Raw genomic sequence first — 268352 nt, 5'->3', positions numbered from 1 at the left:
GGCAGCTCACGCTTCTGCTCTGTCCATTTTTATGCATGCTTACTGTTTTACACATCAAACAGGGTTATGTGTGCTTTTTTAGTAATGCCTGCTGAAGCATGGAAAGGATCAACATTTCATTTTCATTACATTTCATTTATTTCTCTATTTTGGAGGAAGGGTTCCATGAAGTATAAGACAGACATAACTAAAATAAGTTTCTCCAGCAGGTGAAAGGCATTGGTAGCTAATGTGTCTTCTCCTAAAGCAGCTGAATGGCAAGTCACAATCAGAGATTTACAAAAAATGTCTGCTTGATAATGTTCTTTGCCATGACAAAGTACAGTCACAGGAGGAGTAAAAGGCTAAAAGAATGGCCAGACAAAGACAGATCATCAGTTTGCATTTAGTTTGAGACTCCTGCAAAGCTGTTACTTGAAAATACCTACATTGAATACAGGAAAACAGAGATTGCCATCTTACATGTATATTTAGTCTTTGGTTATATTATTTGAAATGTTATGTAGCTATAATAGCATGAAATAGAAACCCCTACCTGATACAGAGAGAGATATTACATCATCGCTGTTACAATGCTCTGCTGCAAAAGGACTTTTAAAGGATTTCTAATGATAATGAAAATATTCTGATACAGCATTAAGGATTTCACTACTGAAATGTGTTTAATGTAAATATGCTGTCAGATACCCTTCAAGTAATTGACAAGAGCAGATGATTAGCAGTGTTCTCAATAGTGTTTTTGCATAATCTTACATTTTGACAGAACTCTTCAGCTGCTTTTTATTGTCAGTGCTCTGCAATCAGTAATACTTTTTCCTTGACATTTACTTTGTCATTATAAATCTTGTAAGTGGTCATTTAACTTGTTCAGTATGCATGTAAGAATATCATTACGAACACGTTTGAAAAATGTCTTCCTGTTGAGGAACTATTGTGAAAGTAAACTTAAAAAAACCCTAAATGAAGTAGGTTGATGAGTGACTGTGTGAAATAAATACCTGTCTGTGAGCATCTTCATGCACATTTCAAGGATGATTTTAAAATCTCTCTCTTACTGAGCATTCACTCTTAAGTCATCAAATTCAACATGCTTGTTGGATTTTTTTTAATATGTTACTTTTTTAATACTGTTGTTCAGTTATGATCATTTACATCTGACTGACCAAAATTAAAGTCTTACGATCCATAAGCATTCATAATTACATACTGCATGTAACATTAATAGTCAATATAATAAACCTTCATCTTTATTGAAGCATCTCTTGTTTCTACAGCAGTTCTTTAATCTATCTCAATAGATTTCTAGTGTACAGCTCATATAGATTTGGTCAGTGACAAGGGTTAGAGTAGTCTTGTAGAACATTTACTTGTAGCTGTGAAAAGCCCACATTCATCAGAGGATTAGGTCGATCAGATTGTACCAGGATCAATGGAAGGACTGTGTGATCCCTCTTAGGCTGTAATGTGTTCACCTTCTTTGGAGAGAATTCACATACACACACATTTCTCTGTCTTAAAGCCATTTATCTCAGAATGTCAAATTGCAATAATTAACCATTATTGATCTTAAATTCAATTAACTTCATTAACACAGGTCATGGTGAGGGTGCTGGTAAGGGAAAGGCTCTTGACAAGTGTCTTTTCTTATATGACATTGAATGTTCACAATCATGGCTATAAACTATTCATACTGTGCCACAGGAACATCTTTTAAAAATGACAGGAGTTTGGTTGGTGGCTCTGAAGCGACATTTTAATCCCCTCCCCCTCGTCTCCTAGTTCTCAGGGTTTTCCAGCAAATTTTCTATTCAGGAATCAGTGAACCATTTGTTTCTAGCACATTATCTTAGTGTGACATTATAGCAAACCCCACCTATTCAAACACCCTTCTGTTCAATAGGTAGTGGTGGATAGACACTCATTTACAGCAGTGTATATTAGTATGGTTAGCAAATGAGTGAAATGAATATTCAGTGCTTCTTTCTGCTCTACATACAAAACGAGCTGGGGCCATCTTGCAGAGGTAATCCTGAGAATCTCTGCTTGCTTCAACTCCTAAGATTCATATTGCAGTCAATAGTTGTTTTTCTTAAATGAGGGCTGAATAGCAACTGTGAAAGGACACAAAGCTTTGTTGGCCCACACTGAGCTCCTTTCTTAATAGAAGAACTTCATTATAAGCACAAGTTCACAATAGCTGAAATTGTGATTGAAATCATTTGGATTTCTACTATACCATTCATACAGATGTATAGAGTTTATTGTAAGGAGGCACTGCAGCCAAAATAGCTATTGAAACTACTGTAGAAAGGGCTTCAATGGGAGATGCAAGTTTGCAACAAAATGAAGGATCAGGCTGAAGGTCTTTTGGTACATTTTGAATGTCTTAAGTAGTCATGATTATTTACAAATAAATCACCAAGTAGAATGACTCACTTTAATGTATTGAAGCATTTTAGGTGAAAACTTGATTTTTAAAAATTTCACAGTGAAGGTGGCAGCTCCAGAGATGTGAGTTAATATTAGTACAGCTAAACAAAAATACAGCACCAAATTCTAGTTACTGTAAAACTTGTAAGATGTGGGCAAATTAGGAGCAACTAAATATGTGGGAAGATTACAGAAAGTAAAGTGCAAGATTTTTTCTTGGTGTAAAAAAAAAGGCTAAACCATAATCAGAAGACTGAGAAATGTGCATAAAGAGAAATGACAACATCAGTTTTGTTCAGAAACAGATTTCTGTGACAATTAAATGGTCATTTTGTCACTACATTTGCTATTTCCACTCCACTATACAAAGCATTTACTGAGAAGAGGCAGGGCAGAAGCAGAATGGTTTGATTACTGCATTTGAAGAAACTGAAGTTCCCTTACAACATCTGTTTGCTCAGTGAAGGATTATAATAATTACGAGCTATTAGAGCCATATTGAGAACTTCTATGCTCATGGCTGCTTATTCCAGAGTTGGCTGTGAATCTTGTATTAGTTTGTGGAATGCCCTGTGTGCTTTTCAGTGATTAAAAGATGCCACCCAAATGTCTGGTATCAAGCAGAGATTGTGTCACTCTGTGTTTTGCTACCAATTCATACAGAGAATTTGGCTTCATCTTGCCAGGATGTTGACAGTGACTTTTAACTAACAAGAAAACAGCCACCAAAAACAAACTTTTTTTTTTTTTTTTAATAATGTTCTGGTAAATATTTTTGTCCATTTGAGGAAATAGTAATTCTGTGCTTAGAAAAATTCTGCAGAGTCCAAAGAACAATTAGGTTTGAGTGTAACATGAAGCTTTTTTCTCTGCTGCTGAACTCCTATCTCCCACTGTCATGTGTGCTTGCACGGAGTGGGACTCTCGAGCAAGTCTGTAGTACTTCACACCAAGCAACTGCCTTGGAAACCAAGGAAAAGCCACTTTTGTCTAACCTAAGAGTGGATCACATTTATTCATGTTGAATAATTTATATGACAAATATAGGTGGGGGTTTTTCCTGTTAATAATGGGCTTGTCATTGAATTTGTGAAGTTTATACGAAATTTTTGAGACTCTGGAGCTGCTTGTGAACTGATACTTCACCAGTCTCTGCCTGGTTCCCCAATCCCTGGTGGTGTTTCCCCTTCGTAGCTGGGTAGCTGACCCTTAACCCGCCCCATGGACAGTGAGGAACTTCATGCTCCTTGGAATGGTGTCCATTTGTTACTTCGGTGTACTTGGAGGAAGGGGGTCCTTTCCTGGGGAAGGTGGAGGGGTGGGGAGGGGAGGAAGAGAAGGGTGCTACAGGAATGTTGATGAAATGGGGACACAAGACTCTGGACGGAATCAAACCGAGGAGCGGTTGAGAATTCCCAGTGGGTGCTCACAGCCTCTGTTGCTCATTTGCCTACTTGGTCTAGTCCTAGTGGTGCTTGTGAAAGTCTGGTTATGTGGTGATGGGGAGGCCAAGGAGGATTTCTTTTGTCATTTTTCAACCAGAAATTCCAGGCATATGCCCTAGAGGCTGTTCAAATCTCTACTCCCCCAGAGTGCCAAGGGGAAAGGAGATGGATTCTACAAAATACCAGAGCAAGGAAGGCCCTTCTGTCATTGTGGCCATCCATAACGTTTCTCAGCCTTTCGACTGGCTTACTGTCAACCCTGCCTTGCTTCTGGTGACCACCCATGGGCACACACAGTGGAACATGAACTGAACGGTTACCCCGCCGTGGTACTTTTGGCAGTCAGTTGTGTTGTGTATGTGTGACTGCAAATTTAGGTCAAAACCCTTAAAAATCTGTTCTTCCTGGCCAGGCAGTCTCCAAACTCTTATTCTTGTGAAGTTTCTCGTAAGCATGTCATTCACTCCTGACTGTACAAGAATGATGCCTGAAGAAAGTCTCTTTAGAAATCCATATGATTTTGTTCGTTATACGTGGGAGTAACTTTGACCTTGGGTCTCATCCAAGGTTTTTTAATATTTGGATCCCTTCTTGTCAAAAGCCATTTGTAGAAGGTAGCACATGAACTCTTCAAGTGAGACAGATTTCAGACTTACCCTCGTGGAACCCTACCCGTAGAAGAGCACACTGCAGTGTGATGGGATCAGGTGCTCTTCTCCACATCAGAAAAAAGTGGTGTTATGTTTCAAGGGTGGGTAATTCAAGCAGGTTTTAGAAAAAAACTCTGCTCAGCATGTTAAATTCAGGGAGTTTAGGCCCCAGGGAGAAATCAAGGCAGGGTGCAGTTTTGGAGGAGGGAGGCATGATCCATCATGTTCCATCTCCAGCACAGGTCTGGCAGAGTGGGTGTCACAGTGTACCTGAGTCTTGCTGTGTGCTGGGAACAGAGAGCTCTTCAGAGGAGAGTTGTGACAATACTTCAGAAACCTTTCCTATTTTCCCCATTGTGAAAAAGAGTTTGCTGGCAGTCTGCAGGTACAGCACTCACTGGATCCCAGCAGCTTGGCTCAGAGGAGATCTGTAACCACAGGCTCTGGGTTGTGCTCAGTACATGCACCTGTGGGTATTTCACTGGCTGAAATAATTGTTTCAGCTGAAAACTGGCAATTATTTTCAATTATACACATATATTGTATTCACATAAACACACTGTGAAGAAACATAGGAACAGAACAAACTTAAGTCATCTTCCCATGTTTTGTGTAAATAGCTGAATTATATGTATTAACCTACAGGAGTAACAGGCTCCTTCACTTGTCTTCTTGTCTAGCACCAGACAATTAACTTTTAACTTCTTTTCAGGTTTTCAGCTTTAAACTGTGGATAAGAATGCTTCTTCCACAAGGCTGATGTGAAAAATAAAGCACTCACTGAACACCTCAGTTAAGCGATGCTGTCCAACAATGCCAAGTTGTTTTTAAGCCATCGTTTCATATTATGGTATCCTGGTTTTTCAGGTGTATATTTAATAAAGAAGATAATACATAAATGTGAGGTTTGCACTTTGTCATTCAAGAAACATCTAAATAGCATTTGGTTTCAGAAAAATGAATGCCTCCCTTATCAGAATTAGTAGCAGTTTTTGAATATTTTCTGTCTTATTTGGGAGTGGCCTGTATGACATGTTTCTTGTGGCAGCTTGAATAGGAGACCTGAGTCCTGCACCTTCCTTTAAACTAGGCAAAACCCAGGGGAGTTTGGGATACAGTGACATGAGGAAAAGGTAGATGTAGCCTGATGTACAATTGCTTTGTTCTGTGCTTAGGTGGCCCACCCTTCAATGACATATAAACTAATTCCTTGCTATCATCTCTTCACTGTGTGTTCTTGTCCATGTTATTCTCATCTCTTAACACTTGCAGTTGATTTGGCCTCTCTGAAGTCTCTCCAAATGTAATACCAGTCCAGGATGCTGAATCAGAGCAGCTGGCTAGCTTCCTCCAGCCTATTTCTGAGCTCTCTGTGGCAGACAGCTGCAGTATTTTCATGAAGGAACAAAGTACACTTCAAAGTTTTCAGTGCCTAATGATAGCCACCCATTAGATTGGCATCCTTTGTCACATCTATCCACACCACTTCCCAGGGACTTAATCCTACGCTCTCACTGGCATGAAAAGGCTGCAGATATATCAACATACAAAAAATCCAGCTAAACAAGCATTAATCATGCACATCACATCAAATTAACATGTTCAAAATTAATATTCTTGACCTTGCCAGTGGGCAGAATAATCCGTCTTGCAGTAGGCTTGCACTCCGGTGCGAGGTACCAGGGACTTGAGCCGACGTGCGAGAGAAGTGCTGACCTCTTCACTTGGAAATAACATTTCTCTCCCATAATAGACAGTCTTGCCTCTATGAAACAGAACCTTTGACCTTTCTAACAGGAATAATGTCCCTGTCAAGGTGCTGGGTAATCAGTATTGCCATGCCCGTTTAGAGACTGTTGTCATTTGCCACTCTTGTAAACAGGGCAGTGACTGCTGCCTCCCATCCTGACTGCCTAATGAGGAATATGCGAACATCTCTGCCAAGGAGTGAAGTCTCAAATACAATTTCAGTTACATGGGAATTATCAGTTAGTCTCAGTATAGAAATAGCTCATGTTGTGGGTGAAATGTTTGCCTTTCTTGCTGTGAGTGGAAGGCCTGTGGAGTGGGAGTTTTCTAACAGACTAATATAACTCTTTTATATGCCTTCATTTGCATTAGGTCTTTGATTGAATCCATCCAGCGAGCTGGTTTTCTCTTGCCTCTGTTCATTAATTTTGTGAATAAGGTTCATTGGCACAGTCAGATCATCTCCATGCTGCTGTTCCTCGGATGGCTTTCTCTGCACTGGTCGTGGGACTGAGCCTCCTTTTAACTCCAGATGGTCCCACCAAAACTGGGGACTCTCAGGTTTTTTCAAAGATTACTTAAATATTAAGAAAAAAATTCTGTTAATTTCTCAGGTGGCTGGTGTCTGCTTGAAGACAGAATGGGACAGGTATTTTGGAAAACGCCGTGCACTGCCAGCAGCAGTGGCAGTGACAGGAGCCACCTCTTACGCAGTGCCACGGAATGGGGAGCGAGAGTTGGGATGCAGAGGGAGTTTCTCTGGCAGAGTCCTACTCACTGCTCCACTTTATAATCTAATGTGATCCTTTTTCCCTGTTTTCTTTTTTACTGGGAATATAATATTGATCCTGTAAGCATTGGGAGCATTCTTGCTCTTGATCCTGTTCTGCTGCTCTCTATTTCCAAGTGTGGAACATTTATGGGCTCAGATTCTTTAAGGAATGAGAAGGTTTTTTCCCAATGAACTCAAAATCAGATGGTTTGGGAGATGACCCTTTGTATTACTTCATGATTTTGAATGATGCATAGCAAAGATGATCTAATTTTTTTTTAATAAGAAGCCATTTGGTTAAAGCAAAAATATTTCCAAGGAACTGAGTGGTTTTGATAAGCTTTAGTAGTTGAGCATTTTTAATGTGAGAAGAATATTGGAATGTTTTGTTCCTTTTTCAAGCAAACAGCACATATACTAGTTTAAATATACCCCCAGTGAGCTAATTAAAACAAAAGAAAAAATTTTGGCAAGAAAAAACATAATTAAAACAAGAAATTTCAATAGTATTGAAATGAAATATTTGGATACATCCAAGCCAAAATATATGGTCTCAGCTGCAATTTTCAGGAAATGAGGGAAAAATTGTGCATATAATTGGGTTTTGGAGAACAGTAAAATATGCCTTTAGTGCTGTGGTCTTGTATTTCCAAACAATCCCAAGAAGGTGTGTCCAGCCACGTCACAGGGGGATGTTGCCATGGGGGGATGACAGCCATGCAGTGTTTTTGCTGTTTCTGCTGAAGAGGAGCTCTGGCAGTGGGGGTGGAGGTGGCAGCTGTGGTGCTGGTGAGCCCAGGACATCAGCAGGCACAGCTGCTCTGGCTCCACGGGGGCTTTCTCTGCCTCTGGAGACACAGTGGGCTGGTGACACCTCTCTGCTCTCGTGCAGTAGATCCCTGGTGTCTGTGCAGAGCCAGGTATATGAGTTTATTACTGTCTATGCAATATGTAGATCATTTTGGACAGTGATGGATCACAATTTATTTCCACTGGCAAAGAAATGATCCATAGCTCAGTTATGAAGGTAATTCCCTCTTGTGTGGAAATGAATTGCATTATACCACAGCTTACTGTTATGTATTGATATCAATGTGTTAATTTCATTGTTACCTAGCACTTTAGTTAATAATTATAACAAATATTAATGAGGGAACTGTCTGTTCTCAAGCTCTGTGTGGCTGTACCTGCAAGATGTTTCTGAACCCCTTTGATATCCTCCTCTTCTCTAGCAGCTGAGGGCCACACCAGGCAACAGCTTTCCACTTTTTGTCAAATACTGTGTCACAGTGACACCACTGCTCAATTTGCAGGCAATTTCCTGTGGGTTATGGTGCCCTGTGAGATGTAAGCTAAACACTTTTTTGAGGACTGTGATTTTTTTTGGTCTTTTTTTCTCTGGAAAAACAAAACCCAGAACTGCCTAATTTCTTTCATTTCCACTCTTATTAACTTCTGCCACTAGAATTGCCTTTAAAGTTGTTTCTTTTCCCCTCAGACTTTGCTGTTGAGGCATTGAAGAACAGTTTTACAGATGCCCTGCTGTTCAAACATTTATTCAACACTTGAAAAATATCAAACTACGAGTCTTTTTGTCTTTTTTTTTCTTTTATTTTCTTTTTTTTACATAATAAGAGGGTAATGGCTAAGTAAGGATGGGCTGCAGACAGTGCTTCTTTTAGACAGTCTGTCCTCCAGGCAGTGAATCTCAGTGGAAAACCTTTCTACCATCTCCTCCTGATTTGTTCTCTTCTTTCACAGTCTCTTTGCTTTTCCTGTAGGTACTTCACCAAATAAGAAATTTCTCTGCTATGGGCCTCCTTGTCCTTATTTCTGGTGCAGTGAGGCTGTTACCTTCCTCTGTGCTCATATAGACCATTTCTCGCCCCTGTGCAAGGTGTGGTGAGGCAGGGACACCTTCCACTAGACCAGGTTCCATCCCTTCTCTCCTTTGTGCAGGGGAAGGAGCAGAAGGAGCCCTTGGAACTGTCATTTTTTCGAAGTTGCAGATTGCTGGGTTAAATTCCACACTGTCGTTTGTGCCTCATTTCCTGCATTTCTGGATCAAAGACTGATGTCACAAGTTGGCTTCACAACTTGAGCTTAGGAAGGGGAACAGCTATAGAGGAGGCAGCTCCTGGTTAACACGCAAATATGCTTGATAGTTGGTGAAAAGGGCAAAGAAAGCATGAAAGGTAAATAGATTTACATTTAAATGAGCCACATGCTGGAGGTTTTCCCTAATGTAAAAGTCACTCTCTAAAAAAGCTGTGAATGTGACAAGTCTTTCAGTTCAAACAAAATTCGTAAGACTTCAGCAGTAAGAGAAATAAAAATGTAAAGAATAACACACTAATTAGGGAGTTGGTTCTGTGCACTCTGTTTGTGTTGGTGGGCAGTGGGTCCCAGGAGGGCTTTCCGTGGTGTGCAGGGATGGAGCCCTTGGATTTGGAATGTGATGTGGTGGTGGGAATGAGTGGCACACACTCAGACTGGTGTTCAATAGCCAGAAAAAACTAAAGACAAGTCCACTCAGAGTGCCTTGGTGTGCCACCCCAGCCTCCAGGTGTCAATCAGGTGGTGATAACTTTGAGTGTTCTTTACTTTGTGAAAAGGAAATTATTATGCAGTTTCAAGACAGAGGCAAAGAAACAGGAGTTGTAAAAGAAAATCTGTTTCCACAAGGTGGAATAGGTAAAGGGTACATTTGCTTCCAAATCAGAGGTTTCGTGCCATGATTCCTCCCTTCCATCCTTCCTTATTCCTATCAGTAGGATTTGGTGTGGTTGAAAGAGAGGCAGTTAACAGTCAGTTGTCTACACACTATCAGTAGTTATACAAAATTTTTCAACTTTAGAGAGTAATTTGATCTGCTTTGGTCTCCTTTGCTAAAGTCCTGAAAATCCACTTTTTTAGATTCTATGTAGTGGTTTTGTTGCAAGTATTTGCAGGAGAGATGCTAAACCTTACTACTAATTGCTGCAGTATCTGACATATACAGATATATGTGATATAAAAATAATAATTTTTCAAAATATTTTGAAAAGGCATAAAATAGAGCAAAACAGCACATCTCTGTTTCATAGTATGGGGAGTGGTATACTTGTTTCCACAGTCTGATCTTTGTACCAGCACCTTTGAAGCATCTTATGATAAAGTTTTTTAACATAATTCTTTCAAACTATGTGTTCCCAAACCTTAAAAATAGGACCCTTGCTGCTTAAATTTTCTGCATTGAAATTATCTGAACTGAAATACTGAATCATTATTATGTGCTGCTCATATGTGGTATGTTTGTGCTTTCAAAGGTTTAACTTGTATTCTGGGGATCAGATTATAACTTTACATGCTTGGAGGAGGCTTCGCTACCATTCATCCATGTGAAAGAACAGTAGTGAATATTTTGTATAACCTGACTGAATGAAGAAATACTCCATGTGAAACTAAAAGCCTGATTTCATTGTCACTTTAACAGTTGTTTTGTCTCTTGTGGTTTTCTGATAACATTTAAACATATTTTCCCTGAAAGAATTTTGCAAGGTTTAATACTGTGTGTGTGATACCTACTGTAGTGTTCTACATTTTGCAGTCTGTTGGTTAAAGTAGGGCTTTTCGGGGTGTAAACTGTTGTCTTCTCTGCACTGTTGCCTGAAGAAACAAGCTATGGATTGTTCAGGATACAAATACCCTACCCTTTCCAGATGTGTTGCAGAGAAGGGCAAATGTCAGGTGTCTTTAACCACAGATTCTACCGAAAATGTGACTTCTTCCAGTTTATAATTATCTTTGTGAGAGGTTTTAAATACCACTGAAGAGTCATATTCCATTTTTGCTTTCGTGCAAATTAATGCATTATATAGAAATAGATAATTTTGATTAGTTAATGATCCCTTTTTAAATGTTACCATAATTTTCTTGCCTAAAGAAAAAACTCAGGTAGATGTAGTATATGTAGAACAGAAGCATAGAAGCACCATGGAAAAAAAAAATTGTTTACTGTCAGTTGCCAACTGTCCTATTCAAGAAGAGTATCTTAGATTTACATCACCAGTTGCATTACTTGAGGGGAAAAAAAGACAGGATCCCTGTTGGGTGTCCGTGTAGCTTATGCTGAGTAAATATTGACAAAGTAGTCTAAAGAGCAAACACTTTGACATTTGTAAGGTCCACTGGAAGGTCTTGTATATATTTATACAGCAAGAATGAGTGCAGCATACCAATTTTGTTGAACTAGCTCCTGACATAATTCTGCATGGGCTTTCTTGTTGAGGAAGTGTTTAAATGGGAATGGGACATTTGTTACACCCATAAAGAATGTCCTCAAATTGCTCTGAATGAGTTGTTTCCACAGGTTACATCACTTGCATTTAACCATCTCCTCTAAAATGTGGCACTGCTAATAATGATAGCTTTAAAAAAATCTAATTTTTAAAATTTATTTTAACTGGGGATTTTTTTACTTTGTAGAAATTCTTGATGTTTGTTGTGCTCTATATTTATTAAAGATTGAGTCTCAAAACTGTAATGAGCAAAAAATGCTTGCTTAATTTAAATTGTGAATCTGTCTGTTAAGAAATGCATTAGGGGTAGGAGAAGCATAAGACATATTAATTGACAGACAGGAACTGCTGTCTCTGAGGTTGATACAAGTAATTTATTACTTTAGAAATGAATGCCACCTCCAGAATGTGCTTCATTAATTTCAAATTTAGTTTTAATTTCAAGCTGTTGCCCCTTGAGAAGAATAAGGTGGCAAATTATGTTTGAAGAGCAGATTTTTTTTCTTGCTCTGAAGAAACACTAAATTTTAACTGTTTAATTTTACAAATAAGTACACTTCTTTGGCTAAAGCAAAAGTATGATGAGCAGAAACTAACTTGTATTTTCTTCTCTTCATCATAGCCTATGTTTCAGACGAACTAAAAGCAGCAGCGCTGGTGGAAGAAGATGTGGAACCTGATGAAAATGCAGTTGATGGGGAGCCTTCAGCAAAATATGCATGTCCAGAAAAAGACTTCAGTAAGAACTGCCAAAGCTACCAAAACTCTCCAGCAGCTGAGTTCTCTAGCCATGATATGGACAGTGAGTCCCACATCAGTGAGACAAGTGACCGCATGGCAGACTTCGAGAGCAGCTCCATTAAAAATGAGGAAGAGAGCAAGGAGGTTTCCATACCACTGGAAGACTCTACAGTTTCTGATAGTTTAGAACAAATGAAAGCCGTGTATAATAACTTCCTCTCCAATTCCTACTGGTCCAATCTCAATTTGAACCTTCACCAGCCAATTTCGGAAAAAAACAACGGTAGCAGCAGCAGTAGCAGCAGCAGCAGCAGCAGTTGTGGAAGCGGCAGCTTTGACTGGCACCAGACTGCAATGGCCAAAACACTGCAGCAAGTTTCACAGAGCAGAATTCTGCCTGAACCGAGCCTTTTTAGCACAGTCCAGCTGTACAGACAGAGCAGTAAGCTCTATGGCTCTATATTCACTGGGGCCAGTAAATTCCGCTGTAAAGACTGCAGTGCTGCCTACGATACTTTAGTAGAATTAACAGTGCACATGAATGAAACAGGACATTATCGAGATGACAACCATGAAACGGATAACAATAACCCCAAAAGATGGTCCAAACCTCGCAAACGTTCTTTGCTCGAAATGGAAGGGAAGGAGGATGCCCAGAAAGTGCTAAAGTGTATGTACTGTGGTCATTCATTTGAATCTCTTCAGGATTTGAGTGTTCATATGATCAAAACAAAACACTACCAAAAAGTGCCTCTGAAGGAACCTGTTACACCTGTAGCAGCAAAAATTATCCCAGCTACTAGAAAGAAAGCATCACTGGAGCTTGAACTTCCCAGTTCTCCAGACTCCACGGGTGGGACACCAAAAGCAACAATCTCGGATACTAACGATGCACTTCAAAAGAATTCCAATCCCTACATTACGCCAAATAACCGCTACGGTCACCAGAATGGTGCCAGCTATGCCTGGCACTTTGAGGCGAGGAAATCCCAGATTCTGAAGTGCATGGAGTGTGGAAGTTCACATGACACCCTGCAGGAGCTCACGGCTCACATGATGGTGACGGGACATTTTATTAAAGTCACTAACTCTGCCATGAAAAAAGGGAAACCAATTATAGAAGCCCCAGCCACACCGACAATAACGTCCTTAGTAGATGAGAAGGTCCAGTCTGTGCCACTAGCTGCCACCACCTTTACATCTCCTTCCAACACACCTTCTAGTGTTTCCCCTAAATTAAATGTTGAGATTAAAAAAGAAGTAGATAAGGAAAGAGTCATTGCTGATGACAAAATGAAAGACAAAGAGAAGTCAAGTGAAGATGAGGAGAAGTATGATATCTCCTCAAAATACCATTACTTGACTGAAAATGACCTAGAGGAAAGTCCTAAGGGGGGATTAGATATATTGAAGTCTTTAGAAAACACAGTTACATCAGCTATAAACAAAGCCCAGAATGGCACACCGAGCTGGGGTGGCTACCCCAGCATTCATGCTGCCTACCAGCTGCCTAATATGATGAAGCTGTCATTGGGCTCATCTGGGAAGAGTACACCATTAAAACCTATGTTTGGAAACAATGAACTAGTATCACCAACTAAAAACCAGCCCTTGGTGTCTCCACCAAGCAGTCAGACCTCACCTGTGCCAAAAACAAACTTTCATGCCATGGAAGAATTGGTAAAGAAGGTCACTGAGAAGGTGGCTAAAGTGGAGGAGAAGATGAAAGAGCCTGAAGGAAAGCTTTCTCCACTGAAGCGTGCAACGCCTTCGCCGTGTAGCAGTGAAGTCAGTGAACCCCTTAAGATGGAGCCCTCCAATGATGGTGGCTTCAAAAGCCAGCAGAACAGCCCAGTTCCTCAGAGAGACGGTTGCAAGGATAGTCCAACTGTAGAACCCGTGGAGAACGGGAAGGAGCCTGTGAAGTCCATTGTAGGTTCTTTAAGTAGCAGCACAGCCATCATCACTGATCACCCTCCTGAACAGCCATTTGTAAATCCATTAAGTGCACTGCAATCCGTCATGAATATTCACCTTGGGAAGGCAGCAAAGCCATCTTTGCCTGCTCTGGATCCAATGAGCATGCTTTTTAAAATGAGCAACAGCTTGGCAGAAAAGGCTGCAGTGGCCACCCCACCTCTACAGTCCAAAAAATCAGACCACTTAGACCGTTATTTTTATCATGTCAACAATGACCAACCCATAGATTTGACGAAAGGCAAGAGTGACAAAAGCTGCTCTTTGGGTTCAGCGCTTTTGTCATCCACATCGACATCTTCTGCATCTTCTTCATCTACAGTGACAACAGCAAAGACATCTGCAGTCGTGTCATTCATGTCAAACTCGCCGCTACGCGAGAATGCCTTGTCAGATATATCTGATATGCTGAAGAACCTGACAGAAAGTCACACATCAAAATCTTCCACACCTTCCAGCATATCTGAGAAATCTGACATTGATGGTACCACAATAGAGGAACCAGAAGAAAGTACACCAGCTCAGAAAAGGAAGGGACGTCAGTCTAACTGGAACCCTCAGCACTTGCTCATATTGCAGGCCCAGTTTGCAGCCAGTTTACGGCAGACTTCAGAGGGGAAATACATCATGTCAGACTTGAGCCCTCAAGAAAGAATGCACATTTCCAGGTTTACGGGACTCTCAATGACCACAATTAGCCACTGGCTGGCCAATGTGAAATACCAGCTCCGAAGGACGGGGGGAACTAAGTTCCTTAAAAATTTGGACACTGGGCACCCAGTGTTCTTTTGTAATGACTGTGCTTCACAGATCAGAACTCCTTCAACTTATATCAGTCATCTTGAATCGCATCTGGGTTTCAGGTTAAGAGACTTGTCCAAACTGTCCAGTGAACAGATTAACAATCAGATAGCACAAGCAAAGTCACCGTCTGAAAAACTGGTGACGTCTTCTCCAGAGGAAGATATCGGAACTTCTTATCAGTGCAAACTTTGTAACAGGACTTTTGCAAGCAAGCATGCTGTTAAACTTCATCTTAGTAAAACACATGGGAAGTCACCAGAGGATCATCTTCTGTATGTTTCGGAGTTAGAGAAGCAGTAGCATTTGCTTTTGATTAAAATAACTGTAATTTGCTTTGAGGAAAACTGTCAAAGACGCCTTAAAGCTACTGTTTAGTTCTTGGCACATGTTCTTATTTTAACTCCAGAGTCACTCTGGGCTGAACTGTTTTGTATAACTGTACAGTGTTTAAATAGAGGTGCATAATCAGCTGTTGTTACTGGTAAAATATGAAGGTTAAAATGCAGTGGTAAGTGTTTGGAACTTTGTGTAAATTGGATTTAGTTGCTGTGCATCCCTCTGATGCATCAAGCTGCATGCATTAACAGACAGTTTAATTAAGCATTTATAACTAATTCTGGTGCACTTTTTCATGTGACCTAAGTGTGCTGGTATTTCTCACCCTATAATCTTTAGCCCTCTGAGTACTTTGAAGCACTTTTGCATTAATTTGGTAAAAATGTAAGGATATGTGGTTTTTTTAGACCCTTACTAGCTTAGTTCTGATTACTAATATGAACCTCCATTTATGCAGAGGTGTCTCACACCTTGAAATTTAAAAATATAATTTTCACATTGAAACATAGATGTATATATTGTATAGATTTCAAAATCTCTTATGGAAAATGTGATTGTGGTTAATGCCATTTTCTTTTTTTTTTCAGCATTTTTAGCAGCAGCGGGGTTTGTACCTGATAAGCCCCAGGTATAAACCACACCTATATATAGTGTATATTTCATTTTTTTTTAGATCTAACAGTTTTTCCTTTAACAATCAAACATTGTAAATTATGTGATAAAAGATACCACAGATAGCATTTATAAAGTATTCAAAAACATTATTCTTAAAGCAAAATATGTTTTGCTTTGCTATACAGTACATCTATATTAAGAGAGGTTCATGTTTAAATTATACATATTTATTAGTGTTGCTATCATTTGTTTGGTTTTTGGTTTGTTTTGTTTTTTTTTTTTTTTCTTTTTTTTTAAACTGTCTGAAGAAACAGAAGCCACGGACTGCATTCCTGGCATGCATTCTAACTGTTTTGCACAACATGACTTTTAAAGGTATTTATTAGTAAAAAAAAAATAAAAATAAAATAAAAAGAGAAAATTCAAAATAAACTCAGTGCTCAAAGGGTTAAATCTATTTGAAAAACTTGTACTGTATTTCCTAAACATTGATAAAGCCTTTAAAATGTTTGTACTGTAATACTTTGCTTAAAAAGTTATGAGGCATTCTGTGATATAACCTCTTTTACTTATTTATAAGCGCTCTTGGTTGTTATTTCCTATTGTAGAATGCCTTTTTATTTCAATTGGTAACTTTCTGTTTTGTTCTGCCTAATTATTCTCCCAAGATTCCATACTGCAGCTTTATCTTTAGGCATATGAAAGGTAACCCGTGGTTACCAGCACACTAAGTGATTCTGTTCGTCTCCATTTTTGGCAGTTAATTTGCAGAAGTAACTGACAGCTGACACCATATGAGAATCTATGTATAAAATATTGGCATGTAAACAGCACAGACACTGTAATGCACTCTGTGCCCTGTTTTGTTGTTGACAATGAAGCACCATTATATGACTCTTCATATAACCTTTTTTTCTACAGCAGCATTAAAATTGTCTTTTTGCTATAATTTTGTGTTGCGTTCACAATTATGTCTGAAATGTGCTACGACTAACGAGCACATTAAAATTAAATTGTATGCTATCTGTTTATGACTGAAGCTTGAGTAGGTTTCTTCATCTGCCAGGTGCTGGCAGTCAAAAGCTGCACATAAATCACTGGAGTTTTAGTGAACTTTAGCATTTAAAGAGCAGGGTAGCACTTATTCAAAGGCTGCATTAACAGAGTTTTTTTCCCCCAGAAGAGATAAATGAGCGTTATAACTCCTTTTTAAGGTAAGGCTGGCTGTGGAGAGGGGGTTTATCAGCAGTGCATGGCAAAGCAAATAAGTGTTTTGCTGTGAGTTCAGACCCAGGCAGGCACTGCTGCTCACCCGCCTTCCTCCTAAATGCATCGAGCAGAGTCTGCACCCGAGGGTGTTCCACAGCTCAGAGAATCCCTTTCCACCTACCCAGCATTTCCAAATGACAGGAGAAGGAACCTGAGACCGGTGACTTCAACTCTGGGGTTTTGAAGTGAGTCCTCTTCTAGCCCTACCTGCTGCTGGACAGCATTCCCAGCAGGTAGAGAGGGGGAGAGGAGGTGAATAAACACATGCCAAAGAAAAGCAAACAATCTGGAGCATTTATATGATAATGACAGACTTTTACTGGTGTTGACAGGTCATCCCATCAAAACCATTGAACACAATTTGCATCTCCAAACATCTATATTACTATGCATGTAAATAATGTCTTTTGCCAGTCAGGTGAACTCAGAGTCCGGAGATGGTTACATGGGAACCAAACCCACCATTACAGCACTTCAGCATCCCGAGTGAGAACTACCATCTGAATGTCAAATGTACAGTTTCCTTTCTTTTTTAAAAAAATCCACTGTCTTCCAATAAGCAAAGAATTGAATCTTGGGTTCTTTTTGTCTTTCCGTCTTTCTTTCCATTTTTCCATCTTTCTCTGTAATGTTAAAGGCCAGTACTATGTCTCAATAATGTGTTGGAGTGTTCTGTTCATTCTACAGCAAATGCTGCTAAGAGGACCAAGTGAACGGGATTAGGGCTTTGGGTTTTTTCCTCCTCTTTTGGCTCACACTTGTGTCTGATTTTAAGGTCATTTGTGTGTCAATGTTTATGGCCTCAGCTCAAATTCCAGCAATAAAATCACAGCAGTTTTACTGGTTGACTGTACCATCCCAGGAGTCCCTCACTTAGTGAGGAAAGGGAACCTGGCTGGCTGAAGTCTTCCCTGGAGCCTCCCGGGTGCCTGTCCACATTTTTTACAAATACATGATCTCAGTCTAAAACCAGCCAAACTTTTTACCTCTACAGCAGAGAATTCCTCTTTTGAAAATTATAACAGCTTAAATATAGTATTTGGTTGCAAACCAGAAATTCACACATAAGGAGACTGGCAGATTATTGCATATATTGTCAATCAATGTATTTTTAAGATGCACCATTGACTTATAATAGTAATGCTCCAAGCTCTGTACGCAATACTGCTATCTGGGACACGGGAGGGAGTAAAAGCAAGAGACTGCAGAGTCTGCAGTGTTCTTTCTACTTTTAAAATACAGCCAGGGGATCTGATGCAACTACCCTGATCTGGTAAAAGTCAGTTCCTGGACCTGACTTACCTGGGGTCTGAAAGTACTGTGAGGAGATGTACCCTGTACAAATTCCAAGAGTGACCAGATCTGCCAGTGTGCACCAGAAAGGACTTTTTAATATGCTTCTTAAAATGTGCTTGAAACTTTGCAAAGGAATGGCTAGTCAGGATCTGAATATCCCAAATTTATTAAAATAAAGTTCAGCTTGCATTTCAGAACCTCCAGGACTGGCATAGCAATGTGATTTCACATTATAAAGAATTTAGAGAATCAATGAACTAGAATAATGTTCTTTTCATCCATACACTGGTATGTATATTGGCATGGTAACTATTAGTGCTAACCAAATCACCAATCTAGCTGTGTTAAGGTAATTTTTTTTCCTATTAGACAAACATGAAGGTATAAATGCAGCATTTTAAAATAAGCATCTGACTTCTGACTTTTGCTTTGCATTTGATATTTTATTTAGAAATATGCAGATCAAGTGCAAGAGAAAACAAAATGCCTCAAGAAAGAGGTTAAAAATGAAATTGTGATGGGTGAGAAGAGCTTTAAATCACAGGTGTATAAAGGTGACCCTGGTCTAACCCCACCCAAGTAGTGGCTTGTTGCAGCATACTGTATATCTTCCAGCCATCACATTTACGCAGTATCTTAAAATAACATTTGTGATAAATGTGCAATTTAACTAATTTATGGTGCTGTGATGTGCTCAGGGCTACATGCAAGATGAAAATCTTAAATGGAGCTTGAACAGCTCACTTCACAACAAGAAATCAATATGCCAGATCTTAGAGAGCTGTTCACTGGAGTCAACATTTAGCAAAAAAAAAAAAAAAAAAAATCAGGGAATGTATCTTTAAGTTTTAGTGAGTAGGAAATCTATAATTAACTGAAATACGACTTTTAAGCTAGCGTAAGGAACTGTTTCTGAAACCAAAATCTTTCTAGAATCTTCATTATATTTTATTTTTGTATTAAAGTTGAAAGTATATTGTTTTAATTATGCAGGTGCTTTTGTGGTAACCACTTTGTGCAATTTTTTATCCAAACCAAGGCAGATTAGTGTTATAATATGGGAATTATCTGTTGCATTTAAACATGGCTGTGTATTTTGCTATATAAAGCTAAACATGATATGACTCTGCATGTTATGACAGCAAAAAAATCTGGCTATACTTTGAGACTTAAAAATATACTGGCATGTATTGAATGGAAGAACCTTTAATTTTGCAAGTTCTTATTTCAGCTGCAACAGAAAAAAAGGAACAGTGGTGGAAGTGGAAGAGAGACAACTGGTAATAAAGCTAAATTTAATTAATAAATTTTGTATTTTAAAGTACGCCTCCAGAGAGCCTTATATATTTCCTAGAAAAATATCAGATGATTATGATCACTGCTGCCTGCTTTGTTTGGGTAACTTTTTGTTACAAGAATATGCTGGAGCTTTGCTAGGTGGTGTGTTACCCACACTGCTCCACAGAGCTGAAATACAGGGAATGGTCATAAAACTAGAATTTATCAAGGAAAGTAGAAAAAAAAAAATTGAGATGACCAACTTTTTAAAAGTCACGGTCATATTTTGTGTTATCCAATGATGAAATAGCACTTAGTACTTGATTGGATAGTTACTGTTTTAGCATGGAGATACAAATGTGTAGCTCCCTTGAGTATCACTAGTAAATACATACAATCTCCAGGAAAAAAAACCAGTAAATTCTCTTCTCCTGGGACTCTGTGCCAAGATGTGCCTTCCAGCCCTTGCTTGACCTGCTGTAGGTAATGAGAGAACAAGAAATAATTATGGAACTGCCATCTTGGAACATGAAAGTGGCTCTGTTGGTCGGGGTGTGGTAACAGTGAATTTTGTTGAGTTTTCAGTAATTATCCTGTAATAATGAAAGGCTTGTATATGCTTAAGACTATAATATTACAGCCCTCATTGAAGAGTATTTGCATAAGAAGTCAATCTTTTACCAGTGAAGGAAGAAGGAATGAGGGTCATTCACAGAAGCCAGCGGAATTATGTATTAACGCATCATTATACATGTCTGAAAGCATTGGGATAATCGCTGAGGTTACAAGCTGTTCTCAGGCCTTGCTTTGGGGCAATAATTTTAACTAAGTGTTCAGCATGAGAAAGATGACTAAGATTTACTAACACGTAGCTTGTGCTGTGTTCATTATCTAGTACATACACAAATACAGCAGTGCTGTTCCATAAATTATTTTTTTTTACATGTAAAAACAATCTTCCTTTATGCTTAATATCCAGCTTACGTGTGAGGGTAGCGGTTTGTTTGTTTGATTTTCATCACTATATAACAACATATACATGGGACACATTAACTTCCTCAGCAGCTGTTGCTTGGTTCACTTTGCCTTATTTATAGCTTGAAATGCACTTCTGGTTAAATAATCTTTTAAGAGAATTAAAATCAGATAGACTTTTTGGGATAGATGGGTATGTCCAGATCACTCATCAAGTTCATATATATAACCTTTCTTGAAATGAAAATACCCAACTGTAAATCATATTTCCATAGCTCTGTGCCTCTCTTTCACTGTGGAGTGCTAAAAAAGGAAAATTAAAAATTACAACCCAAGGCAGCTATGCCAAAAAAAGGAATTTTTGAGTAATAATATAACAAGACATTTTCTGTATATCATGCTTTTAAAATTCTTAGCCTGTTTCAAGCAATAAAAAAGGTTGTTTTAGAGCAAGAAGAAAGGAGTTAAAAATGGCAGGGCCAGACCCAGCCCCATTCCCTGGCCGAGGGGCTGGGGTGGGTGGTGGAGCTCACAGCTGATAGTGATGTCCTAAAATGATGCTGTGCCCCCACGTCACCCGCTGGCCTTTCCTGGAGTCACATTAGGGTGAAGACAAGCATTTCTTCCCCCATACACTTAAATTTTGCAAGCCGTGTAGTGGACTTTGTAACCAAATAGTGAGCTAATTTTCTGATGACTTACCTCGTGATGCCTGAGGTAAGGACTTAGGTCGCAAGGGAAATGAATTTCAAATGATTTGGCACTGTGGAAAAGCCTATATTAGACCTGTCAGCCCCATTCCACTCCCTGTGGAGAAGATAGTGTCCATCTTTTTTTTTTTTTTAATACAAAAAATATAAATGGAGAGAGAGTAACTCTTAAACTTCAGTATGAATTAACAATGAAAAATACTTCTCTATTAAGCTTCAACATATCAAATTCATTCTAGCATGGTAAGAAACTGGGGACATGTTTATAGCCATCAGAGTTGTGAGTTAGTGACCTTTCTAGCCAAGTGAAATGAAATTACTTGAAAATGGAATTCTTTTTAATTGGCACATTTGTAGGTGGAGGAGAAGCAAAGGGGTTTGCTAAAGCGTGTGTGCAGTGTACAGCCCGGGAAGAACTGTAAAAAAAGCCTGGAAGCTTTTGCTCAGCTGTAAACCTGTGCAGAGAGGGAGAATGAGGTAGGTGTGTCAGGAAGCGGAGTCATATTCTTGGCTTTTTTTTCTCTAAACTGGAGGTACAGTCACTGCAGTTACGCCTCAATGACCATGAAACCGAGTCGGCAGAAGCTGAAGGACTCCGCTCCTGAAAGCCTCATCAGGACTTGTCATCGCTCTAATGAATATCATTTAAATTGCTTTGTATATTGGTGGAGTTTGGATGTCGATTTAATTTGTGCATGTGTTTGAGTTCTTCTGCTTGGCTAGGCTAACAGAGAGCAACAGCCTAATGAAAAGTGAGTTGGTGACAGCGTGATGAGCCCCAACCCAATCAAATGTGTTTGAAGGGCTGTTTTGACAGGGATCTTAAAAGTAGATCTAGAAGAGAGGAGTAGTGCTTCAGTTCAGTACAATTGTTTCAGGCTAAGATTACTGCTTTTTGTACCTCTGAATGGCTGAACATTTTCTGTGTGCACTCTGGCTTGTGCTAAAACATGAATCCATCACAGAGTTGTCTTTAGAGAAGGCCAGAAGAATGAGCTCCCCAATTAAATGTCTCTAGAAATTACTGGAGTTCAAAAAAATGCTTTAAAATAAAGTCATTATTGGGGTACACAGGAGACAAGAGCAGGCTTCACCAGGGGTTACAGTGTCCATCTCCATCTCTGTGTAGCAGAGGGCAGGCTGGAAGAGCAGCAGCAGATTAACACTGGAGGGCAGGGGCCGGCCAGGCAGGGCCAGCCTGGACTTCTCCGCATTAATTCCCATTTACTGTGCCGGGAAGTTGAGCGTGCAATGTCGCAGAGCTGCAGGGAAGGGCAGAGCAGATGGAGAAATCCTGCAAAATTGTATTGCAGTGCTCCCTGGGTACTGGGGAGAGGCTGGGGACAAGAAAAACTGACCCACTGTGGTTCATCCTGGCCGTGGGGAGGGAGCTGGCTGGGACTGAGCAAGTCCTTCTCACCTGAAAGCTGTGGCTAAGGAGAAAAGGGTCCCCAGAGGGCACAGCCTGGCTGATACAGGTCAGCCTTGCCCTCTGCAGAGCAGGGAAGCCAAATCCTCCAGGTGGCTGGGACACTGCCCTCACCACACGTAAACCTGCCTGAGTTACACTACCAGCAGCACAGACACAGTCTCACAGGGGGGCATTAGTAGAAGTGGGTAAAATAGCCACATCAGCCCTATAAATTGTACTAATTCTTCCAATCTCCAAGAAATTGTTCACATTTTGCCTCTTAACATCTGTAATTGGAAGGTGAGGGAAAAACAGGGTCTTGATTTTTTTTGTATTTTTCACCATTAAGACAAATCAATTTCCAAACCAGAGTTGCTGTCATGAGGGGAAATAGAGACTGGCACTTCTCCGTCCTGTCTGAAGGCAGCAGAGCACCCCAACACAGTCACCTGCACTTCAGAGTGTTTCAAAACAGACCCTGGGATCCTAAGTGTTAAAAAATCCCCCAAAAATGCAATTTTAAAATTTCACATGAAAACTCAACAACAACAAAATACTGTGGGAGGGAAATTGGGTTACAAGAAAAATCTGCAGTCCAGATAGTCTTATCTAAGAGATGATTAATACATCAGATAAATTGTTCAGCAATGGTTCATGCAAACAGACCCTCCATAATTCTGCCAAAGTCAGTGAGATCAATGTGCTCTGCTGAGTGATTGTGGCACTGACCACTCAAAAGAAAGCACCTAAGGGCAGCTGTAACTTATGCTGATTTCATACCCCTCATGATTTCAAAATATATGAGATTCTCCAGCTCCCTCTGAACTAAATCCATGTATAACCCTCAGGAGATGCTTGCTCCTGTTTTGGGAGTGAACATGACCCTTTCCTTCTTCGTTGGCCCAGATTCTGTAAATGCCATATGCTTCTTTTTTTCATGTGATAAATTTTTTAATACAACCATAACCCCCAGACAGACAAGTTACTGTCAATAGTTTGAATGACAGGCCTTCAGTATGCCTCTTAATTTCAGTGTAAGATTTGGGCAGGGTATGAGAACACGCAAAAACCCAGGAGAAAATAAGGAATTATGTGACAGAAAATGTATGTAAGTCTCTAGCAAAAAACTGTTAGACTAAAAAAACCACAAATTCAAAGCATGTGTTTGAGTATTTAATATTAAAAATATAAATTAGCTATTGAATAAACACAAAGCACCCACTTGTACTTCCTTAATAGGGCTTTTATTAAAGGCTCTAGAAGAGATTCCAAGGAGGGAGAGATCAAAACAGCAGGCTCATCAGCCACGCTATATTAGCAGCTTCTCAGGAAGCACTGAACAGCAGGCAAAGCCACACCAACCCACAGGTGCAGGCACATTAGCCCGTGAACAGCTCTGATCCCACAGAAACACCGGCACATGTAATACTCCCTCTTAGCCTGGTTCCTCACGCTGGAGCTGCTTTAACCCCCCTTCTGCTGGACTTAGCCAGTGCTTGGCACACTCCTCTCCTTGTCAGCTCTCCTGTCATGTTGTTCTTGCCCTCCTCCCAAAGCCCTGTGGAGGCCTCTTGCTGTGTTTTCCTGCAGAGCTGCTCAGATCTCTCTCCTAAGAGGCTGTTGGAGGGATGACAAATGCCACAAAGCCATCAGAGACACCCAGTGCCAGACCACCGAGCTCCTGTCCCCTGTGCTCCATGGGGCTGTCCCCAGGACAGAAACGCTCTGCTGAGCACCCTGGCTGCCCTGCAAAGAACAGGGAGGGTCTGGTGGCCAAGCAGGAAGATTTTGGAGCTGGTCAGACATGCAGCAATATAACCAAGTACCCAGAAATGAAATACTCTGGAGAGTAGCTGAAGCATCTGTGCTACCACTCTTGGCTAACAGAGCCCAGATAGGTGCTGCCCACCATCTGCTCAGCATCCCAGCTGCAAGCCCTCTCCTGGAGCTGGAGACCACAGCATTCCAGCAGTTGGAGCATCCCTGCAGGCCAGCAGCCAGAGCTCTCCCTTCCCTGCACACTTTGCCCTGTTCTAGAGGGGGCTTTCCACAGGGCTGAACTACCCCCTGACTCTCAGTATGCTTTTTTCCTTAACCCTGGCAGTGGGAGGTTCCCCAGCACGACTTGGGCCAGAGCCCACAAGCCCTTGTGCCTGCAGGGGAACTCCAGAGCTCAGCTCACCACGTCTCACCTGCAGGTCAGTGGTAGCCAGGAGCTTGGCACTGCCCAGCTGGTAAAGTTTAGGTGCTTATTGAGTTAATAGGAGTTGAGGGTGGTTTAGAGAATATTAGTGATTCCTTTGTGGTGGGTGGGTGATGTGCTTAGTGCCACTGCCCTCTGGGTTTACCTGCTGGTTGCTTTTGTGTATTTGTTGGGCTTTATGGTCTTCAGTGAAGAAGGCAAGTCCTGTGACTTGTTACCTGTTTGAGTTGTGGGAAGTTTGACTCACAGGTCTGTCAAAGAAGTCTTACATTCAGTTTAATATTCATCCTGAGCTACTCTCTCTCTCCTAATTTTAGCCTTTTTTGCTCACTCCTCTAACTTTGGCTAGCCTCTGTTTAACAGTGGCTACACAGCTTTGTTTTTCCCCCACAGTTTGCTTTTGGTCAGTTTTGTATTCTTGAAATTGCTTTGCTTTTTTGAGATGTGGACAGAAAAAAAAAAAAGAGTTTTTAATAGACTTTTAAAATGTCTCTGCTCTACTTTCTTGTATTTCTAAGTCATACAATAAGATTGTCTATACAACAGCTCACAAAAGAAGAGGCTTTTTTGTTGTTTGTTGTTGCTTTATTGCTGTTAAGGCAAAGTAGCGGGGTTGATGTGGCAAGCAGGTGGCATGACACTAAGTATACATGACAGTATATATGTAATACCATTTTCTTTAAGGAAGCTTGTATGCTATTTCTCATTGTTGAGCTAAAGGTCAGGGTGTCAGGTGACTTCTGCAGCAAGAAACAATTCTCCAAGCTGCAAAACTTCTGCTGAAGTTGGTGACATTAAGAAAAATGGAGGCAAATTGGAGAGAATCCAGAAGAGATCAACAAGAATGATTAGAGGTTTTGCTAACATGACCTATGAGGAAAAGTTAAAAGTATTGGATTTGTTTAGTCTAGAAACAAGAAGCCTGAGTAGGAACATGATAATAGTCTTTAGCTATGCTTTAAAAAAGTTGTTATAAAATGGGTGCTGATCAAATGTTCCTTGTGTCTACCAAGGGCAGGACAAGAGTTAATCAGATCAGTTTGGCAAGGGGCATGGAGATGAGATAATCGAGGGGAACACAACTCTAACTACAAGTTAAGCACAGAGCATCTTGTGGAGGAGGAGTTGCAGGCACCATCACTGAACCCTGTGATGAGCTGACGTGGGTGTTCCTGACCTACTTGTGCTGCAGGATACCAGAAGCTGAACTTTAAGGTCTCCTGTAACCTACAGTCTTATCTGAACACCTCAGGTGTGCATGGCTGTTGCAGATAGGCCCTTTTCTAACTCAGCAAACTTCCTGCCATGCACTGGTAATCACTATTTTTATTTTAACTGAGTTTTCATGCCAGTTCTGTCATCAGTTCAGATCATCAGGCTCTTCTCGTGCTGTATAAGAGGAAAAGCTAGCTCTCTCTCCTCTAGCAGAGGGAGGGACCTGGGTGGCTTAGTGTCATTGTTGCCTCTGCTAACCAGTTCTGACAGGCAGTGAATGGCCCCGCGTTTTGCTGTTTTACACTGTGACTGCCTGCTGTGCCCAGGTGAGGTTGCACTCCTTGGAAAACTCATAGGTAGAGTTCCTTTAGACACAGCTCTGTTTTTTTTGCCAGCAGAGGTGTTAAGTTTTTGGCATCAATCGTATACTGAGTTGCTTGCAGCTGGAGAAAGGGACCCTTCCCTCCGTCTCCCTAACACTACAAATATTTCCAGTGCTCCAGGGCAGACTTCAGGGTTCTCAAAACGAGCTCCCTCATTCACACTCGTAATGCACACATTGTGCAGATAACAGCCAGCACCATTTAACCCTATAATGTAGTACAACATATCCTGCAGTACAGCTGGAGTCCTAGTTACTCCTCAGGGAAGCCTATTATAGCAGCACAATCCCATGTATCAGTAATAAAGTGTTTCAGAGACTCATAGGAATGTTAATAAGTTTGAGATAAATACAGCATGTTAACGTTTGGGCCCTGTTACTAAATTTTACTTTAATTTAGTCCTCACTGCTCTATTTTCATCCATGGCTCACAGTTTCATCGGGCTTTTCCAAGAACAGACATGGAGAGCAGGATTTAAGTGCCAAAACAGATACTTAAGGCTGCCCAAGATGTCCTGAGGCCTCCAAAATATCTGCAGGGAGTGGACACAAGTGCCACAGGACACATGGGAGGTCCCTGCCCTGTCAGGGGGCAGCTGAAGCCCAGGTGAGTCTCTGCCACCCTTGGTGCAGCTCAGCCAGGGGCGCTGCACCTGATGCCCCCGTACACAGGGTTCCTTTAACACTGAATTTTGGCCTTGCTCCTCAGTGGACAATATATTTCAGCTGTTACACTTGACTGTAGGCTCTTTCTGTAAGGAAATACCTCCATCTGCTTCTCATACAATTTTGAGAGCATTTAGGATGTTCTGTTTTTAACAAGCTTTGGCCAGAGAACTTAAGAATAGTTTGTGGTGTGTAAAAATTAGGAGGACTGTCTTGGTCTTTTGTGTTGTTTTTTGTTTGGTTGTTTGTTTTTTTTCCTTCTTTTCTCTCTCTTTTTTTTTTTTTTTTTTTTAATGTGTACAGGGTTTTAGGTTTTTTTATACATCCTTAAATATTCCGTCTCTGTCTCTTGTCCCCTTCCCCTTCAGTAAAGGGCCTGAAGAGATGCCCTCTGCAGAGTCCCACTTCCCATTGTGGAGAGATTAGACTCGAGTATGGCTTCAGCAGCAGAAAGGAGTTACATAGAGTCACCTTTCCATCACTAGTCAGGCCAGCAGCCAAAAGAACATTTACATGCCCTGTGAGGAAGGGAAAGGCCAAGGACTGGGAAAGAGAAAGGTTTGCCTAAAGTAAGTGCATGCCATAAAAGAGCCTGTAGGTCTGTACAGGCTCTGGCAGGGAAGGAACTGGGTTAATTGCCAGAAACCATTGCTTGTACCATGGCTAGCAGTGGGCCAGTTAACAAGGGGAAAAGAAACAATTGAAATAATGATTTTTCTGGGATTTTTTAAAGCTGAAGAATTAAAATTACAGCTAAAGGCCAAAACTCATTATTTGAGTTACTAAATGTCATTCCAAGATTGGTCATTGCTCAATGACTGCTGCCCCTGCATACCATGTTTGATTCTATGCACAGTAACTGTGGGTCCTGAGCTGTGCCTACAACCATCCTACCTGAGAAATCATGGCTTTGCCAGATTTAAGGTCCTTTGAGAGGATAGCATGGAAGGGAAAATATGAGAAAATGTGTTTTCTTTAATGTATTTCAATGAAAAATGAAATGAGATGCTGCCTTCTTGCAGGTTATTGTTCCTAAGCTTCTGCCAAGGCTCTCCTGTGGTGTAAAAGCATCTTGTCCTGGGGCAGAGCCTGAGCCCTACAGGCTTCCTGCAGCTGCAGATCTGCTTCTGTTGGGGTCCTTCCTATTTTGCTCACCTCCTTACCCACCTCCATGTGTACCAACCTGTACCTTTCTGCTGATCCATATTACTAGTGATATGTTTTATAAAATCACAAACAGTTAATATTTTTTTCTGAAGAGATACAGTGTTCTAGCATTTAAAATAACACAAACTAATAGGGGTTGCAGGAAATTAAATTTATTTAGTTTTGTTCTCTTGGGTGTATTGCATATCATGACCCTCCTGCCACTAGCAAACCTACTGTTAAATCCATCAAAATTGATCTATGTTTAGCTATTCATTTTATGTATATTAATTTGAACAGAACATTTATTTGGCTTAAATTTTATTTTCGGTGGTGGAATGTATGTTCCAAATGCAAGCACAGGCGATTTGCTAGGATTTAGTTAGGAGGAATGTGGAATGTTAGTTTACAAAGATAATAACCGAGCTATTAAAGCCAACAACCCCTTTTAAAGCAAACATACCATTAAAATATAGGAACAGTTTATAGTGTAAATAAAATTGAGGATATGGATTATTTAAAGATAAAAATTTTAGGGGTAGCTATGAGAAAGTTGAATAAAATGTATTTAATTGCACCACTATTTTTTCTAAAGTGAACTTCAAAAATGCAAATAAAGGATGATAGTTTATGGGCAGGGGGAGACAGCTACACAGACAGTGATGTTAGAAATCCATTTTACTTATGGAGATGTATAATAGTGATTTGACTTTTATTTTCTAATCTGAATCAGATTTCAGGGGAAAAAAAATTATGCCTAAACTTCTAAGTGGCAGAATTTATCTTGCTTGTGAATCCATACAGTGGAAAGGGAAGCAAGACATTTGCTTCTAGATCATTCTCCTTGTCTGAATGACAGATACAATAATTCCCTCTATTAGCCAGATCCATTGTCTTTATTTTGCACAGAAGTACTGTATTGCTGAGGTAGACTTCCACTGCTATGCATATTTTAAGGGTTATTTGGCAACACAAGTAAAGCTAAAAGTAGCCTCTTAATCTAATTAATTGACATTTCTGAATCTTGCTTTCACAACAACACATGGTTTCATGTTCTGGGTTTTAGCACTTGTCAAGCTTTTTTGGAGAATGTTTTGGTCAGAATGACAAGATAATTTGTGACTGAGGCTCCAAGCTAGAGGAGTGTTTAAGGCTATAATGATTTATTATCATCACAGAATAACAAAATTTACAAAGCGTTTCATCAGAATTTTTGAAATAAGTTTGCCACCGTGGTAGAAGCATGCAGGGAGGGGGGGTCTTCCTACCCAAATGCCAGTGTGACTTATTTGTAATAATCACAATGCTAAATTTATTTTGGAGCTTTTCTTGACAGACTTGCAGCATGGTTAGAAAGACAAGAGGTGAGGGAACTGTAACAACCAAGAAGGTAAAACTCTGCCTTTTTTTAAACAAACACTCTGTGACCAAAATAAAAATATGTGCTCCACGCAATAAATTATATATACGTGGCCATATTAAACTATCAGTGCTAAACATCCTGGCAGGAGAGACTGGAAATAGTCACATCGTAAAAAGTTTAAAACAGTGAATGTCTGTGCTTTTGATGTTCAGAAATGCATACAAAACTATTTTCTTGAAGGATAAAATGGGTGATGTTACTGAGTGACAGTGCATTAGTGGGGCTGGCATTTGTGGACTTTCAGGCAACTGCTATAAAAAGAAATAATGTAACCACACTAATTTTGACTTCATCTTGATTCTAAGTGAGCTAAGGATGCCAGACTTTGAGACAAAATGTCTGACTCTGAATGTGCAGCATTCTCTGTGTTTCTATAACTTATTATGTAATTAAATACCTTGAAACCCTAGGCATTGGTTAGTTTAGACAAAGTTGTGGCAGTTATTTGACTTCAGAGGCTGGGAATAGAAGCCACTTCTCCAATGCCCTAAAGTGATTTTGAGGCTGTTTTGTTTGACTATCAAACACATACCTTTCCAGAGCGAGCTTTTTTAAAGATGCAGTCATAGCTCGCTGAGGGATGAGGTGAGGAGTTAACGTGTTTGGCAGCAGAGTGTGTGCAACATTGTTTAGTAATAACAAAGACAATATCACCCAGCATCAGCGAGCCCTGTGTCTCGAAAGATCACAAGGTTGTTTCTCTAAAAATTAGCTTTAATTATTGTATGTATTTATAAGGCACAGGCACTGCAGTATCGATGTGCCCTTTCGAGCAGCCAGGACACGGTGAGCTAATGGAAGGCGACTTCCAAGCTGGCACAGGGAGTGACCCCTTGGGTTCCAGGCATTCTTTTTTTTTTTTTTTTTTTTCTTCATTATTCTTCTTTTGCCTTTTTGCAGAAGTAGTCAGGCACTTGCATTTAGTGAGTTGGAATGTAAAAAGATGTGTCTCGCATCTCCTACAAGAGCTTGCCAGATTCAGGCTCTGATGGATTTCTGGCAAGAGTCAGTTCCGGAGCTGAGGACCCACCACAGAGAATATCTATTTATTTAAGCTATTTATAGCTTTTCTAAAGAACTCCTCACTGTATTATCTCAGCATGTCACAGAAATTAAAGGTACACCATGAATTAAAGGTGTACCACCAGCATCCAGTGCTGCCTGCCAGAAGGTCCTGCAGGGCTTCAGGGGGATTGGTACTAGGGCAGAACACGGTGGTCAGGGCTGGGGACAGGCAAAGGTGTGTGGTAACATTGTGCTGGATGCCATGTGGGGCTGCAGCAGGAACAAGCTCAGAAGGCAGATGGATCTGTTCTCCACCAGCCAGAGCTTCTGCAGGGTTCAACAGTCAGCTCAAAGTGGAGTTTATTGTCATAGCGGGGCCTATTAATTAAACATATGGTAATCACTGAATTAAATCTGGATAGATGATGAATGGATGCAGTCTTCTAGCAGATGAGTAAGGATGAGAGATCTAAGGTGATGATCCTGCTGCAGGTAGCACAAGGAAAATTATTGTAGGCCATACCAAGCTGCCCCATAAATTTTGCTGTGTGCTTCCTGTTGTTTCAGAGCTTCTTGCTTGTATAGGAAGACCTTGTGCCCATCTAATCTTGAGTTCAAACGCAAGCAGAAAAAGCCGTGCCTGCGTGCAGGCTCAACGAGAAGCAAAGAGGTGGTTGGAGGTTCTCCACCTTGCAGTCTGTAGGCGTTGCAGTCACGCTGTGTGTATCTTGAGGAGCACTCATAGATCTGTGATTCCTATAGATCTGACAGATACACTGCTGAACAGGGGATTTGCAGCACTCCTCCAGTGGGAAATCTTACACAGCCACGGCAACAGAAGGTTAAGTTGTTTAGCAGTAGTTACAAAGCTGTCTCCTTCTTTTTTCTGCTACCATTAAAGTCAGCTGTATATTCTGATTAAGATGTGAAAGCAGTTGATGAGTCTGAGAATCAGCAGGCTTGTTCAGCTTCTGTTCACTGTCACAGGGAGGCAACCACACCTCTCCCCTTCCTCTCAGCACCCCAAAGCAGTTCATGCCATGACCAGCAGCAAAGGGGGCTTCTCTCTATCGGAGCAGTAATGCAATTGCTAGAGTTGGCATTGAACTACCTTCCCGATGATTTTTCCCAGAAAGGAAGTTCAGAGACTAGGTCATAATTGGTAGACTCATTAGTATTAAATTATGTGGGTTTTATTAGGGGCCAGACATTCACTTGTTTAAATGTAGCTGGCATTTTAATGCCTCTCTGAGGGAATGTAATACGTACTGCAGAGGCAATGCATACTGACTTTTATTGGTACTGACCAAACTCTCAGGTGGTTGGGGCACCTGCTTGTGTCCGTGTTTAAGGCTTGTGCAGTGGGTTAGTTCTGACAGTTTAGAAGCAGAGTGGGAGAACTGAGACAACACCCCTGGTTTTTTTACCCCCTCTCCTTTCTTGCTTGTGCCTCCAAAAGACTGAGACCCTCTTTCAGGAAGCAATGTGAGTGTGTGTGTGTCTTCCCAGGTAAGGAGAACAATAGCTAGCAATAATAAATATTTGTAGGGGATGTAGTATGATGTTATAAAAGTCGTGGGATTTTAGCTTGGTCATGTCACTCAGGATACAGCTGCTTCATACCACCATGAAACTGAACTGCAGCATGGTAGAGCTGTGGCTGGCTGGCAACATTGCATGAAGCATCAATAGAAACAAAGAAATATGCATTTAATGGAACTTGGGGTCACTAAAAGATCTCAATTATTATATGTTTTATTATATGTTTTAGCATAAACTTCCTATACGAAAAGAAACCTCTTGCACCCCACATCCTTTGCAAACTGTGTTCTCAATGCATATGAAATATGCCTAAATTATCCAGTGACACCTGTTGTTTTTATTAAAATATACTGATTATGAATTAATAAAACATTTGCCAATGACTGATCCGTTCCTTTCCAAGGTTTTATTGATACTTTTTATGAGAGTTTCTGTATGTCCATTTGGCTTAACATTGGGTATTTTATGATCAATTGAAATTCAGTTTTAGTTTTTTTTAACAAGGTATTTATCAGTTCAAAATCTTGGAGCATTTGACAGTGCATATTTAAATTCAAGAAAAAAAAAAAGGTGGAAATAAACAGACTACTCCATGGGGGGTTCCCAGGAACTGAGAGATATGTTGTGCACCTTAGACTGATCCAATCACACTTGGATTAGCTGGAGAATTGCTGTGTGGTTAACTAACTTGCTGGGTGATATGGGAAAGCAGTCGCTCAGAGTGTAATTAAATGATAAGTTCACATTCAAGGGACAATTGTAAGTTACTGAGACTGTCATATACAATGCCAAAAATAGGCTGTCTCATGATGAATACCCTTATTAACAGCTACACTGCTCTGTGTTCGTAGTATATGGCTGGGGACTTGGTCCTGTTTGTTAAAGATCTCCCAACAGATTTTAAACGAGATTCATATGAAAGATGACTACATCTGAAAAGCAAATACTACATACTTTTAGCCCATACTGGTGTGGCTTTTAATCATGTGTTAATAGTAAAATCTGATGTTGATTCACACCTTTATATAATGTCACCAAAGCTATTTATTAACAGAATACAACAATACGAACTTTGTTATTACCAGGAGAAGGTATCTGAGAATAATTTGTATTAATTACAAATATCTTTTAAGAAGTGTCTTAGTGGCTTTGGAAGATGACAAGTCCATAATTTTAAAGTTCTGTTTAGGAAGTGTCAGCAGGGATTGTTCATTTCAAATTTGTAATATTCCGGTTTACTGCTATCTTTTTCTCTGCCAATACAAAACCCTAGTTCAATAGTCTCCTCAGTCACTATGAGATGAAATGAGTGTTGCAGCAGGCCCAGAAGATGCTCAATGAATCAGGGATTGGGGAAATGACTATTCCCCCAGGCTCAGGAGGAGTGACATGGTCTCATGGACAGTACAGGCTGTTTGTGTTTAGGGCACAAAGCTCTGACTCTGTCCACAATCAGCCCCAAACCCCTTTGCACTGTGCTCATGGCAAGGTGTTTCAGACAATAATCTAACTGCAGTGCAGTGCACCAGCTTCCAGTTTCAGGTAGATTTACATTGACTCTATTGCCTTGTTTGTTTAAATAACCAGAACCCTGTCTGCTCAAATAAATCAATATCAGACTTTGAGTGTTCTAAATGGTGCTAATTTTGAAGTTGATGTTGCAGCAGGGTCTCACATGAAGTTTACAGGAGCAGCTAAAAACCTTGATTTGGGTGCTTCTGTGGTGTTTGGACAGACAACAGTGTTTTACCACTGAAAGAATAACTCCTGTACCCTTTCCTTTCCCAGAACATTTCCTATATGGTGCAGTGGGCATTCAGGCCACCATGGGGAGGCCTGAGGGCTGCCAGGGAATCGATACCCAGAAGGCTTCACACCTGCCAGCTTTTTATTCTTTTTTTCTTTGTCCCAAAACCCTGCTCTATATATCTATCTATGTCTATCTATCTATCTATCTATCTATCTATCTATCTATCTGTCTGCTGTACATTGCTCTTGTTCTTTAGGTAGGTTTTAGCTGCCACACAGCTACAGATGGGGGCTGCAAGAGGTAGATGAACAGTGAGGGGCTGTGGGGATATGCTGGGGACCAGGCTCTGTGCTGAGGTCTGGCAGTGCCTGGAATCTCAAGACTGGTTTGAGGCAGGGCTGATCTCCCTATGCTGCCTCAGTGCTGGGAGCCCTGTTGGACTGTGAAGGGTCTCAAGTGGTCCCTGCTGAGGCATGAGGGTCTTCCTTGAAGGTGGATGTGCCCACCAGCTTCAGCATGCTGCTTTGCTTTAGGCATGTGCATCCCACTCCTTGAGGCCAGGATACCAGGGAGAGCTTTAAATTATCCTTCCTTTTAATAAAAATGAAGGCATGTATCCACTGCTGCTGGATGCACTTCTCCTGTGTGGTGTGGAGCTGCTGGAGCATCCTGAGCTTGCCTGCTGCTATTGAACTCCCAGAAAGGAGCTTGTGAATCTGAGGCTGAGAGGCTGGCACTGCTGCAGGTTTCCTTCCTTCCTTCCTAATAAGTGGAATTTTATTGTCCTCTAGACATCAAGGGACTCACTGGAAGCCCTTTTTACTCTGCAGGTTATGGTACCCCTGTCAGACTCCTGAGTGCTTTAGGAGGTGCTGGGGTTGGCACTGATGACTGACTGTACCACCCTGTGCTAAGGGACACTCATGTTCTATAAATGGAGCATAGCAAGAGTTGTATGGGGGGGGGGGGGGGGAAGTGCATTTACATTTATGCATTTATGCATTTTCCTGCCCCACATGCCTGGGGCCAGGATCAGTGCTTGTGCTGCTTGGTGCCAAAGAGGTGCAGGGTACCCGTGCTGTGCTTCCAGTCACGGAGTGGAGCAGATCAGCTGGGACTCAGTCAAAAGGCTGAGACAATACATGGAACAGGACGTAGGAATGTTAATAGTTTTGTTTGCATGGTTTATTAAAATTTGCATCATTTTCCATCTTATCTGAAGAACAGTTTTCCCAGCTGCACAAATGAGGTGGCATTCCCTCAGTGCTGACTCACTGGAGGAGACCCTGCAGAGACAGAAGCAGGATCTTCTAGCAGCATTGTAAGGCTTGGTCTCTGTACGTGCTGCCCATGGACCCTTCCTGGAGCAATTTCTGGAATGGCAGTGAGCAAAAGTTTCATATTTACCTCAGAGCTTTGCTTATAGTCTAATTCTATCTGTTTGTGGGGCTTTTCCCTTATAAAGTGCCTCTTCTGGGGATTATGGCATTTACATGCCAATGGCTCATGATGGTTATAAAGAGGATAATTATATTTACTTTCTTGTTGAGTGTGGGTCAAGCTGATGAGGTTCCTGGTTTACAAAACCCATAGTTAAGAGGATTTCTGACTGTAAGGCCTTTCTCTGGCCTTAACCTCCTGATAAATGAATTGCATTGAGTTTGCATTACTGTATCAGGAGTTAAATCACTGATATTTCTCACTGACATATAGCTGTGAAAAGCTAGGAGGGGAAAAAGATAAGTTTACTAGCTGAAAATCTCAAAACTTAGGAGATGTGGGCATCCTAATTACACTGAAATTTGACTGAAATATAGCTGGGTTGCTGTGTGCAGAATGAACCTGATTTTGCCCTTCTGTTAAAATATATGAAAAGATGGTGAAAGAAGATGTTTGTGCGAAAAATGCTTTCTGTGTGATTTATGACACAGAATTTAAATCCAAGGTGTTAGTGTTGTTTTTTTTTCATGTTGCATTTCAAGGTCACGTATGTCTCAACTGATAGATGAAATATTCTTCTAGTTCTGCTTTTTGGAAAAACTTGCTGCAGTGCTGGGGCTAAGGAATTGCCATACTTGGGGAAGATGAAGAGCTGTTGGTTTGAAAATGATACACAAAGTACTTTTTGCTTTTCTGCAGGCTTTCTATTTTGAGCATGCTCAGTGGCAATAAATTTGTGTTGCCATCTTTTACATGCATGTAGGTTTTGCAAGCCAGCAGGAAGTTATTAATCCATCATTTACTATTAAGATGACAGTGATGTTTAGATCCAGAACTCAAGTAGAATGTGCATCACAATTGGATGCTGCTGGATAACAGTCCCAGAAGCTTTGTTATGATATGTGATGGATCTATAAGACAATTGTTTCAGGGCACTTTTGTGTATATTGTTAATATGATGCATGATGACATGACCAATTGTAGTAAGCTAATGTTCAAACAGCATGTCACAACCTGTGTATCAATGTATTGGATCTCTTCTCTCAACAAACAAATGAAACTGAGCAATATGAGATGAAGTCATTGACCTCATAAAAGGTCAAAGTCCTTCTATATTGACCTCTCTACTGCAATATAATTATCAGGGTATTATTTCAATCTGTGAGGAAGAGAATTAGCTTCTGTCTTGAAATGTGTGATTTGATTTGTCAGAAAAAAGTAAATGTCATAAATTTCTAGAGGTGGAGGAATTGTGCCACAACCTTTGCCATGGGTTTAGAAGTGTTTCCAAATTCCTGTATGCAGCCAGCTCTGCTGTCAAAATAGGTGTGTGGGCTCAGGTGAGGAGAAGACACAGCCTTGCTCCTCTCTGCTCAGGATAGGCTGGGAAAACTGGCAACAGAAATTTTCCCTTGGGTTGTGGGTGTGGAAACTTCCCTTGTTTCTCAAGTGAAGGGGAAAGTAGAGTATGAGCAGTTTCCCTCCTGTCATCTGGAATGTGTCTGAGGGGCACCAGCCCCTGAACATATTTTGACATCTCTCAGCATCAAGCTGTGTGTTTTGAGGCCTGTCTGATCTTAATTGGCAGATATGGTGATCAGTGACTTCTCTTTGTATAAAGGCTCTCCTTGCCACACTCACCTGGACATGGAAAAGGTGTTTGTTTGGCTTTTGCCTGTGCAGTGTAGATGAAGAAAATTGCAGTCTGCTCCCAAAGAAAATGCTCATACATGGAATCAAAGCCCATCTGTTCCTGCAAGAGTCAAATTCAGTGTGAAGGGCCAGCACTTCAGCAAGATGTGACTACAATAAAATGATCTTTCCACTTTAGAATACTTTTGGGTCAGTGTGGTCGTTCTGGATACTTTTATATGGAGGATTTGTGAACCTACAGTTCTGTTGTGTGAGCAGAAATTGTTATGAGGTAACATAAGTTGAGAGGTAACCTTTCAGCAGAGTGGTTTGAATTAAAATAAAAGAATTGAAAAAGAGTACAATGACCAAAAAAATCTATAAAAATGCAATTGCGCTAATATAATTTTATCACTTATTTAAAAATTTAGTCGACCCAAAAGACTACCAAGTGTGAAATTAAGGAACAGCTCCTCTACTTTTATGGAAATCACTCTTCTTCACTTGTCTAATAGCCTGATTTTGTCAGATCATTTATTTCCATGGTTTTAAAATGAGCTTGACAGACAGAATTTTATAACACCACTTTACTGCAAATAAGAACATCATTTTCGCTTATTAAAACTGAAGCTTAGAGAAAGCATTAAAATTAACAGTTCACTCTGCTTTAACCTTTTGAATACTACTATGACTTTACACTCCAGACTATGTGTAAGAAAAGACTCGGTGGCTGCTGGGTATGTAGCTGGAGCAGAGCTCCTAAAGGACAGGCAAGCAAGGAGCCGCTCTGTCTGTACCTACAGTCTGCTCACACTTGCCTTGATAACTCTGTCTATGCAAACATTTAAAACACCACTGACAGAAATTAATACTTGCTCCACTCAAGGTGACTTTGGGCATCAGAACTGTGCAGTGAGGAGAGCTGCAGAGCGACTATGGCACAGCAAACATGGTCTGAGATTACAGACACGTTGCTGCATACAGCAAACACTATAAAATGCAGCTTATTCTCCTAACAGATGTTTTACTTTTCGTGTGATTTTTCCTTTCTGAGCAATGAAAACTTTGACTGATCTTGGAGGTCACTGACAGATGATGAATTCTCTACGCCATAGTTGGCAGTAACTCAAACATCAAGGCAATGGTGGTGGGACACATCCTCCTCCAGCTTGGCTCATCTCCAGAGAGAAAAGTCATCTTCACAGCTACAGCTGGGCCTTATCTGCGTTGGGGGGTATTTGGTAATGACAGTTTGGATCAGGTTTTCCCATGCATGTCCGTGCAGCCGTGTTTTTCTTTCAGTTGCACGCCTGGAGTTACTCTTTGCCATCCCTTCTTGCCCCAGTGTTGTGTTCTTTTTAAAGCTAAGTCAGTGAAGGGGTGGGAGTCCCAAGCCAGGCAGTGTTGCTGTGGCTCAGGCTGCTCCCTGTTAGCTAAGTTATTCTTCTGCTAACCGTGGTTATTCCTCGAAGTTAATGGTGGTGATAAAAATAGATTTTCTTTTTACATTGTCAACATTTCAGTAGATAACAAGGACAGATCCCTTCCGGGATGTCCAGTGGAAAAACTGATTCAGACTGTGGCAAGACATTTGCACCCTTTCTTTGCCAGCTTGTACAACCTAAAAAATTAGGGCAGTAGCGAAAGAGAGAAGTGTGTTTGCCAGATGAGCTGAACTTGTCTCTCCCTTCAAAGGCTTCTGGTTTTGGCCCTCTGACTCCCCTTGGACTCTGCCCTCTGCAGGTTAGCTGAAGACATCCATCTTTTCTCCAGCCCCACCGAGGTTTCCTCAAGTTTCACAGCACTCAGAATGGAGGGTGAAAGACTCAAAATCTTTGTATTTAAATAAAAAAGGAGAATGAATAGGAGAGGTTTTTCTTCTAATTTTGACCATGGGGTTAATTAATCTTTTATCCAACTCTCTTTTTCTTCTTGCCACTATCTTAACATAAGATTTTGGTATGCTTTATTTTCTGCCCTCGAATATGCTGCAATGTGAAAATTGTTTCCATCAGTGCATTGTTGCTTCTTTTTCACTGGGTTTCATTTCAGTAATTAAGATTCCTATACAAGCTAATAATGGTGTGTTTGAACCCCTCTAGATGTGAGAATAGTGTTATCAACATTACTTCACTGTTCTCACAGCCTTTTGCTCTTGTTGCAGCTCATAACAGTGAGAGAACATGCTATAGATGAAGAACATAGAGCTCACAAATTTCTCCACCAGCATTTGTTGCAAGTCCAGATTTAGTTCAAGTTCTAATTGCTGTATCCTTTTGGTGTGATTAAACCATCATTCCTTGCCTTTAAGGATCAATCCTTTGGACTGGAGGTTGAGAATCAAATTGCCTCTGTGCCCTGAAGTCTGAGAATCAAATGAAGAAATTTGCTACATGGAGACTTGAAATTCTAGTAGAACTAAGTCTAAAAAATGACCAGAGAACTTTTTACTGTGATAGGGAATTAATCTCCCATTTCTACAAGAAATTTTGTACAGGAATGGCTACACAGAATGGAGCAAGGTATGGTTGTGTTACTGGAAAAAGAACAGTCTGGTATCATCTCCATAAATGAAAAAAAGCCCTTCAGCAGCCTTCACTGAAATAGAAGTTGTTGGTACATGAATGCCCAGCAGCTGAAGTTTACAATTAATCTACAAATTTGACATAAGGAAAAAAAAAATCAGTAAGAAATCCTTCAGCAGCAGGTATAGAAACGAATAAACATTTGAATGACAATCACCTCTAACCAGGCACCTACAAAGGACCATTAATGTAAGGCAAAGATGTGTTGTGAACCACAGCTGTAATGGCCAATCAGCCATCCAGCCAGTCATGCCAGAGAGATACCAACACTGCTGAGCTGATGTTTTCCAATATAACAAAAGAAATACAGCAGTTGGAATAACAAGTGAAGGTGATGTCTTGGAAGGCAGGCAAGTTTTTCATCATGTGACATGGTCCCACAAAAGAAAACTCAGGAGCAGGAATTTGTGAATATGAACTCTTAACATTTCTTCTTGGATTTGAAGTAACAACTGGAAAGCTCTGTATTTTTCATCTCAAAACAAGTGCTCTCGTGCTTCTGGCCTCCCTAGAAAACATTAAAGCTGAGATTTTAAATTAAGTCATGCAAACTTGAAGGGCACTTAGGAGGCATCAAGACCATCCTCTTGCCCTGGGGTGGTGTAACTGATCACTCCTCTGTCATTCCCAGCAGATGTTTGTCTCATTTTTGTTTAAAAACACAATTTTTGGAAGCTGCAAAAATATGTCCAGGAAATCTCTTCCTTTGCTTTGCTGTTTTTGCCACACAATAGTTCTCTCTTGATATCCAGTCTGACTCTGCTTGTAATTTAAACCTTTTATTTCTTCTTATTTTCATTGTGGCTTAGGGCAGCTTTGAATCCACTCCTCTTTTCTGCCTTTAATGTAACTGCAAAATGTTATCAGGCTAACATGTAATTCTTTTCTTCACTGACTTAATAATGCTGATTAATTAACCTGTTAGGTTATGGCTTCTTGATTTATCATTATACCTATATTTTCTGCACTTGGATCACAGTCTTGTTGAAGAAAGGTGACTCAAACTGGTATCACCTGAGGTCTTGCAAATGCATAGAGCAGAAGAATTTCCTAATTTCTTCATTCATGTGTTATAGTATTTATGTGGTTTTGTGCATCTGATATTAAACATTTTCAGATCTATTTGTAATTTGTAATTTGTCTGGCTCTTCTTTGTAGGTCAACATACTTTCAGTACGTTCTGGTTTGATCTCTTCAAGGAGTTTTGTAAGTTTACCCTTTTATTTTATCATTCAGGTCACTGAGAGTGCTGAATAGTACCTAGTCTAGACCACCTCTTTAATGCCTCTTTTTTGATTTCAGAGTGAACCATTGGTAATTGCTCTCCAGATATGGTTTTCAACCAGTTTTGCACCCACTGTATTGTATTCTCATCAGCATCCAGTGGGATATTGCATTGGAAATCAGGAACATGTGATAACTACTTAGATGTGCTTGAGAGTTCAATGAGTATAGATGTATTAATATGCATTTGGATTTTTTGACTGTTCAGTGAATGGATGCACATTTTTACTGGTGCAGCTGGTGCTTTTAAAAGTGATGCATAGAAATTCACTTACTAATGAAAATTGCTAAGATATCATAAAGTAAAGAGATGGGTTATTGGGTTCAGAAAACCAAAACTGGCACTGAATCTAATTACAAAAGGGGAAGGTATGCTGCCGTGAATTTGATTGAGATTTTATGTAAATCCCGTCCAGCTAGTCCACTCCAGCATTTAATTTACAAGTATAATGGACAATAAGGATGTGCACACTGCAGATTGTGGGTAAGCAGCAAAGCAGCTGCTCTGGTGAGCCACTAACTCAAGTGATTGATAGACACCTTACAATTTCTGCTGTGGGTTTTGTCTGCACTGGAGATGATCAGAATACGGTGACCCAAAACTCAGATTCATGGCATTAACTTTTGTATAGAACAGGGTTCTGAATCCTACAGCCCTGTCCTACTTAACAGAACCTATTGTCAAAAAACCCTGCAAAAACTGCTATAAAAATAAGAGTAATAGTTGATGGGCACCAATCATTCATCTTGAAGCACTTAGGAGTTTCCCAGGCTTTAAAGTAGCCTGTGGTCTGTTTCCAAACTGGGTTTATGAATGTAAGGTCTGTGCAGGCTGTAGTCCATTCTGGAGTCGAAGCTGTATGGGATGGAAGTGACATGAGGGTTTGTGTACTTGAACCAATCCAGCAGACAACACAATGACCTCTTCTGCTTCCCATGTAATTATTCTTTCTGTGGCTCCTAAACCAAAGCATGAGCAAGATGTTTTTTACTCTTTGGTGAAATTTCTTGAGTTAGGGGAAGAATCTCACCTTTAATATGAGGTTATTCTTCTTTGATCAGAACTCCAAACAGTCCTAGCTCTGAATTTGCCCTCACACTCTAAGTACCTCACAGCAAACTCCTTGAACTACACAGCTAAGAAAAGCTGGCTCTTACAGGAGGAAACGTGTACTTACTAAAGAAAAGGCTTCGTGTAAAGGATGTAACTATAATTTATGCCATAAGCTCTCCACATGTTTTTATGCACAGCTAGAAACCTCTTTGGCTTTTGCAAGCCTTCTTCCATTTCAGAAGTAGCAGAATAAATTTCGGCTCAGTGTCCTCTCCCTACCCAGAGTCAGTTTAAACTCAGAGAATTTTATATACAAAAGAACAAGCCTCTGAAGGTGACATTTGACTCTGTATTCTCTGTAACATGGTTTACAATGTTGTATCATATGAGTTAACTTAGAAGTTGTAAAAAAAGCCAGGGAAAAAATATGAGATTTACTCAGAGCTTTAGAGAGCGGTCAGGGCACAGTCTCCTGGGTTTTGAACTGCTTAAACTCCACCAGCTTCAGTGGATTCTGCTGATTTAGATCATGCAAGTGGCTGGGCTTAGATTGCACTAGTGGTGTTAAGGCATATTCAGGCAAACCCTTTATTCATCAGTTCTGTGATGAGCACTTCATGCATAGCATCTTCTTTATCATTCCTCCCCATAATTCGATGTTAACATTTTCCCTTTCCTTGGTCTTTAAGATGTAAATAATCATCTGATTAAATATCTCTTGAGAAGATTATGCTATGGATAGAGGACTGTCACTGCACCCCTCACAATCAATGTTTCACTTGTTTATGTGATATATGTACACCTGTGAGTAGTTGCCATTACCCTTGATTGCAGCGTGGGAGACTCCTAGCTTAAAACACAACCATGCAAAAATCTGTCTTTTTTAAATAGTGTCTTTTTGCAAATGTGAAAGCAAGGAAATGCACTGACTGTAGATAAAGCAGCATTAATGCTGAGAAAAAAATATTGTAACAGTAGTGTAGCAGTCACTAAAACAGCTTTGCTCCCTCCATTGCTGCCATCATGAGCACTGTGGCTTATACAGAACATTTCTTAGCAGGAAAAAAAGCTTGATTTTTTCCTAGAAATAAAATTCCCACAATGTCTGATGCTGGGTGCACGCTGTGGTTGGGTGAGGCACGAGATACCTTTGCTCATTGTCTTACCTGAGAAATTAATTCACATTGGCTCCTATAAGTGCTGCATGTGGGCTAACACCGAGCCAGAGAGATGTACTGAGCAGAACAAAAAAAGGCAATGTATCAAATGTAGGGAAGTTTCCTACTAATGTAACACAGGGAATAGCATTAGGTCCAGTGTTATTTAACATGCTCGTTAATGATCTGAAAGAGGAGAGTAAACAGCTGGTTAATGAAATTCACAGATTATACTAAATTGGAGACATTATAAATATCACTGAGGGCAGCGAAATAATAGAAAGGGAACTGAGATCAGAAACATACCAAGGAAATAAGGAAAGGAATGTCAGCTGGGACAAATGTAAGGTAATGCCCAGGGGAAAACGGGAACAGCTCTGCTCTCTGGGAGGGTAAGCAGGACAAGCAGGATCAGGCTGATTTCAAAGGCACCCCAATTCTGCAGCACAGCCCAAACCCCAGCAATCCACAGCAGCTTTGCACTAAAAATACAGCCCAGCCTTAGTGACCAGGTCCTCTGCACCACAGAGTGGGGAAAGGTCTGGAGTATAACCAGGGGGACTCCTCTCCTCTGGGAAATCCTCTCCTGGCTGTTACACTGGCTTTTGGTGTGCTTTGTGTAGCCACAGAAAGGCAAAACAGCTTTAGCAGGCTGAGAACTGGACCTGAAGGATGAAGAAGGATTATTTAAGGTAGCACAAAGAAAATCAGACCAGGAAGAGAAGACAGTATGAGTGTGAAAATAAAATATGATTAAAAATTGAAATTTCAGCCTGGATGTGAGGGGAAAAACTCCTAACTGATCTGCAGAATAGTCTTCTGAGGAAAGTGGTAGAAGCCTTGTCAGTCAGGAGTCTTAAACACAGAGAGGGGGAAACACTGGAAAGCACATCATAGGAAACAGGCTAGAGTAGGCAGGGTGTGGGCTACGTGTGTGTCCAGCTGGTCTTCTTAGTCTTATCAAAACAAGATAAAAATCTGCCCAATCTTACACTATCACAGAGTGCTTCACACAAACGTGTTGATTCTGGAGAATTTCTGTACATCTCAGTCACAGAGGCATTTTTACCAAAATACCTTTGCTGCTCTGTACTGAGATTTATTCAGTGAACTTACAAGTTTTCTTATCTGTGGCTGAATGGATGTCAATCACACTGAAGACTGAAAGGGAGGAACAGCATTAAAGCTCTCCTTTGCCCTATGTAGCTTTCTTTTTCAGCATGTGGATGTTCTTAGCTCTGTGCTGAGAACATTAAAACTGGTTAGCATGGATGTAAAAAATTTTACTACTGTAATTACAGCAAAAGGCTACCTGTCAAGAAAATAAATGCAAGTAATCAAACATAGCTACGAATCTGGCTTTGAACTGGGAGAGCCATTCAACCATGCTGTAAGGAGGCAGAGTTCCCAGTGACGTCAGGGGCTTATGCCAGAGCACAGTTGGGCTGTGAACCAAAGCCACCACATCAGAACCAAATACTCTGGAATTAAACTCCAGCTGTCAGGCTATGCAGGAATGGGAAAATAGGCCTGCATGCTCTCCTGTTCCTCTCATAGTGTTTCCAAGTGAATTTAGACAGGTAGATGAATATATATATATATATATATATATATAGGTATATATCTAACAGAATGGAGAAATATTTTGGAGAGGGTGGTGAGGAAATATGAATTGTCTAAGAATAGAGAGAACGTGGAAAATGCTAAATGCAAATCTGACCAGGAAACTTACCTCTCCACTACACAGTCTCACGCTGAGATGGCTTACCTAGACCTTCCAGAATCTGACTGGAGAAACTATAGGTGTAAAATCACAAATGAAACTTGGGTGATTTCTTTCGTCACCCCTGCTAGAGCCATTCACTTGGTTATAGCTGCAGCAAGCATGGTGTACATATGCATGTAGGCATTATCATTTTTCACCTGCATTTGAGCTTACTGGAATTTGTACCAACTATATTATCTGTACCAGCAAGAAGAGGCCTGATGTAGACCCTGGTGAAGAAAACTGTCATTCCATTCTTTGGCTTTGGATTAGATCTTAATTTTATTTGTTAAGTTCCAGGGATTCAATCCTGTGTAACTACTCCAAAAATCTGACAGCAGAATCACATGTAATAGTTTCGGAAAACTGTCAATTTAATAATAATCTTGTAACAAAATAATACCTTGTTCTTATATTCCATTTTCAGCTGTAGATCTGAGTGATTTAAAGATATAGTCTCCATTTTACAAATGGTAAACTGAATTTTTGAACACTGTAAGTAGTGTATCTGTCATTAGGAGAACACAATACAGGCTCTTAGTTTCTCATGTGCTGTTTTGATAAAAGGAACCGTTCAATATTAACAAAGAGCATCAGTTCATATGTATCATTTTTATACTTCCTGAAGAAGTACATTTCATATCTTGGTTGTTTATCTGATAAGGTAGGAGAGAGAGCATGGAGAGGAGAAGGATCAGTGTCTGCCCCACAGTGGCCCAGAATACCAGTATTCGCCAGGTCCCAGCAGAGTGCTGCAGTTGTCAGACCCTTTGTACAGGGGTGGAAACTCCCAGACAAGGCAGAAAGAGGTAGTCTGAAGACATTTTTGTGGTCAGAACCTCAGAGTTAAGCAAATGTCTAAATTCCCTTAGATGTCAGAAACCAAAATGCCTGGAAGGATTTAGGTCTTGGTGACTCAGTGTTAGAAGTGAGGTTGAAATGAATAATCTTTTATTAATTAACATAACTAAACCCTATGCTCCAGCAAACTTATATTATGGAATCATTCCAGTTGTGTTAAAGACAATTTCTCCCAGGATCACTGTTGTTGATACCCTGTATTAGAGCTACCTGGATAAAGAAAATCCCCTTCCAATCCCTGGGGTTCTCCAGCCTGCCCAGAGTTCCTGAAGGTTTATGAAGTGAGCTTTGAAAGGGAACTTCTAGGATGGTTGGATGCTGGCACTGTGACCCACAGTTTGACAGGCTACTTTGCTTTCTTCAGGGGATTCCAGATAATTACTCCGAATGTTGCTTTTTGGATGAAACCTGCTCTTAGTCATTTCTAAAAATAGATTACCAAAGCCTTTCCAAGATATGTGGCTCTTATTGAAAATGGACTGTTTAATTTCTGTTCTGCTGCACTGTATGTTTATGCTGTTTGACAATTCTGTCTTTACCCAATATCCCATCTGACTCCTTGATGGGTATTCACGATGAGCTGCTGCTCAAGTATCTGAAATATCTAATTGCCCTGTTGGTCCTGTGAGGGTGTTTGGAGCCCATCAAAGAGTGAGGCATTTGCAGAAGTCTTCTTCACTCTTACAATTTCCTATTTTCCTACTCGGTTTTGAATACTTGAAAACACCTGGGCTGGAATGGTGCAAATAAATGACATCTGATCAGAGCCTGAAAGCTGGAAAACATTAAGTTGACTTGAGAGGAACAAATTTCCTGCAGTGTTCAGTGAAACTCCTCATGATGTTCAATAGAAGTGCCCATAACTCCCGGAGTTGTTGGAGGCACTCAAACTATTTTCCTGTAGTTGGGGGTTGAGATCAGGGTTACAGGAAGCTTTTTGAACTGAGAAATGATTTTGACAGGGTAGTCAAAATGTTCCATCTCAAAACCTTGGGCTTATTACTGAAAAATAAAGAATTGCTTTGTCCCATTTTTTTTTGTTTCTTTGCCCTGCTGCTAACTCTGATCAGTTGGTTCCCTATGACCTCTCAGAAATATCTTGCCTTTCGTGTGTGCAGAGAGCTGTTTGCCAAGCGGTCCTGCACCAAACAATTCTACTTTTTGTGTCCTATATTGCAGTAAACCTATTTATAAATCCGAATTTTAACTTAAAGTAGGATTTTATGACTAAATCATTATTGTAAAGCTTCAGAATAATAAATCAGTCACTTGTATCCTAAGTGGAAAGTGAAGATTTATAAATCAAAGCATTTTATTTAGGAATTTCTCAGGGTGATTTGTAAATCTGATGCAGAATTTGTAAATCCAGATTGGGGTATGTAAATCCATTTCATGACTTATAAAGCAGTTGAATGTTTTAGCTAAATCTAATGTTTAAAATAATGATTTCTGAATCAAAACTTTCTGCTAAAGATTTACTGGTGAGTTTTATAAATCAGAGGCAAGATATATAACTCAAACTGTGAGAAGTGCAGATTTATAAATCCAACTTGTAAATCAACAGAAAAAACATCATGTTTTACACTAAATAATATTTTACAAATGGCACCTCATACATCATGCAATTGCCACAAATCTTCTGCATGGGAGTCAGGGTACATAATGTGTGACTGAATCAAAAAGAAAAACTGTGGGAGAGGCAGCATAGTGGGTTAAATGCTCGGCTTGAGTCCTCCAAGGCTTGGCTTGTGCTACCTGCAAACCAGGATCAGTGGTGTCGACCTAGTCAGTAGTGGACATTTGTCCAAATCAATACAGGATGGCATAATTCATAACCTTGGCAATTGCAGCAGAGGGGAGGCCCCACACAGGAGTAACAGGGGTGTTGTAGATCATGATTGAAAAGCATTGGCAGAGTTATGTAGGGAACCTTATGCAGCACCTGTCTGCAATGCACCTGTTATAGCAGGCTGTCCCTTCTAAAGGAGCCAAAATCCACAAGAAGAAAAAAAAGAGCCCTAAAAAACCCCTCAAACCCAAAAGCCTAAACTCAGTAATCTAACAGACCTCTCCACTAATGTAATGACCAGATGAGGAAAAAAAAAAAGTGAGATTCTAGTTGTATGCAGACATCATTAAAAGGATTTAAGAGAAATCATCACTTTTCACTTTATAATTTTCAAAGCAATTTTTATTCCCACAGCAGAACTTAGGTCTAGGGGTAAATATTAGAGAATAAGATTGGTCTACAGGTTCTATAAGAGCTTCACATCTGGGTGACTGGAAATTCTAATGCTGATTTGGAGGTGGTGGGTTTGCATTTCCACAGCTGTGGAAGAATGTGGGTTTTTTTGCCTTATCACTTATTTGGAGCCAAAAATGCACCTTAGGTGGGCAGCTGCCATCATAGTGCATTCCCTTTCCTTCCACCTTCCCTCTACAGTGCTCACACAAAGCTGCAGATCTTGGATGTGGGGTTTGATGTCCCACATCTGCCACTTCTGGTGCCTTTCCAGCAGGACAAGCAGAGCTGTGGTGGCTTCCAGGAGCTCAGGCACTCCCAACCAGGATGCAGCAGCAGGTCTCCGTGGACACTGGGCTCTTCTGTTTTCTTTAGTGGGCAAATGCACTTGAAAGGGAAGAACTGAGGGTTGATATCCAAGTCAGAAAACTACTTGTTACAGAGAAAAATGATAGAGGGAGAAGGTATAGCTGTCCTTGCTTCTGACAGTGTTTTTCACCTGGGAACAGCTTCCTGTCACCTACCTGCGAGTGAAAAATATCTTGTGTCTCAAAATATTTTTTTAGAGTTCAACTGTTGGGAGGTTAAAAAATTAACCAGGAATATCAAGCTGAGATTTTTAGATGAGTGCCACTAATTTTTATAACAGAATCCTTAACTGACTATTTTTCAGAATTCAGTTCAGGAATACAAGGAGCTCTGTATATTCCGTAAAGAAGACCTTGAGTTAAAATAGAGTTGAAATTGAGAGTGCATTTTTGGTAACTTGGGGGTAAAAGAAAAAAAGAGGATATTGTAATTATCCCTAAAACAACAAAATTCAGTGGACACAAAGAAACTTAAAAGAAAGGCAAATGTGTTAAAATAGGGAAATACCTAATTAAGGCAAGTAAACAATCTTCACTGTGCCCTGTAGTGATGTCATACAGTAATTATACAGCTGTGCATTTTATTGCCCACTGGAACGGATTTTTGATCCTTTGAATTTTATATTTCTGCCTTCCTTTGCAGCATCACTACATGACAGGGAGATAAGGATGTGCTGAGGGAGGAGGAGTGAGCTGGGATGCGGAGAGTGGCTTCGAGGGGAGCAGCAGGCAGGAGTGAGGGCATGAAGGGTGGAGAAAGAGTCATTTAGGGACAAAGGAGTTTAAGGGACAATTGTGCGTAACAGAGCGAAACCAGGGCTGGGCAAGTTGGCTTTTTGAGGCTTTTTTGACGTTGTCAGCAACGGAGAGGAGCTGGGCTTTTGGATTTCTTTAAAACCAGACTGCAGAGTGAGTGAGTGGCAGTGCTAAAGTGGGACCATGGGCCCATGACTTGGGTAGAAATGTCTCAAATGGGTTTTGTTCACCACAGAAGATTTCTGCAGAGCTGCACCAAGAGTCATAAAGTCCCTTTTTCTGATTTGTTTCTTCCTGTATCCTTGCTTCAGAGCCATCATCTGTTCGGCTGCAGTACCCCATGGAGCCAAAGCTGCCTTCCAAGGGGTCATGCAGCTACACAGACTTTGTTTGGTGGCCAAGTCTTCCCCAGTGAAAACTGTGCAACATGAATCAAAGATTTCTTATGCTTCCACGTGTTACAATTATTAAGACTCTACCATCAAAATTAGGAACTGAGTGGACACTCCCACAGCCTGTTACACAATTAAATAGGGCAACCTTTGCTAGATTCCTCAATAACTGGAGCCTCAATACAGTCCACAGCAAACTGTAACTACCTGGAATATTTTGACAGTTTTTGATGCTGCTGTTAAAGCCTTTGAACTCGTGGAAGGCTGATAGTGTGTTAAAATGGTAAAATATTTTTAATTTTTTTGTTAATCAAAGCATTCCTGGACAAACCATTCCAAGTTATAAACTAGAACAAGATATGGTGCAGTTTTCAAACATTACCAAAAGGTCATCCCTCACTGTTAAGTGCTTACAACTTATCTATAAAGCCTGCAAATGCATTTTTTAGTTTCCTATCTCCCTTTGGATTTGCAGTCCAGCAGAGATATAACCTTTTTTTTCCCCCTTCCAATACTTGCATTTCTTTAACAACAAAGTTCTCTTGCAATTTTTTGTTTGTAAACGCTAGACAAATGTTTTGGTTTCATCTTCTCATATTCCAAACAGGCATTGAATGAGTTGCAGTCGGTCCCTCAGAGAAAAACCTCTGACTGAATTTCTTCTTTGGGAAACCATGTAAAACTGTGTGGGCCTGCAACTGACCTGGCAGTTGTCTAAATACATTAGGATAAACTGCTTTAAAAGGCAAGGTTGTGTCTGATTCCTCTGAAGTGGTTGCAGTTTCCTCAGCCAGCCTTCCCTGTTCTCTGGCAAGGTCTGGAATCCAGGGGCAATGCTCAGAAAAATCTGGGCTATATTCCAGGAGGAGTAACAAAGAAGCAGATACTTAAGTGGTTTTGAATGTAGAGAGCCCTATTCAAAGACATTTCAAATATTACTCTACTATTTGTCATGGATTTTTGTCTTATAAAATTTTGGTTTTTAATAGGAGACAATGTTGAATGGCAATAAAGTCATATCCCTTAAGCTATATGGCAATATTCAGGAAGCCTTGTGTTGAAAGTGGAGCTGTGTCTTATGCCATGGTAAGGATTTTCTGATAACACCAACCCCATCAGCTCATGCAGAGAGTGAAATCCTGAGCTAGATATGGCAGTAGGAAAGGTGGGGGTGGGAAGGTCACACTGGTGGGTGCAATCATTATGAGGAAATCCAAGTCATGATCCTAACACCTCAGCAGGCTGTGCTTCAGTGGCTGCAGTCACCAGAAGAAACTAAGAATATTTCCCTTGCACCAAACCTCACATCTCAGAAAGCCCAAGTGCAGTTCTATGGTGGCCTGATCTACAGGCACATTACCAGAGGTAATTACAGTTTTCATACCCAGTGATTTGCTTCCAAATCACAGAAATTGGTTTAAGAATTCCATCACCCCCTCTTCTTCTGGAGGTGTATTCTGAAAATGCAAAATAAAAATACTGAGTTAAAAAAGATACAGAGGTGGATTAGATGACAAAGATGCATAAGAGTCACTTTCCAGGGGTATGGAAAATATAATGTTGCATTAATACCCACATCTTCTGTTATACATGATGACATTCCTATTCATATAAAGAACTGAAATTTCTTTATGAAAATAAGTAAGTTCTACTCCAGTCCTGCATGTGGAAGAATGCATCACATACTTTACAAGCATCATATCCAGTTTAGTCAAATCCATGTTCCACACAGGTTGAGTGTCGAGACTGGGTATTTGAGCCCAAGATTTTGGATTTTAAATAGGACTTTTGGTGACTTTGCGGCTCAGAATTCTCAGCAGTGACAATACCATGAGAATGAGTTACCCAGCCGTGGTGGCCCTTCCCAAAAGCAGCAGGAAGTCCTGCCCCTTGGGTCCCCATCAGACACCTTCAGCATGATGACAGGGCAATATTTCTATGGTGCATAGCTCAGCAGTCACAATGTGGAAGTGGCACAGGAGAGGGGACCCCCCTGCAGTGTATAAAGAGGTGATAATATATAAAAACTGGTATTTATCTTGCTCCAGAAGTCGTGTCCACTGGTAGCACAGCAGACAGAGCTGATGGCAGGAGCCTGTGGAACTTTTCCAGCTGTACAGTACTGCCCTCCTGTTCTGTTGCAGCCTCGGACACAGCTTTGCTGTTTGCATGAAGTCACCAGCACTGGCACACAGAGGGGTGTGAAATCTGATTTCTTTCATAATCTCTAGAACATAATGATGCAAAATCTGCTGAACTACCAACTCAGACTTCCCAGCTGTGGTTGGTGGTAATACTGATGATAATGATGAGCAGTAATAAGCAGTACTGATACTTAAACTCTTGCTAACATCTTTAGTCATCTTCCTGACCTTTTCCCCTTTCCTGGCTTGCAATATTCATTTAAAAGGAATATATCATTATATAATCACAGAAGATGACTTTCCTTGTGTTTGCACTTTCGTGCTATAAGAGAACCAAATTTTTTCTTTTTTTTTCTTTTTTTTTTGGCAGTAAATGGATTTGCAAACTTTTTGTATCAGAGATTTAATAAAGATATTCATCATCTGCTTGAAGCTTTTGTGTGCAAAGGCTTCTCATCAAGTCTTTGCTTCATTTGTAACAAACATAACTCATAAACTTTGTCTGACAGGGGAAAGTAGTTTTTCTTCTGCTAGTAACTTTTATTTCAGTTCCAGAAAGAGAGGAAAAAAAAAAAAAAAACCTGGGAAAACAAAGAACTCCAAATGCTGCCATTCATTTTGCAACCATTTCTCCATCCAAATTTTAGGAATGATTTCTACCACGTAAGGTCTGGCTTGGAAAATTCAAGTGAAAGGAACAGATCTTCCCAGAGAGCAACAGCTGGTAACTGGTAAAGTGCTGTATGGGTTTCTAATGCCATTACCCTCAGAGGTAAAGGGAACGTCTGCTTATTCTGGGTTGCTGTCTCCTAATGTGTGTCTTCTGTCTTTGCTTGACAGCTTAAATGTCCCTAGCTCCCATTGCAGGGTGATTTTTAGCATAAGTACCTGCCTTAATCCATGTTGCAGTGTGTTCCTTTCTGCTTGAGAGCCAGGAGCTAACCTGGATGTACGGAGACAGAGGCTTGAGTGACAATCCACTCATAGATTATAGCCCAGAAAACAGTGCAAGATAAGACCAAAGGATGTGCTATTCTACCAGGGAGGAAAAAAGAAAACTGTTTTGTGAGATTGGCATGAGACTGACCCACAAATCCATCTGCCTCAGGAAAAAGATTTTTGTGTTAAAATTTTTAGGTAAGTACATAAGAGTTTATGATGCCATTTTGGCTCAAAAGTCAGCAGATAAAGTTTTTTTAGTTTAAGGAACTATCTTGTATTTTTTAAGGCTTTGGGATGAATGCCCTAGGGATGTTTTGGTTATTGATGAAAGGTAAAATAATTGCTAAAGCAAACAGAGAGAATGATGCCTCTTGTGTTCTCCACCAGAGAAATGAAGCAGGATGCAGAAGGTCTTGTTCCTTTCCTGGCCTTTCCAACAAGTTTTTGCTTCCAAGAGCTTTGGAAGAGCCTAAACTTCTCTCTCAGCTAGTCAGAGCTCTTTCAGGCTGACATAAACCCTGGATGTATTTTACTTGTTAAAATATGCAGGGCAGGGTCCAACACTAAACAAATTTCTCCATTTTTTTGTTACCTTTTTTCAGTAATTTTTTCCCATGTATCCTATCTAAAACTTGCACCTAATTTGTCCAAGGAAGGGAGTTCTTCAGGAGGCATCACCTCTGCTTGGATTCATCCCATGCAAAGCATTTGTTTTACAAATGCCCTGGATCAGTTAGAGGGACCTGTGGGGCTGGGAAGTCCAATGCCTTGTTCCACACAGGCCATAGTGAAAATTAGAGCAGATGGCTGAGGGTTTGTTTGTCTGCCTATGCAGACATAAAATAAACCTCTCCATGGATGGAGATTCTTCATCCCCTCTAGCAAAATTGTCCCAGTGTGTAAATAATCTTGCTTTTTTTTTTCCTTTTAGCCCACTTGGATTTCCTCTTCTGCAACTTGTGACCATTGCTTCTTGTTCTTTTGCTGAGATGAATCCCTCCTATAACCTTGCCTTAGCTGGTATAAAACAGCAGCTAGATTATCCCAAAACTCTCCTTCTCCAGGACAAACCAATTTAGTACCCTCAAATTCTCCTCTCATGTCTCCAGTCCACTGGACTCCCTATTGCAGCTGAACTGTGACTATATCTATAACTATAAAATTAGTAATGTTGCCATTAAGATGACTGGCCTGTGGGATACTTGTAGCTCTGAATAAATATACAAACATGTTTTTTCTCTTTCATAAAATTACCCAAAAGCATTTGTGTAATAAGGATGCTAAAATAATCTTGATTATACTTGTTTATATCAATTCTCATCAGACATGATAAATATTAATGCACAAATGAGTGTTAAGTAAATCGAGATGATCACAAAACAGCACTTTAAAACAGCATTATCATCCAGTGGATCACCCTGTCTACAAAGGATGGCAATAAAATGTATCAGTTGACCTCATAATTTGCTTTCATTTGTCTGTATTCCTTATGAAACTTGGAAACTGATATGAAATGTGGAGTCAAGGCTTTGATTTATTAAGGTAGAATGGGTTCAACAAGTGCTATAAAGACCACTTGATTCTGATAGTTAAATTTTGTTTGTGTGAGACTCTCCAGGACAGCATGTGGCACTCTGCTAACAATGTGTGTTTTTTGATTTTAACAAGACAGTCAGGGAAAATTGAGATGGGGGAAACTGACAATTAGAAGGAATTTAATGTTAAAAAACCCAACAAACCCAAAAGGAGGTTGTACAGAATTACAGCAGTGGGAGCTGCCTGAGTAATGTCAGCTGATCTGGCAGGATCTTTCTAAGGAAAGAAAGGGAACTTGGGAATTTAAGAGAGGCAATGAGTAATGTAGATGGGTCTGCTAGCTCCATGAACTGACCCTTAGTGACACAGCTGCTGAGGCTGAAGTAAGGAATATGTGTGTGCACTGTAGTTAAGTTTCTTTCCTGTTTGTTTTGTTGTTGGCTTGGTTTTTTTTTTTTTATTTCCTTCCTTGCATGTGGATTGTATGCAGTGACGTTTAACCCTGTGTCTTGGTTGTTTAACTGTGCTCTGTAAGGTGCTTTCCTTGGTCTCTTGAGAGGCTGAGTCTAAACATGTGGCTGTTGCAGAGAGTCCCAGGGCTTTGTGCCCACGAGGTGCAGAGAGGAACGAGGCAGCTGCAGCCTCAGTGCTGAATTTTGGTGTAACCTCGAGTGCCCATTGAAATGGCTGTGCTGCTAACAAAGGGATATCCAAACATGGATCTGGAACTGGGTGTGCAGGAAGGGTGCCTGTGATTAGACAGCACTTAGGCAGGGCCTTTAAGCTGGTGTGTGCTGCAGTGGTGTGTGCTGTGGATGCATGGCTGGCACCACCGTGGCATCTTTTTGCTTGTACAAATACAAATTCCTGCACAAATCCAACTGAAGAGAAGCTTTAGTATTTCCTTCATGTGCTTTTTCTCTGCTGTTTTTTTCATTTCCTTGCAATCACTGATAGGTTTTCTGGGCCATGCCCAGATGATTAACTGCTGCTTAGCTCGGGGCTTCATAAAATGTGGCTTTCAAATGAGTTAGTGATAGATGAGTTACATCAGAGTGGTGTATGCAGAGCTAGGAATGACAGCTCTTGCTACTACTTAGGAACGATCCTAAGATTAAAAAAGGAGCTGGAAATTTCAAATTTAGAGAGATTTAATTTAAGAGATTGTGTTTATTGTCCTGGCTGTGGGAAGCATGTTTCTTATCCCATCATCTTGTATCAGTCAGGCTACTTCCCCTTTAAGTGGGTAGCCAAACTGCTGATTGATAATGAGGGAGGACAGGTGCTATTGTCTGAAACCAGGCACACAAGTACCGCTGAGATGAGGGCCCTGGGGATCCTCCAAGAGGAGCCAGAGCTCCCCAGGGATGCTGTGCTTCTGAGCTTCCTCCCTGTGTGTGACACCAGGAGCCTGGACTTGGCAAGTTATCCTATAGGTAGTGTGGAGAACACTTTTAAAATTAATTATTTTAATGAACATTGAGTATTACCTGATTTTTTTTTCCTGTGTGGTTCTCTTCCTTAAAACCCCTGTCCTGACTGGTGATAGTGTTTCTGTATAGCAATGAGTAGCATGGACTCCAAGCCTGTGTATGCTGGGAGGTGGAGAAGATATGAAACCCTTCTAATTTTGAAAGCAAAAGATAATCTTTGTGGTAGATGAAGAAATGGCACAACTCTTTATGGATGAAGGGAAACCAGAGGGATTAGAATTTCCCCATGTCAGAAGTTTGATGACAATAATTGTATTTAAAAAATAATTCCTCATTGGGCATATTCAGGCTTGTTGGGCTTTGTTCTAGTCTTTTTTAAAACATGCTTATTGTGATAACATTAGTATCAGCTTGAAGTGTTGCTGAAAGTTTTTGTGTATATTTGTGGATTTATGATCATGAGGAATATCCATTCCATGAATAATAGGAGGACTCTCTGTGGTCTGATACTGGATTAACTTGGTCAAAATTTTGTGGAAAAATTATTCAAGTGAGGATTCAAAAGTATTCCTTAGTGAATTCAAAGCACTTGATGTCTTTACCTTAGACTAAAAGCAAGACCAGTTTCACTGTTAGCTGGACATTGAAAATGCAAATAATTATGTAATTAAGAATGTGCTTCAGTTCTATTACACTACCCATAAAATTCCACAATCTTAAAAACAACATGTTTTAAAATATTTTACTAGATATAATTAATGTAACCGAATTTTATATCCTACCAAGTTGTGCAAATAAATAGTACATGGCTATTTCTTACAATTAAAGATTTCAAGGCTCTTCCTACATACAATATGATATATTTAACAACTTTTTATGCTAAATAGTTGATATAGTTAATGTTGTAGTCACTTAATTCAATTTTAATTAGCCAAACACTAGTTTGAAAATGTGAGCTTTTCATTAACTGACATTGCTCATATTTTTGCTGCCTGTTTTCCCTGTAGTTCTTTCAAATTATGTATGTATAATGTGTTAACGTTCATGAAATGCATTTATCATTGAAGGCAATGCCAAAATTAGTGCAGAGTGAAGAGAAATATACTTGTGTGGTTTTTTTGACAAGTGTAGCTTGAGCCTGAGATGATTAAAAAAAAAAAAAAAACACAATTTCTAAGTATTAACCAAGTACCTCTCATGCAGAAAACTCTTCTGTTCTGGTTTTATCTTGGGCCACTTGACAATCACAGGTGTCCAGCCTGAGATTCTGTCACTGAGTAGCCTTGAAATACTTAGAAACCAGGAAAATTCTGTGAAAAGGGATTTATACCTTGAGCATGGATTCAGGAGAAGTATTTTATGAGGGACGGTTTCTAAAGGACTTCTATAATTTATTGTTTGATTCTGAATTATAAAACTGGGAAAAGGTGATATTAATTTGACTTTGTTATAATACTTGCTTTGCACTGTTAATCCTACTATCTATATAGCTGGGGAAAAGATACCAGCTGGTTATAGGCTAGAAATTACCATATTAATGTTTTATTTGTGTGGGAATATAGTTGTGTTAATTAATGTTTTGATGTGGTTACCAGCACTTAGTGGTCTCTGAACGTCCCCTGCTGACTTAGGGAAATTGGAAATATTCAGGTATAAATGTGGTGGGGCCAGTTATACCATCTCTGCCCGAGTACTCAGGGGAGAATCCCAATTTATGAAGGGTGGTGGTGGTGTGGACTTGTGCCATCAGGGAGAAACCTTCCAGTGAAGGGTGGCTGGGGAAAAGGAAATGTGGGAGGTGTTAAGCAGAAAGAGGGGATTTCAGCTGATGTGCAGCTTGGCTCCAGCCAGGGCTGGCTGTCTCTCAGCACTGATTAGAATTACCTCACTGTATGAGAAGATCTCTAGGTGCCTGTCTTGCTGCAGAAGTGTACTTATAACTCACAGGCTAAAAGATATTTCTTCTTATTTAGTCAAAATTGGTTCAAATTTTTGTTTCTTAAAACTGCTGGGGCTTTTATTTTTTTTTTCTGCCAAGAGGAGTAGGGAGAGAAAGCCCCAAATACAATGTAGGGATATGTATGAGGAAAATGGGATGTTAGTCTTGAGGCTGCAAATTATACCCTTTGGTTTACTTTACTTTATTCTAGCTCCTTGCCTTCCTTGCCTTCCTTGCCATCAATATTCCCAAAAAAGTGTCTTTTAAGTATTTTAATCTAATGGACAGACACTGTGGTTTTGCCATTGATATCTCCCTGTTCTCAGGCTGCAGATCTGAAAGAGTTAAATGTACCAGCACTCTGTAACCTAGATTAAAAATATGCATTTTAATTTCTAATAAAAAAAATCAAACAGGTATGAACAGCAATAAAATTACTCAAAATGTTTAAATTGAAGGAAAACAGTCGAAAATGGATTTAGAAATATAATGTTTAGTTAAGCAAGCTATAATGTTCTGTTATTTTAATCCGTATTGTGAAGCAATTTAAACTATGCTGGAACAGAATTCTTATGTTTTAACATATAATTCTCTCCCTCCCCCAAACAGTCACCAAAAATTCCTTAATGTTTCAGTCATATTCTATAGTCCTTGGCAATAGCAGCCTCTTTGTGCAAAGGTTTTCAGTTTTCTGATCTGTTTGCTGGCTGGGTTTAGTAGAGCCAGCCCTGGCCAGAGCAGCCAAAAGGACCTCCAGGCTGTCACGTGGGTAAACAAGATGCTTTACGTAAGACCTGGAACAACAAATAAAGGAAAAATTCACCACCAGAACTAGCATCTAGAGAGAGATGCAGAGTGTTGACTGTACAGGAGGAGCCTTGGTTGAGCATTTCCTCTGTCCCTTCCCGTTGGGGTGGCTCAGCCTGCCCTCGGGCTGAAACCATCAAATGTCAGTCACCAGAAGAGATCACTGAGGTCTAGGTTACCTCCCCCTGGGGGGCTCCCAATCCTAAATTACCTCCCCCTGTTCCAGAAAGTTCTCCCTTTTTTAGTTATTAATTGGTTCCCTGTTATGACTCCTGCCTCCCCGTTTTCCCCATTTGTTCTGAAAAATTGTATCCTCCCTTCTGCTTGTACCACCTTGGTTGTTTTCTCTCTCCCTGCCTTGCTCCACCCCCCCATAAAGGGGCGAGCCCGCTTCTCCTCGAGGCTTTTGCTGGTCCCTCCTGCAGATAAACCTGTTGGAACCCACACCAGAAGCCCCTCCCGCCTTCTTTGCCTCCGGGCTAACGCGAGCCTGATCCATCGGCTGCCCGATGTGTTTCCTGTGAGGAGGAGCCAGCGCCCGCACCCATCCCACGCAGGTTCCCCTGAGCCGGCCAGCGAGGCCGCTGTGGGGCCAACGCTGCGGCCCCTCTGCCCAAGGGCACCCGGGGCTTGTGGCTACGAGCCCCCGGCTGCGTTACCTTCCTGCCTTGGTGGGGTAATTGAGGTGCAGTGCTGTGCAGGGAACAAAGGCTGAGACCTCCGCTCTGCTGGGCTAGGCTGCTGTGCTGGAGAAAGAGCATTTGAGAGAGGAAGAAGAGGATTGGCATTTTCTCAAGTCCCCTCCAGCCCTGGTTCTCTGACCAGCTGACAGTTCAGTGCTAGCAGTCTCTTCTGCATAACCAAAACCTTGGGATGTTTAAGCATGTGTGAATTGGTTCAGAGGGACCCCTTTCCTTTAGATGCCTATCTGGAAAATATGTAGGCATATATCCAGCCGTAATTCTGATTTTTTGTGATGTTTCTTGATCCTTCCACCTTCAGTGAGTGAAGTGGGGCTTGCCAGTTGTCTATGCAGCATCTTAATGGGAGACTTTAACCAAACCTCTCCCCTTGTTCTCCACCTCCTTTCACATTGGCTTGTAGGCTTGACACTGCTGGCTGTACCTCTCTTGAGGACAGTGCAAAGCAAACAAATGTTTGCACTCCTCCCGCAACAGCAGAAAAGTGTTTCCTCCTGTAGATTTAGAGGTTTACCTTCTCCATCTCTTTCAGAGAGCCTCAGGTCTTGGAGGAGCCAGGGATGCCTGTGCTCAGCCACTGTGGGGACAGTGCTCTGGGGTGGGCACGGGGTCTGACTTGCCCACGGGCCCTTCTGGAGGAGCTGCTGTCTGTGCCAGGTTGTGTCCAGCAGCTGCTGTGTGTGGGGAGGGCCAGGATGCCGTGCTGGCCTGGAGGGACCGCTGTGCACAATGCCCTCCCCTCCGTGGCCTCCTCCTCCCTCCATATGGGACTGTGGGCAAAGGAGTCTCCTGTGCTGACCCCAGCTTTACCCCACAATTGTTTCTCTCTGTTCATTTAAATTCCAAAAGAAGCGCAGAGAAAAGAGAAGATGCTGCCCTGCGTCTGTGGAGCACCAGCCTAGCAGCCCTTGGCTTTGCTTGGATCCTGTGGTACTGCTCCAAAAGGATTCCTCAGGAGAGAAGCCACATTGGTGATAAATCACTGTGCCTGAGGCTGCTGAAGAAGGAAAGAGGGGGAGAAAGGAAGCACTTTGCCCTGCCTTTTATTTTCAGGGTGGCTGTGTTTGTGGGATGAGAGCTGTGGGCTGCACAGGGACGTTTCTCCTCTTAATCATCCAATTCCCCTAACAGGGAGCTTCACACTGTGGACACTTCCAGGCACATCGGCACAAATGGCACGCACGGGGACACCTTGATGTTCTGCGTGCAGCCCCTGCCACTTTTAAATAAGCTTTTTTAGTATTTAGAATGTGTTTATTAAAGAAGATTGGGGCTTTAGAATAGGTACTAAATCTCTGCAATGTGCTGAATTCCCATTCTGTGAGACTCCAGTGCAAGCACTGAACTGAGGGGAGGCGGGTGAACTTAAATTAACCCAGGAGAGGAGGGTGAATGCCGCTTTCAAGCAGCAGATGCTGCAGCACCAAATAAGCATATTGCACAATAAATAGCAGTCATGGCTTTAATTAGGAATTCAATTGAAGTTGGAAACCACTTGCCTACAGTAAAATTGTCCTATTTAACATTTCTATCAACATATTTTTTTATCATTGGCATTGTTACTTTTAATTTAACTTTCAATTTTAACTTTCAGTGTAATAGATAAAATCTTTTTTAAACACTGCATTAATAGTTCTTTCCAATGCATCTATCTTGATCTTGTATGTAAATCACAGACACTGAACAAATCTGAGAGCTCAGGGCAAAAAAATAGGCACATCTTTCAACTAACTGTCCAAAATCTGGAATACCTGTGCTTTTGGATCACTAGATCTATTTGGAGCTCCAGGAATGTGTGCTTAGCACACATACTCATACAAAATGTTTTATTTGAAAGCTCTGGTCTGGTGGATTGGAAAGCAGTTGAAAGGTGACAACCTGTCAATATGTGACTCAGAATTAGAAGAATAGGGGCTTCACTTCCAAACAGCAAACACAGGCTAACTTTAGGTATTGAGCTTCCTAAAATGTAAGAGTTCAAGGAGGAAAAACTGTGCTTGCTTTGTTACACCAGTATGCTTGTAGTTCATCTACCTCAACTGTAATTGCTGGTTAACTTGGAGGATTAGCTGTTTATTGTGCTGGCAGACTGGAGAAGGCTTTCTTCATTTTCAGTTGGGGATCTGTGCGTGATAAGTGATTCCTGGTGCCCATAGAGGCACTTTGTGATGATGGCATTGTATGTGAGGTGGGGCAGGGATCTGCTAGTGGGAATCCTCTGGATCTGTCCATGGAAATGTTGAACTGGGAGGGACTAAGCAGTGTCCCCTCCATGCACCTCCTCACCTCCAAAACCACAACGTACTTGCTGACAAATAAATAACATATCTATTTTGTAAACATACCTCTAAAACAATTGTAAAGCCTTTACTCTCAGAATAATGCCAGAGTTCTGAAATGTGGAAATTTACAAGGAAGAACGTCATGAGGTACTCGTAGGTAAAAAAGGCAAACAATCCTATGAAAGAAGTTGGCCCTCACAGTACAGAAAAGAGTAGCTTCTGCTAGCCCCAAATTCCTTGTTATTTCACTGGGGGAAATTCTTTCCTGATGCAAGACCTGGGATTTGCAGTAATCCTGGGAATGTAAGCAGGAGACACCAATCAAACTTCAGTGAGAATTTAATACCTACAATAACACTGGTGTTAAAATCTTTATCCTCCCATCAGATGTGGGCAGTCTGTATTGTAACAGAGGGAAGTGGAAAACCAAACCCACTAAACTCTGCAAAGGATTTTTGCCCTACCCCAAATCTATGGGTGATCAAGCAGAAACTGCACAGAGTAGGGACTGTAGCTGAGCCTTGTTAGCTGTGCTGAAATTTCAGGCTAATAAAAATGTCCTAAGTTGTAGACATTCATTTATTCCTGTTCTGGTTAGGAAATAACTTTCCAAAGCCTAGATCACACAACCAGTGTTTGCGTTAAGCTGAAATTCATCCAACGTGGAGCTGGATGTAAATTGTTCAAAACTGCCCTGGGAAAAATGATATCTTAGTAAATATATTTTAAAAAAAGTGTAGGATTGAAGAACCTGCCTGATAGTGTGAGTTCAGATATTGTTGAAAAAAATACAGTAAGATAAAAAGAAGCAACAAAAAGTTCTTTACACCTCTGGTCTACTGGACTCTGAATTTTTTTGACTAACTTATGGGCAGTTAAGCTTCAGGGGGCAGCCTCTCTGTCCAAAGCTGGACATACAATGTTCCTCAAGCTTTCTAAATCTCTAATACAGCTTGAATTCACTTGTCAGAAGTGCAGAAAGTGGTGTTTTTCCAAATCTGTGTAATTTCAAGCAATGACTCATAATCAATAAACTATTCCCAGAACTATAGTTAGGAAGGGAATAAAAACAAAGTGAAATCACACAGGAAGTAAGGAAATAAGTTTAAAAAGAACTTTAGCTGACAGGATATTGGCTACTGATACTCTATCCACTTATTTAGGTAAATAATGTGTGGAGTTTGCTTTGGTTTAAGTAGGTATAAATTATTTTCCAATGGAAGGAAGTTTTGGTTGTTTTCTTCCATTTGAGATTTACCTTTTGGGGTGATTAATTTTTCTGCAACTTCTTTTGAAAACACAAAATTCTGATTTCATGTTTTGCCAAAAGAATGTTTTCCCAGAGAAACTGTTCTGTTTCTGTGAGGAAGTGATAGGAAAAAAAAAAAAGTATTCAAAAACATTTATGGGGAAAGTACTTTCTGGAGGGGTTTCTGAGCCTCATTTTGTGAATTTTCGCAAGGTGCTTTGAGATTTAAATGCTGTAAGATATTTGTTTTTTAGAGACTAAGGTTTTTTTGCATAACTGGAATTGATTTCTCTGCAAGGCCTATGCACAGACTAAGAGGTGGCTATGGTGAGAGTGTGAATGGGGAGAAACCTGACCAGACTATGGGATAAATCCTGCTAAAATGTACGTGATACATGTAGGCTTGCAAATAAAACCAAATCAAATTCAATTCCTGAATGACATCTGTCACACAGGTTAGAATCAGTGGATATCAGCTTTCCAAGTTCCTTCTCTGTGGGTGATTTTGGATTTTCTTTGTAATTTTAAAAATCTCTAGGAGAGTGCTTTGGATGTGATCTCTTTATACCCTCCATATTCCATTTTAAGTATGACCAGGATTAATATAACATATGCAAACTAAATCCAGGCTACTACATTTACCAACACTGAATTTTTATGAAGATAGGGTAGCTCTTTGATAATCCTCCCTGGCTTTTATTTGCTTTCCTTTTTAATATTTCAATGAAAAAAAAAATTTGTTACCATTTGTTATTTTGCAATTTATTTTTGTAAAAGTCTATTTGTGTTGCTTTTGGCCAGAGAGTTACTGTAACTTGCTCCAAATTGCTGTCCTCCTGGAGCAATCCATGGAAATGTGTTGCTATTGTGTTAGTACCAAACTATTTCATATCTAGAAGACTGAAATCACAGGGACAAATGCAATATTTTTCTTTGCTTGACTCCTATCTAATGAGCTCTGCTGTTGGGCAATTGGAGATCTTCATTCTAGCCCTCTTTCTTGCTAGTTCCTGTGTGACTGAGTGCATGAATTCTTAATATTCCCATTTCCCCATCTGTAAAATGGGAATTTTTATACTTTCCAGCTCTATAAAATTTATAATGCAATTAATAGGATATTGACAGAGCAGTCTGAGACCTCAGGTGGTAGGCACTACATGTAAACATTTTGACAGTTTTATTATTTCTTCCAGCTTAAAAATAGAAAGGTTTAGGAATCACATTTGGAAGAGGCTAAGAGGGTTTCTGTGGCTGTTGCCAATAGAAGTATTTGGACTATCTCTCTTCCTATTTCAAAAAAGTTGCCTTGACATGCAACTATTTATAATATAGTCCCTTTTCACATAATCTCTTCAGCAAGCTCTTTTTTAAAAATAGAAAAGTCATTACTTCTTGCAGAAAAAAAATAAAAGTGAAAATAATGTGGTGAGGTTTGGACCCAATATTCCTGTAATATTGACCTATTAAAGTTCAGTACCATGCCTTACGTTTCTTGGGAATAACAGTGGCTAACCCAAAGGATCAGAACTAAGAATAATGTTTCTCACTAGTCTTTTCAGCTGACCTTTTGCTTAGCTGTGAGCTAAGGTCATTTTCACTCTTGGCTGGGCTTCCTTGACAGCTAAGATGGCTTCTTTATGAAGATACTGAGATAAACTGGGGCCGTGCATTCATTCACATTGCTGAAACCACTTCATCAAATACTGCTTCTATATAAAATACTCCCGATCTAATCAAGAAAACATCAAAATCCTGCAAAGTGCCCTCGTTAATCCTGTCACTTACCACCTAGACCATTTTTCAAGATGATTTAATTAGCAAAGTAAAAAGAACGTGCTATTCTTTCAGCATTATTCACACAAGTTAAAATGTACGCTTTGCTTTAAGATATAAATAACTTGCATAAACTAGTAGAAAATACATGCAAATGTAGCACTGACATTTAAAAGCAAAGATATATCCTACAGTCAGACGTGTTCTGATGTTCTGCCAATATCACCAGAGCCCCAAAGCCACAGTAAGAGGTCTACCTTTGCTAATATTCAACCAGAGTTGGAGTGGAAAAGAACTGCCAGTGGAAAGAGCCACAAAGAGCAAAAATGTAGCTAGGTCTTTATTTTTACCAGAACCAAAATGGCTTTCCAATACCCAGAACTCTAAATGTTCCAGAGAAAAGGAAAAAGCTAGAGGAGATAAATACTTGCCAAAAATAAGGAGAAGTGCAGGTGTTGTGTGCTCTATGCATATATGCTAACCCATAAAAATTGGCTTAGCAAAGGCAAACCAAAAATAGCAGCAAGAACCCATGATGCTACTCTAGATTAACCCTAAAAGCAATTCCCCCTGTTCAATAAAGTGTAGACTTACTGGAGGTAATTGTCAGCATATTCTTTATTACTACTTCATAGTTATAATATCAGAGTGCTCCTAAGGTATAATTAAAGATTTACCTAGATTTATGAGACTTTAGCATCACCAACAGGGTTAAATAATGCCAGGGAGACCCATTGTGTGAGGGTTTTGCTCAGCAGTTTCCACAGCAGTGAGAGTATTGTGGAATTACTTCAGTGCTTTAGAAAAGCTTGACTGCTTGGCACTAATGTAAGGGGCATTATTAGAGAGGGGACAGTATCTGCGAGTTAGGCCAACTGTGCACCTTTCCTTTTCTGGAAAGGAAAAAAGTGGGGAAAAAAAATGGAATGAGAAGCCAACAGAAGAGGATGGATGTGCTCTGAAGAGTGGAAATTAAGTAGGAAGTAACCGTTATCATTTATAACTATGACAATAATGATACGCTGGAAAGTTGTCAGCGTCCACACAGCCCTCTCCATTTCCTTAACACTGATATCCTTGGTGATGGATCAGTGCTGTCCCACCTGAATTCTACACAGCCCACACTTTTAAATGTTAACTAAACAGTGCTGAATGTTGTAGGCTTCCAGATGTTACCATATTTATTACATAACCCTTCACTGAATGTATTTAGCAAGAGTAGATGATAGGATGAGCCTGGAAATCCTGGAAGGGAAAGAAACAATCTGTGGTGGTATTTTAAGACATTATGGTGCCTTACCTTCCAGTTTACTATGTACAGGATCAAGTTGCAAAGCCAAACCTGACTTTGATTCGTACTTTATTCTTCGAAGAGTAGCTCAGGCTGAGTGATCAGAAATCACTGTTAAGGGTTCACAGTCTGACTTTCTCTTAGCTGCATTTAAGCATACTAAAAAGTGATAAGACATTAGAATAGAAACATGGTTCCTATATTAATGGCAAATTCTTTGATGACGAATTGTATCTGGATTTGCCCGTGGTTCCATAGATAGATCTTGTTAGAAATTGCTCACTTCTCCCATATTCACAGTCTGTGTTGCTGTGGGAGTTTATAGAGGGCAAAGGATGAAATTTGTAGCTGAGTTAAATATAATACTCAGTTCTGCACCTGGTCTGGAAACACTAATTGGTTATCTTGCCCTCTAATATTAGTCTTTTGCAGTGTGAATCTTTGATCCTTTGGGCAAACATTTCAGTTTCTGTTTGCTAAGGAAAGGTTTCATTCTGTGCACACAGTACATGGGTGCCTACTTCTTATCACACTCCCTGCGACAGTGTAGAAAAGCTAATATTCGTGGCACATAAATTGCTTCTCTTGCTGCAACTTTCACATCCTGTTCCTTCCTTCTTTGCAAATTCAGAGTTGAAGCCGTAATAGAAATTTCAGTCATGTGAAAAGGATCCAAGGTAGAAAAAGAATATCTTCTGAGGGATGGATTGCCATTTTGAAAAAATGAGATAAGGGAAGTCAGAAGTAAATAGCAAACAATAATATTATGTTATTTTGTGCTGCTTTCCTAGAAACAACTTACCTTTGAGACTGCTTTAACTGAAGAATCTGTAGGACTGAGCACATAGCAGGGTCCTGTAAGACCATTGCATGTAAACACTTGACTTTTAGAAAATGCTGGAATTTTAAGCTACTCATTCAAACTGTACTTTGTTGGTGTGCATGGCACATAAGTGATATTTTTAGCTCCCTGATCATGTAATACTTTTTTTTTTTTTCCCTATGGGATTTTGCCCCACCCCCCATCTCCTGAACTGCAGCATGAACTGTTTTCTGGCCATAAACTGAGGCACAATATCAGGTAGTTATCTACAAGGCAGTTATCCTTGCCTTAGTAGCTCTAACATTTGAAAGTTAACAGTATCACTTGTGACTGCAAGAAGAGAAAAGACATGGCTAAAACATGAGAATAAATAATGTGCAAGAAAACTCAATCACAAATCCTTCTGTGCAGCATGGAACATACAGGGCCTGAATAGCAGAATTCCTAAGCTCTTACAGTGGTGGATCAAGTTGATCAGGCAGTAATTACATATGCAGATCTGGAAGCTGGAGCATGTGGCCAGGAGACAAGAGGCCTTAACTTATGCCCAGACTTACTCAGGGACTTTGCTGCCTGGTAAAATGGGAAAAATAGTATTGTCCATCTCCCTGTGTTTAAACACCATTAGAAATTTTGAGGCACGCATATACTCTGGCAATAGATGTCAAAGCAATTCAGCATTCCTTGAAGCAAATGCATCAGAAGCAGAAACTGAAATGGAGAGCTGAAAAGCTATTCTTGGAATCTGCCTCTTTCCCTGAGTTGGGGTCCCCCCTGTATACTGCATGATGCAGGGCTTGTGTGGAGAAAAGTAATAATATAATTAAAGACAGTTTATGTTATACTTAAAAAGAAAACAGATTTTAAGTCATATGGATCACCTAATTTTAGTATTTCCTATCTTGTAAGTGCTTAACTTTTATAAAATAAATCACAATCTCTCAATAGTCTTAGTGTAATTTCCTGGGATTTTTTTGTTGTTGTTGTTTGAGAAGGAGGGAATGAAAAACTTCTATTTTGTACAGCCTTAATGGCTCCCATCAGGCATGTGATGTGACTCTGATTTCTCAGGACAGATTTAAACTATTTGAATGACATGACTTTTTAAGTTACTGGCAGCAGGAAAAGGTTCTTGTCTTGGAAAGGGTGGGCTGTGGCAGCTCTGTACTGAGCCAGGGAACCCAGGCCAGATTGTGTATGCAAGCTCATGCTCTCTTGGCTGCATGTGCACCCCATGCTGGAGGAAAATCCTCTGCTGGTAGGGACACAGAGGTGGAGGATGTGTGAGAAAGTCCTATTAAATATAGGCTTTGTTCCCCTGCAGGCCATGTGTGTACTGCTGCTCTGTTGGCTGTGGGGTGACTTGGCCTTTTAAGATGTTCATTTTCCAGAAATATTGGGAATTCTGTGAAAACCTGGCAGATAGTTGAGAGCAGGGAGGAAACTGTATGTAGGAGGGAGGGAGTTAAGTGTGAGCTGCAACCAGTTCTTTCCCCCCTGCACTAAAGAAATAGTGGAAGAACTTAGCTCCAGCAATTTCTTCATGTCATATTTTGAAAAATGAATGAAAGAAGAGGTTTGTAAGAATGTCCCCAAAGTCGAGGCAAAAAAGTCTTTTAAAATGGAAGGTGGAAACTGAAGGGGAGTTCCTAACTGCCTTTGATAGAAAAATTCACAGCTATGTCTTAGGAAGAAGTCTGCATTTTTAGAGCTAAAACTCCAACCTGTATGTTCTCTTCTTTCTATTGTCATGTGGATTTTTTTTCAAGATTATCAAAGTATTCTTAGATAATTTTTAAATCCCTAAGGTGTTCATTCTTCTGCAATACCAATTTTGACCTGTATTGCCAAGGAAGCAGAAGGCAGAAAGGCAGGAAGCAGACTCTTAAATATGTCCTGGTCCATAATTTGCACTGATTTAATAGATGGTAAGATTTCCATAGAGGTTATAAACCTGCATACTTTGACTCCTACAGACTTTCTGCATGCTGTGGCTCCTGCACTGTAAAACCTGGTTGCAAGGTGCTATTTAGTATGGCAAGTGATGGGGAATCCTTTTAGAGGAAAATCTATGAGAATAAGGCCTGAGAAACTTGTTTTGTCTATTTTTTTTTTGTTCTTCTTGTTTGTTTGTTAATAAAATTGTATTGGGCAACTTGAAGCCTTTGGGCTTGCAACAGTCCCTGGCTTTGTTTCTTGTGTTCTGTGTTGCCATATTTCTCTTTTCATGTTAGTATGGGTTGCCATTAGGAGATGTGCTAGTGTGGCCTGCCAAATGCTTTGAGAAGGTCTGTTCTGTGCTCAGCAAATAAATGGTTTATCAGCTCTGATATAGTCACTTGAAATCCATGTGACAAGTACCTTTTAACACTTACAGGTATTCTCTTAGCAATAAAATGCCCTAAAAATGAAGTATACATCAAAACATAAGCCATGCCATTTCCCTGAGCAAACAGAACTCAACAAGGACAGCTCTTCAGAAGGGAACAGGGACTTCTATCAAGTAATGCATTTGTATATTAAGACTTTTCTGTTGTACTATAATCAAGTTAAATTAAAACTGGCCCTCTTTTAGTCTGGTTTCTTATGATAACAAGACATGTACAGTCACACAGCCTGTTTGGTTCTGTGAGTCCTTCCCATGCTTAAATACCCATGAAACTGGGGTTCTAAAACCAGCAGATGGATACTGGCTTTAGGGTATTCATTTCCTATGAGCTCCAAGTAGTCAGACAGATAGAGTTTAATAGTCCTCACTGGGGAGAAAAATTTTAGATGGTATTCATAATTTATTGTGCAGCAGAGCATTTACACTGTGGGAAGTCCTTCTGAATACCCTTGGATGGGCATTGTGTCTCCATAGATTTCATAGTTAAGACCCCAAGACACAAATCTACTGAAGACAGTGTTCTGGAGCTATTTGTTCACTTTGAATTGCGAAATTATGATTTTCCATGACCTCTCCAGTGAATGTTACTGGACATATAGTTGACATTGCACGTTTCTGTGTGTGTGTCTTTCATAATGATCTGATATTCTTGTCTCTCTGATGTCTAAATCAGCATTTTCCCAAGTTGAAAAGGGTTTTTTTTTTTCAGGAGTTACCTGCTACAGCAGTGTTTCCAGGAAGGGGATCCTAAGAAAGATGTTTTTGAAGCAGAGTACTGAATTGCTATCAAAGTGATTTTCCAACCACCTGCTAATGGTTAGAAACAGTCTCCCAGGGTTCCTGGATTCAGGGATGCCATACACTTCCCTGTGGTCCATTTGTACCACCAATGGGAATTCAGGTTTGGAGAGAAATCTTCCCTCTGACAGCTCATGACTGAGAGTGGTAGATGGGAAAGGGCAGTTGAAGACAGTTTAGATTCTTCAAAAATAACCTTTGTAATGAGGATGTGGTGGAGGAGGTAGAAGTGGCCACCAGAACCTGGAATGTAAGGATGAGGGTGAGATGAGATCAGCAAGGAGATTTAAGGAGATCACAGCCTGGATAGAGCTGGGGCAGAGGAAACAATTTTAGCAACTGTGTATAGAAATGTTTGTAATAATTAAAGCAGTAGGAACAGTAAAATATGAGGGCTTGGGCAAGCAGGACTAGCCTACTGCTGGAATACTCCATTCCTTAAATGCTGATAAGTGTTTTTAATTCTGTTCTAGCCAGGTTAGTTATAAGCTCAGTGATATCCAGCAGTATAGGAACACGTGGCCAGTCCTGTCATCTCTCACCTTAATGAGCACTGAAAGCCAATAACTAGAAATTCTACCCAGTGCTCAGCATAGCAGTTCATTATATAAGTTCTACATATAGTTAAATTAGTAGCTTAGTTGACAAGAAGGTGACATAGCTCAACTTATTTTTTAAATTGCTTAGCTTTATCACTCTATTGAACAGATTGTTCAAGTATTTATAGAATACTGTGCTACAGCCAATGTGATCTGCAATTAAGGCAAAAATGGTCAAGTAAAATGACATGATCAAGCAGTTTAAAATGAATTGACCTCTGATTGCCATCAAACAACCAGAGGTTTAGGCTTGAACCACAAGATTGCAGTCTTTAATTCTTTAAGGAAATCGGGTGCTGGAACTGAAATATGTTTTGACTGAAACTTTAGGAGGGAAAAAGAAAAAAGTGATGTTATCAGGCCAGGAACTTTGTTACTTTACATTGTGGTTTAACATGTTGCTGGGTTTCAGTCAGATGACCTTTTGGAAAAAGCTGTGAACCTTACAGAAATTACAGTTGTTGAAGTACTAAGCCACAGACCTTGCCACCTTGAAGGGGTCATGTTCCCGAAATGTAGAGAGTTTAAATTTTGGTTTAAAAGGAGAAAGTATTTAATGGAAAATTAATGGAAATTCATGGAAGACAGTCCAGTTGAACGGTCTAAGACTTTGCCTCTAGGACTTTTGGTCTTCCAAAACTTTCATTTCAGCCCTGAAGGAATGTGGAAGTTGTGTCTTCTTCTGTCCAGAACTGACTCAGAGAACATGATTCCAGAAAAAAACAAACAAACAAAAGTAACCAAACAAAACCCAAACAAATTTCTTTAGTAGAACGATTTTTGTATATTTTCATTTTATGGGGAGCTAGCCAATCTCTTGCTTTTGGAACCACAGGTGGAAAGAGAAGTATAAAACAAATGAATAGTGCAGAATGTGGCTCAGATTCAGCAACCCTCTTCAAACATACATACTTTTAGAGCTATGACCAAAACTTCTAAAGTGGCTGTTTTTTCTTGCAGGAAACTTTTTAAAATCCACAGTGTGAATTTAGCTGGTTGTTTGTTTTGTTTTTTTTTTTTTTTTTTTCCCCAAACTTCCCTTTCACAAATATCCTTTATTTGGAAATGGAATTCTTCATTAACAGTTATTTAATTGACTCTGGTAAGAAATTGTGTTGAGGAGAGTCTTGGCCATCATCATCTTTGGTAGACTGTGGGCTCTAAGAAGGAGAGCTGGAAAAGTGATACAGAGGTAGAGGAAAAAAAAGGTAGGGATTAAAGAATGCATGTTCAGAGGAACCTTTGAACAGCACAAAGAGAAAAATCTTCCCAGAGAGAATCTCAATCAAGAAGTGACTTAGCTCCCACTGGTAACACTTGTGCTAGAGAGCTCCTGGCTGGGGAGGTTTTGTATCACAGGAATCAGCTGGGCATTGTGGCTGGAATGCTCCCACCCTCTTCTAGATCAACTTTCACAACCTGGTCATGTCTATATTTTGCTCTCAGTTATGCTGATGGTGAAAATTCCTATGATTTAGAAAAGAGCTTTATATGTTTCTGTTGCTAAACTGGTCAAATGTTCCTTCAGTTTGAGAAACACCTGGTCATTATTGTCCAAGACTTGATTTAAAGAATGTTTCAGTTATGAAACATTTATTTATTTACATCATGTTTCAGTTTGAAAGAAAGTTCAACTGTTTCAAGAAAGCTTTATTCTATAAGCTGCATTGTTTTAATTCACTTGGAGGTTCCTCAGGCTCTTTGTATTCTTAATTTAGTTTAAAAGTTCTTCAAAAAGAGGTCTAGTACTGCTAGCATGTCCCTCTAGCACAGCAGACTATATCTCATTTCCCAATAACTACAGATTTTGATGCTGCCAGGAAATATTTCCAGCAGATTTTGTAATAGAGAGTGTCCACTGGAGATGGGAAACAAAGATACAGGAATATCTGACATCAGTCTTGGCCAGAGCATCCAGTTCTGTTTTTAACTGGCTGCTGCTGGATAGGGCAAAATTCATCAGCACAAGATTAAATGCTACAGAGCAGAATTTGGACAGTGTGTTGTTCTTGCTACCGTACTCCGAATGCATCCTTAGCTCACAACCCCATGCTTGTCTCAATGCCTTGGCTTGCTCTTCTTTCCAGTGGTATTTTGAGGTGGAAGGCAAGGAAGAAGAGGTGTTACACACATTCTTCTCACACCAGAATAACTGATTTTATCATTGGGTGTCTTGATTTGCTGCTGAAGCTGATAGCACTGCATGAATCCCTGCAGTTCTCCTCATTGATTACCCCTGCTGGCATCTGGGAGCCTTTAAAAGGTTTTTTGTTTGCTTTTTTAAAGGGGAAATTTGTGAGAGGGAGAACTTTTTGCTGCCAGGGTGTGGCAGGGCAGCTCACCTTAATTGAGTCTGCTGGTGCCTGCCGTGCACTAAAACTTCAAATTTGATCTGGTCAGCATGACTGCATAGGTGGTTTGAAGTTGGATTTATCCTGCCATGGGAACTGTCTCCACCAATGAAAGGTACAGTCTGTGAGCCTAGTGGTCTGTGACAGCCTGAAACTCCAAATTGAAATGGGTGTGTTGGCAAGCTGATCCTCAGAGTAGTTAATTCTACTTCTGCTGCCCCCCTCTTTCTCCACGCAGTGGTACACAAGTCTACATAGGGAGTAGAAAGCAAGATAGGTCTTCTCCACTGCCCACCCCCTCCCATTTATTTTTTTTGGCCACCCACCCCCTTTTTTATTTTTGTGGCCAATGAATTTTGCAAAGCCAGCCATCCTGACTGGCTGTACTAGCAAGATAAACATTTTAAAAGGGGAAGTTCAGTGCTGAAGTGTGATTTACCTGTACCTGTCTAAGCCTCCTAAGCTTGACGTGTCAGTATCAGAATGTGACATGTCCTCATCAGAATGATGTGTGAAGCCTGGGGCGCTTCAGGAGTGCTGTATAACCACACTTAGAGCATTTACTCTTAAAATGCTCTTTTAATTTTTAGGTTTTGATAGTCCTGATCTAGTTCAAGGCCCATGTGTAGCTGTTTACTAAATAGGTAATTGTGAAGAATCCAGCCAGAGAAACAGTGGAATTGGTGTATGGGTGTTTTAAATGAGGTAGGAAGGAGACTCAAGAAAGGTAGACTTTGCATGTTCACCCATGCTCTGGATGCTCAGGGCTGGTGGGTAAGTGTTAGTGTGCATTCACACTCAGTTTGCTTGTCAGTCCCATCTGGAAATCCCACCCTCACCACCAATCCCTGTCTTTTTTTACCTTTTTGCCAATTATTTTCAAGCAGGGGAACCCCCTTTCCCCTCATTTTCCCTTGTTTTCATCTGTGTAACAGAAATCCTAAGGAATCAAGCCCCTCCAAAGTTACAGGGCATTATGTGCCAGGCACCATAGCTTGGGGATGGCCCTCTCCTTAGATGTCCAGTCTTTCTGGGGATGGTGTCACACAGGAACTGCAGAAATGAGTTCTGTCATCAGGAGATTGTCGCAGCCAGATTTTATTGCCTAAAGACAAGATGTTTCATTTCTGAGACAATTTGTCTTTGCTTAACCCTAAACAATTTTTAAGACCTTTCCATAAGACTTGATGGCCAATATCATGCCAAAGAGGGGATTTTTTCATTTGCTTCTCTTCTCCCCTAAGGTCTCCTTCATTAACTTCAGCTGCCGCAGCAGAGGGTGGGAGAAATGCTTTTGTGTTTGGGCTAGAAAATGATAATTTTTCAAGACTGTTTTAAAACATCAGATGGGAACAGAAGTTCACAAAAGTATTTCTGCTTTTTTCTCTTTTTTTTTTTTTTAACAAACTGTTTCATAGCATATGTACCACTTAATATGGCATATGTTAACTTCAGTGTTTTAATTGATTAGCAAAGTAAATAGATGTATATAATGGGAATAATCTGTCAGCAGCATCATGAGGCTCCAGCAAGGTGAATTCTTTCTTAACTTAAGAAGGTAGTTTGGGGGGTTTTGTTGCCTGTGATTTAAAAAGAAATTTGGTGCATTGTCTACTGTACATTTTGCTTTCACCCTTGCAAGCTGTACTGTCTGACAGCACGCAAATGAGAGATGGCTGTACATACAGACGGAAGGAAAGAAAGGGATTAAGTGGACTGCTAAATACACAGTGTGGAATATTGTCAGTGTTCCCTAGTGACCTTGGGAACAGACCTTGGCTGAGAAGAAAATGGACTGTAATTAATAACTCAAAGTTCTAAGCAACCAGGCCTTTGTTTCTCCAGGCAGGAGAAGGAAACCATTTAATTGCTGTTAACAAGAAATCTGAAGAGAGCTCTGTTAAGGGGCATGTTGGAAAAGCTCACTTCCATGAGCTTTTCTACAGGCTGTTGGTGGCTGCTTTGTCTTAGCAGGGGTTTTACTCCTGGATAGACTCATGGGAAGTGAAGATACCAAAGCACTAAGATTACAGCAAGGATTGAGAACTGTTGCCCACTTGCATAAGCTGAATTTCAATTTATTAAATGTCTTTGTCATGTGAACTATTGGGTAATAAAATCCAGCTGTAGCATGAGTGTCTTTCTCAGTACTTGAGTTGTTTCTATGAACATTCCTACAAACTCTAACTTCATATTGGATTTTCTAAGGTCATTTGGTTTGAATGATTTGCTTTACTGTGGGACTTGTTTTACTGTAACTCTGATTTTCATTGAAAATTTTGAGCTCAGGCAGCACTGTGAAATGCTCCTTTCCAGCTCTAAGCAATTCTATTTCTGTAGGCAAGCTTGAGGACCTTGAGCTGCTCTGCAGGTGGGCCTCTCAAACCTGGGCATAACTCTTAAAGCATAACTGTTATTCTTAGTTACAGCTCTATGGACAGCTTTCCTGAGAGACACAGTCCAAACAACTTCTCTAAAATCAATCATTCTATCTAAAGTATAGCAAAAACATCTATGACAGCCTTAGATTATTTTAGATGCAGTAGATAAGCACAGTTGTTTTTTAACTTGTACATGGGATGTAGTTTTTTCCACAGTTTTGATAACCTCCATGCACATAGCAGTTAACAGCTGAAAAACATTTTTTTGTTAAAGCATATCAGCAAAATACAAAAGCATACATTGAGTAGGAGAAAGGCTTTGGGGACCAGGACTTCTTGTTGCTACTCTCTGCATGCAGCTGACCTTGTCTGTATTCTATAATGGAAGTTACTTCATCATCCAGCCTCGGGCCTCTCCTGAGCAAATGCTGCCAATCACTCTGAATTGTGCCACAAGCCTCACCAACCATGTTGTGCAGTTCACTGTCCACTGTGGACTCAAATGAGACCACCAATCCTTAACCCCAACAGAAGAGAGAATTTGTTTTGTTTCAGAGAAGCAAAAAGCACACAGGTCTGCAGTGTGCTTTTGTTTTTACATTAGCTGTTGGTGATTTTCTAGGGATTACATACAGCACTAAGAAAAAAGAAAAAAAAAAGGAGTTTTATTGGTTCTCTGTGTACTGTGTAAGATCCCACAACATTCAATACTTGATATTTAAATTGATGTGGAATATAAGCTTTAAAGAATTTGCCTGATAATTTTGCTTGGTTATTTTTGCTTTATCTGTAGTCTCATTTTGCATATTTGTTTTAAAAATATGAGGTATATTTGTTAGAACAGTATGATACCCCCAAGACTTTATAACATAGAAAGCTCTTCAAAGTTTAAGTTGCAGTGTAGGTAATGGCCTCAGTTTAACATGGGAAGTTTTCAAAGATCCTATTGCATAATGTTTTAGTGTTTTGTTAATTTTTGCAGTGATTGTTCAGACACAAATTGCCATTTTAACATTTTCCCCTAACTACCTTCATCAGCCACAGATCATAGGACACTGAGAATCTTGGCTAACAAACCTGGGAAAAAAAGTATTTAGCAGACAATGACTGTAAGCAAATTTCAAAGACCCAGGCCAATTACAAATCATATTCTCCCGTTATTCAAAATCAAGGCACTATTTTACCCCTTCCAGAGCCTTTCTGTGCCTCCATTAGCATTCCAGATTTGCTGCAGCAAAATGCTCATTTGTCCCCACAGGGAAAATACAAATTGATTTCTCAAGGTATGGTTCATTATCTTCCTTGTGCCCTCAAAGCCACATTTGTCCTCCAATCAGTGATGTTTGCTGAGCCTCAGTCCTGGTGCTCATCTGACCATTAATCCTTTGGTTGTTGTTTGGGATAAACTCCACGTTTGCTCGTCACCAGGAACCACCTGGTGCATCACCCGACCTGGCCTGCTGAGGATTTCATGTCCTTCATCTTTGTGTCTTGGCACCATTGCCCAATGAAAGGCTGAGCCAGGACCTTCAGTTTGAAAAGTTTCTGCAAAAAATCAGGGAGAAGGGATAAGCATAGCTGTTTTTAGGGCCAAAGTATACTCCTGAAGTTCCAGAGAAATTGGTCCTTTATCTTGAGGTGTAATTTTGCATGATGATTTTTCTGGTCAAAACTGGGTTCACCTTACTGTGGTGAAATGTGGAGTATAAAGAACTATTTTTAAAAAGTCATAACAGGAATGGTGAAAAAGCTTCCTATATCATACTCCTCAGGACTGGTTAGGAGTGTTTCTCATCAGAATCTCTGGCTCCTTTTAAAAGTGAAGTTTCATATAACTCTCCTTTTTAAATATACCCATTTTGAGAATGGAAGATCAGTGACATGGCAAAAAGGCCAAATGCAATCTTAGAATGGTGTCAGCATCTTCACACTGGTGAAGCTGTCAGTTTGTTGCAGAGCTGGTGGATCCTGTGCATTTTGGTACCTTCTCAGCTCATGCATGTTTTTCGGTTTTCATGTCACACCTGAGTCACTTCTCTAAAGGACTTTTCCTGTGCACAGCTACTAGATTTCTCTATTGAAATATTTCGATGTAATTGAACTGATTGCTGAAAAAGACATAATTCTTCTTTTAATAAGGCAATTTACATATTGGGTAACTTTAGACTTGCCTGCTGAAACACTGTTTGAAAATTTATTTGTAAATTCTTTCTCTTTAATGTTTTGAGAGTCTCTCATCTTGGCTCCATTATCAGGACAATGAATTAGTTCAAAATATAAGGCAGTTTCTGTATTTTTCTTATTTAGCAGATTATAGTGAAGGCCTTGATTTGAACTTCAGTAGCATAAAGGTATTTTATTATTTATTTAAAAGTAATAAGAAAGCATCATATGATCCCCAGCCCCTCAAAGCCCTCCCACCCCCATCCCCCCCAAATCCAAATAGAGAGAATGTACAATAAGAGTAATCAAGCAATAGAATTTAATACTTGATAGGATTAAACAACATTCAAGGCAAAAATAAATTTTAACAATGACCAAAAATCTGTTTCGGACTCATACCTCAAGTTTGATTTTAAAACATAGACTTCTACTTGATTTCTTGTGAATATTTTTTTAAATGCCAACAGTTTAGTTTCCTGTCACCAATAAACCCTGAATTCTAGTTGTTGGTAAAGATTTGCAGTAGTCCCATAATGGGATATCCTTTTATCTTTTTATGCCAGTTCTGCAGATCTTCTGATCATTTTTGTGCTTATTATGCACAATTTAGTTCTTCCTTGGTTTGCAAATGAGCCACAAAAAGAGATTGATTTTTACAGATGTTTGCTATTCAATATTGGTTGATAAATGTTTTAGATGTGGTGTAGAGCTCATAATTAAGGGTTTACATTCCATAGACCAAAACTTTTTAATATAAAACATTTATTAGCTAATATGTACCACAGATGCTGGTAGGTGCACTGCTATTGGAAACTTCCTATATATGTGTTGATCACTGAGATCAAGTTGCTGTTTCTGCTTCCCTGGTTCCCTGAGTAAAAGGCTTACATGCAGGAGGAAGGTCTGTGTAAGCTATTTGCTTGTTACAGGAGATTGAACTTTACTACAAATACATTTTCTCATGCATATGGATGGCTTGCGGGAGAACTGACATGGGTCTGGCTTTTGATTTTCATTTTGAGCCTTCCTGCCAGTTCCATCCCTTTGAATAGGAGTAGCAGAGGACTCATGTTTCAGCTCACAGAATTAAAACAGATTTAAGTGGGGTAGAGGCTTCTTCATAGCCCTTGGCTAAGTGACCACCTAGAAATGCTTCCTAAATGCAGGACGGAATCACATGAATTCAGTCATGTGAAATCTTCTTTCACTGAAAAAGTACTGTATTGGTTGAAAGTCAGGACTAATAAATTTTAACAGAGTTTGGAGATTATATCTGAGGAACTGAATGAATGCTACCAAGGAGTCATTTGCCATTTAAAGTTCTTGCAATGAAATGAGAGGACAAAAATAATAGTGATAGAATTTTATTTTCCTGCCTGTTTTACTTGCCTGACCCCTAGTTAGCTATGTCTTCATTAAAAGAACAAAAATCAGAATTTCACACCCATTTAACACCAAGTTAAGTATCACTTAACCCCTTGGTACTGACCAAATGTATCCCCATTAAGCAGAGTTTTTGTTAGTACCATCCCAATTAAACAGCAGTCACAGCTATTCACTAACATTATACCAAATTAGTTTCCTGGGAGGTATCTTAATAAAGCAACCATCCCAATTAAGCCTGTCCTCATTAGATGGAGGATACAGTATTACTATTTTATTGTAATTGAAGAAAGGCTCATGGTCCCATTTCATATAGTTTAGCTACAGAATTATTAATAAACAACAGTCCCAACTAATATATTAGTGCTGACTCAGAATATAATAACATTGACCTATTAAATATGGCATTTGCATGTGATCAGTGGCTTCTAGCTGTAGTTTTCTGAGCCACTGGAAAGCAGAAGGATTTTGTCTTCTTGTGATGTCCTTGCTCTTCTTTGTTGACATCATCACATTTAGTCTGTACAAAAGAAGTGTTGAAAAACATAGAAATTGCTGACTTAGGCTCCTTGGAGCTTTTGGAGGTGATGACTGTGATAAGCTGGAAATCTTTTGAGCTTATGGTGTTTGCAGTTTCCCAAATGTAATTCAGATACTTTGCTAGCTCTAATTTTTAGCTTTAGCTCCAGTTGTTTTCTAATACAATCCTGAAAGGGTGAATTTGGACAATCTCATCTTGGCCATTTTGAGCACATATGCTAGAACTAAGTCTTTTTGGCTCAGCTGTAGCTTGAATCTAATGAAAATGACAGATAATGCAGAGCGCTGTGTGCCTGCCAAAAAAGAGGATATTTCCCATGAGATAGCACCTGGTGATGCAGAAATAGACACTATAGATTTGTGATTGGCTGGTACTTACCAGTATTCATATCTAGTCAGTATTATCAACCACACAAGATCACATCTTGGATAATAACAGCAACAATGGCATGCATAAAAAATTACTGCAGCAAAAAAGGGAAAAAAATAGATCAATTATGTCAATTATATGGTAGCACTTTTTTTCTCCTCACAGTTTCAACACTGAGAAAAGGTGGCATCTAACTCTGATCTAATTATTCACATGCTTATTCATTTTTTTTCTTTCACTTTTCTCTTTTTCACACACATAAAGCATTTTCCCTTTAAAAAACACTGTAGAATCAAGCATGCATATATTCTGTATGTGACTTACATTTTAGCAGCTGAGTAGTTGGCTACTTGGAAATAAAAAAGCATAAAAAGATTCTTGTGTTGCCTTTCTCTAAACGGATATATATTGGGATGACCTTACCTGAGAGCAAAAATGCCATCAGCCAGAAAACTGCCATAAATTAAAGTGCTATTTAAGCCCCGATTCTAGTAAAAGGGTCCAAATTTCCAAGGTGCCCCTAATGGGTCTCTGTTCGATGATGATGGAGCTTTTCTCTGAGGGTGTATATTCACAAAAAAAAAAAAAAAAGAAAAAAAAAAGGAAAAAAAAAATCACAAACGCAATGTCAAAGGAAAAAATCAGCCTCCTTTTATTTGGAATTGTTGTGTACAAACTCCAGCCTGCTAGGGAGACCACAGCTCTGCTGAATTCAGCTTACCTAAGGTGAGATAATGAACAAGGTGATTCTGAAAAAGAAATACAAAATCATTAAGCAGATCTGTAAATTTTATAATGAATCATTTCAATTAGATTCAGGCAGCAGCAGATGTTAACTCATTTTGGCACGCCCAAGCTTTGAGGTTCTTAGGCTGAATTACTATTTTTTTTTTTTTTTTAGGTGGAAACTTGATGAATCTCACATTTAGAACTGTGCATGAAAAAAATGTGTTATGTAAAAACAGAGCAAATGGGCCCTTCATTTGCTGATTAATGGGTCAGGCCTCTCTTCTTATACCACAAGGGGGTTTTAATGTGAGAAAGTGATAATAGGTTCACAGAGACAACAAGCTGGGGCTTAATGCTGCTGGTGAACCCAACAGTATTTCTGTGGTTTTTCTTGAGATTTCCTTACAGTAGCCCAGCTGTGCCATGGAGGGACAGGCATTCCCTGTGTGGAAGGTGTTTGCAAGCAAAGTGAAACATTTGCTTTTTTCAATGTTGTTGGGCAGTCTCTGGGCAGTTGCGTTCGTATGGTACGCTGAGAGAGGTTTTCTTTTATAAGAGAAGGATCCCATGAAATGCCCACCTGTGTTTGCATAGAGATTTTAATGTTCACATTTTAAAAGTCCTTGTGTTAACCTAAACAGAGACTGTGTCACTACATAGAATTTAATAGTCTTCTCTCTTCCCACTTTGCTTTCTGCCTAGACTACCTGAATGGTCTAAGCCATCTGATTTTTGTCTTGCTCGCTCTTAACCTTGTCTGCTATGATGAGAAGGGTGGTGTTTGGTTTACACTGAGCAGCTAAGCAGATGTCTCTGTGATGGCACTGTCTGCCTTTGTACTGGAAGGGAATTTCTGCTGGCTCATAGCGCTTCCTGAAAGAGCTGTCTCTTTAAGGAGTTATCTCATATTTTCAGAAATTGACTGTGAAAATTCTAAGTAATGGTGTGACATGATCACACTCACTTTCCGTAGTTAATCCTTCACTAGGGGTCAGGCGCTTTCCCTGCTCAATGAGTCATTTGATTGTCATCTACCTTGCACAAAAAAACTATGAAGCCCCAAGCACTGTCTGGTAAGGATGACAGGCAGTCACAGTGCTGAGCTCTGTGCAGGAATAACTGAGTTAGAAAAAAGCTGCTGGCACTGTAATAAAGCGTTTAATGGACAGACAGCCTCTTTTACCTTCCTTGGGGTAACACTAAATCCCTTTTTATTGTAGTTTGCACAGATGTTAGTGAGTTATCCATTTCTCTAATCATACTAGAAGTTGGCACATCCATCTTGAGTAAGAAGACCAGCCCACTCTGTTTTTGAGAGTCCTTTTTCTAATAAACTTGTGTCACTTTCAGGTCAGTTTCACCAATACAAATAAAATTCAAACAAATAAAAAGTATATTGTCTCATGATGAGATGTATGTAATTATGTCCCTTAGGTCAGTTTAAATTTACAGTGGGAGTTACACTGTGTATAACCCTTCCTGCAATCTAGATTTTCCTGCTGCTTTAAAAAATAAAACAAACCCACCACAATATTTAGCCAATATATTGTAGCTATGTGGAAGTCTCAGTTTTGGAGCTGAATGTTCTATATGATTCATTTTACATTGCAATTATTTGTATATAAATGCATCATTGTGTCCTGCAAACAATATCTCCCCTCCTCCCTCCGATAAATCTTTGTGGATGGAATCCACTTGTTTTGTTTATCTCCTCTACAAAGTGATGCTAACTGGCTCCCTAAATGCAGAGTATTTATATTTGTTTCTACTCTTTTGCATGGTGCTGCACAATTGCATCCTCTTGCTGAAGAGTTTATTTCCCTTCACGTGGTTATTCCTAAATGCAACGCATTTATTGATGGAAGGAAATAAAAGCTCGGGTTTGGGGCTGAGTGGGGAGAGAGAAAAACCCACAGCCCCGATCGTCCCCGCCAAGGTGCTACATGCTTCAACTGCTAGCGTGCTTACAAAGGTCAGCTAAAGTTCAGGAAGGGATAAATGATTGCTACTTTGAGGGGGTCCATGGTAAGCCTTGTTCTTTTTTGCACTGAGTTGATGGGTTCACAGCGGTAGCTGAATTTTGATAGATTGGCAGACACTGAAAGGAAATGCTAAATCTGCCACAGGGACTCTAACTAACTTCATTTTCTAGGGGCAAAGGGTAAGAAGACAAGGGGTACTGTTCAAGGGCAGAACATCATATGACCTGGTCAACAAAGCTACCAGTGTTGTTTGTTTGGATCCTTGCCTTGTTGTACCTGGCTTCCTAACAAAAGGCCTTACCAGCAGGGTGGGCTATCAAAATAAACATTAAAGGTTCAGGGGTTGATGCTAGTCCTTTGTGTATGTAAATTTACTGCTCTCTGGGGTCTCACTGTAAATGAGAAGTCCTGTCTCTGTTGTGTTTCCTGGTAAAATACTTTTAATAAATAAATCAAAGACTATGGAACATTAACTATTTCTCACCAAAATGGAAAAAAAAAGACTGTGCGGTTTTTTGTTGTTGCTGTTTGTTGGATTTTTTTTTGTTTGTTGGTTTTTTTTTGGGGAGGGGGGAGTTTGGTTTGGTTTTTTGTTTTGTTTTTTGGTGGGTTTTTTGTTGTTGTTTTTAAACAGTTTCCTTACTTTGCTATAAAAAAGAAAACCTCTCCCAGGTTCCAAACACCTACAGCAAGTTGCACTGACAGTCTTGCAAAACAAAAACCCAGTCTCCCAGGTTGGCTGTTGAGTTTTACACCGAGCTGATGTGCTGAATATATCTGACTTTTTATACATGCCTTGAAATAGATAAAACAATTGATTAAGCTGAAGGCCATGTTTTGCTAAGGTCAGTTTTACCATAGGTTATGTACAGTCTAGGCACATCTGACATCCGGTTAGTACACGCAATTGTAAAGACTTTATTCACAAACTGGGTAATTGTGCACATAAATGCTTAATTAAGTGCATTTGTCCGGGTCATTAAGCTGGTTGTATACACAGTTGTGAAAACTGTACATTTCTACCTTTTTCTTCTTTTTAATCTTAAGTTTCCTTTGTGATCTCCTAACACATTCTAGAATGAATGAAAGAATTTATGCTCTGAGAGAATGGGGAGTTTGAAATGTTTGCAAGGGAATCTGAAACCATGTGAAACCAGCTAATGTTTCAGATTTCATCAGAAACTCAAAACACATCAGTGATTCTCCAGGTTTACAAACCATATGGTGAACCTGAGTCTAGCTTTCAATGACCATAGTCTGATTTATAGTTTTCCATGGCAATTGGTCAAAAACTGTGATTTTTCCCAGGCTTCAAAGAAAAACTAGGCAAGCTTAAGTGATTTGACTGAGAGCTGCATTTAGTCTGAAATCACTACTCAGAAGTTGACTGGAGGTTGGTATTTCCACGGCTTCTAAACTGCCCAACCATGTTATCAGTATGCAAAATTTAAAATTGGCTGCTTTGCTGGCCAAATATTTTTAGAAACATTGGCTTAATCTCTTTGTTTTTCTTCTAAGACCACTTGGGGAAGAATAGAAAAATCTCTTTTTAATTTTTTTTTTCTTTTTTTTTTAATCAGTGTTTAACAAGAACAGAGCTCACAACAGCCTCCAGGAACCAACCTCTTGACCAGCACAGGTTAATTTAACTTTGTTCCCATTTCTGGGAACTGGACAGCACATATTGCAGGGATTTTTTTTTTTTTTTTTTTGTCTAACAAGGAACAGGTCTCAAAGCACTTTACCTCACCCAAAACGGATCTGTGAGAGCTTTCTTCAAATACCACACACATTTTGAGCTCAGCAACCCAAGTCAGGACACAAAAGAGTCAGTATCTGTTTATTGGGATAAATGAGAGCTGGGGAGGATTAGAAGGTAAGTCAGACTGAGTTCTACAAGAAGGACATAAATGACTACACAAGGCTTGAAAGCAGATTGATTTTTTTTTCTGAGGTTTTTTTTTTGTTGTTTATTTAACAGAGGTTTTTCTTGAGGGTTTTAAATATTTTTTTTCCTTTTTCTTGTCCTTTAGTGAGATATTATGTGCAATGCTGGAGCCAAACACCATACCTAAATGAAATAGAAGAAATTACTTTACTCAGCTGTACATCCTTCTATGCTGAAGGTTGAATTTCTTCTCAAGCTAGTAGTTTTAATGAATTTTAGATGGAAATTCTAAATAAATTATATAGGAAGAATTTCAGAGGTATTTCTAATTTGGCATATTTTGGTTTAGTTTAATTTAGAATTCAGAAGCTGGGATGGAGTTGAATTGAATGAACATTTTGTTCAGTCAGTTCAGCCACTGTGTTTACTGAGGTTGTTGATGTTGTGACTTGGTTTCTGTACTATTGGATGAACGATGATCTCCTATCTCAGTTTGGGGGTTTTGTTGGTTTGTTGGGTTTTTTTTTGATCAAGAGGGCACATCAAGATTGCCATGCTTAATTGAAGCGTTTTGTGGATAGGACAAAAGCTCTTTCATGTGCAATGTTATCAGATGTTATAATCTCCCATCATTGCAAAATGAGGCTACTTTAGTGAAGAGTGCAATAAATAAGTGATAGGTAGCATTCTGGATTCATCAAAGGCAATGGGTAATTTTATCCAGCTGAATTCTCCCCAGTGTTGCAGCTCAAGGTGTGGTCTGGAGAGATCACTGGTTTACAGTGTCCTGGAATGTGTTTTCACATCTGTTTCTTGCAAAAATAAAAACATCTTTCTCTTGATAAAAACATCAGTGGTTAATGACGTGTCTTTGGGGAGGTGAGCATTGCCTTTCTGCAGGCAGATGCGAGGAAGGTCTGCCTGAATGGTGAGCTCCAGAGCCGTGACTGTGAGGAGCACTGAGCTCCAGATACAGGATCTTGTTCAAGGTTGTTGCTGTCCCTGCCTCCTCCTTAGAGCCTCTGGGCAAGGAGGGGGGGGTATGGGAGCTGACCACGGCTTGCAAAACACCCTGCAGAGCTGTCTCCAAAGAGTGATCAAGCCTCTAAATCACCCGCAGTTTAGTTATTGCGCAAGGGCAAACATCACTACTGGAGCAACGTGGGGATGGTTGTGATCTTCAAAGCCTGCTGGAGAAAATATGTCTGTAAGTGATCAAGAATAGATACTTCTTTGTCCTAAGATGAACCAGAGTCATACAAGAGGAACATGCAGGTTGTAGATGCCCCAGGATGTACATAAACCACAGAGCTGCTGGTGTCTTCTCAAGATGTACTCAGTGGTACTGAATCTCTTTTCCCTCATGTCCTCCACTTCTACTCATCCTGAGGTTTTCCTTCACATTTCTTTCCTCTGAGGGCTAGAGAGGAAAGGAGCTGCTTCTTGACAGCATGGTAATCTTTTGGTTTATTTAGCTCATCCTTTAAAATGCCTCGGTTTCAGGAGCTCCCCATAACCATCACTTGCAAAACAGTGAGTTTTGTCTTATCCTCTGAATTTTATAGACAGTCACAGGGCACTGAGCTTGATATTGCTAAAAGCAGGAGTATTTTAGTATAAAGAAACAGATGTTTGGCTCCAGAACATGGGCACCACCTTCTAACAAAGGTACTTCCCTAAACACAGTTCCAAAGGTCAGGGTGTCTCTCCTTGCTTCCACTGCACTAAAGGCAAGCATATCCTGAGGTACTCACATTTTCTGGCTCTATTATACACAGAATATTTGTTCATTCCAAGAAGATTCAATACTGAATTGTGTGACTCTGATAAGCTTGACAAAAAGAAGGCTCCTGTGTTTGCTGGAAGAACAAATACACTGGCTTTCATGGTAATATGAATCCAGCAGGAGAAAAAGGTGTAATTAATTGCACTTGAGCCAGTTCAGAGCGGGAATGTAATGTCTCCCACATTTCCATCATTACTCTGCAACCACTCAAAACTTGAGGGGGCCTCCCAAGAGCATCCTCAGGGATGTGTGAATACAAAACGTGGGTGTCAGTTATGCATGCTTAAGTCAAATGAGTAGCTTGGTCTGACCTCACTTTCAGCTGGCCTTGCTTAGAAACAAAACTCCTGCAAAACAGGAAAGTTCTTGCAAAAGGTAGTATTTTTCATAGTCTTAACCTTTCCACCAACTCAGCTGCTATTTTATGGGTGTAAGAGGGTGCATCTACAGTGACTTTGTTTTCTCAGTGTTTCTACCTTGAGGGGAGGAGCATTTCTCTGAAAATAGAGACCGTCATAGCTCTTTATGGTGTAGGACACCATGAAATCTTTAATTGGTCTTAAATCTGTCTTTTAAAACCTGTCTTTTAAAATGTGATCTTAGCAGAGAGAAAAAACAGCCTGATTGGGCCAGGGGATCAGACTACCAGCTATCATCCCTGCAGGTTTTCAGGCACAGCGTTGGAGAAAACAGTAAATCAAAGAGTCAGCTGAAAATAGATGCTGCATATTATTACTGAGTTCTAATTCTCTGTGTGACAGACATTTCTGAGAGGTTTTATTGAGTGATAACTGAGGAACATCTCCACATTCTCAATCAGGAAATCTAGTCTGAAATTGCTGGCTATTTGGGTGCCTAGGCTTGTCCATTGCCAGGAGAACAAAATGTACAAAATACAGCATTGTAACAGAAGAACTGGTTGAACAGAATGAATCATTAGTGCTTACTCAATAGGTGGTTCTTTGGAATCACTTTATATTTAAATGCACTATAATTATAATTTTCTTGGGTACTCACAGTCTTTAAGTCAAACTGATATCCCCTTTGATTTTTCTGTTACAAACACTAGAACATCTTCCTTGCAAAGCGCTCTTGACTACATTTAATCTAGATTTAGTTTAGGATATTGATGGTCTCAAGACACTCAAATGTATTCAGAAGTTGGTGTTCAAGTAGGTTTGGAGCACCGTTTTCCAGCTTATCATGAGCTGTAATTTTGTTCTCTGCCCACAGTATTTCCTGTAATTCAACAAAGGCCTTGGAAGGTTTGGAAATAGCTTAGGCAATATTGAGGCCCATTGTTTAAAGACTCTTGACTCAGTTTTTGACCAAGTGGCCCCACTGCTATCTATTGCTAGTAAATTCAGTTCTCCTCTCGAACAACAAAACCAAAAGAATTAAAATTAAGGCTAAGAATTCCTTTCCTGCATTGCTGCTGGAGGAGATACTTCTGTAGCAAATCGACTTGTATCACAAAAACAGCATGGCAAGATACCATATGTGGTAATTGTATGCACTGTTCAAAATATTTTAAATGAACTTGTTCTTACAAAGAAATAAGTTATGAAGTTAACTTTTATATGTGTGTGAATAATTAAACTATTGTCACTACTCTAAATTATCATCTATTGTTAACTTGCATCATTAAATCTTGCTTCTTTGCTAAAGAATAATGAAAAATACACTTAATTAACAGTTATTGCAAGCTTGAGGCCATTGATAACACAGTTCTCAGACTGAATTTCACAAGTGTGTTTTGTACTTGACTCGAAATTGCTGCTTTATTCTAAAGCCCTGCACAGTGATGTGGGCATAACAAATTTCGTATCACAAGAACGAACTCCCTTAGTAAATTATGTCACTGTTGGTTAAGATTAGGTTGCTACAAGCAAACAACTTGAGTGTTATTTTTTTTTCCAGTGCAGAGGGAGGAGTTATGGCTTGAGCCTGCTGCTTTAGTTGCTTTTAGCAAATTTATGAAAGGCTTTTGCTGTGCGCCAAATCTGAGAAAATCCCACCCCCTTTCCCTCGCAGTTCACTGTGCCCATCCATCAGGAGATTTTGGGGGGTTCTGTAACAGTTCCCTGAGGAAAGGGACTCTGGTTAATTTCCTTGTTGTTTCGATTACAGAGGTGATAGGGCTTTTTTTTCTTGGATATTGTTAAAGAGGCTTGCCAGCACTGTAAAGAATGTGCTGCATTCTTCAGATGAAATAAGGCCAATCAGTGGAATAATGAGGAAAGTAATATCTCCCTAGAGAGTCTGATTGGGTTTTCATCAAATCAGCCAACCTTTTCCAGTCATTTACACCAACGTTCACTCCATGCAGGGTGTTATGCTGTCTCAGATTCTTTCCTCCTTTTAAATCCCTTGTGATTATTACTGATAACTAAATAATTGGGATGAGGCAAATTTATGTATATTGTATATGTTCTTCTTTTTAAAATTAATTATTTTTTTCTTATTTTTTCACATATATTTTAAACAACTCTGCTACCCTGGAAGCTATTCCAAAGAAAAGAGGGACGTGCAAGAGCTGGAAGATTTATTCCTTTGTGACACTGAATGTCCTTTTATTTTTAATATGTGGGGTAGTCTCCAATGAATGGAAAGTTACCTACTGCTAAGAGTACAACCCCATGACAAGATGCCCAATTCTTGTTGTTAATTATAGCTTGACACATTTATTTTTATTTATTCATTAATGTGCCTTTCCAAGATAAACCTCTAAAATGAGCCATTTAATTTATCAGGGAGTGAGGAGAACAATGGTTACCATGATCTTCCCTTATTTTGCGTTCTTTTCTCTGTCAAGAGCACAGCATTTAAGTCACAAGGAACATCCAGCTGCTGAGACAGAAGCGCTTCTCATTCACTCACACAGAATCCAAACTAAGAAAAGGTTTTCACACAGCTTCTGCAGGTGGTTTCTTGCAGTACCTACAGACATCAATAACCTGTTCTAAAAAATATAAAGATTACGGTGTTGGGCCAGATCCTCCCGTGGTGTAAATCAGCTTGGTTCTACTGAAACCAGTAGCTGTCACCCAGCGTGAGACCCTTCAGACACACATGGCAAGTTATTGGCTCACCAGGGCTACTGCTCATGCATCATTAAGTAGCCCTTTCCTATGAAACCTGTACCTTTTTGCCATCGAACGAGAAATAGGCAGGAGCACAAAAGATGCAGGGTACTGCAGAGCTGTGCTACTCCAGTGTGTTTGCAGACTAAATGTTGCAGTCAGCCTGTGCTGGCAGCTGCATACATGACTATATAGTACCTAAAATAAGGGGGGGTTCTGATTCCCTTCTGTGCTCTGTTCTGGAGCACAGACAAAAAGAAATCTGGTCTCCTGTGCAAGTTATCTTCCTTCAGTGGCTGGGAGATTCAGAAACAGTGCAGCTTCGTTATACACAAACACATTTATGGCATCTTTGACAAGCTCCTGGACCACATCAGCCATGATCTGATTACATCACTAAAATTAATGTGGTCTTTGGATGTTTTACACAACAATCTGGGAGGCATTTATTTCCTGCACTTGGGGGGGGGACATGTTTAGCATGTGAAAGTTTGCAAAATTAACTGAGTTCCATTCACACCAGTCCTCCCACACCGCTCAGCAAATGATTCAAAGCCTTCAGCGTGATTTCATCTGTGCAGACTCTAATCCACTTACTTAATGAAATACATAATTAACATATTATAATTGCAGTAAAGATGGTTTTGACAGAAATCATTTCCCGTATCTAATACCGTGGTAATTTAATCTGTTCCCCACTCCCTAACACGACCCTCCGTGATTAAGTTTCATAAGAATTTTTTTGATTGATTGATTCATCTGACGTGCCTGGGCCCTGCTAAAGGAGTGTCTGTCAGTTTACAGAGCTACGTGATGTTGTGGCAGATGGTTGTAGAGAGGCTCTTTGCGCTGTCTCCCTGTGTGGTCTTTTTTTTTTTTCCCCCCTAAATGCCCTGATAATCCAAATACAGCAACCCTGATCCACTAAATCGCTACATGTTTTTATATGCTGTCTTTTAGTTGTGTGTAGAGTTATTAAACTAGGGAAGGCAGGATGTGTTAAACTAGGAGGTCTAAATCCTAATGCTGTCATTCACTTCCACAATAAAACAACCCACACAGATACTTTTTATTTGATTTCTCTTTCTGTTTGTTTTCAACACAATCTCTCTAGTCTGTCATTCACTCGCAGGCAGTTACTTGAGTTAAAAGGGCCAGCAAGCCAAGTTATACAGACCTTCTCAGTTAAATATCACTTGTTACCTGCAGGAATATATGGGGAACATTACCAACCACTTGCTTTTCAAGTCAGACTCAAATGGCTGCTCTCTTGATATGGGTCATGACTCATGAGATAATATCCAGCAAAAGGTCTGTGGCAAATGATTACTTCCTTTTCATAGACTGAAACCCTATAATTTTTTTAATGCTGTCAGTCTCCAGGAAACTGTGTCCTAGTGACATTGTGAAAAAAAACAAATCCCAAAGGAAGGGATGCTGGATGCCTTCCTCTTAGACAAACTAAACCCTTTGGCAACAGAAAGCATCCTCCTCTCATCTTCCTTCCTGTCCCTTACACCATCCTATGCTCCAATATAGCTTTTTCCATCTCTGGTTTTCTTCTCCTATGGTAGGAGTTAACCAATGCTGTACTGCACTTTCCTTTGTCCATGGCTTTCATGCAGCTGGCCAGGTCTCCAGAATCTCCAGGGAAAAGCAAGTAACTGTCTGTGTGTGGGACAGATGATAGAAAGTCATGCAGTCACTGTCAGAGCTTGCTCATCTTGCTGAAGCAGATCATCCTATTGCAGGTTTGGGCACTGGTACCTGCAGACTTTGTTATCCATAGCTGGGGGGTTCCCTTACACTCTGAGCTGTGCCTCTGGCAACATTTGCTCTTTATGACTTGACTTTGCTCACAAAATGGGCTGCACAATAGAGTCTCATAGGTATGTGAGAGGGCACAGGCCAGTAGTGTCTGGGCCTTCTTCTGGGGCCAGGCAGGAAGGGGATAAGCATCTTGTCATGTGTGAGATGGTTTGCCCTAGGGACAAGGTGGGCATGGACTTTCCAGGGTTTCTGTTGTGGAAGAGGGCAGGTTAGATGTGTTTTAACCCTTTTAAGTCCCTTGGATGTCCAGACTTTTCAAAGTCTGTCTCGTGAGGTGAACGAGCACCCACAGCGAGACAGTAGTAGCAGAAGCTCAGTCTCACTGTAGCCAGGATGCAGCAGCATGGCCATCCAAGCAGCAGGACAGTCCCTTGGGGACACATTTTTCTCTGCAGTTGTGTCAGTTTGTGACACTGGTTGGTGCCAGGCAGTGTGGCACTAGGAGTGGTGTGGCACTAGGAGAAGTATTACAGGCCAGTTCCCAGCCTGGTAGTGTGAGCAATGCTGACATTAGTGGTTTATGGCTTGTAAGAGCTGAGGTGTGCTGCAGGCTCAGAGACCACAGTCAGCTTCTGTGTGCTGTCATGCCCCAGCTGCTGGAAATGTTTTGAGTAGCAGTCCCTTGGCTCTGTTGGTCAAAAGGTGGATGAAGGTGGTGAAGTTGTGAACAGTGAGCAAATCTTTGCTTCCTGTCAGCCTGAGATTTAATTTTTTTGCTTTCCCATAACTGCAAACAGTCTCAAAGGGTCTGATGGACAATGCTGCTTATATGTCACAGCACAGAGACCTTGGTCTTAAAAAAATTGCTGGACAGAGTTGCAAATTGCAGCATTCATTCTGTTTTACACCTGCAATGTCCAAGTGGGTGTATTCACTGACAAGGAGGGTAAAGACAGTAGAAAATAACAGAAAATAATTTACAACCTGTCTTTGCTCTGCTTTGTTGTTTCACTTGATAGTAAGTCAAAGGTGACTTAGGCTCCAGCCTCTGTGATGGTCATAATGCACAAAAGGAACTGGAGGCAGAGCTGCCTCACCTGTCCTGCTGCCTCACATCCTTCTGAACATTAGATCTTGGGCAAGTGCTTCTGACAGAAGCCTCTGTTCATGAAAGGCTCAGTCTTCTTCCTGGTAGGAGGATGCGTGAATCATTTTTGATGATGTGAAGCTGCATTTAATTGTGTAATCTTTCATAAACTGAGTGTGTACCAGTGCTTGACAACATATTGGGTTTGTGGGGCTTTGTTAACGATGTGAAATACAGCGTATTCATCCATTTCAGCAGTGTTTTAAACATTAATAGAGGTTTAGGTGCCTAATTTCTGTTGATGAGCTGATGCATTAGTTATAGGGTTTATTTGCCTCCCAGTTCTCACTGACCTGTGACTGGTGTGTTTGCATTAAAAGTTATGCCAAGATTATCCTATAGTAAGCAAAGACTTTCCATGGTGCCTCTATACATGCCACCCCTCCCAGTGACAGACTGTAAATGCTCTGATCAACAAAAGCTCTGCTTTTCCCATTTAGTTGTGAAACACTTACCTGGGAACAGCTTGAGCACAGAATGTGAGACGAATTAAGAGGCATTTATGCAAAGGGAGGGCAGAGATTTTGGAAAAAAAAAAAAATTCAGATGGTCAGCTTTTTAAAACACTGACACAAAATCAGAAGCATGGACAATATAGGATCCCACCCCAGCCCCATAGCCAAACCCACACTGAGTTCAGGAGGCCACTCAGAATGATGCACAACAGCTCCTACATCCGAGTCAGTGAACTCATTGAACTTGACTGAAATTCCTGTTGGAGCATTTTCTTTTTCCTGTGAGTGTGGAGGGAGGGGGAGGCTCCTTTGTGAGTGGCAAGTGTACATGAACACCACCACATCAACTGCCAATATGTTATGAGGCCTTGGTAACAATCTGGAGTCTCTGGGGAGCTCTGCTGCAGTTCAAGTGAGTATCAGACAGAGAGAAAACAATTTCTGGTGCCAATAATGCAGCACAGATGAAAAATGTTTTAATATTTGAAGCTGCTTTATGGCAGAAGCAATGACAGTGATGGAGTCAATGTCAGCTTTTTTCCTTTAAATGTCATCTTTCGTCTATGAGTTTTTTCTGCTCTGGAGGCATGCAAGCCTGATGCTGACTGTTTGCAACCATTGATCATTGATTTTATTCTAAATGGAAAGCTTGCCAGAAGACTAGAAATTCTGGAATTTATTAGGATTTCTTTAAGAGGCACTTTAGCTCAACAGTTCTCATTACTGTCTTTACAATGTTACTTATTTTTCTTTTTATGTCATATGATTTGTAAAGGGTTAGTACTCAGAGAACAATATACGATTAAACCACTGTGCATGCTGGAGTTGCAAGCTTAGAGGGGAGAAAAGGATTCTTAGGAAGGCTAAGCACATATCTGAGTGTTAAACAACTAATGTCTCTTCAGAACCAAAAGCTCTATTTTGAAATCTGTGAACATGATTTTTATTAAACAGCAGTTTTGATTAAATAAGGTCACTCTTAAATTAATAACTCTTAAATACATAAATAAAAGGGCTAAACCCTGACATTTAGTGCATAAACAACGTACTGTATGCACCAAATGTCAGAATATAATGAAAGTTTGTCCTGTTAAACTAATACTACTGATGGGCAAAAACGTCTTGGACTCTAAAACCTATTCAGTGTATTTATTTACAGTGACATTATTCTGAACATGCCAACTAGGAGTGGTTTAAGGCTTTATTATATATTAACATTTAACATATTTGTGTGCTTATGTATAAGTGATTATCTTTCATTTGGTTAAAAAGAATCCATTTACACTTATACAGTGAGCTAAATGTTTTCAGTTTGTGATATGTTTCCATTGGCACAGGACTAGTTCAAACAGGTATGTTAGCTCTTGGCTGACACGCCTGACATTCAAGCTTTATTATGGAACAGTGTATCCAGGGAATGTGAATTATAGAGAGTATCAGCCTTGGCCTGCTGAAAGCATCATTCAGCCTGGTTGATTATGGAATTTACTCTGGAGTTTGGGTCTGGAGATCCATCTACTGAACTGATGCTGTTTATTTGTTTAGTCACAAATATTTTGCAGACCAGACAAAGGGAAAATCATAGTGGGAAACAGGCTGGTTGGATAGCACTGACCAGTGAAAAGCAAAATCTTTCAGAGTAAAGGGCCAGTGGTAAAGTTTATTGCCACTGTTTAGATAAAGCTAATTCTGGCAAACCCTTTAATAAACCCTCAAGTGCAGCACTTGAAGTGTAAAAGAAAACTTCCCAGCAAATAAAACGTCCATCTGCAATGTCGCCTTAGATGCTGTAAACAGAGTTCCTGATGTAGTGGGGTCTGTTGTACCCCACTGATCAAATTGCTTTTAATGTTTATAGTAAGGTACTGTCCTGATTTGCAGTGCCACATGTGGTACAATGGTTGTATTGTAACCGGGGTGGAGGAACAGCAGAATATTTTCTGCTTGCCTCAGCCCCATTTATTCTGCACTGGCCATGTCCCCACGTACTCTTTCTCGTACTTGTCAACAGGCAGGTTTCTCTGTCTCAGCAGTGAAGCTCAGCTGATAAAAATGGCATATTTTCTCTTTAATGTTGGATAACCTCTGTTTCCTTCTGCATGGATTGCCACCAAAAGGGCCTGTTTAGATCTGTTCGGTACCAAATGATCTGTTAATTCTGTCAAGTTTTTAATGATTCTCTGATGAGACTAGACTTTTTGGCTAAGTGCAAGTTGGGAAATACTGAACACTGTTCAACAGCCATTTCTTGAGAGTACCATTTAAAATTCACTGGTGCTAGGAATATCTGCATCCATGGAGTGCAGCACCATTTGCACAAACCAGTTGTGCACTTTTGGAAGGTGAATCTTCAGAGATGTTCCACCAAGAGCCCTTACAGCTTAAAATCCTAATGAATGTTTGCAAAATAACCATGAATTTGTCCTAGTAGGAATAGCTGGAAGCCTATCTGACAGTTTTGGTGTATGTTTGTGAACCAAGGAATCCTAAAAAAATATTAAATATGAAGTGACTGTGTATTATGCTCCCATGGCATAGAGATCCTCCTTATCATTATTAGTTTGTGTTGTAGTAGAATCTAGAGGCTGCAGGGCATTTAAGGGTCCCATTGTGTTAGTACTGCACATGTACATCACAGATACTTCTTGCACTTAGGAACTTGGTTTCAAAAGAATGGGATAGCACAGGCAGAAACAGGAAATCATAGACTGGCATGGGTTGGAAGTGATCTTAGAGGTCATCCAGTTCCAACCCCCTTGGTATCGACAGGGATAACTTCCATTAGACCAGGTTGCTCACATATCTATCCACCCGGTCTTAGAAACTTCCAGTGATGGAGCAGCCACAGGGAACCTGTGGGAACCTGTGCCAGGGCCTCACCACCCTCACAGGGAAGCATTTTTTCCCAAAATCCAATCTAAACCTACTCTCTGTCACTTTGAAGCCATTCCTTCTTGTCCTGTCAGTAGTCCCTCTCCATCTTTCTTTCTGACTCCCTTCAGGCACTGGAAAGCCACACTGAGGTCACCCCAAAGCTTCTCTTCTCCAGGCTGAACAATCCCAATTCTCTCAGCCTTTCCTGCCAGCAGAGCTGCTCCATCCCTCTGATCATCCTGGAGCCTCCTCTGGCCTGGCTCCAGCAGCTCCAGGTCCTTCCTGAGCTGGCCCCAGGGCTGGGGCAGCTCTGCAGGTGGGGTCTCACCTGTGCGGGGCAGAGGGACAGAATCATTGCCCTTAATCTGCTGCCCACACTGCTTTTCAGTGTGAGATGTGTTACTGATATCCAGCATCATATGATTTGGGGGTGGAATTGAGATTTATTAGGTTTTAGTTCACTGTCTTGTTTAGTATACGGCTTCAGAACCTCCAAGAACAACATGATTTTCTGCATTACATTTCCTGTACAGGCTTCTGCTTGGACAAATTATGGGTTGTGTATAGGTCTCTTGTCCCATTTCCTTTCCCAAAGGAAAGCACCACAAAATATGATCTTAAAATAATTAAGTCAAAGTAATCCACAAAGAAAAATTTACATTTTTGTTCCTTGGTTGGGAAAATGATTTTAAGGAAAAGCAAACCTAACTTCTCCATTCTTAAGTGGATTGCTGCTAAGTGGCAGCAGAGGACTGCAGAGGTAGTGGCAGGTGTGTTGAGAACAGTGATATTAAAAAGAATATAATTCTGGGGAAGAATCCTGAAATTTTCCAGAGAAAATAATTTCAGCTGAAAATCCTTGAGTAGCTCTACTAAGGATGTTGCTCCCTTACACTGGGAATCAGTGACTTTAGCATTCCTGTGCTCAGCAATTCACTGCTTTGTGCATTTATCCATCTTTACAAATAACCAGCTAACATCAGTGAAAGGAGTCAGTTCCTTCACTGTGAGGAGCTTAGCCTGGCAAGAAAACTCCTCCTGCTAATGCATATTCAGAGAAGCCCTGAGGGAGCTATCAAGACTATTCTGAGAGTAAATTATCCACCCAGGAAAGGATTACAAGATCCTGGCCCTGCTCAAGATCCCCAGCTAGACCGTGTCAGTATTTGACAAAGGTTTGTGTCACTTGTATGTTCAATGTGCTGATGCCCCCTGGACCACTTCTTAGAGACCTCTGAGTCAAGACAACGAAAAGCAAATTTTGGGGTAGAGGAAAGCAGCAGTCACTGGTAACTTCCAGCAGGGAAGCACCGAGCCCCCAGTACCCTTTGAGTGATGACCACATGAGCAGAAACAGGGCAGTAGTTAAGGGTGTCCTGTGGTGTTTGCACTGGAATGATTTCTGCAGGTTCTCTTCTGACAAGGGAAGGGTTGGAGCCCCAAGACATCCTCCTCCCTCCTCTTGGGCAAGGTATGAGCTGCAATAGCTCACATCAGCTCAGCTGGTCTGCCTCAGGGTATGGGCACACATTTACTCTGTGAGGTCAGTCAAGATGCTGGTGCTGTGCCCCACATCATCCTTCTCATCTTCCAGATGATGAAAAGATGAAGGAGTCACCTGGCTTGTCACTCCTGCTGACACCAGGTTGGAACACCAGCTGGGATCATCCTGTCACAGTCTGCACCTCTGTGACTAAGGAAAAAAGTTCAGCTGCCAAGATATTCAATCTGGAACTCCTCATTAAAAAAAAAAAGGTCCATTAGAAGTTATATCTTTTATAAATGGCCTATATATTATGACATAATTTAATTTAGTGCTCTGAATGTATTATGGCCACCATAATAGTTTTACATTTATAGATTTCATAGTTTTGCTTCTATAAAACAACTACAATCTGTACTCCTTCCAGCTAATTACAATAAAATGCTTTGATTCACATTTACAATGTAAACTAAGGGCAGAGGCGTGTGAATTCTGACTCAGGTTTATGCTTCACAGACTGCTGAGAATGCCTAGGCTTAGTCTCTCCTGACTAGGGCGTTTTCTGTGGTCAGGTCTGGGTGGAAACCTGCCAGGAGGAAGCTGTGCCCATTGCTAGGAGATCCTGGGGTTACTGCTGATGGACCATGCTTGTGGGGCTGGGTGAATATTCAAAAAATGAAAGAAGTTGGGAGTAGATATTCATTTAGACTGAACTGGAGAAGAGAGTACCAGATCTGAGTATGATGGGACTCATTGGAAAAAAAGAGGAAATCAGCTGTAAAGGATGCAGGTTGAGTGGGCAGGTTGCAGGGGAATGAAGATTTGGAATTTAAGTGACAGATTCATAAATGGTGTATGCATTTAAGAAAGTCACAGAATCACAGAACGGTGTAGGTCGGAAAGAACCTTAAAGTTCATCTCGTTCCACCCCAGCCATGGGCAGGGACACCTTCCACTAGACCAGGGCCCCATTTAGCCCCATCCCAGTGACACAGATGGGGCATCCACAACTTCTCTGAGCAAACTGTTCCAGCACCTCACCACCCTCACAGTAAATCATTTCTTCCTAATATCTAATGTAAATTTCCTTCAGTTTAAACCCATTACTGCTTGTCCTGTCACTACAGTTCCCGATGAAGAGTCTCTCTCTGGCTTCCCTGTAGCCCCTTCAGATACTGGAAGTTCTCCACACAACCTTCTCTTCTCCAGCCTGTACAGCCCCAACTTTCTTAGCTTATTTTCATAGGGCAGGTGCTCCAGTCCACTTTTCAACTTCATGGCCTCCTCTGAACTTGCTCAGCAGTTCTATGGCCTTCTGATCTTGGGGGCACCAGAATTGCACACAGAGAGGATACAAATGCAAAACAAGCCATGTTATAATGAGCTTCATTTTCCTATTGTGGTGTAATGTAAATACTCAAGAGCTGCTTGTGTACAGAAGACCTGCTAAAAGCAATGCTTATTTTATTTTTGTTTAATTAAAACATACAATCACAGGTCCCCAATGACTATGGAAAAAGAGAGCAAAATCCTTTCTCGTTTCAAAATCCCCAAACTTAAAACAGGCTTGTGTCAAGAAAAGCAATAATTTCTGAGTTAACAATAATAGAACACAATACTTAATGGACTTTCTCTGCTTATTAATTAACAAATAGATTTCCCATATCTGAACAAATCAATTAAAAATGAGATACCATCTGCCTTGGATACCCTGTTTGTTTAGCCTTTCTCCAACCTGTGTATACTCAGCACATAAGAGTCTCTGAGAGAGGGTGACAATAAGGACTTTTGTTCCTGTGAAAATCCTTACTTTGGAACCCACATTCTTACTAAGTTCACTGGAGACAAGTCATTCCTGATTTTTAGTCAGGACCAATTTTTTTGAGCTTATATTCCTTCTTACACAATAATCAATATTCTCTACAGAGCTCAAACTGTTTCTACGATGCAGCTTGGTCAAAGTGTTTCCTGATGCCTTCCCAAATTTTCTGATTTTGTGAGGGTCTCTTTTCTGAGGAGAGAAAGTGCTGCATTTACATGTTTCAGAGGTGGCCATTGTTTGTATCAGCAACGACCACTGCCACTGTAATTCCAGTGAGACAAATGCACATGTGAGTCTCCATTTGTACATACAATAAAAATTTGTCTGATTCCACATTCACACAGCAACCCAAGTACCTCTGGCTTGGGCTGCTGTGTGATGCTTTTTTGGTGCTTTACAATGTGGCCCCAGGTCTAATAACCTTCTTCTGCAGATGCTGTTTTTGTATGTTTTTAATCACAAATCATTCCTTATCTATTAACCAATCATATTTGCTAACTGGATTGCTTGTGAAGACCTCTTATTGTAATTAGCATGCTTCAGCTGAAGAGTAAACAAATATTCTAACAAACTACTATGACATAAGTTGATTTTCTGTTCTCAATCACTACCATTGTGGATACAGCAAGTTTTGAATTAAGCATCTCTCCAACACGTAATGATCTCAGTCAAGAACGTTTTAATTAAATTAAGGGATTGAAACTTTTGTTTTTAACAGGGCATGAATAAATCAGCAAGAGGTGAATCTGGTTCAGTGAAAAGCTTGATCCAGAGAAATTGTCTTGGAAATAATTAAAATTGTGTTGACCAACAGTGCTCAAATGGAACAGTAAATATTTTGTCAAGGGATGCTAAAACATAATGCACTGCACAGAGTTCAAAGTGTTGTTATAAGGAGATGGGCATTTGCCTGTGTAACACGAGCCCTCTGATGAGCAGGTCATGTCTTCTGCTGGCACCAGACCTCTCTTCTGTCACCCTGTGTTTGAGCTGAGAGATGTGAATGTTGGGGTACTTCATGAACTATATTAGCAACATTTTGGGAGGTCTAGATACACTGGGGGTCTGTCTGATAGGACTGGCACAGGGTGTGTTGTCTGCAACTTGCAGACTCTCCTACTGGCTGCTCACCCACCATCACTGGAGCTGCAATATGCTGCATTTACTACCACCTTTTGTTTTACTGGCAGGATAAACAGAACAGGATATCAATCCACAGCAACAGATTTATGTGTATCAAAACTGTATGATTAACATACTTAAATCAACCAAAAAGCATCTGTCTGGCTCCCTGATTTTAAGTTTGTACCTTGTTTTGAAACACACGTGCGCAAACACACACACGCCCGTGTCTGGATATTTAATCAGTCAAATTACCTAGGAAGTAGATTTTGAGTATTGAATATATTATGAGCTTCCAAGAAATATGTTTACCCAAAATACTTATCTGGCATCTGTAAAAAAATTTCAAGGTTAAAGCGACCTAAGGATCCAGGCTGCAGAAGCTCACTCATATGCTAGACAATATCTCTTTTCATATTCTTTAAACCACTGCACACAACTCTCCTAATCTTAATAGTGCTCTGGAGAGTGTGGAATGGCCAAAACATGAAGCAGAATAACCCAAATATACAGAACACTGTTACATTTGCATTGCAAAACCTTGGCTTGGGTTTGAAAATAATGGAATGACAGTCTGTCCTCTAAACAGTGTCCAACCTCCTTAACCTTTAAGTGTCATCTGCCTAGGCAGCCCTCAGTGCTTGTTTTTACAGATGAAAATAGGGCCCATAGGACTTAAGATAGATCAAATAACTGGGCAATAACCACTGGGCTTGCTCCTGAAATAGAAGATCAAAAAAAGGCAAACCAAAATAAAAGAGGTCTGATTAAGAAATGGGTTTATTTGGCTGCACTGAAACCTACAAGGTAGAGGAAGGGATGGAAAAAAGAGTGCAACCTTGTGGAAGGAAAAAAAGGTTAATAAAGAAGGGCCCTCCCCTAAACCATGCTGTGGAAATCTTTCCTTGGTCATGTCCTGGAGGCACTAAAGCAAATGCAAAATGGGAGAATGTTCTTCCAAACTCCATTCATGTTCATCTCAGCTCCATGCAGATCTGTCAGATCTCCTGCAGAGTATGTGAGAACTTGTGCATTTCCTTGTCTTCTCCTGGCTTGCCTCCTCTTCCTCCAGGAAAGAAGCCAGCTATGTGATATTTCCTTGCAGTTGTCCATCTTTCAATTTGAATGCAGCATGAGAAGAGCAGAATTCTTAATTTTTCCTCAATTAAGTAAGAAGACTTATTTTTCTGGGTGCTCTTGCTACAACTCCATTTACAGACCATATCTAATTTCTCATGCTTATTGTCTCAACCTCTTTCAATTCCAAGATATTCTTTCCAATTCTTGCAGCTAAATCCCTTTGCCAAGCCATCATAGTTTCGTGTCACAAGTACTACAAGCTTCTCCATAGCCTTTTTAACCCCAATTGCCCTCCAAGAAAGCAAATGACACAAAAGAAAGTTCTAAACAGGGATTTCAATATGTTGTGTCAGAAAAAGTGGCAATTTTAGTCTGTAATATGACACTATAGAGAAAGGAGGGGGGTTTTTAGGATATTTGTCCAGTTTTGTTGAAATAGCCAGCATTGCCCATGATAATATTTTTGCATCTTCATGATGGGAAGATGTCTTTGTTCTCTCAATAAGATTTGTGAACACTAATGAAAAATTTGGCTTTCTCTTCCAGAACTGGTTTCACTGGCTTTGCCTTCCCTCCTCATAGGATGAAGGGCAAAACACAGCAGGAAACCGAGACAATATTATTAAGTGTGCAAAGGAAAAAATGCTATAAATATTTTGGTTGAAACAGCAGAGACATTAAAGATAAAAGTTAAATGGAAATAAAGGCAGTCAGATGGTTATTATATGTTGCTATAAAATCCAAGAGCTGTTAGAAAAGGTAGATCAGGATTTGCTTTTAAAAAAATGACAGGCCTGTAAGAAAGCAATATTTTTGATTGATAGAGATTTTAATTGCTCTGATATTTATTGGAATGACAGCTATTAGGAACTGAAGCAGTGATAAGGGATTCTCTGAAGCTTGAGGGTATTTGGATAAACACCTCAAATTTGAATGCCTATCAGAAGGTTATTAAACTTATTAAAACCTTGAATTTTTCATTTGGGCTAAAAGTCTTTGAAAAGAGGTTTGCTTGGTGAATTTCTTATGAAATTATATTGATTCTGTTAGTGATGACTTTTTCTTTCTCTCCTCTTGAGAAGCATGTGTAAGCTAGGTTAGGCAGGAATTGCTGACATGCATATCTGCAGAGATTATAGTGTTAAGGACAAAAAACCATGTGGCTAAAACATGTTCCAGAAAAATGTGTAGCCTTAGAATTAGCAAATGGTGTTACTTCCCCTAGCAATTCAGGTTTTATTTATAAGAGACCTAATCTGTACATGTGCTGCTTTCCATCTATGGCAACTTGTGTTTTTAGAAAGTTAATTACTTGCTTTGGATATGTAATTGGAAAATTTAGTCCTGAATTATTTACAGTTCTCTTCTGGATGCCTGATTTTTCTGTGGTCCAAAATGATTTTAGAACTGTTGAGCATCCAAAGACTGAACCAAAGGGAGGAGGAGGCTCTCATTGTGTCAGAGACCAGGGGATGTGAGAGCTCCAAGTGTGGTCATCCCATCACAGCTTTGCTGATCTATGTGTCTTTTATTATCCTACAGAGATGAAACACGAATGGCACAGTTAATAAAATGGCCATTCATTATCTTTCATGCATATTTTCTCTTTTTTTAATGTTTTATTTAGTCTTTTCCACATTAAAAAGCAAGAGGGTAGAGCTCTAGTACTATTTAACCTCATGACACTGGTCATATGAGGGTAGGATTTTTCTCTCTTTGTTCCCCTCTGAATGCCATCCCAGTAACATGATAGTCATGACCATTCATTATCATTAGCTAAACCAGTTCCCTGGGAGATGTGATAATAAAATGTTGAAATTATAAATTGATTAAGTGCATATGTTATATACTGATGGTTGGATATAAAGTCTAAGTACAGGTATGCTTTGCAAGAAACATTTATATGGGTACTTTGAATGAGTGGGATGGCCTATTGCTGTAACAACTTGAATTGTTGTCTCCAAGAGTATTGGAAAAGGATGAGGAAACTGTCACTATTTTTGGAATGATACAGTCTAGGGTGATAGTATCAGATCACAGATGAAATATAGCTGTGCAACTATAGCACTGTGCTGCTTTGTGGAACAGTTCACGTGGCTAAGGATTTTTGAGTAGATGTGGTGAAATGCGAGGGAGTGGATCCTTCCAATGTGTGTACATGTTGTGAATCAACAGAGCCAAAAAAAAAAAAAGTGTAAAAATCAAGGCAGAAGCACAGGCAGCTGTTGTATGAGTTTGGGAAGAAAATGGAGTTCAAGGGGAGATTTGAGAGAAAGAAAGTAATGCCCTATATTCTAGAAGTGAATGGAAATGTAACAAAATTAGCTGAGAGATACTGAGAAGAGTTAGGCTGAAAAAGTCAGCATTGACAAAAAGGAAGACTCAGCCCAGGGTTTCAAATACACATGTCTACTTTGGAGATGTTATTTGCAACACGCTTCAATTCTTTCACATGTGGTTTTCTCTTTGTCAGTTTTTATCCAGTCAGCTTTCTTCTCTGCTGTAGCCCTTTATAATTTCCTGTATCTTGTCCTCCTTCCCAATCTCTTCCTCTTCCTGTCCTCTCCCATTCGGTCCCTCACTGTGGGACTCAATTCATTAATGCTTGCAGTGAAATGCTTCTGAAATGCTGCACTAGAAGGGCAGAGTCTGTCTGCTAAACACATACAAAGGCTTTCCACTGTTTTTGGTACAGAGCAGATTCCATCCAATGTACTGCATATATATTGCACTATTTCAGACTCCTGAATATTTGGGAAATTTTCATATTTGAATTTTAATGTTCAACACAGAACTGTAACTTTGACTTGATTTTATTCTTCCATGCAGGGTGAGGATATACCAGCCAATAATTAAGAATGTGAAAAGAAAGCTGCAGTGGAGAGTCAATAATCCAAATACTTCTATATATCAAACCTCCAGATTGTTGGCAAAGTTTTTTTTATAACAGTATGTTTTCTTTTGCACTGACAAAATGACGTGACATAACCCTTGGCATTTGGGAAGAATATGGTTGGTTTTTTCAGATGGATTAGTTCAGGTAAGCAGGTCTGATTCAAATGTTTAACAGATTCTCCATAAATCTGACATTACTGGGAAGCTGCTAATTCTGAAGTGATCATAAACACTTCACAAATGCAGAGACTTCAGTTAGCACATAACTCACTGAAGACTAGAAACTGAGATGGTTGCTTCTGACAAATCTTTCATTGATGTGTGTGTCTAACCATCAAGAATGAACAAAGAGTCAGCATGTTTCATAAAATACTCTCTGTATTGTAATTCTTCTGTAAAAATATTTGACATCTTTTTAGATTTTTTTCTTGGATTTATTTTTTGTTGCAATCAATCTTGATTCAACAAAATGCTCTTACCAAAACATTTTTTAATAATAAAACAATGACAGCAGTAAATTTGCATAACCAATGAGTTCTTTCATTGTTTCTTTTTGCTATAGTATTATTCTTTTCTTTGTTTCAGAGTAGTGTCTGCTAGTCAGTGTGGACCAAAGAAAATAGTTTGGTTGAAATGGATTGAAATTCTTCATTAAGGCTTAAAGTTAAAACAGTTTATTGGGTAATTCTTCATAATTGCAGAGACTCGGTAGTGCTGTGTTAAAGCTAGGGGCAGCTACAGTGCAGTAGCTGGACTGTTCCAGCAAAAATTCCACTCTTTGGAGAAGTAAAAGGCAGGTTGTCTGCCCAATAATAATCATTCTTGCCACCTACAAATGTGGTGCACCCTTTAATTTTTCCCTGCCAGTGTGTCGCTGCCATTGAAGGGGCAGTAGGCACTTGGGGCCAAATGTCTCTGTGAGGACCTCCACAGTAGTTTTTGCCATGTCCACCGGGATTTTCCTGTTCTCTAGTGGAGTAAATCAAGGGCCAACCCAAAGCTAAGCTGTATTTTTCTGTGGGATTGAACTGCAGAGAGCATGGGTGGTCTCACTAAGGCCCATCTCTGTGGCTGTGACACACTCTGCTGGGTTGGGACCTGTTTCCAGATCACTTTGCACCTCAGTCCAAGCCAGCAGGGCTCCTTTGGAGGTTTTCAGAGCACTAGACTGGGCCATGTCCACGCTGCCTCCAGTGAAGGCTTAAACAAGGCTGCTCTGGTGGGGTGGGTGTGCCTTTGAGCTCCCTCCAGATGGCTGAATTCAATCACTTTGGCATTGCTTTTCTGCTCTGTTTGGGGTCTCAACATCTTCCAAAGTCATTCTATCCCCTTCCAAAGTGAGTGGCACTCACAATGCCAAACACATCTTGTGTTTAAACAAGTCTTGTAGAAAACTGTGTGTGGTGTCCAGCAGCTTTCCCAACTTCTGTCAAAATGCTCAAAATAGATTTTTCCCAAATTGCCCACCTGTATGTGGACAAGGGGGCCTGAAAGAAGGCTGGTCACGGCTGCCACACATATTTTGCAGAAGGCATGAGGACAAATTCCTGCTCCTTTTCTTTTAAAGAGTTTTAACTCTGATCCTTCTACTGATGTGACTTGGAGCTTCCTTCATGTTGTCCAAAACTGTGGCATTTTGAAATAATCCAGACCTGTGGGTGCAACTAATGAGGAGAGTAAAACAAAAGATGCAAACTTCAGAAAAAGATTAAAAATACACTATGGAAATAGCCCGTCTAGGTTTTGACAGATGAAATTTGAAGACAAATGATTTGTCTTTCTGGCAAAGGCGTTTTTAAAAGAAAATTTAAATGTAATGCATGAGGAAGAGTTGTGCTGATCTGAAAGGAGGATTAACTGGCATGATCTTGATCATAGGGTCATTATACTGCTACCTTGGAAAAAAATAAAACAAACCAAAAATGTTAACAGGAGGTCAGGGCAGTGGCTTTTAGCAGCTTAGACCATGGTGGGAAAAACGTAACATACAGAACTGCAGAATGTAGGAATTGCCTGATTGTGGGAGATTTATGGGCTTTGTGGGGAACAGAGGGCCATGTTGCATTTCTAACACAGTCCTGCCGACCACAGACCTGGGGAAGGGAGAGCAGCCAGAAACAGCTTTCCCCAGAAATGTTTCCTGAAACAGGGGCTGCAGTGAAAACTATCCGGATCTCTGGTTTGACTTAGCAATCAGGTCTTAGCAATCAGGTCATGCTGGAGCTGTGACATTCCAGTCACTTCTGCAGCAAAAATCTTTGTGTGGGAAAAAAAAAAAAAAAAAAAAAAAAAAAAAAAAAAAAAAAAAAAAAAAGCGTTGTTAGATTGATAAAATGTGCTCATCACATAATCTTGCAGCACTGCTCTGACAGAAAAATGTATAACAATATGTGCAATTTTGTGAGGAATGAGACAACTCTTTGTAGAAATTAAAACAATTTATTAAAACAGAAAAAAAGTTGAAAAATTGCAAAAAACTAACAAAATATAAAAATTTGGGATCCAGATGGCTCGAGAGATATGCCCCAGGAGCGCAGGGATTCAGGAACTTTAGGCTTAAGACAGCTCTGAACCTCAGGTAGAGAAAAAAATAAACTTGCAGTTTAGGCTGGTCAAAAAGAAATCTATTTCTAAAAAGCCCCTAGAAAGGGGTAGGCTTCTCCAGCACTGCCTTAGCAAGCTGGAGAGGAAGGGAGAATGAGACACGTGTCTTTCTTTTGCTCCCTTTATAGCTTTTGCTCCGCCCACAGTCCGCCCACAGCCCACCCCTTTGGTTCAAGGTGATTGGTGCTCTCCCTTTGACAGACCATCTCCATCCACCAATGGCTCCTCCTGGTCAGAGGGGTGATATTAGTTGAGATAAGGGTCATGTGCTTATGGGGGGCTGGGCTGTTTGTTGCAACTGGGGTTTTTTAAAATCTGCCTTGAAACCAAGATACAAGTAAAACATAAAAATACATCCAACACATCTTAAAACACTTGTAAAGGTATACAGTAAACACAGGAAGACCAGAAAAACTTGATTAGTGTACCTGGACTGATGGATTGATTTTAACATTCAATTTAAAAATATTAAGCTCAAATTAATTAAGGCACTTAATATGCAAAGACCAAGCACAAATAGGGATTTCATGTATGACAAGTCCCCCCTTTTTCTCTTATGCTCACATCTTTGGTCTTTGCATTTAAGTGGAGGTGGATAACTCTTCAGGGATAGATTCAAGCTCTTTAAAACTGTCCCACACTTGCTGGGCAATTTTTCTCTCCTTTCTAGTTTTCTTATTGTTACTATTATTGATATGCATAATCTTTTGAGCGAATGGTGGACGCTGCTGTTGTCCTTGAAGATCCTGGATCAGTGGCATGCCTTGGACGACAGTGGTGATTAGACGGATGAAACAAGGGATTAAACAAGGGAGAAAAATAAGTCCTGTAAGGGAAAGTCCAACAATAATTAAAGCTTTCTTCCACCATTGTCCTTGGAAAATATTTTCCCACCATTCAGAAGTGATCAAGGGCTGCCATTTCTGCACTGGAACATGGGCTAGTTTCCTGATGTTTTGGGTAATCTTGGTGATGGCTTCACCGTGATCATCAATATGGATGCAGCAGTCTGAGGTGTTAAACTTGCCGCATACTCCACCTTCTTCAGCTAGTAAATAGTCCAATGCCAGCCTATTTTGGTACACGGCTGCTCGAGTTTGCCCTTGCTGTGTGTTAAGTAGTTCAAGAGCAAGAGAGGTCTCATTAGTGATTACCTCAATTAGTGCTTGCAGTCTGATGATCCGGTTTAGCATGTAGATGGGAGTTCGGTACCCCCAGCTCCCATCCTGTGCCCATGTTGCAGGTCCATAAGTCTCTAGGATCCTCTCAGCTGGCCACTCTTCTTCTCCCCATCTCTGGGTCCCTCCTATTACATGTCTCTTAGTACGGAAAAGTTCATCATAAAGGGAGATTCCAAGGTGGGCTCCAGCGTTTTCAGCAAGTAGGAAGAAGTTTGGTTGAATGGCTCCAAGAGTGCAGCTCCCTTTCCAGCGAGGTGGTAAGTTGGAATAAGCTCGGTTACCACAGATCCAGTAGAGGTCTTGTGGTGCTTCCCAGAAGTGGGGTTGTATACTTGCTGCTGTAATCCAGTACTTGGAAATTTGTGGCAGGACAGAATATGGATTTCCTTGATCCCAGCACTGCCAGAGTTTTTTAACAGGATTCAAAATGCAGTTTTTGTTTTTAACCTTTTCTGCAGACCAGAATACATCTGGTTCTTGAGGTATCCACCAATGTTTTTGCCCATCAGTTACCAGGTACCTTTTGCATATTGTCTCACCAACTTCTTCTAAAAATTTTCTTCCTTTCCTCCAGATGCATTCTTCTCCAATAACAGTATTGCTTAGCAGCCAGGTTTCATTGTCATGTCTGGTTGTGGGGGAGAGATTACTCAGTCGGAGTAAATCGGGGGGTCCAAGACTGACTCCCCGCCAAGGCCAACTCTCCGATTCTAAAGTTCCTCCGCACACCCAGCAATTTGTTAAATTTAGCTGTTGTCCAATCCTTTCTGCCAGGTCAATAAACAAGTTTTTCCTTGACATCAAAGGATTGTTTTCTTTTTGTTTTTCCTTTTCTTCTATGACCACCTCTTGGATCAGGTCAGTGTCATAGGTCTTTCTTTTTAACAAATCTTCTGTCTTGGTTATGTATCTAAAATTGAAACAGAGCCAATCGTCTTGGGAGGGGCACTCTCCCTTCTGCTTATGTATTTGGGTGCCAATGTTTTTGCCAATCCAGTACTTGTGACCTTTTTCTGAGCAGATACTCAACCTTGTTATGTTGTAACAAGATGGATTAACATAAGTATGTGCTCGGAAAAAGTGTCGAATTTGAAATGAGCCTCCTTCTGCCTGGTACACAGTCTTGTAACATCTGTTACAGCGGCTCTCGGCTGCTTGTGTAAAGGGAGGCCAGAGGACCCAGAGACAGATGACACTCAGTAGCAGGATGTTGCTCACTTTCCCCTTTTGGCATACCCGAGAGGAGCTGTCAGCATTTGGGTTGCCTCTGCTGGTGGGGGTTGTCATCTTTGCTTCTTTCGTCCTTTCTTTAGGCATCTCACCTTCAGATGGTTCTTCAGTGACCTCAGGCTTCTGGAAACTCATGGTTATTTTAGGGTTGGCCTTGTCAAAGATTAGAGTTATCGTGCCCATAATTTTGGAGTCTGATTGGACTGTTATTGGAAGAGAATGCTGGCTTCAAATGGAGCCTTACTATACAGTTGATGTGACAATATGGTTGTGTGAAGGCAGAATCTGTAAAAGGGAATAACAAAGAACAGAATTAACAGCAAAATATTTTCAACTTAGTTTAACAACTTGTAGCTAGCACTTATTACTGAGGTATAACTGGGGAAGAACTGGGAGTACAGGATTTTATTAACTTGGAGTGAGGGATGCTGAGTGGAGCTTTCAAACAGGGTGTTTAGTTTGATGGTTTGTCTGGAGGTTTCTTCTCTTCAATTGGTGGTGCCACTGGACCCTTCACCCTCTTGACATGCGTCCAGCCCTTTTCAAATGTCCGGACAGCTGTTTCAGTGGTTAGCTGGACCTGAAATGGACCTTCCCAGGATGGGGTTAATGACTTTTCTTTCCAGGATTTTATTAACACCCAGTCACCTGGATTGATGTGATGTAAATTAAAATCAAGTGGGGGAGTTTGTGGTAGAAAACCTCTTTCCCTTAGCAACTCTAGATTTTTGGCAATTATCTGTACATATTTTTGTACATTGGTGTTTCCACACTCTTTCACATTCAACTCTTGTGGTGTAGCAAGGTAGGGTAATCCATACAACATCTCATATGGTGAACAACCCAAATCAGATCTTGGCTGTGTCCTGATTCTAAGAAGAGCAAGTGGAAGGCATTTTACCCAGGTCCATTTTGTTTCCAGCATTAATTTTGTGAGGGTGTTCTTGATTGTCTGGTTCATCCGTTCCACTCTCCCAGAGCTCTGTGGATGCCACGGGGTGTGTAATCTCCAATTTGTTCCTAATTGCTGAGCCAATTGTTGTACAATTTGGGAGGTAAAATGAGTACCTCGATCTGAATCTATGCGGTGGACTATCCCATAACGGGGGATAATTTGCTCGAGGATCACCTTACTCACTGTCTGGGCTGTTGCATTGACAGTTGGAATAGCTTCCACCCAGTGGGTAAGGTGATCAACGATTACCAATAGGTATTTCCACCTCTGGACAGGAGGCATTTCTGTAAAGTCAATTTGAATGTTTTGGAAAGGCCTGATTGCTAATTCAATTCCTCCGCCCGTGTTCTTTTTCATTACCTTTTTGTTAACTTTTTGACAGATTACACAGTCCCGGGTTATTTGGTTGGCTATTTCATAAACACCAGTGCATCCAAAGGTTCTGAGATAGTGATCCGCCAGAGCCTTTGAACCCCAATGATTGCTTTGGTGAATATTTTGTAGAATTTCTCGGGTTAAATTTTTGTTTAAAATTTGGCGTTTATCTGGTAAATACCAGCGGCCTTGAGAATCCTCATTGGCACCAATTAAAACTAATTTCTGTTTTTCCTGATCAGTAAAAATGGGCGTGGGTAAAATGTTAGTTTGTGGAATAGTGTCAGATGTGGTGGTGTTAGTTGGAAGTTGGTTTACTTCCATCACTTTTACCTCTTCTTCCACTGCTGCTTCTTTTGCTGCCAAGTCTGCTAGGTTGTTCCCCCGAGCTTCTTTTGTGGTTCCCGATTGATGACCTGGAATATGCACCACTGAGATCACCTGAGGCAGTTGCAGTGCTTTTAGAATTTTTAGGATCAATTCCTTATGTAGGATATCTTTCCCTTTGGTGTTTAGGAACCCCCTTTCGGACCAGATTTTTCCAAAGGTGTGGACTACGCCATAAGCGTATCTGGAGTCAGTGTAAATGGTCCCGATGCTTCCTGCTAGTCGGTGGAGTGCTTTTTCTAGGGCATAGAGCTCACAGACCTGAGCTGACCAGGTCGGTGGCAGTCTGCCCTTTTCTAGCACACACATTTGGTGTCCATCGACCACTGAATAGCCAGAGCATCGCTTTCCATTCACCACTCGAGATGACCCGTCAATGAAGAGGATTTCCCCTTCATTGAGGGGACAGTCCACCAGGTCCTCTCTGACTTTTGTTTGGATGTCAATTATCTCAATGCAATTGTGTTCAATTTCTTTTTCTGATGGGGTCCCATAAAGAAATTGAGCTGGATTTTGGTGTGTACACACAACTAACCTCAGGTGGTCTGAGTGCATGAGAATGGCTTCATATTTGACTATTCTTGGGTCAGTTAACCACTCTGCAGCCCTGTGAGCTAAAATGGTTTTGATTGAGTGTGGTGTATGCACTGTCAAGTCTCCACCAAAAATGAGTTTTTGACTCTCCGAGACCAGAACGGCTGCTGCGGCGATGGACTGGATGCAGACGGGCCATCCTCTGGACACTGGATCTAGTAATTTGGAAAGAAAAGCAACCGGCTTCCTGACTCCTCCCCACTCCTGGGTCAAGACGCCATAGGCAATTCCCTTCTCCACATTAACAAATAGATCGAAGGGTTTTTCTAGTGAAGGAAGGCTTAAAACAGGTGCTTTTGTTAATTTCTCTTTCAGATTTTGTAATTTTTGTGTGTCTGAATTAGTCCAATTAAAAGGTTCTTCTTCTATTAGTTTTTCATATAAAAATTTGGCAGATTGTGAATACTGATCAATCCACAGTCTGCAGTATCCAAATAGGCCTAATAATTGCCGGATTTCTCGTTTTGAAGTTGGAGGTGGTAGATTTAGGATTCCTTCTACTCTTTCAGCACTGAGTTTTTTTGTGCCATGGCCAATTAGATGTCCCAAATACTTCACCTCCTGTAGCACAAATTGTAATTTAGGTTTTGACACCCTCAGCCCGTTCCTCCCTAGAAAATTCAGTAACTGAATTGTAGCAGTTCTTACCGTAGACTCCTGTTCCCCAGAGAGGAGCAGGTCGTCTACGTACTGAGTTACCTGAATCCCTTCGGGTGGAGAAAAGGAACTTAGCAAATCTTCTAGCGCTTGGCCAAAGAGTGTGGGTGCCTCGGTGTACCCTTGAGGCAGGCGAGTCCAGCGCAGCTGCTGCCTCCGTCCAGTGTCTGGATCCTCCCAGGTAAATGCAAAGATGTCTCTGCAATGAGAATCTAGAGGACATGACCAGAAAGCATCTTTAAGGTCAATAACAGAGAACCAGGCATGTGCTGGGGGTACCCGACTCAGGAGTGTATAGGGGTCCTGCACCAGTGGGTACCTGGTTTGGACTCTCTTATTGACCTCACGCAGATCTTGTACAAGCCGGAATGACTTATCTGGTTTCTGGACAGCCAAAATTGGAGTGTTGTAACTGGATTTGCAGGTCTCAAGAATTCCATCTTGTAATAAGTCCATGATAACAGGCTTCAGGCCCTTTCTTTTGTCCTTGGAGAGGGGATATTGTGGTACACGTACTGGCTGGCTATTTGGGAGCAACTCAATTGTTAGAGGTGTGATGTCCATTTTTCCCCGGTTGCCAGGTTTGGCCCACACTACCGGGTTAATGTGTTGCTCATCTACTAAAGATAAAACAAACAATTTAGTGGTCATTTTTCCACCCTGCGGTACCACCCCAACCCTCAGAGGTATTTGGAAGTCACGTCCTAAAAGATTGATCCCAGCTTGAGGTAGGTATAGCACATCCCCTGTATGGGTACGTCCTTGTATGGAAAGGATTACATTTTTAATTACAGGAACAGCAAAGCTTTCACCATTAGCACCATATATATCTAGTGTATCTTGAGAAATAAAACATCCTGGAGGTGTTTCAGTGACACAGGTTCTTTCAGCACCTGTGTCCACTAAAAACTCCACTTGTTGTCTCTGGGGTCCAGCTTCTAATTTTATCAAGGGCTCTTTAAGATGTTTTTGCCCCAGAGAATAAAGCCCCTGACCCCTTCAGTTGTTCAAAATTTGTCCCTCCATTTGAAGGACTCCTTGATCTCTCTGCTTTTTAAAACAGTACCACTGCCCGTGGCCTGGTTTATTACAGTATGTGCAAATTAACCTCTCAGGTCTTTGAACAATTGGGTTAGGTTGTTTATTGCAAACACAAACCTGTGGCTGTTGCTGAGAGCAGATTTGGGTTTGCTGTTGTGGGATGCCCCTTTGGGAAGTTCTTTGTGTAGGAGGATTGTGGATTGGAGCATTAGTACTGTTATTCATTATTCGGCTTTTAGCCTTCATCCTCTCTTCATCCCTCCTAACAAAGACTTTTTGGGCTTCCTCCAGTAATTCATCTAGTTCCCTCTCTGGCCATTTTTCCAATTTTTCCAATTTTTTCCTGATGTCAGGCCAGGAGTGAAGCACAAAATGTACCTTTAGCATAGTTTTGCCTCCCTCACTGTCTAAGTCAATGACAGAATAAAGTTGAATGTTATTCCTTAACCGAGCCATCCAAGCTGTTGGGGACTCATCCTTTTCCTGTTCCCCACAAAATGCTTTTTTCATATTATTAACTCGAGGAACAGCTTCTCTAATCCCTTTTATAATTAAATTTCTGTAGTCTTTCATGTTCCTCCTGCCCTCTTCTGAATTTGGGTTCCATTCAGGGTCTGTCAGTGGTAATTTTTGTTCTCCAATTGGGCCCTGATTAGAATTATTTTCTCTGTCCCAGACTGTCACTCCTGCAGCTCTAATCAATTTTCTTTCCTCAATGGTGAATAAGGAGTGAAGGATGGATTGTATCTCTCCCCAATTATAAATATTAGGGCCGAGGAATTGATCAAATTGGTCAGCTAGACCAATGGGGTCACAGCCATCAGACTTTTCATTTCTTTTTTAAATTCCCGTACCTCAGATGAAGCTAGAGGTACAACTACATAACCAATTCCTCCTTGAGCATTTCCCATGGGTACCTCCCTAAGAGGTAAAATTTTAGACTCATGGGGAGTGCTAAGGCAGGTGGGACAGTCAGGTGTTTTAAATGATTTCTTTCTAGTGCAAGATGCTGGGCCATCCTGGCTAGAAGAAATCCTTTGTCTGGTTGTCTTTTTGTGAGAGCAGGAAGGAACAGAATTTTCTTTTTCACTTTCATTCTCATTTTCTGAGTCCCTTTCGATTGGGTGGCTTGATGAAGGAAGGACCCTTTCTTGTTCAATTTGGACCCTCCTTTCTGGAGGAGTTACTGGAGGAAGGTAGTCTAGGGGGTCCCACTTTGGTTTATTTAATTTAGGTTTTTGTTTTTCTTTCTGTTTGTGTTCTTCTGCAATGGAAAAAATTTGGTTTGAATTTTTATTAAGTCCAATTGAATTAGATTTAGTTTCCTCTTCCAATTCTATTTTTTTGCTTTGGTCTTCATTTTGTTTTTGCCAATAATTTAACCAAATTTTAGCATAGTCTAATTCATCAGAATGTTTTGGAGCTTTGTAATGTACATAAGAATGCAAAGCCTCACAAAGCCATTTTTCAGAAGACCCATACTTGGGCCATCTGAGTCCATCTTTGTTAATTTTATGTTTTGGCCACTTAAAAACACAGTACCTAATCATTTGACACTGGTCTTTTTCTTTAGTTAAAAGATTTTCTTCCCACTTTAGGAGCATTTGCCCTAAAGGACTGTCTGGGAAGATTTTGTATTTCTTCATTAGGTCTTTCTTTTTGCTATTCGCTTGTCCCATTTTGTTACTGGGAAGCAAACAAGTAGCTAGTGCAGAAGAAAAATTTTTTTTTTTTTTTTTTTTTTCTTAATTAAATAAACCAAAGTATAGTATTATATAAAACAATTAAAATATTGCATAAGGAAATAATATTACAAAATAACCTAAATTCAATACACTATCACAATAAAAAGAATGATAATAAAGTTATAAGCATAAAATACAATACAACTAATGTAGAGAAGAGCAAGCAGGGTTAGTAGATATATGATGGAATAAATGATGGCGAATCTGTGGGAAAAAAATTAAATATGGCAGGCTGGTGAGAAACAAATATGTTGCAAGAAAAATTAATTTTTAATTATAAAAAGAATAATTAGTGAATATTTAAATTGGTTAAAGTATGACTGAAATTTAGATAGTTTTATACATATATACTTAAAATTTAAGAAACAAGAGTTGTCTTTATTAGCAAAGGAGAGATAGATTAAAATATTTATAACCAAATTAAAGGAAAAAGATTATAATGAATAACACAAGCAGTAATTCAAAATATCAAAGTAGTGTCTTATGATTAAAGCAGATAAAGCAAATTACAACTACAATCCAATAACCCAAACACTCCAAACTAACAGGAAGTATAAAGGTGCTAGATAGCACTGACCACAAGAGTGCAGCTAAAACAAGTTCACACATGCACAGGGGTAGCAAAGGGGTGCAGTTCAAATTAAAAGGACACAAAATGGCGGCCGACCACGTGGAAACCCGAAATTTCAAAATGGCGGCCGACCACGCGGCGGCGCGAAATTTCAAAATGGCGGCCGACCACGCGGCAGCCCGAAATTTCAAAATGGCCGCCGACCACGCGGCGAAAAGAAAAAGAGAGGGGTTTAAAATGAGGTTTCTCCTCAGTTCTAGACCCGAGGAGACTGAGACACTAATAAAAATGAATTTGGGGCTGCGCACACCCCTAAAACGTGGAAACCCCCCCCCAGAAAGGCTGATCACCACACTCGATCTTCCCCTCTGTGTCTCTAAAGGGTGATCCCTCGTGGTGCCCTTAAAAATGAACCCTTTCAAGCACACTCACACACACACTGGGGGCGGCCAACCCCCCCACACACTCTCTCACAAAAGGAATTCCACTCGGAGGTTCCCCAAAAACGAATAGCCCTTAAAAAGGGTAAGTCCCTAACTAAGTTCCCTTTAAGAAGGGTTCAAGCCTTACCACAAGTCTTTCTCCACCGGAGGTGTCCTTTCTCTGCTGCAGTAATCCTTGTGGGAGCCCAGAAAATCCAAGGAGAAAAACCAAAAAACCAAAAAAATCGCAAAAATTCAAAAATAGTAAAATTAACCAAAATACCTGGATTTTAGGGCAAAAATAGGATCCCGGAGAGCCCCCAAAAGAGTTGTGAGGAATGAGACAACTCTTTGTAGAAATTAAAACAATTTATTAAAACAGAAAAAAAGTTGAAAAATTGCAAAAAACTAACAAAATATAAAAATTTGGGATCCAGATGGCTCGAGAGATATGCCCCAGGAGCGCAGGGATTCAGGAACTTTAGGCTTAAGACAGCTCTGAACCTCAGGTAGAGAAAAAAATAAACTTGCAGTTTAGGCTGGTCAAAAAGAAATCTATTTCTAAAAAGCCCCTAGAAAGGGGTAGGCTTCTCCAGCACTGCCTTAGCAAGCTGGAGAGGAAGGGAGAATGAGACACGTGTCTTTCTTTTGCTCCCTTTATAGCTTTTGCTCCGCCCACAGTCCGCCCACAGCCCACCCCTTTGGTTCAAGGTGATTGGTGCTCTCCCTTTGACAGACCATCTCCATCCACCAATGGCTCCTCCTGGTCAGAGGGGTGATATTAGTTGAGATAAGGGTCATGTGCTTATGGGGGGCTGGGCTGTTTGTTGCAACTGGGGTTTTTTAAAATCTGCCTTGAAACCAAGATACAAGTAAAACATAAAAATACATCCAACACATCTTAAAACACTTGTAAAGGTATACAGTAAACACAGGAAGACCAGAAAAACTTGATTAGTGTACCTGGACTGATGGATTGATTTTAACATTCAATTTAAAAATATTAAGCTCAAATTAATTAAGGCACTTAATATGCAAAGACCAAGCACAAATAGGGATTTCATGTATGACAAATTTATTGATAAATGTCAGCCTAAATAGTCTGCGAGAGAAGGGGGGAGCAGAAAGCGATACATTTCCCACAAGCACCCCCTCAGGCAGCAGCTTGAGCAAATACAATACATGCAATGCAATAAACTAAGATTATGGGACTTCACTGCAGACAAGTGTGGCCTTCACCGTAGGCTAAGTAGGCAGTCACCTCAGCACTATATTTAAAGGGGCACTGGAATAACAGAGATAACATGGTCATTCTCCAGTACTCCTGTTCAGACCAACTCTTCTACGACTGTTTCAATAACACTTGTCTTTCTGTCTGATAGGATCTTTCTGTCATTTTTATGTAGAACCTCAGGACTTGCACATCCTCGGCAGTGTTCACGTGCAGGATTTCCAGCCATGCAGGGCTGAGCAGGGGGGTGAGCTTGATTTACAGCAGAGCTGCTGGCTCCAGCTCTGAGCCCCTCCAGCCTGGGGTTGCCTCTCTGGACTCTCCACATGGCCTTTGACCCTGTGCAGGCTCAGAGCTGCACAGACCTAAACCCGAGATGGGAATGGGGGCTCCCCACAGTCGGGGCGGGGGGAGCATTTTGGCACAAGGCTTCAGACCAAAGGGATTCACTGTAGGGAATAGGGCATTAAGGGCTGTTTCAGTCTTTCAGCAGCACACAACTGAAGACTGGCTGAGGGAGTTTTCAGACAAAGAAATCAGCTGCAGTCTGAGGGTACAAATGCCACTTTCACTGTGGGGATGATGGGGCTTATGCTATTATCTTGGTCCAGTTCAGTTCCTTCTTGTTGCAAGGCTGCATTTCAGTAGTAACACAAAATGACTGCAATCAGACTCTACCTTCCTGCAGGAAAACGAAATTTTAAGGTGACAAAATGACAACATCTGGCCTAAATAACAATTTTAAGAGGATATTCTAGGCTTACATTGTCAGACCCTCTGGAAGCATGGACTTTCTCACTGGTGGCATATGTAAGCAGCAAAATACTATAAAATACTTTTTTCTTTTTACATGAGGACTCTTGTAAGTGAAAGACCCTTCTGAAAACTGCATGAAACTGAAGCACCCCAAGCAGTTAAAAAACATGCAGTTATTGCTACTTATAAGGCAGCTCAGATTCAGAAAGGATCACACCCGTGCATGTGAGGTTTAGGGTGCTTTATAATGACACATGCAATAAATCCCTACAATAAATAATTACAATATAAATAGGTTGCTCTCCTGTTTTTCTGGAGCCTAAGGAGGCTTTGTCCATGTAGGCCTGCTAAAATACGTAGGAGCTGAGGTACTTGTTTTTGGTACTGAGTACGCAGAGAAGCATAAATCAGTTTTTTCCTCTTTACTGCTGTTTTCCTCAGTCAGCTTTCCCATAATGCCTCCGCAGGAGCTGACAGTTGGATGCAGCACAAGACCCTGCTGGACAACTGTCAGGTTTGTTGAAGGATATTAAAGAGAACTTGATCATGTGTCAGCTCTCTTCAAAACACACTCACATTGGAAAAGTGATATATCTGTCAAAGCAAGGACTTCAGCATTTGGCAGAACAGGCCATTTTCACAAACAAAACTGTCCAATTACATTAGGGGGCATGAACTTCAGGTGTGTATGCCAGGGACAGAAAGATCTGCAGCCTCACATCACAGACACTGTCTCCTTAAGCCATATGGTTGGATGTGGGCTGCATCTCAAGCATAGTTTCTTTATGCTTCATAGATTAAGAATTAATTTAAAATTATCAGAAACATAAATTGCTGCTTTGAACTTCTACATGAACTTTTTTTTTTTATTTCACTGAAGGCTGCCAAGAATTCATTTTAAGAGAGAGAGAGTGGAAAATTTATCAAGTTTGATTAGATGATTAAGAACTAAGCTATGGAACAGAAATGCTTCTTTCTTGTTTTGTTTTTTAAATGCTTTTAGGAAGACTAGTGTGAGTTTTGATTAAATAGCATCATTGGTTAGGAAAAAAATTGTGCCTGAGAGAATAACAGCAAAGACTTTTTCTTGGAAATATGTTATAGTTGAGTTTAGGTCTTTCTTGGCTCACACAGAAATGCAGACATTTGGTGGGAGTGAGCTTTCAAGTTGAAACCACTTGTATCACACACAATATCCTGTGTGTGGGGAACTGTTACATCTAAGTTCAAGAAAACCATCAAGATTCAGTGATGAGGATGGAAACTGTCTCGATCACATTGTTTATGCCAAAATGCTCATTTTTTGTGTACAAGAAATTTTAGGCTTCATCTGTGTGTGGAGGTAAAACACTGCAGTGTAGTACAGAGCCATACAATCTTTGACAGGCAGAATTTACAAAGGATGAGCTCAGTTTTAGGACTAGTCTTAGGGGATCCTAAGGTGAATTTACCTTTTTTAGCTTGCTTACAATTCTACTAAAGAACTGTCAACATTTGTACAACCTTTTAAATGTAAATTATAATAAGATTTCACAATGGAAATGTGAAAAACATGGCATTCAGTTTCTTATTCCAACTAAACATCTGGGCTAAATTTTATGACTTTTACCTTGTGCAATCCCACCAAAGGCTGTTCATTAAATAGACAGCTCTCAATATTATTTTTTTTCCCTTTACTTTCCAAATTTTCAGAAGCAAAATGCCACTTTCATTAGGAAAATTATTTTTTTTGAATGAAAATAGCAATTCTTCTTTCTTCTCCTCTGGGACAGGGAATTCCACATGAACTCAGTTCCAGGAGAACAAGTACTTCTTTGCCTCCTGGTTACTCTGTGCTTCCTTAGCCAAGTTCCCCCTCAGGAGCAGGAAAACTAAGAGATATAGTTTTTTATGTTGTCAAATAAATAAGTATATGTGTACATATACAGGCACACACACACATATGTGCATACATTATCAATACACTTTATCCATACACATTAACGAGTTCTCCTGCTTTGCTTTGGTTTCCTCTTCACACTTTTTCATTAGCAAAATCATCCTTTTCCTTTACTTTGTCTTCACTTGAAAAAACGATGTCTTTTTACAGTAAAACAACACACAGCTGCAGAACTATCTGCTTTTAAAGCTTCATGGGGACAAATCTCGGAGTGGTTTGCTGTGAAGCATTTGTGTAAGATTGACAGTATGCCTGTAACATCTGAGGGTTTGAGGTCACCAGCTACTTTGTAGTAACTCCTAGAGGTTGTGAATTAGCCATGTGTGCTTCCAGGGTAAGCAGAAAAGCCATAAAAGTTTTTGGTTTCCCGGTCCATGAAAGCCAATGTAGGTGAATAGCTCTATACCTTCTTTTGGAGGCTCTCTTCAAACTTAGAAAAGACATTTCTGCAGTTGCAGTACTAATTGCATGTTTTCAAGATTGTTTTCATTCACAGTTAGATTTGTCTTTTTTTCTTGTGAGATCTCTGGAAAACAATAGAAAGAACCCTCCCTTGTCTCCACCTAGTCTTTTATGTCATTGCCCTGATGGATGTAACCCACATTTTGAGAAATAGGCACTGTTCTGTGTTATTACATTTGTTTCAAAATCCTCCTCTAAAAGTAGCTTAATTTCTGTAGAGCTGACATTATGATTGATAGGAATTTCTACATCACAGTCAGTAATCCTTAAGAAACTAAATACCTAAGTGGAAACAGTTGTAGTAAGAGCTTTTAACTGTATGTCCATGATAGCTGCACAGTAATGTGGTGACATGTCACCATGACAAAGATGTGACATGTCACCTCACACAATGACATGTGACAGCCACAGAGTAACTCTGGCACTACAGGATAAATCACAGTTTGTGTGTAACTGCTCTCTGGCTGCTGATCCAGTTCTGGGACAGACACAGCACTTCTGATTTCTAATTAGCTCCAAACCTCACTGTTTCAAGTCCACTGGCCAATTCACAGTGGGGTGGATGATATTAAGAGAGATTTGAGGGAGGTGAAGTTATTTGTATAGAAATCTTCAGCATAGGCCTGGTAAAGGGTTTTTCTGCTTGCCTGCAGCAGGACCTAAGGGAACTCATGGTGGGGACCTACATCTGTTAACTCCTGCCCCTGTGCAAGCAGGCTAAATGGCTCAGGAGGGGACTGCTCCCTTCTGCTCTCCCAGTGCTCCAACAGGACAGCTGAGTTAGGGTGGATGCAATGATGAAGGGCCATGGGCAGTTCTGTGGCTGGCTGAGGAGCAGGTGGAGGAGCAGGGTTTGGTCCTTGCCCTGCAGGAAGCACAGGTACTCTGAGTTTTGGTGGGACTGGGAAGCCAGACTGCTCCTGCAGCCTCACCTCTCTGCTCCTCAGGAGTCAGTCTGGTCTGCTGGCACTATCCAAATGAAGCAAGACTTCCCTGCTGTTTGAAAGCATCCAAACGTTATGAGGGCTGGGTGACAGTCAAAGCTGAAGCAGCAGGTCTGAGCTTTCACAAATTGCTGCATTTTTAAATTCTTCTTTTGAAAGGAAAAGTTCCTTCCCATCTCTCCTGATCCACACTGTGTTCTTCCCATCCCCGGGGTGCCTGTAGTCTTGGAAGATGAGCTCTGTGTGAGACCTTCAAAATTTTTAGTCTAATGGATGTGACAACTGGTTTAATTTTTTTTTTTAATTCTTCATAATAGTCCAGTCCCATTCATGGACTATGTACCTGGAGTCACATTTGAAGATCAGTGCTTATATGAAGAGTGAGCTCTATTATGGTTGCTAAGAGCTGAAGGAGATGCCGAGATGCTGTGATACTGACCTCTGCAAATCTGGCACCTAAGGGGTCCCTCATTGTGGGCCCAGCAACTCATGCATGCAGCCTCCCAGCTCAGAGCTGCGAGAAGCTGGGAATAATCTACATGGACTGACACAAGCAGTTGTGCTCAACTGTAAGCTAGAATTCCAGCAGAATTTATTACAGGGCATTCAGTGTCCAAGCTAACACACTGGGAGTCTCAGCTGCAAGTGGGGGCACAGCAATGGGCTAATTCAGCTTTATAAATTTTAGAGAGGCGCTGATTTTTGCCTGTCTGGCTTGTAAGGTGGGTGCAGCCATTGTATGAATATTAGCACTCATGTCTGCAGTAATCTAGGGTTTAAAAAAAACTGGATTTAAGGTCTGCCATCAGGCTGTTGAAACTAATTCACTATAGAAAATTGATTTCACTCAACCTGAGGTAGAAAGCCAGCCTGAATATGGTACCATAGCCCACATATGAGATGGGAAAAGAGGACCACCTCTTCATTCTGGTGTAAAAAAAACCCAATTTTATATTTTTCTGTGTAGTGAAACTTTTTCAGTGTAATTCTTCAGTGTTGGGTAAGGTTGTCTGCAGGGGAAAATGTGGATTGAGTTTGTTCCCATGGGTGTGTCTGTGTTTTATAAAATCACAGAACGGTTAGAGATGGAAAGGACCTTAAAATCACCTTGTTCCAACCGCCTGCGAGGGCGGGAATGCCACTCACAGGATCGTGTTGCTCAGGGCCCACCCAGCCTGGTCTTAAACACTTCCAGGCTTGGGGCATCCACAACTTCCCTGGGCAACCTGTGCCAGGACCCCACCACCCTCTGAGTGCTTTTGGAAGCAGAGCACCCCCATGGTCCTCACAGCAGTGTTTTGGTACCAGACTCTGAGAGAAACCTTGCAAAAGCAGGAGAACACTGCCTCCAACATGACCAGGCTGGAATGTAGGGGAGATGTTGGGCTCTGCACTGCTGCCAGGGCACATGCAGCTCTGCCTGTGTACACACACACACAAACACACAGATTTTGGCATCCAAACCACTTGGAAGTCCAAAAGTAATGCCCAGCTGAACGTGAATTTGGCAGTGTGCTTAAATTACATCTGAACCACTTTTTTTCTCCAAATTTTCAACTATAACATTTTAAAATACTTTAATTGTCAATATAAAACATACTGCATGTATGAATAGCCCCTGACATTCTTGTATGTTTATTTTATTGGCTTTTATGATACGTATGTGATAGTGTTTACTATTCACAAGTAGCAGAACAATTCTAAACTTGAGCTGGGAAACTTTTATGCCTCTTTTTCTCTTTCCCTCCTCATCTTTCTATCTGTATAGGAATCATGACAATAGAGAACTCCACTGCCAGTACAATTTCAACTTCACAGTAACCTCAGCTGACATGACAATTTGAGATATTCACGGTTATGGCTATGTCAGGCTCTTCACAGGCTTCAGTTAGTGGAATAGCTCCTCCAGTTGACAGATGACTTGCCAGAAAATACAAGGGGATCTTAAATTTTAGTTCTCCCTCTGCTTTGTTCCATAATTTAATCTCTTAATTGGCATGCAGAGTATGTCCCTTTATTTAATGAGCTGTGTGGTGACCTACACTGGGTTTTAGTAAAGATCTTGATGCATGTGATGCTCAGCTCCCAGCCAGAACTAAAGGCTCACCATGTGAGAGCTCAACAAGTGCTGAAAGAAGGTGAGTGAAGAACACAAAAAAAAAAAAAGCAGTAAGACTTTTTACTAAACTTGAGGTATAAGACCTGCTCTTTTAGCAATGTGGAAAGATTTAAAGGCTTGTAGATTTACCTGGGTATCTCTGAGCTGAGGTGGTGTGAGGAGATGAGCTGGTTTGTTATCTGCAAGAGCTGAAAGCTCAAATCTTTCAATTCTTCTTCTACCACATTCTGGGTTTGTTTCCCAGTATAGTGGGTACCTGATGAATCTTTGCTTCCGACCGGTGTCTCCACCAGAAGTGGACTTTCACCTTTAGAGCAATAAGCAGCAATGTCAGAACATGGGGGTCCTTTTGGTCTCCTGGATGGGCTGGTGGGTTCCAAGCTGGAGGCGGGGAAGGTTTACAAACAGACAGGCTGTGGTGGCCCCACAATGTGTTGCAGAGCTCTGGATAAGCAGAAAATCCCTGATGGACTTGGAACAGCCCTCATGGAGCACCCTGCAGGTCCCCAAGCTGCTGCAGGGCACAGGGCTCTGGGCACCATGTCCTGGCCCAGGCATCACTGGCCCTTTGGCAACTGGAGCATCTAGGGGGTGGTTCTCCCTGTTTGGGCACAAGTCTCAGCAAGGGAGCCTGGAAGGGATTTTAAGAGCTTTTTTCATTGCTTCAGTTCCCTCCAGATACAAGGGGTTCCACCAAGGGTGTAAAGACTGTTGAACTCCACATTGTATGTACAAACTCTATGCTTGAAAGCAAAGGGATAACCCAAAGTTTTAGGTGTGAGCCTAAAAAGCTGGGAAATAGTTGCCTCCTGAAATGTAGGTAATGATCATTGCTGTGGAAGCCGAGAAAAATCTGCTTGGTAAGCAAGCACTCTAAAAAAGTCAAAGCATTAGGATGGTTTAATTGGCTTAATTTACTTCCTGTTACTTTAAAATATGCCTGTTTGAGCCTTGACATTACAGCACTTCAAGATGCTCCCTCTCTGATGCTGCATCAAAGCAGTGGTGAAGCAAATCAGGCTGTAGTTTAAAGTGGCAGCTCTAAAAATTACGGTTCTCCTCTTGCCCTCCTTAACTCCCAGCAGCAAAATCCCAGCCCGATTAGCAGACTGATTTATTTTACATAAAAATAGTAATCTCCCTTTCTGCTCGTCTCCTCCCAGTTGGTGAATTCCATTCCTGACATCTGCAATTTCTTCTGGATACTGTTTTATTTTTTTCTCCACACCCCACCTTCAATGCATATCGAATTGCTGGGTGCTGTTAAGTATCTGCTATATTTCACTGCAGAAGTGGGTGCATTTGGATGATGAATTGAATATTTCCTATATATGAATAATCTTCAATATCCTGCTTATATCCTTTGGGGTGAAACACATTATGGGTCACATTTTAAAACTGTTTAGGTGCTTTGTTCATATCAGGCATTTAAATAGCTTTGAAAATCTTTCCTTCTGATACTGACTTTTATTTATTATTACCTCGTCACAGTTTCTAATTCAATTAATTAGTTTTATGCCACAGTAAAGGAGAAAGATTAAGACACATTTAGTGTGAAGTCTCTACCCCTCAGTACCCCCAGGATGAAGGCCATCTCAGGGGTGTGTTGGCACATCCATGGCAGTGTAGAGCCAGGCCTGATGGCAGCTCCAGATGAACAGCAGGCTGTGGGATGGCAGGGAAATGGTAGCAGGGCAATATTTTCCTCTTTGCATTTCTAGGGTTCTCATGAGTGAAGGAAATTGCTTTGCCATGCTTCCTATCAAACAAAGCTCTCTCACTCAGGTTTCAAAGCTTGTGAAAAATCTTAGACGTTTCAAAATGGTTTTGCAAAACCCACCAATTTTTGATGTTTTGATGAAGGGAGGGGATTTGCTTGCTCCTGTCATCCTGAGCTCTGGATCATCAGTGCATCCTGGTGTCTGTAACCAGGCCCTCTGTGTCTCCATGCCAGTCTCAGATGCCAGAGGTGGCTCTGAGGGGCAGGAGTTTGCCACCCCATTGGAGTGGGCTGGGGGGACAGGGACAAGAGCAGCCCTGGAGCTGTGGTAGTTGTTTGCTGCTGCCTGAGGATGCCCTTTGAAGCCACCATAATTTGGCAGGATGATGTTTTCTTGCTCTCCTCCCATGAAGTTCAAGCAATTTTCCAATGGTATTTCTATTAAAGAATAGTTGGACCTTAGACTAAAGCAGGGATGAGCATTTCTCTTGTCCTGGTTTCTAATAAGCTCAGGTGAACTTGTGAAAAGTGCCTTGAAGACTCTATTGAGTGGAAGAGAATCGCATTTCACGTTTGCTGAAATACTCTGTCACCCCCTCACGGTCAAAATGACATTGGAGATATGAACGGGGTCATCCAACTTGCCAAACATTTTTGAAAAGAAAGTGAAAAATACTTTCCTTTTCAGAGGATACTTAGAGGTGAAAAGGTGGAGAGCAGCAGTTCCTGGAATCCCTTCAGTGTGGAGGTGGTGTTTCATGAACACAGGGTGAGGGACCTAGACATAGAGTAGGACTGGTTGAAATGCTTTGTGCATCCCCAGAGGAAGAGGGAGAGAAGGAGTGAGAGAAAAAGGGAAAGAGGCATTATATCAAAACCAGGTGATCTTTGTCTAGTATTGAGCTGAAAGTTTTGCTCGGCATTAATCATACTAGAAACCAATTTTCATCCTCCTGTATTACAGATTTCAGGAAAAAGGGCATTTGGAAAGAAGAAAAATGCAACGAAACTCGACTGAGGTATTTAATGCTGTGAGTATGTAGTGAAAACTGATCAGTTCTTCCTTTCCATGTTAAGTCCTAATATAGCAACAACCTGTTATTCACTAATATTAATGGGAGGTACATTTAGAACAAATGAGAGGATATCTTTCTTCACCCAGCATGTCCCCAGCCTCTGAAATTCACTACCACAGAAGATCATAAGGACCACTAGTGTAGCTGGAAAAGCTACAGAGGTTTATGTCCAAATACCATCACTTATACTTGCTAAAATAGGAGTGATCTAACCACAGCTTATGTTCAGGCTCTGCAGTGATATTTGAACTAACTGCAAAAAATTTGGTCCTGTGGCTGCTCCAAGATAGCAGGAAGCTCTACCGTTCTCAGATATTTCCGTGGTTTTGTTATTTTTGTGGCTTCTACAGCTGAGTTTCATTTTTTAATGCATGTTTTTGGTTTTTTTACAAGATGGCTGATGTTTGCTGTTAAAGTTTTGTTTGCCAGGAAGTTTCTTGCGCCATGCTGTAATCACCTGCATCTTGAATATAAGATGCTAAAGATTGATAGGCACAACTGATTGCTGTTCCAAATGAGAATACCAAGCACTAAGACACTGAGAGATCAAATTGATGACCTGTAAGAAATAAGTTCTGATTAAGAAATACCAGGTTGAGAGAAATTCCTGAAAGCAAGGAGACACGGAAGATGAAATACTTTTGAGATTGAATGATGAAGTTGTTGGTAATAAGTAATTTTGAATTCCCTTTACAGTCTGTTACAGTACCTCAGATCTATGGCTGATCAGAAAAAATCCTGTATTGTGGCCAGGGATGTGTCAGCACTTGGGTGATTAGTAAAAATCTGTGTTTGTACTGTGGCTTTTCTGCATAGGCAGGTACTGAGCATCTACACATTCTTTTTTCCTTACTGCCCCCTCAACAAAGGGGAATCTTTGAACATTCCACAGGTTCTTATAGAAAACATTACATTATTGTCTTCCTCAATAGTAGCTCAGTTTATCTAGGACATCTGACTGGGATACTGTGTAATTTAGAGTATTGCTTCAAAAAGACTCTCTGAGGGGAGCTTACAGATGTGTTTTGGGGCTTGGTTTCAAGAACCTGACCCTGCAGACACTTATTGGCCTGACTCATGAGTATCTGAGTAGAGCCACCAAGGCCAGTAGGACATTTTGCATGACTTAAGGCTCAAGTAAGAAATTATTTGAGGGGCTGAGCCCTCAGCTTGTTTACCCTTTGGTAGAGAGGACTCATCTCTCTCTAGGAGGGCTGTGGGCCCTCTGAAAGCCAGACCGTGGCTCACATTTCCAGAAACAAAGGTTCTGTCAGTGCACACTCAGGACTTTGTGTCTTTGTGTGTTATAACTGCCAGAGCAAAAACCCCATGGGCTGTAGGCATAAATGAGCAAACCTGATTTTCTTTGATGCCCTTTTGTAACTTTACTTGCCTTTGCTTCTGGTGCACTGCTTGTCTCTCCAGCCGTACCACTACAGCAGGAAAGCAAGTGGTAAATCAAGCCTTGATGACTTATGGAGAAGGTGTCTGCATCTGAATTTTGGTCTCAAAAATGTTTTAAGAGGAATACAAATTGAAGATAGGTTCCTTTACTCTGATATGGATTTTCATTTGATTTTTACTCTATGCTTTCAAAAAGAACTGTCAGTGTGTTTGTTCAACTGAGTATATATGATGTTATAATTGTTTTGTTTAGTACTGTAAATATTATGTGTGATTAATCTTGTTCATGCTGGAAAGGTATTTGAGTTTCTTACCAGCCAGTATATGTTTAAGGTTTGCTTTATTTATGTGGAGAAAATGGCAAATACTGTAGCAAGAAAACAGAAAACACAAGAATGGTGCACTAAAAAAAAAATTGAGGTTGAAAACTGGGGGAACAGTGCTGCTCTCCTGTGCTCTGGATTGGGGTGACACTGTATTGTGGAGGGTCAGAGCTAAAGATTGCTGGCAATTGTCACATCCAACCTATGATAACAGAGAAACTAACAGGAGCCCAAGGAGCAGGATGTGACCCTAAAGGCTAAGGAGAATAAGCCTGAGAGCCTGTAGGAGACGTCTTCCCCAGAGTTTAAATCTTTTGTAAATAGCTTGTTCCATCACAAGTACTGATATCATGACCCTGAGCTATTGAAGTTGCTGCTTTCAATAGATCCTGGAGGCTCCATTAATACTGCTAGATCATTCACACAAGATGACATGATATTCCTTTCCTTTCCTTTTCTTCTTTTTCTTCTTTTTTTTTTTTTTTTTTTTTTTTTTTTTTTTGGTTGTACTTCCTGAGCAGTCTACACTTAGGAAAAAAAAAAAGGGAAAAAAACCCAACCCAACCAGCCTTCTCCAAGAGTGCTTCTACTTAAAATGTAATAATAAATTGTACCCCATTAGGGTTAAAATAAACACAGCTACAGCCCTGCCATACTTTTGGGAAACACCACTGTTCTATTTTATTTTAATACTGCAGGACTGTTTTGCTCTCACTCCACACCAGCCTCACAAATCACTAGTGCAGTGCTCTCACTAACTTGTCTGTATTATGTTCATTTTCTGGGTGGCAATAAATATTAGAATAAAATAAACTAAAGACTGCTGGCTGGGGCTCTGTTAGCTATCTTTATGGTTTCCACGGCAGCTGAATGACAGCTCAGGCTGGAAGCAAGCGGCCCCTTTTCACCAAGTAAATTTAGCCTTGGGAAGGATGAACATCTTCTAACTCTTGAGCTGTGATGGTTGATGCCAGTCAGTAAATCAGTCAGATTTTAATTATCGGACACATGACAGGGAGCAGTGACAGGCGGCAGTCCACTGGAGAGCATTCCTTCAAAGCAGCTTTAAAAACAGAACAGCACTTGAAGAGGAAAACCAAGTGAACAGAACACAGTCACAGCTGAATTGCAGGACATTAATAGCATGATGGAATTCCCTTCCTAATAATTTTAACTGCTTCTTGGCCACAGCCTTCCAGACCCAATGCAGCTTTACAGGGAATTTATTTTTTTCTAACCTGCCTTTATACAGACCTGTGGTTTTTAATAGAGTTTCACACAGTTACTTGCATAAGCAGCTGTTTGGTGCAAAGAAAGCAGTGACAGATTTATAATGCAGCAAAACCTGCTAATTGGATAGATGAAATTGCATTTCTGACAGTGGCCCCTCTATGAAAATTGGTAACATACCTCACAATGATTTGCATATGTAAGAACTTGATTATTTATTATATTTTGCCTTTTATGTTGATCCTATGATTAATTCTTGGGTAATTACCTACAAACACCTCCCTGGAAGCCTCTTTAGATAATATGGGCTTGGTGGTTAGTGAAAGGTTATGGGAATTTTACAAAATCTATTTAGACAATTCTCAGGATATTTAGAAACACTTTACAGTTTCAATGTGTATTTGGGGGAAACTGGGGAATTACTAAATATTAGCTAGGTTGTTTTTTTTTTTTTTTTTAAAGAGTCATTAAGGGAATCAAAGTCATCTTTGGAAAATATCACTGAGCTAATAAAAAGCAAAAAATGTAATAATAATAATAATAACAATATCAACAACAACAAAGCTCTTAGCTATTCAAAATATATTAATGAGCTACCTTTGCAAGTGGGCAGCTTGCCATCATTTGTTAATTGCAATACGTGAAAAGGAAACTGAAGTGTGGCCTTAAATTGTTCAGCTGTTTCTCTTGCCCTGGTTTGAGTTCATTTGGGCTCTTGAGAAGAAGCCTCTGCTCAGGCTGGGTGCCACACGGTGCTGTACAAGCTTTTCCACTCCAGCTGCTGTGGCACGTCTGGGATAAGCTGTCCCCACACACAGACCCATCCAGAGCACCAACAACGCAGCCCAAGTCAGAGCACAGCTTATACCCTGCTGAGAGTATGTGGGGATGTGAAAACAAAACCAGTGTTTGGCTTATCCTCAATGAATATCAATAATTTTTCAGTGAGTAACCCACAGCCAGATACTAATAGTCCATGCTTTAGGATTGGGCCTCCCTTCTATGAAAATAAATGTCTGTTTTACTGTCACAAAAATCACTCAGCATCTGTAAATGAATCCCTCTTACCAATGGGAATCATTGTGCACTTGAACTCTGATTAGTTTTTGATCTTCGAGGTTAGGCTTCAAAAATAACTTTAATTTCATTGCTTCTGTTGGAAGAGCTTCATAATAGGAATGCAGGTTTCCAACAAGTACGTAACCACTCAGCATTGTTGGAGTTTCTTGGTAATCATCTTGGTAATCATCTTCACAAAGCTAAAAAGCTGCATTGTTGTTATTTGTTTTATAAAAAGAAATCTGTAGATTGTCAAATGTTCCATTTTCCTTGGGTTTTTTTTTATTTCTAAAAGAAACAGAGGAAAGGAAAAGTAGCATATTTTTTCAATGCCTTTATTTTCCAGTCAGGGAATTCAAACAGCCTCCCCAGCTGACAAGAACAGAGGCTTAACGAGTACCTACCCAAAACAGGTTTCTCAAGTACTTGTCAGCTTCCAGTTGTCCATGGTTCTTAGAGTGTGGAACATGCAATTAGTCCTGTTTAGATAAATCAGGAGCCAAGGACAAGGATCGGGGCCTGCTGTGCAGGACACTGCCCTGCATATTCTGGTAACTCAGCATTCATGGGACTGCTGTTTTCCTACCCTTCACTCTGGCTCTGTACCTGTCCTCCAGCTGCTCAACTGCACTGGAAGACAGTCAGAAATACATGAAATACTTCCCAAATGCTCCTTTCCCAGGAAATCTATTGCTGCAGTTGCAGTAACATTTTCTGGCTATAGATGGGAGGGTATGAGGGTGTGTGTTGGGAAAGGCATCATCCTGCTGATGGGGAATGGGGAGAGACAAGAACTGGGAAGTGTGGCTTACTGTCAGGGTGTTTGTGAACATCCAGGTTTAATCATTTTAGGAGAATGAATCATGCCTCATTTGATTCCATTTGTAAATAAGTATGTATTTGAGACCAGCATTAGTGAAACATAGAGCAGAATCTGGACCTCATGTCAAGCTCACTAGAGGATATTAATCTAGTCTGGACAAGTTGCTTTATTATGTTGTTCAGATGTATGAAGCAGGTTATTCAGGTGACTTAAATAGTAAGCTGTAATTTCTACAGAAAACAGAGATTTGTAAGTAGACAGCAATATATGCCAGTGTTTTACTGTGATTATTAAATTCTGCAGGAAATGCATCACATAATCCATACCCTTTGTGGTTTTTTATTTCTGTGTGAACAAGAGGATGTTATGGCTACAGACAAAGAAAGAAATCATCCAGCATGGAGCTTGATGTAAAAAAACCACCCCCTTTATAAGGCAGCACCTCCTGGCTAGGGGACAAATAACCCAGACAAAGAAATAGCCCTTTCAGGAAGGTGGGAAGGTAATGAAACAACAGAAAACAGATGAACTAGATATTTTGCTAGCATAAGTCAATGTAGCTTCACTGGGATGGAAGCAAGTAGACATATTTTTCTGAGAATTTTGCAGATTTCAGGAAAGAAAAGCCAGTGGAACTCAGAGGAGATTCCATATATTATTGGAAGCATATGACATCCAGAAAAGACAGCTTTCTTTAACCAGGATTTAATATTAAGGAAAGTTTGTGTGGATTTCTAAGGTAAACACACTACAGTGAATGGCAAAGTGATATTATTCACTAATACCAGATAAAAGACAAATTATATCGTACCAAATGTGACAACCAAGTCCTCTCATTAAAGGCAGTATTTTCACAGTGATATTTTCCTATTCCTGGGGTTTTAGTTGACAGTGAAATATATAATCATATACTTGAGTATTCAAAGAACCTGCTTGTGATTTGCTGTTCCTCATCTGTGAAAAGAGAAGGTTTTCTGGGAGTTTTCCTTTTCTTATTGCAGTATTTTGCAGTAGATAAGGAGAGAGAAACGTGGGAAATCTAAGATTAAGCCTCTAATTTAAATGATAGTGCACCTAACTGCCAAATTTAGAATAGAATTTGAGATATCCAGGCAAGGTTTGGTTTAGAAATAGGGTCCAAGAACAATATCTGCATACAGATTTACGTCTGACCCTCTCTCAGATATCAATCTGCTCAAATGTGTGCTGCAGAGGGAAGAGGAGGGGATCACAGTTGCTTTGGACTGGACTGGGTTGCTGCAAAGGGCAGGGTGACAGTCACTGCCCCTGACAGGGGGCTGCTGCCAGTTATCCTGACCTTGATCCATTTCATTGGCCAAACCAGGCACAAATGTTACCCTTTTAATAAGGATTTGCAGCCACTTTGTACCATGAATGCAAATGCTCAGGGCATACAGAGAAGGAGGTCAGAGCCCATGTCTGGTGAACAAAGGGTTTCCAGTGGCCATCTCTCAGGTCTCAGGCTGTTCACTTCGTCATTTTCCCTTGCATCTCTGCCTCTCAAAAGATATTCTTGGGCTTAAAGTGTATTTATAAATTTTAACTAAGTCTAATAACAGTCTTGGAGAGGTGGAAGCTCTCTTTGCCCACCACTACCATGCAGCTGCTCTTTTAATAGTGAACAGGAATGCTACTGAACAGTTCTGAGCAGGAAATAAACGCTGTCTTAGGCAGTTGGAAGCGTAGGTAGACAGAGAAGAGCTGGAGAGTATCCAGAAGGCTGCTGCACAGAGAAAACCACCAGGAACTCTGGTTTACATCTTATCTGAAGGCTTATTCCATTAGCAATAAAGTTCCTCCTGTCATACCATGCTTGGTCATATTGGTCCATGAAAGAAACATGAGACCTCTTGAATCACTCCCCTCACTTCCTGCAGCACCCAAGTGTGTTTTGAAGAGACTCTTTGCAGATATAGACTGGGCTCAACACCACTTCAACCGGAATTCTTAAAAAGACTTTAAAAATCACCTTGGCAAATACAAAGCCATTCGGGGACTAAAACTGGAAATCTCAAGTTTTATTGCCAGCCTCAAGTACAAGAGTTCAAAAAGTGTCTCCTAACTCTAGGTTTATCACATCAAAGCCTTACTCTTTCCAGGATAATCTGCTTGACAGCATTGGGAAGGATGAAGTATCTGTGAGACTGCATTTAGCTGGGGCAATTTAGCATTTGGGTCAGCCAATGTGGGCTCAGCATTAGTACTTTTGAGAAATGGAGCTGTGCTTTTCTGGGACAGGACAAAGACCACCCCTGTTAATCCAGCCAGCAGAAAACTTTTGGGAGGCTTAAATTTAGAGTGTGAACATGTAATTGTGCAGTGATAACTCCACTTTTCTTTGTATAGTCTCATGACAAAATCAGATGGTGGAATGCCAGGGAAAATGCCTGGAATTGCAGGAGTCTTCTGCCCTCTGCAACCTGCCCACAGTCACACTGTGGTGCAAAAGGAGGTGGTGGCACACCTACAGTAGGAAAATATCCACTCTATTCTGTCCAAAAGACAAGGATTTAAACTTTTCTGTTGCTGTTATTAAAGCAAAAACTTTGCAGAAGCAAGAGCAATTGTAAGCTGCAGAACTTTCTGTATACCTGAGCATTTAGAATGCTTCTGAGACAGAAATAGGTGCCAGAAGCTGTCTGATATATTTTTGGCTGGCATTAAATTAGTTTCACTAGCAAAAAAAGAAATGATTTGGTAGAGTAAACTATATCCATCAATGGAAAAGAAGTGGTCAGATGGGAGAGTATAATATGACTGGCTTAGGCAAAAGGCCCTTTTTCCCAATTACAATTAATTTCAGTGGACTTGGGCCTACAAGCCCCTGGCCTTGGGCACTTTTCACATCATAACAGTTGTGGGGAGGGAAAATGCAGAGATGAAATGCAGCCATTCAAAACTAGCCCAAAGCTGTTCTAGCAAATAGACAGACTTTTCTCATTTTCATGAAACCATTGAATATATGAATTTCACTGGATTCACTTTCTTGTGCCAAAGAAGTCAACATAGTTCATCCTGGCATGTTCAAAATTGGAAGGATCTGATTGACAGAAGAGGGAGATGGCAGATTCAGAATATTCAAATCTTGCTGTTGCACAGTTCACTGCAATACAAAAGATACACACACAAAGAAATACTGCTGACAGTCCATCCATTGCACTGTGCCGTATATACTTTACATTCCCTTTAAAATATTTTTTGTGGCTTTCTGTTTTACTACCTCATAATTATCTTTTAAACTTCATATTATATTTTCATATTTTGAGCTAGATTCCTCATGGGTCATTCTTTAAAATTAGAGCCAGGCAGTGCTTTACTTCTTTTAGGGAAGATATTTAACTATATTTTCTCTTCCAGAAAAGGTCTCTCTCAATAAGTTTTAAATTTTTGGACTGTGTCCAAGAATAAAACTTACCTCAAATCAAGGGTGTTTCTTGAGAAAATGTATTTAAACTTGGAACCAACAGGAAGCAAACATATGAAACCTCAATAAAGGGCCTTTGACCAAACCCCAGACTTAAATATCGCACTGAAGCGTGGTATACAGATATCCAAATTATCCTTAAACACACTGGGGCATTTTAAAGGAGTCCTCCCCTGCACATGGTGATGTGATTCTTCATACATGTACTTTACCCTATTTCTCTACAGAATAAATGTCCCAAGATTTGCCAAAATCCAGAGAATGGGATGAGCCCTGAAAAAGCAGCCAACTATTTTGTGAGGCTAAACAAAGCAGTGCTATTTGAGCTACAAGAGATGCTCGATGTGCATGTGCCCCTGTGACAGTGTGGGGCTGGAAAACCCCACAGCCCCTCACGTAGCTCCAGGCTCTGCAGGGACTCTTTTCCTGTGCAGCTCAGGTTCATTCAGTAGTTCATGAGGAATGGGGCAAACCTCTGGCTCCTGTGTGTTCCCTTGTCCTCTTCCCCAGCGCATCTGCTGAGGGAGTGTTTTGCTTTGGAAGTTTTTAATAATGAATAGGTACAGTGCTATGTCTTTATGTCAGAGAGGGCCAAGCCAAAGGCAATGCCTTGCTCTTATTGCAGAGATTGAAGCTGACCCCCAGCTGCAGTGGGATTTCACAGTCGGGGCCCCTTCCTGTGGAAAAGCAGTAGGAATAGCCCTTTGCTTCTCTTCTTTGTGCAGAAGACATGGAGACCTTCCCTGGGTGCTCCCCTGAGGAGGAAGTCCTGACCCACCCATGGAGGCCAGCCCAAAAAAGAAAGCTGGGAGATGAACAGATCTCCTCCATACTCCTGTCAGTGTCTGGGAAAATTTCAGGTAGGATTCTGGCAGAGAGCTGAATGTAAATTCAGGAATGCTTCATCCAGGAAGTGCAGCGAAGCAAACAGCTGGGAAATTCCTAGATTTTTGTTAGATCACAAGATCTCTTTGTTGTGGACAAGAAATATATAGATTTTTTTTTACTCCAGGGGAACGAGAAATGAGTCACAAATTTCATCCAAATATAGGCAGTGCAGGCAATCTAAGCACTAGGAGACCACGTGCACGTATTCCTTTGAGGCTGCCCTCAGCTGACCATACACATTTCCCTAAAGGGGAAAGCCATGGTCGGTAAGGGTTTCAGGTATGTTATGAAATTAGAGCCTCCATTCTTGCATTTCTCAGCTCTGAGGCACTCCCCAAGTAACTTGAGTCATGGCAGTGTGAGGCCTCAAAACTCAGGCCAGCACTCAAACCTCACCAGATGATGAATGAATCCTGCCTGGACGCCGGCTTGGTAAGGAAAGCAGGTGAGTCCTGCCTGGTCCCGAGTTCAGTAAGAACACTTCAAACAGTGCCAGCTAATACATCTTCTCATCTCCTGCTTTATTTGCCATTAGGCAATCCTTCCTCGGGCTTTCTTGTGTTCTGCATAGTCATTCATTTGAACTGCCATTCTCTTTGGCAAGCTGCAGGATTTTCAAACGCAGGTTAGAGCAGGTATTTCCCAAAGCAGATAGTGCACATACTTCTGGGAGCCCTTTGTAGCATGTACTCTACTAAGGTCTAGCAGCTCTGGTTTGCCATTTCAAGCTTATGATTAAACATTTTATCTTAAGCCATCAAAAAAGCTCTCCTTACAAGACTAAATAGAACACTTCACATGAAACCTTCCCTATGAAAAGAAGGCTTCTGGATATGAGATATACAGTAATTAATGCTGCTTGATAGAATCTATAAATGTACACTGTAGCAATGCTATTTGCTTTAAGTACTACTTTAAGCAGAAAAAGGCGATGAATCCCCCTTCCAGTGTCTGATTTTATGTTTAAGAGCTAATGAACTGAATTCTTCGTAAACATTGGCAAAAGATGCAAATGAACAGACAGATTCTCCAAATGCAAAGGGACACATGAGAAAGAGCTAATTTCACACAATTGACACTCTAACCTTTTTGGATCAGTGGAATTAGAGGCTGATTAATCTGCCATGATTAGCATTTATTGAAGCTTTTGACACTGCTGCATTGTTTTTCTTTTCCTTTTCTTTTGTGTCTCTGAGAGTTAACAGTTTATAATACATTTAACTACCAGTCCATCACCCTGACAGGGTCATAGCTTTCCTTTATGGACTTTTAAAATTAATAACAGACAGTTCTATTTTGACATGCCCTTGCTTCTGCTGCAGAACTCGGCTGTTTAATTGTAGAGCTGGCCTCTTGTGGCCAAATGCTCCCAATGTTTAGCAAGGGTTGAAAATATGGATGTTAGGAGAAAAACTGGCAGATGGCTGACAAGGCATTTTTACTCATAACACACCAGTAAAACTTTAACTCAGAAGATTTAGTGCTAGAGCTTTGCAGTCAGCAAGCTGCAGCCATATGCAGATTTTTTTTTTCAAACTTCTAAACTGATGGTTTTGCAAAGTGTGCATAAGCAGCCTTTATTGATTATGATGTTAAAAATTGAAAGCGTCAGTATCATTTAGCTTGAGACACTTTTAAAGAAAAAATGAACATTCATTTTCATTATGAATTCCTGATAGGCCAGACACTAGTAAGGTCTATGATCTTTATTTTTTAGAACTAAAGCAAGGAACACTCTTGCTATGCTGGTTTTTTTCTTAAAAAAAAATGCTGTATATATGAGTCAAACAGCACCTAACATATATACAGTAACTGTTGGTTCTTACACATTCATAGACTCCAGATGATGTCCCGACCCATGAAAGTGACTTGTTAGCTGGATATAAAATCACAGACACCATAAGCCTGGGTGATAGCTTCACAGCCCAACTTTCAGACACAAGTTAGTATTTATAACACTCTCAGTACCTATCTATCACCACAAAAAGCGTGTTAAATAACTTTAAAGGCCTGACAAACCCACAAAACTAGGAAATGAAGATTTATGGGTGCACAGTCCATGAATTCATTCTATTGTGCCCAGGTGTTACGGCACACACTGCAATGACATACGTTTGCTTTAGTTTAACTGTGAAGAGATGCAACTACATTATCACAGGTATCCTGCAGTGGCCAGGCAACACTCCCCAACATTTTTTCCATTAAGTGCAGCCAAATGTTGTGCTTACTTGTGAAACATGGGATAAAGTAGCTGGTTACTTACATCCTTTCTCTGTGTTCCTATACCACAAGACATTAATTCATATATATCAGCTAATTATACATATACCTTATACTAAAAAGCCAGAAAATATGTTTTCCTTAGAAACTCAAGAAAAAAACCCCACATCCCTTAGCTCAGAAAGCACCAGATAATTCTTTAGTGAGGCAAATAGAAAGAAAGAAAAAAATACATGTTTTTCATAGTTCTGTGAGACAGCTCTCTTTCCTAAGCACAACCTTGGTACAAAAAAACCCCCAAATGTGCATTTTCTAGTGCAGCTGAGCCTTGAATTTGTCTGTGTAAAACAACATTTGTAGATAGAAGAGGAATAATTATGCATCTACATATCTGTGTTCAAGTGGATGAGCCTGCTCTTGGATGGATGGCATGCAGGATGGTGTGTTCTTTGCAGACACACCTCTTGCACTGGCCAGGGCAGCACTGCCTCCCCTGCCAAAATTTTACCTGAAATCCCTTTTAGGAAGATACATTGGAAATGAAATTCCCTTAAACCCTCAAGCACAGTGGTGCAATTATATCATAAATCAAATTAATTAAACAGTGTTTACATCTATCAGGGCCTCCAAGAGCTCTGACAAATTCTGCTCTGTCTGCAAGTCAAAAGGGAAGCCAAATGGGAGGGACAGAGGCCCCCTCACAGCCACTGCTGGTCAGGGCAGTCCATTGTTGGGGAATCTGCTTTTGAAATAACGAGGCTGGAGACCACCTCTAACAACTCCCTCAGGGCAGGCCTTCTGTATTTTCCAGCCTTTCCCTCCAGGTGAAGAGCTGCCTCTCCTTGCTCCCTGTGCCTCCTCCCTCCCACAGCCAGAGAGGGCTGTGTCCTGCTGCCAGGCACGGAGCATCCCAACGCGCCCCTGGCTGCACTCATTTCCCTGATTGCACTCCCAGTTTCAGTTCTACTGATCCCCTTTGGGCATCTGGCACCCCAAACATCTGCTCCACCTCTGGGTTGGACAGCAATGGTCTCTGCTGATGTCCTGTGAAAAAGATTGAGGCAAGGAGCCCGATGCAAACACACCTCTGCTTCTGCACGAGAGCAGGTGGGGACCTGACCTACCCCAGTGCCCAAGGTCAGCCTTACAGGATAGTTTTGAGAAGGTATTCTGCTCTCCTGACAGGTTTCTGGGAGCCAGTGGATCTATTTGGAGCCTTCCTGGTCTCCACACATCTCCAATGCCCCAAGGAGAAGAAGGAAGCCCCCTGTGCCAAGGAGGGCTGAGATTCAACCTTGTAGCTGGAGGCAATCAGGAAAACCAAATCAAAAACCTTCTTTGTGAGACACTGAAACAATATGGGGACAGTATTTTGAAAACCCTTTGGGTTACAGCAGCAGTGCTGATAGTATCAGCAGGTCACCTGACTCTGTAATTTCGTGTTACCAGTTGCTGCAGTCGAATTGATTACATGATCTAAATCCATGTGTATTACCTGAGCGTGTGGCCCCTGGTGTTTTGAACTCTTATGCATAAAGATTGCTATAATTCTTGTTAATAGTCATTGCAGTTCATCTATCGCTCATCTATAATCTCGTGAAGATATAATAGGAATAATTACCATGAGGCACAATGGGGAAACAGAGTCTAACACCCTGACTGAGGCTGAATCACACCAGAGCCTGCATTAGTCAAGCTTTGACTGAGGAATGCCTGAAAATTTTCCTGTGAGTCAAACCTGCTGAAAACCTGGCTGAGTTCCCTTCCTTATGAAAACTTTCCAAAGACTTGCCCTGCTTTTTGCCATGGAGTTATTTCCTCTGAGGAAGATGCTGCAAGGGCAGGAGTTCATTTTGCCAAATAAATATTATCCAGTCCTGGGGAACTATTGGCATTTCTGAACCTAGAAGAAAAAAAAATCTGTTTAATACTAAGAGTCAGGATTTCTTGCTCCCTTAGTACCTTGCCAGCTCCAGGCTGTGCCAAAGCCACTATTGCCAAGGGGATAGTGAGGTAATGTGCCTGGGTGATAAAATTCTGGCTTTCTGGCTTGTGGCCTGAGATAGAAGATGGCACACACCTATGTTCATATGAAAAGGCAGTGTGGGATTTTTCAGGAGGCTTTCCACATTAAAAATACTGTATCAGGTTAGGAAAAAAGACCCAGGAATTAAAACGCCCTTTAACTGCTTATAAACTGAAAGGAAACTCCAGTTGTGGAATACTGGCCCATGCCTAATCCAAAGTCTGCATTAACTAATGCTTGTTGGATGTTGAATTACAACAGAAAGCCTATGTTAATGCATGTGAGAGCCACATGAATATCAAACAAATTCATTACGATCAGTGCTATTACAGTGAATACCAAATGAGTTCGTAACGATGGAACAATGAAACTGTTACTGATAGATTTTATTTCTGCAACAAATCCTCTGTATAAGAGTCCACTCCTGTAGTATTAATTCTAATATAAGACTGCATCTGAATATTAGCATCATCAGATAAATTATACCTTTCAATATTCTGAACTATATGGTTCAACCTTTTTTTCCCATCAGTACATAATTTTTTTTAATCTCAATTTGTCCTTAAAGTTTGATGACTATTGTAAAGGGGTAACACTTTATTTTAAGTATCCAATCATTAGGAATTCATTTAGTATTCATTGCAATAACACTAATACAATAGAATCGAATGAATAAGGAATTCATTTAGAGTTCATATAGATGTGATACCTACTTCTAGAAGAGTTCCACTCTAATTCAGCATTAGTTTAGCATTATTTAATGGACACTTTAAGTGTACTGGTAAAGATGACTTCATCGCTACACTAAGATATTTAGGTTTTTTAATTTTTTTTTTTTTAACTTAAGGCTTAAGGTATATGGCAAATTCATCAGAGTATGATGCCAGCATTTCAAACCCATGCATTAGCTTTCTGAAAATGTTTGAAAGAAAATCTGAGCATCCTTTTTTTCCTGATTAGTATTGATATATTTACAGAACATTGTAGTTACAGAGGTTGCAATAATTCTTGGATAATACTGTGCATACCTGCTGTTTGAAGAACTGATTTTGGTATCAAAACCTAAAGCACAGAATTTGGTTTTTTCATTATCATGAAGGACTTCTAACGTATAAATTACAACTGTAGGAACAAAGGCAAGTCAAGCCTTCCTCCAGATTCTGATCTTCAAAGTCAGAAAAGAGCTGCATCAGTGTTCAACTCTCCCATATGGTGCAAGTAAATCGAAGAAATGCCCCTGTTCAGCAAGGGCAAACATGGGAGATAACCTCTCCTTCCTCTTTAAGCTTCCTGCCTTCCAGCCATTAGTGATGGGTACCAGCAAACTGCAGCCACATCACTGAATCTGGCAAAGTTACTCTCAACCCAGAGGGATTATGATGATTTGCCTATAATTCTGGACTTCAGAAAACACACAAATGCATTTATGAAGTACCCACTACCCTTTCAGCTAACTCTTCATTAAAATGTATTTAGATGTCCTTCAGAAGAAAAAAAAATCATCTTACAGTGAAACTCAAACTGGCTGATTCCCAGGCTTACAGTTACTTTCCTATCAAGAATTAATGCAATATCATGCACACACCATTACTGAAAAATTCTACGCTGTTTTTTGCCAAGTGTTCCTATATAACAGTTTTATCACAAGTCTGACAGCCGCCATAAAAATTCCAGGCATTCTATATCAACAGCCCTCTTTGTACTAAGTTATTAAACATTAAATTTTTATTCGTCATTTGTATTCTGTTATGCAAAATAAGCTCCTTGATAAGATGTGTCTTCTTAATTGGGCCCTTGATGCTTCTTGGATCGGAGTTGTCAGATTAGCTGGAAGAAGAGGCTCTGCATTGAGCCAGCTCGCTACCAGGAGACCAATAGCTTTGTAACAACGATATTAAGTTAGAGGGGCCAAATGGAGGGCAGCACTAGGCTCAGGTGAGACTCTACATCTGTGCATGTCTTATGCTCAGGCACTTTTCTCATAGCATCAGCAGGGCTGATGGAAATAGATTTGTTTGTTGTTTACAGCATGCAGCTGTGGATGCTGCTGCATGGGAGTTATATAAGATTGAAGCAAATTTGTACTGAGACTAAAATATTGAGCTTTTCTCCAGTCAGCAGTCTCTGGAATCTTATTGTTGAAAACTTTATCTAGTTGTAACCCTCCCCAGGGTGATTTTGGTTTGCAGCTGCCCTGCTCTCTCTCGTTGCCTGTCCCACACTGCCTTTGCACCAGCCAGCACAGGAATGAGCTCCTGGTGCAGGAGGAAGTGACTGGGCTAGGCAGAATTAATGACAACTGGGTCAAGCATTTTGTACACTGGGTTTTCCAGAAAGCTTTTTGATTCCCCCAAATCCCTTTGACAGCTGTCATTAGGAGACATCATTATTTTCTTCCCTTTTAGCTACAACCTGAAGAAAGGGCTCAACATTTAGTGTGGGGCTTGGTGGCAAAGCATAAAAATCTATAAGCACGTGGTGAAAAAAAAGAGAGCCCTCATCAAAATGTAGAATTTATTATTTTCATAAGGTAGACCAGTTTCTAACAGAAGTACAGTGTGTTTCCAGGCTGGTGCTAGAAATTTAATTGATTAAGGCTTCTGATATTTTTGTGACTGAATTCTCCTGCAATTCTGAAAAAATGACTCCCTCATTTTATCAGTTATTGCCTGTGTTACAGGCAGGCATGGAGTCCTCACCAACATCTGAACTTCAAGCAGAAGGTGCAGAGCTGCTGCCTTATCAGAGCAGCTGGGCCAGGGGAGGGTGAAGGTAGTCACGTTTCCAGTTTGCAGATGGGAAACAGGGGGTCACTGGTATGACCAAAGTCACATTCGGAGGCTGTGGTGGAGTGACACAGGGAACCAAAACTTCTCACGTTTCAACCATCAGACCTTTCTGTTCTCATAATTAAAGAAGGTTTATTCAGTATTTAGCAAAATATTACAGCTCAGGATGTTGGCTGACCTGCCAGAGCACATTGCTTTGTTTTCCTAAACATTGTAAATCCTTCTGTAATTTTCATCTAGGACACTGTGATTTTTTTTTTTAGATTTTTGGCACAAAAACCTCTTAGAAATATTGGCATGCAATATTATGGGGATTTAACAACCTATTGCTGTGAGATTCTTTTGGATTATTATCTAGGAGAGGTTTCGAGATTTTAATATGGACTTCTTTGTAAGAAGTCTTTTAAATTATTATGGACCCTAATCCAATGTACTAGTGTACATTTCCAGTACCCCTGCTGCAGTTTAGCTTATCAGTAATGCAAGGGAACAGAGAGCTGTGTAAGCTCTTTTACTAACTTCTCTTTAGCCCCAGTGAATTTTTTTTAAGCATTTCATCTTTACAGGCCATTTGACGGAAGTTTTGATATCCACCTGGAGGAACAATTTCTTTAGAAGAAAGGCATAACACTGAGTGCTCTGTTGACCCTACACAGAGCTGTCTAGTTTTGAAAGAAGGCCTTCTGCAAATCTCTGTGTGTTTGCTCACACGTATTCCCACTCAGGCTCTGTGACTACAAGGCTGTTGTGGATCACTGGGTATTGCAGCAGCAGGACTGAGAATATTAGTTTGCACCTAACATGTTCTGTGCTTTTAGCTGGGACAAGGGTCAAACAGCAGAAGTGTGGTAGGGGAAAAAGGCAGCTGTAACATCCAAAGACATTACAAAGATGTGCCGAGACATCCTTTCTGTTATGTCTGCAAACACCTGCTTGCTTTCTTTCAGGCTAAGGACAGCTGTTCCTCCTGAGAAAACTCAGTGCCTGCTTCCTATCCTAAGGCCATGTATGCCAGACCTGTGCTCAAAGACCTGTATTCAAAAGTCATTCCAAGGCAATAACAACTCTGAGTGACAATGGGGACAATGTAGTTGGTTAAGGCAAGTGTTCCAGCATCAGCATCTGACGCAACTCAGGGGTGAGGGAGCAGTCGGTGTTGGCAGTGCCCTCTCCACCTCTACAGATAGCTGCAAAGAGAGGGAGGACAGGAGCACAGAAGGTGTGCATTTCCAGCTTTGGTCTGTTATGCATTCAGAGCATTTTCCCTGAGGCAGGCTGCAGCAGCTTGCTCACTCAGTGCCCTGTGCTGTGCTCAGCACAGCTGGAGCAACCCTGTTGATGCTGGCAGCACTGTATTTCCTAGATGTGACCTCCACACTTTCTAGGAACAGCATTTTAAAGGAGTATCTGTGCCTAATTTCCAGATTTCAAATGTTGTTCTGCATCTTACTGTGTTCAGAAACTGTAGACACATCCTGCAGTTCACGGGCATGTGCACTTGTGCCTGGTTAGTCTGTCTGCCTACCCTCCCCTTCCAGCTCCACCTTGGGGTGAAGGACATGGCTTGGAGGCTGGCAGCTGATTATAAGATGTGCAGGAAAGCATTGCTGTGGCAAAGTCACATGCTAAAGGCCACCCTCCAATAGGGTGGTGGAGGAGCTAGCCCTGAGCCATCTGTGCAGGACCATCTCAGCTGTCTGAGACTGCACGTTATCTGCCTTCCTTGGAGCAAGTTGTTTTAGCTGCATTTATCTTAGAAACATAAGACTTCTTCCTTGACTCAGGAAAGTCTTTCTCACAGCACTTGAGACAGCTTTTGAGCCTTGTTTATAGAAAATTGCAAAGATTTCTAAAGGAGGAAAGGGAAAGATTCTTTACATTCTGGGGGGAGCCTACTCTTATCTGCAGAATTAAAACCCACTATTTAGCTGACTAGCTAAATAGATACCTTACATTTATAATAATTCTTTCAAGATATACCAGCTAAACCATGTGATTTCAGCAGCCATGGCTCCAGCATCTGGCTGTGTTTTGACGTTTCGAAGATGTAGAGGTATTGTGTGGAATTGCAATGTTTTTGCTCAAACGTCAGGGATAATATTCCTGGCATGCTCAAGCAGTGGGTATTCCTGTGCCTAGGTACCTCATTATCTGCAGATGCCATAATGAGAATATGAACGCTGTCAATCACTTTGAGACACTTGTAAAAGCAATAATATAGGAAAGCTGTCCTTGATTTTCTCTTACTCTTTCTCTGTGTTGGTAGGCTGGGAAAATCATTTGGATGTGAGGAACTTGGACTTTTTTTGGCCTGTTTGTAACAAACTTGGATCTCCCTCAAACCACAGTCGTTGGATATATCCAACTTATCTTTCCTTGAGAGGGAAGGACAGGACCCACAAGGAACTCTCCTGGAGTCTTTCAGACAACTTCTACCTTTAAAAGAGGTTGTGGGGGACTTGCAATGGTTTATCCTATGTGACCATCAATGCCAGATAAATCTTAATTATAGGATTAAAGTTTATGGACATTCCCTCTCTCTTTACTTCAAGACTTCATAGACAGCTCAGCTTCAAAGCAGAAAAATCATACTTTCCAACCAAAAAGTAGTCAAAATTCTTAAGGAGAGCAGGCTATCCCTGGAAACCACCTTTTCATCTAGAAGGGCTTTTCCCAAGCTAGATTTGTGAAGGTTTTTAAGAAGTGTTATGAAATCCCTACAGATGTAGATACAAAACATCTGCAATAGTTGACAACTTCACAGATTTAGTGAAGTTACTTCTGAAAGGCATATTCTGTAAGTAAACATCTTGTGCTTCCTAATTATCAAAAGGGGAAATAGTTTGACTAGTCTGTCTTTATTTTTTGCTCATTTCAATTTGACATCCATGGAATATTTGGTAGATAATATTAACCTTTCTTGACTCTGATGTCTAAAAGTTAGACAATGAAGTCTGAGCTAGTTACCCTTTAAAGTCAGTGGAGTGAAACAGGGCAGTTGGTGCAAAGACAGAGTCTCAGCATTGGTCAAGTGAATTGGATTTATAGTCTCCACTGATGATAAAAAAAAGATGTAGGTTAGCCACTAGTGCAGGCTGGATACCTGACATTCTTAATGCTGGGGGAGATTGATTCCACCCATCACTCCCCAAAATATTGCATCATGACCTCATGTTTCCCACATCTGGCAGTGAGCCTCCAGAAGCTGAGGTGGCTCTCTGGGAGCACTGGCCAGGGGGCTTGTGTCACCCAGTCATGCTGCAAGACAGCCCAGCAAAATCTCCTTTGGCCTCAGTAGTGCCCGGCTGCCCCTGGAAATGTAGTGTTTACATTGCTGGGGGTGCAATGATAACTGTGTTAGGCTAGATAAAAGTCTAAATTAGGCCTAGGGAAGCATCTCTATTTCCCTGAGGAAAGACCACTGCATCCTTGCCCAAAGTCACCGAATGGGGTCCCAACCTTTGAATCTGCTCTGCTCGTGCAGGATGAGGCGAGGGCTGAAGAGTTTTATGGAGTGTGTGCTTCTGCACAACCATTTCCAGAGGTTGCTCATGTTCCTATCCTCTCTTTTAATTAATAAGTTAATGAATTCAGTGCTGATTCTGCATTGCCCTTTTGAGTGTTGGAAGGCACGATAAAGTAATCATGAATGTGTTGGTGGAAGGCTTAAAGTGGCTTAGGATTCACAGATCTGAGGACGGTGCCCAGAGGCGGGAGGGAGGTGACACAACGGGGTAGCAGAGCAGAGGTTGGGCTCCACTGCTGGATGAGTACCTGGGCAGCTGCTGTTGTTAGCAGGGTTACCATTGCAGCCCCCTAGACTGACCCCACTTGAACAATTCTGTTGAGGTTTTTTTCTGAAAACTGGTTGGGCTTTCATTCTGGAGTTACTTGAACTGCTTTGTACTTTACATCACTCTTGCTGCAAGTCTTTTGGGCACAGCTCCTCCCATCCTATCCTTGCATTCAACATAAACATAATTTAGCATAAAGGTGAACTTGATTTTATCATTTCATTGGGGCTCTGCACTGAAATTCAAACACGGTGTGTGTTTTCACTGAATTCATTTTACCTGTATAATCTCACATTAGAGTGGTATTGCCTTCCAGAGGGTCACTGCAGACTTGCACTGAGATAATTTTGTCATTGCAAGTTTGTGTGATAATAGGATTACCATAGGCATGTTTTGAAATTGTTCTGGGATTGCTGTGAGGATGTCAAGTCTCTATGCAAGGGTTTGCCTCACTAAGAGTAGCACAAACCAAGCTAGAAAACCTGAGGAATGTAAATGTATTACAATAAGAAACACACTTGACGTACCTTGCTCACAAAAGGAAACTGTTTGTGTTTCTAGAAGTTTTGCAACAGGGGTGAAAGTAAATCAGGAATGCTAGAAAGAAATGAAATATTTATTGCAGGTCAGATTTACATAAACAGATCAAGGAACATACACAAAAATGCAAATGGAGTTACTATCAGTGTCTGTAGAAACAAATGCTGATATCAATACCTAATTAAACAGCTGCATGTGGCACTGTGGTTTATCAGAGCAATAATGAGCTCTGTCTCTTGGGGATGACCAATCAGAATCATAGAATCATTTGGGCTGGAAAAGACCTCCAAGACCATTGAGTCAAGCCTTCGATCCTCCTCTTGTCACCAAGCCCAGAGCACTGAGTGCCACATCCAGTGGTTCCATGAACACCTCCAGGGATGGGGACTCCACCACCTCCCTGGGCAGCCCACCCTTTCCATGAAGGAATTCCTCCTGATGTCCAACCTGAATCTCCCCTGGTGCAGCTTGAGTCTATGTCCTCTTGTCCTGTCGCTATTTCAAAAATCATGTCAGCTTTTTTTATTCTTAATAAAAATGTTCCATTATCAGCATTGCCACTACAATAGTGACTATTGTGGTATATATACAGTCATCTATGATTTCATGTTTGAAATGCTGGTAACTATTATATGCAGAAGTTCTGATCAAATAGAAAATGAATGAGCCCATAAAATTAATGTAATGGAAATAAAGAATTATTACAGCATACTCAAATTTTAAACAAGTAGTGGGAAGTATTTAATTTCTGCTTATCATTTTTGATGCTGTTCTTAAGGCCTATTTAATTTAAGAAGAGCTTGTGGCTCCTTTTGGGAAAATAACTCCACCCAGAGAGGTGTATTGTATTCTATTCTATTCTAGTTCTGTCAGCTCCTTGCTTTTTTTCCTTTTGATTACAGGGCATATTTGCAATGTGATGTACTGTAGCAGTATTATTTAAAATATGGCTATTAAGCTTACCTACCATTCTGAAAGCTAGGCAAAGCTCAGATCATCCTGCATGCGTCCCCATCCAAACCTTAGCAGTGACAGATTAGCTTAGCAAAGGGCCTTGCCTGGCCGTCCCAGCTGGCTTCTGTACTCATTTCAAAAATATGTTTTCATCAAAAGCTCTTCAGCTGACAGCTGAGTTGGGGGGCAAATAAAACAGTAAAACTCCTGGCAATTTAATTTTTTGATGAAAGCTTTGACAAAAAAAAAGTTCATTGTTAAGTCCTGCTCATCTTCAGCATTATTTTCTGAGTAACTCTTACAGGTACCTCTATCTTTTACTACCAATTCCAGCTCAGAAACCACCAACCTTTCAGAGAAATCAAAGGAATTTCAGCTGGCCCTAAGGAGACTCCAGTCTACATGTGGTGGGTCACCACTGCATGAGAGACATCTGGGCTGTCCATGCACAGGGATGGTGAGTTGGTGGCTGGAACTGTGGAACAAGAGCTCAGAGCTGCAGGTATTTTAAAACCAATGATGCCAAGGGCTGCAGTCATTGAATCATGGAATAATTTAGATTGGCTGGGACCTCTGGATATCACCTGCTCCAACCCCTTGCACCAAGCTGTGTTAAACTTGTAAAGTACCTTAATCAGTTTGTTTATTTTCTGTTCTAATTTCAAAATTATCTCACCTTTCATTCAAAGGTATAAATGCACCTTTGAAAATGAAGGCTTATACTCATTTTGCAAAAGGGTAAGTTGAGGTAACCCACTGCAGAGCTGCTGACTGAGACAGATCCACAGATTTCCCCCCATCTTACAGCTGTGTGCTTTCCTGCTAGGCATGCTGCCTGTCTGCAAGACAATTGGCCATTATTTACATGGAGGCACAAGATCCTTGTAATAAAATGCCCACCAAAGCATCAAAGCAGTTATCAGTGTGGGCTCATTTCTTCTCTTGGTATCATTCAGAGTTGTACATGTGTTTCCCATGGGCAGAATTTGACCCTTACTGCAGAAATTAGAAGAGGTTAGTTATTAAAGCAACGTGGTTTTGAAATTGTCTTGGTAGTTGCTAAGCACATCTGTGATTATGTCAATTTAGGTTTGCCTAAAAATATAAAGCTTTCAGTGAAATGTTAGAAGCAAGGAAAAATAATGCTTTTATGTGTTAATGACATATTCTGGACAACCAAAAAAAAAAAAAAACCTGCATGGTGTTATGTTCTGGGCTCCCTTTTATTTTGCAACTCTTCATATACTGGATCGAGGTCTACAGTTGCTGACCACTGCTTTGATTATCTCACTGTAGCACATAATGCTTTGTACCCAGAGAATGTATTCCAGCAAGCTCCTAAATTGTATTTGGACAAAGAATAATTGAACACTGGACAGAATAACAAATGCTATGGTCAAGTTTGCTTCATGGGTTTATCGTGTTGTATTAACATGATAGAAATATGAATACTTAAATCTTATCTCAGGTATAGTTTATAACTGCATTAATCATTTACCGTATTATATATTTTTCATGTCACTAAGATTGTGAGGAAAAGATTCAATTTTCCCAGCGCAGTCAGTTGAATGTGGTTTAGATAAGTTAAAGGCACTGCATTAAACTGTTTCAACATGGCTTTCTCTTATAGATCCTATAAAGGGATGGGGAACATATATCAAACAGTAATAACTTATATTTTACTTTTTTTCTTAAAGTCATATAGCAGTGCATTTTCCATTTTCATTAAAATCAGATAAATGAAGTTACTAAGTTTGCCACTTACAGGTAAACGCATTCAAATTGATACAGGAATTTTTACCTACTATATTTGCTTCAAACTCTTGAGGGGAAATGCCCTCCTATCAATTAAAGTAGCAGTTTGACACACTGAAATTATCCAGAGATATCATAAAGAGGAACAACAAATACCCCCAATATACCCAGCAGTGTTTCACTTTCCTTGCATTTACTGGTGATGGGGAGTATGAACCTTCCAAATAAGAGAGTGGCTCACCAGCACACATCTCTGAGATTTCAGCACACCACAAAGCACTCCCATTTTACTCCACATAAAATAGGAATATGTACTAGCATGTGTATCATGCACTGCCAGCTGCCTTTCTAGATCATTATAAGAACACTGAACATTCACTGTCTGTGGATTATACGTAGATTCTAATTTGCAAGAGAGATACTGATTCATTTCCTCAAAATCAAGAGGTGGCCAAAGGAAAGAGAGTGGATGGAGAGGTGAGGGATTCTGGGGAGGCCGTGTCATGGCTATGGCACTGAAATACTGGCACTGGAGATGAATCCATGGTGTTTCAGCAAGCTTTCACAACTGCTCGTGGCCGTGTTCTGGAGAGTCCCATTTAATACAAAAAAAAAAAAAAAAAAAAAAAGAGAATTACACCATTCTATCTGTCATGCTTTGCCATCATGCATTATTACTGCTTTTCAAAAGTTTTGTGCCTGGGAAAACAGTTGAAATATCAGGATCTTTATGCCGTGAGAGTGCCTTTGCTAAAAAACTCCCTGCAATCATTTGTATCTATCTGATGCACTTCAACATCATGCTCTGTTTGCTTTATGACTGTAAAAATAGATAGGATATTTTAAATATACTGTAGAACAATAACAACTTATTTTCCAGTCGAATTTTTTCTAATTGAGATCAACCTAAAAAATCTTCAAGAAGTTGTACAATATGGAAGGTTTCCTGCTATGGAGGATTTATATGCCCAGTCTGTAAGTGGTGAGTGAAGTGTTTGCCAGCTCTCAGTTAGTAGTTTCTATGTCATTACTGGATTTTTAGAGGGTTTTCCTTAAACTGCTTTGAATTACAGTGTCACAGAATGCTAAATCAATTACATATGTGTCCTTGTAGCTACCCATAAGGATACCTGCCATGATTTTTTAATGGTGCTTTTAGACTTCTTGTTTACTTCCATGAAGTGAAGTAAAGGTCATAACACAGTGCAACTTATTCCTTAAAGTTTAGAAAAAAATCAAAACAGCAGGCCATAGAATAGAAAGGTGAGATTCAAAGACACAAATCACTTCACAGTCACAAAAATTGCCAAAAAATAGCAGCTTGCAGCTGTGCACAGCAGGGACAGAAAACATTAAACACATGTTAAATAACAAATAGGAGACTTAAATATAGCTAAAAGTGGACCTTATTCTGAATAAATCATGTAAACTGCATCTTAATGGTTCTAAGGAATGTAATGGATCGTGTGAAATATGCTAAATTTATATTGTTAAAAAATCAATAGCTAACCCACTCCCTTTTAAAAAGGGGACTACTGAGTCCATGAGTAAATATTTTGTCTTTCATTTTCTCTCTCTATGTACAGCTGGATTTGTGAAATTTCATTTCATTTAAGGACAAAACAGGACTTGCATTCAAAGCAGTTTGGGTTTTGGGTATGAAACTATTTAACATTCTCTTTACAGAGGCTGGACTTTTAATGAAATTGTCCTTTTTCCCTTTCTTCTGTTACAAATGCAAAGAACGTGGATTATGCCATTTTTTTATATACTCCTGGTAAAGTGTTTGAATTGGTCTCTCCACCATCCTGCATTCATTTGTGGTGTCTGGGAAAGGGCAGCCATTGCTCAATGGGCACAGCGAGCCTCAGCCCATCCTTCCTCCTGCCTGGGAACGAGCGAGGGAGCGAGGGGGAGAGCAGGGCAAAGAAAGGATCTCTTCTGTTTATGAGAAGCATGAAAAATAAATCACCACTTTGAGTATTCAAATCAATCCTGCTGGCAACTATCTTTCCCTTGAAATGTTTGTTGCCTTCTATTTCTGCCTCCTGAATATTTCCAAGCCTTTTTGCTTGCCTTCCGCACCAAGGGTCATGTTTTAGTTTCCCTGTGTATATCTTCCTTGAGATTAATGTACCTTAATGACATCATTGTGTGTGATGATGGGAAGGTCCCCAAGTTTGCTTTTCTTCCCATCTCAGTTGCACTTCTGAACAAATCAGCTCTCGGGCTTTGATGTTTTTTTTCCTTTAGGGCTATCTTTCTTCTAGGCAATATAGCTTACCTATACATTTAGTAACTCTGCAGTCTCTCATTAGCTGCATTTTTGTCATCAATAATAAGTTCCCAAGGAGCCTTAATGCAAGGGGTAACGGATACAGTGTGGAGTGGAGCCATTGTTTGATAATGCAATATCTCTCATAACAATGTAAATAAGAGGCTGAATACATTTCAGGGTTCCTTTGTGCTCCACATTATTAGATGGTGCTCTATTTCCAATCTGAATATTCATAATATGCTCCTAGAGCGCAGCGTTGAAGTAAGCGGCTTTGAGGAAAAATTATTTTTTTTTTTAAGTGGAAGAGAGAAAAAAAGAAATGAGGAGTGTTCTAATGAGGAACAGTTGAGTACTATGATTTAACATACTTCTGAGGTTTCTATCAGCCTGGAGCTGTTCTTTCTTGGCTTGTACACAGTGCATTTACATGGAGCTCTGTTTGGATGAGTGCCTTCCAAAGTACTAAATGCTCTAATGTACTGAAAAACGATAAATATGGAAAATGCACACATGCATACACACAGACACACAGTGCAGATATACATAGACACACACACCTCCTTGCTGACACACTCACCTGCCCCCATACAGATATTTACATCCCCTCTGTGGACAGATGGGTAACATTTTAAAATCAAAAATAATAAAGCTGTGCATAGTTTATTTATTTATTACCTGGCATTGCATAACACTGAAGTACCAATTAATGCGATGTGCTGCCACCCCTTCAGAATGGAGAAAGGGGAAGAAAGATTAAGAGAAAAAAAAAACAAACCCAAACATGGAATAAGACACATGTGAGTGTTGTCACTTCCTCCGTGACTTGTCTGGAGCCACTAACCTGAAAGGCAAAGGAGGGTTTAGGTTTAACCAGCACAGGCTGTGTTGCTGGATCTCAGGTACTGTAAATGCAGACAATAAGCTCTGGAAGCATGTCCCTGTTTACCAAAGGGCTCTCTGCAGTGACCTCATGAGCTAACGACAGTGTTGGGAGCAGAAATGGTAATTGTGATTTTTATAGCACAGCCTTTGCTAATTCCTTTCAGTTCACTCCAAAAAAAACTTAGACCACAAAAAAAAAAAAAAAAAAAAAAAGGAGAAATAAAATCATGAAAACAAAGCTGAATAGGTTAATGAAATGACAATAGAAAAGTGTCCTTAATGGGGATACAATTGCTGCCTGAAATATTTATTACTTACATTTATTTAGATCCTTCATGAAAAAATGTGTCTGTTTTCCTATACTTTGATTTTTGCTCTGAAGTTTCAAGGAGTTTTTGTGCTTTTTCATCTAATATTCCTCCTCTAACTCTCCCAACGTGATTCATTTCTTTAAGATCTTGTTTTATTTTTAAGTCATCAATTACTCAAACTTTGTTGGCCTATCTATTCTCTGCCATCTGGACCCCATACCTTATTTTAAAGCATGTTCAAATAATGACAACCTTCTTTTCTCAATTAATTTATGGGCTGTGGGGACCATTTTTCATTTGTTATCATGCACTTCCATTTGATCTCTCATATCTTTCTTCTGCATCTGCAACCATAGTGTATAAATCTTCCTCTCAAGCATTGTCATGGTGCCCAAGATATATAGGTGTAACTCCCTATTAGTTCCACAAAACTGACCTTAATTTCTAAAAATGGTATCAGATGCGAATAAAGTTTGGTAAGATGATTTGTTTTGATTTACTTTGTACCACTTATCTTGGAGTTTTCTTCCTACTTTTCTTTTATCTAATTTAGACAGTATAGTCTTGCAAGCACAGTTGCATGTTTATCCATTACCTCCCTGCCAATGATGCTCCTTAGAGAGATGGTGCTGTAAGATTTTGGATGCTAGGAATAATAAAATGGCATTTTTCAGTAACCTGTAGTAAGTATGCAATTTCTTTTTGCATTTAAAAATGGTAATTTAGTTTCCAATAATAACCAGAATTTTGTAGGGCTGATTGAGGTGACATTAGTCTGGTAAAATGAACAGAAACAGACAAATCCAAATAGTTTTCATTTTATTCTGCTGTGTTGACAAATGGTAAGACTTAAAAATCCAATTCTCCCACCAAGCACTTACAAGAAGCTGGTTTGGACTGCTGAAGGGCTGTGGCTCGTGAAACAAAAACCTCTTTTTTTGTTATTGTTATGGGGGGGGGGGCAAGAGAGAGAGAGAGACAGAGTGTGTGCATGTGCATACGTGTGTTTTGTTTTACATAAACAGACTTCAGTCCAAACTAGGGATTGCTAATTAAGCAAAAACCATGACCAGATGTTTATTAACACCTCTCAGGTTCATGGGATTTGGATAGTGTGCAGTTTTCATGGACTAATTTGAGAAGGGAACCACCTTTATTGGAATAATGGCCAATTATAATTGCCTACTTTGCCTATTTTTCTTTTATCTGGTGTACAGTGGAAAAAAATAAGCCTAACCTATCATCCTCGTGCCGTTGATATTAATTCTGTACATTATTGGGTACATATTATTAATAATAAATACAGAACAATGTACAGATGAAAAATTCCTCACCCATTTATTTTACAGCAACTTTTTTTCTGTGTGTGTTGTTATTAGTTTATCACACGCCAGCGCTGTTAACCTATTTATATGTAGCCTGCCATGAGCTTTGCCTCTGCCAAAGCAACGATGCGTCACTTTGATGCCAAAAAGCACTGAAACAGGAAGAGTTGCTGTTGGGTCCCAGCATGGTGACTTCATCACAGGCCTCAGCTTCAAACTGTGGAGTAATAAAACTGAATAGCACAATATAAAACTCCATGTTTCATAAGACAAATATTGCTTTACGCATTCATGTCCCTTGTACTATGTTAACTGTAGGAAGAAATGGAATACAGTTTTAGTGACCCCCTGGGACCTATAAAGGCTATTTCTGAGTCTGAATCTTGCTGTTTAATTTAATCATTTATTATATTAATATTCAAATGGGCTGCATCTTATTAGCTACTGCAAAGATGTTAGTATGTCTGAAATAAATACCTAATTATGCTTTTGAAGAGAGAGGTTCTAAAGACTTTTGTACATTTGTGCTAATAGAACAGTTCATTTGCAGATTTTTTCTGCAGAAATCAGCAGTCTGAGCGTTTGTTTTTCTCCCCTTCTTGCTTTGAATAAAATAAGAACACAGATCAAATATACCATTGTGATGGCTAAATAGCACATACGAGTTTTCCCCTTTGTACTGCAAGACTTCATTCTCCAAGCGAGTGAGTTATACAGTAGCAAACTGACCAGTGCCCTCAGCCTCTAGCTCAATAACACATTAATAAAAATAACTGCTTTAACCAAATGACCATGAAATTAAGTATGTTCTTATTCAAATTAAACAAATGGATATGCTTTTGAAACACATTTTTGAGCCTGACATGGTCATGTTTAAAATACAGTGATATTTTATTGTTTTAAAAGCCCATTATTATTTTTTTCCCTTGAGTGCGAACCAGAAAAGACAAGGACTTTGAATTTCACGTCTTCGAACAATGGACAGCAGCTTCTTTCAGAAACATATATTGTGATTCTGCATCAAAGGGGTGGCAGGATGCAGAGATGTGGAGAAAAAAATACATCTCTGGGTTTCTATGCCAGCTCATCTTCAGGATCTCCAGGAGAAACCTTTTACTAAGTCTGCATAAGGATGACTTGAACTGCAAATACTATGTACGTCAATGGTACTAATGTGTTTTAAACTCAATGTGCACAGTGCATTTAGACCAGCACAGAAAATTAGTAATAAATGCAAAAGTTACAGTCTGCAAAACTAGGAATGACAAGTTACTATCTTTCAAAGGATCACCACAAACAAACTTGAATTTTTTTTTTTTTCAAGTTTCTAAATTCAAGGTTCCTACTGCTACAAAATTATTTCTTTCACAACTGTTTTCTGAATAAATAATGATGTTAATAAAAGGTTAAAGGACAGAGACTGCTGGAAGCTGAAGTCTTCATTTTATCCTCCAGCAGCGAGGTCCTCTGGGCTGGCCTGCAAACAGGCTTTCCTCCATCAGCTGTGGTGGAGAGCCTGGCCAGAGCTTCTCCTGCAGGTGGGGACAATAGTGGTCACAATTATTACTTCTGGGAACATTATCAGCCTTCTTGGACCCAACAGGGAGAGGAGGTGAGTCAGCTCCTTTATTTATTCAGTTTTGTCTATTGCTCATGGGAGTGTTGCCTGTCAAGGCTGAGGCTGGACCCCACTCTGCACATCATTCCTTAATTCTCCCAGAGCTGTTGGGGCTGCACCTCATCCCCTTCACCCACATGATTTCCTCACTCTATCCAAGTCACCCTTAAAAACATGTGCATTTTGCTGTGGAGAGCTGGGGTCAGTGACACCCCCACTGCAGGAGAGTTTGATGACAATTATTTGGTTACCTGAGCCATTGGCAGCACTGCAGGGAGGATCGATGGACATTAGGGCATGCAATGCATAACATTTTATAACCACTATTACCTTAGTGACCAACTGAAACTATTAACAATGGTCATCTGAACTACCCTGTATATAAAACAATAGCCTTGCTAGTGCTCTAATTAATCACAGTAATGTTTCTCTCAATGAGTAGCTGATGCATTTCTCTGTTGAAAAATATTTAAAAATATACGTTATCTACTTTCACCTTCTTTTTTTTCCCTGCAGAGTATGTAAAGATTAGATTTTCCACGTTGATTTAACACGTGGAAGTAAAGCTAGGGCATCAATAGTTAACCTGATATTACCCTCTGCTGAAGAGACACAGTATCAATGTAGGGGTTTAACTACCACACCACTGAAAACACATATTCCTGCAGTTTTAGACTAGGCATAAGAATGCTGTGTATATGTTTTCCTCATTATTTGGATGTGCTGTTTGAATGTTGTGATCAGTGATTCAGAGCACATGATTCATCAGGAAGACATTTGCTAGGCAGACATGTGAGGAGCTGTCTGCCTCTTCAATCTCACTGACAGGGCAAAAATGCTGATTTATAGTAAATCATTAAAATCTGCTTATTATTGCACTGCTTGTTCCTCTTCTCCACTTCAAGCCAGCATCTTGATCTGCATCATGTCTCTTACAATTTTATACTACAGCAAGCAGTTATTTAAACAAGAGAGAAATGATCCTTAGTCTTTATTAGTGCATATGAAAGGATATTTTGTTTAAAGAAGACTAATTAAGAAAGCAGACTCTATTTTCTTGCTCAGTTTAGGGAAAAATAAAGATTTGAAACATGTAAGTGCAAAGAATTATTGCAATAAAACATTATTTTAAAATGATTATTGAATAGGTTGTTTTTTTAAAAAAAAATAATCATAAAGCAGCAGCTCAAACACCACCAAAATATTTGGAAGAAAGGAGATGTTGGATGATTATTCAGCTCGTGAGAGATCTCAGGGAAGACACAGCTAAATGCAATGTGATTATTGATGGAAAGGGAAAAAACCCTTGAAACTAGAACCAGGTTCCAGTTGGGTACAATGACAATGGGAAAATTAAAATAATTTTCAAGAAGGGGAGGAAGTTTTGTTTACTTTGAAAGAGGTGGTTTTGCGAAATAATACAATATGTAAATATGTTGTCTGATAGAAAAACAAAGAAACAATACAAAAAGGTCTATATTATGTATGTGTTACTTACAGTAAAAATTTTAATTTGATGCCTGGGGACAGAAATTCTTGCCACTGAATTACAAAGAAGTGAATAAACTGACTCAAAATTAATCCATACAGATCTGTCCCCTTAATAATACTAATTCCAGAGAACAAAGCAGTGCATAATGCATTTTAAATTAACTTGGAAAATGCATAATTTATATTTGTTTTATTTCTTAATATTTGAACACAGGTACATTTTAGAATGCTAAGGACAGGAAAGAAGAGGGCAGATTTTGTCCATATATGCTCAATTTAAAAAAAAAAAAAATATATATATAACCAGATAATATGTTTCAAGCTCTCTTAGAAAAGGACTTCAGCTGTGAAATATTACGGAGAAAGGATAAACACAGTTAGGAAAGAGAAAATGATTTTTAACATGCTGTGAAATGAATATGTTTGGTTAAAATATAAAAAGGGTTCTAATTCCTAATAAAACATTCTGAAATAGATAATTACATATTAGTTTGGATCAAAAATAATGTCCTTACTCATGAGAAGCAATTGAGAGATACACGGCAGGGTGCCCTGTCGGGCATGGCAGGCAGCTGGAATAGGGATGGGAGAGGGCAGGGGAAGGCACTCCATGGAACAGCACAGCCTGCATGGGAAACACAGCACTCCAGCCTGCTCCTTTGTCAGTGCTCCTCACCTGCACATGTAACAGGGTCACCTGTCCTTTACAGACCTGCATCATTGACCAGAGGGGTGTGCAGGTGGGACACCCTGTGCCTGACCCAGGAGAGCCGTGCCTGGAGACAGACGTGCCCTGAGCCATCCTTTGCTGGGGTAGCTCAAAGTTGGCTTCACCCCCTCCAGCCCAAAAGGTGAACCTTCACTCACCCGGGCACCCCATCACCCTGGGGAAGAGGAAACAATTTCATTTATTGGTATATCAGTGCCCTTCAGGCCGTGCCTTTTGGAGAAACCCATTGGCCCCACCAAACCTTGGCTGTGCTGCTGGGTTTGGAAGTTTGTTCTTCAGTTTGAATGAAAGAGAAAGGAAGAAACAAAAGGTTTTCTGTTACAAGCATAATGCAGATGGTATTGTAATACAAGGACAGAGTATCTGGATTTAAAGGTCCTTAGTCTGGAAATTAGTCCTCACTGTTTTCCTCTCTCCTCTTCCATTGTGACTTTGGATCTAATAAACTGAAAGGGTGTTTGGAGTGCCAAAAGGCAATGGGGTAGCTGTGTGCCCTTTGCCTGTGTGCATGCAGAGATGGGGCATATCTCCCTGGCGGGCAGTGGTGTGCCAGTCTGGGCTTCTCCTGAAAAGAAAGACCAGCTGTACTAGAGACCAGAAATATTGCAAGCCTTTCCATTCCTGTATCAAAGTTATGATGCTAAGTGAGAATGGAAACCTGAGTGAGAATTGAAAGAATTGGACCTGCCTGGCTATATATACTTAGGGGAATGTTGGCTGACCCAGATTTTAAAAAAGTGGTGGTACATGTGCAGCTGGTTATCTGTAAGTATTTTGAATAATTTTGCTGGTGTGGATTTCAGTTATTAATACTGCTGATTTTTAACTCACCCTAAGTGAATATTGTAGGAGCACACAAAGGGTAAAGAGCATCTTTTACGGAGATTTTTCTAAATAAACTTTATGATGTTCAAAAGAGGTGAAATTTCCGTGAGACCAGACTTGCTTACAACACAGAAATTTAGCCCCCAGTTGCTAAGTTATAAATCTTTCTGCCAGATTGGGTAGAACATCACATTACCTTGAACTAAATTTGTAAAGAATGACCATTGTCCTCACAGCTGTAAGAGAAAAATGTAGAGCTTGTCCCAAACCATGGGTTTTAATAGGCTGTTCACATGAAACTAAAAAGTGGGGAGATAAAGCCCAGCCAACACAAATTTATCCAAACTGATTACTTCCATAGTAACAATTTGTTAAAGCAGGACTTTACTAGAAAACTAAATTGATTACATTTTGCACACTTTTAGTGTTTTAACTACCTGGAAAAAAATATCCACTTATGTTTATAGAACAACATTCCCAGTTAATTCCTTCCTTGGTGCTATGGTTGCGAGTTATTTTCAATAACTCAATTTACAGACTAGCCTTATCGTGGACTAATGCAAATTAATGCTTTGAGTCATAAGTGTTTCCCTTGGAAACAGTAATTTCAAGTTAATGTCTCTTGATGTGAAATGGAGTGCAGTGTCACAAGCTCTCTCTCACCAACCTACAAATTAACTTCTGTTCCCTCTGTACCAGAAATATGGGTGGCTTCCTCCTCTGCTTCCCATAAAAAGTTATATCAGTACACGTGTGTGTGTGTGTGTGTGTGTGTGTGTGTGTGTGTGCCAGGTCTCTCTTTAATGTGGTGGCTATCCTGGATTTTCACTGGTGCACCAAAACTCTGTGAAAAGGCCACACACAGCCATTGGAAATAAAACAAAATCAAAGTTTTAGAATTTACAGTATGCTAATATAATGATGACTCATGAAAGATAAATGTTGATCCCCAAAGCAGCCCTGTTTGGGCAGGTGGGTTTGTACACAGGGTTTGGTAAGAAAAAAATTGCAAGGAGCAGCCCTGAAAAGAGGATAATAGAATTAAAGTAAGAAAGAAAACAAAGAAAGAAAACAGAGGGGAAAAAATGTTTCTTCATTATATTAATGACTTTTTTTGTGACATATTTTAAATTACTCAACAGTTGAAAAATTCTCCAATCCAGCATGACTTTGTCCTCTGCACATATATTTGATTTTGTATTTTCAGTCCAATCTTTTTAACAGTGTGCAGAACTCCAGCCTTCGAGCCAGAATTGCACAGAGAGAAATCCCAGCACTTCTCTCTGTCCTCCCAGCCTTCTGCACATGTTGGACCATGGGTGCTTTACTTCAGAGCTGGGGAAGACTCAGACCAGGGTAAAGTCTGAACTATTAATAGTGAATGCAGTCACCATGGAGTCAAAGTACACTAATCCTCTTGGCTGGGCTACTGGTGGTGCCTGGCTCTTTTATTATTGAAAGCAAATGTGGCCCCAACTGTTGGTTGTTTCTCCTTGCAAAAACCCCATTTTTTCTTTGCCTTCTTATTAGTCCTGATGTCAAACCTCTGATTTTACTTGCTTATACCCTCTGGAATTTATTTAAAAATAAATATTAAACCCAACCCCCCCAAATAACCATCCTTTTCCTTTGCATAAGGTAACCAGGTTATACAAAGGAGGCTTTGTAAGCAGAGAAATTACAAAAATCTGATCTTAAATATAGAATATTTTCTATCTATGCATGATCCTGTACTTTTGTTAGGATCTACCCAGAGTGATGGGGAGTTATGTGGTGCTGCCTCACATCACCAAACCCTGCCCAGGCTGTGGTTCTTTAATTGCACAGAGGAAGGAAAGCTGAAATTCACAGGTAGGATATGTTCAGTGATAAGGGAAAAAATCTGAATTGCATGCAGCTCTTGCTCCTGAGAGGAGCAGCTCTGCATCCTTGGAAACACCTTCCCTCATCTTGAGTACCAGCTGGAGAATGGAAGTAGAAATGCCCATCAGTAGCCAAAGGCAGATGTGGCACTTCAGAGAAAGGGGAATCCAGGGCAGTAATCAGATCTGAGAAAGAGAACAAGGCAGAATCCTAGAAAATGAAAGGGAAGGAAGAAGACACGAGACCACAATAAAAGGAATGAAGAACGGAGGGCAGAGCATTCATAAACTGAGATGAGCATATAAGATGGTAAAAACTAAGGAGGAAAAGAAGCAGCATGACTGATTTTTAGGAGCTAAGGTTGTGATGCATGTAGGAGGAGGAAAGGAATCAAGACTTTGGGGGAGAAAAAAGGAAATAAAGACAGTCTGGGAGATGTAAGTAGCAGAAACAAAGAAAACAAAGAAGAAACAACAGCAGGAATGGAGAGTACAAATTCCTTTGGGAGGAGGCAAAAGTGAGAATAGCTGTGTGCTCTGGGGAGAAAGGGACTGCTTGGGAAACCACTGGCAAAACCCAACAAAGTTCCTACTTATTAATGTGGATTGTTTAATAATTTTATTTTTTCCCTAAGGTTTGAAGCAAATAATGGGACTTAGAACACTGAACAAAGATGCACAAAAGAAAAAGGGTTTCGTTTCAGTTGTGCAGGTGAGCTTTAGTTTCCAGAGTGCCTTGAAATAGCACATACCAAATAAAAGAGCAGAAAGTATAATAGCCTGTTTACAAGATCAAGGCCCAGAAGCAAATCAAATGAAAGGTTAATAAGATCAGAGTTCATAAATTAAGTTTTAAATTCTCTTTTTCTTAAAGAGAAAGATTTAGATGAAAGATCATGCAATCTATTTTAATTGTAGAAATAATTAGACATATGGAAGACGAGAGGGGATAATATGTAATCATTGAAAGGACCGGGTCCTCTTGACCAAGGAAACGCCCTTCCAAAGTCAAAGACATTGCATATTCATTTTTCTTTAGCTGAAGAAGGCTCCCATTGTCCATGCTCATTCAAGTCATCCAACTTTAAACGGTTTTACTTCATCAAAAGAAGAAAACATATATTTAAAAAAAAAAAAAAAAAAAATTTCTTGTTGTCATATTCTGGCCTTAAAGTAAAGGACTCAGATATGAGCAAAAAAGGCACTGGGGAAGACTCCCTTTAGTACTTTGATTTAGAGACTTGAAAACAACTGAAAATATTTCTTTTTATTTTTTTATTTCCAACATAAATAGTGTCATGCTTAGAAATATATTTGCAATCAAATTTATGAAGTTCACAGGAATCACTTTAATCAGAAGCATTGCTTCTATTTTTTGGAGGATTTTTTTTCCTTGCATTTGGTTTCCTAAGAGTGTGTGAAAAAGGATTCTGCAAATTCAGCACTTAAGAGAATTGATAATCAGACAGTATTGCATTTAAATCATAATGTATTACATTGCAACACCTTGCTTTTCTCAAAACTCATGACAATTCCCTCAGGACCAACCCTCTTTAGAGAAAATAAGAGATTTCATCACTAACAATCCCAAAAGAATTCTTGCACTTTGGAGTGCTGTTTTTTTGTTTTCTTAAAAAAAAAAAAAAGAAAAGAAACAGTTTACACACAAGAATATGGCTGCTGATGTGATAATTGAGACTCAGCTGGCAAAAATGTTTTTCTTTTCACAATTATCCTCTTGGATTTCATTCTGCAGGAGGTTGAAACTTGAAAAAGACTTGAAAAGAACTCTTGGCAAAATTTCTGATTTGAGTGGGAGAGGAGAAGCGAAGTGGCTGCTGGTGGAGGGGTTGTGCTGGACCAGCATAGGGCAGAGCAACCTATGCAGGTCACCAACACCCTGCACCAGGAGAAGGAGCCATGGCAATTCCAGAAGCAGGCTGAAGGGGAATATTGATGGGGAAAGTCACCTCCTTCCTCCTTTGTTGATGAAACAGCTTGTCCCAGGGATTTTGTTTGCAAACAGAACACACAGTAACTAATGGGTAAATGTTATTGTGCATGTGCGAATATCACGGGATTGCTCCAGCTCCTGTAATGTGATATCATACATCAGAGTCAAGAGGGATTAACAGCTCTGTCAAATGTCATCAGTGGAAACTCTGTATGTACAGTCAGCTCCTGTGGAAACACTTCTGAGCAGTTGAAGTTTAATTCAAAGAATTTTCAAAAACATCTCCAATTGTCATAAATAGGAGATTCCCCAGAGATGCAGATGTTAGCTCCACCAAGAGCAGTAAAGCATCTTGAGAAAAAAAAATCATAAATATGGGCAAACTTTACTCAGAGAGGATTTGCTAGAGAAAGATCAAAAAATTTACAGTGGATGTCATTTGCTGTTTTAAAATACTATCATGTGTGTCATTAAAAAAAAAAAAGAACATTCTCTTAAATGTCTCTTATTTAGTTTTGAAATGAAAAATATCAAATACTTAAACTTTATTATGTGTAAAATTGTTTTTAGATCATGATGTAAATGTTACACACAAGAATCCAAACTTGAAAAAGCAAGGAAAAGCAACTTGCTGCAGAAGGATCCAAGCCACCAAAGCCAAACAGATGTTTTTAAGCTAATCTGATGGCAAGGGCCACATGCCGTCATCTGTAACTGACCCCTTATGGAAGGAGGCCAGGATTACTCGGGGTCGAAAGTTCTGGTCTGGCTTTTGAGAACCACGTGGAAATCCTTGAAATGCTGTATGAAAAAGGCAGATGCAGTTTCCATCGAAGTTCTGGTTTGAGCTGCTCAGGATCATGAGCTGAATGAGCCGTGGTGGCTGTGGCCCCGTGAGCCTCCTGCCCAGCCCTCCAGCCCTTGGCTTTTGCTCTCCATGTTACACAGGAGCAGGACACAGAGCAGAAAGCATTTGGGTGCAGCCAAGGAGGAGCCCTGATGTTCTCTGCTGTGCTGGCCTTCACTCTGCTGCTGGCTGGGGAAGGCTCCGTGGTGCTCCCCCAGTGCTGCCACATCCCCGACCATGGGAAAATCCAACACGTTTCCAGGCAAACTTCAGCTCCTCCTGCAGCTTTATCCAGAAGAGGTTTACAACCCACACTGCACTCAATAAACACCAGGTCCTTTGGAAAGGAAAAGGGTTTTCTTTAAAATAATGGTCATGCCTCAACATCGAGCACTGTGTTAATCCTAGTGAAAGTTGTGTAAAAGTAGTATATATTCTTACCAAATTTCTTCCTTCGAAATAAACCAAGTTTTTGTGCTATGGCATTAAAAAAACCAAACAACCTGTGACCAGTTCTGTATTCTTCTGGTCTCTTTTTCCTGCTGTAATTCTTGGAAGTGACTGAGGTGGGTAACGTTCATGCAGGAGTTATGTGCCTATTGAACCCTAAATGTTAGTTATAGCATCATTAAATCAAAGGAACATCTCACCATCTAAACAGGTCTCTCTGTAAATGGGGCTTTGAGCAAGCTGGTCCAGGGGAAGGTGTCCCTGCCCATGGCAGGGGAGTTGGAACAATATTAACTTTAAAGTCCCTTCCAAACCAAACCTGTCTGTGATTCTAGAGTTAAACTCAGTGAGATTTATCAGGACCTCAGATTCTTAGCTATAAAGGGAAAAAGTATTCCCTAATTGGGAATAAACTTTTAATAATAGATCTGTTGCTGTTCAGCAGTGTGAGAGGTGCCCCAAACTGCAAGGAGCTTGGGCCACCTGCTCAGGCCCTAAGGTTGTCCTACACTGAGCCAAAATATGAAGCAATGTCTATCAAAGTCTGTAATTGACTCATCTGCAAGGGCTTTTTTCTAATATCCTGTACTTCATTGGAGTTTAAAAAGTCAAGCTCTGTGTTCTTATTAGGTTCAAAGAGCTTAATTACTGTACAAGGAATTAAAATGGTATTGAAGTTTTAGCTTTCTGAAGATTAATTAATACAATACATAATTAAACTTTAGGTGTATTTTTAAGGGAAGACATGCTTAGGTTACATGAATTTAACCTTCAGCACTGACCTTGTGGCCTCATGAACAGAGGACAGCAAAGCCCTGTTGGAGAAATTGGGAAAGCAATGGCCGGAGGACAGCAGTGACCGTGCACAGGGGAGAGACACCGGCTCAGTTCCCAGTAATTTTAAACTTAATTATGGGAAAAGCTTTCTTTAGATTCTAGTTCATACACTGGCCCTTATTAGGTTGAAAAACCATCAGAGGCAACCTGTGCAGTCTTACCTGTGATCCTGAGCCCTTCAGCACTTCCTGTGCCAGGTCCTGCCACTGCTGGTGGTGAGGAGTTTTGGGCTCCATCACTGAGTGGTCTGACAGTAAAATCCACGTAGGAGTTGGGTGCTGCAGGCTCTGCAACTCGAATTGGGCTCTCTGGGGGTCTAAGCAGTCAAAATGCCCCATTTGCCCCCTCATCTTCACGCACTGGGGCCTGGGACATTTGAATACCACTCTGGGAGCTGGGCATAAATGTGCTTTCTGTAGGAGGCAGGTATCCATGGTCAGAATGGTGCTCAAAAGTGTTTGTTCAGCCAGGGAAGACAGGCTCTCTAAATTGTCTTTGTTTCACGCATAATGTAATATTTCAACTTTTAATGAAAACACGGGTTAATGTTATTTTAAATGCATTCAGGATAAAGGCAGCATATGAAACAATGTCAAAAGGATAAAAAAAATAATCATAAACTCCAGCTTTCTCTCAGAAATATTGCACTGGATTTAAGAAAGAAAGACCCAATGTTTTCTGTTTGGAGGATTTTAATGAATAAATGTTATTCCTATTTATTATTTACTACTTTCAAAATTTAATGAATAGTCCTGCTGATAATTCCTTTATTTCTATATTTATAGAATTACAGAATTTCATACATACTGAACTGTGTTATTATCTACACATGTTCCGCCTTTCTGTAAATACAGAAATTTGGTGTTTGCTAGTAGAACTATTCATTACAATTTGAAAGTGGATAAATAATGAATAGTAATGCCATTTCTTCATTAAAATTCTACAAAAGGGAAATACATACTCGTTATTCCTTTCATGAATTCGGCCCATTGAAGGTTCATAAATAATTGTGCTTCACAATTGTGTCTAATTAGCAGTGAACTTAATCCAGTGCATCCAAAAGCCTGAAGCAAAGGGAGGGATTTTTTTTGTTGTTGTTTTATTTCTCACTCTTAGTGGCGACTGCCTGATTTTTGAATGCACCTTTGCTGATAAGGCAAAACGATGCATCTTCAAAGATCACTGTTACATATACTTTTTGTTTTGCCCCAGATTTCCTCTTTTAAGTACGGGGTTCATAAACATTGTCCCTGTCGAACTTGAGGTTAGCTCAACAGGAGATCAGCAATTAGCAATACAGTGGCTAATAAATGAATCTCAAAAAATACTTCATTACATCTAAGTTCTCCTAGAGTGCTTTTGTTCCCTAACATGAGCTTCCCTGCAGAGCTGTGCTTCTGCAGGAATGTCTCGCTATGAAAGAGTTACTCCTGGAGCGAGCTCAAGCCGCTGCTTCTGCTGTGGAAACACCCTCAAGGAAGGGTTGTGAAACGGCACAAGGCTGGGTCTTCCCTAACAGGGGAGACTGGGGGCCTTTCAGCACATGGGCAGAGTGACAGCTCTCCCTTTCCCTGCACTGGCTTCAAAGTCAATATACAAAATAAACTGATGGCATTGTTACAGGTATTTCCCAACAAAGTGCCCTGAAGAACTGCTAGGGAATGATTTATATTGAGCCGTCTCTTTTCTCTGTATAAACTATTTTACTGTGGAGCTAGACATGCTAAGTGTCCCATACTTTTCAGCTTTCACTATCTCCAGTTTCTGTGATGTTTATCACATGCCTATAGAGCGGCTCACATTGAGGTTCTTCGACAGGCTTGATAAAAATCCTAAATATATTCGTTGTTTTCTTCTCCCCCAACTAGTCAGTCATCAGTAGTGCTGTTGGCTTTGTTCTTTGTATGTTTTCAAAGGAGCTGAATCTCATACTCCAACTGATTTGATGTTATCTGAATCTTAAACCATCGCCAGCTATGAAACATCTAAGTCTGTTATGAATAGTCGTTTAACAACCAGTACTTCTTTATGAGACAGCAGCAGGTTATTTGATTATATTACAATCACATGTCTTGCAGTTGAACTTTACTGTTGCCAATGAAAAGCAGAGAAGAAGAAGGAAAGGGAAATGAATCTTTGCTTTTCTTAGTTTCCTTTGTATCTCATACGAGTCATACAGTGGGGATACCAGACAATGTCTTTATTGAATTTATGCCATCAAACTATTTAACACAAAACCAGATATATTTTTAACTGACCTTGTCTTAGAAAAAAAAGACAGATCCCAACAGATTTCTTATGTGAAAGCCCCTGATATCACAGTGTCAATAAAATAAACATCTCTTTTTGTTTTCCTCCCTATTCTTTACAAAAACCAAAGATCTAACGACAAATTCTTTGAGAGAACAAGTTTAGCTAAAATAGCACCATAGTCTGATCTTAGAATCATCTCAGCTCCTTCCAAATATAGAAAATAGAAAAATAAATGCTGTTCTGTCATCATATTTCACTCCTGAGAAATTCATATCCTCCAACAAACAAAACTATGAATTAAAATGATCTTTCAATACAACTGCTGGGGAAAGTTACCAAGGGAAGAGTCAGAGATTAGATATATGGACTGGTTTTTGTTCCTAGTTCTGCCACCAGACATACAGAATGACACTGGACAAGCCAGGGATTTTTTAGGTACCTGCTCTCCCATAACAAAATCCATAGCCATGAGTTAAATCCTGATGACTTATAAAATGCATCCAGAGAGTTAGGCACAGAGAATAATAAGTGAAAAGCTTTCTAATATAACATAAATCTAAAAAATGTACTCACCCTTGGGCATAATAAAATGGGCATAATAGTATTCTCCTACCTCACTGAGTGCTCTCAGCATACATTTCCAAATGCATAGATTCCTAAAGACTACAGAAATAGTTTTGGAGACCCTCCTATCCTGTCACCCCAAGCAGACCCAGACATTGCCTGTTCCTGGCACAAGGTATGGGTGGGGGCACAGGCCATGGAAAGCACTGATAGTTTATTGTTTTTACTGTTTGAACAGGTTTTTACCTGGGATTTTTCATCTGTCCATAATAATGAAGCAATCAAATCTTATGAACTAGTTGGGATGAGAAGGTTTGTGTTTCCTCATGATTTTCCCTTGTCTCTCACACTGCTGTTTTCTATAAGTCTGGGAATTACCTCGAGGACCTCAGAAACCAGAATTCAGCAATTCTGATTCCATGTTTGTCTTTCTGCCAGGCCTCTGAGCAAAAAACATTGACTAAATGCTTGTCCATGTCTAAATTCTCAGAGCAAGAATGTGTAACTCTTCCCTTCCTCGTCCTTTGTGCCCACAGGCACACAGAGCAACGCAGTGAGAGACCTGCAGAAGTGATTTCCCATCTGAGCACGCTGTGACCTGGATGCACATGTAGGGATGTTGTTACAATTTCTGCAACCTAGGTGCAGAGGTTTGGAAATATGCCCCCAGTGACCAGTCATTAGTGAAACTGAAATGAGGACAGCATCATGAAAGAGGCTTCCTGAATGCCTTGAAATATACTCAGCATATTTTAAATGGCTGTAATTCTACAGTACTTTTAATATAACCCTTTAAACATGAGGGAACACAAAGGGAAGGTTAATTGGAATGGCTAATTAAACATAGTGAAGTTAAAGAACTGGAACACTGGGATTTTGTTTTGATATTTAGCAACATCTCATAACCCTAAGGACATTGATTTAGCCTAAGGTCTGGTATCTTTATAAATTGCAACATAGCCTGGAGACCCAAAGGAGAGACAAAAGGGTTGAGTGCTTGTAACAACAGAGTCCCAAAGGAGCTCTAATAACAATTATAACCAACATGATTATTTGCATTAGTTAAAAAATAAATCCATCTCTCAGGTTTTAGTCATTTTGTACTGATCAACTAGGATATGAAAACAGTGAGTGAAAATCTGCCGCAAAAGCACTCCCAATCCCAGGATCCAGAGGACAGGAATTCATATATCATTTTTTGGATATCTCTTTTATGGATCTGTAGCCACAATATACATTTTGCCACGGATAATCCCATAACAATTCAAACTGTTTTCCAAATCTATCAATGAATACTAACAAAATAGTGCTTTTCTAGACTTTTCTAGTCTTCTGCACCAGTCTTAGCATAACCTATAGCTAAGAAAACAAATAAAATATCCAGGTTATAGCTGGCAAACGGAAATACAAAAAAGGTGATTTGATATCCAAACCTGCTCCTCACCATTGAAAAGTACCGGTTCCTTGTGCTCTGCTGTGCTGATAAACCAGAGGCAAATCCCATAGAGCAGAAACTGCCAAACAGCCCTGACATGAGAAAGCATGGAGCAACACCAGTAAGATCCTAAACCTTAGATTTTTTTCCAGTTTTGGGACCAGGGTCTCCTTTGCACACTGGTACAGGAACATGTACAGGTGTGACAGAAACCTGCGTAGCTGATGTCACAGGCTCATAGAGCATTGAGGGTTGGAAGGGACCTCAAGGATCATTGAGTCCTAATCCTGCTCTGCCATGGGCAGGGACACCTCTCACCAGACCAGGCTGTCAAGGCCTCATCCAGCCTGGCCTTGAGCACTGCCAGGTTTGGAGCATCCACAACCTCCCTGGGAAACATGGCAATGTGTCTCACGTTATTAAACTGGAAGTGCAAACAAAAGCTGCTGAACCTCTGATACCTTTGCTCAATGAGTTCCATTCCATGAGAGCTGACCTTACCAAACAAAATAAGCCTTTGCTTTAACCAAGGTATCCAGATGGCCTTTGAGACACAGCTACAGGCTGCTAAATACTGAGAACAAATCAGTGGAGTTGTTTCGGGGTTGGTGGTGGTTTGTTTGTTTTTGGTTTCAGATTTTTTTGCTAAGGGTTGTCTTCCACACAATTATCACAGGGACATGAAGAGCTGGATGTTTTCTTTAAGCATGTTCCTTTCTTAGCTCACGGAGGAGTTCTCACAGCAGTGCACAGTTGGCTCAGAGTTGTTTACCTTCCCCATTTCGGATATCACCATTCAGCTGCTGCGGTCTTGTAGCGGTGCATGGATTACAACGTCTGCTGGAAAACATGATGTCCCAGCCTTAGCAATGGTGCCAAGGGAACTGAGAGCACTCCTAAGGATTAAAGCGAGATCCCAGCCGTACTTTCATTACCTGAGCAGTTGGCATGAGGAGGAGTCAGTGTCTGTGTTACTATTAGTCACATGGCTGATGCAAAAGTGCATAATCTTTTTAGGAATGCTGACTTCTATTAATTTAAGGATATCATGATCAAATTACTAGAATATCAATGGCATAGATGCATAGAAGATTAATGAACTATATGAGTGTGTTGTTTTAGTTTAGAAGCTGGACTGAAGGAAAGCAAGCAGAAATACAGTGTGCCTTTATAAAACCCCCAGTTACCAAGCCCCAAGCAATTACCCGACATGTGCCACATCCATGCCCTAAAAACAAGATGTATATATTTTGTCCAGACTCAGGAGTGATGACTAGGTTAGAGTTAATTGTTTGGACAGGACAAAAAGGTCTGAAGAAATGAGGTAATTTCTAAACTAGCAAGGAAAGTGGTGGGGAAGGGCATATTTAAGCAAATTTTATGGTGATGAACTGCCTTAAAGCCAAGTTCCTGTTATGATTGCCTACTTCTATAAACAGCAGCTCTGTGGTGCCATTACACCACACCAGGGACTGTGCACCTGTCTGCCAAGTAGAACCAGGGACTCCTCCTTGCCCATCAGCATTGCCAGGATCACCCAGTGACTGATCTTTTGCTCCTCACTCTGTGTGGATTTGGGGTGTTCCAGGAATTACACTTGTAATCCTGCTGTCTCCTCAAAGGCCTTCAGTCTCAGGCAGAAGTGGCCCAAGGGCAGGTGGGCAAACACAAGCTCCAGCTGCAGGTTAAGTACTTGCCTCTGATGTCCTTACATCTCGGGAACAGAGTGCCAGATTATGGCCACACATGTGTTTTTATTGTGTGAACGCTGGTGCTGGACCCCTCCCAGCTGCCCCCTGAGCCAGCACATGCCTTCCCCTCCCTCCCCAGCCCCGTGTGTGGCACTGCTGCTCTCAGAGAACACAAGGAAATCCACATGGGGTTTTGGGAACTTGGAGAATTCTTGGATTTGGGTCATATCTGTGAGGCTTGACACCATCTCTCCAAAGACTACCTACATTTAGATACATAATTCCAATTTCGTGAATATAGAGGCAACATTAAATGACTGTGTAGAGCTCTGATCCAGCTCTGAAACAATTTGCAGAAAAAGGTGTTTAGGCACCAGATAAATCTACAAAGCCACTGCTTTCATTAATATCTACAGAATGCTCGAGAGCAGAAGAGGCCTTTATGCACTTTATGAAATATTTAACTGAAAACATATTGCCAATAATCAAATATTATGCTCAGAGAAATCTAAATGCAGTCTAAGAATTTGGAACTTACTGCTGAGACAGCAAATAGTTTGTTCTTTATTTCCAAAGGTCTTGCAAAGTTTTGTCATTGCTTTGCAAAAATATCTGAGAGAAATGTGAATCCTCCCTGAAAAATCCAGCAGCAAAGGACCACTTCCCAGCTGTCTTTGTTGCCCATTTAGAAAAATAGAAAATGGTTTCACAATGATTGCTTTCACTTTAATTCCCCCCCTCAATTTCATCAGGAGGAGATTCTGCTCCTAAAAGGGTGGTGTAAGCCCAGAACTACTCTGCTGACTTCACAGAGGCGTAAATGAGAACAGAACAGAGACAATTGCTTTTAAATGGATTAATCAGAGCAAGTTAAATAAAAAGCAGAAAATTCTGTCCCCGTTTTATATTCAGGTCAGAATTTGGGGATTTGTTCTCCTCATTTGCCAGTGTTTCAGAACTAGGAAATAATATCTGAGAATTCTTTTTTCTTTCTTGACAAAGAGCGCTAGTCAAAAATTGGGAACCAGATGGCTGCTTATATATTTCTTTTTTTTTTTTATTTACTGCAATACTAAAGCCACCATAAAAAAGCAAAGTTGAACAGACAGAGCTAATAATATAATCATTCAAAACACCTGCAAACAGTGCAGATGGGCAATTTCTGTCTGCAAAATCATCAGTGAAAGACCGCCTTCCCATATGGGCAAATCTAGCTGCCTTAGAGCTTCCTAAGCTCTGTCCCTTACCTTAAGAAAACCTGCATTGAGCATATGCAGTCTTTTTATAGCAAAGCAGAAGTGTCTGTATCTGCCTGTTTATTTTAGTTAAATATAACTTACAGCACTTATAGCCCTCTATCAGTGCATTCCATTTGCCCATTGAATGTCCCAAAAGGGCAGAAACCCTGAAGTAGTAAAGCAAACAGCTTTTATTCAGGCAGAACGTTTACAATTGTTAATGTATATTAATGAACCCCAAACACACAAGTTATATTCCTTCCTGTAAGCAGTTACAGGACCAAGGTTGATGTTGCTGGGGTGTGTGAGCACATATGTCTGTCTTATGTGTGGGTATGGGTTTAATATTGGGTTATGAAATTATTTCCCCCCTTATTAAAAAATAAACCCCCCTTCTGGGATCCTTTTGGCATTCTCCAATGTTAACATAGGTTGGGAGAAGGGAAGGGATGAGACCTGGGGTGTTCTGGAGCTGGTGCTGCCACTGATCCCCAAGAGGATGGACTGATTCTGGGCTTTTCAAAGTCTTTCTCACTCCCCAGCTCCTCGTCACCAGCTCAAACCTGGCAGGTGGGAGCTCCCCAATCTAATGGGAACCCAAACCCTTGTGGAATGACCTGCAAACAGCCCCTGTGGCCCTGAGCTCCTCGTGTCACCCTGGCACACTCACTGAGGTGAAACACTCACCTCTGATGTGGTATTTTTGAGCATCACTAAGAAAACTCACCACCTAAACATTAGTGTTTTACATGAAAGTCTTATCCATAAATTTGATTCTCCTTCAGGATGCATGATGTTGGAAAAAAGAGTGCAATTAAACACTGAAAATGAAAGTAGAGCAAAGCAAGGATGTTCCAAGCCAAGGAAATCATCTGCAATACTACTTTATTCAATGAATTCACTCTCTGTTGTGTCTTTGCTCTCATAACACATAAAGAAACCACGGACCTAACACTTTTCCTTTTTTTTTTTTTTTTTTAATACTAGCTGTAGACAAAAATAGAAGGCTTAACTACATTTTTACTCTGCTGTTCTTGTTAGGTGTGGGCACCCACACAAACTGCTAAATAAAAAATGTTTCTTGTTCCAGAATATATAAACTCACTTTGAAATTCCCTGTTGTTCCTTACAAAATTTGGTTTTAATGTATTTATTCTGCCCAGAGTGATCTCAAAAGCAAGTCTAGATGAAACACAAATGGTCAGGAAATCATAACATGATTTTTGTGGTTTTGGTTTTTTTTAGCCTTTTAAAACCCCACCTTAAAATGACAGCACTGGTGAGTGTCCACAGCCAGGACATCATGGAAGGGGGTGAATGCAGCTCTCACTGAGGCAGTGACCTTCTCCAGGCGGTTTTCTGCATTCAGGGTCCATGCATGAGGTCTCTCTGGAAGGAGCTCATTGCTGTGACAGGGCCCTAAATTTCATTTTCTTCAAATATGTGCACAACTTTGAAATTTGCTTTGTATAAATACTTCCTGGCAGTGAAATGCAACTTCTCAAATAGCCAGTGAAAGAACACAAAAGGAGCAGAAACCAGGCTACAAGGAATGCAAACATTCACAGAAGATATTGTACATTATGTACCTAGTTCTGGTGAACATCATCATTAGGCCATTTCACTGGGATGCACAGCATTAGCAGCTCATGTTGGTGTTTTAACAAAACTATTAAAACGGGAATATGTCATAGGAAGGGAAGCAGGGGGGAGCCCAGGTGAAGAGAGACCTTGTATCTACATTACAGATGAATATAATCCTCCAGGAAAGCCAAATCTGCTCTCCTAGCAAGAGCTTGGGAGACTACAGCTTTTACAATGCCAGCTCATGTAGGAGGAAAAAGAAAGATGTAAAACCTTTGCCAGGGCTTCCTATAGTTGCAGTACCATTATTATTATTAAGTATCTTCCTTTCAAAGTTTCCTGGATTTCTTAAATGTAACAATAATTTTAATAATTACAAACCCAAGAATACTACTTCTATGGCCAACTGTGTTCCCTGTTTTCCTCCAAGCTAAAGCTCTGCTTTCATGTAATACATAAAAGAGCAATATTGCTCTGATGAACTAAGACACATGAAATATCTAATTAACATTAAAATATTGTCTCTTGTCATTAGCTTCATTTGCACTTTAAGTGTCAGTTCTTGAGAGGGGGTTTCAGAAGCAATGACCTGGCCCTTGAATGAAAAAAAAAAAAAAAAAAGCAAGGAAGCAAGGCAGAAAGGAGAAAGAAATGCAGTGTAGGATACCATGTTCCACACACAGAGCTGCTTTCCCGGGTACTCGGGCTCAAAGCAGGATTCTCCATAAATAAGAGAAACTCTTTTCTCTCTTCTTTTTGTTTTCCCAGTAGTCAACCTCCTCCAGACTTCTACAGAGGAATGACTTCTGGCCATGAGACGGGCAGAGGGGCAGGGGCTGATGTGGTGACACCCATCTTGTCCCTTTCCCTGCGCACCCACTTGCCCAGCATCAGCTGATGTGGCTCAGTCAGCCTGGCCAGGGCTTTTCTGCTCTGGCTGGGAGCTGGTCCTGAGACATGCACTCACCTTTTTAAAGTGCCTTGGCCAGGCCACCGACAGGGTGGCACCTTTGGGGGGAAGACATCCTGGGAATCTGCCCTCGGGTCACAAAAACTAAACCCTCCCACTGGCAAGTAAGGCAGCTTGACGACTCTAATTAATTTATTCAAACAGATAACCTTTTGTGACCGCCCTGATGGGAGCAGGAAGGCAGAGAAAGATCATTACTTTCATTTTAAACTGACCAGTTTGTTAATCAGGTTTTGATTATTTATGTTGCTAGGAGGTTTGTGCCAAATGAGAACTGTGTTTGTTTATTTATTTATTTATTTATTTGCTTGTGTGCTTGTTTTGTACCTGGCACTGAAACATGACAGATCCCTTCACAGCATTCCTTCATCACAACATCAGGGCACAAGCCCCACAAAACAGCATGGAAGTGGATGTGGACATTTTCCAGCCCAGCTCGAGGTCAGGTGGAGCTGCACGTTCCAGGCTGGATTTTTTGGCTCTCCTGGACTGTGGGAAGTTTGTCTCATTAGAGGGGAGAGCTTAGCTGAGATACTTGGAGCAGACGCTCGCCTCCAGCCGCCAGCAATTAACGTGTGCTCAGACAGGGGTGTTTATCTCTGGTCCATGTCTGGTAACAACTTTTTAAATTAAAATCTCAGGGTCTTAAGCAAGCAGAGAATTTTTCCTGTGAAACGAAGGACAAATATAATTTCTACAATACAGCACCAATGCCATAAACAAAATAAGCTTTCCTCCCGTCATCCCCTTAGAAAGACCCACTAATTCGTTTGGAGTGTGATTACTTTTTTTCTTTGTTCTCAAGTTGGTTAGTGCAATCTATTAATAGCTCTACAAATTACTCCTATTTTGGTCTTCTCTCTTCTTGGGAAGGCAGGAGTTCTGAGAAAAAACACTGTTCTGTCCCCATTTCCTTGATCAGGAGAGTTCCCATCTGCTGGGGCCAGGGTGAGCTGCCTTTTGGGGTGTGCAGCCTCTTGCACCAGCCAGGGACTGCCACCCTTTCCTTCCCAAAGCTGGAGGAGAGTAGTCCCTGCTGCTGCTTGGGACAAAGAAGAGCAGGAGAAAATCTGCACGTTGCACTGGAAACACTCTTCTCCCATAATTTGTAATGTCTGTGTGTGCTCTCTCTTGTGCCTGGACACCACGATTAAATGCCAAAACATGTAAAACTAATTGTATCCAGGTAATTCCCTTAGTCAGCACACCTCGTGGTTGCATTGCTGTTATTCCTTGCCATTTGTAGGTCAGGATCTAATGGATGAGCTTTACAGGCCTGCATATTTCTTTTTGGAGTTCATTAAAGCCTGAAGCAATTGCACCTTAACATTTCCATGCAATTGCAAATTTGACCTCTGGCAATGGGCCTTGCGAATCGATTCATTTCCAAACCAGTTATGATTTGTCGTCACTGAAAAGTTTTGGTGGGGGCAGTGCCCACCTCTGAGCCAGCTGCAAGAGACAGCCCCCGAGCAGGGCTTTGCCTGAGCCACAAGGACAAATGGAAACCGGGAGACAGTTCTGACACTTATTAAATACAGTTAATTATTTAAGAGACATCAAGTTTTTCACATGTTAAAAATTGATGGCAAAACAACCAAACACACCCTATGTTTGGTTAACACCTAAAATTTGACTTTGACCCTCTGGTGCCAAAGCAAAGAAATTCACAGTTAAAGCTTCATGTCTGGGCAATACACTGTGTCTAACTCACACTGTTTTTACAAAGGGTCTGTGCACAATTTTAAGTGCCATATGTCCAGGGTAAGGAAAATAAACAACAACAAAAATATAAATATATATTTTTTTTTTAATAATACAGGGATTAAAATCTTTTAGAACATAATCTACAGTAATGACTCTGTCTGATTACAGGTTTCCATTTTCCCTGGAGGTTCAGTTAATACTCTTTCAAACTATTATAACATGAGCTAAAGGTTGTTGAGCTTTGTTTCTTTTTTTTTTTTCTTTTAATACATTGGGATATATTAGGTTTGTGGAACACAGACTCCTAAATCAATGCTGGTGCACATCTAAGGTGCAAGTGGCATATTTAAGGTATTCCTTTGGTTAAAAATAATTAAAATTAGGTATTTTTACATTTTTAAACTGAAAAGTTCACTCCTCTTGATGTCCTGATTGCAAGTGTCTATAAGTGCAAACATGTAAACTGAACAGGAAATTGCATTTATTTTTCGGTATAGCATGGCTGAAAATCTGCCTCAACCACAGAGCAGAACCAGACTGGGAACAATTACAAGAGTACGCCATGAGTTTGGAAAGACTCTTGATCTTAAAATTCATTTTTATCACTGCTGCAAATATGTGAAGATTCAGCTTTCAGCCACGGGGATCTGCTCTATTTTTGCATGACGGACTAAAGGTGTCTTTACTACAAGCTGACATTCTGTGTGTAGGTGCTTAGTAAAGGTGGTTGTCTCAGGAAACTTCAGCTGGCACAGTACCAGAGAGGCTATCCAAAACACAGACATAATCTGATTAAGCTTTTATTATTTAAAACTAATGCTTTAACACCCTCCAGAAAGCAGCTAGCTGCACATGCATCATTCACCCTTCTGCCAGTGTCCCCCAAGAAGTACTTTACTGCTCACTGTTCAAAATAAACAATGACAGTGAAATACCTTCAGTTTCTCAGGCTTCAAAGTATAATCCCACAAACAGCTTCCAAAAATTTGAGATGTGTTGAGCAACAGCAGATAAAAAATTAATAAATTTATATACCTATTTCTAAAACATTCGCTATATCTGCATTTTGCCTACCAAATAAGCTCCCCAAATGAAACTTTTGCCCTCTTTATGCTTGTTCCAGGAGAATAAATCCAGTTTCACATGACTGAGTAAAATAGTTAATCAAGAGAAACTTCCTTTAATGTGTGGCCATGACAGCATTACAATTTAGTTGAAAATGATAAAAGCAAGCCTTGGTCCAGGTCTGTGAAACCACAGTGAGATCTGTCCTCCCTGATCCACAGGAAAATTATCAGCACTGTGGCTTTTGTTAAGACTTCATGCAAGATGTCATTTTTCAGGAATGTACGGTAGTTATCTTGTAGTGAAGGCAAACAAAGTTATGAAGTCTACAAATTAAAGTAAAGATGAATATCCTGTTCTTAGGCTAATATAATATACATCATTCTATATTTCCATATCAAAATTTCATCTATTTTAATATAAAATAATTATACCAGATAGGATTTCCATCTCAGACCGTGACAAATGTCTTATCTCTACATGAGGCAGCACCTCTGGTGCTCCTCACCACCCTTCCTAGAGCAAAAGGAAATGAACCCTGCCAGCTGCTGGGTACCTGGGCCCTTCAATGGCTTTCAAATTACTGCATGGCAGCTCATGGGTGCAAGAACATTGCTTAGATGATATTCTGTCAATATCCAGCCTGGCTACTTTTCACTCTCCTCATGTCCCCATGTTCACAGTTTTTCTGTGACAGTCCTGAATGGGGACCTGCTGAGGAGATGCTCCTAACTTGCTCCTCATTCAGAGGAGCAAAGGGAAACTCTCTTTGAGTTTGCACTGAGCTCTTTTGAGTCTGCACTGTCAGCTGGGCCTGTCTCCTCCAAAAGCTTCTGGGGTGGCAATGAATCACTGGCATGGCACAGAGGCAAGGCTCCTCACCACAAAAAAACTGTAGCTGTGCTAGCACAAAAGAAGTGTTGCCCTTTCTGTGAACATGTTGTTCTGCCACTTCTGGGAGCTCCTGGCTGCAGACCAGTGGAGACTTGGGTGCATACACGGAGCGTGATGCAGTGCCATGAAATCCTGGCTCTGTATCCCTGAAGCCCTGGAAGCCTCACAGCAATCTCAGCAGGGCAATCCATTTTGGCGAGCTTCCTGGATGCTGCACTGACGCTGCAGAGATTGTGATGCCTCACTTGAAGAGCCTGCTCTTTGGGAGCTATCCTGGGATACTCACAAAATGCTCCCAGGGCTTGCAGAGGTGTATTTTGCACAAACAAAATCACCGTGTTTTGCAAAATCTCAGCTTTGGACATTTTACAGCAAGAAAACTCAATTATGAAGTAACACCAGCAATGTGGCATCCAAATTCCTGCTGTCCTTTTGCTACTCTCATCATTTTGTATCAGGTTTGTGTGGCAAGGGGGCAGTTCTGTGATGCCTTCTGTGTGAGACTGCCAGAAGCTTCTCCTGTGTCCCATGGAGCCAATGCCAGCAGCTCTGACAGGGACCTATGGCTGGCCAAGGCTGAGCCCATCAGTGATGGTGGTAGTGCAGCAGCTGGAAAGAGGAGTGAGAATATGTGAAACAACTCTGCAGACACCAAGTCAGTGAGAACAGAGCGGCAGGAGATGCTCCAGGTGCCAGAGCAGAGATTCCCCTGCTGCTCATGGTGCAGACCATGGTGAGGCAGCTGTGCCCCTGCAGCCCATGGAGATCCACAGGGGAGCAGAGATCCCCCTGAAGCATGTGGAGGACCCCACACTGGAACAGGGGATGCCTGAAGGAGGATGTGACCTTGTGGGAAGACCATCCTGGAGCAGCTCCTGGCAGGACCTGTGGTCCCACAGAGAGAGAACTACTCATGTTGGAGGAGTTCATGGAGTACTGCCTCCCATAGGAGGACCCCATGCTGGAGGAGGGGAAGAGTGTGAAGACTCCTCCTCCTGAGGAGGAAGGAGTGGCAATGTGGGATAAACTGACCACAGCCCCTCTCCCTGTCCACCTGGACTGTTGTGGAGGAGGAGATAAAGAAAATCTGGAGTTAAGTTAAGCCTGGGAAGAAGGGAGGCTTGGGGGAACATGCTTTTAAGGCTTGGCTTTATTTCTCGTTATCCTACTCTGATTTGATTGGTAAAAAATTTATTTTTTTCCAAGTTGAGTCTGTTTTGCCCTTGACAGTAATGGGTGAGTGATTGCTCCCTCTCCTTATCTTGACCCATGAGCCTTTCTTTATATTTCCCTCCCCTGTTCAGCTGAGGAGAGGAGTGACAGCCTGGCCTTGACGGGCACCTGGTCTGTCCCCCCAAGGGTCAGCCCATCACACATTTGTAAAATGGATATATCTGTTATCACCCACATCAAAGGCAACATGTGGGGCAGCAGAGGGATTTAGAGACACTTAATAACTGTAAAGTGGTGACAATACAGAGATGGTGTTAGGAAATAGCAAAGTATTACTTTGGCAGGTGAATCATTTGCGCCCCAAAGCCATTGTGAGCAGGAAGTGACCTGTTGTGTCAGTTTTGCTACCTCTGTCCACTGGGCTCTAAATGTCACACAAATAAATAAAGAAATGACAGGTAGAGTATTTTTAAATTTCAGAAAATCCTGCCTCATTTTCCCATGGAAATGAATTGCACAGTTTAATCACAACTTGAGCAAAGGCAACTCTCCCTTTTACCTGCCCACTAACGAGTTGGTTCTAATGAGGGCATTAAGAGGCTACATGCAGAACAGCAACTAATTCATCTTCAATCACTCTTTTGAGTTTTTCTAGTACTCAATCTCTTCCTCTGCAGGGTGAACCCTCAAGTGCTCAGCACTGGAAGTGCTCTTTCCAAACGCAGCACAAATGTGACGCTGTCTGCAGGATGTGGCTGTGACATCGGTCCCCCAAGAGAAAGCACCAAGTCATGAAAAGAAGTCAAGTCAGTGCTCCTGTCTCTGAAGGAAATAACTAACTCACTGTCATGTCACTAGCAAAATCTGAAGGGACTGTGATTTGAGGAGTGGATTTCTGAGTACCCTGCTTTGCCTGTACACAGTATTTCTCTTTCTTTTTTATTAACAACAACTAAATGAACCTCAAAAATTATCTGGACTGAATGACAACAAAACAAACTAAAATTAGTAACAGCATACTCATTGCCTAGGGCAGTGCTGAACTGATGGCTGATGTGATGGTGACAGACAAATCCTTATTCCCATTCTAAATTCTGTCTACTAAATAAATAAGTAATGCCATCAATAGCATTTCCAGCAATTGCATCCACCTCCTGCAACTTTTACACTATTATTGTATTGCTTGACTAACTGCAGCATAGCTGGGTACCTGGTCTGACTCAGAAGGAGCTCTGCAGCCAATAAACTCATGACGAAAGAGTTAGTGTGATGACGAAAGAGTTAGGATGAGTTAGTGTGAGGTATTTGATGGATAATATCCTATATTAGTGCTTAGTAGAAATCCAGAAATGTCATGTCTTTTATTCTTCTACGCCAACCTTCTGCTGTGAGAAAATATTTCCTAGATATTCCTGATGTATTTCCTTGTTTCTCTCCTGGTTTTCTTCATATCAACCCTGATAACAGAAAGAAAAAAAAAAAGTATCTAAATAGCAACCCATCTCAACAGAGCGACAAGCAACAAAACAAACATAACAGGTCACATCAGAAATAGCTAGAAGATCTGGGAAAAAATATATCTGGATCTAGGCAAAGTTACCTGTTCCTTTCAAAGTTTTTAGGCAGATAAGCGGAATTATCCTATTTTGGTTTTTTTGGATTTCTCAGTGACTGAAGCCATATTTTTCTGTTTGTGTTCATTAGAAATCACTTTTATAAGAACAGGATTGAATCTGAAGTGTTTGAACACAACATGCTTCTTCCAGTAACATGAAAAATGCCACTTGCCTGCCCTTCTGCAGAGGGGCTTCAATACAACCTCTGAATCATCTCCTACTGCCCTAGAATACAGACTACTATGTATTACCTGACTGGATGTAAGAATTGCATCATTTTAGGAACTTTTTGAGTATTATCCATTTAACTTCCCCTCTGATAACTCTGCTTTTCTCTGGTTTCAGGTTCATTGGTACCAGCATTGTTCATCCTGGGGATTGCTCACTGAATAGCAGGAGAGCTGAGAGCCAGTCTCCCAGCCTGATTGTGCTCCCTCTTGCTCACCATCCATCAGGATGCAATGGTGGGATCCATCCCCAGATAAAGATACCTCTAAGGTTCCCCTCATATAATTAGGCTACAGTAGAGTCCCACTGGGGCATTTGATGAGTACAGACTCCCTCTCTGAGCTCCTTTCTTCAGCTGGTACTTCCTGGTGAGGTTTTCTGAAACCCCACAGCTGGGGTTTGAGGCTCTAAGGTATTGCAGCTCTTTTCCCAGACACTGAGCTAGGCATGCTATCTGTGAAAAAGAGAGAGTAAAAATGAATAGATTCAAATCCTACAGGAAGTGATTTAAGTCCAGCACATGCTTTGTAGCACACTTAGAAATAAGGAGTCTGATTTCCATGCAGATATGTAACGTCCCTTAGGCAATTCCTCACAAAATCATGCTATATTGTGGACAGAACAACATTCCCTATGATGGAATGCACAGAGCTCTCACCTTCTAGAAACTGACTGTCTTGGTGAGACTCGAAAATGGTAAATTGGCTTTGTTTTCCTTTGTCCAGGGCTACCCTCCAGTGCAGCCATCCAATAAGGCTGGGTGGCAGATACCTCTGTGGTGTATGTTCATAACATTTACAGCATCAGAGAGAACTCATCAGTTCTATGTAGACTTATTCCTCCAGCTATCAAGATTTTCAGGAAGGGCAAGCCCCAAGGTCTTCAGCTCATGGGGCCTTGCTCAGGACTATTGAAAGGAATCCGGCTGGTGTCCAGAATTTTTTGCACAAGGTTTTGCAGCTTTGCAAATTCAGTTTACAGCATAACAAAACCCTCACTGGGAAAACTCACCAGGCTGCAAGGAGTCTTCATGGTGCTAGACAATTTAGTGGTAGCATTAACCTTGCCATAAAAACATGAAGATCTTCATCTAGACATGCTTTTAGTAGTTATAAAGACGTACAGCCCTTTCACAGTGGATAGAAGTGTTGGGTTTGGGTCACAAAAGTCCTCAGCTGGATTAGAGTCCAAGGTGGTGCTGAAGATATATATACATATATATATATATATGTACACACGCAATTCTCTTCTGCATCACTTTGTGTGAGTGTTCTGAATCATTTGTTATGCAATGGCCCTGAAGGAAATACATGAGGGCCAAACAGTTGATAATAATGAAATCGAGAAACCACAAAAGCATATACGGTCTAGGAGGTAAGGAAGAGAGGAGAGTCAATGGGTGATTCACTGAATCTATTTATTTTGAGATTACATGAAAACTCCACTTAAAAACTGTGCTATAGAAGATATCTCAATTGCACTTGCTTGTACCCTTAACTTGGAGATACAAGAATTCTTTGAGATACAGAGTTCAGTTAGCAGTTGCACACAGAGAGGGTGCTTTCTGCTTTTACTAGTATATTCATTACATTCTTGTGCAATATGAGCTTATCTATTTATATGTACCTGTTTGGTCCAGGAAAAATAAGTTTTGGGTTGTGTTTGCTTAATTTAAAGGGACATTAGAGGACTCTAAAAACAATGAAATCAACAAAAATGAGATTAAGGTGGAGACCAGTTAGAAATTAATCTTCCAAAAGACACATAAAGATGTCTGTACATTTCATTTAAGAATATTATTTTTTTCTAGACAATGATATATTAAATAACAGAGATTTTGTAAACCTTCATGCTGCTAAACTGCCTAATACTAAGAAGTCAAACCGATAAGGTGCTTTTACTGGGCCTTCACTCCATCCCACCAACATAGCCAGATGGATTAAGGTGAAGGAATAAAATCATGCTATGAGGATATCATTAGTGTGATTCATACCTGAGTCTCCCCAGAAAGGAAGAGTTTGGAGGAGACAACTGTCCTTGAAGCACTGTCTTGGCACTTCCCCAGGAATGGCTCTGGTGGAAGAAAGCCCTGAGTGAGAAATACCAAAAGTTGAAGTGACATTGGGATGCTTCTCCATGCATGGTCCTTGCTTGTGCATCTCAGAGGCTGCAGGTGTCCATATTGCTCTTTCTGAACCAAAAAAACCTTTGTTCTTTTCCTAGTAGAAAAAATTGGTTGAACCTACCCCTTTCCTCATTCCCCTTTTGGAAAGGGAAAGAACTTTCCCACTGAACTTTTCGAGCCCTTATACCACTACTGAAAAATGGCAATCAGGGAGTTTTACACATGGCAACCAGAGGGGTGATGAGGCACAGGCGGTCATTTGTGCATTTCAGTAGTTTTGAGATAGCCTAATCAATGCTTATTGGCTTTGATTCTCCCTAGTAGCGAGCAGAGGTTATGCAGGCAGACTATTGAAACAATCAAATATGGATTTAGGCATAGAATTTTGAAGATTTGTGACTTTATATTGACCAACAACAGAAATGAACTGCAATTATTTTGATATTTGAGATGGTTGTATTAGTACCAACAATATTTAAGGTGAACTTCAAAAGATGTGTTTGTCTGCTGCTGAAATAAAAGGGTCTTTCCTGTCTTTGTGTTATATTTCATTACAATGTATGATTACCTGTCCAGAACAGATCTCTTAGAAGGGAGCAAGAGCTATTGTCAGATTAACTAGAGCCATATGTCTGCAGCATAAATCTATATAAGTGAGGGAGTCACATACATGGGAGGGTGGATGGATGCCCCAAAGAAGAAACAGAGAGTGAGGATAGCTGCCGAGCTGGAAATCCAGAAACCTTTTTACCAGATGAAGTCTTACACTGTTTGCTAACAGAGCATTGGAATTTGCATTTAGGCAGAAGCAGGCTTGGTGTCATGCTTTTGGGTCTGGATCCTGCAGAGTGATGCAACAGTCCATGGCAATAGACTACTCTGTGGCAGCTTTAATCTGTAGGTTTTCACATGCTGTCAGGAAAGCTTGTGCATTGCACAGATTGTGTGTCAGGTCTGCACATCTCAGAGGGCTCTGATGGGAAATTGAGCATGACCAACATGCCCAGGAGAACCACTGGACAAAAATGGTGCCTGGGACAGCTGCAGTGCACATCTTAGAATCCTCTTTTTGGGGCAGAATACTTACAATGAAACTCTGCAGATGGGCTTGCCCTGAGAACTCTTCAGCCTCTGAGGCACGTCCTGGGTGCAGGCACTGCTCCTTGTCAAGGATCTGGCCCTGTCTAAACCAGGCTAATTATTAAGTCGTCTCCTTCCCATTAACTTGGGAGGAAAATTACCCTTCTGAGTTTGAATGACAGAACAGCATTAAGAATATGCACCTTTTTTTTTCTTAAATCAACCAAACAGAAAATTCACAATGAGGATGATCTTGTAATTACACACACGTCAGAACAGAGAGCATGATAGTTTGCTCAGATTTCTTTGAACGTTTCTTTAGAAGAATTTGGGAGGAGAGAGGGAGGGAAATGTTCATTGTAAATCAACTTTGGCATGAAACTTTTGTAAAAAGGTGCCCAACATGCATTACATTCTTTGTTCTGTGTTTTTCCTACATACAAAGGCTTGACAACCTGCTATTCTATGATTGATGCACTTATTTCTTCTAAAGTATCACTAACCAAGCATATCATTTTTATACAGTAAGTGTGTATTCAATTTCCTACAGTTTGACTGCTAAACAGGCTCAATGGTAAAACAAATATATACTGCTGCAGTGCACTGTTCAGGGGGACCAATGGAAAACTTTGGAATATTTTTCATTCGTGTTTCCTTTACTTTTAGTGGCAATGAAATCACAGCAGGGGCACATGCTAACTATCCATATTTTTATGAAAGTTGTACTGTCATTGGGTAAAGTCTCCAACTACTGCAGACTTTGTACAATGTTAATAGGAATATTATGATTCATATATTCTTGCACAATAAAGCAGAATGACATATCAGGTTTGCAGGCTCTCCTGACAAGGTATGAGGTATTTATCTGGGTTTGTACACCACAGGCTTATCAGCCAAGTATCTGAACGACTATTGACATCATTATCATTCATGTATTCATAAAATGTTTAGGGGTCTCCTGGTTACATTCTACAAAGTATGGAGTTGCTCCTTCTTCGTGTGAAAGAAAATATAAACTGAAAATAAAGAATTCAAACTCCTGTAGGCTTAGCATTGGATCCCTGGCACTCCAGGACCGGGCAGGAGGATAATGGATCTATGAGAATTCATGTATGTTTATGATGTACGAGGCATTTCAGCTGACATTGAATCAGGTCAGTGGGTCCATTGGACAGGATGCAATGTCAATGGAACTGTTATGTATTATTGATGTCAGTCACAGAATAGATAAAAACATTAGCCAAATAGCTTCCATTGCCATTTCCTTTTTTTTTTTTTCTCAAATGACAAAAGGCACCAGCTCTCATTAAACACAAGAGGCCTCCAATGTTTCTGATTCTTAGTTTTGACTTGGAGCAAGTTTAGGAAATTAGAATATACTGACAAAACAATATTTTTATATGAGAAGAATGGCTTAACTTCTTTCACTTATATTTTCATATGTGAAATAAGTTTTGCCTGCAGAAGAGAAATCTGCTCGCTCTAGGTCCAGTTCTGCAAACAGGCATATGAGTCATTTATTCACTACATTTTTGCTTATCTCCAGGTTATGTATTACTATACCAATGAATCTATAGGAATAATTCTTATTTACATTGAAAGTAATATGAAACTGCCTGGTCTGTGACACTGAAGCCCACATTAACACTCCTTCATGCTGCCAACGACGTGAATAGACCGTCATGCGAATCACACCCAATGGACCACACAGATACTTAAAGTAAGAGGACATGTAAAAATTAAAAGCTTTCAACGTGGATTATACCCATTTTACCCAACCTTTTACCTTCATATGAGGCATTGCTCCCTAGACATGTGAACCTCTTAGGCAGCTGCCACAACTAACCCATTCCTAAGTTAGCATCCTTAAACCCCACTAAAATCTGAGCTGTGTTTTAAACACCATGTTAAAAATAGGTATGTATGAATAAATATTTTCAAGATTTAACACCTTATGAGGAGGGAAATAAGTGCTGTGGGGTATGCTGCCCAAAGACTACAGACAGTTTCTTGGCATTCCAGATTATCCCAATCCCCTTTGTGACATTTTAAAACTTTAAGCAAGTAAGTAACACCATAAATTTCAACAGGGCTCTGTGTGCTGAGATACAAGCACTTAAAGGTTGCACATCTTCCAAGCACGACCCATACACTTGCATTTGCCAATCAGCACCATAAAGGGATAGGGAAAGGTATTTACCTAATTTACATGCTCAAAGTGGTTTTGTGCTTGTACCTTTGGTGGGCCCATCTGAGATTTACACCTTTGTTCCTGCATCCATGGAAGATAGCTTCATTCAAAGCAAAATACAAAATTTAATTTAGTAAGGATTATGATCTCAAACAAATATGATGAAGTTAAAGGAAATGCATTCAAAAAATGATGTGTCTCTTTGCTTGTTCCTGTCTAATGAAGGGTTTGTTTGATCCTTTGCTATGGTAAAGATTTGTCCTATTGCTTGATTTCACCATGATGTTCAGAACACCCTGTGACAATTGGTAGCTTTTGGGCACAAAACCTCCCCTGGAATTCAAATGTTAGATATTTGAGCCCTTGTCAATTTGAGCCTGGAATTCAAATGTTAGATATTTGAGCCCTTGTCAATAAACTGGCCTCACCTCTGAAACTGCAGGGATTTACCAAGTAAGGAGTTTTAATAACGACACAACCTGCTTGAGACTTTGTTGATTTTCACAATATTCCTATTTAAAAAATAATATTTTTCTTACTCCCTTCCCCTGCAACTTATCTTTGCTTCCTAGTTCTTTGTTTTGAAGTAGGAATGCTTACAGGGTCTTTGTAATTTGTGTACTGAAATTGTTGGCAAAGATAGGCTACCACTATACATAAGTGTTATCTTCAGAAGTGAAAGCAGAGCAATAATCTTCCTCTCCTCCCTCCCAAAGAGATACCACTAATTAGGAATTCTTTGATCCCACCATCTCTGAGCAGAGACTGCTACAGGAAAGGTCATCAGGCCCCTGGCACAAGTATTCAACCTCTTACATGTAAGTGGAGCAGGTTTTACAGAATATCGTGTCATTTCTCTGAATAATTTATTTGAACAGTTGCTGTACCCATCTTGGGTACCCAGCTTCTACCATTTATTACATTTGTTGTCAATGCCACAATTCACTCCTAGTTCCAAATCAGAAATAAACATCAACCAATAAACCTTCTTTAGATTCACTGGTGGTGCAAAGTGCTTGCTCCATTCCCATGGTCCAAGCTGGATTTAAAGGATGCAATAGCCACAGGAAAGTGCAAGAGGTGGTTTTTGGTTTTACCTCATGCTCCTAACAATGCAGAAGCCAAGCAAAACTACAACGGGTGATTCTTCTCAGTGTGTTTGAGACTGTCCCCTGGGTGGGTGAGAAAATGTTGTTTGCCTCTGTGTCCCCTCTGCAGAGGTTCCCCACAGCCCCAGCAGCATGAACAGGGTGAGCTCACCCTGCAGGAGCCAGGCTCACCCCTCTGCCCCATAAGCTGGCAATGCAGTGAATGTCACATGCACATTCCCCATGAATATAACTCTATTTAACAAAGACTGCACACTATATGTTCCCTTTCCCAGGTCTTTCCTTCCCTGCTAGCAAGTGGCTGTTGCAGTTAATCTAAGAAGATTCCTCCTAGGCTCTCTTTGCTCACAAACCCTCTTGTGCTGTAAAACAGATAACTGAATATTTTTTATGGCCAGTTTCTTAAAATATTTTTAAACTTGTCCTTCCCCCCTGCCCCAAACCTTTTGATGTAAGGAGAAAGTCTCACACAGTGCCTACCCTTATCTCCCCAAGAGAAAACAAAGAGAGTTAAAGGCAAATGTCTTCTGCCGAGACTGCCTTTTCTGTGCTGCTCTCCCCACTGTGTGCCAAATAATGGCATCTGTTCCTGCTGTTCTTTAGTTCCCCCATCCAGCGTGTTTTCAACTTCCTGTGAAAATTTGTGGTTCTTAAATCCAAAGGTCGTGTTTAACACTTAAGTTCAGTTTGGAAGGATTTGGATTTGTTTCTCATATTTTTTTTTTTCCTTAGCTTTCTTTTGAGAGTAGACAAAAGGCTTTCGCCCCCTCTTTGCACTGCATGTTTTACACACTCCAGCATACATCTCTGCAGTTTGGGTTAATACTCTGAGAAATATCCATTCATGTATTGATAAGGATTAAAGGATTGCTCTTTCCATGCCTTCACACTTCTTCAGTGTGTTGTTAGCAGCACAAGCTCCTCTCACATAGCCCTCATTGTATGATAAGTCTGCAGTATATAGGAATTCCCTCTGTCAGGTCTACAAAAAAATTCAAGCTGCATGTAAACAAAGCCACATTTCTTAGCAGAGGTTCTTAGAGTGAATAGCCAAAATTCTACTCAGATGGTTTTGTGCAAGAGGAGCTGAACCCAGATCACCTAATTAATTTTTCTTATTCGTTCAAGTTGGACTCAAACTGGGATCTCAGAGCTGAAATTTTCTCAGTGAGAAAACTGGCTTTCTGCATTTAACAGGAGGGAGGCTGAGCTGGTTTAATTATTGAGGTGTTGTAGGCCTCTGTTCATTCAGTATTTCCCTAAAATATAATTTTTAAAAGTCCATATTTGTCAGCTGAACAGTTTCACTGAGACACTCTGAGGCATAATTTTAGAGAGGCAGGCAGGGAATCAAAGGCAAACATAAAACTTTCTACAAGGACAGAAGAAAAAAAAAAGGATCCTCATAGTTTCCTTTTTAAAATTAAGAAAAATGATCTGTGCACATTACTGATCATTTATTTCTGTGCCAAGGAACTGGCTACTCTACTCTCTGGCAAGGGCCAGAGAACAGGATTTGGGGTTCACACCACCTGTGTCCACCACACCTTCAGCCTGAGACCATCGTTTCTGCCTGAAATTTTTTCTGGCAAATGCCACTTTAGAGATAAAGGGAAAAAATATTCTGAGATGGGTAGGGATTTAATGATGTCATTTAAAAAATGCTTTGTATGTTTCATTTCTGTTCATTTGAGAAAGGGAATAAACCTCAGTTGTCTGGTGCTCTGCGCTGGCTCCCAAGATTTTCTCTGCCCTTGATTCACAGGAGTAAGCAGAAGCCTTCATGTCCTTAGTCTGCACACCCTGTGGATCTGGCATGGTCTCTCTCGTTTGGTCCGAGAATCAGATGCTATTTCTGGTCTGAAGACATTTGTTCTCAATTGCCTACACAGTTCAATAGGATTTTAAGGTACATTTGTTAGGGATTATAAAGCACCTAAAGATGTATCAAGTGGAAGGGTCAATACAAGATCAGGCTGTATTGTGTTACAGTGTGTTGCATTATGTGCTACGTCTCAATTCACTGTTGGAAACCAGATGTGGCAGACAAGCCCAGCCTCTTTTTTGAACATTTGTAGATATCTTTGAATTATGTCATCAGTGTTTAAAGATTTCCACAAAGATTTCAAGAAGTAGATTTTCTCAAGTCTTCCAATCACTATCAAAACCTCAGATTCTGGTGGGTAATTGAAACACTCTATCCCAATCCAAAAAATAATAAGTGTAAAAAGAACGCTTTCATCTTTCATTTGTAATATATACGGAGCATGGTCATGGTATGAATTTGCTACCTGTAAGGTGTATTGAATTTTTAATCATCTATATATTTATGGTAAAGAGTAACACATTACTTCTAGCACACAAAAGCTTATGGCATACGATTATCCTTAATTAATGGGTAAGTGCAAAGCTTTATTATTCAATGAAACTGATTTATTATCTTAATTCTCCGATGTTCTGCTTCATGTTTCCATTGAAACCATTGTTTGCACCATGGTAACCAGTAACCACCATATGTACGTGATCCCTTTTATGACCTATACGCAATTAGATTTTATTATTTTCTTAAAGCTGAAGTGCTGCCTGTGCAAGTGGCCTGGCTCCCCAGCCCTATAAAGGAGGGACAGGTCGCTCTCTGCTTTGTTCCTGCACTAGCCAGGTTGTATTTTAGTGTATCATTATAGCCCTGGGTCTATTTTTTCCCCGGCGGTCCTGCACACATCCCTGCTCCTCCTCTCCCAGCACCTGCCTCGCTGTCCCTGTCTCCTGAGCCTGGCACAGCTAGTTAGCTGAAAGGACGTGAGAGGAGCTGAAAGCCAGTGGGTGTCGGAGCTGCCTGGTGGAGAGATCCCCAGCTAATTGCTAGTCCTAACAGGCACAATTAGCCGCTACAAGCCCTTTGAGATGGCCCTGGGCTTCTCTCAGGTAACAGCCATCACTAGATAAAGGCTGAAATATGCTGCATTTAGAGAGACACTTGCAGACAGGGATGTCACAGGCTGCCAATTATGCTCTGCCTGTACACAGTCACTTCCAAGAACCAGACAAGACACATACACCTGAAGTTAAAGGGACAAGATGTGTACTATTTTGAACTACACAAGTGTGGGGCACGTGAAGATATAACCCTTCTCAAATTAGGTCGTGTCATCTTTTCAATTATCAGTTCTTGATCAAGTTCTGCAGTGTTTTTGAACATTTACTGCAAGCAGGAAGTCCTGGAAAGCTCAGTGGGAGAGGGCTGCTTATATTTTTTGCTGTATGTGATGTTACTTTAAGCAAAGTTTCACCATCACCACACATACGAAAATGGCTTGACAGGCCTCTCTTAACCAAACAGTGATAATCTACCCTGTTGGGACTGCAATCCATCTATTCCTCACAGAGGAGGAGAGGCAGATTAGCATATGTAAGGATTACTTTTGAAATTAGTGAGTGCCCTCCACTTATCCATTAAAAAAAATTACCTTCTCTGAGTATCTCTGACAGTACATTCTTCCTCTCAAACTATGAACTTCTGTACAAACAAAAAAAAAGCAGCCTAGAAAGACAGCCTGAAAAAAACCCAACACATCAGGTTTTGAGAATGATCAGAAGAAAACAGGCAGTTCCAGGTATCTATCACAACAGAGGACTCCAGCAACAGCATCCTACAGAAAATCATTATAGATCAGTGCATAAAAATTCAAATGTTTCACAGTTGGAGACTATAAGAATTTCAAGATCTAAATCTAAGTTGTGGTCATTGCTATTAAAAAACAATTTCCAAGACATATAATGAGCACAAATTCTGGCCCCTGAGCCAACCTTAGTCAGTTAGTCACCTCCTACTCGTGCACCCATTTTAAAAGAGACTGAGATAAACTTTGTACACAAAACTTTCTCTGAAGAAGCTTCTTATTTTGTTGCTCTGAGAACTGACATGATTCTACTCCTTACCTTCAGGTCACATATCTCCTGCCCCTGCCCTTCTGATAGAACATCAGATCTCCATCGTGATGATATTAACAGCCCAATCTCATGGTATTCATCAAAATCTGTCAAACTACCTGTAACAAAAAAAACTAAATATTAAGAGATTTCTATTTATTTCTTATTTAATATCTCAAACATTTCATATTTATTCCTTTTTCTTTTTAATAGCTTCTTAAAAATCATCTTCCAAATCATATCACATCTAATAGAGCAGGTTAATATTCAGAAGTCAGCTTCCCCAGTTCCAACTGATACCACATGGGAATGGCTCTTTCTGTTTAGGAAGCTTGACCAAAATTGAAGATATTAAATATAAATTTCCATTTTTTAAGACTCACTTTAAATTTTCGCAAGAGCTTTTTGATCTTAATATGGAAAGTATGCAAAGACTCTAATTACTAATTATGGAGTAGTTAAATTCTGTTAAAGGATAAAAATTACTTGACACAGTTTGTTTCACCTCCCCAGAATTAACAATGAAGCTCCAAATGAAGGCTCAGGTTTTGTTGAGACCTCGGTGTTCTTACCTACATGGGATGAAAGGAGATCAGTGAATGGATCAACAAAATATGTTACCTGCTCTTAGGCTTTTCTGATAATGATCTACTGATTGATAATTCCAGTGGCAGATTGTTTCACCAGGTTCTAGGTAGAAGAACCCAGGGAACCTGTGTCATTTCCATTGTTCATTTTAGATTCCAGAGGCATTTTATTACTTTGTTTGTTACAAACAAATTTGTTTTACTTATAAAAAAGGAGTGGACATCCTTGAAATATATGCAAAATCAACATGCTAATATTTGATTGCAAACCAAGGAACGATCAAAAAACTAAAAGGAAAGAATGAGTGCTCTATTATTAAAATAGCAAAATAAATAGATCTACATTTTTTCCTTTTTACAGATACATTTGCAACCAAATTAGCAACAAGATCTCCTCCAGTAGAAATAAAAAAGGCTTGCACTTACCTATTAATTAAGAATAATGGAATGCCATAAGCTTTTGTGTGCTAGTGGTACTGTAATTTGTTACTCTTCACTGCAATAAATATATAGCTGATTAAAAATGCAGTGTGGCTTACATACATTAAAATCATACTGCATTGTGTATTGATTCCTTTGCTCATCCTGGTAGTCCACTGCATTCAGGGCAGGTAGGCTTTGACCCTCTCAAGTAAAGAAGAAAAGCCTCTGGCAAGGTAGAGAGGTTTAGGAGAACAAATCTCGCGGGCTGAGCTCCTCAGTTGTCCAGATCCCATTCACCCAGGAACTCCTGCTGCCTTTCTGCACCATGGAGGGACAACAAACCACACCCAGCTGGTCTCCCCTGGGACAGAGTTTCCCACCTCACTCTCAAGCCATCAGCTTTGGAGGTTTTAGGGACCAAGCAGGGCTCACAGAAAGCAGATTCTCCTTCCCATCTCAGAGGTTTGGTCCATTGCTCTGGTGTCCCATCTCCAACTCTGAGCTCTCAGAGGGAATTACCACCTCCAGCTCCCCTCCTTCCCTGCTTCCCATCCTCAAAAGTCAGGGACAAACAGATACAATGGAATATATCTGGTAATTTGTACAGCAGAGGAGAAGCGAATATACCAAGGATAACGTCCTGGCAAAAATGAATTAAATATCCCAAGCAAATTAACAGACATGGAACTTGTGAGCTCTTCTGAAAAAAAAAAAAAAAAAAGAAAGAAAAAATTATTAATTATGAGAATCAGGTGACTTCTTATTCCTATGAGAAACAGGATTATTGTGCACAGCACTGTGTGTGCTCCTCAAACTTTCTTCTACCTGTGGCTTCACACAGCATTGCAGTATTGGGGTCTTTTTACAAATTGACTAATTAGGCCCAAATCACTCCAGGTGTTGTTACATCAAATATCCCAATTGTCCTTTTCATGGTGATCACACTTGAACCCAGAAATTATTATTTACATGTGCAATTTAAAACAGATGCATTTTAAATACACCCTAATATATATATATGTGGCAACGATCTAAAGAATTATGCCATTGGAACAAATTAAGCCCATCCAATATCTTCACGTTTCAGACTATATAGAAATTGAATTTTTATTTTAAAAGGTCTAAGTCTTCACCTATGTGGCAGAGAACCCTCTATACATTGTTTTGCTATAAATGGTTATTTACAGGGCTTTTTTGCCTGCAAAAACAAATATTTAGAATACCACCTGTGAGAAACTGAACTTGTCACCCTTGCTGTAGTCTCTTTCATCTAATTTGGGTCAATTATGACTCTGTATGTGTTAACACTACCTACTTAATTGCTAATAATCTTAGCAGATAAGAAGGAGAAGTGAAAAGTTGGTTCTCCTGAGAGAAATCTGAATTTGCTCCCTGAGGGAAATGTAGAAGTGAAAAAAAAGATAAAAAAAACAAACCAGAAAAAAAAAGATGGCTAGAGAAGTAAACAAAAGATGAATATTCAATATTGTCCCACAGAATGATAAGAAATGTAATGATCACATGCTCCAGGAATAAGGAATGCTGATGTAAATTTAGTCCTCTATGCTTGGGCAGTTCTGCTGTGGGGTGAGTGGATTGCCTGGATCATGGTCAGCCAGTGGGTCTGACTCTCTGGACATGATCAACGTGGCTGCTCTGACAATCAAAGAATCCTCTACTGTCACCTCCAGAGCACTGTGACATCCAGCCAAGGAACGACCCAATGTCACAGCATTGAACAGAGAATATTCACCCTATGACTACGTAACTAACTTTGGCACAGTAACTGCTAAATGTAGAAATATTGGGGCGGGGGGAGGAATACCCAAAACAAACCTGGCATTCAGATGAAGCTGTTTTTAGATTAACCATCTTCCCTTATAAAACTGGTCATGTATCTTTATGAGTCCAAATGCCAGTTTTATGCATTAGCCTTCAACATACAGTGTCTGACACCAGTGTGATGGGGCTTCTGCCCATTACAAACTCTAAGAGCAGTGATACCAACTCATTCACTAACAATATTTTCTGCACTTGGACTTGACAGGTGTAACATTGACCACTCTGGGTATGGTGTGGTTTGTGACACCTGATAGGATCTGAAACCAGAACGGTATGGCTGTAGGCCAAAAAATAAGATATCAGAAAATAGAGAGCCAAGGAGATAAATTCTGTGAGTCCACCTGATCAATCCAGATGAGCAGAGTGCTGGTTTCCTGAACCCCAGGAAGCAGGCATGTAAAATATCTGTTCCTTGATGGGCCTGGCAGATGTGATGCCAGAAATAATTCTACTCTGATTTTTTTTTTTTTTTTTGTAGCTTTATCTAGTTCCCTATATTAAACCTACAATCCTAAAATAATTTTAGGGCCATTTATTTTTATGTCTACCAACAGTAGAGTTACCCAAATGTTAAAAGCCTATGCTCATAGGCCCATAAAAGCACTGTTGATTAGATTGCAGTATTTCAGTTTTTAGTTATCAACACTGACACTTTGGGAAAAAATTGAGTACAATATACTTCTGTACACATTGCAGTGTTTTTAACCATTTAGTCAGTACCACGTACATCAAATAGACACCATAATAAAACAGAAATACATTAAACATACATCTGGAAGCACTTTGTAACTGACTTCTGCTTATGAAAATGACTGTACATAATTTCATCATTCACTTTAATTCAGTCACATGCTGCAGTCAGAGGAGTCAGATAGCACACTGCAATAAGATTCAAGCATAGATTTCTCCTTGTGCTAAATTCCATGCTTTATCTGTCAGCCCACGCTTGCCATCAGTTGTGAGTCCATAACTTGGCACCAGAACCTGCAGCAGTGGTGCTGGGCACAGCAGAGGCCTGGTGGGAGGTCACAGTACTCATCTTCCAGAGTGTCCTTGCCCTGTACAGCCCAGACCACATTTCCTGGCAATTCCAACAGCACCACGTTACCCTCAGGCAGCTTGACCAGAAGCTGTAAGAGGAAACCAGACCTTGCCTTCCACGACCAGTAAACAGCAGGATGTTTGCATAAGGTTCCTGTTCCTCTCTTTTTATCCCTCACTGCTTGGTTTGAACCATTACCTTACATGCACTCCAGGATGTATGGCTATTTTCATACTGGATGTTTTTCAGTTTCAGCCACACAAGGAATATTTACAGCAATAGCAGAGGTGACAGCAGGACATTGCCAAGAAGCCCCTGCCTTCCAGCAGTGACCAATGGGGAGCTTGCTCTGAAAGGATGTGCATCTAAAAATCACAGACACCTTCCCTTATCTACTGGCATTCCTCTACAAATACCAACCAAACCCCAGCATCGGGCCCTGGCACTGAGGGGTTTTCAAGCTGTAATGTTTGGCCACTCTTGCGACATTTTAACTACCTGTCAGTTATTCATCAGAGCATGGCTGAAAGGATTAGCACAACAGGTATATTATAGCTAAAAAAAAAATAGATAGAACTTAACCTACACTCATCTACATTGTCGAAACCAACAACAAAACACAAGCAAAATGTCTCTGGTTTCCATGACAGTGAAACTTCCAGGGACACCATTGGTTATCCAGTTTTATAGGTTGGTGGCCGTGGCTCAGTGACATTTCCAACCTTTTCTTTAACTTGTTCAATTATGAAATCAACCTCATTTAGACTGATTTATAAGCACAAACCCACAAACGCTTGTTTAAAGTGTGAAGAGACATCTTTTGACTAAACCAGAGATTTAGTTAAGATTCAGTACAATAGAAAATGTTTCCAAATTGTCTACTACTCAGTGATCTGAAAATACTTTATAAATATTACATTATCTAAGTTTCAGTGCAACAATATTTCATACAACAATCCAGGCAACTAAATAGAGGTATCTCTTTTGTAAGTTGAGGAATCTAAAACACAGAAATATTAAACAAGTGTTAAAAGAAATTACAAGATTTCTGCCCCAGTACTACAAGCAAACACAGATTTTTTTTTTTTTTTTTTTTTTCCTCTTTTAGTCCAAGTCTGTTTTAACTTTCAGCTATTCTGACTTACTTCTTCCCTTTGCTCTTCAGGAGAAGACAGAATATTTAGAACCTTCATGTGAGAATCCACAGCATTACCTATAGCCTGGTGAGCTGTTGAACATAAGGTCATTGTCCCTTACAGACTCACTAGCTGGCTGGTCCAGCTGGCCTGGATGAAATCTCTTTCTTGATCATTGTGTTTATAGAATATATTTTGCTTTGGCACTTCTGCCACCTGCTCTTGTTTTCCATTGCTCCATGGCGGTGTAAGTGCCTGCCTGCTTCAGTCTACACTTACCCTGACAGTGCAAAAGCATTCTCTTTTCATGAAATAGATTTCAAAACCTTCTTTCCTTAGTGAAATTTGTTAATTTGCATTTTCATGCTTTAAGATGAAGCCAGACAGACCACAGGGAAGCTGTGTAATGGGAAGGGTCTCATAGGGGTCTAACTGGGACAAAATTATCTACCCCACCATCCATGAGCCCAAGTAAAAGTTTTTTGCCTCATCGCTGAAGATGCCTCAGGATGGCACAAATAGCAAATCCTCTTTAGTTTGGGGTGGTGACTGAATGTAGACAGGCTGATAAGCTCAGCAAGCGGTGGAGTAATAGCCCAGAGGACAAGAACATCTTTTACTCCACTCTCCTGCAGAGCACCTACACATTGCTGCCCAGCACTAGGGAAGCAAAGCCTCCTTCTCCTCTTCTCCCAAGTTCTAGGCCATGGCTTTCCAAAGGCAAATAATTGCAGTAAGGCTCGTTGCAAATCAGCTGAGGGAGCCGCCTCCCTCTCCACAGCTGCAGCAGGAGTGCAGCAGCAGCAGCAGCAGCAGCAGCAGCAGCAGCAGGAAGACCCTGGTTCAGTAAAACCACAAATTAAGAGTGATTAACCTTTACTCGGGTTTGCAGTGATCAGCAAGGCTGTAGCCAATGGTCCTTCCACCATCCCACGGTTCCCAAGGTGGGACTCGCTGCTGTTCTGGATGCCAACGCAGCAAACTCACAAGTTCCTTTTCAGTGTGGCTCTGAGGTTTACTAAGCAATGCTGGTCAAAGCACTGTTATTGTTTGCCAATAGGATAGAAAAAAAGTTCATTTTTCTTCTCTTTAAATGCAGTTGTATTTTACTGCAAAGGAGGGGGAACTGAAAATAATTTTCTGCATCAGTATTATCAATTATCCAAAGCCCATTTGTACCATTATGATGTTAATGTTCTCCCAATAGAAAAATAATTCTCATTATTTTTATTGGGTTTTATTTTTATATTGCTATTAAATGCATATCACCAGATTTTCTGTTTTCTTAAACTGTGTGGGCCAAATATCCAGCCCAGTATGAAATCCTGACTTTGAAACTGTGCCCCTGGGCTCAAGCATGGATGCAACATGCACAATGGTGATGCTGAAATTGCTTAGGCATGGGATCATTTATAGAAATAAAGCTATGCAAACAAACTTAGTGCTCTTGAATTTTACTGTAACCACCAAAGCATACTTGGTAGAAATCATAGTTCCAAGCAATCCTCTTTCTTGACCCAAAAGGACTAGTATTAGGGAGCAGGAAATGATGCCCTTCAGCACAATTCATTAAAACATACTAAGCTCTTAACAGAAAAATTCTGAAAGAACAGGAACTGTTTGAGAATATGGCTTATTTGATATTTTTCTATAGATGTTTTAGAATCAAGACACATTTAATCCCAGTTCCCTCTTCTCCAAAGGTAGAAAGGGAGGGGGTAAAATTACATATTCCAACAAGAGACAATTTACTTTCATGATTCTGTTGTAAGAGGTAGCAATTCTAGTCTTTTCATGCATATTTAGTAAGTAGGGACATCCTCTCTTTCACAACACAGTTTGTATTTGTTATAGTTAATACTAAGATGGCATTCTTTTTGTATATTAAATCAAATGCCTAGACATAACCAAAATAAACAACACGTTTTCTTTTACAGGCATTCACACGTCTCAAGGAATAAATGCAAAGCAGGCACCAGATGAGCATGAAAAGTTCTCCAATGTGCTTGGCTTGCTCTAGGAGTACACTCACTAAAGAAATCCAGAAACAACGTGTTTGAAGGCAAAACTTCTCTGCCTTCAACTCTCTTATCCATAATATTTCTGAAAGAATAATTTACCAGGTAAATCCCTCTCTGAACATTCCCTCTGGTGCATTTTGTGTTCCTGACCAAGACATGCTGCCCCTGCAAGTTGTCCTGAGGAGCTGCTTTGGTCAGCATGAATAATGAAGCTCCTGGGCTGAGTCGGGGCTGAGCAGGGTGGATAAGCCCTCTCCCCGGACCTACATGATGGTCCTTAAGCAGGCTCCCAGTGTAATTTTAAACTTCACTTCATCATAATGATAGGCTACAAATGAGCCTCCTATGAACATAATAAGCACAGTGAAAAAGACAAACTACTTTAAAAAGCACTATGGCAAATACCAACTGGAACCAGGACAAAACCCAGTAAGGACATGTATTCATCTGCCCCCTGAAACTGCCCTCTAGCATGTCCATGGGCCTGGCAGAGAGACTCATACCAGCAGGCACCAAAGGGGGGGGTATAAAAACTCCTGAGTTACCTCATTCCTCATTTTCAGTTTTACTTATGACCCAGTGCTCTCCCAATGTATGGATTTACAAGGCTTCATTGTTTCATATAGTAAAAGCTGATATATCAACTCTTTTGTTTCCTTTTTTTTTGCCTCACAATTCCAGCTCAGAGACTCCTGTTTGCCTTAATGAATTTTGTTTGCATAGTTGACTGGCATCAGGTTAAGCAGGTATTGAAATGTGATATAACAACCTAATCAACCGTTAACAGGTATAGAAGAAGCTCTGACAAGGAACAGTCTGAAACCTGCTCATGATGAGATTCTTTCTGATAAGGGAAAAAAGAGAAGTGTAGGACCAATTTATGCATAAATTGGTCACATTTTCACACCTAGCCCCCAATTTTCTAAAACGGGTTTAACATTATATTTATATTGATAAGCTTAACAATGTTGAACCACGACTATGGGATGATCTGTTACAATTCACATCCAAAGCGACCAGAAGGAATAATTGGAAACCCTCCAGCATTTCAAGAAATAGAAGCAGCCTTGAAAAAGATGAAAACTGCCATACAAGGTCTGGCTTTTGCTGAAATTACAACATAAATTCCGAATGAAGGATGGCCAAGAATAATTCAACAATTACAAATTCCCCTCTAAAGACACAGGGAATGCTACAAGATCAGAGAAATTGAGTCATCCCAAATGTCTTCAAATGAAAAAAAAAAAAACCCAACACAGTAATGACTACAGGCTGACTGAGACACTTGATAGACTGTATCACTGATTGATTGCACAGAGGTTTTAGCTGAATAACCAGTTTTTATGCTATGAATATCAATAGTTGGCTACATAAATAAAAAGGATGCTTGCCAAAAAATTATGGAAATCCTGATACTCATCATCAGTGTGTGAGTTAACCTTAAGGTATATTAGACTGTCTTTAATGGCCTACAATCATTCTGACATCTTCTCCAAGGCAGGAGCACCCATAAAAGCCAAACTGATTTCCCACACAAGCCAGGCCAGCAAGGCCAACCTGTCAGGTTCAAGTATCTCAAACAAGCAAAACCTAAATATCCACCCTTTATCTGATGAGATTGTGATTCCTTCTAGGAACAATCTTTTCCAGAATCAACTCGCTCTACAGGGAGGAGGGAGCTCTCCTTGGAGCAGTGCCTCAAGCTGCACAGAGACCTAGGTGAATTCATATAGAGGCTCTTAAAAATGTATACCAAATGAAGATAGATAACAATACCACCTATAAATCAAGGCTGAAAGGCACAGAGATCCTTTCTTTTTCTCCTCCTCCAAAATTTAGCACAAAAGTACAGATGTCAGTGAATGCTGGTGCTGGTTACAGCAGCCCAGGTTTTGTGGTCTCACCATCAGCCTTTCCTTTCCCATCCCCAAATGCTGGGAGGACATCCCATGCTGCTGGCTGACCTCTTCAGGGATCTCTCCTACCAGTCCATCCCTTCTTCATCTCTTCCTTATTCCTTCCCTTCCACAGGAGTGGTTTGACCCAGGCAAGGTCACAGGTGAGGTGACAACCATGCCTGTACATGAGGTTTCTTACTCCACAACAGGCCTAGAGTAATAAAATAAACTTCAGTTGAGTGAGGTCAATATTTTTTTCCCCAACTCGTTGTTAAACTGGAAGAGAAGGAAAGTAATCCTTACAGGATAAAGGTGCTGTATTTATTTTAAACAATTTTTTCATTTAGAATAAAAGTAAATTTAAGAAAAAATTAAAAATTAGAAGGAAAATTCAGAACAAAGTCAAGTGAAATAAAACAACATTATCTGTTTTGAAAATGTCTGGATGAAATGCTAAATGAAGGCAGTGAAATGACAGTTGGAAAACACAGGGGTGAAACAGGAAGAAATTTTCTGGATTTTTTTTAACCTTTCTTTATGTGAACAATCTAGCACAGCCAACATGAATTTAAAAATATTTTGGTATTGCTGATTCTCTTTTTTTCACACACAAACATATAAAAAAGGATTCAAATGAAAATTTTTGCTCTGTTGTTCATGTAAATCAACATACCCAGCTGATCTGGAGAGGTCATAAAAACCCTCAACCAACCATGGATGACAAATCTGAAATTAGAGCTCAACTTTGGAGATAGGCTGAGGATAATGCTGAGCCCCATCCTGAAGTCAGACTCTGAGGTATCTGCTGTGATATTGCACAGCCCTCTAAATCAGAAACCCTAAGCCATGACCAAAGCTGTGTAGTTTCTTAGGTGCTCCTGGCAACTGGATTGTAGTGCTCACCACGATGAGCTGGTCATGAACAATATCTGCCATCTCTGTTTCCTCTGCCCCACCTCCCCATGAGATGAAGAAATTGAAGCATTTTTCTCCCATGGTCCTTCTTAGTCCTGGAAGTCTCCCAGATCCCTAGTGGGCTACTGGGGCTTTGTGCAGTATCCAAGAATTAGATATATTTTAAAAGACAGTCAATACTCCAGCCTCATTTTAGATGTTGATTTTTTTCTTTCTTTTGGGTTGGGTGGAGGTTCCTATTTCTGTAACAGTTTGGTTTATAACTGAAAAAATCTGCCTACTTAGTGCCCAACTAGCCAACTTTCCCATGAAATACAGGGTTAGGGTTAGGGTGTGTATATATATATATATATATATATACTGGGTGCCTAAGAGCTTACTATTGCATAAACCAGTGTAATTTAAAGCTATGATGCCAGCACCTTATTTCTAAGGGGTTTCAGGAGTGTGAATGTGTGCTAGAGAGTGGGTCAGAAAGAGAGAGTCAATAATTCATACTATACTTCTACAGGATACTCCTTAGAGGATCTCTAAAGTGCATCACTGACATTTATTAACAGATCCTTAGAAGACTCTCCTTGAAAGGCACAGAGACAGTATTATTGTGCCATTTTATAGAGAGAAAACCTGAGGTAGGCATTCAAAGATATGTACTATCTCACCAAGACATTAAATGAACAAGCCAAGATGGAATCCAAGCATTTTTCACTCCCAAGGTAAAATTGTACTGGAGTGCACTTCTGTGCAAGATTTCACTTACGACCAGCAGGAACCAGCAGCAAAGGTGTAGCTAGGGTCACGTGCAGTGGGTGCAGTCACACACCTGAGTGTGACTGAGGTTATCTCCACAGAAAACACCATTACCACAAAGCAGAGATCAGGGTCTACATGAAATTAATCAGACATTTTTATTTTGTAGGTTTGGCACAGGATGGGTAACATCTTCCTTCAGCAGAAAAATAAACAAGAGAACATCCTGGGTGACCAGTCCAAGAAAAGCCTGAAAAGGTTGCTGAGCTTGATGCCACAGATTTTCAGGGTTGCAGCTCTGGGCTTTGGAGGTGGTGCTGCCCCATTCATCCTTGGTGATGGTGATAAATCCCAGAAGCAATTCGTCTTCCCCTACAAACACCGCTGCATTATATTTGTACTTTTCCTTTGTAATTCTTTTTCTTTCCATGGACATAGAGAAGGAACTGTCTACCTTGAGTCAGAGCAGCATATATTTTAAATTATTAAAAATCCTTGCAATCAAGAAACAGAAAGGGAGAAAAGAAGGAAAGTAGGAAGAAGCCTGTGCAGTACAGTAAGAAGGATGGCTGGCAGTATATGGACATTCCTCTCAAAGGAATGTTAGAACACACACTTTGGTATCTAAAATCTTCCACAACTCTTAGACACTGATACCCTATAAAGCTGACAAGTGGCCACTGCCACCAAAGCTGTGCCAGCTCCCACCCCACTTCCCTCCAGCCATGCAAAGTGCCCAACACCAGCCTGGCAGGAGAGATGTGCAGGTGGACCACAGCAGCCACCCATCTGGAAATGATGTTGTTACCCAGGACTCAGGACACAATTAAACCACAATATTTAAGCACTGCTGCTCACCTTTGAAGAGAAAGAGCCACAATCCTGCCTTGCCTGGACACGGAGTTAGCCCCATGTGGCAATGTGGCACTGAAAATCAAAGTGTGATGGCGCTTTTTTAGTATTTTCATTATTAAATAAAGCATATAGTGGCTTCAGATATGGCCAGACTTGGTCCCAGCAGTTTCTGCCTGATGATGGTGGGCAGCAAGGAGTTTCTACACTCACAAAACACTTGTTGGATCTTTGAATAATCCAAGACTATGCAGTAGGGCAAGACATTCCTGCAGTTCATCTTCACAAAACATGATGTCACTTATGTACAGACTCTTAATCCTATTCCTCCTCCAATTTTCCTTTCAAATATGTGTTTTGTACAGAGTTATCCATCAGACAGCACATTGTCAATGAGATGTGTCATTGCTGTGTGTGTACTCCGATAAAATGAACCTAATGCATATGTAAATCTGCCTTCTCAGGAAAAGTGTGCTGAAACACATTTGACTTGAAATCTCAATGCAGAAAGATTTAAGAAGGGTAGAAATGAAAAATCCCCAATTGCAAGAGCGAAGCTGCAGCCCTTGAGATCCAGAGCCGCAGTCCAAGGAGGGACCCACGAAAGCCGGGGTGCCCAGTGGGGAAGCACTGCCAGAACCACACACTGCACCGGGGGTGGCCCCAGCTCCTGGGGGGCCTGCACCTCATCCAGAGGCTGCAGGGAAGGAGCAGGTCCTTGTCCCAGCGCACTGTGGGTGCCAGGAGGGCCTGGGGCAGCAGCAGCCACGTAACCTTGTAGAGCGCTGGGCAGCCGCGCTAATGGAATCACGGCAGCAGCGCACGCTGCTCCCGGGGTATTGTGCTGCTGCAGGCTCGGCAAAGCCAGCACAGAGACCTCCACGAAAAAAAAAACTAAATAAATCCTCATCCTGCAAGCACGGACTTACCTAATTGTTGGGGTGCTTTTCATATTTTTTATTTATTTATTTATTTTTAAAGGCAGTTCTTTGGAATGGGCTCTTGAACGTAACCATTTAAAATAATTTGTGCTAGAAACAATTTAAGGAAAGGATTTAAAGATATCGTCAGGCAAATTGCTTTGTTGACAACAGATATTAAGTGCAGTTTATCCTGGATGCAATTAGGCACCATTTCCCCCATTTTATGATCATAACATGTTTTCTTTATTATTAAGGAGTTTGCAAAACACTGCAATGTTAATAGATACCTGCTAAAAAGAGTAGAAATAGGCATTAAGGACATTAATGGAAAGTTCATCAGAAACTGCAAAAATGGATCCATCTTACAGCTAACTAACTCTTACTCAATATATATAACTGATTTAAAAACAAGCCAGTAAAGTTATTAGTGATACACAAGGACATAAGTATATGGACCTTGACATCCATATTTGCAGAATTTGCAGGAAGAAATATAAGGATCCATAAGGTGGAAGAAAATTTCCTTGTTATACCAACATGCACCTACTGTTCTAAAAACCAGTATTTCTTAGTTTTGAACCCAAACTCCAAGTTTATATATGCCTAATCTTGAATGTTACAGACTACATACACACAGAAAGGTTTTCTGCTTTGGAACAGCACAAGTGGATAGCTCTGTGGAAACCTGCTGCCTTTGAGAGCAGGGGGAGTGTCCTTTACAGAAGAAAAGTGAAAACCAAAGCTGTTTTTGTAAAGTATTTTTATGAGAGAATGACTGTCTCTTTGGTTGGAAAGTAGAAAATATAAACAAAAGACCTTTGTGATCTGAAAATATGGTAGTTTTTAAACTGCACCTTTTAAAAGAATATCTCAAACCCTGAAAACTCGCTGCTGGATTCTGCTGTTTAAAGTAAAAAGGTGCATCCTTCTTTACAACAAGTAATATACTGAATCATTCGTGCCACACATCTCTCGGAGGATGTTGTGCCTGAGTTCAGTGAAAGGCTTTGTTTTGGTTTCTAAGTGCTTTCTTGTTTATTTGAAATGGCAGTATTTACATCTCATAGCTTATTAACTCTAATCACCCAGTTCAGTAATTAAAAAAAGGCAGAGTTGTCTACTGACATTGATCACAATACAAAAAGCTGTAGTACAAAGAGTCTAATGAAATATTTTTGTAAATTGAAAAAGAGGATAATTATGAGAACAGGAAAAAACACCCTAACTGCACAAGTTCTTTTAATGGCATCAATATGACATCGCTCAACTGAGGTAGTGAAGCAAAGCTGGGAGATGGTGAAGTTTGATAGGACAATAACAAATATATTTATGCTTTTGCAGCTTTCAGGTGATTTCGTGGGGTGATACCTGAGAGTTTAAAAAAAAAAAAATAGAATTTGATTCTCACCTTTTTATATAAAGACTTGGGAAAGACAAGGCAAATGAGCCACTTGCTGAAAATGGAGCAGGTGATGCTGAAATCCACCTGCAGGTAAAGGTGACTTTTCTTCATTCAAAAGAACTTCTCATTTTATTGATAATCATCTGTTGAACATTTAATTTTATGAGATTATTTTCAAAACAGAAAGTCTCTATATTATGACTTTTCCTCTACAAATAGTATTGTTGATGTTTCAAAGACACTATATTTGATAACTAACTCTTAATTCTTACTGCCCTTTGCAAAGTATTCTGGACAGAAGGTTAGAAACTGACATTTCCAGTTGAAAATAATGCATTGTCAAACAAGAAAACTGCAGGCTATAATTTTTAACACATGTATCTATTATTTTAAACATGAAACATTGCATCAATTTGACATTAATTTATATAATAGGGACAGAAAAGGATAATGCAATTTTCAGGGGCTATCTACATTTAATTAACTAGCACCAGTCGCCTGTAACAAAAGAAAACTCTGCTGCAAAAAATAAAGCCTGTTTGTATACCTTCTATCATGCATTATTGAAGCACACAATGTCATTATATGAAATAATAAGTGCTTAAATAGAGACAGCAACTAATAAATGCAGACACAAAACTTTCATAAAAGTTTGTAAATACAGTATTGTATGGAAATTCTGATGCATATTAGCTCTCATATGCACTGTAAAATGTTTTATTATGAAAAAAAGTGGGTAAGATACTTATCTTTTAAATTGGAGTTTAATATTTTATTAGTGCCAGGCACATAATTCTCATCAAATGGCAGGAAACTCTTTTTTGTACAGATATAAATGTCTAGAGTTTAATATTTCAAAGATAAGTACCTACTACTGCATCTATCACACTGCAGCTTAATGGAATTTACTTTTTCTTAAATATTTATACTGTATATGTGTTTGGTTGTCAAATGATTGTATAACTACTGAGAAAGAGCTGATAAGTTGGGCAACAATCTTGCAAATTATTATTTTTCAAATTTGAAATGTTTAAAATCTTGAATACAGTAAAGAATACAGGATTTGAGAATTTTAAAACATGCAATTTTCTTGGAAAAATAGTATTCTGTAATTGAAAACCAAACAAAAAAAAGTTCTTCCAAGTGAACCCTCCACGGCAGAAATTGTCTGACCCAAACAAATTACATTTGAAGAAAAACAGAATGACATTAGCAAGAAATATTTCCTGAGAATCCAAAATACACACTGGTGAGCAAATTAAACTGAGACCAGTCTTTGATATTTCCAGTGTAATGTACAGAGAGCATCATTCAGGTTCTGCAATACCGCAAACTATTTCATCAGTTCTGAGAAATGCTTTCTGATCCATGCTGATACAATTACCTAGCCTTTATTGGCAATTTAGACCTGCTTTTAGGGACATTTTAGAGCAAATGATGTTTTCTTGATATTTTAAAAAAGCAGCACTATTTGCTATACCTTTGGGATAAGGTAGAAATGGAGTTAGAGGCTCATTAAATATCTGATTGGTACAATGTGGTTTTTGTTACTGTGGACTAAACTACCAAAAATGAAGATATGTTCCTGGAGGTTCTGCTCCCCCCTACAATCAAATGGTATTTTTATTTGGAATATTTCTATAAAATATCAGCTGGCATTTGCTACTACTGTACCACTTAGAAGAGCCTTAAAATCTGCCTAATAATTGAAAGATATTGAAACTTCCCTAATAAATTTTTAATATGAGCATGTGTGAAGGGCACACCATATCTTTCTTTGTTCCTATAAAAACCTGATGTCCAGACTATGACCAAGTGAGCCTGAATTCCTTTTGATGTTTCTGTAAGTAAAAAAAAATGAAGCAGTTACAGAGATGAAAAAAGTAAAACGAGATACTCTTAAATGTTCTTTACAGAGGGATCTAACTGAAATGACATCTGAAACGAGACATCAGTCTCCTGAATGACACAAAGCCCAAAAGCTCCTATCAGTTTGTCTTGCAGCTGGTATAGCTTTAACTTAGAGTCTTAAAGACAGCTGCAGTAGCCTTAAATTTTAGACTTTAATTCAAACCCTGCTTTCATTAGCAGTGGCAAGGCTGTTAAATTAGGTCCTCTTGTCCTCATTGCTTTCAATAGCAGATACAGTCAAAAGTGGACTCAAAAGTTGTATCAGTTAATGTTTCTGCGATATTTTGAACTGTTTGCAGTTCCTCCCTGCTTTCAGAAAATTCACGAGTGTTTCTGAGTTCTCTACATTACACAGCTATTTTTATGCCATATTGGTCTGAGTAAATAAGACACAGGAAAGTGTGATAAATCAGGAACATACCATTGTAATAAATAAAAGCTGATAATTTAAAACCCTTTTAGATAGAAGTGAGATGCCTTGTGAGAATACTGGTGTGGTAAATAAAATCTGCTAATTTAAATCTTCTAAAATAATGCTTCCTGCTGGTAGCATCCAACACACAATGTAGCAGGAGAGTTATTAAGCAGCCCTGTGGAGGGTGGGATCACATCCCTGTCAGCATCACAGGGATGAAACTTTTGTACTGCACGTTCCTCCAAGGAGAGGAGCAAACTGACAATGCTGACGTAGCTGTGCTAGCAGTTTGGGATAAATTAACATACAAACAATTTGATCCAGAAGTCATAGGTATTTGTAGAGCCAGGAATGTTATAGATGCGTGACTCAAATCAGTTTGGAGCAAGGTGAGTTGCACTGTGGATTAGTTTTAAACTAAAGCATATTTTATTGTTTGACAGGCAGCAAAATTATCTGATATTTGCCTATTCTGATTCAGACACTCAGCCACCAGATTAAGAAAGGTTTTAAAGTCCCAGTTCCAGAAACCAGTGAGACATCTCATTGCCAGAACACCTTTTTTCGCCCCTTCACTGCCCAGTGAAGTTTTTCTAGACGTGAAACAACAAGCAGCTGGAAAGCCTAATGCAGTTTGCATCACTGAGGGGGAAAAAGGAAAAAAGATGAGAAACAAACTAACAAACATAACCCCTCCTACCAGAATTGCAACTCTGCTCCATTTCTGGGGAGGTCCAGGGGATGTCTCAGCCCAGGACATGCTCCCCTGCCCTGTGCAGTGAGAAGCAAAAAAAGCCCTCCAACCTCCCCTCCTCCCCAAAAGGCAAAGCTGAATCAACAGTTGCACATCCTGCCTTTGGCCCTATCCTTTCCCTTAAGAAAATGTCTGTTGCCATCACAGCTGTAAACAACCAGTACCCAACGTTTTGCTCTTCCACAGCCTCTGCCTGTACCCCCCTACTCTGCCTGTGGGGTGTGATAAGGGCTCCATGGACATGCCCTGCTAATTTCACTGGCACAGGGTTCATATTCTGAAGCCACAGACTGGCTACTGTGCGAGAGAAATTTGGGTAGAATTAAAGCCTTCTTCTGAAGGGCCTGTAGCTCATTGCTGCCTCACAGCTCATTGTTTACCCTTGTAAAAACAGAGTCCAATGTATGGGTACTGCACTGGCTGCCCGATCAAGCATAGAGATATCCATAAGGAAGCAAGTGTGCAAGGTTTACAAACGTGTTAGGTGAGATCTAGAGGTTTGTTTTTGTTGGTTTTTATTTTGTTTATTTTTTAAAATACTTTAAAACTGAAATAAAAAGCATGGGCTGCCAAGCACAGACAAATGTAACCTACTGGGTATGAGTTTGGCACCAATCTCATCCAACAGCTTGGAGGTCTCCAAGATCCAGGACCTTCCTTCTACCTGAAAAGCTTGGTATGAGGTATTACTTTTCAACTCTGAATTTTTGCAATTAGCAAGTATTTTCTCCTTAAAAAAAGAAACAATAATAACAACCAATGGACTTCTCAGATACCCTTTACCCATGCTACTAGGAGCACAATTACACATGCTGGTTTAAAAAATGCCAGCAGATATCTGGGAAAAACAGGGGTGGCTCGCCATTCTGGTTATCCTGCAGAGAGAGCTCAGAATTTGGTAGCAAATGACAGACTCTTCTGGGGAGAAACTGATCCTACAACTGCACATGACTAAAAAGACCCAAATCTGCACAGTCCTGAGAGGAGAGAGGTAGAGAACCAGACCCTGGTGCAGCAGATCCTGGGGCTGACAGGGGGGATTGCAATGACTCCCAGCACAGCAAGTCACCAGGACCTGCTGCAGTTATAGTCACCACTGAGCTGGAGGAAGTTTTCCAAAGGCCACATGGAAAGAGCAATGAGCTGGAAAGCCCAGTACAAGATGCTCAGTGCTCCTGTCACCAGAAAGACCTGTTTTTTCCCCAATGCTTTTAAGCAAAGGACATTCAGAGATGTGACCAAGATCACAGGGAGTAACAGTGCCTGCCCTGAAGAGCACAGATATTATCTCATGTGCTGGGCTACAGAAGGGACAGCAGGACTTGGCAGCCCTGTCTGTGAGTGCCAGGGCACTCCTTCCTCTGAGGACCATAAATATTGTCACTGGATCTGAGGATCACACAGTCCCATCAGCATCTCTGCAGATCAGGGCATTGTTGCTCTAGCTAAGCAGCCAGCCTGCCTCTCTGAGCAGATATTTGCCCACTGCCACAGCAAAGCTCGACACAATTTGGAGACAAAACCAACAGAATAATTGTTTCAATGCCATACGACAACTGTATTAACATGAGCAAATTATTTTGGTAGGGATTCAATTTCATAAATGTGGCTTCAAATGCTGTTCCATAAACACTATAATGTTTTTTTTCCTTCTCACCAAAACGAATAAAAACTTTATGATAGGTTCAGCACAGTACTTTAAGTATTTGTTTTGTTAATTTCTTAAAACAAATTGGATTCCCAGTAAATACAAAACTTGGACAGCTGCATTAAACAAGCAGTGGGGAAGCAATCTCATAATGATTATCATGCAGAAGCACACTACAGAAGAATTCCCAGAATTTCATCCAAACTGTTATTTGCTCTATTATAAACCTTCTATAAAACCCAATATAAAAATTCCTGAAGGAAGAGAAAGCATTTTTAAATATTTGCAAATACCCTCCAATGATTATAGAAATTTGTGGAGGATGAGATGTTAACGGATGACAACTGAGTTTGGAGATATGGTCTTTCTCCCTGTGTTACTGCACTGAGAGGGAATCAGAGCACTTGTAACCATTTTCCCTCCAGCTGAAAGTTTATGAATCCAGAGAACCAAGATTTTGACCCTGAACCCTTCAGGACAGACTTGCCCCAGGTTCCCACAGGAGCTGACCCCACACACAGCAGATCTGGGGGTCTCTATCCCAAGGTGGGTCTCATTCACCCAATGAGCCTCTGGGGCTTCAGCCATCAACAGGAACTGGGGTGGAAAGTACTATTCTTGTCGTTTCAAGGAATCTGAGCAGGTGGGACTAATGAATCTGAATAAAAGGCTCAGCTGGCTGGGATTTTGCATAAGGGTATTTGTGCATTTCTCTATCCGAATTTCTTTATCTATGGCTGGAGGGCAGGAGGAGGCAGGGCTGGCTGACACTCACCTGATGCTCTCACCATGTGTACAGGAGCTGATGCACAGACCTGCACTGCCACAACAGCACCACATCTGTTCACCTATTGTCTCTTACCTTTTGCACAGAATTTGTCTTTCAGAAACAAAATAGCTGTGCACAGCAATTTTCATAATGCTTCAAGGGGACTCGTAAGCTTTCTGCAGTGATACATGAACTCACTCCCCTTGGTGCTGCCAGGAGGGGGGCCAGTGAGGAAACACCCCATACAACCCATTGGGTTAGAACATACTCAACTCTAATTGTCATTTATCTAACCTTGAAAAAAAAATCCAGTTGTAAAGCAGAATATTATTGAAAAAAAATTAAAAAGAAAACCTGTCATCCCATGGGGCAGCCCTTTGAGGATTTAAGAACGAAGGCAAGCTCCCATGAAGCAGGGGTTTGGGATCTTTCCAAACAAAAGGGATTCGGCCAAAAAAAGTGAGATCTCTCTTCTGTGAGTAACTAATTAGACTTTGACGAGTCTTACAGGCATTATCATCCCTCCACAGGCCTCTGCAGGACATGTTGGCACGTGGAACATTATTTTGGTGAGTTCCACAGACCCTGGGAAGGAAGGGAAGCATCCATTTGTGTGCCTTGAGCAGTGCAAAGCCAATGCTAATGAAGCCACCTCCCAGAAGAGCTGCTTGGCATGGGTGCAACACCACACTGACATTTTCTGTGGCCAGAGATTCCAACTGGGATAGCACAATGATTTTTGCACCTTGCTGCTTTAAGTTTTTGCTCTCACTGTTCTGGTTACACCAGTCCTATTTTGCCCTGACCCTGAGACTGATCTGAAGACAACCAATACAGCTCTCTGTGTTACTTTTGCTGTCCCCCACGGTCACTTCCAAATGGACCCCTATAAACTCTTGGGAAAGAAGCAGTGTCCAGCTGTCACAGACCCTCAACTGTGCAGGGGCTGATCAGGGACTCCTCAAGCTGTCCATGGCCTCACAATCCCAGTACTTCTGTCAACCTTGGAGCATCCAACTGACACTGGAAGATGCAATTTTCAATCCACTCACTGATTTAATGCAGATGATCTTCTGAGGAGGCTGTTTCTAGAGCTCGTACCCTTCCCTTGAGGATTTAGGAGCACAAACCACCACATGGATATGATATTTGATCACAGACAGCAGCAGAAGTAACTGTCCATAGGATGTGGAGTCCTGTAAGAACCCTACTATGCTCATGTGCAGACCCTATAGAACATAATCCTAAACTTGTGTATATTCATATGTAGAGAGAAAAAAATAAATCTCATTTCTATCAGCATAGTCAAATGTGTTCTACTTTACACAGAGAATGCCACACCTACTGATGATTTTCCACATTTCTCAACCTAGGAAAGCAGAGCAGACATTTCTGTGGGGAAAAATCAGCCCACTAAAGGGGATATCTTGTACTCCATGGCTGCTGCCAGGGATGAAGAAGAAGGGCAAGGCCTGCTCAATGACCACAGGGTAAATCCAGGGCAAGCGATAAATCCAGCCTTCAGTTGCAAGCAGTATATTAATTTACCCACAGGTTAGAAGTGTCTACTGCTGTTTCATTAAATAATAATTCCTGTAAATTTGGGAGCATAACTGTAATCAACCCTAAGGGCATGGTGTTCCTATTGTCACTGTCTCTAAACCACCATACTTATTTCCACATGGTACAAGGTATTTTTAATATTCTCACACAACCTTACCTTCTTACAAATTCATATTAAAAGTTCAGGAGACTGTGCTCTCTCCCAGATGTGGGTTTGTGCCCACAAACCTACAACAAGGCAGAAGATCCCTGTGGTGCTCCAAGCAGAGTCATGTGCTGGGGCTGCTCTCCTCCACAGCTTCAGGAGATCAGCTGCAAGCTGGGAAAACACACACTTTTGGAAAGACTAAAGCCCCTGAAGAGTGTTACCAGGAATAGAGGCACTTAAAAAACACCTGGCAGTTCTGCAGTTCTTTTAATGTTGGGCCTCATTCATGGTTGGGCTTTATGTTCAAGCTGATGAAACTTTCTTTATTTTAGCAAAGTTACACTACAATAAAATGAAAATACCAGACACATTAATCCAATCCATAACTTGGTACTTCTTAAAGAGTAATAAAATTTACCCTGACACTGCTTTTTTTTTTTTTTTTTTTCACTGTAAGAATGCCTTAAAATACCAGTGTGTATTTTTCACCCCTGGATCCCTAAGTACCACCTGGATGCTATATTTCTAAGACAGTAAATGCTGCTGAACCAAACTGTCCGTACTGTTCTGTAACCCACTGTACTGACTCAATTGTCAAGACTAACCAAATGAATAAACAAATAATAATGACTTTGACTATAGTGATACCTGCTCATATTTATTATTTCAAATGATATTTGATGTGTTACTTTATAACTATGGATTTATACATTTTATTTTAAAAATGCAAAAATTTAAAGGGAAATTCAGCAGAGATGGTGCATTTTTCCCCTGAGTAAAATGTCTCCAGCCTTGGTAGTGGTAAAGTGAAGACTGTGTGAAGAAGCATAAGAAATGAAAATGAAATGGGGAAATTTAATTTGATTCCTTCTCTCAATGCCTTCCCTCTCCCAGTGCAGTGTACTTACTGTTTGGGGATATATTAGCCGTCAGTGAAAACTGGTCTTGTATTGGAAATGGAAACAAAGGAAACTTACCACTAATGTTAAGTTACAATGATTTAAATCTCTAAAATATACTGAAATTGCAAAAAAAAAAATTATTTTGCATGATTTATCAGAATTATGTGTCTGGCAGCTGAAAGACTAAAATAGATGAATACTCCATGAGGCACTGGTTTTCTGAGGAAGTGCAGTGCAGGATTGCTGTGCTGGTGTCTCCATCTAGAATGCTTTCTTTCTGTGGACTCGTAGGCACCTAGTATTTTAAATTCCTTGCACTGCACCAGGGTTATGGTACTATGTTACAAAGTTATTCAGAAACCTGATTGGCCATGTTCCTGCAATACATTTTCCTAACCCCAAGATAAAGATCCATGCATCTCTTTACCCTTTAAACAAAAAAGCTATTGTAATAGCATGTAGTGTGATGCATGGCATGAATACCAAAACATGTACATGCACTGCTAAACTGTTTAAGTATGGAAGAAGTAGTGTCTAATAGCATCAGGAAATTGAAATTTAAAAATTTTTCTCACTCACTTATTTGATGAGAACTGGGCTGCTGACAGGTGAAGCAGAAAGTCATTTTTCAAGTTAAATGCCAAGTGGTTATATAGCATAATATTCAGTCAAAATTAACCACCTCACTGCTGCATTGACATACAGCATATTTAATGGCAACTGTTTCTGCAAAGAAAACTATAGACCCTGGGGAGTTCTAAGAAATGGAAAGAAAATCTTAATAATACTTCAGTTACTTGCTAGAAACAAAGAGCGATAGTGTGCCCTAATTCATGGCAGAGAGAACAAAACATAACTATTTGTCAAAATTAGAAATATAATTTTTTTAGTCTCTTCCAGGTGCAGATTGCATGTTTTAAGTCAACAAATGTGCCTACCTAATTTAGGAGCCAGTTTGGACCCACAACATGATTCAGGGACAGAAGAAAAGCTTTTTGGTGCATTTCAAAAAGTTCTTTGCAGAATTTCAGTCTCAGAGTCATCATCCTGCACAACGACACCTTTAAGCTTTTGGGACTCTCACCAGCATTTCTGAGGACTTCACACAGATCAGCTTCGAGGTATGTATCCAAAGTGCAAACCTTTCTCCAGTGAGATATTTGCTTCCATCTTTGACATTTAATCTACATTTAATCCGGATTAAATTTTTTAAATACAAATTAAGAGTAAATTATATTCTGCATTCTGAATGCCTTTTGAAGTTGTGGTAGTTGAGTGGATAACACAGCTAGCCCTCAAGCTGGGAACAGACAGTCTGATTGCACTCTGAACTGGGGGGTATTTTTCATGTCTTTGTTTTTCAAAACATAGTAACTATTCCTTGCATGCAAAAATCTTCTTACTGGGCTAGGCTACAAAGAACTTCTCTTTATGCCAAAAAAAACCCCTGACCCACACAAAGGAAATTTTATTGCTCAAATAATCAAAGCACTTAAAAATTAAATTCAGAGAGAAAGGAAGCATAAGTGGACAGTAAATAGAATTTTTGAATGAGAATAAACCCCTATGAGTAATAGAAAAACAGGGGAAATGGCAGGCAGTGGCACACTAAAAGAAGGTATTATCCTCTTTTGCTAGCCTTTTCTCATAATAATTTACACTATGGGTGGTAAAATTAAAAAGGAGCAGAGCAGAAGAGAACACCAGGGAAATGAGATTTGGTGGGATTTCTAGTTTTACAGCATTTAAATTGTATTTGGATTTTCTTCCCCAATATGCAAAGGGGCCAGGCAGGGACCCCAGCATGTCCACCCAGCATCAGCACCGATTTGGAAGGAAGCTGGAGGGTGACCCCCTTGGACAGACCCCCCATGATGATTCCTGGAGAGCTGGTCAGTGGGATCCACGGGAAGGGATGGGGAGAGCACACAGGGTTTGGGTGTTGTAAGAAACACCCTCCTTCTAACAGAGGAGTACACAGACTCATGGCAGCTGGGCTGCCAGGAGGCCCAGGGAGCAATGGGAATATCTTGAGGATAAGCAAAGCAGGAAAAATCAGAGATCTAACCCAAAGAAAGTCCTCTAAAACAAAGGCAGAGCCAAACTCTTAAGGCCAAAGATCTGCCTGTCCCTTCTCATCAGTAAAGTCAGGCTTCATAAATGAGTATATTGTGAAGGGAAATTATTGAAGAGAAAAGCATAGATGGCTTTTTGTATATATCAAAATTCTTTCTTTCGCCTTGACAGGATCAAGCAAATAATTCCTCAAAAAGTCACAGAGCTATTCAACAGGTGAACAGCTGCCAAGACAATTTGAAAACTCCACATTATGGTCCATCATGTAACTCATGTTTGCTCAGTAAATATTATTCTCTTGGGACATCTCATGCAGAGAAACAGATGCCAGTTGATGACCCAACCTTTTCCTGGTCTTTCACTATTGTTTATGTGAAAGAAATACAGGTAGATATTTATAAATAGAAATTCCTCAAATCTCACCAAAGTGATGTTTCCTTATGTTCTGCTCCTCTTCTGTAATATATCTGAGGTTTTGCTGGTTGAACCCCAGGGAGGGGAGGTGGGGGGAAGAAAGATTGTAGTTAACATATATGAAACTATCTTGAGGATTTATGGTGTATGAGAAAAGTAAAAACCACAGATTTGTATAATTTTTACTAGAAAAAGATGTATTGAGCTGGCAGCAGCACTAAGATGAAGGGAAATCATGAAATTCTTCATAGTATTATATGAAAATTGTCAAAGTGTTGGGATGCCCTAATCATCCATGAGCCAGCTGAAAATAAAGTGTATTTATACTGGAATTTTTCAGCATCTTTGGACAGTAGCTTAGCTTTCTTGTAAGCTGTAATATTCCACAAAATACTGTTTATTTGATCTTGTCATAGAATACAGTAATAAAAGAACTGTAAATGTATCTTATTTATCAGCATGTCTGCACGTTTGGGTTATCACAGGAGACATGGGTTGTTTTTCCTTGAAGGAACTGAAATGCCTGGTGGTTACTTTAGATGAAAACAGAAACAACAAAAAGCACTACAGAGATATTTCTTTTGGTTGTTGAATGTGATGTTTCTTTCCAATTATATCTTATACACAGTTATTAGAATATGGTTTAAGGGGTTTTGTGACAAAAAGAGAATACATCTGAAATGCACACCATTATTAGCAATACCCAGTAATGTTCTGCTGCATGTTAGAATTTATGTAATAAAAATGTTAAACAGCCAGTGATTGGATTTGTTTACAGGATCTAAAGAGGGGAATTGGGAAGAACCCATGAATAACTTGCCTTGGAGGAGTCCTTTCTAACTGGATACAGATGGATTGGACCTGGAAGAAGAGACAGATGCAAAGTGACTGTAAAACATTATTCACTTACATTATTACTTGGAGTATACTGACTATCACGAGGAGGTTTCTTCATGGTCAATCAGTCGTGCCCTGGTATTAAAATATTTTTAACATGACTCATGAAACCTGCTCTTGCAGAAAATGTGGAAAAAAAGGAAAGAAAGCATGGGGGAAAAAAAAAAAAAACAAAAACAAACCATCCCACGATGATCCCTCCCCAGATAGCCAGCATGGAGCCAAATTACCCACCAGAAGGCAGTGGCTGCAGGACCCCACAATGAGCACCAGGCAGGAGTGCTCCCAGCCCTGGCCACCCTGGCCCCACGTGTCCCAGGGCTTGCTCTGGTGCACCAAGCAGAAACCCTTCCCTGGAAGTCAGTTTTGCTGGAGGCACCTCCCATTTTGAAGGCATCTCCCTCAGGAAGACAAACTAGGAGTGCCCACTGCTCCCTCTTTCAGTCCATCTATTCTCTTTCCCTGGTATTTTACCCATCAGATAGATCTAATTATGGTCCTAAAACTTAAAGGCACAACCTGGATATTAGTGATCCTGACTTATATAGTTATTTTCCCTGCTATATTTGTAAGCACGAGCCCTCAGGATTTTCATGTCATTGCTATTTCAGTTAAGCAGCTCAAAGTAATTTCCCTGGAACTGATATTAAATTCTATGGCATGAATACCTCTGTGTGTGGATATAAGGATTTGTATACATATTAAGTATTTTTGCAGAACAATTAGCACTTATTAAAATCAATTATCTCTCATAATTGAATGAGAAAACTCTAGAGATTAAATAACAGGGGAGAAAAAGTCTAAAATGGTGAAAACCAGAGGAAAGTGTGTTATTTAATGGCAATGCCTTGCTCCAGGGGAAATAATGACCAAGTTTATCCTCCCAGAAAGAAGGGATCAAACTTCTGGGTGTGCAACAGAATTTAGTAGTAAGTTCTAAAAATCATACTCATTCAGCAATACTTAATGCTTTAATTTACTTCCAATGTAATTTTAGACAGTGAAATCTGTATTTTAAGATTTGACAAGAACCAAAAATGAACAGAATTTTCTAGTGGCAGAAGTGTAAAAACTGGCAAGATGAATTAGCACAATTACTGAGTGTATGGTATGTCTCAAAATAAATTTGCAATTACAATTCTATTAATTCAGCATATGCATCTGGTTTGTGTTACCTGACTAGCGATAGAGAGGTTGATGTTAATATCTAATAATTTACTTATTTATTCTTTGAAATGTTTTTGTCTGTTAAGATAGTTATTTCCCAGTGCTAATTATACCATTATCTATAAATAATTTAAATCAAAGCAAGCTTAACAGTACATAAATGTTATACAGCTAGGCCTTCAGTAAAGCTTTATTTTTTCTAAGGCTAAAGATATGGAAGTAGTAAGTTACTCTCAAGAATTCACAAATGTCAATGCCAAAGCTGAATATACAATTTTACCTGTGTCCCTCATGCTGTCATACATCAGTGATGTACAAGTATATTGATTTATATGATTATTACTGCCGGTTTAATAGGTTGCTTTAAAGATATAAAGTACTTTTATATCAATCACTTCTTCAAAAATAAGACTTTCTGAGCTGGAGGTCTGATGCTGACCTTTCAAAAGAGTGAGCATTACCCACAAGGAGCTTGGTCAAGAAACCTCCATGCTATTGTTTTCTTCTTCTTCTTTTTTTTTTTTTTTAAACTATATCCTAAATAAGCAAATCACCAGCAAAAAATCTACTGATTAGCTTCTCTCCTCCTCCCTCCACCGTGAAAATATACTGATTAGCTCCACCACACATCCCACTCCAAATAATGCTGCTGCCAGTTTTGATATAAGACTTGCACTTCATTAACATGCAAGACATGTTCTTGGCTTTTTTAAAATTATCATACCTGGGTTATGAAAAATAACTTTTAAAAAAATATGCAAAATAAGCTTTTTAACATAAAATTTTCACACCTGCATTCATGAAAATATAAAGTATAAAAGAACCAAAATAAAAAATATCAAAACAAGAGAAGAATAAAAAAAAAAAAAAGACAAAAGAGAAAAGAAAACCACACAACCCCTCAAAACCCAAGCAAATGCTACTGCAAAAATGGGCAATATCAAGGGTTTTTCTTCTCCCTGGAAAGTACTTCCATGTTGTTCTGGCTTATGCTTAAATGAAAAGAACAGGTCAGGGATAACACAAAGTAATTTAAAGGACTTACACTGCAATACATAGGATTGCCCACAGCTACACCTTGCAATCACCCAGTTCATATTTTAGGTCCTGACATAAGAGTTCATAGTATTTTACAATTCTATGTTCCATGTCAGTGGCTGACTGTGGAGTTGAATATCAGTCCTATTTAAATCTGCAAGAAAATAGCTGCAGGTGACATAACCTTTCATGTAGTACCACTGTGTACATATACAAATAATTGAGGCTCTTGACCCTGTCTACGCACATACAACTGTAAGTACAAACTTGACATTTTGATACTGCTTGTAGCCTTTCCCGTTGTTATTTTCTGTTTCAATAATCCATTGCAGGTAGAAAAATGAAAGAAGGAAGCATGAATGATTAATGCTGTCAAGGTAAAATAATGTATTTAGAAAAATCTATAATCTGTTATTTGTGGCATTTTAAAACTCAACACGACACTCTTCGGTGCCATTCAGCCTCTTTTACAGCAGATAAATGTAAACGTTTTGCAGAAACAATGGCAGCACAACCCTTTGAACACTGGTTTTGGCACCAAAACTTAAAGGGATCGGCTGTAAACTTCTGTGTATAAATGAATATTAAACAGAGATGAATATTCATACAGTATTATTAATATTTAATGTATATGTATGATGAAAAGTGAATGTGAATAAACTGCTGCTCCTATACAAGCTTCCTGCCTTTATCTTCCTGACTGTGTCCACACATGGATTATGGCCTTATCTCTGGTACTTTTTCCAGTTTGCAATTGTAAACTGAGTGTTTGGAACGGACTATATTTATATTTCTGAAATATTTAGTGCACCTACCTTGCTGTCAGACAGGACAGCCTCCTTACCATTAGATATATTTTAGATATATATGTTCATATAAATATAAAAATATTTTGGTCTATATTTAGTAGTTGACATTAAATATTGAATCAACAATGGGACAGCTGAAGACCTGATGACTGATTTTAGATAGTTTGAATTTTCCTTGGACTATTTTTATCTTTAAAAAAAAAGTGATGGAAGAATAAGTACCACATTTGCCCTCCTTTCTGGGACCAACCTTGCATACAGCCTGGTGCTTTTTTCAGCAGGAATAAAGGTCCATCTCTCCTGAAGCCACTGCAGTCCAGGAGCTGGGCGTGCTCACAATCCCAAGTTGCAGTTCCCTGTGGATATCCCAAACATGAGATAAATTATCAATACCACTTGAAATTGAAAGAGATCTTTGCAGAACAGTGCAGATGTTAAATTATATCAGCCCCCCACCAATCTGCACTTTTGCTGTTTTCTTTCACCTCTGAAATGACAGCCAGGCAATCAAGGCAAACGTTAGAGTATAAACAAAATATTCTCTTCTAAAGTAGTGAGGGGCCTTTCATGCTAACAAGATGTTTTCTCACTATGAAGACAAGAGCGTACAACAAAGCCACAGCTATCTGCTAAAATGTCTTGGAGATGTTACATTTGTTAGGTGCTCCAGCAAGTCATTTAAAATTAAAGTTAATTAAATTAATGTGATATTAGCTGAATTGTTTCACTTGATAAATCTGGAAAGCCCAAACTGCGCAGCTCAGGTTTCAGGAGACAAGTGTATTAGCAATGCATGCAAATGATCAGAGTTTGCAGATTCAAAAAATAATTAAAGCAGATCTATATAGCTTGCAGCAAATTTCACCTGAAGTCACAGCAGCTGAAGGGCTTTAAAATGATGCTTATTGCTAGATATCTATGCTGCCCTTGAAGTGTAATTTCAGTTTTAAGAGAAAAGTGTCCATACTTCCCATTATATTCTGACCCATTTTGCATACATTATTTTAATCCCCACTGTGCTCCTTTGCAGTCAATTAGGACTTAAGTTAGACCCCACCCATACAAAGCCCTTCCCACCTACTAGATGTCACTTTCTAAGATAAGTGGCTTTGAAATTGTTTCCCTACTTAAATGTCTGAAGAAATTATCATCCTTAATTCATGAAGAAATTGGAATGTTACCTAAGTCATGCCAAGTGACAACTGAAAGAAACAAATATCTTTGAAAATCAAAATAAAATAATTTTACATGCAAAATAAATACATATTGCTGCTGGAAGAAATTAATTTTCTATATAGGAAAAGCTTATATCATGAACTTTTAAATTTCTCTTTCAGAAAAAAAGAACTTACTTTTATTTCTGTGATTTTCTCTGCCTTCAGTTTGAAGAGCTGTGTTGCACAGGACAGGTTGCTCCCCATACTGCTGTTACTGTGTGCAGCTGCTATTTAACTTCTCAGGCCAGAAAGTGAAACTCAGAATAATAACTGTCACATATAAGGATAAAAAGCAACATAGGCAAAATTTTTGAATTAAGTTTGCAGTCATAGTTGATTGGAATGCATCTGAACTACAGAAACTTGCTTAAAGATGCTCACTTCATGCAGCCAATGGGGTTTAATAACTTAAAATTAACTAAACTCTTGTAGTATAAAATATGATGGCTCTGTCAGAATCGAAGAGCAGAATGCTAATTTAGGATTTTAAATAATAATTCTGAATAAATGGAAATGTCATTAAAAGGTAGTGGGGTTTTTTTAATTTTAAGTTCATAAAGGGACACCTTGAATTAATACAAGCCATTAAAAACACTCCTAGAGCGAGCAAAGACTTACAAATGTCAAAACCCTGAGTGAGCCAGAAAGAATTTAGCTTACACTTGAAATATTCTGGGTCATAGACATGAACGTGTTCATATTGAAAATACTGTAAAACTCATATGTATGTTTTGCAAATCATAGAGTTCACAGGGAAGCATCCGTATTTCTCTGGGCAGTATTTTCTGACAGGCCCCTCCTGGAAATCCACCTCTTGGCACATCCGTGCTTGCCATCATTTCCAGCCATTGGCCACCCTCTGTTCTCTGCACTCACACTTTCAATATCTACATGAAACTCGTAAGGAGCTCATATCCTTCCTCACCAGCATCAGTGAACACAGGAACGAGCCCAAGTTTTGGCCAAACCTTTTCCAGCAGTGAGCAGCATGGGTGGCTGGTCCCAAGGGAACATGCTCTGGGAAATGCAGTGTCCCCTGCCAGCTCCTGCAGGTCATGGGAAGCCAGTCCTAAGGGTTCTGAATAAAACATGCAACTGAGTTTGTTGCAGCTGTAGACAAACTCTTTTCCTAATATTCAGACTAAAATAAAAAGGAAATAAAATGCCAAAAGTGCCAGCTCAGCAGGGCTGAGCAGTTCCAGCAGCAGAGGTTACCTCACAGCCCTGCTGGTTGGGTTCTGATTAAAGTTCCTGCTCTGAACTGGGTGACACAGTAAGGCACTCTGAAAAAGGGACTCCTGCTTTGGCAGCAGCACCCAGGACAGCCTTACTTGTGTTCTAGCAAATCTGGGTTAGAGTTTCAGTCAATATCAAAACTTAAAAATTGAAAAAACTAGACAGAAGTTCGAGATAAATGGATGGCAGAAGCAAGACAGACCACTCAAAACACTGATTTTGCACTGCATCTTCTTTCTTTGGAAGTGTAAAACACTGTCATACCACAGTGATGCTCCCACCAAATATCTGCTGTTGCTTGACCAGAGCCTTTTCACCAGTGCAGCTCTATTGGCCTCTCCCTAATGCACCACCAGGGCTGGGAAAGTGGCCATGAATTATAAACCAGAAGAGGTTATCTTTTAATTGCATAAAGAAGCAAAAAATTCCATTTCATACAGAAATACACACACCTTACATGCAAAATAACTCACTCCCCAAGTGGGAAAACTTCTGAAGCTAATTTCTTGTGACTTTGCATGTCATAATGAGACTTCCTGGCCTAATGAAGTGTGAGCTCCTGCCTGAGCTGTTGGGAGACCTCTCTCACATGTGGATTCTCTGAAGCTGGTCCCTCAGTGGGAACATTCATTTGGATTTCCCTCTCCTACCACCCGCTTGCCTTCACATGGCCTTTGGGAACTTGCTGCTTCTGAGACTTCCCCTCCCCTGTCAGAGATGGAATTGTCATCACAAGCATCATCTGGATCAAGGTTTACATTCAGCTACTGGAGCCCAGGACGGCCGCGTGTACCTTGCATAAAACATTGCTGAGAATCAAGCTATTATGTCCACTCTATTCCAGTTCTGGCTCTTCCCACAGAACCCCTCTCAGGTCTTCACAGTCCCTGTTCTCACAGTTCAGCCTGTGGGAACACTGACCTGACAATATGCAAATGCTTTTTACAATGTTAGCATATGTCAGCATAAATGCTCATGTACACCACAGATTGCTCTCCCCACAATCAGCTTCTCTGGCAAGAGCTAATGAGCCTCCACATGTTATGTGGTGACAGAGGCTTTTGGAGCAAAAACCTGGAGGACATGAAGAGGACCTCCTGCGATAATGAAGTTTTCCTCTTAAAGCTGAAAGGAAGGGCTTCTTTACTAACTGAGAGGAAAACCTCAGCTTGTGCCACATCCACATCTGAATCCCATTTGTTCCAAAGAAGGAATAGTATTCAGGATTTATGTACAGTAGTGCATTTCAAGTGAAAGTTCAGGCCCACTGTACTGCACAGCATGCATGGATTCTGCTGGACTGAAAGACAGCAGGAAACAAATGCACCCATCTGGCCACATAAATCAATCACTGAAAACTGAAGATACACCCACAGAAGGGAAAAAATGATTAATAGATCTGTGATGTGTAAATTTTTATTTAACTCTAAAATCAGACTAGAAATTGCTTTTTGAAGAACACCATGTCAAGGACATAAGGACTTTGCAATAGTGAGAATCTTCTAAACCTGTCAGAAGAGACAGGATAGATTAAAAGCACATGGTGAATCTGGAAGAAGCAGTGGGAAGGGTGGCCTTGGCCATGGTTTTGCCATTTTCACCGCACACAGTGGATGTGCCAGCTGGTGCTGGACATCATGGCATGAGGGAGAACAGCCCTGCCTGTGAGACACTCCAGCAGTTTGTTTGAGTGATTCCTGGGGACTAAGCTTCATATTGCTTTTGCTCTATATCCAGTTCTCTCAGTCGGTTCAAATCTTCACCACTGTGTTGACGCTGTTGCAGAAGCTGAAGCACCAGAGGCTCTGCTGGCAGCTGAGGATACAGATGTGGGGTGTATTCAGTGCAGGCAGGAAAGCCCCCAAAGATAGGAGAGAGAACAGAGCTCAACATCTCAGTTCAGCACTTTCCTCCCCCTGATCTCACACTGTTTTTCTGGCAAAGGGTCATATCTGGAGTAAACCCTGCTGAAAGAACATGTCTAAGTTGATGGCTTGGAGGAGACACTGCTGGATCTGGCCACAATCTCCCTGCCCACACTGTCTGACTCGGGAGGTTTCTGCCCCTTAGGTCTACTGACTCGTCTTAAAAAAATGTTATACTAGATCTATTCCCAGGCACATTTTGTCATTAAAAATGCAGTGTTTTGGCTGACTTTGGCTCACAGCTCAAGTATTAGCTCCTCAGAAACCACCTACCTCAGAGACAAGCTGGGCACTCATTAGTCACTTGCTAAACGTAGCCCTGTGAAACAGCAATGCACAGCTTTTTGGGGTGTAAATCTAAAACTTTGGACAACATTCTTGTCTCACAAATGGACTTTTTCCTGCCAATATGCTGACACCTTTTCAAGCATCTTCATGTGTCATTTGGGAAGGAACACAACCACACACCAGAACACGGATGTGACTGAATTCTTTTACGTCATTAACAAGTTTTGCCATTCCATGGGAGTGGTAATTGCCTCCACAACATTTAGGGACCAGAAACAGCCATCTTAATCTGAACCAGCCTGTCTTGGCAATGGGAAGGCCTTGAAAACACAGTCTTTTTAAATTGGCTGACACAAAGCTCACCCCTATCTCTATCAGCATGGCAATAAATAAATGATTACAGTCAAACTACTGCCACTATTGTTATTAGCAGCCTGCAAGTGAAAGTTGAATCAGAAGAACACCGAAGAATGAAAAGAACTTTTAATGCTCATCTCTATTTCAAGTCAGACTAATTCCACTGGAGAACATGGGATATACTCACCAGCACAACATCTTCAACCTTGGTTCCTATCACTGTGGGCACCCAATTTGCAATCACCACCACATTTTTTATTTGGTTTTTTTTGTCTTCCTTTATTCACTGACTTCTGCAAATCTTTGGGAGGAGAAATGAAGACTACTATAGCAGCTTTTAAATTGACTATTATATTAAGAATGTTATGTTTTTTATATCTGCTCTGAAAGGGTAATATGAAACTTATGAAATATTTACTAAGTGTGATGCATAAACAACAAATCACCTCTTTTCCATTAAATATTTTTTGTGAAAGATATTTTTAATAAAATACTGCAGCTTGCAATTTAATTACAATGAGTAATTAAAACTTAGAGGATAATCATTTTTGGCAAAAAGTCAGTTTTTGTTAAAATTTTAAGATAGAAAAAAGATGCATATTACGACCATAATACTGTTAGTAATTAAGATAAATGCATCAATTATTAAAGATGCAAACATGTCAAGCAAGCATAACTAATTATTTGAGCATGTTAACAGTTGTTTAATGTTAACAAGCAGTGAATTATTAAAGACCCCATGTGTCACATTTTGGACTGCATAAAATATAATGTTCTGGAAGGGTTTATGATTTTCAGGTTTTGCTTAGATCTTTCCAGTCAGATAAGCAATAAATTTAAGATAACTCGCATTTAAACTGTATTTCTAAAATAATTAGCTGTAATTGTGTAATGAAACGTTGTATTTCTCACTTTATGAAGACTTCCAAATTCAGTTAACATGACCAAAATGTATCAATAGGTGCTCTATGCTGTAAATACGTGATTTCTGTACATGAGTGTGCAATTTCTTCATTAAAAAGAGATATGGTATTTGAGAAGCTTAAACTGTCAGAGCAACATCTATACTGAGATGAGAGAGTGCATTTTATGTGAACTAATGCTCGTATTGGTACCTGGCTTTGTATTTCAGTGGCTGAATACCTTCCAAAGGAAATATCCACTTCCTTCCAAAGGAAAGATCCCCTTCAGCCAGCTCCTGGTAGCTGTGCTAAGGCAGCTGTTCTCCCATCTCCAAATACCTGTTAGTGGTACCACAACATCTGACACAAGAACAAAACCCATCAGAATGCTTTAGAGTTGAACAAACCATCACTCTAAATATTGAGACTCAGTTTGTCCTGGTTGTGGATTTGGTGGCTGAAGGTTTTTTTTAGACAAAGACAAAATTAGGCTTATTTCCCTGGACTTCCTTCTGGTAGACTGAAGATTAAAATCTTTTTGTCTAAGCATTAGCTGTTAAACCTTGAATTCTGGTGAGTCCCAAAGGATTTATTGCAAATCAGAGAGGAGCCAACACATGGTCAATGACTGAAATTTTGGATATTTACTGCAAGAGCTTTGCAGTGCTACTAAATTGCATTTGCAGACAGACAGACAGCTGTCTCTCCAGCTCAGGAATCTCGGGGTGGATGTGCCCAGAGCCCAGCATACCCCTGAGCCAAGGATGAGCCCCAAAGGTGGCAGCCCCATGGCTTGGCCCTGCTCACACACTCCATGGCTGCTTCAGCCTCAGAGGTTTCTCCCCTTGCACTGCCATAGCAATCTGGAGTAACTCCTACTCCATTAGCAACAGCAGCTGCTGATCCAGATTATTTCAACAGCACCGGGGAGAAACCACATCAGCCTTGAACATGGCACACGAAGGGGAAGGTGACCTCTGTGCCTTGCTGAACTGCACTCAGGGTGGCTGCTCATGGTCTTGGGAGACCCAGCCTTTGCTGCCAACAAAACATGGCACCGGGTGGCCCCCTTGTCAAAACAGGTGACTAGCATCACCTTGGAGATTACTGGTTTCAATTCGTGTCAGGGGGAAGAGAGGCCCAGAAGCACCAAGGAAGCATTTGTTTGTTTTTAGCAACATATTAATCTGAATTAATGTTTTCAAAACTCTTTGACATCTTTAGATGAAAGTGGATACACACATAGATTAGGCCGTTAATTGGGTGGCCGGAGGGTATGCAAACAGTGCGGACCCACACAACATTTAGCCCTTTGCACTGATGTTTAAAATCTCTCCTGCCCTACAATTAGGCAGACATTTCAGCAACCCAAGGGGAGGACAGGTCTCACCTCCAAAAACTTTGTTGTGAAATTCCCCCATAGCGCTGAAGAAGAGCTCACCCCAGCCAAGCTGTCAGGCCATCCTGCAGCACGGTGCCCATCCCAGGGGTCTGACGTGCAGGGCACAGAGCACACTGAAGTTTATTTATCATGGTCTGTTTTCTAATGAAACTAACCTGATGTATTCCCCTCTTGCAAGAATATTTTAAAGGTGACTGCCCTAAAATGTAATTGGAGTTTTTAAACCTAACTCATTGCAAAAGCACAGAGGTCAAAGCTGGAAAGATGCTGATAACAAAACTTCAGGAATTTAGGAGACTGGCTCCTCAGGCCCAGGACAACGGTGGGATTTCAGGTGCTGCAGGACAAGCATGTCTTTTTGTAGATAATTTACTGCTCTCAAGAATACACAAAGGAAGTTTGGGTACCCTAGTTGTCTTCTTTTTAGTTTATCTTATTTAGTATTTTCCCCCCAATTTTTCTTCCCTTTTCTAGGTGACCTCCCTCCTGTGACAAGGTCTCCCCATTATGACAGTGAGCTCTGATGATAATGTAGGTAACATTCAGACTGAGACCAAGTGCAGCAGAAAGCCATATTTCACTCCTGACCTTCAGCTCCCCCTCTAGTGCAACGCACGCATTATATTTCCTTTCACTCATAGCAGGACCAGTGAAACAACACCAGATGAAATAAGTGACGTTTCCTGAGCAAGATGCCAGGAATGAATAAAATAGCTTTGCCATTTTCACTGCACGTATGATACTCACCACACAACTTTGCTTGGCTCACATTAGATATTAAGATCTCTGCTTAGCAGAGGCAGAGAGAGAAAGATGAGGCAGAGAGAGAAACAGGCATCAGAGCACTCCCTGGCACACAGCGCTTTGAAGCATGCCCAAGCTGCCACAGTGCCAGGGGCCTTTGGGGGAGCTCCCAGTGACACCCCAGAGGGGTTCCCATCCTTCTCTGCTGTCCCAGCCAGAACACCACACCCACTGAAGTGCAGGAAAAAGTCCTGCTGCTGAGCTGCCACGGAGCCCCAACCCCAAAATCGCGGGTTCTCTCATCTCCAGCACCAACTGCTGCACTACACAGTAGCCCTGGCAGAGCTCCAGACGTATTCCTTTACGTGTCAGGCCTGAATCTCTTCATATGTTAGGGTAGAGCTGCATGTACAGTACTTCCCTTACTTCCAACGCGTTTTTGCCATCTGTTTCTATTATGGGAGTTTATGGCACAGAATACCTCAGACATTACAGTATCTGTTTCTTTTCTGCGCTGCAGTTATGGTTGCTGTGCTGCTTTATGAACAGAATGATAAAACTTGGAGCCTTCTTAATTCTCTCCACCCCCATTTTTTTCATAGCACGCTGCAGAAATGGAAGGATTTTTTACAGTTTGTATTATTATGATGAGAAGTGATTTGAAAGAAAGTACGGAATTTATCAGGAAATGGAAATGCAACTACAAGGCAGATTTTGAAAATCCTTTAATCATATCATGATTAAGAAGGTTTTTATATTGTTACTTCTGTGTTCTGAAGTATACAGAATTTTGTTATAATCTGAAATTTGCCTTTTTTTTTTTTAAGAAGGAATAACCTGCTTAGTACAGTGTCTCATTCACATCCATTAAACTCCTACAGTTAAGCAGGGACTCCACAAGCAGAAGAGCTCTGTGGATTTTCCTGAGTAATATTTCAGAGCATTTCGCATCCCCAAAATCAAAGCACTTTCCTGAAGCAGAGTTCTGTCAATACACCCACATCCCCCACTGCATATTTTCTGAGAACCCTTCATTCTTTGAGGAGAGGAATTATTTGTCTGTTGTAAACTTTAGCTAGACATTTTTGTGACGTGGATAGCTATTATTTGCATGCAACAGCATCACGTTTTAACCGCATTTAGATGGGGAATGCTTGCAATCACCCTCATTGTCTCTAACCCATGAAGAGGTGGAGCTGTTGCACACTTCTTTAAAGAATGAATGAACCCAGGCTTATGGGCAGAAGATTAGATAGGTATGAATTTGGCAAAGAAATCAAATATAGACACAAAGAAATATCCTATTTGCCCAGGGCTGGTTTGATCACATGGTGACCATCTGGAATTTAGATCAAGCCTTCAATAAAATACAAGGGACCACACTTCTGCAGCACTCTCAATGATAAATTAATATCTGAGCTGGAAGTACTACAAGAAAACAGTGATAAAGAAGACAAAAGCCACATCTCACATACTCCAATTGCACTCCATTTCCTGGTGTTTCTTCACTTCCCCCCTCCCCCTGTCCATTAATATAAACATTATATGAGAAGTATAGTGAGAGCAATAAAAAATAAATGGCAATTAGAGCCAAGATCCAGAGCTAAGACAGGAGGAAAAAAGGAACAGAAACATTGGTCCTGATGGCCTTTTCCTGTTCCAATTTTTTTTAATGTTCTTCTGACCTTGATTAGATCTGCAACTTCTCATGTGAGGCTTTGAGTCCTATATTTAGATAAAAAAGCAGTACCAGAAGTGAACTGCCAAGCATGTAAGGATCTCTACATACTGTGCCATGTTTTCTGAACCACACCATTACTCCTTATTTGCTCTCCTCCTGGTAGCTGATCTACCACACTGCCTCTCAGGAGCAGCCTACTAACAAAATCCCAGGAGCCCTCTGAGCTCTTAGGAAAGTCTTTGGCACCCACATCCTTGGGATCATCTCCCAGAGTGCCACAGTACCTCGTCAGCACGACTTCTGTGTTGGGAAATAGTAGCAAGCAGTTTCTTACCTATTAATTTAGAGCCAATGCATCAAGCTACTCCCAAAATCTAGTCGTGAGGTCTTCCTGTGCAGAGGTCACCTTGGGAGCACTGGTGGAAGTTACAGCCCATGCCAGTCCCCCACTGCACAGTGCCAGGCACCATCCGCTCCCTTGTGACCAGCGCCAGGCAGGCAAATGCCTCAAAACAGAGCAGGAAGTAGGTTCAACTGAAAACTAAGTCAAGAAAGAACAAACATGTTTTCAGGCTCACTCCACACCAAGGTGGGCCAAAGAATGCCCCAGGTAAAAGCAAGTCTGAGTTTCACTGGCCTAACACAGTGTAGTGCCACAGTTCCTGGACTCTCCTCCTCTTTGAAAATGGGACCTATTCAGCACAGTGCACCAGTCCCTCTCCCTCAAACCACCATTCACATTTCATTGCATCTTCCCACCACCTTCAAGCCTTAAGAGTTTGGGAGCCAGCTCCTTCCCTTGCCTTCTCCCCAGGGGATGGAAAACTATGCCATAAGGGGTGTGGAAATACAATTATGACCCCCTGATGCTGCTTCCAAAAATGTGGCCTCAGCCTCTGGACCGCAGCAGGAGCCCCAGCACTGCAGCATTTCAGCATGGAATTCCCAAGGTGCAGTACTAATACCCCTAGTGTTGTTATTTCTGCCACCCCTCAATATTCAGACAGGCAGAAGTCAAATGCAACAACCACAGTTACCTTTCCTGGCAGTATGGATCAGAACATGCTGCACTGTGCCTTCATGGAAACCCATGGATGAACACAGGGCTTGCCTCCCACCACAGTAGGGCTACAGATGCTCAGCTGTCGGTCTTTTTTTACAACTGGAAATGAAAGATGCTCGTTGTTCATGGACAGTACGGATGGTAGGAATGCACGTCCGTATGGGTCTCAAAGAAAACACGGGTTTCCTATTGTGATGAATAAAAAAAAGGGAAAAAAGCTGTAAAATAGAACAAAATGTATCAGGAAAAAGCGTAAAAACTAGTCTCTGAGAAAAGCAGGAAGGAATACCGTGTGCCTTTCTTTAGCAAATAAAGTGCTCAGACACTGTTTTAATTCTGATTGAGAGAGGTAATATTCACATTTCCTGCAAATCCCCTTCCACCCCTGTCAGATAACAGTTATGAGCCCCTCTGTGGCAGTCACCTCCCCCTCTGTGGTAGTCACCTCCTTCACTTTTGTCAGAGAACAGATTTCAAGAACTAAACAAATATTAAAAGTTAAAAAGCCAAGAGCCCTTCAGTTTCCTTTGTATTTTAGGCTTAAAGGAGTGATTTTTTTGCTTGCTGTTTGGATCAATAGATTATTTCAGTAACAGAAATACTAATGTCCTTAAATCTATATTTTTTTCCCCTGCAAATCACCAAAAAGTCTCTCCCGGATTAGGCCTCCCAACCAACTGATTTAGTTATGTGTCACAGGAGCCTCGGTCTCTCATTTTTCTCTTTTCCTGGGCTGAAGGAAATACTTATTGGTACTGTACTCTAAATCCCAGCCAATGGAAAGCAGTGTTTCACCATCTGTCTGCCCCTGACACACTTTTATGTAAACCACTGCAAAGGGAAGCGATTCACATATGTTTTACCAACTCTGCTAAACTACGAATAAAAGGCATCCAAGGTTCAAAGAGTTAAATTATGCAATGGCTTCCCCCACCATGCTCGCCCCCCACCCTAAGCCCCTCTCTTCTCTCTCAGGGCTATGCTTGATTTATGGTGTGATCCATCCCTGTTGGGAGTTGACAGTCACTTTCATTTTCTGGTATTTTTTTTCCTTTTGCTGCCAAGGTCACCAGAGAGAGGGCCCTCCAAGTTTTCTGCATTCGTCCTCCTTCACCCTTCCACCAGCTTGGCCTCATGAATCATCCCGTCTTCACATTGAACTCCTGATGCTTCTCTTCCACCAAACTGCCCGACTTCCGCAATTTTTCTTCATTCTCGCTAACAATTTGGTAATGAAATATTGATTTTTAGTTAGATTCAAATAGATGTTATTAAGTTTGCATTGATAAATCGTTCTCTTTTTCAGGCTGGAAGTACCTCAGTCAAATTCTAACTGCGCTTTCATACCTGGTGATGTATTAATTTGACATATTTGTCACCCAAGCTGCCTGGCTCAGAGTTAGAGGAGGGCGTCTGTCCTAATTGCTGCTATTTCACAGGGAAGGTGTAATTCTAGTGGATTTTTTCTAAGGATTATAACCCTAAAATAAGATATTTCCAAACATTTTCCATGGGATTTTTGTTGGAAAACAAGCAAACATTCTTTTTCAGAAGGACGAGGTAGGCATTAAAAAAAAAAAAAAAAAGCACTGACCAATTAATGTTAAATGTTTCCAGTTAATTTTGCTAATTGAAATATATTCAATATCAATGAATTTGTCATGGATTCTGTGACAAGTAAGTAGTTCTTTTAACCCTCCTCAGTGAGCGCCACCTGATAGATGAGATTTGAAATATCAGCTGCAAAATCACTGCTCCCTTAACTGGTTAGATGAAGTGAATATTCCTGCACATGCCTGGCACGGTAACCCCTCCATCAGAGTTGAAGGTGGGAACACGAGGAGGCACAAACTGTGTCAGCATTGCATCATCTTTCACCTACGCCAGGGATATAAGGTTCTCGGTCCCAAGACTTCATCGAGGGCAAAAATTGTGATCACAGATAGAAATAAAAATAAATTACACCGAAAAAGAGACATGCACTTTCCCCCTCTGCAATATCCAGGCCTTGTTCTCCAGCACGGCACTGCTTCAAAAATAGCTGCTGCTCAAGCCCTCGATGCCCCACTGCTGGCAGCCAGTGGGGCCTGGTGGACAAGCACAGAGCAGAGCCATGAAAATTCAGCTCAAACCCAACCATCAGAAGGGGGAAGGACACACATTCATGTGCTCACTCTGCGTACATATCAAGTAACAATTAGTTTTAAATTACTCACAACTCAGTTGAAGGTTTAAATGGATGTTTGCAGCTGCATCAGTTTGAAGACTTGAATTTCAGCTGGATGCAATCTGAGCTACTACCTCTTTTCATGTGTCATTCAGCACCTCTAAAATTCCACTTTCCCAGTATCCCTGCAGCAGATACCCAAACAAGTCCTTCATACCATAAGAACGAACCTCATATTTACTGTGAATGGATAAAGAACAAGTGTTATTTCTTACCAGCTAAATTAAAATCTACCTGTGGAAAAGTCAACCTCCAAAAATTATTTTAAAAAACCCCAGAAGAATGAAAGGAAAAAGTAGCCAGCAATATATTACTACTTGTCCTCTAACAAAAGTATCGAGCTCTGCTGTGCTGACTGATTTCAAGAGACAGGCATTGATGAATAAAGCTCAATTGCTTCCTATGCTCCTGTGTCACACCTTTTTATTTACAAAATAATTTAGTTTAAAAGAGGAGGTAATTCTTGGAAATTAGCTTTCAAAAGGTCAAATTAATCTACTCGGGGCCAGCTGAAAGCTTATTTTTTTTAAAAAAAATCTACAAACGGAAATATTTTTCAAAATAACAAAACTCCAATTTATAGCCATCAAGATACAAAATATTTACTGCACAAGAATTAAACTTTTTATATTTAACATGATTGCTGTATGCCCCATGTTATGCAGAGTGAAGTAAATGCAACATTCTAGTGGCAGTGGTGACTTCTAACTCCACCCAGAGCTACCATTGCATTTCTTAAAATAAAACAAGCTGGAAAAAAGATATAACAACATAAGACAGCCTTCATTATCTCCCCTCCACACTGATACTGTAATAAGACTGTTTAAATGAATCAGACAGCAGAAGGGATGCATAGATTTCTCTACTTATGTAAGTTCATTCGTTCTTCTCACATTCCTCCTCTAACATACTTCTAGGATTATTTAGTGCAATAAGTAATTATCAATCCGCTTTGGAAAGCCATTATACATTTACATACTCTTCAAAGCTGCTGTTACTTTTATTGCTTCTAATGCCAAAATGGGAATGTGAGAGAAGAGCCTCTCTAAGAGCAGGTTATGGCGAGTTCAGCGTGCAGAATGCAGTTTGGAGGATGCATATGGGAATGAGTCATTTCTGAGAAACATAAAACTCTGAGTTATCAAACCTTTTTCTAGTCAATTATTTTTCTTTACTATGCTTGCTGTTAATGACAACTGCTATGAGAAGGCTGCTCTGCTGTATTATTTCTGCTAACTGTTATTAACCTGGTGGAAAGCAAAACATGGCTGGACCAAGGCATGCCACTTAGAACTAAAAAAGCATGATAATTTAGAAGGCAAAGGTAAAATTCAGATATTTTGTGGAGTCCTTCTTTCCTTACCTTCCTGACAGATATTACAGAACATGATGTGAAACACCCCACCAGCAGACCCCAGTGAATTGAGTAGCTGAGGGGAAGTGTGACAGACACACTGTCAGAGCTTGCTCCCAGTTCAATCAGATAAATACACACTTAGAGAATTAAAACCTACACATATTACAAGCTTTTTGGGACCATCATGTAATATAGAAAATCAGCAAAGCTAGAGAATCACAAGGTATTTAAGAGTAACTCCTGCCAGGTGAGCAGCCCACTACAGGGTGACCCTGCCGTGACCTACAGCAAGATTGTTTCTCCTCCAACGGCTTGACCCGTGGCAGTGGGTGGCTCAGGTTAGTGCAGGGCTGCTACTAATCTCTAAAAAACAACCCATGTGCATCTACCTTTGGCCTCCCATGTTCCACAAACCATAGTTCAAATTCTCAGGAAAATCTAGAGCTGGGCCAACCTGCTTCCCAACCCACAGGTCTTTAGTGCACAGGTAACAAACACCGAGGCACTGACAGCAACCATGAGTGCACATCCATAGACTACGTGGTAAAGCACAAGCTGCACTTTGGCACCTGCTCCTATGCATTTGCAATATGGTGTGTGTCCAGGCGATGCTGTAATTCACCCTCACAGAGCACATTTTCCATGCATAAGGCCAGCACCAGTCTAAACATTGAGATATCACAGTAGAAATTGAAATACTTACAGCACAAAGGTACCCCGTTGCTACCAGTGCTCCCAGTATTTGCCTTTGCTGGTCTGCCATGAGAATGAAGGGAAGGAGCTGCTGCTTTTAAAATTCTTCCTGCTAGGTGACACCTGGAAAGTCTTCTAGGATAAATTCTTACAAATTCTGTGAGAAAGTACCACATCAATAACACCACTGTATTTCTTAGTGCTGCATCCCAGGACTGGGGCACGGACTGAGCCCTTCACATACAGCCTGGTCTTTAGAAAATCCATGCCAGCACAAAGGGTCATCTCCTCAAGGTTACTACTATTTGAAATGCTGTTAAAACTGGCCCCAAATCAGTCTGCCCAAGCAGTCCATTCCTTTTCTTAAAAGGCTTTTGACTTGTTTCAGAAATAAAGTAAAAAAAAACCTTGCCATAATTTGGTAGGGACATGTTGATTCAAGGAAGCAGCTGCTGAGTGAGCCAGAGATTAAGCAAATAACAAAGCCGATAGCAGCATCATCCTGTACCCCCTTAGCTATGAGAACACAGACTGGGCTAATTCCTGGTAAAAGAAAATATCCTTTTTCATTTTCTTGGCAGGCACTGCAGCTTGTCTGCTTCTAGGCAGAAGCTGAAAACTCCAACAGCCAGAGCCTTCCTTCCCGAGCACCTCATGTCTTCTATAACAGAAACGGATTTCCCTCTCTTCCTACAGCACTGTTCCCCTTTCTTCGCCCAGCAGTTTCCCTTCTCCTTAGAGCCTGCTTTTCCTCCACCTAGCTGGGACCCTCTACTCAAATGAGAATTAAGCTGAAAACAACACATTAGGACTGGAGCCACCCTTTGGGAAGCCAGAGCACTGACCAGTCAGCCAGGCTTGTATTCACATGGCAGCACCCCTCTCAAAGAAAGCAAGATATGGTAAACAGAATGGAACCTAATCCTGGGTGAAAACTGAGGCAGTTTCCATGTGAAAGATGTGGAATATTTCCCTCATGCTGCCCCAGTGTAACTCAATCTGTACAGCATATCTAGGGGAGCAGGAAACTCAAATTAAAAGTCCCCTGATAAACAAAGGTGGGCATCGAATCTAAGTCCCCACATTGTCCTGGCAGAATATCCCAATTAAGCTTCTTGGTAAAACTGTTGTCTGTTGTCCCTGTTCTAATGCTGCCCCATATGCCAGGGAAGCTCAAGATAATCAAGGTTCATCTTTTAATTTTGCTTAGGGCATAAATTCATAGTGTTCTCTGCCCTCTCTTCAAAGCATCCCACATAGAAGGAAATACTGTTTTCCTTGGGGTAATGCTGGCTGACAAGGCATCGTTAACAAGAGTCTCTCCATATGAGATTAGGTTTTGGTACATTCACTGATAGGGAATGCAACGAGCAAACAGTAGTGACTCAAGTATGTTACACCACTCTGTCTTTCAGGAGATCTGGTGGTAAGAGAATTAGACACTGGTTAATGGTCAGCATGGACAAACCCCATATATGAACAAAACCAGCCTTAAGATCAAACACGTTAAATTAGTTCCAAAGCAATTAGTTCAGTCTTACTGTGCCTGCAATCAGAAGCCAGGCAATTTATTGTTCTCCATTTTAAACGCTCAAAGTCAATGTGCTTGCCTGGTGAACGTACCAAAAGCTATTCTGAATACAAACCCCAAACCTATAAAAAATGCCTAATTACACTAAGTTTTCCATTCCTTTCTGTGACTTCACTGCCATTCCTCCCTCCTTAAGACCTTTTCTCACATGCATTTTCTTTATGCTATTAGTGCTATCTATAAAATATGAATCCCAATTCCATGATTGTCATAAAAATCATAAAATTCTATGCCCGCCATGAAAATATTACATGATTTATTTTTGTGTGAAGTACATATTAAATCTAAGTATTGAAATGGTATTTTGCCTCCTTGACATCAAGAACTTTAAAAGATGCCCAATTTCTACTCAATTGCTATTATGTTAGGTTTCTTTCCCTGTTTTAAAACAGATACTTCAGAAGCTATTTATAGATTGAGGTTAATATTCATATTGCCATATGCTCTACAGTATTTGCTCATATACCCTCTTCATTTTTATTTTATATGACATATGGTGGCTGCATTATACACGACGTTCTCCTAATGTATTACATATGCATATAACATTTAATACAATAGTGTGGATATTCACCGTGCATTTCACACTAGCAGATTGTGAACTGATGGATAACACAGCTCCTCCACTGTGCCCCTTGCTGGACTCATTTAAGGGGCAAAGATGTGGTCAAAATGCACTGGAGCTCTCTGCTTTGGATGTATGGACCCACTCCCAAAACACTGCAGGGATAACAAATGCAACATAAATTGAGAGGAAACTTCTGTGGTGGCCGAGGATCTCTCCCCACTGACAAATGCACACAGCAGCCTTCAGGAGCTTGGTCTGAGGGATCATAAACTCCCTATCAGCCTTACAACCTGAGGGACATGCTAACAAGGAGCAGAATTCTTCCCCTCTTTTGGACACCAGAAGCTTAAATTTGATTTTATTGCCTTTAGCTGATAGGTTCTTAATCTCACATCTTAATGATTTCCATATGCAAGGTACTGTCACTAGATACAAGAAAAATTATTCTATGAAAATTCTCCTCTCAAGTTAAAAAAACCCCAACAAAACCAAAACAAAATATGAAAACAGGAAAACAGCTACAAATTTACTTCCACTTCACTGTACCATTTGCATTGCTAAGAGCACAGCAACACTAAAAAATAAAAATCTGAGAATACTGAAGCATTTTAAACTGAAGTTTTCTTTGACATTTTCTTCCATTCTGTTTTGAAAGCTACAAAAAGAAATAAAAGTCAACAGTCAAGAAGCATAAGAAAAAAAAAAAAATCATTTGACTGAACTATTTATCCACATTTAGTATTGCCAAGGAACGGAAACTCCAGTTATTCACACAGCTCCAGTCATCATAGCACTCTATAAAGATCGGTGGTCACAGAGCACTCAAGAACTAATAATTAGTTTTTCTCCTTTTCAAGTGGAAAAATGTCCTCATGTTAATAATCAACATGAATATAAGATTTTCCATTAAACTTTCCAGGCTTTGACATGTCTGCAGCATTCTGGTCCTGCAATCCCTGGTTTATTGAATATTTTTTGTGGCTTTTTCCCAGAACAGGACCATCACCACTGCTGTGTGTGCCAGCCTTGCTGCCACCATTGTTTGCCACGCAAAGGCAGGGCTGGTGGTTCCCAGAAAATGCTTTGCTCTGCATCTCAGAGGCTACTGCAGGATCAGTAGAGAGCCACAGCCAGCAGGGAGAAAGGAGCAGGCAAATGCTCCTGAGCCAAATGCTTCCCCAGGACCTTGTGTGTCATCTCTTCAAAGGAAACAGAGTTCCTCACTACCAACAAAGAACAATTCCATCCTGGTTGTGCAGGACCATCTCACTCCCTCCCCTAGAAGGAATTGCATATGGCCTTCGTCCTTTCAATCCTGCTCCTTTGTGCTAATTAATGAGCAAATGATATCAAATAACAACCCATACTGATAAACAACAATCGAGAGAACCTCACAATGCCTTCAACAGAACCAAACATTGCAAACAGGAATACCAATTTTGCAGGACCAAAACTTTTCCCCCGGGGGGCAGGTGTTCTGGGGTGGGTTCATAAGTTCCTGGTGATTCCAGTAGGAACAAAGAGCACAGCCCAACCTCAGCAGCACAGGCCAACAATGCACAACTCAAAAGTCTTGTACGTGTCAAATCCCCATTTCAATCACTAGGAACTTCATTGGAGTAAGGTGCTCATCCTAGAAAAAATTGAATCTGCAGTTCAAACATTCCATGAACTATAGATTCCACTCCCAGGACCCGGGTTCAAAAAGCAGGCAAGGACAAAACCTTCTTTTCTTTGTGTACAGATGATCCCAATATAAAAATACATTCTCATAAAACAGTTCCAATACCTCAAAGGTACTCCCTGCCCCCACATCCTCCAATACAAATGATACTTAATTAAGCCATCTGATCTGCAGAGGCTTCCCCCCCCCCCCCCCCCCCCCCCCATCAGAAACAATGAAGAAATAAGCAGATTTCTTCTAGAGCCATACTACTACATACTACTGTATTACATACAGAAAACAGAAAGAAAAGCCTGGACAAGATGCAGAAATCATGAAGAAAAATTATTAAAGATTTAGGAAAAAGAAAAATCAATCAAGGGAGATACACAAACCTGATTAGGAAAGAAAAGATTGTATGTTCCTATATATAAATATATATATATAGGCATGTTAACGGGTGGCTGGTTCTTCTAAGATTAAAGAAAATAACCTAAGGTTAAATATCCTTTTGAGTTCCTCTGCTCCATCTACAAAACTGGAAACCTGTTTGCCATGGCTTCAAGCAAAGAGCTGATAACAGAATATTTTTGCAGCTAAATTCTCTCTTTTTCCACCAGCTCCTGAAGTCATGAGACAAATTCACTTGCCAGAAACTGATTGAGTACAGGGGATTTTTCCAAGTCTCTTTTCTGACCCAGATTTGTGTCTTCGTGCTTTCTGAACAGATGGATAAGATGATCATTCTTTAAAGATCCCAACTTAAACGAAAATGTGTTTAGTGGTTCCAGTGCAGGGAAATACAGTAAGCCATTAAACCATGACAAATTTGACACACACAACAACTTCAGGGAAAACAGGCCAAAAAAATGGAATGTCTACCTTACCAAAGCAGAAACTGAATCCGAGTGATTAAAAAAAAAAGCAGCAAGGGAGATAAGAAAATAGCCATTTGTCCTGTCTGGGCTCACACCACAGCCCACTGCAGAAGCACCACAGCTCCTACCAGCTGCTCCCACCCAGCCCCACCCACCAGCATTGCCAAATTAGCACAGAAACACAAAACTCCCTGATAGAGAAACAGCAAAGCTCCCTGGAAAAGGCAACGAGACACATTCTGCTAACTACTTGCCCTCAATTCACAAATGAATATGATCAGGCTCAGCTAAAGCAAAAAAAAAAAAATGAACCAAGACAACAAAACCCCACTGAATTGTGATTTATAGTAAATCTCTGACATTTTTATGGTTCTCAAACCAATAACGCAAGAAGAAACAGCAGACAGTGAGCTCTTGGCACTGGTATTGACTTCAAGGTCAGTGGAGCACAGAAATCCATTGGTTACTGATAAAATGGCCTCTCCTCCACCCAGCTGCTTCTGGTTTTCAGCAGAGAACTTCTTGGAAACCTGCAGGTGTTTGATATTTCGTGGTACTTAGCTCCCCTACTGCACTTGATAGAATAATTACTTTGTTTAAACTTTTCACTCAACAGAATTTCTTCTTCCCTTGAGCCTGGATTTGCCTTATTTAGTATCAAGACTAGAGAAAGCAGGTTAACAGCCTGCCTAGTTATTCACATCTATGCAGAAGCCTTTTATTCTTGGATCAAAAATGTATTCTGTTATTATTCTTTCAACTGGTATGTAAGGGTAACTTGATTGTGTCTGTAAGTAAGTGCCATACTGAATTTAATCATGCTATTTATTTGCTTTGAATTATCCTGTATTCCTTTATTCTGTACTCTTAGGCATCGATAAAGTGGTTCTTACTATTACAGTAAATTAAATGCACTTTAAAAGATTATCTTCTACATTTGTCATAACAAGAATTTACATCAATGTTTTTCTCTCTTTAAGTGGTTATAAAGAACTCATGTACACTTCTTAATTTACTGTGTAGTATTTATTACATGAAGAACAATTTCTTAACTAATCACAACTCATTAAATTCACAAATTATTCCAAATAGCCCATGGTAAAAGACCTCTTGTATTAGGAAGAGAAAAACAATCCAAAATTTTTTTGTGAACAAGCATAACTAATTTTCTGGTTCTTTTCATGGATGAAATTAAGTATTTCAAAATGCAAAAAACTCCATGGGAAGTAAGAGGAGGGGAGACGCCCAGAGAAAAGAAGCTGTGGGAAGGATGGAGGATAGATGTGAATGGCACAACTTTGAGCAGAGGAGGAAAATGGAGCCTGATGCTGTGTGCAGAGGAAGAACCTCCCTCCCACCCACCTCCATCCCTCTCTCCTTGGATCAGTCCTGCTCCTCCTTCACTGCTGGCTGTGAGCAGAAGTTGTGCTAGGGGTTTTGTGGCCACCCTTCCACAGTCCTGTGCCACATTGCCTAATGACTATCACTTAATTGTTGCATTTCCTGAAGCAGGCAGTCCCTAACGTGATATATGAACTGCACAAGGGCCTTCTTCAAACACAGCCATTTAAACCTTAGTTGTTAAGTACTGCATTCACTCTGCCAGTCATTTGCCTTTTTTTGTACTTTACATGTGTGGTGTTTTCCACATGTCTAGCACTGAAGCACACATTTGTTTGGACTATACGCCTCTGTACTTTTTTAATGTAATAAAATTGACAGATGACTTCTTTTTGCAACAGGTTTGGTAGAAAAAAATGTTTGAGCTTTTTTCCTTGATGGCTGTTTAGACAGCAGTCTTAAAAAATGACTAGTCACTAAAATTCCTCATGCTCATTTCATATTGTGTTGATTCATATTAAATTCATGACAACAAAAAAGCAACTTGAGGCACTTTTGGAAATGACCACTCTTTAGTGCTTCTCTCCTCCAGGCTCGATAGGCCCAGAGTCCATAAAGCTGCCTGCTGTCTTGTGTCATGAAAAGAAACAGCTTTGCCTGGGAATGCCATTACTGTGTAATGAGGCATGCAGCAAAATATACCTTCAGCAGCCACTTGATGAAGGCTTGCTGACACACCAGACCAGACAGAAATGTTTTTTTGTGTGTTCTTCCTTATTTTGTCCATCAATCACATCATTAGTCAAAGCAGACAGCTCTGTCAGCTGGGCACAGATGCAGACTGGCAGGCGATCAGTGGACAGGTGTTAGAGCTCTCCCAAAACAAGATCTTGAAATGAGAAAAGGAGTGAAGACCTTGTTCCAAGGGCTGGAATGTCAATATATTAAAGAGAAAAAAAAAAAGTCAACCAAAAACCAACATATAAAAAACCCCAGCACCCAGGAGGGGAAAAGTTCAGAGGGGATGCTCAGAGCCACTACAGAAAGACTTGGAGGAAAGTTAAAAGGAGCTGCCACTTTGCATTACATTTTCATTTCTGCCTGTATTAGCTGGTGTCGGTGGATAACAGCGACGTCCAGCATTTGCTGTTTTGAATAGAGTCTAAAGGACATTATGTAAACAGTATTGTAGTTCAGTTTCATTAGGAAAATCCTCCATGGCACATGGATTTATTTGTCCGAGGCTTCTGTCATTAAGCTGAGACACTAATACCCACAACGAGCATATATACTTTCAGTTTGACGTGCAAAATGGCAGAGGGCTACACGAGGGATCTCATTTTCATTATAAGAACCAAAAACATAAACAGAGTGAGATACATCCGCAGTGCCCCTGGTCACAGGGAGTGCTAATCAAGCATATGCAAACCCAACACCTCCCAAGCCCTCAGGCAGGGATAACCCCTGCAACTTCATCCCGGGCTGCCCTGTGCCAGCTCCACCACTGACGTGTGGTCACTCTGCATTTGGCTATGCAGACGGTTGCCACCACAGAGGGGGACCCTCAGTGCTCCTGGGGGGCTTGTGCCTCTCTCTGGGGATGGCTGGGAGGTGAACCCACTCCTCAGACCCAGACATACTTTGCTCAGCAATTTGAACAGCATTGTCTTCCTCAGATGTCTCAGCCATTGGTTTTATTCCTGTAAACTGGAGCTAGTTCTCCTTCACAACATTTTCGTATGAGTCCTTTAAAGCACAGGGTGTTTCATTTCCTTCCCATCCCCTTAAGCTAAGTTTTTGTCTACAGTCACACTTTGAATTCTAGAAGGTTTTAATAATGAGTCTGGTTAATATTGTTTCTGAACAGCTTTGTATGCATTGTGCACTCTTTTTGAGTAATATTAGACAATTTTCCAGCTCCTTGTCGTGAGGCACGTGATAAATCTCCAGCAGAATCTCATTGTTCTGGGTCCCAAACCTGGGCAAAAGGGTGCTCTTGTGAGGTCCAAACCAAAATAATTTTATCTACAATGTGCTTCTCTCAATCATTCTATGACGGATTGGCCAAACTGAATTAAAAAAACCTTTTTATTAATCGCAGATGAACCCAGTTCCATAGAAAAGCTAGCAGCAAATCCCCAGCTGAGTGGGAGAGAGCAACCCTTTTGGGAGAAAAATCTCAAGCAAAGAATGCCATCAGGACCATACAAAAAGGGCAAGGATGTTCATGATAAAAGTCTAAAAATTGAACAGCCCAGGCAGGGATAGCACCTCCAAATGCAGTTGGTTTCGTCTTATTTTAGCAAGAAAGACAAGCCCCTGGAGTGCAGTGATTTGAACAACAAAAAAAAATCAATTAGTGATAATTCCCAGGGTAGTGGAACCAACCAAAGAGCTAACCAGCTTCTTGCTGACAGAAAACAAGTTTGCCAAAACCATGTCACTTTTCAATTAAAAAAAATACAACTGTTAAACGAGAAAATGTCCCCTTTAGAAACAGAGGTAAAGTGGTTTGGGGAAAGGGACAGCAAGTCAATTGAACAGGAGACATGTACAATCCACAGCTGGAAAGCTGCAGTGATAATTAAGGTGTCTAGGTAGGATCACAGGTTTTGCTTCAACTTTTGCCTCCTGCCCACTGCAGCTGTCTTTAAAATCCTGCAATTACTCAAGGCTTTCCTATTTCCCCCAGGTCTTCAGTGTCCCCTTTCTCACTTTGCCCCTTTGCTCATATTTACACTCTGCTTCCTCTGCTTTATTTCAACCCTCACTAACCCATTATCCTCTCTTTCCCCTTCCCCTGGGCTTTATTCCTTCTTCTTCCCATCTTTAACCAACCCAATCAAACTCCAGTTTCTTGGTATTAGTGAAAAATATGTTTTAAAGTGAAAACCCCCCAAACATACATATCTTACATTTAAATGCACTCATCTACTAAAAATAACATAGGGTCTCCCAGTGCAATTGTGTACACAATTGCAATTGTGTAAGCTCCAAATTTTGCACAACAGGATTGTCCCAAAAAGAGGAGTTCCTGGTGAAATATCAAGGTAGCCTGGATTTGAACTTGTGTCATCACTGGCTTTGGTCACTTATTTTAGAAAATATTGGGGGGGGGGGAAGGAGGGGGAAGTGTGTGTGGGGGGAAAAGTCCTTTCCACTTCAATAAGTAATAGGCTGGAGGGAGGGTGGAGGGAAGAGAAAAGGAAGAGAAATTAGGATCACTGAAAGGTCAGGTGCCTTTGTACAGCACAAGGGAAAAGGAGCAGGCTTTCAGATCCTTCCAAGAGCTGACCTTTCTAAAGATGTGCTCAGCATGAAGGGGGTAATACCTGATACAGAGCCACACATCTACCTTTAAATAAGAATTAAAGCCGGCTAACTCTGGAGACACCATTAATCTAACGAGCCTTTAGAGGTCACTGTTGTGCCAAACAGTCCTGGGTGGGACACATTTATCTGGTAAAAGACAATAGTGGTCTAAAGGAGCATTCGTCCACCAAACATCTAAGCTTTATGAATAAACTCTGCTACACAGCCCTTTTCCTGTAGAATAGGGTGTAACAGCCTTTCATAAATTAACTTTGTTACTCAGCTTTTAAGTGTGTACACATTAACTTCAAACCTCCGGGGTGAATCAGAAAAATCAGAGAGAGTGAAAGCATGAACATGGGTCCTTGTGCCAAACCCTGCTAATGACCAGGACTCCCGTGGAAATGGTTAAACTCAAGGATCTCAGTTCTCATGAGAATGGAAGGAAGAAAAGTAACATGAACTTTACTCAAACAGTGGTGATTTGGGTGTTAAAACAGATTTCGAAATTCTGAACAAACTATTTCTTTCCCAGTTGGAAGATGGAAATAATGTGAGGCTAGTTTGTGGCTTAATGGATATTTTGGATTATGGACACTTCTATGTGATAGCAGCCGGGATCACTCAAGGATTTGGAGCTAATTCCTTACGTGGTGGGTGAAACTGCAGAGATGAGAAGGTGCATTGGAGTTTCCAGGTTCACACAACACAAGCTTCGAGCAAGTCCTCACTGGGTTATAGCCCTTGGTGGCTTCAGCTTGTCACTTCTTCCAAAATTCCTGATGAGCCCAGGCCCTGCTGTAAGAAGGCACCTGGTGAAATCAATCTGCCAAAAGAACATGAGAAGAAAAGCAGGTCCACTCAAACAGTGCATCACTCTTGCTATATCTGTGCTCCAGTGGCAGCATGCAAAAATCATATAATATATCCCCTTGCTTGTGCAGCTTGAATCCTGTCTCTGCAGCATTGTCATCGATCTCTTTCTTCTACATTAGGCTCCTAGGCAGTCTGCTGGGGCCGATTTGTCAATAATTTCAAAGGTTATTCAAACGTTCAAGCTTTATTGTGATTCTTAATGGATCATCTCCATAGAGCAATTTAGAAGTGTGGGAGAAGGAAGGCTATGCAGGAACGGAGGAGAGACAGTGCCTGGCTGGTACCAGTGCTGCTGCAGCTTTGCACCGCAACACCTCACGTAGCAGAGCCACCATGCCAGACCCACAACTATGTTAGATACACCAAAACTTTCAAGGAAGGCACTAGTTCTGATGATTCAGGAAGAAGAACACTAATCAGTAGGAAAAAAAAAAATCCAAGCAGAAAGGCACCATCAACAGCACACTGGCACTCAGCGGTTGGATTGTCAGCTGTCTTATAAACTGAAGACAGTGCTTGTCATTCTCAAACCTGCCTGTCAAATTAAAAGCATGAGATTCAGGAAAAAACCCTTATAATTTAACATGAACTTACCCAGGCCTTTCTTGAAGTGTGAAACTTCAAATGTTCATAACAAATATCAAACTCCTGGCTCCAAGAGCCTTGTCATTTAAAAACAATGCTTAACAGGGGAATAATTAACATCACCCTTTAACGTCTTCCTCCCACCCCCTGCCTAAAGATGCTACAAAAATTTGACCTATTTGTTGTTCCAACTTATGTGTTTGAAGCCAAAAATAACCCCAGTGATGCCAGTGGAATTAAGTTAACAAGAAAAAGGTGGTTTTATCCCACTGGGAGTGGTATAAAGACAAGATACACACAGCTGGGAAGGGAAGGAGGAAAGCTCAGGGCACAGCCCAGCAATGTTTGGGAAGCAGGAGCAAGGTAAAGTGTCAATTCCCTGTCTACCCAAGTCCCTTCGAAGCAGGAGATCTGCCATAGCTCCTGGCCACACTAAAGGCAGGGACAAAACTCTCATTGAATTTCTCTGTTCATCTAAAGTGTCAGTCTCTTTTTTAAAGTGGTCTTAAACTACAATACTTCATGAGCTGAGAGCTGCCAGTTATACGAGTTACATTGGGAGGAACTGCAGATTTTATCTAAACCATACAATTACCTCTAGAAAATACATTTTTTAAGTCTATCTATATCTGTAGAGTACACCCAACGCACCTGTCAACCAGATATACTATATGTCAAAGTCATCAAGGAATATCAAGTAGATGTCAATCAAATTATTTTTTAAAAGTAAGAAGTTCTATACTAGAACCACTGAAAAGAGCTATGTGATTACTGCACAGAAGTACACCTATTTTATTAGAGCTATCACATTGTACTAATTCCTGTGTTCACAATAAGGGTTTTATAAGTAAAAATATCAGCTCTAAACTAGGACATGGCTAATGTTCCCTTCCCAAATAAACAAGTCCAGTAAGTTTCACATTTTAGATGGCAGCATCCCACCGATCAGAAAAGTTTTAACATGAGAGCAGCAGGACGATATATTCAGAAGTAAACATGCCAATGGAGCATAAATTACTGGATTTATCCCATAAGCACAAATGGCAAGGATTAAGTTTGCAGATTATTGGCATCATAATATAAATCCGCAGTGTATTTTGCAGTGGAATACTTTTTCTATACTTTTGTTTCCATAGTGCTAGGAGGAAAACTCCTCTCATCTGTAAAAATGTGAGGTACAAGAAATGTATTGTCCAAAGCCATGATGGAAACCTGAGCTCTCAAATGTATTAATGAATCAAAGTGTGAAATAAAAAGAAAAATGACCCAGTACAAAACAGATCATCTGTTCATTCTGAAGCACTTAATTTCTGTTTAAATTAGTTTAAGTTTCTAAAAAAAAAAAAAAAAAAATCACTTTAGCCTAAACTACAGACATACAGGTTGTCATTCAACCAAATTTCAGATTTCCTCCAATATTTCTGAGACAAACAAATTTAAATTAACTTTTATCTATAAACAGGCTAGTTTTGATGAATCAGCATTTTCTGATAAGAAGACATTTCATCAGCAAACACTGAACCAGCTCTACAAATTAATTGCTACTTCACAATATGAAGAAATTTGCGATAGATCTTTGTTTTGTCATTAGAACAAATCAGTGAGATCCAGCTTGATTTGAATTGCATGTTGTAAAAGTACAAATAATAATAACATTTCTAGGAACTGACTTTACATCTCAAAGGACTTTTTTAATGTTACTTTTCTAATTCCAAGCAGAACCAGAGAGATTAAAACAATCCTAAAAAAACCCATAAACCCCAAGTATTCTTTAATTACTTTGCTTACCAAGAGCCACAAATCGGACAGCTGCCTGAATTTTCATGCCATTCCCTCTGGAAGATAGAACTTCCAAAACTGATTTCCGGATTGAATAATCAGTAATGGATATTTTTGGAAGAAATCCCTTGGATCAAAAATTTATGATGACACCAAACACTGCTAGTTCCCTATTGCAGATGCCAAAGCAAGTTCTCCATCCCATTTTGGAGGTCTTGTAATTCCTGCAGTCCAGAAGTACTGAATTTTTATCAAAACAGCTCAGCACAATCCTTTTACTTACTAATGTCAATACTGCTTTTTACCTCACTTTGTTCTTCTAATTTACAGAGACAATTTAGTCAGGGTAGTTGTACTTGGACTTTTAAGGGTTTTTAAAACACTGGGACAGCAAAGTGAGATCTATTGCAGTGGTGGGAAGATAGTATGAGTTACAGCACAATTACCACCATTTGGAGCAGCATTGTCATGTAGCTACGATGTAGCTTACATTAGGTAAAACAGCTCAAACACTGAATAGAACAATGTACCGCCTATAAATCTCCACACATCTTCTATTATTAGGAAAACTTCTTAAAATTCATACTTGATAAAGTAATAAACTTGCTTGATGTATAAGACCCCACGCACCAACTGCTGAAATACAATGAGGGCTGTTAAAAGGATAAACCTGTTGAATAAATCTGCTATGTAAAAATTTATCTCAATGTTATATATAATGAAACCCTTCTTAAACAAAAACCTGATAAAACAATAAACCTGTTCAAAGATTAAATTTGCTGCACTCTAGGGCTATACTTCTCTGCTGTATTTGGAGCTGCCAGACAACTTTCAACCTGTTTAATTTCAGCAGTCCTGTTTTAACACCATTTTTTTTTTTCTATTCTGTTTCAATCACCCCTGTGCTTGTAAAGTCTGGGAAGAGTCCTGCATTTTGAGTACAATCCACTATAACATTTCTGCCAATGAAAGTTAACAGATGAACTTTTTCATATTTTTGTGCTTTCATTTTTCTTGATACAGACACATCTCTAGGCATGAGTAACAGTTGTCCATTAGCTCGCTATAAAGGCACGGAAGAGAGTGGAGATGGAGAGAGATCTATGATGCAGAAACACTGGAGAGTGCCTAGAGCAAATGTTCATCCCACCCTGGACTGCTGAGAGAGGATCTGCACAATCTGTCCCTGTTAGTAATTATGTCCCGGAGGAATAAGTCAGTGTGAAGAGGATTTTAGTATTTTTGAAGAGGCAACCACCACTCTGCAGCATTAGACAGTAAGACTGGTTCTTACTCATGAGATTCACGGTCTATTTGCTTGAACAAAAGCTTACAGATTTTGGCCTGGACTCCAGAAAACAATATTGTAGGCAGGCTAGGAGCTTTGCTAAAAAAATTTTCAGAAGAACACCCATGACTATATCAAGCATCTGGAGTGTTCTTTAATAGTGAGTAATGATATTTCTTTTGTCAGGCAGCTGGCACCTTCTGCCTCCTGACACCCTCTAACATCACTCTTACTTTGAAGGCCTTTGTTAGCTCTCAGCACACCTCCCACCACTCTCCAACTTTCTCTCTACCTCTGCACTCACCTTGTGAGAAACGCAAGAGAGCCGCCGCCGCCACGCAGGACCTGCCATCATCCAGAAGCTGCTTTCACCTTTCCAGAGCTGATTTTGCACTAAACAACCCCCTTTCAGCTAAGTGCAGTAAGAGAGTTAGAACAGGAGTTAAATATCCATGGGTTATTTAATTCACTCCCATAGCTAACACCTGAAGATCCTGAGAGCTTCCAGGCACCTCTCAGGTGCTGCAGCCTTTCAAGGGCAAGCATCCAAACATTTCCTCTGGCTGCTGCTGGCCCTAGGCAGGGCAGCAACTCCTTTCCTCCTCATTGCTGAGGGAAAAACATCTCCCACCTTGAGTATCAGGACAACCAAACTTCACCTGTGTCAGCAGGGTGTCTGCTTGCCCTCTGCCAGGTGCGGATGGAGATGTTATCCCACCACAAGGATGAGGCTATTCTGGTAAATCTTGGAAAAAAAAAAATTCTTCTTCCCTTGAAGAATTTTTTAGTGATCTCCCAGTTACAGGTGTTCTGCCTGTAGAGGGAAAAAAGGGCTTAAGTAACATTTCACCTCTGCTGTATATTTCCTATAAGCATTTTCTCACAGGAGCCACCGTCAGTCTCAGAGACAGACTCACATCTGCCCTGACAGTGTGGTGGGTTTCTGCTGAGCCCAGTTCATGTCTCCCACGTGAGGCCAGGGGGAGCTCAGGACACTTGCACCTGTGCTTCCCATACTGATGGTCAGCTCAGGAGGAAAACACTGACAGCTGGGCATTAAACTCACCGAACGTGTGCAGCGGAGGTGCAGATAGAAACGAACTGTTCAAAAATTGGCATGAAATGCTGCCAGTAATATTCAGGATTCATCATTTTATTCTGGCAGGGATTTGTTTCACTGTAGGAAAGTACTTCCAGAGTCATCTTCCACTGAAAAATGTGAGATACTTCCAGAAACTGCAGTGAGCAAACCAATTAATCCTCTCTCAACTCCATACAAGGGACTGTAACGAAAGGCCTAATTCCTAGAGACAAGGTCACTCCCCAGGAGCAGTTGGGCTGGCAGAAAACCCTGAAGTGTAGGGGAGGCATGTTCAATGCTGTCTTTACTCAAACTCAGAGCCAGCAGAGCTCCTTACAAGAACAGATCAAAAATTGCACGTTAGAGGAGCTACAGGGACTGCTCTCCCTGAGTGCAGTCCCAGACTCCTGTACCTGAGCCGAGTTAAAGTCCCAGACCTGCCCTTCCATCCTTTCACAGGAAAGTTCAGACTTCATCTAATCAGTTTTGGACTTTTATTTTAAGAATTCCTCTTCAGTGAGAGAGAGGACTTCTGTCATGAGCAACACAGGGGCACCCAGCTCCTATTGCTGGGGTTTGGTCACTTGTGAGGGTCCAGCAAGAAGGGTGTTTGGGAGATCTGTCCAAAGCAAAGCATTGACAGTGTGGGACAGGCTCTGCAGGTCAGCCACAATCAGCTCTCTACTACACTAAATGAGGAGCCTTTTAACTGCTGCTTGTTGTTATTAATGCACTGCCCAAGTCACCTCTTCCTTTCCAAAAATACCAAAAGGTGTATCCAAATAACCAGTCATGAGGTCACTGTGGGCAGGACCAAGTTTAAAAACTTCAGTCTTGTGAGCATAGGGAGCATGAGGACAAATCCAGTGTGTCTGTGGTAAGAAACAACTGAGGTAAAGCTGTCAGATACTAAAAGTCACAGCTTAAAAGATGTAGAAATGACATCGTGCTCATTGACACTTGAGTAAAGAGACAGCACCAGTGGTGCTAAAAGGACAAATAAAAGGCTGCAGGATGATGCTACCAGTGATGTGATACATTACACATTCTGGTCTCTAACAATCCTGATGGTACTAATGAAAAATAGATGTTAACATGTAACATTAAAATTATCAAGAGCAATTAGCAATAATCATATCTGTGGGTCTCCATAGCAATTAGGAAATGAATCGGATTGTTGTACCATTGTGCAGGATTCTTTTACCTCTCCCTCCTTGTGGTCTCCTCGCATCCCAAAACACTGGCAGGGACACACACCCCTGTACACACACACACACACACCAGGGCTCTGCCTGTTTGTTGCTCACCTAATGCTTGTTTGTTTTTTCTCCCCCTTTCCAAACAGTCGCTGGACTCAGCTCAGGCACAGTGATCTGTAATCTCGCAGCCATTTTTCTGAACATAAGCAGCTTGCATTTAAAACTCTCCTGCTCATCTGTCTTCATTTGAAGACTGGGTTAAAAAATAAAATTAATGATTGCTATCAGAGAGAAGATGAGCAGCATCACCAGTGAAAAGTAGCACTGCCACATTTTACCAAGGCTAACATTTTTCACTGGCTGGAAATGGCTGGATATACTTGTAAACATTATTAAAAATAATAACTTAATGTTTCCTTCCTGTGACTAGCTAGCATTAGCAAGGTATTTTCAATTAGCATTTCCTCCAAGCAATGTAGGTCTTTTACTTCATTTTATTTAAAAAGGGATTTGTTTTCTAATTTTTTTACTTCTGCTGTTGTCAATAATAGAATTCAGTGGAATGGCTGCGGGTTTTTCCTCCCATCACTTACAGTTTGTAAACCACTGAGAGGGAATGTATGTGTTTGATTTTATTTGCTTTAGCATAGCTGTCCAATGAAAGAAACAGACATAAGTATGCATTTCAATCTGCTGTATAATCTTATGCGAGGCTTTAAAATACAAGTAAATAGCATCATGCACTTAAATCAAGTCATTTTATTTTTAGGGAAAATAAACAAATAATAAAGTGATAAAAGAATATAGATGCTTTTGCATTTCTTTTTGTAAGAAAACATGCAATACAAGTAAAACCACTCTAATATACTTCATCCAACATTTAGAATATCTAGTTAGTGGAGACTGTTGCATTTCCACTTCTAACAAGCCTCTCCTTGATGGACTAATCTTAATTCATTACAAAAACATATATATGTTTTTGAATGCTAAATAGGCAAATATTATTGCAAATGCAAAGTTGTTTCATGGGTTTGGCAGCCTCAAGGTGATAATTTCCTTCAAGTTTGACACCAAGTTTTTGAATATTTCAATTGATTGCATTGGGCAATTCTCCATTCATTTAATCAGATTAACATATAACTTGCCTATTCAACATCAATTTCACATTTTCTAATCCTATAATGCATAAAAAGTTGCATTGCCATAGAACAAGCTCCAAAAAGTCCTGTGTCTGTTGGTAAACTTATAAGTAGCACATACATACACACAGAGAGATTTTACAAGGTTAACCAATTATCTGCTTATATAGAGAGACAGCAACTTCTGAACATAAAAATGCATCAATTACTTATCTGGAAGTAAAGGTCCATGCTCTACATATAACATATTCATCAATTCCAAGAGAAAAAAGAAATATTTTTCTCCTGTTCATGCATCTGCTAATTAAAAATTTACTTTTTTAAGTACAATGTGAAAACTTCAATGTCCTCTAATATTTCATATACCTCTGATATTAAAACTTAGTGGCCCATTCAGTAGTTTGCAACTGCTTTTGAGATAGGTCCCGATTCAGAAAGCCCTGAAATGCTGACATTTCATTGACTGGTCACAATTTCTAATGTGCTGGTAACAAAATAATCCTGGAACACAAGAATCATAAACTCTATGTATCAATCCATCATTCAGAATTGCTTTCATAAAAGAAGCATTAATGTTTCAGCCACCTACATGTGAAGGTAGCACACAGGTTTTCTACAGCTGGAACCAGCTATATAAGTCAAAGGGTGTTTAACCATGGTTAAACATATTTCACACAATAGCAAACCCTTCCCAGGAAACAAAAGCTTGGTATGCCACCACAATTATCAAATGTTAGTCATAAAATGAACATCTAAACACAAGCTGAAATGGACTCAGTGCAACACCCTAAATCCATAGTTATTCCATGGAAATGGAATTATTGGCATATTAAATTTTCAGATTTACTGCACACAACAAAGATCAGCCTTCCCCTTGCAATGCCAGAAGGAAAATCTATTGCAGTAATGCTTAGATCCATTTAAAGAGCATATGTATGTAAAGGATTGGGCCCTAAATCTGGATTGACATTTACTTTCATATGCAGATAATGTGGAGCCAGTACAATAAAGTCTTAGAGTGAGACGAAGCATAGTAAAGATGGTACAGTAAGAAGATGTGTACATCAGCATGTGAAGTACTCAGGTTACAAATGCCCTCTTTAGTTGTTGCATCAAAATGTAACAAAATTTGGTGTTGAAATTAAAGTTGTTGAGCTGCTGTCCAGCAAGAGCATTCCTGAGCTCTGCAATGAATGTGTCACATTGTACACAGTGAGCTGGACTCAGTCAGGAGTCAGTCATGCTCTGGCTCCTGCCAGCTCTGAGTTTCTACCCCTTTTGGAGTTAGTCCTGCTTGGAGATATTTTTCTGTAGTTGTAACAGCAAACAAACATTTTTTTGTTTGGAAATATGTTTAAAATGTATGTGTGTGTATGTATTGTGCATGTACACATTTATTTCCACACTTGCCATAGAGAAGAAACCATTTTATGGCAAGTATCCAACCCTTCGCATTATTTCTCTGGCAAACACTAAAATGTCTGTCAACATCGTGTAAACAGGCTGGCAGGGAATTTTGAAGAAAGAAAATGAAAGCTGCCATTTATTCTGTGCATGACACCATTTAAACATTTTTCAAAACATTAAATGTTGAATTGCCGTTTAAAATTTTGAATCATTCATCAACATGACATAAGGTGGCATGCATGTCCTTATAAATTCAAACAGATCAATCCCAGAATGACCTACTAAAAAGCAATCAAGAACCTCAAAGCATGTGAAGGTGCTATAAACCATGGCAGATAGCACAGGGATAAGATGATGCTGAGCAGCACATCTGGTCATGGTCCTCTACACAAAGCATGGTTTAATTTTGCAGAATTTAAGGGTGTACAATTGCAGGTTGTCAGTATTTGCTCAGATTGGCTCTGGGGGTTAAGGAAGAAACCTTTTCACCCTGCAGACCCATTTGCAGCCTTGTGTGGCTTTGCAGGTCAGTTGCTAAGGAATGACCCCATCCAGGAAGGGATGCCACAAATTCTGTGCAGTATCTGGTGGAATCTCAGCAGATGCTGGGGGAGGCATTTCCCCACTTCAGCGTGCCCACCCTGCACTCTAAGTCCTGGGCTGATTCCACTCCAACACACACAATCTCTGAAGTTTTGGTAAGAACTTCAGCAAGGAATAACATCATTTAAACATTCCTTTGAATACATCCTGCTGATCCCAGTGATTTGTTGGGCACCTCACTGTTTGTTGTGTGACAAGTTGGACTTTGGACAAGGTCAGCTCTTGAATCTTGATTATGTTTTTTTCCCCTTGAGCCAGAAGACATTGATTTGTACATCTAGTTTACCTTGTTTTCTTAGCCATTTGTGACAGTACAACAGTTCCCATCGAAAAAAGTGTCATGTAAATAAATTACAACTTAGGACGTATACATTAAATAATTTTATAAATGAACTTTAAAAATGAAGGAATAAAAAATGCCAGTCCCAACTTCTATGGCTGCAGTGATTATTCTGATCATGTTGTCATGTGTAATGAAGCACAGTCCCATCATTAATCAAAAGAACCAATCAGATAACTAATTTAGGCAATATTCTTTACCACAGGACATGTCGGTCAGTAAAAATGCATTAAAATAGCAAAAGATCAATAGTAGACACTAGGGACTGTGTTTACAAACCAGTCTTAAACTTTAGGGTATTATATTCTCAGTCATACTGGGAATCTGATTTTTTTAAGGATAAAATAACATATAAGATAAATGCTGAGATTTTATTTTCAGTTAATAATGTGCATTAGAAGCTGTCTGCTGCAAATGTATGAATTGCTGTGTTATTTAATGATTTCCACAAAAGTGTGTTTAGCTACTTTCTAAATACACTCTAACTAGACTGGAGTGACACTGCACAGGAAAGAGTTGGCAGGTTCAGGATTTACCGATGTGTGCCTTCAATACCTTATGTGGAAGCCCACATCAAACACTATGCCTGGCAAACACTATTTATGTTCTGCCTTGGGCAGCCTTGTGTTTTACATAGTCAATACCTTTATTTAAATGCAGATTGAAGGGACTTTGTTGCAAGCAGAGGCATACTTATACTTTTTCTAACTTGGATCCTTTTATTCCTTAGGAATGAGACTTTCTTTATATATTTTTTTTTGCAAATTATTCCGATAATGAGAAGTGCATTTCAGATGAAAAATATTTCCACTGGGTTTAATCCTTTCAGGATGGTAAAGGGAAAAGTAGAACAGAGCCTTAGAATAACCGTGCACAGGTAAGGTCAGCTGCCCAGCTGCACATGTAGCATCCCCCTGCTGAACTCTGTCTGGAGAGCAATTCCCCTGCGCCTGCACAGCTGTTCCCAGCTCCAGTGCCAGCCTAGAGAGCCACTTACTTGTTAATAGCAGTGTAAAACCACAAAGGAGTTATAAGTGGTCTCAGTGCTTAACCAAAATCGTTTTGAGCTGCATCATCCACCTTTCACACACAGGAGTCGTGGACAGAGGGAGTGCTCAAACACTGACAGGACACCTGTCACACAGGAGCAGTCTATTAGGCAGATGCAACATTTATAGGATCTCTGTTTGGGAAAACACATCTTACTTTCAAAAATACTCAAGGGCTTTCCATCCTTCCGTAAACAAAGCAGAGCTGTAAGCAGCAGTGCAGTGGGGAGAGACAACTGGCACCCTCGTCAAACATGCTGTAGTCTGGCCTGCACAAAAACAGCTCACCTGAATTGTTAGAAGTTGTTTCCACCAGCCCCATCTTGTACCAGCCTCTCCAACACTGTCCTGTGACCACGTGGGAAAGGAGGAATGGATGACTGAGTCATACTTTGCTATTTTCATGGAAAAAAAAGTCCTACAATTGGGAAGAATAAACACAGAATCACAGAACCACAGAATGGCCTTGAAGATCATGTAGGTCTTGAAAGGAAGAAGAAAAGAAAAACAGCCCTCCCCCCCCAAACCAACCAAACAAGAAAACCCACCAAAAAACCAAAAAAAAACCCACAATAAACTACACTGCAATTATTCCAAAAGGGCAGCAAGGCCTGGCTACAGGATACACCCCACGTGAGGATTCCCTTCAGACCAGCCAGGTCCTGTTGCTGCCACAGGTTGCAATTTGTGGCAGCCATACCTGCAGCTGAATATCTGGTTGCACTCACTGTACTTCACATTACTGAATTCCTGGTCAAATTACTCATATGTCTGGCCTCCACAACGTTCTGTGTACTGAAATTCTGTGATGATGGGTAGGAAAAACCCAAGGGCTTTTTTTCTACAAGGAAGTAAAATTTTAAACCTGCTGCCTGTTTCATGCAACACCTACTAGCTCTTACCACCTCTAGGTTTTGCACATCTCTGTTTCATCTTCTCATGGCCATCTCTTTTCTGAGCCAAAAAGTGCTGATCTATTTAATCTTTCTTCACCCAGGAAGCTATTTGGTGTCTTGTGGGGTTTCTGAGCACCTTCTCAGTTCAGCAATAGAGCTGGTGCCTCCAAGGCGGCCTATAAACATGGAAGTACTGAGGATGTCACCAAAAATATCCCAAAAATCACAAATTATTCCTGTGCATGGGGACCAGGCACCACCCAGAACTGTCCCACAGAACACTTTGAACAGTTGGTTGGGATGGGTTATAATGCTCAAGTGCTTAACAGAAAGCATATGCTTAAACATTTTAACACCTGACAGGTTTGATAAATGAGCTGATAGGAGGCTACTATTGTAGTCAAAAATACACCTAGTAGTACTTTCAGAGAAGCATAAAAACATCTGAGATATTTGAACTGCTGAGGACCCTTGCATTCTGTTATTTCAAGATATTTTTATGAGATAGTATTTGCTGATGTTTTTCTTAAAAACACTGAACCTTATTTTATTTTACATAATTCAATTACTTCTTTCTAGCCAATAAAATAAGCTCATTCAAATAAAATCAGAATTACTTCCCTCTTTTGGCTAGGGTACAGCGTCTTTTGTACCCAGCTAAGCAATCTTCACAGTGCTTGGCAATAATCCTGCTTAGAAGGGCAGGATTTAGAACAGATGCAGACTTCTCCATGTTGGGGTGCTACCAAGTTCTCTGTTGATTAGTAGGGTGCATAATTGGGTATGACAGTATATAGATTTCTGGCAGAAAATAATTTCTAATGGGAGAAGCCACTTGCTGAGGACACCCACTTCAATTAAAGGTAGACCAAGACTCTAATTTAGGATGTTAACCCTATGACTTCTCCCAGACTCACTATTTCTGCTTTTAGAAGCTGAGATTCATTGTTTAGTTGTGTCATTAACAGAAAAGCCACCACAAAAATAATGTTGAAACTTAGAAGTGGAAACAAGGGCTCACCTGAAAATAGTTTGCCGAATCTGTCTTGCATGCAGCAATAACCTTTGATCATGGAATACTAGATAAATGTTATGCAAGCACTATATTCTGATATACACGAACTTCCAGATAAGTGAAAGATCTCAAAACCATTTAATTTTTAAGCATTGCTGGGGAGGGGGGAAGTTACGCTCTTTGCGTGCACAGTGTCAGCCCTCTGTGCATGTTGTGCTTGCAAGTGCCTCCCAAATTGAAATGAGTGAAAAAACAAATTCTGACTCATCACAGAAGTTCTGAGGAGATAAGGGTCTTTTTAGATGCCATGATACGATGCCTATTACAAAGCCCACTTGAGTCACACAGAGCCTTTCTATTGGCATAAATTTTGCCTGTGTTTTAGTTAAAACTTATCTCAAAGCACGTCTTTTGTGTTTTAATACCTTCATCTGCTTATTTTTGATCAGACAGCATGTTCACCTCACTCTAAAGGAAACAAAAGGGTGAAGCAGCCTGTGTTGCAGACAGACATGGGGATATGAGGTTGCCATGAACCAGATCCGAGTCCCTGCTTTAGCATGTGTTTATCTCCTTGAAATCAGCAATAATCCTTATGTGCTTAACGTAAGGCATGTGCTCAAGTGCTTCATTTGATTAAAGCCTGACTGATTGGGTAAAGGCTTTTGATCTTGGCCTCTTCTTTGGAAAGAAAAAGAAAGAAAACAGAGATCAGTCCTAGACAATCATATTTAAAGCGCCATGTGTGCCACTGTTGCTGCTCCAGGGGAGCAATGAGCTCACCTGCCATGAGAGGAACCCTCCTGGCCCCGCAGCTTCGTGCATGGGGTCACATTTTGTGACACAGACCCCCCAGCTGGGCCATGGTGGTTGCATTTTGTGACGCAGACTGGCTGCCAGGCCATGGGGATTGGCTATCAGTGGTTTCCTGCAGCTGATGGAAAGGGCATGAGCTGGTGCTGTCATTGTGGTGTAGCGCTTTATCTGCACCAGCGTCACCCCTGAGGACTCCACCCCCAGCCGGGCTCTGGGGCACTGTGCCGGCTCCTGGGAAGGTGTGCAGGATCCACACAAAGCACAGCAATGTGGACTTGGCCAGGCATGACTGGGAGAGAACTCAGCAGTGCTTGGCACTGCCAGCTTGCTCCTGGGCTACTGTAGTTTCCCGAAGTAGCCTCTTAAAAGCCGCCACCAAAATTCCCATAGCTCAAGCTTTCCTCTCTGCCACATCCATGTCTCCTGGGCGGCTGGGAATGGCCCATAAGGGTTACAGATCCAAATGGGACAGCAGGGAGGAGTGCAAGGATAAAGAGTTATACAACTTGCACATTGCACACTTACACAAAACTTCTGGAGTTTTTCTACAACGTCTGTATCAACTTTCTCTTCCACAAAAGGTTTCACTCCGAGTCTTTTGAAAAGTGCTGGCCTACGATCACAGAGAAGGCTCACATGGAGAATGCAGCAATTCGTAGAGTTAAAAATGTCAGCTGCTTAACACTACCCAGCAACAGTACAAACCAAGATGGGAAACATATCGAGCTGGAACTACAGGGGAATTTCAGGCATAAAACATAATTGCTCCAACTGGAGTTTAGCCAGCACACCAGGATTCACACCCCTGTCCTGCAAAAATAATGCAATGAGGTGTGTGAACTGCAAATAATCATGACCTCAAATTTATGACTTACAGACATCTTAGCATGGTTTTTCCAGCAATACTGTCCTCTCCCAGCACCATACTGGGACATTTGGCCTGTGTTGACTCAAAAAAGGAGAATATTGCCCACTGATTTGAACATTACTGTAATAAACAGAGATAATAATTTGTAGAGAGAATATGAAGAGGGATACAACAAACTATTAAATTCCTTGTTACATCTACCTTGAAATTTATGTCCCAGAAAAAAAAAAAAATCAATCTTAGCTTACTGCCATGATTCCCTTCATATTAAAAAAGATTTTATGATACCACAGGTCTAATGTTAGCCATCAAAGTGTTTTCAGAAAAAATCCCATTTGTTCTGTGGAAAATGTTTCAAGGAGATATTTCCTTTCCTTGAGGAACAAAATAACAATAATAATAATAATAATAATAATAGTAATAATAATAGTAACAATAATAGTAATAATAATAATAATTTGGAAAATTGAAGAATCAAAATATACCATGACAGAAAAAATACTTCTCTCAGAAAATCTTTAGGAAATTTATAGTAGACTGTATGTGTTGGTCCTCTCAAGAGAAGACATAGGTTCTTGTTCCTCCCCCAGTACATCCCGGAGTGACTTTGTCCCATCAGAAAACAAGGCAAGAAGAGGATACAGCCAGGGTAGAGGATACTGGCCCAAACCCTTGGGCTGCTTTGACTCTGGGCCTGGCACAGCTCACCCAACACAAAGTGCCCCAGCAGTAACACAGACTGGCATTACACTCCTATTTTGATATACTTTGGGGATCTAAATAAACCAAATGAGGCATTTATGACTAAAGAAATTTTTCAATTGTACTCTTTGGACAAATTTTGGTATCTAGCCAATACCTTAAAATATGTATTTTTAAACACAACACAAATGTTGCAGCTCACTGACCTGTAAAACGGTGAGAATACAAAGAACAGTGAGGATTAAACACTTTAAATCCCTCCAGCTCTCACTAATACACTGTACTGGGAGAAAATACAAGGAGATACATTTACACCAAGTTCTGTCCTCATTTTTAAGTGGTTCCATAACATGTACAGACTCCAGCACATTGGATAGTTATTTTTGATCTGTGCTGCATTTTAAGCACAACAGTTTTTAAAGGAATCGGATTAACTCAGTGTTGCAACTGACAGAAAAGTGACAAGGTCCAGCAGAAACAGATGTTCCCTGCAACTTGTTTCTTCCATCCCACGTGTCTTTTAAGCAACATTCAGATTCCATTTGGCACTTCTCCCAATATTTTTTCCCCATCTTTAATGCAATTGTAGGAAAATTTGATGCTTATCTCACTGCTATAAATTTAATAGCAATATTAAAGAACATCACTCACGTTAAATCTAAGAAAGTGAGACCATGATAATGTACATAGTTTTATGCTAATCCCTTACCAGTACTCTTGTGTGCTCTCTTTTGCTTGCATTAGTACTCTGCTCAAAGTAGATTAGTCTGTGCAAATCTGCCATGCCTACTGCACTCTGCCCAAGGTCTCAGCTCTGCCTGTGGACCAGCACAGCCACACCGAGTTGCCATGGGTAGCCTGCAGTTCTAGAGCCAGGAGTACTTCTGTGGCAGCTGGAATCTGTGCCCGTGTTCATACCTACACACGTTACTGTGCTAACTCTGTCCTGGTTTCATCTGCAGAGGAGTTCATGTCCTTCCCAGTAGCTGTTACAGTGCTGTGTTTTGGATTTGGGATGAGAACAATCGTGGTAACACGCTGATGTTTCAGCTGTGCTGAGCAGTTCATGCTGCCCTGCAAGCAAGGGGGGTTGGGGGCACGCGGAGCTGGGAGTGGATGCAGCCAGGACAGCAGACCCCAGCTGGCCAAAAGGATATCCCATACCACATGGCATCATGCTCACCAGAAAAACTGGGGGGAAAGGTGGCCAGGATCCACTGCTTAGGAACAGACTGGGCATCCCTTGGTGGGTGGTGAGCAGGTTCTTTTTACCTGCGTCACTTGTTTTTCCTGGGTTTTATTTCTCTCTCTCTTTTTATTTTCCTTCTCATTATAATTTAGTATTATTGTTGTCATCATCATCATTATTTTAAACTGTTCTCAGCACCCAAGTTTTCTCTGATTCTCTTATCCATCCCATCAAGAGGGCAGTGACCAAGCACCTCTGGGCTTAGATACTTAGATGCTCTCTGGAGTTAAATCATGACAAACTGAAAACATGAGTCACTGCAAATCACTTATAAGAGTATTAGCACAAAGAAGTATCAGTGTATTGTAGAGGAACCCTAAATAAATGTCTGTTAGTAGTACAGTATGGAAAAGCAAAAGAATTTAGGTAGGAAGTTCCCAACCCCTTCATCATATCTGCTCAATGTGAAAAGCTTTAAAAACAAAAGAAGGGAATGTATGTGTGTGTATATTATACAGTTTAATAACTCTGCTGTAACTACAAATTAATTCAAATCTTGTACTTGCATTAAAAATGAACTCTATCTATTTTATGTTGATCATTAACTAAGAATATTTCACACTAGAGATTTGTCATATTAAGGAGAATTGAAACCACTTATATCAATTAATTGTATTATACATAATCTTTACATAGATTATAAAAAAATAATTTAGATTCTATATTAAGGAAATATTAAATATGAATTCTGCAAGGACTCATGACCCAAAGTCCTACCTTTATCCCAAAATAATATTTTGGGATAGGGAAAGAAACAACAACAACAAAAAAAGGTGTAAATCAAAATCTGGTTATGAGAACTCTTCAGTGAAACTTCTCCATTGAAAGATGCAGTGTAATACAACAGAAATGTTTTGTTCACACATGTCAGTGTCCTTAGGGACAGAGGCTCAGGTATGGGAGGGAGAAGGAGGATTTACAGCCTGGTGGTAGCAACAAGTGCAAGAAATAGGAGGTCCTAAATCCATCAGGATGACAACCTGAAGCTAGTTCTGCTCCTTGCCAGGCAGTCTTGGTTTGGACTTTCTTCACTCCATTCCTCCTTTTTAAGATACTACTACTACTACTATTACTAACAACAACAAAAACATACCACCATAACAATATCAGTTTTTAATTTTGAATATTAAAGCAACTTTCAAGACCTTGAAGCCTTAGTATTTTTCACTCGTTCTCATTTTTCATGAATAAATTCATCCTACTAACCTATAAAAAATAGTCCAAAGAAACACAGAGTGAAAGAAAGCTGGACTCTGCTAGAGACTATTAGGCAAAGCAGTCCAGGAGCATGAGTTTGTGCAATTAAGAAACTTTTGAGTACCACCAGTACAAATGCCTACAAGACAATCAATGACAAAAGCTTTGTGAGTACTGCCCCAATTTTCATCACTGAACAGTACCTGGCAAACACTTCAAAGCAGCAGGAAGAAGTTCTGCAATGGGAGGAGATCAGAGGGGCTGGAGCACCCCAAGACATGAAGAAGTGGCTTAGAGACCACCAGGAGTCCAGAAAAACCCATAATGACCCAGAACGAGCTGTACCATTCCCACTGGTTCTGCATCAAGGCAGGATTCTTGACATGGGAAAGGGAAATAAATACCTATTCAATAATTGCTTACCTCTTCAATAAAACAGGCTTTGAACACAGTCAACTAAAAAGAGTCTAAATCAACTGGGAATTATTTATTTAGGGGCTGTACCGCCCCAGATGAGTTGAAGCAGTTACACAAGACAACATCAGCAGTATCACTTAGAGGATACATATTTTTCTCAACCCAGAGAAGACAACAACCTACTCAACAAAAGACAGCACTGATGCACAACCTCAGCGTTCCCATGTCTGCCTTTACAGACCAGTAACATTTCGTATATAACTGTCATGATGCTTCCACAAAAATACATATCTCCTGTGTGTCAAAACACAGAGCTTTAAGATTGCTTATCTTCCCTCAGAGGAAGAAATAGTAAGCCTCTGCCACAGCAGCCTCCATGGGAGCGTGTCCATTATCATGTCTTGGCACAGTGCAATGCCTGGCATTCTTCACACAACCTGCAGATAGCCCAGATATTTCTTGGAAAGAGATTTCAGTACAAACCTCCCCAGAATGTTATTGGAGCCCCACTCAGTTCTGGCTATAACCTTGAGATAACCGATAAAAGGGTTTTAGACATGCTAACTACCAGATTTACAAGCGGTAAGTGCACATGCTGAAGATCAAATTTCAATAATGTTATAACCTTCTTCCAGAAGGAAATATAAACTTAGCTGAATATTTCTGATTTTTTATGAGTGCCACAATCACCAAGCAGTCCACAAAGAGAATTCCTAAAGACAAAATAAATTACTAAATTTACCTCTGAATAATTCTGTGCATCAGTGCCATATCATCCTCACATCCTGTCATTACCCCGTACCTTTTCCACGCAGGACAAATTAAAGATAGGGGAAGCTTCAGAAGTCCCCAAGCCCTCTGGATGTCAGGACCCCATGTGCTGCCAGAGAGATGTCTCAGCATGTTGCAAATGCAATTTGAGAATTCTGGATTTGGAATTGGGCTGTTTAGCTCTCGGATGATGCAGAGAATCCATTAATTAACAAGTGACAGGAGACATACCCATCTCTTCACTTCACCATCCCACCGGGAAGCGAGAGGAGCGCTGAGCATCCCCCAGAGCACAGAGGCAGCCTGTGGGGCTGGGGAATGTGACTGCAGATCCATTTGCCGCTGTGCAACTCCCACCTTTCAGAGGAGCTGAGACTTCGTCAGCTTCTGCTTCTGCCAGTCAGCTGAGATTCTTCTCACCATCTGAAGTGCAGAAAAGAAAGGGAAAGCAGCAATGCCATGCCAAGGGAAGGGCTGCTTGTCACACTACCATAAACAAAGGCATCAGAGACAAACCATGTTAAACAGGAATATTTCTTCATTGAAGAAAGTTGCAGACAATTTAATCCGTTCTGATACAATTTTTAATGTAGCTGGTATTTTACTTTATGATTAAACATGAAAATAAATTAGAGTATTTGCAAAACCTAGAACAAACATCAGCCTCAAAACTTCAAACATTCTGGAAAAAGACCTTTTTGAACTCTACTATCTAGTAAGCATCCCTAGTACTGCCTGTCCAAGAGCAGGCAGTGTGACCAGCCTGTCACAGAGCCAGAGAGCCCAAACCTGAACAGTGTTAAACACCAGCTCTCTCGCCCATGTTGCCTCCAGCCACACATAGGGAGGTCATAGTCCCGTGTCTCACCAACAGGGAATGCATCACCTTATCTCTAGATACAGCAACTTTAACCAAAGTTACACAGTGAAAACTTTGCTTCAGAAAAATTGAGGGAATTAAAGATTCCCAGCACACAGCTGGGCACTGCTGAGTAGTCCAACCCAGCTTGGGCTCCAGCCTTCGATCTTCTCCCTTCCCTTCCATGCCTTTGCTCAAGGCACATGGATAAAATTAAAAACATGCACATAATAGTGATCTTCATTCAAACAGTTCCTTGTTTACCCTCTGCCACCTACTTTGTCTACAGCTTTCTTTCCAGTAAATCATACAATTACTCTTTCCCACCCACTCTACATTTTAAGTGACATTTGATTAACAAATAAACTAACCCTTAATAAGAAAACTATTGTCTAAATAAGCACTAATACTTTAAATTAAGTACTTTAAATACACCTAATTATGTATTTAATCAGGATTAACAGGACATGCATTGTATGCTAACTAAACACAAAAATTAGATTACTTAAAAGGTATTTATTAGGTCCAAGAATTATATAGAAAAAAAAGAATTTTCTACAAGCTGGCATATATGATAATTTACTTAAAATAATACTAATGAAATAAATGCTTAAGTCTAGCGATATAACTTATACTTGTGTTGTGGATAAATATGCATATGTCACAAAAAGAGGATTGTTTCCATATGATATACCTAAACATATTTAACCTGGAAGCCTGCAGCTAGCTTCCCATATCCCACATCTCTACCTCTGAGCCTCAGTGCCTTATTTCTACTAGAATTAGGGAATTTGTGGTCTGCAGAAAACATGAGCATTTTGAAATCATTTTCCATTCAAATTCAGATCAATATTTTATTTAGTTCCACACCCCCCTCCCCACCCCGCCTTTTTTTTTTCCTTCCCCTTTTCTCTTGCCTGAACTTTTTACAGAATGGAAATCCATCAGAGCTGCCCAGGGCTATGCCTGCTGGAAGCCTGAGGGTCTGTCTGGGAATTCTCCTCGTGTTCAGGGCTGGGATGTTCCAGTGCAGATGTAAATCCAGAGAGCCGCGGCCCGGGATGTGGGGCAGCTTTCTGGTGTGGCTACCTTCGAGCCGCAAGTGCTGGCAGGCGGCCACGGAGCCACGCAGGTGACCTGGCAGGGAACCAGACAGATTTACAATGAAAATCTGCTTAGCAGGCTAGGTTCTCTGGGAAGATTCATTGAAAGCCAGATGTTTTTGTGAAATGTTTTGCTTTTGACGAATCGGCATTTTCTGATGAAAAAAAAAAAACCAGCACAAAACCAACTTTGTCTCCAAAAACTTCCTCTGAGCTCTGCCGGCAGCTGCTGCTGCTGCCAGGAGGAGCCAACAGCGACAGGGCAAGGTTGGGGACAGTGTCCCAGGGCCTCCCAGCTCCCCATCCCCTCCCTGCCACCAGAGCTGCCCAGCACAGCTGAGGTCCCAGGACGGCTCCTGCTGTTCTCCTGGCCCACAGCAGTGGGAACTGGCCCACAGACAGCCATCCCCAGCACGCTCCAGCCGCCAGCACTGGTGTTCAGACACAAACACTGGCTCCACACCAAGCCGAGCAGCAGCAACCACTACAGCATCTCCAGGGTCTCTCAGAAGCCCTCTGTCCTTGAAATCGCCCCAGTGTGGACACTCGGCAGGCTGGCAATCCCCTGGGGATGGGTGTTCCTGGTATCAGCATCACACCTGCCTTCCTCCTGGTCCTCCAGTGCTGCAGTTCGGGGTGACATAGGAGCCAGCAGGGAGCTGCTGGCGGGGTGCCCCTGCCCCGGGCTGTGCCATGCCCCCAGCAAACCCAGCACAGCCCCGGTGGCAGCATGGCAGGAACCTGAGGAGCTTTAACTTCCAGCCCTTCCTGCCACCTTCTGCTGTCTGCTGACACGAGCAGCAAAAGGCAGCCGACGCTTGACAGCCGAACACAGCTCAGACGGATAACGGCTCGTGTCTAACAAAGCCATTCCTAATAAAAGAAATAGGCATAAAAGCAGAGAAAAGGACTGTGCTGCACGCAGGGCTTGGGGAGTACTGAACGGTGGTGCTTCTTTCATACCGGGAGTTATCTGGAAGTGGCACTGAAGGAGAGCACATGAAAAGTGCTGATGAAAACTCTGCTTTAAAGGCTTCTTTTTCTGAAGCAAGAAATGCTGTATGTCTTTCTCTCAGCAGCAATCCAGACCCACTACTTTATTTCTGGTGCAAAGTAAATGGTATACATTAAATGGTCACTAGGTCTTCGGAAATTTCACCTCCAATATTATTTTAAAGGAGTTGCAGCTGCAAAAAGCAATGTCATTTGATTTTCTAGACATAGCTATCTTTCAAATTAAAGATTTTAGTTTTTGATACACAAAGTTTAAAAAAAACCTTTTGAATCCATCACATTCAGAACATCTGTCTGTCCCAAAGTCTCAAAACATTAACACATACTTTGACTGTAAATATGTTAGAATATCCAAATAACTGTGTGTCAAATATGACACTTTCTTGTGCTAGTGAAACCCAGATGAAATTCATCAACTTCAGTAGACTGCAGATTTAGAGTTCTGTAAATAAGGGAAAAAATTGGCCCTGCGCTTTAATTAACATTTTAAATCAAATCTGCATTTGAAAATGTGCCAAAATTGGAAGAGATCATAAATAACCTTGGTCTGCAATATTATACTAGAACATACTTGTGCCTTCTCTGCTTTTAAAAAAAATGTGTTTTTTATCAAACGATAATTATGGTTGTGCTTGAAATGATCCCCCTTAAATTCTTCAGGAAGGTTAAATGACTGAAATGGCTGAATATTAATATCTTCTCTTTAGCCAGGGATTCAAAACAATTCCCAACAAAACATTGGGGCTGGTAGATTTGGAGGGCTGTGTCATTAACAGCTGCTGTCATTATTCTGCTTACATGCTTGTTCTGCAGAGACCATATTTTCAGTAATAAATAATGTTTTGAAACAAACAGGTGATTTCTGTAAGAAGAATCGACAGTATTTTTTGAAGGCAGTGGTTTCTGTAGAAACCTTTCCTCTCTTTGTCCTCTCCTATCTGCAGGGTATTGACAGCTCTGACAAGACTTTGATTATCTAGTCAGCAGGAGCCTGAGACTTGTCACTTGTCAGGTGTGAGCTTGCAGTCATGCCGCTGATGAAACAATTGAAAGGAGATAGGCTGAGCATAAGGAGGATCAGGGTCATCAAGCCCAAAATGTATGCCTGTCTAGTAAGGGGATGGCTTACACCCTCATTAATGACTCCAATAAGGCAGGAGAGGGAGGCGGGGAGGAGCTGGAGCAGGGAAATAAGAAATGGAAAGGTTGGGGATAGTGGAGAAACTCCACTTGTCGACATCTGTTTCCTGCCCACGGCTCTGCAGTGACCAGAGCCCAGCAGCCCCAGGAGAAGCTGCAGAGCCACCAGCACATTGCCACTCTGCACCCATGCCCTCCTGATCTGGGTAAGGGGTAAGGTAAAGGTGGCAATCTCCCTCTCCTCCCACACCAGGTTTCCAAATGGCTCTGCTCAGCCGTGAGGGCAAAAGGCAGAGTGGGTCTCTGCCTGAACCTGTAGCAGGTTGGTACCCTGTGGATTCATTCCCACAGGAAAATTAACAGCAACCCCACCTCTTCCAAGTGACTGTGTTTCAACTGCCTCCAGCATTAGATAGAAATCCCAGCTGTGACAAATGCCTGTGGTCCTTGACTGAGAGGTCTGGGTGCACAGGGTGATGTCTGCTGCCCTTGATGAGAGCTGCTGGCCCACCTCTGCTGAGGATACCTGTGCAGTCATCTTAGCTTCTGTGCTGCACTACTGACACTCCAAGAGGGGCACAGACTAATCCAGAGACTGGCTTAGCCAAAGAGGCCAAGATAGAACAATAGCCGTTGTCTGGCAATTGGCAGGACTTAACAAAATGCTTTGTACAAAGATGTCTGTAATCCATAACTAATATCCTGTCTGTGTATATCATACACAAACGGTGGGTCAGTTGATAGAAGCTTATCCTAAGAACATTTCACACAAAACTGGATTAGTACAATATGCTTTGCACTGGAAAATCATTCACAAACTTCAGCTCATGTAAAAGCCAAGACTTTTTTTGGTTGGTTCTTCACATATCATACACTGCTTGTTTTACTGTGATCTGCATTACTTACCTATTCATATTAAAATGCTGTTCGAGGTATGCTTCACAAGAATTAACAGGCAAAATACTGCTGCCCAGAAAGTCTCTCTTTTAAATTTAAATGACAGCATAAATTATTATGCACATTTAGTTAAAGCCACAGGAAAAATCATGAGTATCAAGGACACAATCTGTCAGT

At 40.4% G+C, this 268352-nt stretch overlaps 2 protein-coding genes and 3 long non-coding RNA genes across 11 annotated transcripts in view; 3 read left to right on the top strand and 2 right to left on the bottom strand.

The window, feature by feature from the left end:
* TSHZ3 (teashirt zinc finger homeobox 3) overlaps positions 1-16748 on the top strand; it is a 63447-nt gene extending 46699 nt beyond the window's left edge. The window contains exon 2 of the mRNA XM_069026961.1: positions 11949-16748. Within this exon, the coding sequence (XP_068883062.1) occupies positions 11949-15148 (3200 nt within the window). The 3' untranslated portion in view covers positions 15149-16748. The remainder of the gene's footprint in view (positions 1-11948) is intronic.
* Positions 16749-25053: 8305 nt separating this feature from the next.
* Positions 25054-54137, top strand: LOC138117173 (uncharacterized). The gene is made up of 6 exons (XR_011154559.1): positions 25054-25190; positions 39307-39664; positions 40886-40933; positions 52398-52481; positions 52591-52887; positions 53624-54137. It is a non-coding gene; the product is annotated as an uncharacterized lncRNA (long non-coding RNA).
* Positions 54138-55544: 1407 nt separating this feature from the next.
* Positions 55545-147617, top strand: LOC138117174 (uncharacterized). Its single transcript, XR_011154560.1, has 3 exons — positions 55545-55664; positions 125514-125580; positions 147454-147617. It is a non-coding gene; the product is annotated as an uncharacterized lncRNA (long non-coding RNA).
* LOC138117137 (ribonuclease HI-like) lies at positions 108829-111526 on the bottom strand. The gene is made up of 2 exons (XM_069027182.1): positions 110295-111526; positions 108829-108916 (listed from the first exon to the last, which is right to left on the bottom strand). The coding sequence occupies exons 1-2, from the start codon at positions 110901-110903 to the stop codon at positions 108875-108877; spliced, it is 651 nt and encodes a 216-aa protein (XP_068883283.1). The 5' UTR covers positions 110904-111526; the 3' UTR covers positions 108829-108874.
* A 72087-nt stretch (positions 147618-219704) lies between the features above and the next one.
* On the bottom strand, positions 219705-249336 carry LOC138117130 (uncharacterized). 7 transcript variants are annotated; one of them, XR_011154530.1, is made up of 8 exons: positions 248718-249016; positions 244536-244711; positions 230230-230441; positions 229527-229733; positions 225579-225725; positions 224651-224764; positions 220793-220927; positions 219705-219796 (listed from the first exon to the last, which is right to left on the bottom strand). It is a non-coding gene; the product is annotated as an uncharacterized lncRNA (long non-coding RNA). The 7 variants fall into 7 exon arrangements; XR_011154529.1 differs by lacking the exons at positions 219705-219796; positions 220793-220927 and adding an exon at positions 223346-223708; XR_011154528.1 differs by lacking the exons at positions 219705-219796; positions 220793-220927; positions 224651-224764; ... (1 more) ...; positions 229527-229733; positions 230230-230441 and adding an exon at positions 240061-242892 and having other exon boundaries at positions 248718-249008.
* Positions 249337-268352: the final 19016 nt, after the last annotated feature.

The sequence above is a fragment of the Aphelocoma coerulescens genome, chromosome 11, assembly GCF_041296385.1.
Source record: "Aphelocoma coerulescens isolate FSJ_1873_10779 chromosome 11, UR_Acoe_1.0, whole genome shotgun sequence".
NCBI lineage: Eukaryota > Metazoa > Chordata > Aves > Passeriformes > Corvidae > Aphelocoma > Aphelocoma coerulescens.
Note: the sequence above shows the minus strand (reverse complement) of the source record. Positions and strands in the feature narration are given on the sequence as shown.

Coding starts and splice junctions, on each gene's coding strand:
- LOC138117137 (XM_069027182.1), bottom strand. CDS start 110,903: ATGCACTCAGACCACCTGAGGTTAGTTGTGTGTACACACCAAAATCCA. Junction 108,917..110,294: donor AAGCAGCAGTGGAAGAAGAG/GTAAAAGTGATG, acceptor TCCCTTTTACAG/ATTCTGCCTTCACACAACCA.